The sequence below is a fragment of the Mustela nivalis genome (assembly GCF_964662115.1).
Source record: "Mustela nivalis genome assembly, chromosome: 8".
NCBI lineage: Eukaryota > Metazoa > Chordata > Mammalia > Carnivora > Mustelidae > Mustela > Mustela nivalis.
The window spans coordinates 78550676-78838241 of record NC_139027.1 but is presented as its reverse complement, the minus strand read 5'-3'; the positions used below and the strand labels follow the sequence as shown (position 1 = coordinate 78838241).

The 287566-nt window shown below is 47.5% G+C and overlaps 3 protein-coding genes and 3 long non-coding RNA genes across 18 annotated transcripts; 3 read left to right on the top strand and 3 right to left on the bottom strand.

The window, feature by feature from the left end:
• Window positions 1–87196: 87196 nt before the first annotated feature.
• On the bottom strand, window positions 87197–88276 carry LOC309872630. The gene is made up of 2 exons (XR_014316029.1): window positions 87945–88276; window positions 87197–87335 (listed from the first exon to the last, which is right to left on the bottom strand). It is a non-coding gene; the product is annotated as an uncharacterized lncRNA (long non-coding RNA).
• Window positions 88277–88567: 291 nt separating this feature from the next.
• On the top strand, window positions 88568–105200 carry CALM2 (calmodulin 2). Of its 2 annotated transcripts, XM_082747025.1 has the most exons (6): window positions 88568–88693; window positions 95320–95350; window positions 102870–103013; window positions 103106–103212; window positions 103686–103821; window positions 104560–105200. In XM_082747025.1, the coding sequence occupies exons 1-6, from the start codon at window positions 88691–88693 to the stop codon at window positions 104586–104588; spliced, it is 450 nt and encodes a 149-aa protein (XP_082603151.1). In that variant the 5' UTR covers window positions 88568–88690; the 3' UTR covers window positions 104589–105200. The 2 variants fall into 2 exon arrangements, with proteins under 2 accessions (XP_082603151.1, XP_082603152.1); XM_082747026.1 differs by lacking the exon at window positions 95320–95350 and having other exon boundaries at window positions 88584–88693.
• Window positions 105201–109924: 4724 nt separating this feature from the next.
• On the top strand, window positions 109925–148381 carry STPG4 (sperm-tail PG-rich repeat containing 4). The gene is given in 8 exon segments (XM_082747011.1): window positions 109925–110081; window positions 112023–112082; window positions 113404–113661; window positions 123304–123368; window positions 123586–123640; window positions 145359–145463; window positions 148059–148158; window positions 148161–148381. Coding segments are annotated over 8 exon segments (750 nt in total). The 5' UTR covers window positions 109925–110015; the 3' UTR covers window positions 148202–148381.
• A 10639-nt stretch (window positions 148382–159020) lies between these two features.
• On the bottom strand, window positions 159021–275153 carry TTC7A (tetratricopeptide repeat domain 7A). The gene is given in 22 exon segments (XM_082747007.1): window positions 159021–161265; window positions 172985–173187; window positions 180742–180876; window positions 182407–182504; window positions 185941–186057; window positions 201085–201245; window positions 202392–202464; window positions 203411–203468; window positions 204475–204592; window positions 212636–212740; window positions 217098–217181; window positions 218777–218914; window positions 228473–228536; window positions 229100–229257; window positions 230452–230530; window positions 242046–242161; window positions 244823–244953; window positions 258965–259063; window positions 259066–259086; window positions 260569–260737; window positions 266232–266395; window positions 274633–275153. Coding segments are annotated over 22 exon segments (2697 nt in total). The 5' UTR covers window positions 274817–275153; the 3' UTR covers window positions 159021–161043.
• On the bottom strand, window positions 199346–201076 carry LOC309872631. The gene is made up of 2 exons (XR_014316030.1): window positions 200073–201076; window positions 199346–199661 (listed from the first exon to the last, which is right to left on the bottom strand). It is a non-coding gene; the product is annotated as an uncharacterized lncRNA (long non-coding RNA).
• A 90-nt stretch (window positions 275154–275243) lies between the features above and the next one.
• LOC309872627 lies at window positions 275244–285999 on the top strand. Of its 12 annotated transcripts, none has more exons than XR_014316017.1 (6): window positions 275262–275797; window positions 276832–276900; window positions 279261–279334; window positions 279664–279768; window positions 282631–282727; window positions 285836–285999. It is a non-coding gene; the product is annotated as an uncharacterized lncRNA (long non-coding RNA). The 12 variants fall into 12 exon arrangements; XR_014316023.1 differs by having other exon boundaries at window positions 275262–276019; XR_014316026.1 differs by having other exon boundaries at window positions 275262–276239.
• The last annotated feature ends 1567 nt before the right edge of the window (window positions 286000–287566 follow it).

Genomic DNA, 287566 nt, shown 5'->3' with positions numbered 1-287566 from the left:
GATCACCAGTAGGCAGAGGCAGGCAGAGAGACGGGGAGTGGGGGTGGCGCGGGAGTAGGGAGCAGGCTCCCTCCTGAGCAGAGAGCCTGATGCAGGCCTTGATCCCAGGACCACCCCCTCAGAGGGTGCCCTTGTTTGTTTGTTTTAAAGATTTTATTTATTTATTTGGCAGACAGAGGTCACAAATAGGCAGAGAGGCAGGCAGAGAGAGAGGAAGGGAAGCAGGCTCCCCGCCGAGCAGAGAGCCCAATGCGGGGCTCAATCCTAGAACCCTGGGATCATGACCTGAGCTGAAGGCAGAGGCTTTCACCCACTGAGCCACCCAGGCGCCCCCCTTGTTTGTTTTTTTGAAGACTATTTATTTACTGGATATATATAGAGAGAGAGAGACAGCAAGAGAAGGAACACAGTGAGGGAGTGGGAGAGGGAGAAACAGGCCTCCTGCTGAGCAGGGAGCCCAACACAGAGCTCCATCCCAGGACCCTGGAATCATGACCTGAACAGACGACAGCCACTTAATCAACTGAGCCACCCAGGTGCCCCTGTGTGCGGTTTTCTGCTGGTAGATAAAACATGCTAATTTACTGGCTATGATCAAAGAATGGGAAAATAACTGAAGGGTTTGGAATTGGGAAGAGATATTTATAGTTTAACCTGAAAAATAACCATAAAAGAAATTTTCATAGAAAATATATGAGCATATTAAAATCATCTTTTAAAAAAAAGAGACTATTAGAATGGAATGAAAAAGAAAATGTGTCATATACAGAATATAATAAATATATTTAAGGCAAAATGTTTTCAAAATTTTAAAATCAAAGGAATGTAAAAATATTTATTAACAAAATGAAATGGGGGAGATATTTGATTATACAATACAAAATAGAATTAAGACTTAAATCTTGACATTCAGTACTGCTTCATATTAACTGCAAATAGAGGTTTGACCAAATTATATAGTATGCAAATTATCTCAATAAAACGGTTTTTTAAAAAAAGGTTTCTTTTTGTCATGACCATTAAAGGTAGCAAAGAAGAGCACTGTTTGACATCCAAGCATAGGCTGGCAACTGAAAGCCTACATTAATGTATCATACCATTTCCGTTTATTCTCCCCATTCTTTTCTTTTTTAGGATTTTATATATTTATTTTAGAGAGAGCACATGCATGGGGAGAGGGAGAGAGAGAATCTCAAACAGACTCCAAGCTGAGTATGGAGCCAGACTCAGGGCTCCCTCCCAAGACTCTGAGATCATGACCAGAGCCAAAATCAAGAGTCACATGCTTAATCCACTGAACCATCAGGGTGCCCCCACTCCATTCTTCTCAAGCATCACGGGACTTCTATTTTTCCAACTTGGTTTGCAACTTGAGGCAGCCACCTGAGCTGGGATTATCATTGTGATCTGGTGATTCCGTATCAACAGTATTTAAGAACAACAGTGTCCATTTCATTCTGATTTTCATCCTGTTCTTTATCCACCACCTGAAGAGCTGACTCACCTAAACCAATTTTTTTTTTTCCATTTCTCTCATTATCATTTTTATGTTTCTGTTAGCCTTCTTTGTTCTTCGGAATGGCTTCTCATTACTAAAGCAATACATGGTAGATATGGTAGCAAGAGGTTGTTTCCTATGAAACATGAGATTGAAATAAGGTGGCCCAGGCAGAAAGAACTGCCTGTATCACAAGACATATGGTTGTTTGGACCAGAAGCACATCACTCTGGCTGGATTGCTTGTCGTCCGAATCTCACCTCGCTTGTACATGTAACATTTTAAGGGCTTCAGGGGATAGTTCGTTAAAGAAGGCTAGAGAGTCAAGTGATAAAATTTGCAGCATAAACTTGCTCAGTTCATGACTTCATTCATTCCAAATTGGTCAATTCAATTACATCTAAATTCTGGAGAATTTTCTGTGTGTTGAATTATGCTGGGACTCAGCCTGACTAGTCCATTCTGTTCAATTATGTCTACCATGAAATTGTAAGTCTTCCGATCATTTAACTAACAAATCTGAGAGAATGAAGATTTATTAGGGACTTGCTAATATTTTCAAACAAAGTGTCACACTCCTTTGAACTATATTCACAGGCTTCTGAGGTCACCTCTCTCCTGTGTATATGCCTGGGAGTATAGCTAGTGACTAATGACTATATCTGAATAAAATCATAACTGATGACAGTATTTCTCAAGATCCCAACAGAATCTTCCTTGTACAATGACACTTTTTGTACTTGTTGCACCTACTATGACTGGCTCTTATGTTTTTAGCAATTCTACTTACACTAAAAATCAATTAAGTACTAACCCAGTTATAGTCCTTCTCAGTCTCCTCCTCTCAATCGTCCTTTCCTTATGAATTTATTTGGCCAACTCAATAGGAGTCAAAACTTTTCACTCATAAATAATAAGCAAACACACAAACAAACAAATAAACAAACCTCTACCACAGAAGTTTTGCTGCTTCGTACTGAGAGTGGGTCAGCAACTGTCCCGGCATTGAAACCTGAGCTCTTTCTTCCCTCCTCCTTGCCCAACCACAAAGTACCCTTGCCATATTGAGTTGTAGGTCTGAAAGTCAATCCTTCCTCTTCAAGATGCCAGCCTATAGGATCTACAGTGATTAAATAGCAGCAGTGGTCTTGGGTTCTGATTGATAATCAAACTCATAAAGCACAATAGCCTTCACAAAGCTCCAAGTTCATTAGCTTTCATGAAGGTTAAAGCTCAGGGAACAACAGGCACAGTGGCCGAAGATCAGTTATCTTTTGACTCTCAGAACCAGTTTCTGAGTATTCCCTAAATTCCATATTAAGATTATGGCTGAGATTTGACATTGGATTTTTTTTTTAGATTTGTATTTATTCATTTATTTCTGTGCATGGGCGAGGGAGAGAGCGAGCGAGTGCACAAGCCACTGAAGAGGGAGAGAAGAACAAAAAAGCAGATGGGATCATGACCTGAGTGGAAGGTGGAGGCTTAACAGACAGCCACTCAGGTGCCCCTGATAATTGGATTAAGTAACATGGAGGCTGACTGGTTACTTTGACAAGAAGTTATAGCATTATCATGGGGTGAAAATCTGATTAGAGAGGGTTAATGAGAAATAGAGGAGGCAGTAAAGGCAGAAAGGATAGATAACACTCTCACGGAGATGTACAGCAGAGGAATGAGCAGAGACTTGAAGCAAAGGTCAAGTCAGAAACAGCTTTGAAATGGAAGCATTTGCTGATGGTAATAAACCAGCAGAGTAGGAAAAATAAAATGTGCAGAAGGAAGAGGGAAGCATCACTAGAATGATGTACTTGTGTAGGCAAGAAGTGAGTACTGCACATTGTTGGAGTACTCGGAATATTTCCAGATTGTTCTCATGTGTCATTACGCTACTTACTGTCATTTCAGGCTTCAGAAGAGATAAATAAATGTTAGCAACTCTTTGTTTCATTGCTAGTATTTTTGGCTCCTTTTTAAACATTAGGATTATAATTTCTTGTTGAAATGCTTTCGGGTAAATTTTAACTCAGAGAAATGGGAAAATCCACTAATTGTGTCCCTCTTCTATTGTCCTGTGAAGAAATGTTTTCCAAGATTTTAATTGCTCAGAGAAAACTAACGAAATCAACAGCAGTGTAAAGGATCCACGCATAGCTGAGATTTTCTAGGCACTTGGGTAGGAAAAAAATTGTAGCTTACACAACAATGGCACTGTAATCAATGATTTCTGCTGAACTCTTTGCAGAGTATTCACTGGGATTCCAAGTGTGTTTAATATGCAGGAGACTGATCCAATCAGACAAAGAAGGGGAAGGCTTTGCAAATAGGAGGAAGGCTCTTCCTTCTCATCTCTGGTTTGAAGTCCCCACTATACTGATTGTGTTGATAGAGTTTTATCTCTCCCATTTGTTCTTGCCTTTGTTGTTGATGACATTAATATATTTTTAGGAACCAAGCATCCAGGGATAACCAGAGAGATGTAGCTCATATCATGCATTACTAGGATGACAGCAGAGATATTATTAGCTGAAAATCTGCTCTCTCAGTACAAGATCAATGGTGGTGGGGTATTAAGGAGGACACATATTGCATGGAGCACTGGGTATAGTGCATAAACAGTGAGTCTGGGAACACTGAAAAAATAAAATTAAGATATTAAATAAATAAATATTTGAATATATACAATTTAAAAGATTAAAAAATAAAAATAAATAAAAAATAAAGTGATGCAAAACAAAACAAAAAACATGGAAGCCATTCTTTTCCTTTTCTATTACTTGCTTCCCAGCAGTCTTGTTCTTGCCTCTAATCAGATTTCTTTAAGTCCAGAGCTATTTAAACTTAGCCATATGTTTTATCCTGGACACTCAAATTTGGCCTCTTTTGTTTTTAAGCCCGTATATGAGAGTAAATAAATGACTGAGAGTTTTATTGATTTTTAAGTTAGAGCATAAGCAGTCTGGCCACAGCTACCAGCATCTCATATTTAAGGGAAGGATTTGACTTCAGCATTATGTTCTTTTGCTTTCCCATCACCGAGCATAGATTTGGCTGCAAGTGGATCCAGCAACGTGCATGTGACCCAATTTGATATACGCCTTTCAAGCAACTTTGACTTCCTCGGCACTCTCGCATTCCTGGTGATTTAACGATAATGCTTTCCAGCATGTTATTGGTTTCACATATCAACAAAATCCTTCATCTAATTCTAATACATGTTTATCATTTTTTGAGATTACAATCTTGTTTTCCAAATAAAAATGAAATAAATTACAGTTTGAAATTTATCTCTCAAGATGAAATTCTGCCAAAATGGAATGTTCCATAATTCATATGATTAGCACGGTTTTGCCATTTCTTTTCTGTGTGGCTCATTTTACAGATGATAGTGTGAGGCCCAGGCAAGCTAATTGATCTCAAGGCACAGAGGTTATGGAGCACCCTGTCCTATTAGTGCTTCTACACAGCTACCAGGAAAAGACGGCATTACCAAAAAATGCTATGGGATATGAGGTCTTCAAATAACCCCAGTGTAATTTTTCAAATTGCTGCCAAATTTCTTCAGAACAGCAGCAATTGTCAGTGAGGACTCAGGTATCTGTTCAAGGTAGAATTACTGTTGTTCAAACAGCAAGAGAAAAACAGACCAGGTGCTCTCTGGTGCTGAAGAGAGGAAGAAAGGCCACTGATTCTGTTATTTTGGAGTCAATAGATCTCTTCTCTGAACTAGAAGATTTCTCATAGAAATAGTCAGTGTGGTATTGGCTTTGCCTAAACTAGGCTATTAGTGTGATGACCGAATTTAACACTATGTGAAATTCTTTTTTTTTTTTTAATAAGATTTTTATTTATTTATTTGACAGAGATCACAAGTAGGCAGAGGCAGGCAAAGGGGTGTGGGGGGTGGGGGGGGAAGCAGGCTCCCTGCTAAGCAGAGAGCCCGATGCAGGACTAGATCCCATGGGATCATGACCTGAGCTAAAGGCAGAGGCTTAACCCACTGAGCCACCCAAGTGCCCCAGTATGTGAGATTCTTAACTATTATCATAAAAGTGGCAGCGAATACTACCTTGTTATCATCTGAGCAAAACAGCCTGTAACATCAGCCTTTACTGGCAGTGACAGCCCCTTTACCCTGGCAATGTTTAAATATTTCACAGAATTCAAAACAGGAGACTAGAGCTTGGATGTCTGGTTGACTTATCTGTATGCTTGTCTAGACATCATCTCATAGAAATAGTCAAACCTATGTGTTTGCGGAAAACTTTGATTTTGTGGTGGGTGCTCCAATATCAGGATCAAAAAGAAGTTTAGATCATTTCTGTTTTTATCATCTTTATCTTTTATATAAAAAGGTTCAAGATACTAATGCAAGGGTTGGGGGTAATAAATAAGCAGAGGACTCACTGCTGATCCAAAGAGACGAATTCTTTTGTCTGATCTCTTCAAATGCTTCCTGTACCCAAAAAGGATGGAATCGTACGTTTCGCCATGAATGAAAATCACAAATACTACTATCCCTTGTAATCTTTTTCCACCTCTGCAGACTGAGATGAAAACTGTTCCTTTTAAAACCATGGTTTAGGGGTGCCTGGGTGGCTCAGTAGGTTAAAGCCTCTGCCTTCGGCTTTGGTCATGATCTCAGGGTCTTGGGATCTAGCCCTGCATCGGGCTCTGCTCAGCGGAGAGCCTGCTTTCTCCTCTCTCTCTCTGCCTGCCTCTCTGCCTACTTGTGATCTCTGTCAAACAAAAACAAAAACAAAAACAAAACAAAAAAACCCCACAGTTTAACAGAGAGAAGAGGAGAATGCGATAAAACCACACCTCCCCGCCAGCTCCTGGTGCCTCATCCCACTGACATCACTTGAGTTTTTCCAGAGTAGCAATCACTACCTGGTACTTCACGTGATTGTTTCTCTACTCTCCCTCTCTCTTTCCAAGAATGGAAGTGCCAAATGGGCACAAATTTGGTTTTGTTCACCTTTGTGTCTCCAGTAGAACTAGCATGTAATATATCCTCAGTGAACCTCAGCCGAGTGAATGAATAAAGGCAGAAAAGGCTATTGAGGGCCAAAAAATGGTAGAGATAAACACTGAACAATGAAGGCTAGAATTTATAAAGAGAAAAATGGATGCCGGTGATTTTGTTTTACATCTTAGACTTCTCTCAGTTTGGTGGAGAATACTGACATGCCTGTGTATATAATATATACACATATATGTCAAATATAATCTTGGAAATGTTTATATTGTGAGAATAAATATACATCAAAGGAGAGGAAAAGGAAGATACACAAATACAAGTGATATAAAAAGAAAAGAAAAAGCTGTCTGCAACTTTTGCTTTCCAATACACTATGTTTCACTACACATCTCCTTAACTTCCTGTGGGCGGAGACCCTTCCTTATCTTTCTGATATGCAGGTCACTGTAGTAATTGTGGTCCCTTGGCTTCTGGAAGTTATAGACTCCCACCTCTTCACTATTGCTCTGGTGTTCCATCTTTTTTATTGCTATAAAGCCAAACTCTGTGATCATCTTTCTTACCGTTAGTCCTGGCCTACAGAAGAAATTCTCTACAGTACAAAATGGTACCAGTAGCCCTTTCACCAGTGATGTTCCTGATGACTTTGGTAAATGGATGTGCCCTCTGGGCATTCTTACAGAATATAATCCTCCGTTGAGTGGCCTGGTCTCCCATAATATATTCCCTCCTGCAAAGTCACTTTTCTGAGCCATTTTGACCCCTTCTAGAACTGTATCCCAGAAATACTCAGGCATTCCCACTTTGCCTGGTGTGGACAATCATTCTCTCCAGGCTTTCAAAGGCCACTCTAGCAGTGAACTTGTCCTATTTTCTGTGTCTTCACTGGTTGTTGAACTCTATATTGGGAAAGTGCCCTCAAGGCTATGAATTCTTGTTTACCCAGCCTCAAGTTCTGTCCCTTTCTGCCCTGACACCCTTAAGCAAGCACCACTGTATTCCTCCTGGTACATATTAGCTCATTCCTGCACCTCCTTTGGAATGTTCATGACCAATTACTAAGGTTCTTGATTAGTTTCAAAACATACTTATTCTTATTTATGCAATCCTTGTTTCCCATTTATCTGTATACTCTTCCTACTTCTGATCTGTTGACTATAAAAGCATTGTAAAGTAGAACAAAGAGGTGGAAGAAAATCATGCTATAATTTTTTAAAAGATTTAATTTATTTATTTGACAGAGAGAGAGATCACAAGTGGGGAGGCAGGGGGGTGGGGGAAGCAGGTTCCCTGCTGAGCAGAGAGCCCGATGAGGGGCTCCATCCCAGGACCCTGAGACCATGACTTGAGCAGAAGACAGAGGCTTAACCCACTGAGCCACCCAGGTACCCCTCATGCTCTATTTTTAATAACCAGTTGACAAGATAGATTCATTGAGACATTTTCAGACTTACAAAGAGAAACACAATGCATGCATTAATATAGGGAGATAACTTGCTTAAAATGGATAGGGTTACTATTTGTTTTATTTTAAAAGGGAGGCTTCATCAAATGAAAAGAGAAAGGTGGTGTAATTTTATTTTTAAAATATATTCACTTTAATTACATCCATTTATCTGGGAGGAAAATCCTTACCTTTTAGATAGAAGGTGAAATGAAATACCATCTTTAGGAAGAAATAAAATGTTTAGCAGTAACATAGCTATGAAGTAGAGGAGTCTAATAAATGGAGATTTTCTATTGATAGTATCTCAACAAAAATACTACTGAGTGTTGACCTTTAAATTTTCTCTTCAGTATTGCTTCAAATTTGAATTGCTAGCACTCTTATCTTGGAATATTATTGGAAATGCACATATATTTGGAAAGTTAAAAGAGAACCTTGCCCCTGTTGAAACACTCATGCTTTGCTTTCTCACTTGGAAACAGTAAATTGCAAAATGCATTTAAGCAGCTAATTTCCTGCTTGAAAATACTAAATCACTTCTTCTGATTTTCCTTTTGTGTTTTGCTAAGAGGGAACTTTAATCTCATGCCCTCGTAATGATAAGGTGGATACTTTCTGTATTTCTGTTAGGTGCTCTCATTACCATCACTTACAACCTTATATAACAAAGGCCATCACCCACAAGACAAAACAGAGATTAGAAAAATGAAAAACAACATGAGATTTACAAAATACATACATGCATACATACAAAAACTTATTGTCAGCCAACCCTGAGTGATGGTACCAATTACCCAATGCAAATTATGTACATTCATGCTTTAGTTTTTAGAGCAATCTTGTCAAAATTTTGTTATTGTTTCATAAAAATCTTTTTTTTACTTCTATGTGTACTACTTGTTTTATGTAGCCTACTAGTTTTACATAATCAGTTTAAGTACTTTACTTTAAATGTTTTTGGTCTATATATAAATACTCAAATATATTGATGAGTCAAATTTTAAAAAGATACAATTTATTCTAATCTCCATGTTCTATGAATGAGAGATTTACTATTTAATTCATGCCCTATAAGATAGGTTTTTCTAACTTTTTTCTTGAGGAGGGGTTTGTTCAGTCGATATAACAATAGATTTATGGCAGCTATGATCTACTTAAATAATGTCATAATCTCTCCTTACCAAAAGGCATCTGAAGTTTTCCATGTCACGTCTTCAGTAAAGTGTCCTATAGTTTGGAATTTTGGAGAATAATGATAGTGAATTTAAAAGTATTTTAAATTAATACAATGTATTTTTCTCAAGCTGGAAGCTCAATCTGTTCTTTTAGTTTTAGTTATCTTTCATAGTTTATCAATATGAGGTAAGGTTGAAAACCACAGTGGATAAACTAAAATGCATCACTAAATAAAAAACAGGAAGTAAATCAACGATTACTTTCCCTGTTGAATAAATATGTGAGGAAACATATTTAGCACACATCAGTTCCATCAGCAATGTCACTGAGTAATCTCTACCTGTATGTTTACCCCAAATATTTTACATATTGAATTTATCATAATTTGATTTAATTTGAAGTACAATGACTGACTCTCCCCCCAAAGAATAAAAGAGTCTGTGATAACCTTAGTTTCAACATGTCAAGTCCTGTTTATTGATAACTTTGAAATCTTAGATTATGTTCTAATAGCACAAATGCATTATTTATAAGATGAATTTATAATTAATTTTCCAAACAAGGAAAATTTGAGAATAAAAGAAGCACTATTGCAATAAAAGAGAAGGAATAACCCAGGACAATCCTGGACATAATGACTTCAATTATTAAACATTGTTGACAGTTTACCAATATATCTATTTCTAAATTCCACAGTCCCAAATTGCCTTCTTTTTGCATTCATGATCCCTCCTGTAGAGTCTAATTTAGACAAAACAGAATGAAGTTGAACAGCAAAGAGTCTTTACCCAGACTGCATTGGTTCAAATCTCAGTTCTTCCACTTACTATTTGTGATGACCTGGGAAATTTGCCTAAACTCTCAATGACTTATTTCCTTTATCTTTAAGTAGGACTGAAGATTTCAATAAATATTTCACAAATTTGTGAGGATTGATTAGGAAGTATGATATTGAAAATTGTGCCTAGCACATAGTAAATGATTAATAAATATAAAATACTATTATTGGCTGAAATATACTATAGTAAGTTCTCTACATAAAAATCAGAGGGGAGGAAGCCCAAATTGAATTTTCTTATTATATTATCTTACTTTTTCATAAACAGAAGAATTAATGGTAAATAAAGTCTATAAATGAAGAATGAAGCTTTGGTGACTAGATATGAGGAAGAATCTCAATTTTGCTTCAGCTTACATCCCTGCAGATTTGTGTGTGCACATTGTAAGAGAAGTTTATTTATTTCCAAAGACTTTTTTATTGCCTTTTTAAAAATCAACATATAATGTATTATCTGCCCCAGGGAAATCTGTATGTGAATCATCAGTCTTACACATTTCACAGCATTCACCATTGCACATACCCTCCCCAATATCCATAACCCAGCTGCCCTATCCTATCCCCGCACCCTCAGCAACCCTCAGTTTGTTTGGTGAGATTAAGAGTCCTATGCTTTGTCTCCATCCTGATCCCATCTTGTTTCGTTTTTTCCTCCCTACCCCCCATGGCCCCCTGCCATGCCTCTCAAATTCCTCATATCAGAGAGATCATATGATAATTGTCTTTCTCTTGTTGACTTATTTCGCTCAGCATAATACCCTCAAGTTCCATCCATGTCACTGCAAATGGCAAGATTTCAGGGTTTGAAATGTTTGGGGTTTGATGGCTGCATAGTATTCCATTACACACACACACACACACACACACACACACACACACATATATATATCACATCTTCTTTATCCATTCATCTGTTGATGGACATCTAGATTTTTTCCATAGTTTGCTATTGTGGATATCACTGCTATAAACATTCAGGTGCAGTGCTCCCTTTGGATCCCTACATTTGTATCTTTAGGGTAAATACCCAGTAGTGCAATTGCTGGATTGGAGGGTAGCTCTATTTTCAACTTTTTGCGGAACCTCCATTCTGTTTTCCAGAGTGGCTGCACCACCTTTCACTCCCACCAACGGTGTAAGAGGGTTCCCCTTTCTCTGTATCCTCACCAACACCTGTCGTTTCTGACTTGTTCATTTTAGCCATTCTGACTACTGTGAGGTGGTATCTCACTGTGGTTTTGATTTGTATTTTCCCAATGCCAAGTGATGCTGAGCACTTTTGCATGTGACTGTTGGCCATTTGGTTGTCATCTTGCTGAAATGTCTGTTCATGTCTTCTGCCCATTTCTTGGTTGAATTATTTGTTCTTTGGGTGTTGAGTTTGATAAGTTCTTTCTAGATTTTGGATATGAGCCCTTCATCTGATATGTCATTTGCAAATATCTTCTCCCATTCTATCAGTTATCTTTTGGTTTTGTTGACTGTTTCCTTTGCTGTGCGGAAGCTTTTGATCCTGATGAAGTACCAATAGTTCATTTTTGTCCTAGCTTCCTTTGCCTTTGGCGATGTTTCTAGGAAGAAGTTGCTGCGACTGAGGTCAAAGAGGTTGCTGCCTGTGTTCTCCTCAAGGATTTTGGTGGATTTTTGTTTCACATTCGGGTCTTCCATTTTGAGTCTATTTTTGTGTGTGGTGTAAGGAAATGATCCAGTTTCATTTTTCTGCATGTGGCTGTCCAATTTTTCCCAATACCATTTGTTGAAAAGACTGTCTTTTTTCCACTGGACAGTCTTTCCTGCTTTGTCGAAGAGTAACTGGCCATAGAGTTGAGGGTCCATTTCTGGGCTCTCTATTCTGTTCCACCCATCTATGTGTCTGTTTTTGTTCTAGTACCATATTGTCTTGATGATTACAGCTTTGTAATAGAGCTTGAAGTCTGGAATTATGGTGCCACCAATTTTGGTTTCCTTTTTCAACATTCCTCTGGCTATTTGGAGTCTTTCCTGGTTCAATACAAATTTTTGGATTATTTGTTACATTTCTTTGAAAAAATTGATGGTATTTTGATAGGGATTGCATTAAATGTGTAGAATGCTTTAGGTAGCATAGATGTTTTCACAATATTTGTTCTTCTAATCCATGAGCATGGAACATTTTTCCATTTCTTTGTGTCTTCCTCCATTTTGTTCATGACTATTCCATAGTTTTCTTTCTTTTTTTTTTTTTTAGGATTATTTATTTATTTATTTGACAGAGAGAGATCACAAGTAGGCAGAGAGGCAGGCAGAGAGAGAGAGAGGAGGAAGCAGGCTCCCTGCTGAGCAGAGAGCCTGATGCGGGACTTGATCCCAGGACCCTGAGATCATGACCTGAGCCGAAGGCAGCGGCTTAACCCACTGAGCCACTCAGGCGCCCTCTATAGTTTTCTGAGTACAGATCCTTTGCCTCTTTGGTTAGATGGATTCCTAAATATCTTATGGTTTTGGGTGCAATTACACATGGGATGGACCCCTTTCTCTTTCTTCTGTCATATTGCTGCTGTAGACAAATGCAACTGATTTCTTTGTCTTGATTTTATATCCTGCCACTTTACAGAATTCCTGGATGAGTTCTAGCAATTTTGGGGTGGAGTCTTTTGAGTTTTCCACAAAAACTATCTTATTGTCTGCAGAGGGTAAGAGTTTGATGACTTCTTTGCTGATTCAGACAGCTTTTATTTATTTTTGTTGTCTGATGTCTGAGGCTAGGAATTCTGTACTATGTTGAACAATAGTGGTGAGAATGGGCATCCTTGTTGTGTTCCTGGCCTGAAGGGAAAAGCTCTCAGTTCCCCGCCACTGGGAATGATATTCACTGTGGGCTCCCATAGATGGCCTTTATGATGTGGAGGTATGTACCCTCTATCCCTGCACAGTGAAGAGTTTTGATCAAGAAAGGATGCTTTAATCTGTCAAATGCTTTTTTCTGTATCTATTGGGAGGATCCTATGGTTCTTGTTCTTTCTTCTATTAAGGTAGTGGATTCCATTGATTGAGTTGTGTTTGTCGAACCACCCTTGCAGCCCAGGAATACAATTTGGTTGTGATGAATTATCCTTTTAATGGGCTGTTATATCTTATTGGCTAGTGTGTTGGTGAGAATTTTTGCATCCATATTTATCAGGGATAGTGATCCATAATTCTCCCTTTGGGTGGGGTCTTTGTCTGGTTTTGGGATCAAGGTTATGCTGGCCTAATCCGAAGGATTTGGAAGTTATCCTCCCAGGTCTATTTTTCAGAAAGGTTTCAGAAGAGGGCTTGGGTGCCAGGTCTCAGGCACAGAAGCTGGGAAACCCAAACTAGTGTTGGGCATTGGACTTAGGGACATTGGTACTCGATGTGCTGCCACTGAGGTAAGCTCTCATGGGGGCTGAATTGAGGGCGTGAGTTAGGCTGAGCATCAGGCTCCAGGTTTGTGGCCAGGGGCTGCCGAAGCTCAAGGGGGCATGCAGCTTTCTCCTACTCTGAAGGCTTTATGCAGCTCCAAATGGCATGGTTTCCTTCTGGGCGATAGGCAGTGTACTGTGGTGTGGCTCAGGGATCCCCAATTTGGAGTGCTTGGGTGCCAGGCAACTGAGAAGACTGAAAACCCAACCTAGGGTTAGGGATAGGGCCTAAGGGTATGGCAGGCCCAGTCTGCCAGAGCTGAGGCGAGTTTACTGTGGGGCTGAGTTGAGGGAGGGGTCAGGATGAGTGTCAGGCTACAGGTTTGTGTCCAGGGGTCCACGAATATGCGGGTGGCCTCAGTAGGGGGCATGCAGGTTTCTCCTGCTCTGAGGGTTTCTGCAGCTCCAAATGGCACAGACTCCTTGTGGGCGGGGGAAGCAGAGTCCTGTGGTGTGGCTCAGGGATCCCCAAACTGGAAGTATTTGGGGCCAGGACTCTGGGGACGGAAGCCTGAAAACCCAGCCTAGGGTTAGGGCCTAGGGGCATAGCAGTCCCGACCTGCTAGTGCTGAGGCAAGCTCCATGGGGAGCTGAGTTGAGGGCAGGTTCAGGCTGTGTCAGGCTGTGGGTTTTTGTCCAGGAGGGCAGCCGAACTTGGGTTTTGTGCAGTTCCAAGTGGCACGGTTTCCTTCTGGGGGACATACAGTGTCCTCTGGTCAGGCTCAGGGGTCCCCAATCTGGAGTGCTTGGCGGCCAGGCCTCTGGGGACGCAAGCATGAAAACCCAATTTAGGATTATGGTTAGGGCTTAGGGGCATGACAGGCCAGATGTGCCAATGCTGAGGCAAGCTTCCTGGGGAGCTAAGTTGAGGGCGGTGATCAGGCAGTGTGTCAGGCTCCAGTTTTGTGTTCAGGGGATGTCCAAATGTAGGGGGTGGCCACAGGGTGACATGCAGTTTTCTCCTGGTCTGAAGGTTTTGTGCCAGGTCCTAATGGCACGGTTTCCTTCTGGGTGGCAGGCAGAGTCCTGGGGTATGGCTCATGGGTCCCTAGTGAGGAGCACTTGAGAACCATTCCTCTGGGGATGGAAGCCTGAAAACCCAACATATGGTAAACGTTAGGGCCTAGGGACATGTCAGGCCCGATTTGCCAGCACTGGGACGAGCTCCCTGAGGGGCTGAGTTGAGGGCAGAGTCAGGCTGAGTGTCAGGCTATGGGTTTTGTCGAGAGGGGCCGCCGAATGTGTGTGTGGGGGGGGTGCCATAAAGGGAGCAAGCATGTTTCTTCCGCTCTGAGGGTTCTTCAGAACTTGAAATGGCATGGTTTTCCTCCTCAGTGAAGGGCAGATTCCTGGGATATGGCTCAGGGGTCCCCAATCTGGAGTGCTTATGGGCCAGGCCTCTGGGTACCAAAGCCTGAAAACCCAAACCTTAGGGCCTAGGCGTATGGCAGGCCTGACCTGCCGATGCTGAGGCAGGATTCCCGGGGGCTGAGTTGAGGGCAGGGGTCCAATGGCACATCAGTCTCTGGGTTTGTGGCCGGGCCGGGTGTGTGTGTGTGTGTGTGTGTGTGTGTGTGCCAAAGGTGGGTGTGGTCTCAGGGGTCATGCAGGTTTCTCCAGCTCTGAGGGTTCTGTGCAGCTCCAAATGGCATGGTTTCCTCCTGATTGGCAGGTGGAGCCCTGGGGCTCAGGGCTTCCCAATATGGAGGGCCTGTTGGCCAGGACTCTGGGGATGGAAGCCTGAAAACCCAACCTAGGGTTAGGGTTAGGGCCTAGGGCCATGGCAGGCCTGGTCTGCCAGTGCTGAGGTGGGATCCCAGGTGGCTGAGTAGAGGGCATGGGTGGCCAGCGTTCTGAGGTGATTTGGGCAGCACATGTGCCTTGCGTTTGGAGCGCTTTCTCCCAGGGTTCAGGCCATGACTACTGCGGATCATGGGCCAGGCCCAGGCAGCTCCCCTGAAGGCGTTTGCATCCACTGCTAGAAGGGAGTTTGTCAGAGGTTTCTGGCCAATTCTCAGGAGTTTTCCACCAAAATCGGTATCCATTTGGGCAGAAAGCTTGTGAGAATTGGCTGGCATTGTGTGGTGATTTGGGCCATGCACCCACCCGGTGTTTGGAGCTTGGAGCGCTTTCTCACTAGGTTCTCTACTGTTCCCTACAGAGCTCAGGCATGAATCCCACATTCCTGGAGAGGAGGAGGAGGTGCTCAGTGGCTTATTTATATTCATACTAAGGAGTAAATGACTAATAGAGTCTTTTTGAAGAGTAAATGGTAATGGGAGGTGGCTTGTGGAGGAGGAGGGGAGAGGAAATTAGGGAGCTAGGCTAGGACCCAAAATAGGGAAAGGACACAGAAAAAAGAGTCTTAGGGCCTGATGCCAACCTTGACCCACAGTGTCATTTTTTTTGCTGCATGCAGCCTGGTCCTACTGGGTATTAACAGCCTTTTTGGTAAATCGGGTTCTGCAAATATTTGATGTCTGGAAAACTTTCAACAAAGATGGCGTTCGGAAACTTGGCTCGGAGGCCCCAGGATGACAACCTAATTACATTCCTTTTAATAGCTCCATCCCAAGTGCTCAGTCAGGGACATCTGCTCTGCCGCGGTTGCACCTTCAGGGAGGAATATTTTTAACACCATGATGCCACAAAAGGAAACTTCTGAAGGCTGGATGAAAATGGCCACTGTATTTGCAGTACCTCAGGGCCCAGGTAGACAGGGCCTAATGCTTTCCCCCCACCCCACCTCCACCACCACCTCCACCCCTCACAAAACAGAACCAGACTTTTCACAAGTAGAGGAGGTGTTGGCTTACTAGGAAGTTGTTGTTGTTGGTGTGTGTGTGTGTGTGTTTGTGTGTTTTAAATATTCCTTTTTCAGTTTTCACAAAGGTATATTTGATGAGGCCGCCTCATCCAGCTTCCATATAAGTGGGGTGTCAAAAATAACAACCAAGAACACAGCAAATCCTCTGACACCAGCCCTCCCTGCATGGTGCTGGGCCCTGTCACTGTTTCTACTGGTTAACCATTCTTATTCCATACCCCACCTGAGAATGCCCCCCCCCACCCCCAACACAGATGCTGGTTGTCTCAGAGGAAGGAAAGGAGGAGAAAAATAAGAAAGAGCAGGATTTCTGCGGTTTATTAGGAGACTAGCTTGCTAGTAAGGCCAAAGGCTGACAGGCTGAAGATGATATGTCCTGGGGCAGGGGTGGGGGGGTGTCCCTGGGATCGATGAGAAAAGTACAAGGAGCCCAAGAGATGATCTACTCTGAATTCTCTTCTCCTTTTCTACAAATTACCTGAGGCCCACAAAGGTAAACAGACTTCCTCAAGGAGTTAGCTTTGATGATTGTGTTGGCTCTCCTATTTTGAGCCAAGAGTTTATTTTGGTGAGAGTTCATCCAATCACACTGGCAGACTCTTGATAGACAAGTGCCCTCTTTATTTTTTAAAGATATTTTATATATTTATTTGACAGAAACAGAGAGATCACAAGTAGGCAGAGCACCAGGTAGAAAGAGAGGGGGAAGCAGGCTCCCCGCTGAGCAGAGAGCCCAGCATAGGCTCTATCACGGGACCCTGCAATCATGACCTAAGCCGAAGGCAGAGGCATAACCCACTGAGCCACCCAGGCACCCCGACGTGTGGTCTCTTTATCTAGGAAGACAGTTCTCTTTGACAGAGAAATATGATGAGTCAAGAAGGAGAAAGAGGTCTTCCTTCTGCCAGCCAGATCACCTGATCTGCCCGGGACCACTCATATGTCCATCAGGAGGGAGCTGCTAGGTAACTGAGAGGTGTGCTGTGCTGTGTTTGCACTAATATTTTCATTCCACAAATTGTTTATTTTAATGTTTTTCATTAGAGGTTCAAATGCGGCATAAAGGTGTTTATGGAGCTTTGTGTTTATACTTCCAGTTCCTTTCATGCTTCTGGGGAAGACAGAAGCATTTCCAGATAAGCAACAAGCAAGAAAGGGCAAGTGGCGCTGATGGTAAAAGGCACTACTCTACTCCCTTAGCCAGAGATCTTCATCTCCCAGCTGAGCCCTGGGATATCCTGCTCAGGGCAGCGCTTTCATTGCACACTGAAGTTTCGTTGCCTCTTCCCTTCAGTTCTTACTTGACCATCATGGACATCTCTGGTTCCCTCACGTTTCAACTTCAGCTGGTATTGCCAACTAGCTACTTATAGTTTGGGTCTTCCTTTATTCAAATTCTGGAGAGGGAATCTGATGGACTCAACTTGCCTTTGGCTGCAGATGCTCCCCCATTTGGGGTGCCATTGTCTGGATGCACTGGTCTTGGGCAGGTGGAGTTTGGGGCCAATTCTTTGGTTTTTTCTTTTTAAAGATTTTATTTATTTATTTGTCAGAGAGAGTGAGCACAGGCAGACAGAGAGGCAGGCAGAGGGAGAAGCAGGCTCCCTGCTGAGCAAGGAGCCCGACGCGGGACTCGATCCCAGGACGCTGGGATCATGACCTGAGCAAAGGCCACTGCTTAACCAACTGAGCCACCCAGGCGTCCCTTTGGGGTCAATTCTTATGCACTCGGCATAAGAATGAACCTTGCCGCTTACCTCAGGGAGTTCTAGGGCTTAGTGGGCAGCCCATTGCTTGGCCTGAGCTGTATTCACCACTGTTGGAAAGACTGAGGTATCTCTAGGGTGTGAAAAAGGCAAGACAAGATCTTGGTGATGGGGTCCAACAGTGGCTCTTAAAACTGGAGAAACAATTAAGTGCTCAATAGTCACCATGATGGAAAAAATCCAGGGGGTACATGGGGAGAGCTGGGGAAGAGTGGGTGCAGGATAGGCAGTAAAGCTGGTATGTATGGTAAACTTGCCTTATTCACAACCTTGATCAAGGCCTTGACACAAATAATCAAATACTGCTGTTACTGCTACTACTACTACCAGATGACACTCCATGCCAGACACTGTTCTAAGCTCCTTCCATCCATTAAGTCATCTAATCCTTATGCCCTCTGGTTAAGTACCATTCCCATTTTTACCTAGGAATAAACTAAGAGATTATGCGAAGCCAAGGTTATACAGTTAATAAGTAGAAAAGCTGGGATTCCAACCCAGGAAGCATGTGTTCTTAACGCCTTTGCTATGAAGCCTCCTGGAGTAGGTGACCTCCTCCTCTATGCTGTTTGAAGGGTACCATTTGGTCCTAACCCCCCAGGATATCTCCCTTAGTTCTATCATGTTTGCCATCTCCCTTCAGGTTCAGAAATTCCTGCTTTCAGTCACTAATACAGTGGAAAATATGGTAACCTCGGGAGAGCCCTTTGCCCTCTCCCATTAGACCTTTGTTCCTAAGCAGATGCACAAGGAGCAAGCACAATGGTTTTACTCTTAGGAGTGAGTGAGTTATCAAAGACTGGTGGTTAAAGGAAGTGGCAAAGTGGTGAAGCCATCAGGGTTAACCCTGCACTTAGGCAGAGAAAGAAGCTCATACATCATGTACTGTCCTTTGAGAAGCCTCAGGGAAGAAATCCTCCACCCCAACACCTTTCATTTTATCATTCTAGTCCCAGTGCAGTGCTGACCCACACAACTTGCTAGGACGATGAAAATGTCCTATATTTGTGCTGTCCAATTCGGTAGTCCCCAGCCACATGTCGCTTTTGAGCATCTGAAATTCAGCTAATGTAACTGAAGAACGAAATTTTAAATTTTAAGTAATTTAGATCTGAATGTAAATGCCACACGTGGCTAGGGGCTATCATAATGGACAGGGTAATTCTTGAGGCCTCCTTGAGAATATATATATGTATGTGTATATATATAGTCTCCTACTGGGAGGCTCAGACTTTAGCTATTTCTCTGCCAAAACCTTAGTTTAGGAAGAACAAACTAGGGATAAGGATGCCACGCAGATGCATTTCATTTGGCCAGCATGAGGCTCTGGAATCTTTAATTCAAATGTCTTCAGCCAGACAGGCACCTCCAACCTCCACCCTGCAGGGACCAAGTCACACACTTTGCCACTTTCAGAGTTTGGTTGTGACCCCCACCTTGGTAAAAGCCTTTAATGATTCTCAACTTGATTTCATTTGCTCCTTATAGCAGCCCAGGGATAGAGGTAGAATTCAGATTGTTATGCCCATTTTTATGGATAAGAAAACAAAGGTTTCCAGAAGCCCCCAGAAAAGGCTATTCTCCAAAGTCAGCTCCACCCTTCCTGTCTCATTTGAATAGACACTGGAAGCCCCAGCTTACATCTGGGGTTGATGTGGCCCTTTCTGAGGAACCTTGCCCCGCCCTGGCTGCTGGCACTCACAGTCCTCAGAAGGCTTCTTCCCCAGCACTCCATTCTTGTTTTCATTCAAACATCATCTTGATTCATTTTTAATGCAACCCAGCTGCTGTCCTAAGCCTTACTTAATATGCTCCTTCCCCTTGCCCGTGTGCCTGACCGCCTGCCTGGACTTCCAATCTTCTGTAGTTCTTCCAGGGTCGAGCATACTTGGGATCTATCAACAGATTCATCTGGGTGAACTGGGAGGGAAAGAATTCAACTCTCCAACTGCCATCAGCCCAAGCCTGCACCCCAGGCCTTCTCTCTGCATGGAACGTGATCCTAGCCCCATCCTAGTTTTCCATAGTCATCACACTGCTTATCTAGGGGATTCTGGAATTTAACACCTGCTTGACCCATGCCCTGTTCCCGAATGACTGCCTCTGCTCCTCTCAGCCACCTTTCAGGGCCCCCACTCAAGTTTCCTGCCTCCCTGAGCAACCCGCACTGAACTCTATCTGCCCCTCTGGCTTCCCCACCACTTACTTTCCCTTTCTGGTAACTTCATGTTTACACTACTACTCTATGACAGTGGCTGGGGAAAGACACCTGCCTGCAATCAGGAGGCGCAGGTTGTTTGGCTTCGGGCAAGTATTTTCACCTCTTGGTATCTCAATTTCTAAAACTGGGGTTTTTCAGGGGTTGGACCAGATTAAAACCAATTTTTTGAACTGTTTTTCCTTTGAGGATTCCTCAAAGACAGCTTTGCTGGATGGGAGCAGGGGAGAGAGGAGAGTCAAGTGGATAGGAACTTCAGGATTTCTTCTATCCTCTTCAACCAGAGAACCCACTTTGGTGTGATTAATGGACCAGGGTTCTAAAATGCTGCATCGACAGAGAGGAAGAGAGAGAAAAATGGAAAACTCCAGATTATCTGTAATTAGATGATCCTAAAAGCCTTGTACAACTCTGAAAGGGTGGAGGCAAACTCTTTTCTCCCCTGTGAGTTCTAGGCCACTTGGGGGCAGTGTGTGTAGAACACACAACAGGCATCCAACCAATGCGTGTGGAATGAAGGGAGGAAGAGTGGACACTGTCTCTTCCTCTTCCGTGGTGTTCCATGTGTCTGTCGACAGCCAGACTGCAAGGCCTTATTCTTGCACTTCTTAAGCATTCTCCAGAGAGCTCCTAGCACAGGGCCTGCAGTCTGGCTTCAAACCCTTTTCCTAACTGAGAGATGGGGACGGGGGCGGGAGGAGGACCAAAACTCTGGATGTGAGCCCCATCTACCTTACTGACTCTATGATCTCTGACAGGGGACTCCAGTCCCTCTGAGCCTCAAGTTTCCCAGCAAGGAAATCCTGCTTTGATTTGTTTATTATTTTGAAGTCGGACCTTACCTCTAGACCTCTCCCTCTTGCCCTGACGCGTTGTGCTCTCCCCAGTGTGGGAGAGTGGAGGGATATATTAATTGCTACTTCAGAGTCCACTCACCCACAATGGAAAGGTTCAGAGTAGAGTTGTGAGAAGCAGTGGCTTGCTAATAAAACCCACACAGTAAGATGAGTCTTATAAAAACCACCACAGAGTGGCAAAGGCCAGAGAGCTATCGCAGGAGGGAGGGGAAAAGAAAGAGCTGATTCAGAGAGGGAAGCCATGGACCCTATGGGCACATGGAACAAAGCCACAGGACCTTCCTGGCCTCAGAGCCGTCTTCCCATCTCCCTGAACCTATGTCTACAGATTGCAAATGGTGGAGACCAGGCACACAGCATGTCCTATGGCACAAAATAATGAAGTCAGTGAGATTTGTCCTCAATATTACTCCTCTGCTTTCTGTGCTCTCTTCCATTTTCCCATCTTCAGATGCCTAGTGCCTCTGGGCCAAGAAAGAAGGAGAACCCAGACACAAGAGAAAAAGCGTGTGTTGGAGCAGCACTCTCCCCTGGAGATGTTAGGTACCAAACGTGAGACCTCTCTCAGAGGCGGCTGCATCTCCAGGGGCTCTTAGAGAGAGCAATTCCCACTCCAGAGGCCACGTATGACCCATAGATGTTTATGAGTTTGATCAACATCATGATAACCTCAAAAGTTTTGTTTAAAACATATACACACACCCAGAAGATTTTACATAAAAATTTAGATTTCTGGCTTCTTTTAGAAAATGGGAAGAACTGAAAGTACTGGCCATACATTCCCACTGGATACAAACTGGCTGAGCTGAGCAGCTGTTGCCTTCCTAAAAGGACACTTTTGCTCCCTGGTTTGTTGAAGTCCCTACCTGTCCCTATTGCTTCGTCTGGCCTCCTTCTTCCCTCTATGCCACTGCCTGGCTCTTGTAGCATCTGAGCTTAGGACCTTTGACTTCATCCCAAGAAATTACACAGAAATTACAAGAAAGTACACAGTAATGGGAGCACAGAGAACCATGAAGGCAATATTTCTGGGCAGAGGAACATCTCCCTGTTCCTAACACCATTCTACTTGGAGCTACTCCTCCAGGAAGAGGCAAATCCTGCTACACAGCTTTGTGTGGAACATCAGACCACCAAAGGATTTGGGAAAAAGTTTGTATAGATCTGCCAGCTCCCCGCCCCCAAAGCCTGCCCCTCCAGCATCAACAGCTGCCTGTTTCATCCTTACCACTGATGAGTGCAGGCCCTGATTGCTCATTCTTCTTGACTAAACATAGAGTCAACTTCGCTGAGCCCAGCCTGAACTTGCAGCCTGTCCCATCGTCAGGGCCCTTTGCTTTGTGCCCGCTGACCACCATGTATGGGGTCACCCCTTACCTGAATTCCTTGCCTTGGCTTCCTACCAGCCCTGCAGTGCTTTGGGGAATGAGTTCTGCCCTGCCCTCCCAGACAAGGTCTTTGCAGATGAGTCCTGTCCCCAGAACACCAGATGCTGCTGCCAGGGTCCTTGAGCTGCAGGACTTTCTTCCTTTTTCCACCTCAGCTAATCCCAGAGGCTGACCTGCCCTGACCCCTCAGGAAGGCAGCTAGGCTAACCACTATACCACCAATGCTTTGGCTGCCATGACCCCTTAGGATAGGCCTCATCCTATGGCCTGCCCAACTCTGTGCATAATGTTGCCAACACAGGCAGAGCTTTCCAGGGAGTGGGGTTTAGGTGGGATTTCAGCTCCTACTGAAATCCCCTCACGGAAGCCCCCTCAGGCAGGTGTCTTTGTGGACAACTACACAATGATTCTAAATAGTTTCCCTGGCTCTTGAGCCCAGACATTGTTGTTTGGCTTCATCCTCCCAGTGATCCAGCCTCACTTCAAATACCTATGCTCCAGTTTCTCAGCATTTCCTCTCCCTCCTTGTCTGACACCTAAGCCTTAGGAAACAAGTGATTAATCTATTAACAATTGACATATTGAGATTCTGTCTGAGGCGGTGCAGTAAGCATTTCACTGCGTTCTTATACTGGATTCTTACAACCACCATGCTATCCTCATTTATTGGAAGCACAGAGAGATCAAAGAATTTCCTCAAGGCCCAGCAATAACAGGTGACAAAACCAGGATTCAGACCTGGGTCTGTCTGTTGCTACAGCTTAAGCTTCTAACCACTCAATTCAGTTTTCAAATCAAAGAAAGCTAGAAGGGAGGCTCAGGGAAGTCAATAACTGGTCTAAGATCCCCTAGTTCAGCAGTGGAGCTTGAACTCACATCCAGGTGAGTTCTATCACCTGGATATCACCAAGTCCAGGGTCTTTCACCTGTTGCTGGTATCCTCAGGCTGCCACTTCCACTGCTCTGTTTGCTTCTCACCTCCTGGTATGTTGATGATGGGGTACAGGAGGGGTTAAGCAAACAGTTGCAAACTGAAGGACTTACCTCGTCTCATTTGATATGCCTCATTGGAACTATTCTCACACCGACTCCAAACTGCTATCAGCCAGGATAGCCTTGTCCACAGAAAAGTTTGATATTAGCTCAAACCACATCCTCACAACCTAGAGGGCCTGGAATTTGGCCGTGGAATACAATTTTCCTAGAAGGGGGACAGAAGATTGTAATGATTAGATTTAAAGTCCTAACATCTCAGGATAAATTAGTTTTTCACAAACTGTTCTAAGAGAATCTGGGGGGTATGAGAAATTAAAGTTCTGACCAAGGATAGTTTGGGAGAAGTCCATACAACAGACTATGAAGACAAATTCTCCTTAAAGTGATTTGCCAGAGATCAGAGCCTTTTGATCGTGTTACCATGAACCCTGTATCTCTGGGTCTGACTTTGTCTTTGGGTCCTACAGGCCCCTGGTCCAGGCACTTCATCCCAGCTGGGGAGGTTAGCGCAGATACTCCTGGAAAGAACCTAAGGACAGGCAGAGCCCTAGGATAGAGCCAGACGAAATGCCACCTTTACAATGCAATGCTTCACACCTGTCGCTTTCCAGCAGTCCTACGCCTGGAAAGTCCTGCCAAACAGCTTGGCTTGTTAACAGCTCTTATGGACAGTAAACTTTGTGCAAGCCTGTAAGAGTTTTGGATTCTCAGGCTGCCTGGTGAAAATAGGTTTCTTAGAGGCCTGTGCCAGACTTAGTTCTTGGCAGCCTGGATGGGATTAAGGACTTTCCAGAACCTTCATTCAATCCAATTTAAATGAGCAAGGATTTACTCAACCTCTCTGAATGCCAGCACTGTCTCTGGACAATAGTTTAGTAGGAGACACCACTACTCCTTCTCTTATTCCAACCCTTTTTAAAATTCTGATAGTCGCTGAATTTTCTTACATCCAGTCTTTCATAGTATTTCAAGGCTTTGGGGTAAGACAGACTTGGGTTAAAATCCCTCTACCACTCATTTACCTGCATGACACTAGCCATCACTGAGCTTCGGTTTCTCCATCTGTAAAGCATCAACCTCGGGCCTGTGCTCGAGAATTAAATGAGATTGTGCATGAGCTCAGACCAGGGCCCATCACCCAGAAGGCCATGATCAGTCAATGGCAGCAATCAAACCAATAAACAAATAAAACCATAAAGCTTTGCTGCTCTTATCAAACATTCCTTTGCTCAGACACCTCCAATAATTCGCTACCACCCATTGGACAAAGCCCTACCTTCTTTACCTGGCACCCAAGGCCTTTCACATAGGGCCACATTTCAAGGGCTTAATAACTGTATGTGGGTGCCATACTGGACAGCACAAAACAGAACATCTGATGTTCATACTGCACAGCCCTGCTGTAGGTGATAGCATAGCTGGAGGAAGCAAGGTATGTGGGGAGGGGCAGGGGTGACTGTTCATCCTCCATGTTTCCATCCTGGTATCTCTTTATTTTACAGGGAACCTGAGCCTCTGGCCTCTCAGGTGTCGGTTCTGATTCCCAATGAAAGGATCTGAGGTGAGGTGGGGGCCCTGGTGTCCTGGTGTCCTGGCTCCTGGTTAGGTTTTCCAGTTGCTTCTAGGTCTCAGCCTCAGCTGGGTCGGGCTGAGAGTGTCCATCTCACAGGCTGGGGAGCCATCCAGTTCCTCTTGAGCTGATTTCTACCTGCCTGCCTATACATTCCTTCCTTTTTCCTGGTTGGAGCTGTTCCTGCTCCCACCTTCCTGCAGTTTGCGGGTACTTTGATTTTCTCACCCCTCAGGACTCTTTGGCTTCCCTAGGTCCTTCTCACCACCTGGGCCACAGGGTGGGCTCTGAGGAGCTGGGCAATCCCTGGGGAATCACTTCTTCTTTTTTTTTTTTTTTTTTAATTTTATTTGTTTATTTGACAGAGTGAGAGAGCACAAGCAGGCGGAGTAGCAGGCAGAAGGGGAGGGAGAAGCAGGCTCCCCGCCGAGTAAGGAGCCTGACATGGGGCTCAATGCCAGGACCCTAGGACCATGACCTGACCTGAGCCGAAGGCAGTTGCTTAACCAAGTGAGCCACCCAGGCGCCCCGAATCACTTATTTAGGACCCTCTCTGCTATACCTTATTTTGCTTTAATTGTTTTAGGGGCAGTCTAGTTTCTCTGGCTACCGGTGCCAGTTCCAGGGGGCTGAGCTGTTATCTCCTACTGATTTCCCATAGCACTAGAGTAAGAATGACTGAATTAATAAATGAATGAATGAATGAATGAATGAATGAGTCTGATAAGCAGGGAGCCCTTCTTGTTTCTACCCCCACCAGGGACTCTGAGACAAGGTAAAAATGGTGAGGGATGGTCTTCCATTCCAATTTAGGCTAGCAATTCCAGGCAGGAGTCAGCCACAGTGACCCACACTATCATTCTGTCTGTCTGCCCATGCTGGGAAAGTGCTGGAGACTATGAATGATTTCTGCCTGGAAAGGGTAGAGGGCATTCGGGAATTTGGGGGGTTGGGTATGGATGTAGAGAGAGAAACGGGAGAGCAAGAGAGGGAAGTGGGGGCACAGTGGAAATGAGAGAGGTGGGGGGTAGGGAGGCACAGAGAAGAGGATGGGAGAAAGGGAGAGTGGGGCACAAAGAGAGAGGAAGAAGATCCTTGCCTTGCACATCTCCCGCCCCCTGACATGGCTGTGTTGATATCCCCAGCACTAATTGCTTCAATTAATAATACTGCTCTATAAAATTTCAGCAGCTGAGAACAAGTGCAAGGAAAGATGACATAATGCATTAATAATGCAGGCAGCCAATGGAGCTAGGCTCCTGGGGAGCTCCATTAAGGAGCCACTGCTGTGGTCCTCTCCTCGCACTAAACTAACACTCCAGGCAGGGCAGCGAGCATCCGTGGGCCTCTGCAGACCCCTGGACTTTTAGGCTTCAGAGCTGGGGCCACAGAGGCAGTGTCAACAGAAGGGAGGCTGGGGCAGCGTTGGCCTTCCCATAAACTCTGGAAAGCACTTCTCCCTCGTTCTTTGTTCTGGACAATTGATGTTTTCTCAATCTTATGTAAGTGCTATATATTTTTTTCAAGATTACTTTCCTAAATCCCCCCCCGAACCCCAACTGCCCTTTCTGAACCTGCTCTGATTAGCAGATCCTCCCCAACCTCCACCAACAGCTGAAGTTCCTGGGGGCAGCTCTCCTGATGGTTTATTTGTTTTAAATCTTGGTCACATCTTTCTCTCTTCGTCTCTTTGTCTCTTTGTCCCTGGATTCCTAAGACCTCTAAGGGAGGTAATCCTATGCTTCAGGACAAAGAACCTGTCATCCCAAACATGTTCAGCTGGTTTCTCTGAAATCAGCCTCACCCAAAGCCCTCTGTGTAAGCGTCTGCATGTGCACACAGTGTGTACCCAAAACTGTGCCCAGGCCAAGAGATGAGTGCGGAGCCAGGAACAGAGGAGCCAGCAGCAGGCATCCAGATCCTAAAGCTGCAGGTCACTACGTGGTTTTATACTGTTGCAAAGTCAGCTCTTTTCCCACTTGCCTGCAGAAACCAGATCTGGGCCATCCCGAACAAACCCTCTATGTCAGAGCTTCTCATTCTGGGGCTTCTCTAAGAAGATGCTTCAGCGTGTTACAGAATCCCTGGAGATTATTTACAATAATCTTTGTACTACATGCATTTCTCTGATAAGAATGTCTACAACATTCTGTTCCCTCATGGGTCCTCAATCCCATGAACCCCAAGAATCCTAAAGCACAGCTCTAAAGTCCTTCGGAAATCAGGCCCTTAGATGGGCCCTTAAATAATGGAGTATTTAGATGGCTCTTTGATTCCATCTCTGCATCCATGGCTCTAGATGAGGTCCTCTTGGTGCAGTGGGTGGCTCAGTCAGTTAAGCATCTGCCTTCAGCTCAGGCCATGATCCTGGAGTCCTGGCATGGAGCCCCACATCGGGCTCCCTGCTCAGTGGGGAGCCTGTTTTTCCCCCTCCCTCTGCTGCTCCCTGCTCCCCTTACTTGTGTTCATGCACAGTCTCTCTGTCAAATTAATAAATAAAATCTTAAAAAAAAAAAAAAAAAAAGATGAGGCCCTCTGTAATACTCAACTGGATTGCTATAGTCAAAGTTGATGTCAAAGGGACCAAGGACTAGAAACAAGGCAAGAAGAGGCCCAATATTCATCCAAGACTCAAGTGAGAAGGAAAACTCACGCTTCAAGTCTTGGCACGCCAGCACAGTCTGGTGCCTCTCCTTCACAGTAGGACTGCAGTTTGTGTTAGCAACTCAAAGTGTTCTCCAGAACAGGCTTTCTTTCCAAGGAAGAAAGGTAGGGGATAAAAACGTGTGTTGGGCACTTCCTGTGTGCAAGGTTCTGCCCAAACAGTCTGGTGGGATCCTAATCACATTGCAGGAAGGCAGGTCCTCCAATACCACTTTCCTGAGGAGGAAACTGAGATTCCAGGAGGTTAAGAAACTTGAGTAGTGGAGTTGAGATGTAAACCCAGGCCTTTTTGCCATTCAAGTCTAGGACTTTCCATTATACAGAATTACCTGGCCTGTACAGTAGCTCTTGCAGGGGCATTTTCTGGGAGCAAGCCTGGCTAATTGCCACCTCCGTGTCCCCATTTCTCACTGCCTGTTCTTCAGGTGTGTAAGTCCTACTCTCTTTTTCTTTTTTTGAAAACTTACTTATTTGAGAGAGCTCGTGTAAGAGAGCGTGCACAGAGGGTGGGGGAGTGGTAGAGGGAGAGAGAATCATAAGCAGACTCCACACCACCAAGTGTGGAGCCTGAGGCAGGGCTTGCTCTCACAGCCCTGAGATCACAACCTAAGCCAAAACCAAGAGTCAGACGCCTAACCAACTGTGCCACCTAGGCACCCCAAGTCATACCCTCTTAAAAGAGACCTTAAATCCTATTTCCACCATCAAGATTTTCCTAGATAGCTTTGACACAGAGTAACCTCTTTGTATGGGATGAATGGTATGAGTAGATGTATGCAAAGGGATGGGCAGTAGTGGACATTTTTAGCCAATATCCATTACCCCATTTATTCATGTCTAACAGATCCTGATATCTATGGGATATTTACTACTTTTTCACTCAGTGGACAGTGACCCACCGCAGCCCAGAGGGAACTGCAGTTGGTCTAAGCCAGTCACAGAAATCATACTGCCTCACCAGTGGTCATCCTGGGAAGGGACACATGACCCTGTTCTAGCTGGTGAGATGAGGGGAGAGACTGCTGGAGAACTCCTGGGAAAGAGACATGGGATGAGACAGTCTCTCACTCTTTGGTAGGATATTTCTGTGCCTAGAATTGCTGGGGGCATCCTGCAATCCACCTGAGGATGAAGCCTACTCAAGGGTGCACAGCAGGAGGAGAGGACTTCTTGAGCTGCTATCCCAAGCACCACGAGCCTCTGGTCTGAGAGATAATAAATTCCCCTGCAGTCACTTCCAACTTGAGTTGATTTTTTTGTTGTTGTTGTTACTGGCTGACAAAAGCCTCATAGTTGATATGTTCTCCCTCCTTTAACATACAGTATGTGTACTATATTCCTAATAAATATGACATCAATTGTCATCTCTATTGTGTTGTCATCTTATGTTGTTATTTAACTTTTTCTGTTATATCTTGTCTGTGGAGACAATACCAGCTTTTCCGTCCCACATAAATGTTCTCTGAATTCTTATAGAGCTTTCAAATAGCAGCCAAATCTTGTCATCCATTCATTCCAGAAATATTTATTGAGCCCATCTTCTGTGCCAGACTCTGGGTAAGAGCTGAGGATATAGGAGGGAGCAAGACATGGTCCCCACCCCTACCGAGCTTACAGTCTGTTATGCACTGAATGTTTGTGTTTCCTTAAAATCCATAAATTGAAATCCTAACCCCCAGTGTGGTGCTATTTGGAAGTGGGGCCTCAGGTAATTAGGTCACAGGAGTGCAGCCTTCTCAAATGGAATCAGTGCCCTCATCAAAGGGACCCCAGCAGGCTCTCTTGCCACCATGTAAGGACACTGTGAGAAGACTGCCATCTATGAACCAGTCAGTAGGTCCTCAACAGACACTGAATCTGATGGTATTTTCATCTTGGACTTTCCAGACTCTAGAACTATGAGAAATAAATATTTGTTGTTTAAACCACCCAATCTGTAGTATTTTTATTATAGCAGTCTGAACAGGCTAAGACTCAGTTTTATTGGGTATCCTGGGTATCCTGTTAGTCAAATAACCTCAGGAATAAATCTAGAACGACAGGAAGAGTAACGAATGGAGGTACCCAGAGCTATACTGTGGTACAGTAGGGGGGCTTTCACTAGCCTGGGAGTAGGGAAGACAACTCAGAGAAACTGAGATCTGAAGGATCCAGAGAGCAAACTGGGTAAAGAAAATAAATAGGGAAATGCATTCCAGGCTGTGAAAACAGTAAGACCCGTCTTTTCTTCTCCATCCTGACTCTCATAGACCTGATGCAGACCCCCATCACTTTTCATGTAGAATATTGTTATTCCTTCCTAACTGGGTTCCCAGCCTACAGCCATGTTTCTCTCAAGTCTATCTTCCTCCCATCCATGAGAGTTAGCTATTAAGAATGCTGTGGTGGTCTCCACCATCTACCAAGACAAGGCAAATTTCTTTAATAAGGCTCTGCATGATCTGATTTCTGTTTGCCTCTCTATCCTCATTTTCTGCCTCTCCTTACTTCGGAGAACTCCCTACCTGTAATTTTCAATCATACCAGACCTTTGGATCTTTCTCTACTGTTCTCTTTGCCTATGCATCCTTCCAACCTTCCTTTGGGTGCCTGCCCTCACTCATCTCAGGCATTGTGTCACATGGATTGGGCTCAGGGGCCCTCTTTGCACTTCTGCAGCACCCTGTGCTTATCAAAATCGCCTACTGACATGGGTTCCCCCAACTAGAACTGAGCGTTTCCAGTGTAGGGACTATGTCTTGTCTATCTCTATATCTCTTAGAGCTTAGCAAAACCTGGCAAAACATCCCCTCAGGACACATTTACTAAACTCCACTTTAGCACTTACTGTCTTTTTCGCACAATCTAGCACTGATCATACTATATTCCACTTGACTCTAGTGTAATCCACCAATTGTTTCATGAGTGCGAATTTTGACTCTACATCTAGATTCCAAGTTCCTAGAGGTCAGACCATGTCTTACATTTCTCAGCAGTACTCTCAGCCCCTAACCCAGGTGACCCCAAAATAAGCATTTAACAATTGCTTAATTAATGAAGGGGTGGATGTACAAATGGATGGATAGAGTTAAATAGTTAAATATTTTCCTTCTACCTCTCCAGTTGAGAAATTACCAATGACTCCTCCTCTTGTTGCCAGAATCCTTACAGGCAGGCCTCAGGAGGAAAGGCTTCCTAGACAGGTGAATGTCCATGGGGAATTCCCTGAGCCTCTACCTTACCAGAAATGCCTTGACAGGTTTACTGCCAAAGCTGGCTTCACCCTCCTGGCCAAGGGGACTGAAGGAGGGGAGATCTCAAAATTTCTGAGCACATGTGGCCCTGAGTTTTCCAGACTGGAGCCCTACCACTCCCTCCTTCTGACTGCACTGCTTGGTGGCTAATTAAATCTATGGATTGAGGCCCAGAAGGTCAGGCCCTTCTCTTCTCCTGCCATGGTGACTTCCTCTGGCCAGAAGACTGGATGTGCGTCTGCTACTAATGGTCTGGAAGTGCTCTCTTCTGCTGGCCTGGACTCCCAGGACGTCTTCAGAGAGGCAAAAGTCTAGAGAAGTTGGAAAACACTGAGCAGGCCTATGCCTGAGGTAGTCCAGATGACAGGCAGCAAGTTGTGCTGAGGATTCTCTAAGTGGGCTGTTACAGCCAAGACCCCGGGAGGCAGGCTGAGAGGAGGAACAGAGGAAGCAAATGCTAAGTCCCCTGTGATGTATCCCCTTAAAAACTGATCATCCAGGCCTATTTGCAGATAGAAGTGAGGCCTTGCCTGCTGCTGGATACAGAGCCTGTTGAAGGGCCCAGCTTTGCACCTAGGCTTACTTACCTGTGTTTGAATGTCAGCCAACTCTGAGTGTGACTTGGAGTCTTCCTGTCTTTGAGCCTCCAGCTGTCACAGAGAAACAGGATCAGCTATGTAACATGTGGGGCCCAGTGCAAATGAAACTGTGTGGTCCTTTGTTCAAAAGTAAGAATTCCAAGATGGTGACTAGAGAGCATTAAGCCCAGGCCACTATATAGCTATGCACTAGCATGTGTGTGATTGTACCACTGCCTCTGTGGATCTGGCCCTGCAGAGGGGTTACCTGAGGAAACTGTGAGTGGGGCTATAACCAGGAGAGTCTGCACCAGCAACTGCTCTCAAGTTAACCTACTACTCATGTGTCTTGAAGGCAGGGATTTTATCTTCCTTGGGTCTCCTCCCTGGGACCCAGAGGCGCTCACTACCAATTGGGGGAAAGTTTCAGTTTCGTTGGCCTTGGGGTCCAGACTGTCCTTCTGTGTGTAGTCTAGATCCAGAATCAGTGAGGCTCCAGACCTGGAGTCTAGGTTGGAGGTCAAAAGGCCAAGAAATCTTAAGATGACTGTTAGTCCCTGTGCCTTTCAGTTTGTAATAAGGCAATTTAATTTTATTCCAAAAAAAGTCCCCTTTAGAATATAATTCACCTCACCACCAAGAAAGAGGGAACACATTGTCCCATTAGTAAGAGTCTACAAAATCTTTTGCAAATGAGCTATCAAAAGAGGTAATTCTGAGCCAATATAGAGATTTTTAAAAGTTCTTGAACAGCAGAGCTTTATTTAAATGGAAAAATATACTCTAAATTGAATAGAAGGACTCAATTTTGCAAAAGTGAAAAATCTTCCCTACATAAATCTGTTAATTCAATGTCAGCCCAATGAAATATCAATAGGATAATCTTTGTTTTAAACTTGGCAAAAATGGTATTAGATTGATTAGGAAAAATAAAGATAGGAGAACCAGGCAAAGTTTAAAAAAAATCTTTAAAAAGAGGATAGGACCTCAGACATTAAAATACATTTTCAAGAGCACATAAAGGTTGGGCCCTCTTCAGCTCAGGTAGACCCAGTGGATATTCCTTTCTGCTCCTGAAGACCTGGCTGCTGAACTCTGGGCCAAGGCCTGAAGCCTAGGTTCCTCAGATCCCAGACCACTGAGGCTGCTCTGCCTAGGCACTGGTCAGACACAACAAGAAGCTGAGGAAGATGCCCACTGCCTCTGGGTTGCACACACATAGGCGGCTTGAACTCATTGAGGGGCCTTGTTGCAAAACCCTCCTCCAGGAGATTAGACTCATAAAGAAATTTGCACCAGTTCTCCGTGCCTGGCCTCACTTGTCACTCCTGAGAGTTGGGGAGTCAAGAGGCCAAGAAAGGTCTTAAACAAGGAAGCAGGCACTGGCTGATGCATGGAACTAATTTCCTCTGAGTTATCAGGGGTGGTATACACACACAGAGCTCTCCAGAACCCTAGCACAGCATTGCTTCTTTCCAGCAGTTACTACCTGGTGGGTCCTTGTGCTTTGTCTTCCTTGAGTGTTTCCACCCAAAATTCAAAGCATTAATTAAAGGACAGGAGAACCTTAGGATCAATATTTGGTTTAGAGGAAAGCTAAACTAATTGACATTGGGTGTGATGTTTCTCTGGGTGTTGGTGGCTACCCCTCCTTCATCACTCTGCCCAGCTCTCCTTCATTCCCAGGGATAACTGAGAATGAGTACTATTCCAGAAAGGATGGTGATCTAGACATGTGGACATTCTCTTTTTTTTTTTTTTTAAGATTTATTTGTCAGTGGGGCGCCTGGGTGGCTCAGTGGGTTAAGCCGCTGCCTTCGGCTCAGGTCATGATCTCAGGGTCCTGGGATCGAGTCCCACATCCGGCTCTCTGCTCGGCAGGGAGCCTGCTTCCCTCTCTCTCTCTCTCTGGCTGCCTCTCTGCCTACTTGTGATCTCTGTCTGTCAAATAAATAAATAAAATCTTAAAAAAAAAAAAAAGAAGAAGAAGATTTATTTGTCAGTGTGTGTGTGTGTGTGTATCTAAAAGAAGGGGAAGTGGTGAGTAGAGAGAGAAGCAGACTTTCCTGCTGATCTGGGAGCCCAATATGGAACTTGATCCCAGGACCCTAGGATCATGACCCAAGCCAAAGGCAGATGCTTAATCAACTGAGCCATCCAGGTGTCCCCAGACATGTGGACATTCTTAATCCCTCCCATACCATTACTGGTAGCGACGGGCTCTGTTCCCACATGGGACGCTTGCTTTACTTGCTTCTCTGTGAATTTGCTTTGGGGGCAGATGGTTTGGAGTGAATGAAACAAAATCCCATGGCAGCAGTTTTTTCTCCTTCTAGAAACCACTGTTTGATTTTGCTCAACACTGGGCATTCAAAGCAAGTTGCCTTTTGTCTAAATTGGGAGCATAGATCATATTGGGTCAGAGGTGAATTTCTAGTCCTTTCTCTACATCTGACTCAGGACTAGTGGTCCTTGTCCTGAATGAAGTCACTGCAGAGGTCTGGGAGATAAAAGCAAATTTGCCAAGAGTCTGAGTGGGGTCTGGTGTGTTGAAATTCACTGGCTGAGGCTTAGATCAGCTGTCACTGCAGACAGACCTGTTTCTTATTTTAATATTGCGGCATGAACTGAGAAGCTGCAAGTGCACCTTCTAGCAGAGGCTAGAGCTCAGGGCACATCAGGTTCTTAAAAGGTCCTTGGAACAGTCTTGCAGAGACCAGCTTCCTGGGAGCAGGAAGGGGTGAGGGCCTGGGGTCCAGCACAGCACCCCTCCTCCCAATCCCCCGTCTGCTGCATTGCGCCACTGATTCAGTGAAGACATCATCCTCACCCCCTTCAGAGAGCTGCCTGCTGCTCTGCTCTGACAATTCGACTGGCTGCTGCAGAGAAGTGCTCATCCTCACCGACATATGGCTTTTTAAAGTGATAAATTGCATTAGCAAATTTCTTATTAGCTCTGCTGTCAGAAGGGAGCTCCTGCCATGTTAGCTTGCCAAGGCTGATGCATAACTTCCCGGCCATTAATTACCATGCCAAGGGCTAAAGAGACTCAAAGGCTGGTGGGTGGAGGCCCTTATTCTCTCTTCTCCTTCCCATGGCAGATCAGTGGAGCTGGTCTTGGTGTTGAGCTGTCTTAGATTTGACTCGGCAATGTGCTCTGCACTTTGGGCTCCTGATTCTGGTAGGCAGGATATAGGATGCCCAGACACCATCTGGCTTGGTTTGGGCTGAGTTCTCCCTTAGGATTGGGCAGCTTAGAATCTGCACAGTATCTCCTTTAGGCCGATATATTCAAGGCAGAGCCTGGACTGTGTCCCAGAAAGGTGCTCTGGTCTCTTTCTCGGGGTTCAAGGCCACTGATTCTCTTCCTACTTCCTCCCCTCACTCCAGATGACTGAAGAGTCTCCTCCCCAGAGGTGACATCATGTCTCCTGCTCAGATCTTCTTTTGGTGACTATCCAAGGAACTGCATATTCAAGATGTTCAACCCCTGCTTTCTAAGGGCTCAGGCTTCTATTTTACATGAAGAGCTGCATAAAACACAATTATCAGGCAGCAAAATGAGAGAAGGAATATTTCAATTTTTTTTACCTATCGCCCCAAACTAGTAACCATTTGGGCAGGGTCTCTGACTCCAGAACAAACATTCTCATTCATGAGAAAACACTCACATTCACACTTGTGCATTTGGTTTCAGGCCCCTCCCAGACCCTAAGCAGCCCACTTGTGAATCCATGTTTGGTAAGTGTTCTTCCCAAGCCCCTGAGAGCTGCTAATCCCTGGGAAGTCACTGTATCAGCGGCCTCCTGTCACAGGAAGTGAGTTAGCCTTCTAAAACAACAGCAGAGATGCCTCCCTGGGGCAACCTTGGGCACCATTTGGTGAAGGCCACTACAAGCAACTACACCATTTCTTAGGTTATATTAGACATGCTGAGTCTGAGAAATGGGCTCAGGGCAGCAATGATTCTGGCCAGGTCTGCATTAACTCCCCCTGAGAAACCAGTTCTGTGGCTGGGAGGCTCCTGTGGTAACATTTTCCTGTTCCAGTGTGCTCCTGCTAAGAAGAGAGGTGGAGATAGGGAGGAGGAGGCAGAGATTGGCAGAAAAGGGGAACATTCCAAAATGCGTGTGGGGGAGGGTACATGTGTGTGCATTGCATGCATGTGTGTGTGTGCATGCATACACGTGTGTGTATGTGTGTGTGTGTGTGTGTGTGTGTGTAGAGGCAGAGAAAAATGGGGGGAAGAGCACTGGATTTCCCATTATTTGGCTTTAGGATGCTTAAGATAGAGTATTGGATGGATTTGCACTTTTTCACACACATGGCCTCAAATTCTGCATCATCTTGAGCTCTGGCTAGAATAATGCTCTGCTCTGTGAAATTGAAACAAACACACTTCTTTCTGTCACCTCTCAGGAGGCTGGGCTTTGGGAAATGCCCAAAGGAGGGTGGAAAGGTAGAAAAGGTCATCTAAGCAAGGGAAGTGGCTACCAAATTATTCCCCAGGGCCTCTAGTTGCTATCATGATTCCCTGAGGGAGGCAAAAGGGAAAAATTGTTGTAATAGAACCAGATCCAGCCAGAGTTCCTCTGATACATGGAAGACACTGAAAGGCAGCCCAACATGGATTGCTTCCTTCTCTGAACTTGGGAGTATGTCTTGGCTTTAGTTCAGATCCCAGCACAGCCTCTGGCTTGTAGCTGATCCAGGCCCACCCTCACCTTCCCCCTCCTAAGTCCTTTTAGGTTGGTGCAGGCACGAGCGAGGCTCTCACTCCAACCCTTCCTAGCGTCTGCCTGGTTTCCCAAGAATCTTTCCAGGATGGCACAGCTTTAGGTCTAGCTCCACTGGTATGACCTGCTCACCATCCCCTTTGGGTGTGTCATGCCTGGGCCCTAGCAGGCTGGCTCATATCCAAGGAGGTCAATTCTAGCTCCACACCACAGCCCTCCCTGTGTATTCAGCATCAAGGTCCAGAAACTGGGGCATGACAAGATACCCTGCCAGCATCCCACTTGCTTCTCCCTTACTCTTAGGACAAACATCAATCTGGCCACTGAGATGGGAAAACAGAGACATCGGAAGGGCCTAATATTTTCTGAACTGGGGAGGAAACTATTCTCTGAGGACTGTTGGGCCTGGGACTAAATAGGTCTTCTACCTACCCATAGGCCAAGAAGGGGCACTGAAGCAGAGGGGTCATTCCAGGGAAAGGACCCTATTGGCTGCCAAGAAGATGATATTCTGCTATGGCTCATGGGTGAAGGGAAAGAAATCCATCCCTAGAAACGTTCTCCAAACATCTTCTGTTGGTCCTACATGGCCTTGGCATTTTCTCCTTTCCAGCTCTTGGATTCAAAGTGGACTCTGCATTTTGGGCTCCTAATCCTGGTAGGGAGGGCACAGGATGCCTCATGCCATGCCTCTCACTTGCTTAACCCCCACTGGAATCAAGTTAGACTATGTCTGAAGTTAGGGGCCTTTCTCTTGGTCTTGGCCAGGAGCAGCATCAGTGGCCCAGAAATGTTGGGAAGCAAGGGATATGTTTTTCTAGGAAGTGAACTTACTTTCAGAAAAGGATTTGAAATGGGGGAAATTGAACAGCCTCCTAACTCTGTGTCCTGAGACCCCCATACCCCATAGGAACCACAGCTCCATGGAGAAGAGAGGAAACAACTAACTAAAGCAGCCTCCCTACCCCTTCCCATCTCTTTCTTTCCCATTTATGTGTTTGATTTTTGTCACAGCGCCCATTACAATCTTGCCTTTATTTGTGTGTTTGTGTCCTAGATAGTGTCTGTCTCTTTCTATTCCCTCCTCTGTTACTCCATGAAAGTGGGACCTTGTCTTGTTCATTGCCACATCTCTGGGGCCCAGGAGAGTGTATGGCTCCCAGTAAATGTGTACACTTATTATTTGTTGATATGATGGAATGGTTAGGATGTGAAGAGCAGGCCAGGACCAGAGTGGCCATCAGGGTAGGAGTAAAAGGAACATTTGGCACTATCCTTTTCATCACCCTTCAAAGATACATGGCTAGGTGGGTGAAGTTCAAGTTTGTCATCCTGACATGCAAAGCCCCAATCCATCCTCCTAAGCTCATATCCTGCCAGCCTACCGCACCACCCCCCCCGACCCGTCCCTGTAAGCCTCCAATGCTCCAGGTTCTTCAAACTGCCAAGTGTCCTCACATTCCAAAATTCCTTCCCACATGTTCTTTTACATATGTGCCCACCTGGAATGCCTTTTGTTGATGCACTTAGGAACTGTGATACCTACTTTTACAGTGACTATGACGATTAAGGGCTGTAGGAGAGAACAAGCTCCTGGCTCATGCTTTGCCCAAAACAGAGTCCTCACTAAATATTGGGTAGTGTCTGGTGAATGCATCAGCACAGACAGCCCCTCTTCTGGGATGCATCAGGCCACAGCTGGAAGCCTGTTAGGGGGTCTGTGTCCCCAGGCTGATCCCCAGGGCAGAAGCATCTGTATCTCATTTGCACTTAACATGACAGTTGGTGTAACAGTATGTGCTAAATACATGTCCAATGAATAACTGGAACTGAGGGCCTGTGAGGTAATGGGTTGTTCACCTTTCCAGAGCCAGAGCGGGTACACTCACTGATATTGCTGGCTAGGAAGGTCAGTATCTGTGCCCTGCTGGGCTGGGAAACCCAGGGTGGGGGGGGGGGGGTGGGCCTCCCTCCTGCAGCCTAATCAGCCATCTAGTCCATCCAGCCGTGAAATCAGAATCCACATCCCAAGCACCATAGCCATATCCAATTTTCCATCAATAAAATATTCAGCTGCTCTGCAGCCACGATCTGCTCTGTGTCTGGAAGAGAGGAGTTCTTGCCTCTCAGTGCCTGGTTCCCACTCTTCCCAGGCACACACTGTTCCTCAATCCCTGGATCAGGTCTTCGTTATTCTACTTCTCTGTGTTTACTAATGCTCTCTGCCCCCCATCACCCCAAAAATCAAGACTGCTCTTCCTCCTCCTCCTTATCCAACTCCAATCCTACTCCAACTTATCCAACTCCAAGGCCTACCACCTCTGTGAGGTCATATTTGGAAGTGATCTTTCCCTGCCATGGACCCCAGATATGCTTCTCAACAGCAAACCCACATTTCACAATTCCAGACAGGTGGAATTAGTTCTTGAGTTCATATGGGATAAACACCTTGACTCAAAATGAAGGTTTACTGCTACTATGGATTCCCCTCCATAGACTGGGGTTGGGTCTGGGGTACTTAGTGGAAAGCAGGGATGAGAATTTCCAGTGAAAATCCATGGGAGCTTCAGGGACATCTACCTGGCCTGGGTCCATAAAGCTTCTACGTCAACCAAGGTTTATTCCCTAGTCTTATCCCTACTCCAGACCCTCCAGACCAAATACTCTGCAGGGCAGGGCTGGCGAATATTTAGAGTCAAAGACAGAATGATCTCTGGCCACAATATGTTGCTTCTGGGTGTACGGTGACTACTGTTTATATGGTGAGCTTGGGATGTTGTGAGATTGCCAACACAGAAGTGAACTGAAGACAGTGTACTAGCAGATTCTTGGAAGAAAGAGCATTGTCATGTGTGAATGTGTATGTGTATGTCTGTGCATAATCTGTTTAGCTCTAAATGCATAGCACTTTCATTTTTTGAGCATTCTTTATGTGCTAAGCATTATGTTAAGCATTTTATTTTCAATGCCCTATTTATGCCTCATGAAGACTCCGGGAAGAAGATATTATTATTCCCCTTTACAGTTGAGCAAACAGAGGTTTAAGAGAAAGGTCAAGTAATTTGCCATAAGACACATTTATTAAAGGGCAGACTTCAGATTTGATGTCAGGGTTCCTCAACACTATGAGATTTTGCATTCCTGTAAAATGGGAATAAAAATATGTCCCTTTGCAGTGTCTGAGGAGGAAACAAGATAAGCTCTAAGAAAGAATCTGTTAAACTGTAAAGTATTATTTTCCAAATGAGAAGACTCAGTTCTTGCCCTCTAGCACTTTATAATCTGACTTAGTTGATGACTAAGACCAGCACAGTGCTTGGGTAAATCTAACCAAGTGTCAAAATACATAGTGTACACCTTAACTAAGTGATTCAATTTAGCATCATCACGAATGGGACAAATGCACAGGGCACGCCTCCTGACAGCATGGATGCCATGGGAAGGACACAGTATCACCTTCATAGTATATCCTTGCCACCAGACAGCCTGAATCCAATCAGACAAACCCAGATTGTGGGACATTCTATGAGACAATTTGCTGGACTCTTCAAAAAATGCCAGTCATAAACAACAAAGGCAGGGAGACTGAACTAGATTAAAGGAAAATAGAGACATAACAATTAAATATACTTTGTGAACCTTGATATTATATCCTATGTTGTTTTGTTTTTTTTTTAAGGCATAAAGGATATTTTGGGAGAATCAGAGAAATTTAAATGTTTTATAAGTTAGCTAATGCTACTGCATCAATGTTAAGTTTCTTTATTTTTTTTTTTAATTTTTTTCTAAAAAATATTTATTTCTAAAAAATATTTATCTGCACCAGTAGGGGGAGTGGCAGAGAGAAAGGGAGAGAGAAAATCCTCATGCGGACTTCCCACTGAGCATGGAGCCCAACACAGGGCATGATCCCATGACCCTGACATGATGACTTGAGCTGAAATCAAGAGCTGGGATGCTTAACCAACAGAGCCACCCCGGCAGCCCTCAATGTTAATTTTTTTTTTTTTTAAGATTTTATTTATTTGACAGAGAGAGACACAGTGAGAGAGGAAAGACAAGCAAGGGAATGGGAGAGGGAGAATCAGGCTTTCCGCCGAGCAGGGAGTCTGATGTGGGGCTTGATCCCAGGACCCTGGGATCATGACTTGAGCCAAAGATAGCCAGTTAACCCATTGAGCCACCCAGGTGCCCCTCAACGTTAAATTTCTTAGGTGTGATAATGATATTGTGGTTATAGGAGAAATTATAAGAGGAATGTTCTGGTTCTTAAGTATTTCGGAAGAAATGTAATATCTGTGACTTTCAATGCTTTTGTAAAAAGAAAGTATATATATTATAAATATGAATTTATAGTATGTAAATACTCTCTTTAGATAAAGAGAAAAAAAACAAGTGACAAAATATTAACACTTGGTAAGTCTAGATGAAAGATTTATAGATTTGGGGTGACTGGGTGGCTCAGTCAGTTAAGTGGCTGCCTTTAGCCCAGGTCGTTATCTTAGGGTCTAGGGATTGAGCCCCACATTGGTCTTCCAAGCCAGTGGGGAGTCTGCTTCTCCCTCTCCCTCTGTACTCTCTCTCCCTCTCTCTCAAGTAAATAAATAAAATCTTTTTAAAAAAGAAGATTTATAGGTTTTCCTGTATGATCCTTTTAACTTCTCTCTACATTTGAAAATTATCCAGTAAAAGCTGAGTGAGACTTGAGCAAACAAGTTTTAACAGAGAGGGCAAGTAACTTGCCATCAAGCACATTTATTAAATGGCAGATCCAGGGTTCACTAGATGTCACACTGCTAAAGGGAGAGAGCTATTTAAAGGAACCTAGAGCTAAACACTTTTTATTTATTTCATTATTTAAAACATTTTTTTTTTCTTTTAGAGAGAAAGAGTATACATGTGTGAGCAAGGGAGGGGGGCAGAGGGAGAGGGAGAAGGAGAAAATCCTAAGTGGACTCACCACTGAGCATGGAGCCTGATGTGGGGCTTGACTCCACAACCCTGAGACCATGATCTGAGCCAAAATCAAGAGTCAGATGCCCAACCAACTGAGCCATCCGGGCAACCTGAACACTTTTATAATATACAAACTTCTCCAGCAAACGTATTTCTTCACCTTCTCCACTTTTAATCACTGGGGTAGCTCAAGAGGGGGCCCCACATAGTCCCAGGGTCTGGGGCAGCTTCTCTGCTCCTGTGTAGAATTTGCTCTTGCAGTGAGTTGTTCATTAGAGCTGCTTTTCCTCTGGCTATCGTGTAGTCAAAATAGTTCCCTGTCCCAGCCTCCAGGTTCCTAGGAGACAAGGCTCAATGTCCTTGCAGCAGCTGGGAACCCTCTTTGGCGCCATGGTTTCCGTGATGCAAACAAAGCTCAGCTTCACTCACAGAAGGAACAAAGCTGGTGAGAAAAGAAACTTCAGCAAATGTGCCTGTGAGCCACCATCTGGGTCACCTGAAGTGCTTATTTAAAATGTTTCAAATGTTTTAGGCTGGGGCCTAGAAACCTTCATTTTAACCAATACCCCAGGTAATGGTGTGCTGCAGCACACCAAAGTTTGAGAATCAACAACCTAACTTAAAATCCAAGCCTCTATAGCCGGCATTCAAGGTCTTATAAAGCTTGGCTTCTCTTACTCCCTAGCATTACCTTCCACTCTAACCAGGCTAAAGTGTCCCTAAACTTCCCTCCAGCCTGGGCCTTTGCTGTGCCACCCATCACTGGAATGTTTCTGCCCTCAATCTGTGTGATGCCAACTGAGCCTCAAGACTGGATTTAAGTCCCATCTACTTTCTGGGGTCTTCCTGATCACCCCAGCCCATGTCCCAAGCATTGCTCCCTTTCTCTGACTTTACTCAATATTAACCAGGTGGCCCTCTATGATATAACTACCTTTTATGGTTTTTTGCTGACTTTGGTTGAGCTCATATCATTCTCCTAGCCACCTGTGAAATACTTGAGAGCAGGGTTCACATCTTTTTCTCTTGTATCCTCCTTAGTACCAAGGATAAAGTTAAAGTCCTGGGTAGGTCCTTTGAACCAGGTTGCTAATAACCGAATTGAGGGAGAAATGGGAGAAGAGTAACGTGAAAGAGAGTGTGGAGGGGAGAGAGAAGAGGGAGAGGATTGGCGATGGTCATGGCAGCCTTTGTGCAGGGCACAGGACCTTTCGGTTGAGTCAATAGTCCATAAGTATTTGCATTTGGGGCTGGGCTGCTTTGGGGTCTCTGCCTCCTCATGACAATTTGCATCCACAAATTTACATAGAAGTGAAGGAGTTTCCTGAGAGGGGAGACAGGGCCCTGACACCTTGCCATACTCCTCATTTGTTGTTCAAAGTCACGTATGGTGAGCCTGGGGCTGGAGGTGTGGGTAGTGGAGTCAGGTTATAAGGTATTATGGTTGTTCCTGAGGCAGTGTTCAGAATTCTCCTTGAGGCTCTCAGTGATGACCCTCATATGGCTCTTTGGTGGCCTGCCCTGGATTCCGCCAATGACATCTGCCCTGCTATGCTTGAAGCAGTTGAGACCAGAAAGCAGTGCTGTGATGGAGGAAGACATCATGGATATTTTGTTATAAATGTAAATGACACCTCCCTCGTAGGCGCAGGAAGGTGAAGCCTGCACATTCATGCTGTTCCCAGATCTCCTTACACTGCCCTCTCTGCCTGGAATGCCCTCTTCCAGGCCACTGCTTGACAAACTCCTCAGGGGGAAATTAGACTCCCAAGGTGGAATTAGACTTTGCTTGCAGGCCTCTGTGAACAGCTCTATCTCCCAAGTAAAATGGGACCATGATTACTTCCCAAGGTGGCAAAGAGAAAAGAAGTTCATATTCAGGACAAACAAAGGGCTTGAAATTGCTTCTTTACTTCCTATCTTCCCACATTTCACCAATAGGCTGGCAACCCTGAGTACCCCCCACCTCGGAGCACCTTGACGAGTGGGATCCCCAGAGGGTGTTAAGAGGTTGCATACTGCACAGGAGGACAGCTCAGAGCCCTCTGGGATGCTTCTCAGCTATGAGTTACCTGCCCCCACCCAGACAAAGGATGTACTCAATCATAACGGCCATGGGATAAAAAACAAGGCAGCAGACACAAGAAGAGCCACAAAGATAGCAGTCCTTGGAGGAGCAAGGAAGGCAGTGACCCTGTGAAATGTGAGCACAGTTTGGATGGGAAGAGCCAGGAACCGCAGAGTGGGCTCCTAATGGAGGAAATATAGAAAGAGAAAAAAATCAGTGGTCTGGGAAGCTTCTCCTCACTCACATCCTTCAAATGGCTGCAGGGGGACCGCGGGGGGTGGGGGGGGGGACTAGCTGGAGCTGGGAATATATTAGCTGCCTGATCATGTTACGGAGAGAGTTGAGGAGTCCCAGCGCCCAGAGGCCTCTCAGGAGATGGTAGATAATTACAGTTGGGTCTCCGGTTTGATACAGCTCTGCCTCAGGGTGAGGAATGGACTATATGACCCCTTTAAGGTCCCCTTATCTGTACCAGAGCAGGTTACTGGAAAACAAAGACAGTTTAGGAGCCTGTCACATAATTATTTGTGTTGCATGCTTCCTTCGGTTTTTGAGAAATCTCCTGATGAAAGTCCTGAGTGCTCAAAAGCAGGATTTCACTACCCTCACTCCAACTCCCTGCCATGTCTTTTATTTAAAGTAATAATTAAAACTCCAATCTCCTGAAATGCTTAAGACAGAGGCTTTACAGTCAACGAAGACATGACCTTATGCTTTCATGGGAACTGTCTGCATTTCTCTTTGGTTTTAAGGGAGGGTGGGGTACATTGGAATATTAATGCAGAGCATTTACATGAGGCTCTTAATCTGAAAAGAATGTGAGAATTAATGCTTGAGTTTATTCGGAGCCTGAATCATCAAAGATAGATTTTTACCCTCTTTTCCTTAATCACTCTCACCCTAATTAAGTCTTGTTACATTAGATAGTCTGCTGATTATTTCCACAATCAAGAGACTGCATATTCATGCATTTTTAATAAGGAACGACTGCATCCTTTTTCATAAGTGATCTTGCTGGTTGGCAGTTGCAGCCACTAAAATAATTATAGAGCAGATTACTTACTTTTAAAGCATTGTTTGCTGTCATATTCATCCTAGGTGACAATTTGGAAGAGCTCAGAAGCTGTTGTAATTGGGGAGAAGAGCAGGGTATTTAATGCGGCAATTTTCAATGTCAAGTGCTGTTTATGCATAGGTCAATGCCTTAAAAAAAAATAATAATAAACACAGGGTAATTTGGTCCTGCTGGCTGATGAAGCCGTGTACTATAGACTCAAAGGTCATTCTGTGCTTAGCTTAAAACCTTTAAAACCTTAACTTATAGAAGGAACTACTTCTAAATGGTGCCTGGCACCTTCTGCCTTCAACTATGACTGGTCCAAATATGGTAATTCATGTCTGATTATTATTTATATGATGGGGTGCTCTCGTACCAGACGCCTGCACCGCTGCAACCCAGAGGTTGAAGAAGGGGATGCAGTAATTCCAAAGCCTCAACTGTTTTCTGTTTAGTAAAGGAAGAGGGAAAATCTACCTATAGGAGGACTGTTTTTGTTTTGGGAAAAACACTGGGTTTTTGGTTATGCAGAGGAAAACTCAAGAGCTGATTCTAGAATGGACAAATTGAGAAAAGAGGAAATAAATGGCTGTGTATACTAATATAGAGGGCTGTCTTTCCAGTGGGCAGACAGAGCTACCACTCACTGCAGAATTATTCTAGTGTTCACTTGGTGGAAGAGAAGCTTTCCTCTTCTCTCTCAGGGAAAATACAGAGTTGGGGCCTGGACTCCAGGTAGGGGAGTCTGGCCAAGGGTCCTCCTGTCTATGGGAATTAGGTTAGCTCTGCAGTCAGAGCAGACCGAAGACTGTGAAAGAAGGCAAGCAGGGCACCCAGGCCATGGAGCAGGTGCCTCTAGGAAAGTCTATAGGCAGCTTCCAAATTAACTTATTTTATTCTGCAATTATAACTCTATTGCCAACCTAAGCTTTTAGAAATTTTGTTAACCTTACAGCCTTAGGAAAATGAGAAGCTTATAGCCACACTTGCGACATAGCGGAGCAAAGAAGTGTGATCTTCCCTTAGACCCCTGACCTACAGCCTGTTGAAGGAAGCACAGTGGTCCTGGAACCCATGTGAGGCACCACAGATTGGTCCTGGGGAAGGAAGAGATTCATGAGGATCCAAGTGAAGAGAGAGACTCAAGTTGAGGTCTTGCTCAGGTAGACAGGTACAGAAGGGAGAGTGAAACAAATCTCCTTCACCATATAATAGAGAGAGAGAGAGAGAGAGAGAGAGAGAGAGAGAGAGAGACCTTCAGAAGGAGAAACTACAATGTGCAAATTACATGGGCCTGGGTTATTGGCTAGCAGCCATCTGGGTTGCCCTTAATATACACTGCAATTGGCCAGAGTCTCAGAGGTTGTCCTGCCCTCTTTATACTCCACACCAGCTGTTCAGGGAAACAGCCAAACTGTAGCAGTCTCCAGCTCATTTCCCAGGATCGTCACCACCAGCTGCTCTGCGAGCCCTGAGCCAGTAACTAGAGGCAGCACTGAACCTTAGGTCATTGTTGCCAACCCTGCTGCAGGTGAGGAAACTGAACAGTTCTGGGGCACTGTATTTCATCATAGTGAAATGAAGAAAAGAGGTGTCCTTAGACTAGGCATGGAGAAGATTGGAAGGACAAGAACTGAACAGGTATTAGGCGACACGGTAAATAAATGGCAAGCTGGCTGGGTGTCCTAGGCCAGCCCTCCAACCTCCATTTCAATGAGTGGGAACTTAGGTTCAGAAAAGTAATGTGACCCATTCAAGGTCACTCTATTGATTAGAAGGATTCAGGACTTGGGTCTCAAGCCTCCAACTCCTAACTTAATGCCCCTTTTGGACAGCCAATCCTCAGGTGAATTTCTTTTTTAGCTAGATACAGGGGAACTAGTTCTCACCCCTCCATGGTATGCATGTCTAAAACATACTTAATTTTCTTCTAAAACATACTTAATCTAAGATCTGTTTTCAGTTTCATCTGTAGTATGTATCCCTGAGGCAAGAGAAATGGTATCCCCTGGAAAGTCAGTTGTTGGGGATATTGGGTTCAAGGAGCTAAGGAAGTAAATAACTTGATGAGTGAACTTAGAAAGGCCAAGATGTTAAACTCCAAGCCAACCAGGATTTAATTTATTTGTTACTGAGGTCAATGCCATTTTTACTGCACACTAATAAAAGTCTGAGCTCTGTTGCCAAGATTCAAGAGAAATTTTAGTTGTCATTTTTCTCTCTACTAGTAAGAAAATGGAGACCGTCAAATCTGGGAAGCCTGGAAGAAAGGAAATAAAGGAGAAATACAGAACATTTCTCCCCCCAACCTGTCTGTACTGTCTGTTTCTGGGACAGATGGAGTCATGTCATCTTGCTCATCAATGTCATGGCTGCTCTAGGAACCAAGGTCCCTTCCTGGGGTGAACTTCCTTCCTTGGAGAGGAAATAAGAAGTTACAGCCACACTTGGAACTTAGTGGAGCAAAGGAGTATGATCTTCCCTTAGACCCCCTACCCTGGAGACTGTGTAAGGCACCACAGATTGGCCCCTATGAAGGATAGGAACCACCTCCAGCTCCACACATGCTCAGTTCGCTTTAGTAAGCCATTAAAAAAACTTTTCTCTGGAATTTCTTCTCTAGTTCTCACTGTACTTGCCTGGGATTACACAGATTGTGCGCCTTGAGACCATCCTTCATAGGCCACTCCTGTGTTCTACTGATGTCCCTTAAAGAATGGCAAAGCTCACAGGCTGGTAAAGAAAAATCAAAATAATATGAATAACAGCAATTAAAACTGACCACCTATTGAACAGCTACTACTTTTGGGCTAGGAGCTTCACAAGCTTTGTTACCTCACAGATTCTTCATCTCCACCCTGGAGCCCTGCAAGGTAGCTTTTATTATCCTCATTTTGCAGATGAGGAAGCAGATATAGAGAGGTTGGAAAGTTTGAATACCTGGCCCAGGAAAGATTAACAGTAGCCAGCGACATGATATTAACCAATTAGGGGGAAGAACATTTGGATGGCAGGGGCATTGGGGCAGATTCTCCGGCATGACCTCTGGCAAGCAGCCTCGATTCACAAACATGCTGGACTGGCAGCCTTCTGTGGGGTCACTACTCAGGATCACTTCCTCCCCTGCTCTGGCTCTTTAAGCAGCCTCCTGACTGTAGCTCACTTCCCTGTACTGTGTGCTTGCAGGGAAAAGGTGTGCAGGTCTGCACAGACAGGGATCCCAGCCTGCTGGGCAGTTGTTACTCAGGACTGTGCCTACTTGCTATTCTCTTGTCTTGGAATGCCTTTCCTGCCCTCTCCCCTTTGCTCTGTGGAGATGGCTTTACCTTGGCTCAGTGGTCCCCACTTCCTCCTATTACCTACACCTAACCCTAAGTTTCTTTCATGGTGATTATAATTCTCATCATTATTTACATAGATTTTTTTTTAATGCACAGATTTTATTTAGAGTAACTTTAGGTTCCTAGAAAAATGGAACAGATGGTACAGAGTTCCCTCATAAGCCCTCACCATCCCCCAACCTCTCCCATGCATTACCACCAACCAAGGACCACAGTTTATGTGAGTCATTACTTTTTGTTGTACATTTTATGGGTTTGGACAAATTTATAATGACATGTATCCATCATTATGGTATCATGCAGTGTTTCACTGCCCTCTAAATCCTCTGTGCTTTGTCTATTCAAGCCTCTCTCCCCACTAAACCCTGGAAACCACACTGATCTTTTAACTTTCTTCATAGTTTTGCCTTCCCCACAATGTCATGTAGACTTACACAGTCTGGAGACTTTTCAGATTGGCTTCTTTTACTTAGTAATAAATATTTAACTTTTCTCCATGTTTTCCATGGCTTAACAGCTAATTTCTTTTTACCGCTGAAGAATATTCCACTGTATGAATGTACCACAGTTTATTTCTATCCATTTACCTGCTGAAGGACATCTTGGTTGCGTCCAGGTTTGGGCAGTTATGAATAAGGCTGCTCTAAACTCCTGTGTACAGGTTTTTATGTGAACATAAGTTTTCCAGCTCCCCTGAGTAAATATCAAAGAGCACAATTGCTGGGTTGTATGGTTAAGAATATGATTAGTTTTGTGAGAAACTGCCAAATTATCTTCCAAAGTGGCTGTACCATTTTGCATTCCCACCAGCAATGAAAGGGAATCCCTGTTGTTCTACATCCTTGCCAACATTTAGTGTTGTCATGTTTTGGATTCTGGCCATTCTAAAAGGTATACAGTATAATCTCATCATTGTTTTAATTTGCAATTCCCTAATGACACATTGTGTTGGGCATTTTCTCATACGCTTCTTTGCCAGCCGTATTTTCTGCAGTGAGGTACAGATCTTATGCCCAATTTTTGAGCTGTTTGTTTTCTTGTTGGGTTTCAAAAGTTCTTTGTATATTTTGGTCTAACATTCCTTTTCAGATAGATCTTTTATAAATATTTTCTTTAGTCTGTGGCTTGACTTTTGATTATCTTGGAAGATATTTACTTTTTATCTCCCCAATGAGAATGCATATTCTATGAGATTGGAGACTGTGTTTTATTTATAGCTGCCTGGCACATGGTAGGCATTCATTAAATATTAGGAAGAAAGAGAGAGAGAGACACAGAGAACTAGTATATCAGTGTTTTATTATTTTGGTTAATGTTAGTGTGTTCTTAAAAGACAAATCCACCCCTCAGCCTGTTGACAACATTAAGTTTGGAAGCCCAATAAGGGGCAGCCCCAGACTTTGGAAAATTTGTCAAGGTATGCTATGGCCTTGGGCATGCTCTTGGAAGCCAGCTGGCATCATGCCCTCTCTTGCTATGTATCTATTTTCTAACCGATTGAATTTCCTGTAAGTGATGGTGAGTATTAGAAACTGAGACCTCCTCCCAAGTATTCTGCCTACAAAGGGGCGTGAAGTCATGTCCAGCTTTGGCAGTCCTGTGTTAGAGTACCCAAGGCACTGCCCTGAGGAGACCACTAGTCCCTGGCACTGTTCTGTGGACCATTTGCATGCAATATACTTGGCACCAGCCACTGAGCTCTCCCAGCTTCTGCCTTTTCCCTCCACCAACCCCTGAATTCCTCTAGCTAGGAGAGTTGATCTGGGTCTGGAATTTGTTACTGTATAACCCTCTCAGAAGTAGGTGTCATTTATTACTGTTAATCCCCCATGGACCCTTGTTTTCTTTGCAGCTGGGAGAGAGGGTAGCTAGATGAAAAGAGATGAGTATGGTGGTAATATTCTTGAAAATGGCTCATTTCTTGAGCAGCTACCGTGTGCCAGGGCCTATGCTAAGCACGTTACACATATGATTTTACCTAATCCTCAAAAAAAACTCTATAACACAGGCACAGTATTACTGTTATCCCTGTATTTCAGATGACCAAACTGAGTTAGGGAGACTAAGTACATTTACCAGAGTCAAACCGCAAATGAATGGCAGAGCCAAAATTCAAACACAGGACTCCATGCCATGCTTTTGACGACCACAATAGCCCTCCTTTTTCTTGCCCACCCCCCCACAAAAAATTATGTATCTCTTTCTTACAACTTTTTCTTACAAAATTGGTCCTTAATATCTGTGATTCGGGCTGCCCTGCCTGCACCCTGGGATTTTCCCCAGGGGCATCCACTTCTTGGCTATCTTTCCAGGGGCTGATCCTCCCAACCTTCCTCCTCCTCCAAAGAAAACGTGCAGCTTCAAGGCGAAGGTGCCCCAGCCTCACACTCCAGTCCTCCAGTCCTCCTAGACTCTTATTAGCAGTATCTTCCCATAAGCCATTCAAGGAGACTTTGTGGGTTCCAAAATAGAGTCATTTAAATGGTTTATTGCTTCATAAACAGTGTTCTGCAAGGACGCTGCAGGCCCATGTTGATTGAAACAGTCAGTTCCTGTATTTTCAGGTTTGGATTTACCTTTCCCGGCTGTGGGTACTTCCTTATTCCGGGCAGGCTGACCTTTGGAGGAGCTTGGGGAGAGGGGGAAGTGGAGACGGTTGATGTGCTGGGCTGGCAGAATGCCCTTCTTGCTTTCCCAGGCCTGCGTGATGAGGAGCCAGAGGATATTCTTCCTCTCTCTTTCAGTCTGAGCAAGCAGGGTGTATCCAAGGGGAAGAAAGTCTCAGGGACGCGGGAGAAGGGATGGGGAGAGCAACAGAATCTGTGAGTCTCCATCCTGACAGCCCTAGGGTGGAGCCTCACCTGGATAACAGCAGAGGGAAACTGTACGCATTCTCTTGTCTGATGCTCACAATTTCTGGTATGCTGCCCTGTGATGAGGAATGGAGTTTTGACTACCCTGGGTTTTTATACAACTAACAAGTGGCTGTATCAGGCCTGTCCTGGTAGGGAGTAGGATCTGCTGACTATGCTTCAAAGGAAGGGTTGCATTTAAAGAGGTGAGGGCAGGAATCAGGGACAAGCAAAAGCTGGTGAGGCACCCAGAGATGAGCAACAGCGGGAAGCTCTGACTGCCCACAAGACTGAAATATCAAGGATTGAAAAGAGTGAGACCAAAGATGGGAGGGAACTGAACCAAGTGGGGGTGGACCGAGAGTCACAGAGGGATACAGCCACTGCCAGGACCAGGCTTCAAAGCAAGAGGCAATAGAGGAGAAATACCCTGACCTTTTTTCTTTCCAGCTTTCCTATCTTTCCCATGCCTCCCATTTGCTGAACCCATCTAAAACCCAGGTGATACAGTCTTGAGGTCAGTCACATGAGCACACAGCAGGATAGAAAGAGAGGGAACATGCTGGTGGGCTGGCAGGGCACAAATGAAGCATTACCAGCATAGTATTGGACCTGGATTTTGAGTCATGGGTTCTTACGAGCTCTTATGCCTCACAGCGTTCTAGCTGAGATGACCTTCCACCACGCAGCACCTTTGACTCTGCCACAGCCCCCTTAGAGACTAAGGCTCTGACTTGGCTCACCTATTTGTTAATTTGAATGATCATTTTCTTACTTCTTTCCTTCTCCCTGTTCCTGTAGGAACCTTTCCCAGGGAATGAATTTGCCTGGACCCAGGCTTCTGGCCAACTAGATCCCACCACAGCTCTGACTGCTGGTTTCTGTCTTCTTTTCTTTTCCTCCCCGTCCTCCCTCCCTTCCTTTCTTTCTTTTACCTTTTTTTTTTTTTTTTTAAGGAGGAAAGGGTTGTGCTTACTTGGCCCAGCAATGGATCCTGGAGAAATCTCTTTCAATTTCTTTCTTTTTTTAAAGATTTTATTTATTTATTTGACAGAGAGATAGTGAGAGAGGGAACACAAGGAGGGGGAGTGGGAAAGGGAAAAGCAGGCTTCTTGCTGAGCATGGAGCCCCATGAGGGGTTGATCACAGTACCCTGGGATCATGACCTGAGCTGAAAGCAGATGCTTAAGCGACTGACTCACCCAGGCACCCCTCTCCTTCAATTTCTGACCAGCCATCTCTCGTCCCCAACCTCTACCCCTACCAGTTAGTTCAGTGTTTCTACCTTTTCTACCTAAGTTTTCTGCATTATTCTCTACAGATTCTTCTGTCCTTAGCAGCCTTTGGTGGCAGTATCGTTGCCCTGTCACCATTTTTCTAGGCAGGGACTGAGTGATTGCTCTGACCGCCCAGACCAGAAAGAAGCTCACACTGTACTGATTCTCTCGGTGGCGCCCAGATCTAGTGTGAGCTTGATTAAGCCATGAGAGGTGACTGCATGGAAAGTATTGGAAGGTTGAAAGGTGGCCCCTGTCATATATTAGGGAACCACCTTCTGAAAGAGAAGGATAAGGAAGAGTTTATCTTGCAATGTGTCTAAGACTCACCAGCAAGGTATTGACTAGACACTTGGGAACTTCTGGAAGAGTCCCTATGTAGTCTGTCAAACTGTATTTTCTCCACACACTTTCATCCAGGTTCATCCACTTACCTCTCCCTTGCAGCTTTGAGACTGGCTAAACCTGGAGTCTGGACTCAGGCTAGTCAGAAGTTTGCCTCACAATACCATTCCTTTGGGTAGTGGGACTTCTGGGTATTCCATTCAGACCTGAATTCCTGACTTCTCACCTATGCCCCTCTAGCCATAGAGGATCTCTGCTGTCTGCCTTGTATTTCAATCATCACCTTTACAAATGATGATGATTGGTGATGATAGCCAACATTTCACATTATTTAGCTACTGTTCCTAGTACTTTACAAATTTCAGACAATTTTGTCTTCACAACATTATTATTATCCCCATTGCACAGATGAAGAAACCAAGGCTTGGAGAGATTATTACATGATTTGGCCAAAGTCACACAGCTAGTAAGTCACACACAGAGCCCAAGTCCAAACTCTGGTGAAGTCTTCAGAGCTCACATTGTAGCCATGAGTCTGTATTGCTTACTGATAGGGGGAGAGGGGGTCCCTTTTTACTTCTCCTTTTTTTTAAAAAAAAAAAAGGCTTTGTTGAATTATAACTGATATACAATTAACTGTAAATATTTAAGAATACAATTTGAGGCATTCTGACGTATGTATATGTTCATAAAACTGTTGCTGAAATCAAGATAATGAGTAAGTCTGTCACTCCCCAAAGCTTTCTTGTTCATCCCTCACTCCCCCCATTGCCTCCTGTTCCTAGGCAACCAATTATCTGCTTTCTGTCCTTATAGATTGATTTGCATTTTCTAGAATTTTATACATGGAAGCAGATAGCAAGTAGTCTTTATTTTTTTTTTTTTGCCTGACTTCATTCAGCATAATTATTTTGAGGTTCATCCATGTTGCTGTATGTAATAATAGTTTATTCCTTTTTAGTGCTGAACAGTATTTCATTGTACAGATGCACTAAAATGTGTTTATCCATTTAGCTCTTTTTTTTTTTTTAAAGATTTTATTTATTTATTTGACAGAGAGAGATCACAAGTAGGCAGAGAGAGAGAGAGGAGGAAGCAGGCCCCCTGCTGAGCTGAGAGCCCGATGTGGGACTCGATCCCAAGACTCTGAGATCATGACCTGAGCCGAAGGCAGCGGCTTAACCCACTGAGCCACCCAGGCGCCCCTATCCATTTAGCTCTTGATGGACATCTGACTTATGTCTAGGTTGGGGCTATTATAAATAAACCTACTATGAACACTCAATTGCAAGTCTTTTTGTGGACATAGGCTTACATTTGCTTAGGGTAAATACCTAGGTGTGGAATGACTGGATTACGTAGTTAGGTGTATGCGTAATATTACAAAAATGATAAACCACTTCCAAAATAGTTGTGCCATTTTACATCCCTGCAAGCAGTGTATGAGGAGTTCTAGTTGCTTCCTTTCCTTGCCAACATTTGGTATAATTAGTTTTCTTAATTTTAGTCATTCTAGTAGGTATATAATAGTTTTTCTTTTTTCTTTTTATTTGAGAGAGAGAGCGAGCATAGTAGTTGGAGGAGGAGCAGAGGGAGAGGAAGAAGCAGACTTGCTCTGAGTGCAGAGCCCAACTTGGGGCTCCATCCCACGACCCCAAGATCATGACCTGAGCTGAAATCAAGAGTCAGATGCCTAACTGACTGAGCCACCCTGGCGCCCCAAGTTGTATGAGTTCTTTATACAATCTAGAACATGTCTTTTGTCACATAAGATTTTGCAACTTTTCATGTCTCACCTTTTCATTTTTATAACCATGTCATTCACTCATTTATTTATTTATTTGTCAGACAGAGAGAGAGCAAGAAAGCACAAGCAGAGAGAGCGGCAGGCAGAGGGAGAAGCAGGCTCCCTGCTGAGCAGGGAGCCCTATGTGAGACTCCATTCCAGGACCTTGGGATCATGACCTGAGCAGAAGGCAGACACTTAACTGAGCCATCCAGTTGTCCCTATTTATTTATTTTTAAGATTTTGTCAGAGAGAGAGAAAGATCTCTCTTGTGTGAGCACACAAGCAGGTGGAGGAGGGAAAAGCAGGCTCCCTGCTGAGCAAGGAGCCCCCAAAGGCAGACACTTAACCAACTGAGCCTCTCAGGCATACCTATAATAGTGTCTTTTAAAGTACAAGTTTTAAATTTTGAATTTTCTTTATAGTTTGCAGGGATTTTTCCTTAGCAATTGCCTGAAGGGAAGGTATTCTCTCTTTCTTTCTCACTATTGTAAAATATAGATAACATAAAAGTTACCATTTTGACTACTTTTTTTATTTTGACTATTTCAGTGTATAGTACAGTCACATTAAATATAACCACATGTTATAGTTCATACTTTTTTAATCCTTTTAAAGGATTTTTGGCAAACTCAAGGTCACTTTTTATCCTTATTTTGTCTTAAAGGTTTTATAGTTTAAGCCTTTGCAGACCAATTTCAAGTCAAATCTGATGTATGGAATGGTCAAGGTTCATTTTTGCATATGGTTAAAATTTTGTTTCTGCATCAGTTATTAAAAAAAAAATCATCCTTTCTCATTAAGTTACATGGACACTTCCGTAAAAAAATCAAGTGATTGTTTTTTGACAATTCTGCTGGTTTGTTTTCAACTCCACTCTTGACAGGTTGCCTTCAGATTTTCACATACCGTCCTTCTGGATAGGCTCCCCCACTGGCCACTCTGTTCCAACCTGGATCTTGACCGTCCCTCCTTGCTGGTTGACAGATTTCTAGTGGCATTTTCCAGGTCTAACCTAATCCTTTCCCTATCCCCTAATCTGCTGCATTCAGCCTTGCTCTTGCCCTCCTTATCTGGGCTCTATGCCTGGGACCTAGGACCTGCTGCTGCCCATAGTCCTCATAGTGTCAGAGTCCCAGAGGGCAAGAGCTACAGATGATGGATCCTGTTCTAGCACATAAATTTCCCAGCCAGTTTCTAAGGAAACCCTCACTTGGGAGACCAGAGATGCAGCCTTCACAGCAATGACATAGCCATGACATAGCCTGAACTTCTCGAGACCTCACTGGTCATTGGTATCAGCCCAGTTGTGAATCCTATTTAGATCAGAAGAAATGAGATTTGAAGAAAAAATAATGATGGATAAAACTGAAAAAGGGAAATGCAGAACCTTGCACATCAGTGTTCTTCCACAAGGAAAGAAAATCATTTAAAAGACAGCACTATGGAGTCCATGGACCCTAATAACTTAGAGGCAGAAGGGCCACAATGGGTGATCCCTTACTCATCAGTCATAATACCTGATTAACAAAACCTGGGAGAGGACTTGGAATGATTTCCTTACATTGGGTGGACTTTTCTACCAATTTGGATGAGAGGAGAATGGCTCAAATTTTCTGGGAGATATCACTCTGTACCCATCAGGGTGGACCCAGGGAATGTGGATCTCAGCTTGCCTCCCAGACTGGTTCATGTTAGGGCCTCAAAGCAGCCTGTGTGAGGGGAGTATCTTTTGGAAGGATTTTATTTTTAATTCAACCGAGAGGGGTTATTGCACAGGACATCCAAATCAAAGGTGAAGCTTTATTATGTAGCAAAAACATTTTCCACAAGGAATAAAGAATCCCTGTAGTCAGCACATGCTCAGGGGAGCACCTGAGAGAAGCCATTCCTAGCACAAATATCCCTCCACTCCCGAGAGGCTGAAAGGGCAGGCACCATGAATGCACATGTTGGCTTACACAAGCACCAGGCCCTGCGCTGTTTTTCCAGCCACTAGCCACCCTTAGGCTCTGCCTTTGTGAGCCAATAACTCTAGTCTGGGAGGTGGTCAGACATAGGGGCAGAGTTTTATTTTAAGGTTGTTCTACCCAGTTCACTCAGGGATGACTAAATTTAGGACCATTAACACTGGTCCTAACTAAAGTCCCTACAACTCCTAGCAGGAAGTCACACAGAAATGCACACAGGCTGCCTCCCTAGTGGGCTGTGCCAAATGAACAGAATGCATGGGTGTAATGGTTGGGGAAATATAGAGATGGAACAAGGCATGGATTAGCATCATCACCCTCATTAGCCCCTTTGCCATGGGCTTTGTCCTAGAGGAAAGTAGGCTGAGATTCATCCCTCTCCCAGGCCGGCTTGAACAGGAGCAAACAGAAAAGGCTTATGCTGATACTCGACTCTGACATTACAGGACTTTAGGGACTTACATGTTTTCTCAGGCTGTTGCCTCCCCAACATAAGGCGCTATGCATACCATGTGGGAGACATAACTTCTGCTGCTGTGGACAATGATGACGGTGAGGAAACAGAGAAGTTTCTTATGGTAAATGTCTAAATGCAGTCTAAAATGAAGACTTTTAGGACATAGTTCCCCATATGCCCAAATTTCTGGCCAGACTCCCAGGTAGGCACGTTAAGCTGAGGATTTTATGGTTTGAAACCCAAATGGTGTTATGGGAAGAGCACATCTTTAGAGTTAGATACATCTGGATTTAAATCCTGGCCTTTGTAGCTATCATTTGAGTGAGTCTCAGAAGTCACTTGGCTTTGTTTATTCATCTATAAAATAGAATAATATCTATCTCATTGTATTATTATGAGAGTGTTTTTTTTTTAAAGATCTTATTTATTTATTTGACAGATCACAAGTAGACAGAGAGGCAGGCAGAGAGAGGAGGAAGGAAGCTCCCTGATGAGCGGAGAGCCCGTCTTGGGGCTCGATCCCAGGACCCTCAGATCATGACCTGAGCCAAAAGAGAGTCTTTAACCCACTGAGCCACCCACATGCCCCAAGGGTTATTATTATTTTTAAAATAAACCTGCTTTTAATCAATTATTTATTATATGTCAGCTACTGTGTTAAACACTTTATATGCATTAAACCATTTAGTCTGAACTCATTATTTAAATGGTATGTTTGTAAACTATTTTGTTTATAAAATTCTATGTTTGTAAACAATGTAAACTACAAAGTAGATGCTCAGAAAATGGTAACTGCTGCTATTGCATTATTTCAGTGATTGAAGGAAGGACCTCTTGTTCCTCTTACTTCCCTCTTCCCCAGGCTATAGATGCCAAAACTTGAGAAATGTGGCTGAAAACAGAATCATCTCTGGAAAAGAGCAAACACTGGCATCGAAATGAATCCCAAAGTATAAATGACTGATGATAGAACCCATCCAGAGAGGAAAGGGGAAGGGTATGCAGAAGGGTAGAGGGGGCAGGAGTGGGTAAATAAGATAAACTTTGTTGGCCCTGCCTAAATCGCCCACAGCAGTAGAGTTGGGGAGATTCAAAATGATGTATCAGGGGCCAATAGGGGACTTTCTGTACATTTGTTTTCACCTATGGTTGAGTGGGGATGAAAGGGGGGGTCACAGAGAGCCCAGGAGGCTCTTTGTCATTGAATTTTAAGGAGCACCTGGGATAAGGGAAATGGAAGTTCCTGAATCCAAGTGAACCTCTGTAGGGGCTGCTAGAGCAATGAGCAAAACTTATCTCTGAGAGGTCTCTGACTACTTCAACCCAGACTCAAAACCTTCTATTCTGGGTGACTCCAGTGTTGGGGGGGGATACTGAAACTGACAAAATTATCCAGTAGTAGTGTCTTTTTTTTAAAGATTTTATTTATTTGACAGAGAGAGATCACAAGTAGAGAGAGAGAGGAAGGAGCAGGCTCTCTGCTAAGCAGAGAGCCCAATGCGGGACTCGATCCAGGACCCTGAGATCATGACCTGAGCTGAAGGCAGAGGCTTAACCCACTGAGCCACCCAGGCAGCCCCGGTAGTAGTGTCTTGAAGATCTTCTGGTGGGTGTGCACCTGGGAGGGCTGTCCCTCAGGTGCTTGCCACAGGCCACAAACGTTGAGCTTCTCATAAAAGTATTCTGGTTGTCTGTTCTCATAACTTATAAAGCTTCTTCCAGGAAACAAACATCTTTGAGGGCAATTACAGAAAGCTTGCAGAATTCTCCAATGTAAGGCAGTATTGAAGCAAAGTGAAAACCTTCTGAGAAAGAGTTCTGGGAAATTTGTGTAATGCGTCTCCAAAGATCTTACACTTAAAACAAACAAACAAACAAACAAACAACTTCTTCCTGCCAGCCTGCACCCCTAAGAATCCAAGCCCCACAAAGGTCATAACATTTGAGCTTTTATCGCTTTAGGAAGACTTAATCATATGTTTATGCATTTTTTTGGTTTGTTTCTTTTTTATTTCAAAATTACTACTTTTTACATATATTTCAATAGACTGAGTTTCACTTCAGAAATGAATATAAAGAGTTATTCTATATCACCTATTAAACGGTCAAAATCCAGAACACTGGCAACAGCGAATGCTGGCAAGGAAATGGAGCAACAGAAGCAGGGAGCTGGTGGGAATATAAAATGGTGTAGCCACTTTGGAAGACTGTTTGGCAGTTTCTTAAAAGACTAAATATCCTTTCACCATATAATTCAGCAATCATACTTCTTGATATTTATCCAAAGGAGTTGAAAATGTATGTCCACAAAAACTTGTAAGTGCATGTTTACAGCAATTTTATTCCTAGTTGCCAAAACCTGGAAGCAACCAAGATTTCCTTTGGTAGATGAATGGATAAGTAAATTATGGTCTCTCCAGACAATGGTACATGATTCAGCACTTAAATTCAGCATTAAACCACAGAAAGATGTGGAGGAAACTTAGATATGTATCACTAAGTGAATGAAGACAATCTGTAAAAGCTATATTCTGCCTGAGTCCAACTATATGACATTTGGGAAAAGATAAAACTATGATGACAAACAAGTAAAGTTAAAAAAAAAAAGTAAAAAAATCAGTGGTTTCCAGGGATTAGAGAGAGGGAGGAATGAATAGGTAGAGCACAGAGGAGGTTTGTGGCAGTGAAATCACTTTGTAGCATACCCTAATGGGGCTACATTTCTTTATACATTTTTCCAAACCCATAAGATGTACACCACCAGGGATGGACCCTACTATAAATAAGGACTTTGGGTGATTATAATATGCTAATGTAGGTTCATCAATTATAACTAATATACCTCTCTGCTGGGGGAGGTTGATAATGGGAGAGGCTATGCAGGTGTGGGGGTACAGAATCTATAGAAAAATCTCCGTGCTTTCCTCTCAGTTTTGCTGTGAACCCGAAACTGCTCTAAAATATGAAGTCTCTCAAAAAAAGTGATGCTGGGGGCACCTGGGTGGCTCAGTGGGTTAAGCCTCTGCCTTCGGCTCAGGTCATGATCTCAGGGTCCTGGGATTGAGCCCCTGCATCGGGCTCTCTGCTCAGCAGGGAGCCTGCTTCCCCCTCTATCTCTGCCTGCTGCTCTGCCTACTTGTGATCTCTCTCTCTCTCTCTCTCTCTGTCAAATAAATAAATAATATCTTTAAAAAAAAAGTGATTCTGGTCTTCACGGCTATAACAACAACAATAACAACAAAATAGCACAAAACAGACCACTTCACTTTTAAAACCATCTGCCCAAAGTTCTACAAAGATCTACAGAAGATCACAGGATGGGGATGGAAATCATGAGAAAGGAGCAAAAAGCACCAGGCTGCCCAGTTCATACCTGATGGCTCCTTCCCTTCCTTCCTCTCTGCCTCCTTCCTCATTCATCAAATCCTTGGTAAGCACCTATTTTGTACCATGCACTCAGCCTGGTGCTGGGGATACAGCAACGAATAAACAGAAATTCCTCATGGAGTTTAATTTCTAGTAAGGGAGACAGCATGGGCAGAGGGCCTAGGCAGGAATGTGCTCTGGGTGTTGCAGCAACCCTGAGGATGCCTCTGTGGCTAGGGTACACAGGTCAGTGGGAGGGTTGAAAAGTGATGGGGCCAGACCATGTGGGCCTGGAAGGTTACTGTCAGGGCTTGGCTTTACTCTGAGTGAGCTGCGGGAGCCACTGGGAGTATGGAAGCAGAGGAGTGACTGGGCCCATCCCACATTATAACAGAGTGCTTCTGGCTCCTGTGTGGAGAAGAGACTTCAGGGGCATGAGTGGGAACAGTGCCTCCAGTGAGGATGCTGCTGTAGGAGTCTGGGCACAAAACAGTGCTGTCTGGACCAGGATGGTGGCAGTATTACAAGTATTATTCCAGGGGCTCCTGGGTGGCTCAGTGGGTTAAAGCCTCTGCCTTCGCTCACGTCATGATCCCGGGGTCCTGGGATCTAGCCCCACATCAGGCTCTCTGCTTAGCTCCCTGCTTCTTCCTCTCTCTCTGCCTGCTTCTCTGCCTGCTTGTGATCTCTATCAAATGAATAAATAAAATCTTAAAAAAAAAAAAAGAAGTATTATTCCAGTTCGGGACTTGTTTTTTGTTTTGTTTCACTTTTAAGATTTATTTATTTATTTTAAAGAGAGAGAGAAACAGAGACAGAGGCAGAGTGGGGGGAGGGGCAGAGGGAGAGAATCTTCTAAGAGACTCCCCACTGAACATGGAACCCAATGTGGTGCTTGATCCCACGATCCATGAAACCATGACCTGAGCCAAAACCAAAGTTGGACACTCAACTGACTGAGCCACCCAGGTGCCCCAGTTCAGACATGTTTTGAAGTGCTGGTAAGATCTGCTGACAGATGAAATGTGTGGTGCTACCAGGTCCTAACTTAGTTCAACTGTGTTTTCATTTAATGGCAAGTACTAGACCTCTAGGTTTTGGGGCAGAAGCACCAAACCCCATGTATACAAAGTTACAAATGGGTATTTTTCTGGTAGGATGTGCAGATCAATAGGAATAGCTGTAGAACTGGGTTTTGAAAGTATAGGGACTTGGATAGCAGTATAAGAAGCTATCCTTCACATAAGGCCCTCTTCATGGGTAAAGAGTTCCAGCAGCTTCAACTGAGGACTCAAATTTTAGTGATGGAGCAATGAGTAGGCCTACCTTGGGCCACACAGTGGACAGAGTCACTCACTAGAGTCAAGTTGGTTTCTGAGATCAAAAGGAACAGGGGAAAATGGGTGTTTAACAGGGAAAAATCTGAGTGGAATCAAGTACCTGATTCCAGCACATAGAGTTTATGAGGTGAAAGGAATGGAAGTTCAGGTTTTGACTGACCAGTGGGCAGTGAAGGATCAGTTGGCTTCAGAGTGCTGGCCTGGTCTGGGCTCTGCTGCTCCCTCACTGTGCTATTGAGGTCTGTGATTACCTGCCCTGGGCACACTCACGTGGACTACAGCAAAGGCTGTAAACCTTGTCTTTACCAAAATCCACCCAGATAATTTCTTCAAAGCCCTTCCCCTCAAAACCCACATTAATTCATAGCCTTATTCTGTAGAAATGTACAATGTGCTTTAGGTTTCTTGAAATTTTGAGACCAGCTGGGGAAGGGAAATGCAGACGAGGTGTTAGAGGGGAGCTGGAAGCAGGGAGTGACTGAGGCAGGCAAAGTATGAAAAAGAACATAAATTACAGGGCACATAGGGAAGGCAATAGCATTTCACAGGTAGGATTAAGAGAATCTTAACATTCTCTCCTACTGTTCACTTTCTGCCTTTACAAAGTCCAAAGAATCTGCATCCTCTGAAAGGTTTGATCCACCCAGTATTTTTTAAGATTCCAGATTCAGTACCCTTGCTACACTGTCACCTTGAATTCCCCACTGGGGGTGCTGCACAGGCAGGAAATGGCCCTGGATTTCTCCCCCATCCACACTGAGCACTCCAGTCTCGGAGCGCTCCCCTCCTCCCCAGCACTTATGCCCACTTACATCTCATACCATCCTATTTAGCACTTGATTGCATATTGCCTTGAATTGTTCTCCAGCCCACTCTGATCAGAGCCTCCCACCTCCCAGCCCGCCCCCTCCTACCTCCCAGTATGCTGGATTTTCAACCTCCTCTAGTCTCTCCCTTGCCATTTTATGTTATTGTATCAAATCACCCTTCTTCATCTCTCTCCCCACTCAGCCCAAGCTTCCTGAAGCATCTCATCACTCTCCCATCTGCCCAGTCCTGCTGTTGCTCCTGTCTGGCTGTGCCCTAGCCTGATCAGGGCAGCTCTTCCTTCTCTGACATCTGGGCTCCTGGGCTCTTGAGCTCCGCTGGAGAAAATCACAGCCCACGCAGATTGGCGCTACTACAAAGTCATCATCTGCAGCCTCAGCAGGCTGCTGAGCTGCCTGGAAATCCTTCTTAGCATCACCATCAGCAAACTCAGCCTTTCCTCAGAGTAGCTTTTCTAAGGATCTCCCACCCCTCCAGCTTTGCTGAGAAAACAGAGGCCGTCAGGTAGGAATTCCCTTATCTTCACGTATCCACACCTCTGCCCCAGCAGGAAAAATGTGTTTCCCTCCTTCATGGTCCTTGCCTCCCCCTGGGAGGGGGCTGTGATCTCCTTATCTGGGCAAAGAAGCCCTTCTGAGTGTTCTGCAGCCTTGCCACCACTGTGGCCTCCCCAGACTCCCCCCTCTCCTCTGCCTTCTGTCCCTATCTCATCCTGTTTCTCCTGAGCACACAAACATGTTGCTTCTCCACCATGTTAAGATTCTTCTCCTCCCCAGCCAAAGTCCACAGAAAAGTATGCTCATTCAGGCCATAGCCCAACATGACTGCAAATGTGTGCAAAGGACATGAGTGACCTTCTCATTGTCAAGTCCACAGCCACTTTTGCAGCCCATCTTACTTGACCTTGCTGAAGCTATGACACTAGTGACCTTTTATTCTTCTTGTTTCTGTCCCTTCTCTGTTCTCCTGCTCTGCCCCCACCTCCCATTTCAATCTTGTTAAACTCTTCTTTCTCCCTGCTGGTACTCTCCTGTGGATGATCCTTCAGGCACTGGTCATGGGCTCTGGGATGAAATTCAGGTTCTTCTAGACAGCAGAGAAGGGCCTTCACCATTTGCTCCCGCCTCTTCTCCCTTTCCCTATCATATGATTTATCCCCTCCTCCAAGCGCCACATTCTCTCCATCTCTGTACCTTTAGTATATTTCTTCCCTTCTTTCTTTTTGCCTCACCAGCAGAACTCCTGTTTATCTTTTAGGGATCTGGTGTTGCCTCATCCCTATGCCCCTCTTTCATGATCCCACCTCATCTAAATTTCTAGAACACCCTGAGCACCCTGTGAAATGATTTACATGTGTCTGCTCCACTAATTTGTCAGTCCCTCACAGCTGGGGACTGGACCTCTTAAATCTTTTTTTTTTTTAAGATTTTATTAATTTGACACACAGAGAGAGCACAAGTAGGCAGAGCAGCAGACGGAGGCAGAGGGAGAAGCAGGCTCTCTGCTGAGCAGGGAATCCGATGCGGAACTCAATCCCTGGACCCTGGGATCATGACTGAGTTGAAGGCAGCCGCTTAACTGACTGAGCCAGCCAGGCACCCCGAAGGGCTGGACCTCTTAGTTCCCATATGCTTGATGCCTGGCACAGCTTGGCATATAATGAATGCTCAACTCATTTATGTTTGCCAAGTGAGTGAATGAATTAATGTATTAGTTATTATTCGCAACAAGGCTACTACAGGGTAGTGAATGTGATCAGTCTTCTCAGAGCAATTGACAAACATAAGATACACACACACACACACACACACACACACACACACCACGTATAGATACAGTTGTGGTAAAACACATACAAGATAAAAATTTAAAGTGCACAACTTAGGCACATTTAGTATCTTCATGCAACCACATGATGTGCAACCATCACCACCTCCTAATTCCAGACCATTTTTTATTACCCCCCAAAAAGGAGTTCCTGTAACTATTAAGCGGTTATTCTTCATTCCTGTGTCCCTGTAGTTCCTGGCAATCACTAATCTGTTTTCTGCCTCTAAGGTTTTGTCTAGCTTGGATATTTCATATAAGTAGAATTGTAAAACGCAGAGTCTTTTGTGCTTGGCTTCTTTCACTTAGTGTAATTTTTTTAAGGTTCATTCACACTATAACATGTATCAGTACTTCATTCCTTTTTGTGACTAAATACTATTCCATTGCATGGTTTTACCACAGTTTGTTTATCCACTCATCAACTGATGTACACTAGGTTGTTTCCACCTCTTGGCTATGGTTAGTGTTGCTATGAAGATTTATGTATATGGTTTTTGTTTGAACACCTGTTTTCAATTCTTCTGGGTTTATACCCAGGAGAAGAATTGTTGGGTCATGTGGTAATTCTATGCTTAATTTATTGAGGAGCTACCAAACTGTTTTCCATAGCAACTGCACCATTTTACATTACATTTATATTTATATTACCATTTACATTACATGAGGGTTCCAATTTCTCTGCATTCTTGCCAACATGTGTTACTTTCCTCTCTCTCTCTCTCTCTTTTTTTTTTTTTTTTTTTTTTAGTATAGCCATCCTAGTGGGTGTGAGTGGTAGATATATTTTGAGGTATATGCTCAGCTCAAATGATTTCTATCTATAAATTCCTTATTGCCATCTGTAAAGGGTGGCTTTCAAAGCTGTTTAAGACTAACAGGACTCTGACCCCTACTCATAGTTGATTGGATCAGGGATGGATCCCTGAGTCAATTTGAGCCAAAAGAGCTCCTTCCAAGAGACTTTGTATTTGAGAGAGAGGAATGGGGAAGGGAGAGACAGAGTTGGTTCATACGGCTGGAATGTGAAGTTAGGAGCTGTGGTTATCTGTCTTTAATCCTACAGGTGGACAGAGCAGAAAAAGGAACTCTCCAGAAAAATGATGGGCAAAACACATTTCCTCTGAGTTTCTGAAGGTCTGCAAGTTCCCAGTTCTATTCTTTCTGTAAGCCAGATATGATTCTTGTCCTTGAGGCCTTTAAGTCACCCTTCCTATTGTGGATAAGCCAATGCCAGTGAATTTCTATTTCTTGCAAACAATAGCATCCACTTATTGGTTCTCTCGCAATCTACTTGACTAAGAGGGGACCTCAAATGTAGACTAAAGTAGCTGTAAGGCTACTTCCATTTTTTGTGTGTCTCAAAAATGATTTCTTGTGACCTCAATGACCTTACCCCTGCGCCCCAACCCAATGTAAATTTGGAGGCAAATCCAGTGTATTAATATCATCAAATATTCATGAGGCATCCTCAAGGGCAGGGTGTCCAGCACTTTGCTACCACCTTGATGTGTCTTTTGGCATCTGTTCTAGATTTTTTTCCTGTAATGGCAGAACTCTTTCAGCTCTCCAAGTGTCATGTTTTCTTGTTTAAGTTATCACTATAACTTTTCTTACTCTTAGAGTTTTTCAAGGGCAGAAAGGCAACATGGTGTGGAGGAAAGGACATTCAACTGGGAGTTTTGAAGAACGAAATCCTAGACCCACTCTTTCCATTAGCTTTGCTCTGTAATGCTGAGTCAATCATGAGACTCTCCTGATCTGTTTTCCCATCTGTGGAAGTGGGAGAGAAAAATAATACTTTCTCTGCCTACTTCACAGAGATGCAAGCTAAAATTAGGTCATGGATGTGAACATTTTATGAGGCAAAAATATATAAATTGCTGTATCCATAATGGTAATGAACTCTCTTTTTATCTATCCCACTCCCAGACACCAAGTTCAAGGTCCTCACTTAATTACTTGAATTTAACTCTAGCTGCTTATTTCCTTTCTTTAAAATAAGATTTTATTTATTTATTTGACATACAGAGATCACAAGTAGGCAGAGAGGCAGGCAGAGAAGTGTGGGGGGAGCAGGCTCCCCGCCAAGCAGAGAGTCTGACATGAGGCTCAATCGCAGGACCCTGGGATCATGACCTGAGCCAAAGGCAGAGGTTTTAACCCATTGAGCCACCCAGGGACCCCTGCTTATTTCCTTTTTAAAATGTGGCTTTGTGGGGTGCCTGGGTGGCTTAGTCTGTTTAGTTTCCAACTCTTGATTTCAGCTCAGGTCATGATCTCAATGTTGTAAGATCAAGCCCCAAGTTGGGCTCTGTGATGGGTATGGAGCCTGCTTAAGATTCTCTCTCTCCCTCAGCCCCCCTGCCAAAAGGTGGCTTTGGATCTTCATTCATTTCTCTTGAACAGTGATAAACACTGTTTAAAATTACAAATAGGGTGCTGGTTGTGCAGTCAGTTAAGCATCCATATCTCTTGGTTTCAGCTCAGGTCATCATCTCAGGGTCCTAAAATTGAGCCCTGTGTCCAACTCCACACTGAGCATTAAGTCTGAAGTCTGCTCATCCTTCTGCAACCCCTCTGCTAGTGCTCTCTCTCCATCTCTAAAATAATAAAATTTTTAAAAAATTACAAATAAAGGAAACATGAGACATGTATCCTGTTCTAAAGCAGGCTAATTTCTTGCCACTTCCTAATGACTGCATTTAGTTTCCTTTAACCTAACATGTCACCGCGTAACATGTCTCCACTGTGCATATTGGTCATTACACAGTGGTTCTCAAACTTGTCTGCACCTTGGAATCAATGAGGAACACTGAAACTTACTAATGCCTGTTTCCCCCTGTGTCCCACCTTAAGGTGTATGGTATATAAGGTACACACACACACACACACACACACACACACATCAGCTTTTATAAAGATCTAGAGCAGATTCAAACCTGAACACAAATTTCCTTAGGCCTTTTGGGTCACTCCCTGACCCAAAGGAGTACATGAATTTCATCTCAACATAGCTCTGAATTCTAAAGTAAAAGCTAAGGTTGCTGTTTCACCAGGGCATTGTCCCCACTCAGGAAGAGTCACTGTCTTTCATCTGCCTTGGCCCTCGGGATTTTTAACACCATCACCACCTGCTTTTAGTATGTGGGGATGACAGAAGAATGAATGTTTTCAGTCAGACAAGCACTACTGAGTCTTGATCTGTTTTAGTCCACGTGATACCACAGCCTGTGTGTGTATATGTGTGTATGGTATACCTTAATTGATATAATTGGTCTACAGTATGGCCTGGGGCTTTGGAATTTTAAAAAGATCCCTAAATGATTCAAATATATGCCAAGTTTGGGGTCCACTGCCTTTAGGGCTCTTCTTTCATGGAAAAAAAAAAAATCCAACTCTAATCATTTGGGGATTAATTCCTAGCTAGGCTCTTACCTGAAATGTTTCCTTTATAAATTGCTATATGAAATAACAGGGGATTAATCCTAAATCTGTCTCTTCTTCCTACTGTGAATGCCTTGAACTTCATCAGGTTAATTGAAATACCTTCTAATAAAAGCAGTGAAGCCATTAATGGAGCTTTACTTGTCCACATATACATTTCCTGTTCTGCTGTGGTTTACTCCAATAATTTAGCTATAATTTGCATGATACCTCTGCCTCCCCCCACCTCGGCCCCCAATTCAAATGGCCTTTCACTGTCCCTCAGTGGCTGGCTGGTCTGTCTACCTGCTACCTTCACTTCTGGATGCAAAAAATCTCCCTCTTTCTGGTTACATTATCTCCATCTTCTGGATCTAACCAGCCAGCTTGGTGAGCTTGGGCTATACCTTAGACTGAGATATTTCACCATTTGGAGGCAGACTTGATAAAGCAATTATGCACTTCTGTGTTTGTCTAATCCTGCCTGACTAGGGACCAGATTGAATCTGCTAATTCTGGAATCTAAGCAAACTCTATCAGAGACCCTCTAATGGTGCTGGCTGACACCACATCAGTTTTTATAAAGAACTAGAGCAGTTTCAAACCGGAACACAATCTTCTTTAGGCCTTGTGGGTCACCCCCTGACCCAAAGGAGTACGTGAGTTTCATCTCAACATGGACCTGAATTCTAAAGTAAAAGCTATGATTGTGGTTTAACCCGGGCATTTCCCCACTCAGGAAGAGTCACTGTCTTTTATCTGCCTTGGCCCTCAGGATTTTTAACACCATCACCACCTGCTTTCAGTATGTGGGGATGACATAAGAATGAACGCTTTTGGTCAAACAAGCACTACTGAGTCCTGATCTGTTTTAGTCCATGTGGTGCCACAGCCTGCGATGGTCCTCATTTCTGTCTCTTCTTCTTGTGGTTCACTACCTCCCCAAATGGCTACAGCCAGTGGTTAATCCGAACCAAGGGTTAGAGTTTAGATTCACCCATGTCATCAGTGGAGAAAAATCTCTCCCTCTCTCTCTCTTAAAGTTTAAGAACTTCTTAATTATTTTAGTTGTTTAAATTATTTAATTCTCTTTCTAAAGAAAGCAGTTTTTACATTAAAATATAATTTGAGGCATTTCAAGGAAATTTACCATTACTTTCAAAGACTGAGACATAACGGCATTTCCCTACCTTACTGCTTCAGGAACCCAAAAGAAGTACAGAAAGTTGTGTGATGCCCGAGGCCACAGTTGCTTCTCTAGATTAAGACAAACAAGGGTGAGTTTACTTATGTATTATTAATGGAGTGTCACTCTTAATACTAACTGACTATTGGGCATTTACTGTGTCCCAGATACTATGCTAAGTCCTTTCCATTATTTATTTCAATTATTCCTTGTCCCACGCTATGAAATAGACATTAATTATTATACTCATTTCACGTCTGAGAATATAGAAACTTAGGGAACTTAAAGCTTATACAGCTAGTAGATGGTGGGATCAGAACTTGAACCTATTCTAATCAGTGCAGAGTCCCTGCTCTTAACCTCCAGAATCTTCTGAGATGATCTCACTTTATGGAAATGTGCTTACATCTCAGGAACACAGCTTTCTCTGATTTAAAAAACTAAGGCCTGTACGACTATTGGGGTTATAAATATGAGGGATCAATAGTTTAACACACATGATAGTCACCTGAAAAATAATTATCAATAGGTTGACTGATGAACAGCATTTTATTCTCCAGAGAGGGTTCTGGTTGGTATTAAGAATGGATGGGAGGGGAGCCAAATTTGGCCTCATAGGGGAGGTTTGTGCAGATGCTTCTTCAGCCATGCCTGTATCCTGTCATTGTTCCTTCCAAGTCTACTCTAAAAGGTCCCTTATTTCAAGACCTAATATAAGAGTGATGGAGCTGGCTGACAAGGCTGAGGACTTTGAAGGGGTTTTGAAGGAAAAGACAGCAATTTCAGAAAATGAATCCTGTGATTTAGAAAGAAATCAGCTGAACTTGTGATCATTCTACTCTGTTCTTCTTCTTCTTTTTTTTAAAGAAAGGAGAAAAGAGAAAATAAAATTGTTGTCATCACACCCACACCAAAAAACCCCACAATTTCCTTAGGCCTGACAAATTACAGTCTACCCACAATGACTTCAAATTTTAAGATACCTAGATTTTTAGAGCCAAAGGGGACCTTTAAAGATAACTTTTTCATCTGAGTCCTTAATTTCATGGAAAGGAAACTGAGGCCTGAGACATTGAGGCATACGACTGGTTAGTGAAAGCCGACTCTCAGTTTTCCTCCCTTCTCTATCCCATGCCTTCTCTCTTACTTTTGTTTTTTGAATGACAGGATATTCAAAGGTCACTGAGAGAAAACAAAAAAAAACCAACAAGATAATTTCTGCCTTTTTAAGAAAGGTCAGAAGAGCTCCAAAACTTCTAGAAACAAGACAGCCAATTATTTAATCTAATTTCAGGAACAGTCTTGATCTTATTAGCTTAGGGACTGAATAAGGAGGCAGAGGCCCCACAAAGCAAGATTTATTACTGCTTTCCATGAAAGCAGAGGGAAAATGAAAATTGGCTTAATGGGGATTTGCGCCCATAATGTAATTCTTGTCTCAGCTTAGAGAAACAATCCACAGACAAAGGGCCAATGGTCCTAATAGTGTTCTCCTGAGCTAGTGAAGAAAGGGGTCACCTGCCATTTCTCCAGAGGCTCCTAGGATTAGAGGTTGCCTCTGTGGTAGGGAAGCCTAAAAAAGAAGAAATCCATTGAACTCACATTGGCTTGGAAAATCTGTTCAAAGTACCACAGCTTCATCAGACCCATAAAGCAATGAATAAGATTTTCTTGGAAAATCTCTACCAAAGATGGGGCCAGTGATACTAACATTAGCTCCTAGGGGAAGAATCTGGAGATGAAATGGAGAAAAGGAAGGGAGGCTGGGGCAGTATCAGTTCAATAAGCATTTACTGAGTGCTATGTAGTAGACACAAGAAATAAATTAAATCTTTTCTGTTCCTAGAAATGCCTATAGATGAGTAGGAACTAGCATCCACAGAGGAACTTATTCCCAGAATTCAGGCACCAATATGCAAAACTGTCCAGCAACCCACAAATTCATTTCCATTCTGAGACTCTTGCTCAGTTACAATTATTAGGCAATACAGCTCACTCCTGCGGACTACAAAACTCCCCAACTAATTAGCAGCTCACAGATGTTACTCTAGCAGCTGGGTACTGGGTGAAGCACACACACCCAGTCAAAGTCAGAGGATGCTTAAGAGAAGAAAGATAAATTCAGAGTCAACTGAAGCACCCAGTTCCCTTCCCAGGATGTCATCAGTGCAAATACCCAGCAGAGCCTGCCCTAGTCCAGCTCAGAAATTCAGGTCTCAAAGGCAACTTTACTCTTCAAAGTCTTTAGTTATTGTGGAAAGGGACTGTTTGCTTGTATTACCAAAAAAAAGAAAAAAAAAAAAGCATTATCCATCATGGGATCTGATCCAGGCCAATGTCAGTTGGATCAATCAACCTTTTAAAAATCTTTTTAGGATAAATATTCAGCTACAGTCATGAATTAAAGATGTGAGGGAGAGAAAAATAGTACACAGCTTACAGTGGTTAACACTGGGTTTAAAACCAAAGTGTGATGCTGCATTAATCTTCTTGTTGAGGCCTCATATGAATTGAGTAAAACTTGCTTTAACCATCTCTGTTCTGATAAACATTAAGGATTCTTGAATTTCATGGAAACTAAGAAGGGGAATGATTTCCGTAGGAAAAGGGGAGGCAGGTCATGGCTAAAACAACCTCCAAACAACAGAATTTGTTTATCTGGTTGCTAAACATTAAATTAAGTCCTTTACTAGCCAATTTTACTCAACTTCCTATGGATATATTTCCAAGTTATGAATCCTTGTGCACATACAATATAGCAGATGAGGGAAGTGGCAGTATCCACAGCCATTAGGGTAATCCCTAAATGAATCCCTAAGTGAATTTACCCATTGTTCCTCTGTATTTTTACAAGTCGAGTTATGCCAAAGACTTTAAGAAGCAGAAAGACTGGCTTCATATGTTCAGCCTCTCACTCAGAAGGGCTCCATACTTGGGGTTTAATGCTCAGCATTTGCCATCTTGAAACTGTTAGTAAGTTAATTTTGAATTTGTGTTCTGTAAGTGAAGTCTAATGGAACAATGGAGCATGTGCCCAGGGGCTTAGAGCCTTGACTCTCCTGCAGTCCTGTCTTCCTACACCTTCCTGACTTTTTGGGGCAGATTCTTGATCATCTGCTCCCTATCGCCTAATGCCCTGAGCCTCACCTGGCCTCCCTTCCCCCATCCCTGCCTCGTGATTGCTGCCACCCTCCCCCTGGAGTGGTGACCAATTCACATCAGTGGAGGGGAGGCCTGTGTGCCACTACTGCCCTCTGGTTCATGGCACTGGCCTGGGCATAGGTATGAGGAGGGTCAGGTTGGGTGTGCATTCTAGGGTATCTCATGGTAGGGAAGGTGGTAGCAACTCCTGCCCTGGACTGGCAGTGCCACAGTGCATTTGGTCAGCAACCTAGAAGCATCCTCTGACCCAGGTACTAAGTGCAGCCAGCATGAAGGTTATAATCTTGCAGGGAGTCACCTATTGATCACAGGCTGGTGTAGAGGGCCCTTGATAAAGGGGAGATTTCTTTCCACTCCCAGCTTAGGTCCTATATTTTCATTTTGCAATGGACCCTGTTAGCAAATGGTCAACTTCAAAGACTAAGGGAGTAGGGAGAACCCTACCTCTTAATCAATATAGTTTTTATTTGGCATCTAGCTTGGTACGAAACTTGCTGGTAAATACATTATAAGAAGAAAAAAATAAGGGGCGCCAGGGTGGCTCAGTTTGTTAAACGTCTGCCTTCGGTTCAGGTCATGATCCCAGGGTCCTGGATAGAGCCCTGCATTGGGCTCCCTGCTCAGCAGGGAGTCTACTTCTCCCCCTCTATCTGTCCCTCTCCCCTGTCGATGCACTCACTCACTCTATCTCTCTCTCAAATATATAAATAAAATCTTTAATTAATAAAAGAAATAAGAAATAAGTTCCTGCCTTCAAGGGGCTTATTATCTAGTTGGAAATAGAAGAAATTGACATAGATAAAACAAGGTTTCATAAAGGATGTGGAATTAGAGAGGAGTCCTGAAAGTAGCACTTAAGTCTGGAAGGGAGGGAAGAAGATAGCTGGTAAAAGTGCTCCAAAAATGGGGACACCTGAGTGGCCCAGTTGGTTAAGTGTCTGCTTTTGACTCAGGTCATGGTCCCAGGGTCCTGGGATCGAGTCCCATGTCTGGTTCCTTGCTCAGCAGGGAGCCTGCTTCTCCTTCTGCCTGCCCATTTCTAGCTCAACCTTACAATGGATCCTGACTTGAGGGTTCTTATGTATTTTCAGTTCTAGAACACTCACAGCGTTCTGGGGGGAGCACTCATCTGGTACAAAGGAAGATGTGGGAATAGGCATGGTTGATGTGGACAATGGAGGAGAGAATTGCAGAGGAAGAAAAGAAAATGGGTTCAAGCTTCCCAGCTGTGTACACTGAGGTAACACACAGTGGCTACTGCTATTTAACATGGCAAACCACTCAAAGTTCTTCCTAGACCAGCAAAGACAGAACCAGGGGAGCTGACCTTATGTTTAGGCAAATGATGGAATGAAATCAGGTTTCACAGTGAGCTCCATTATGATGAAAAAGCAAATATTTTCTGGTGAAGGTTGACTTAATCAGCCATTTTAGTAATTAATGAGTCTTTAAAATGTTTGCCAGAAGATTCAGAGCTCAGATTCTGCTTCTGGTATTTAGCTCTGGGCTTTCTCTATCACAAATTGTGCTACCTCATAGAGCAACGGCAGGAGTGAGTTTAGGAACGTGCAGTTTGGTTTGGCCAGACTGTGCACAGTTCTTAACCTTAACCTTTCGGGACTTGGAACCTGTTTGAGAATATGGTAAAAGTTCTAAACCTTTGGTCTAGAAAAATGTATTCAGGGTCTTCCAGACTCCCTGAGGTCTTCCCTTTAACTAAAGCTTAAGAATCCATGGTTTAGATGATCTCTAAGTACTCTAACATTCTTTTTAACTTACCCACAAGCTAGCCTGTCACTTGAAAGGCTATGTCACCTGAAAATGTTGTCTCTTTGGGCTTGCAGGCAAGCAGCCTCGTTCAGATGTTCACAAAGTGAGAAATGCATAATACAACATTTGTTCATGAGGCTGCAGCAATGCTAATGCAGAAAAAAGGACTGAATGAATCAAAAGCCATGAGTCAGCTCCCTCCCCGCCACCTGCCAGCAAAGCAGCCTGCTGAAGCTGAGAGGCTGAGCTGGAAGTCAGAGAGCCTGGGGTCCTCAAATCTTGCCTCAGGTACTTTCTGGCTATGACTTGGGGGACCGACTTAACCTCTCTTAGCCTCAGTTTCTTCATTTATAAAATGGGGCCAATAAGATGCATCCTATATTCCATGTTCTGAGGAAAAACTGAGCCAACCTTTGTTAATTAGGTATAGTTCCTCGGCCATAGTCATGCTCAGTAAAGGTAGTTCATTCCCCTGATCCCACCCACGAGGAGGAGGAGCACTGTGAATTTAATGCTGTGGGAGGGGACAGACTGAGGTGTGGCTGGGAGCTCTCTCTACCAACTCTGTGGATAGGTGGTCCCTCTCCCCATCCCTTGCTCCTCATAAGACTCTCCTATAGGAATGTGGGCTGGGTGCAGCCCAGGAAGCTGGGGAGGAAACCTGTGTAGCAGTGTCGGCCTGAAGCAGCTCCATGTCTTCTCCCTTATGCTGCTTCTCAGGAGTGTGGAGGCTGCAGGAAATTATGGGGAAGATCCTGGGTTTTTTCTGGCTGTAGGCCTGACTGCAGCAGAGAAGAGAAAGAGGCGGGTGGGGGAGGCAGTGTCCCTTCTAAGCAGGCAATCTGTGTGTTATTCAAGAGCCCACAGTGAAGCTGGGGCTGGTCCTGGGGGACATGCCTAGCTGGGCAAGATGCAGCTCCTGCTCTCAAAGACTGCACAACTTGGACATGAAATAAGACAAGCCCCAGGAAGGAGAGTGGGAGGGCGCTGCATTTCTGGATGCAGAACATTCCGTCCAATATAGGGTCCAGAAGGGTGGGGGTTATGAGGGCAGGACGGTGGCAAGAACATTTGGGCAGTGGCAGGTACCTGATGTACACTAGGTTTCACTCTCACATCCCTCTCCAGGGTCTGTGCTCGGATCCTTTCCTGTATGATGAGGAAACTGAAGCTCAGAGAGGTAGTGATTCACTGAGGCAACAGCTGCAATGTGGCACCAAGTCATTCAAATCAGGTCTGCTGCATCCTTTCTCCCCATTCCCCATCCAGGCCAGCACTCTGAGGTCTGTGACACCATTACCATCTGCATACAATGCTATGCGCAGAATCCAGGCTTGGTAAATATTTGCTCCTTGAACAGGAAGGAGAGAGTGCTCTAGGCAGCTCTAGGCAGTTCACGTGTACTGTTTACATTTCTTCCCACATTCTCCCATGAGGAATCATCATCCCTCCCTTCCCTCAACTGAAAACAAAGGCAGAGTGGAATGAGTGACATACCTGGATTATACAGAGTCTGTCCTAGAGACTGACAGTGGATCAGTGAAAAGTAGGTCTGCAGCGGACAGCAGCAGGGAAGCATCAGCCCAGCGTGGGCCTCTTGCCCAGGAGGAACCCTGTCATCCTAGGGAATTTTCTGAGCAGTCTCCTGACCTGATTTGTAATGAGTGATGTGACTGCATTACCTAAAGCCGGGTGCTAAGCAGAGAGCAAAAGGAGACCACCTGTCCATACATTTCCAGCCACTGATTTGATGATGTTGATAAAATGTGACTTTTAAATGGAAAGGGGTTCGTCATCACAATTTTTCAATAAAATTCTAGCACAGCTCTTTATTTCTTGACCAAGGTCTTAGGGATCTGTTTTAACATGCTGTATATGACATAATCCCTAGGGTCAGCCTTTTATTTCATTGCCATTTTAAGGATATCAGAGCATGTGGCTAGAATTTTACCTTAAATAATAGATTTTTAGAGGGTAAGAGCTTATATTATTACTTATACTTAGTAAAGTCCCTTTGGATAGTAAGAATCAACATAATGTTAATTTTTCTTACTGTCACTCGACAATATGAATTGGTTTTGTGTAAGAACCAGGAGCTCATTGGACTGAACTTAGGAAATTGGAAAAACAAATTTGACTTCAGTGGGTTTGAATGATTACAATGTAATAAACACATAAAAGCTAGAGAGTTAATTTATCATTGCTTTCAGTTTGATTTATTTGAAACTCCTTCATGGTTGGTATAAACAGGCTTTATTAAAGATTATGAATTCAATTTCCAAATGAGTTATAAACGGCTTTCTATAGAGAGATTACTTGATTTGTTGTTTTCCTGAATAAAACATGTTTCTGCCCAGTGGGGTTATGTGGGCCACATATTAATATTGGAACATCATTCTGTTGAGCTTGGCATCTATGATGTGCAACGTCTGATTTGTTCTCTGATCTATTTGTCTTCACTTTCTTTAATAAACACTGAGACCAAATACATAACCTCTTATGACCTGCACTTCAATGAATCCTAAGAGAATGTCTGTCTGTGTGGCAGTTTATCATATGAATGATAATTCTGGTTCCCTTTAAAAATGTGAAAGGGTCTGCTCTCAAAATAGACTGTTGTGAAAGACATGAGGGATGCTGTAGGTCATTGGTGGGGAATCATAATTGACCTTAGCTTTTGTTGCATGGTAACAGACTCTCTCTGGATATTAGATCATTGCATACTGCAGAACTATCAACACACTGCCCTCAAAGGGGAACATTTTTTATTTACAATTTAGAAAACCAGATATAGCAGATCCTTGCAGAAGGGCAGCCAGTCAGTAATGCTGGAGCCTCTGATGAAGATGGCCCTCCAGAGCCTGCCATACTGTAAAAGCCCATTCAGTTTCAATCCCTTCACAAAAAGATTGTGACTTTTGGGCGCCTGGGTGGCTCAGTGGGTTAAAGCCTCTGCCTTCGGCTCAGGTCATGGTCCCAGGGTCCTGGGATCGGGGCCCGCATCGGGCTCTCTGCTCGGCAGGGAGCCTGCTTCCCCCTCTCTCTCTGCCTGCCTCTCTGCCTACTTGTGATCTCTCTCTCTGTCAAATAAATAAATAAAATCTTTAAAAAAAAAAAAAAAAGATTGTGACTTTTATAGCCCGGTGCCTATCAGAATAATGCACTGCACAAATGAAAACACTGTAAAGGGAATTAGTATCCACGTGAAGTATCTCAGAATGCTGAGGCTGGGGAGAACCTTGAGAGCCCATTTATTTTCATTGTCTCAAGGCCAGTTGGCATATTTTCATAAACTAAAGCTACTGTCTGAAGAACTAGGAAAGCTAATTGCTTAAGGACAATAGATTCTACCTCTCCCCGGGAAACCCTGTCTGTTGCTGCTGTTATTTTACTATATCATAAAACTCCAGACTGAAAGATACAGAGTTCTGGTGGAGAGAAAGTCATTACCCAATGTCACTTTTGAAAGAAATGATTCCACCATTAATGACAGTGGTATGTTCACACCATAATGCAGCAACTTTCAAGCAGTCTCCAACAAAGAGACTTGAGTATCTCAGATCAAACTAAATTGGGTCACAGACTAAACTGATTTTAAATTTATTGTCATTAAGATTTGAAGTCAACTCCGTAATTCTGAAGACTAGCAAAGATAAACTATTCACTCATAAATGTGTAGCAACCTCAAGATTGAGTCAGTCTAGAAAAAGCAGTACAATAAAAGCAAGTCAAATTCCCATCTTGAGGGAGCCTGCCCCTTGATGGGAGGGTCGTGAGAAGGCTGAAAGACTGCTGGTCTACTTTCTAAGTTCCTACTTAAACCCCAGACTTCCTCTCCTCTTTTTGAACTACCCCAACAACAAAGTTTGTCATTTTCTACCACCTATTGGAAGATAATTCTCTTTTCCCAAGATGCTTCGAATAATCCTAAAGCCCAGCCCTTTCTGGTCACATCAGCAAAAAGGCACTGTATGGACCTCAATCCAGGCTTACCTCTGATTGGTCTGAATGTCCCAGTTGTCCTCCTTGTCTTTGATTCTTTCAGGTACCCATCACTGCACCTACCACATAGTACTCAACTTTACCTGTTAACACAGTCATAGTGGAAATTACAAATTTGATAAAAATTTATGACTTTAATTAGACTCGCAGCACAAATCTGCTTTCTCAACTCCAACCACTAGTTTTTTTTTTTTTTTTATCTGACAAGAGATTATTTCCATTAGCCGTCCGGAGTCCACTGTATTCCAGAAACCATGGATTAAACACTGCCTTCAGAAAGTTTTTAGTCTATTGGCATAAAAAATAATGACCTGGAATTCTTGTATCATACATGTTGCCTTGAATTGTATTCTAGTTGTTTCTCCATATTGATAGATTTTGGATCTCCAGTTAAAACAGGGACTTCCATTCCTTTTCATTTCACATAGTGCCTAGAACGACATTGGGTACTAGTAGATGCTTAGTAAACAATGAATGGGTGAGTGCTCGCTTCGGCAGCACATATACTAAAACAATGGGTGAGTAACCTTATACTGTCTTCACAGAAAGAAAAGCATTGTGGATTGGTGTGGAAGTCAGATAGAGAGGAGTTAGAAATCTAATTCTGTGAGCTACTAGCTGTGTGACTAGGCAAATTATGTAAATCCTGTAAGCCTCAGCTATTCCATCTGCAAACTTGGATGTCTGTAGAACTGACTCTACAAGTTTGCCATGAGGATTAAATGTAATACGAAATGTAAAATGGCTAGTATAGAAATTAGAATTTAGTATTTGAAAAATGTTAGCTACTACTATTATAATCAGAAGTGATAAAAATGCATACAAAGAGGTGAGAAGGGTGGGAGATAGGGGTTACTGGAATTACTATGGCTGGGTTAGAGAGTTAGCAGATTTTTAAAGAGGGTGGGGATGGAAGTCAGTTGTGTATAGTATAGAAGGGACTAGTTTGGTAGTCAGGGAAACCAAGTTCTAGAACTGCTTTTCTAACTTCAACTACATGTAGGATTTGGGGCAATTCCCTCATGTTCAGGGACTAAATTTCCTCATTAGACAGTTATATTAAATGACCGGTGAAATCCCTTCCCACTCAAAACAATCTATAACTTGAAGAAAAACATTCTAAGGATGTTTCTCCTCTTCAACCCTTACTAAAAGGGACCTCAAAATCAAGAGATCTCATAACTGATTTGCAATTTGAGGTCCAGGGAGGTTATGAAACTTACCCAAAGATCACACCTCTGAGTCCCTATGCAGTAATGTGTCCTCTATATGATGTCAAATGACTGGGAGACAGGAGAAAGTATAGACCAAGAGACACTGGCTGTGATGGTGGTGGTATAATGCAGGGCTTGTGGGAGATAACACCACCAGATACAGAAGGAGACAGCTGAAGTAGACCTCTGGTCTAAGAGTTTTAATATGATAAAGGTAACTAGAAATCACTTTAAATAATAAAATTAGAATAATTTTACTTATTACTAAAAGATATAGTATACCCAGACAGAATATATTCAAATAAAGAAAATTGAACATAAGAGATAAATTAACATGAGAGTTTCTTGGATGAGTAGTCAAAATGATAGTCCTATGGGTTCATATAATATTGGAAAGGTCTTTGGGGAGCTAGAATAATAGTTACCTCCTTTTTTCTCTTCTGACCTTGGGGTCATTCTACTCCAACATTGAACTCTGAGATTAAAGCAAAGGTCCTGTTCTGCCCCAACTCCTCTCTGCCTTCGGGGAAGTAAGCAAATGTGAGGATGAGAGGGGCTACTGCGGGAAGCTGTGGCCTCACTGCTGAGGGCAGTTGCAACTGTCTCCTGCGGGCTGAAGGTCTTGCTCTTCTCTTGTCCTGTCCATGCCTATTTAGGCCTTTCACTTGCAGCTTCCAAACCAGCTTTGAGATATTATCCATCTTCCAGTCTGACCCAGTACTCATGATTTACCATGTTGGGAAATATGATAAAATGTGACACCTTTGGAAAGGACTTAAGGAGATGCTAAGAGCTACACAGAGAAAACACAAAGAACCCAGCACTAAGAGCAGGGTCCAGAATAAAAGCTGCATTGAGAAGAAAAATTTCTGAGGATCTAGAAAGCCAGTGAAGTGTTTATATACAGGCTGAGTACAACAAATACATAATGATGACTTTTTACAAGTTTGGAATGAGATGCATTGAACTTCTCCAAGGATTCTTGAACAAAATGGCTGATTCTAGATCCAGGCAGAGAGAGTGGAAGGTGAGCCTGGAATATTTTGTGTCAGAAAGCAACAAACTACTCAAAAACTGGTGGAGATAGGTCAAAGAAACTTAAGACCTGGCCTAAACAGGAAATATTGGTTAAACTTGGGACAACTTGAACACCTAAACCTAAAATAAATTTAATTTATTATAGTACACTGAAATTTAAAAAAAAAACCACAATAAATAGTAATGCTCAGAAAACATGAGAAGAGGGGAGGAAAGAACTTTTTTGTAAAAAAGAATACCAGCTAATACATATGGAAGGATCATAGAATTAGAAAAACCATTTGTAATCCTCAGTGTAACTATATTATTAGACAATGATCAACGACGCATGATAAAATCACTAGGTGAAGAGCTGCTAGAGAAAGGATATTTACATGCTAGCAGAGTGTCCCCCACAGGTTCCTTATCAAATAAACATGGAAAACACACCCTTACAATGGTGAGGTCTGGTAAATGACATCTTAACTAAGTGATCAAATTTATCATCTCTAGAAATGGAACAATGGCTCTTATGTGCTCTTGAAATGATGTAGTATAAAATGCACAATATTGCCTATGAAGTATTTTTGCCAAAAGTCTTCTACCAGAATCTTGTCAAGTTGTTAGTCCTAAATTCTAGTTTATAGGAAATATAGGGGATAGAGCAGCATGTTAAATAATACTATGAGACAGCAATCAGACAAATCTAGGATGTGAACATGGAAAAGAAAACTGTTCTGGATCCTTCAAAATATCAATGTCGCGAACAACAAGGGTAGGAGAACTATCTAGACTAAAATTGGGAGTAAAAAAGAGATGTAAACTTGCAGAAGTGCAACCCCTGTCAGATCCTAGTTAGAAAAACTAAAACAAGCTATAAAATCATTTTGGAGATAATTAGGGAAACTTAAGTATAGATTGGATCAAAGATAATATTACAGAATTTTTTAAAAGCATGGTACAGTGTTGTGGTTTTGTTAGAGAATATCCTTATTCATAGGAGAAATACACTGAAAGTCAGGGCTAAAGTATGATCCCAGCAACTTTCTTTCAAATGTTTCGTCCAAAAATAATTTGTAGATTGGTGTGCACACACACGCACATGTGTGTGTGTGTGCACGCGCGCAGAGACAGAGAAAGAGAAAGCAAATGTGGCAAATGCTAGCCACTGTGGTAGAAAGTGAAAGTGGAGAGTATATGAATGGTTTATTGTACTATTCTTTCAACTATTCTGTACATTTGAAATTTTTCAAAATAAATTGAGAACTAAATTTTTGAGGAAATATTTCAGTTTAAAACAAAGCTTACATCTAAAAAAAAAGAAGCTCTTTCATTCCTAATCAATTCTGTTACTGTAACAGCAGCACATCTATGTCTCTGCCAGCTTCCCCACCATGAGTGGCAGGGGCTATGACTCTTTTCACTTTGGAACCAATGAAAGTGATAATGTGGCAGTAGAATAAAAATCACTGTTTCCCTTAATGCAACTCCCATTTTCTCATGTAGAGGGGACACTGACGTCCCTCCTAGGAAAGACCCCAGAAAGTCACAAGAGATAATAATTCCCCAGTGAGTATACTTTCTCTTATTAATATGATTTCAGGGCATCAAAAATAAAAACAAGTAATATGGGGAATTTAGCAAATCCAGATACTAATCCATAATCAAGTTCTAGTGGGGTGTATCTGATCCCATAGCCATATCAAACTGTGTACCTGCTTTACAGACTGGCCCCTGGTTCCTGGTTTCTCTACAGAAAAGAGGTCAGTGAATCTCACACAGAGAGCAAAATGGCAGACAGTCTTCCCAAATGAAATTATTACCAAGAGTTTCATGGAAGATATAAGAGATAGTATGATTCAGAGCATACCATAAAGAAAATTGAAATACAGAAAACGAAGGAAAGAAAAAAGGCAAATAGATAGCTAAGTTTAGAACATTTTGAAATCTTTTTTCAAAGCAGACAATGATTTACTACAAGTTCCATGAAAAGAACCTAGAAATACTGGCTAGATGGTTAGATGGGGAATTGGGAACAATGTGTAGAAGGGAAGAGAGGACCGTAATAGTGCCAACATTAGTCTTGAGAATGGGAATTCTGATTTTTTAAACCAAAGGATAATCACAAACCAAGCTAGTATGAAGAAAATGAAATTAAAATAGGAGGTACAGATTTGAGGTTAAAATTTGAGGTGGCAGAGAATTTGCACCCCCCCCCCATAGGTCCCCATGTTGCAAGCACAATACCAACCATGACATAAATCACCTCTCTTCTGTGAAACCATTCACAGTTTTAAAGTACAATTTTTTTGAACTTAATTATGTGGTGGTTAATTGCTTTAAATCTTATTTCATCAAGCTAATGCAGTCTGAGTCATAAATTCTCTAAATAAGATGAGAAAAAGAATTTAAAAATTGCATAAACAATTATTATACAATGACATAAAAAATTCTAAGGAAGATGAAAACTACATTTATTAAATATATATTTAGTATTTTCAAGTTGATTTTATTTTTTTTAAGATTTTATTTATTTATTTGACAGAGAGAGAAATCACAAGCAGGCAGAGAGGCAGACAGAGAGAGGGGGAAGCAGGCACCCTGCTGAGCTTGATCCCAAGACCCTGAGATCGTGACCTGAGCCAAAGGCAGAGGCTTAACCCACAGAGCCACCCAGGTGCCCCACAATTTGACTTTAAATAATAACTTACATTAGAAGATGAGAATTGTCCTGCTGGCTGTTTTCTCTGTTTTTATTATTTATAAGACAACTTACACTTTGTAATACTCTTCTGTTTTTTAAGAGCCATGTGAAGAAGGCATATGGAAAATAAAAATATCTTTGTTCTTTCATCCACCTATTCATTTGACAAAATTTACTGGGCATAAACTGTGTCCCAGCACTAAGCAAGGTGGTGAGGGTGCGAATATAATTACAGTCCCTCAAGGGACTCAGTCTAGTTGGTACCACCAACTTAAAAGGATCTAGTACCATGAGGTATTATAAGGTTATTTTGAAAGAGAATGAGTATTTCTCTGTGGGCAAAAGGGAGAGGGCTAGTGGATTAGGAAGACATCACGGGGGAGATGATGCTTGGGCCAAGGATGAGGGGATGTGCAGGGGTAAGTGGGAAAGGGAAGAGGAATGTTCTAGGCAGAAGGAAGAGCACGAGGAAAGATGAGGACTGGGAAAACAGTACAGTACATTACAGATATCTCCAAGTTGTTCAGCATGACTTAGGAGATAGGATGGAGGTAGGTGCTTTTCAAGGAAGCCAGGAGAGAGGAGAGCAAGTTGGGGTGAAAATATGATGGGTTCAGTTTGGATGTGGCTTTAGGGCCCGAGGACCTCCATGAGGAGTTGGCAGTAGGCGCTTTCAGGACTGCAAGTGAGGGCCCTGGCCTACCCTCCCTCATAGTCTGGTTATGGCCCTCCTTCAGATGCACCTCTACACAAAGGGCTAAGGGGACATCCTACCTAGAGCCCACATTCCCCCACCCCTTTAAGACTACTCTTTGTCCCCAGGATCACAGGATTCCTTGTTCAAATAGCACTGAGGCTGTTTTCAGGGTCTGTGTAGGCTTTTTCCTCAGGTCCAGAAAGCAACTGTGTCTCCAAAGAGCAAACTGTCTCTAGGGTGCATGCCTCTAGGCCCTGAGGGATGGATGAGAAGCAGCTTTTTGTGGGACTATTGATGGGAGACTGCTTAGGGTTAGAATGTCCATACAAGTGAATGCAAGACCTCTCACAGTGTGGGTAGAGCTTGGGGTAAGAGGAGAAAAGGGTGGGCTATGAGTTAAAGGATGGCTTCCTTACACTTTCATAGTTTGATATGTAAATCCAAGGTTCTAAAATTGGTTTCGGCCATCCAGGTTATTATGAAAGTTTCTCTGTCAAGGTAGGAGAATAGAACATATTTCTTCGTTAGCTTGACACACAACTTTAACATATATAACATGTGCTATATAAGCCTCATTTTGTATTCTTGACTGAGCCCATAAATGTTAGGGCTGGCCTGAGTGGCTGAAAATACTGATCAGGAGTTTAGGAAAGATTGTACCTCTAGCCATCCATATTTAGAGGTCATGGGCACAGGGCCAATGTTGTGAAAGTGGGGAGTTTGCCCAGGGCAGGTATCAGAAGTCAGAAGGAAGATCGCTATGACTTAAACCTGGAGGCACACCATCTTTTAAGCAACAGCTGAAGGAGCCAAGGAGCTTGAAAGAAACTGCCAGAGTGGTAGGAGAAGTACCAGCAAAGGGTTGTTCCCAAAGCCAAGTGAGAAGAGTGTTTCAAGGGGAATGGAATGGTCAACAATATGGACGATGCATGTAAAATGATCAGTGCAGTGCCTGGTCCACGGTGAGCACCCAATCACCAGTGGCTATGAATGTAATAATGATGTCGATGATGGAGGTGGCAATGCTGATGTCTCCGTTCCTCTGTGCTTCTTCTCTCTGCCTCAAATATCTTTGTCTCCATTCCTCTGTGCTTCTTCTCTCTGCCTCAAATATCTTTTCCTTTTTCTCTATCTCTACTCAAATTGCTATGGATCATATTCTCTAGGAAGACTTCACTTTGTCCATTAGGTTGTCCTCCTACATGCTTCCATGGTCTCCTATGCTCATTCTTATCACTGCACATTCAGCAAATAATAGGCTACTGGTATTTATTGATTGAATGGTCACAGTTTCTAGGGTGCTCAATCACCCTGGTTTGCCTGGTACTATCTGTCTTTAGCACTGACAGTCCTGGTTCCCAGCAAATCCTTCAGTTTTAGGCAAACCTGGATTTTGAATTTTTGAATGAGTAAATGAATAAAAGGCAGAGTGTCACTATCAAAGCAAATGACCCTCAATTTTTCCTGTGTGTATACGAGTATAAGCCCGTGCAGGATGTTGTTTCCATATTCTCTCCATCCCTTATTGAACTGAGAATGCTATAGGCAAGACATTCTCATGACCTGGTTGGATTCCTGTTCCAGCTCTGTTTTGTCCCACGATCCCGGAAAAGGACAGCTTTACTTTCTCAACCAGGGCTTCTTATCCAATCCACAGAGAAACAAAATAAAGTACTATAATTAAAAGAAAATAAAGTACTATTATAAAAGAAAATAAAGTACTATTTTCTCAATTCTCTCAAAATTGACACTCAACAAGTGCCATTCTAGATGCAAGGGAGGGAAGCTGATGCATAATACTGACACCTTAGGGCATTTAGGGCTTAATTCTTTCACCTGCCAAGAATTACAAAGGCCCTACAATCCAGAATGCTGGTCTTACCTTCCTCTGCCCTTATTGGTTAGCACAGCTGGATGGAGAAGAGAGCTATGGGAAGGAAGTATCAAAGGATAGGGCTTGTGTTATCTGTGTTCTGCAAATTGAGGAACTGGGGCCTGGAGAGGAAGTGCATTCTCATTTTCCCAAGATGGCCAAAGGTAGAAAGCTGTGAGAGCTCCCAGTCAGGAGAGGGTTACAGAAAGTCAAAAAACCACCTCGTAGGCCGTGGTATGGTGGCTGTCACCCACATTGCTTCTCAGTTGGCAATTACCAAAGTCAGGCTGCACTGTATGTCATCTTGTGGAAGACAAATGCTCTATAAATAAAGTGACTTGGAACAGTCTCAAATACACATAAACCACAATGGCTTTAAATGTAAGTCAACTTTTTTCTCATTTTCTTTCTCAGAGAGGTCAAGCAAGGAAGTTTCTGCAAGAGAGGCCTTATTGAAATTCAGCCTAATAAACCAAGAACTTTCCCGTAGTCTTTTTTAACAGGCATATTTCATTACCAAATACTTGTTTAAAAGCTTCTGGATTCAATACATACAATGCTAAGCATGCACCTGTATGTTAGATTTAAGCCTGTGCTTGTTATTCATCACACATCAATCCTCTTAAAAATTTATTTTCTAGGGGCGCCTGGGTGGCTCAGTGGGTTGGGCCGCTGCTTTCGGCTCAGGTCATGATCTCAGTGTCCTGTGATCGAGTCCCGCATCGGGCTCTCTGCTCAGCGGGGAGCCTGCTTCCTCCTCTCTCTCTGCTTGCCTTTCTGTCTACTTGTGATCTCTCTCTGTCAAATAAATAAATAAAATCTTTAAAAAAAAAATTTATTTTCTAGAACAGGTGATTATTCATTTTGCCATTCAACTTCTTATCATTAAAAACTTCACATGTAAAATCATGCATACTTATGGGTTCTGTGTGAAGAGAGAATAATTTTCGGGACTCAGAGAAAAGATTGTTGATGGCTTTTCCATCTGAGGAGGAATCAAAGACAAATTTCTGAGGAATACCTTGCAAAGAGTTGGGAGCTACCAAAACACAGGGTAGTGGAAATGTGGCCTTAGGGCTCTTGACTCCAGCTCAGATTCTGAAGCAGAGGTACCCACTTTTAAGTAACATTCTCTACGGTATTTCATTTGTGGGATAAAGCTAGTTAACTTCTCTGACCCCACCTCTTTACATCACTATATTAGCAAGGACAATAGAAGCCACAGGGGTCCTGAGTTTTCATTAAAGAGTTATTCATCTGAAAGGGAGGTCACAGTGCTGCCAACACTAACTAAAAGAGCACTTTATGTCTGATTTGCATGACTGAAAGAAAGAGGATCCCTCCCTGGCCTAGGAAATACTTTTGATGGTATGAAGAAATGTCTAAATAGGCTAAAAGAGGTTACATTCCACTGAAGCTTGCCAAGTATGTGCAGATAGCAGTTACAGAACGTCTTGGTCTTGCTGGGCAACTTTCTCAGTAGGCAAGATTTCACCTTGGCCTGCTAAAAATGCTGCTCACTTAGGTTTCAAGGGTCCACAAGCCTATGTTTTTTGTTTTTTGTTTTTTTTTTTTAAAGATTTTATTTATTTACTTGACAGAGAGAAATCACAGAGAGAAATCACAAGTAGATGGAGAGGCAGGCAGAGAGAGAGAGAGAGAGAGAGAGAGAGAGGGAAGCCGGCTCCCTGCTGAGCAGAGAGCCCGATGCGGGACTCGATCCCAGGACCCTGAGATCACGACCCGAGCCGAAGGCAGCGGCTTAACCCACTGAGCCACCCAGGCGCCCCCACAAGCCTATGTTTTTTACTGGGAAATGTTAAGGCCTCTGTTCTGTTCTTTCATCTGGAACTTGCTTCTCTCTTCCTCCTTGCCTGTTGCTTGTCTCCTAGGCTATTTATCATATCAGACTCAGTTTAGCAGTTACCTTCTTTAGAAATCCTTTTGGGAAACTCTGTGCCTTATAAACCCCCTCTATGGTAACAATTACGCTGTAGTCAAATCAAATTCATACAGGACGCGTTCACAATGTGCTTATTAAATATTCCAGGTTATGCCTACTCTTGCTTATTTGGGGTAGGACCAAGGAGCCAATTTTTAAAAATGTGTGTGTGTGACAAAATACACATAAAATTGACCATCGTAATCATTTTGAAGTGAACAGTTCAGTGATATTAAATACATTCACAATGTTGTGCAAACATCGCCACCATCTCATACTCTTTTCATTTGTGGAACTGAAACTCCATACCCTCTAAACAATAACTCCCTATTCCCCCTGCCCCAGGCCCTGGTAAACTACTGTCTGTCTCTGATTTTGACTACTCTAAGTACCTTATATAAATGGAATCATATAGTATCTGTTTGTCACTAGCTTATTTCATTTACCACATAATGTCCTCAAGGTTTATCCATGTTGCAGCATGTTGTAGCATTTCCTTTTTGAGTCTGAATAATATTCCAATGCACGTATAGGCCACATTTTGCTCAACCATTTATTTACTGATAGACATTTGGGTTGCTTCCAAGTTTTAGCTATAGCGAATCATGTTGCCTTGAAGGTGGACATACCAATATATCTCCAAGATCTTGCTTTCAGTTCTTCTGGGTACAGACCTAGAAGTGGAATTATTGGATCATAGGATAATTCTCTTTTAATTTTTAAAGGAACGGCCATACTGTTTTCCACATCATTTTACATTCCCACCAACAGTGCAGCGAAGGTTCTAGTTCCAAGGAGCTAAGTCCTCAACATGTTTTTTAAATATCCTCTTAAATCTGAGAGGTTAAGAGACCCAAAAGGGCAAATTTGTTCTGAGGGATAGGCATATTACAGTGACCACTTGCTGGGCCCTTACCATGTGCCAGATACTTCAACATTTTACATTAACTCTTTATGTTATTCTCATCTTTACAATAACCTTTTCAGAGAAGTATTATTACCTCCATTTTATAAATGAGGCTAAAGATGAAATGACTCATCCAAGGTCACACACCTAAGAAAGTGCACCAACCAACACTTGTCCATAGCTCCAAACCAGGACCCTGTTTTCTCACAATATCAAAACGCTAATGGGAGTGACTTATCCCACTGAATCTCGGATACCATAGTTTCTGAGTGACTTTTCTGGGAAAGTACCCCAGGTAAGAAAGGAGAATGGCCAAGTATGAACAGAAGACGCTTTCGGATTTGTCTCTCAGCTAAGCAACTGCATTTATCCTTACCTAGACCTTTATTGGTTTTGTGAGGGAGTAAAATGAAAAATTTGTGGCCTCCACAAGGCCGAGAGGCTGAGCGCGGGGTACAGGTTTCCTGCGGTCTTTCTGCGTCAATCTTTACTTGCCCTAGGTGTTCTCGCCTACCCCTGCACAAGGGGCGGGAAAGTGTGTGTAGGAGTGCGGGAGGGAAAGAGGGATGGAGGAGGAAGATTCTGTGGCCAAACGCAAGGGAAGCGACTCTGCCGCCTGGCGCAGTTGCCAGGACAGCGCGGCCAGAGCAGCAACGCCAGAAGCCGCACCGCGTCCCGGCGGCGGCTGCTGCGATCCCGAGTGACGCATTGCAGGTACAAACCAGCCAATCAGAGGCCGGTTCAACGATCATCGGGGATCGAGTCACCACTATGATGCTCCTCCGCGCCGCAAAGTAGCGCCCCTCAGGCGCGACTCCTTCGGCCTTTAAACTGGCTCGCTGGGGAGTGAAACCCACTTACGTCATTCGTTCGCCCGCTTTCCTTTATCTCTTGCTTCATCGAGTAAATAACAGTGGATAAAGGAGTCCCGAGAAGAGTTAGAGAGGAGGGGGTTTGCCGGAACTCGTTTGCGATGTTCCGTTATCTGGCATGCGGCGGAGGGATCTGGCGGAGGGAGGTGTTTATGAGGCGCTGGGGGCGGAGGAGGAGAATTAGTCCGAGTGGGTCGAGCGAGCTGAGTGGTTGTGTGGTCGCTTCTTGGAGACCGGTAGCGCTTGCAGCATGGTGAGTGTGTCGCTAAGCTGCCGGCGCTTGGCCGGAGGGGGGACAAGGCTGAAGCAGATTTGTTAAAGAAAGGGGACGCTGCTCCTCTACATCCCTCAGGAGTGGTCTTCGCCAGAGGGATGGCGCGAAAGAGACCGGGGCACTGCGGCGGTTGCGTCGCAGGTGCTCTCCCATCCTCAGTCTCCTCGGAGAGGAGTCCCCTAGCGTTACGGAGGCCGGGATCATTGCCTTCGAGGAGCTGAAGCTCCTCGGGGGCTTGGCTGGGTGAGGGTGATGAATCGGAGCTGGGGGGGGGGGCAGCCCAGCACATGGTGGAGACGCGAAAGTGGAAGGGCGGGGGAGAGCGGGAGGGCAAAAGCTGCTGGTCGGGCATCTCGAAAGGTCGGTACCAGGGCCTGATTCAAATGCCCAACGGACGGTTTGTGCTGGCGCTCGGAAGCGCCTTTGTCCGCTTTTGGCCGCCATGCGCCGAGGGGGCGGGAAGGGAGCGCGAGGCCCCAGGCGAGCGCCAGCGCCGCCGTTAGCCCGCATCCCCCGCGTGCCGGGGGCGGGGGGCGCGCGAGCGGGCGCGGCGCGCTGTGTGGGCCGAGCCCGCGCGGCGCGGGGAGCGGCCGGGGGGCGGGGCGGGGCCGCCGCCCGCTCGGCTTGCCTCGCGCCCCAGCTGCTCTGCTGGCACCTGCAGGGCTGCGGAGGTCTCGGCTACCCGCGGCAGTGCGGGGCCTGTGAGTTGGGGATGGGTGGGGGAGGGCGGATTCGGCAGTTTCCCATCCCCCTCCGGTGGCGAGAAGGAAGCTCGGTGGACCCTGATCTTTCCCACTCCATTTGGGGCCCTGGGGCCTTCCACTACCCAGCCTGGACATGAGAGAAAATGTGGCTTTGTCGTTGAAGGAAACGAGCTTTATACCCGAAGTCTGGCGCACGCTCAGAGTGCGCATCTGACTAGAGAAAGTCGTCAGCTCCAGCTTGGGTCTGAAATGCTTTTTCTAGTCACCTGCCAAAAGCAAGCTTTGGGGTGACTGACGTTCTCTTGTGAAAGTCGCTTTTATCCTGCCGTAACAGTTGAAAAGGCCAGTATCTATATCCTATTCTTAAGTACTCACGTGCACTCCTAATGTTAAAGAACTATAATCACAGCATTGCCCCTGCTCCAGTTCCCTTGAAAATGAGTCGTATTTCCGTCCAGAAAACGCCAGACCATGGTAACGTGCAGTTCAATTCTCTTAAATAGTAATGGCTGTCAAGTACTGTGGTGATAGAAGAGTATACCGGGGGCAGAAGGAGCAGGGAATCTTAAAAAGCATTTTCCTGTCACTTGAGACCGGAACTCCTGGTTTTTTTACCCTAATGACGGCGGTAATTTGCAGTACCTACTTTTTGTTTCCGTCTGCCAAGTGGTTACAGCGATGGGTGTGTCCAGAAGGCAAGGTGACATCTTAAACAGAGGAGTTGAGAATCATTGCCAACTGAAACCTCCAGCCTGTATGGGTGTGGGGAGAGGAGTTCACCCTGGATAAAACTAGTTAGTGTTCACTCAAGTTTGATGCATTCGTTCTATTTTGATATTTTAAATTATTTTATTCTGATTTTGAACATACTAGTTGAATTTACTTTTTAGTTGAAACAAGGTATACATTATGTATATGTAATCAAGGTTCTGAATTGTGCAGTAAATTTTTTAAAAATATTTTTAAATGAATGGTAAATTTTTTACCTAATCAGTCTGATACTTGAACCGGGAATTCAATAGATTTTCATATGCTGCATATAGTTTGAATCGACACTTTTCATGGTCCTTTACCAGTGATAAGCTTCTGTAGTTACTGTTTACATTATTGGTGCTTTGGGGGTTTTCATTGCTAGTTGCTAGTCATTGTTAAGTAAAATTAAGTTGGAAGTTGTCATAAGGTAACTTCATAATTATAAGATTTGGAGATTTAAAATGAAGTCTCTGTTAAGTTAAAGAATGAGTTTGTGTAGAAGCAGAACAAGATTGTTCAGATAGCTCTTGGGTTTACATGTAAGTGTTACAAGTACATGTGCATTGAAAGAGCCAAGGATCGCTTTAAGATTTGGGGCCCAGATGATAAGTAAGAGATACGAAGAAGTAGAAAGTTTTGTGCTTGTCAAAGTTATCATTATTGTATCAAATTGCAAGTAGATCAGTTTGTGTTACACTGAGGAACTTCACTGTGGCCCTATCAAAAATACATAGAAAGTTCTAGATTTAGGTACAATGATCAGAGTAGGCCTTTAGTAAAGGTCTTAATTTCTGTGAAGTAATTAATTTGTCCTGATGGTTTTTCTTTTGATCAGTGATACTATAGTACGTTCTGTTCTGCCAGAATTAAGGTATCTGTTAATTCTACTGAAATAATTTAAAGGCTGCTTTTAATACAGGTAGGACATATCCTGACTTCTGAAATTTAAATAAATAAATAAATAAATGGAAATTAATGAAGACATTGTTTTATCTAAATAGAACTTTGAAATAAAGAGGAATGAATGAAAGCTAGAAGTTTGTGTTCCGATTTAAACCTGTGGCTTCATACATTTATTCAGATAAGAATTTTGGATTTTTTAAAACTGCCATTCACTAGATAAACTCCAGGAATATCCATATCTGCTTTGATAGGTACATAATGCATTCACTCTTCAGATCACACGTGAAGATAGGTTAATGTTTCTCAGTGTTTACAAATCAAGTAGGGTTCTTCAAAATGGAGATTCTAACTCAGTAGGTCTGGTGTGGAACATGTGAGTGTACTAATGCCTGGAAGCTTTCTCTGGAGTGATGAACAGGAGAAGGAAGTCTATCAATTGTAGAAATACAGGAATAAGAACTAGTCATTTCTCTAGTGGATTATTCTGCACGGAGATAAACACACGTGTTAATGAGCTCGAGTTTTCCCAGAAGTATAATTCTTCCAGTACTTCTAACTAAGAAAATGGCACTCTCTATAGACAGAAATAAAAACCAAATTTATTTGCATGTAGTTGGAACAGACTTAAAAATTAGAGTGCTAGGGAGTGGTGTAGTTTTGCCTCTTAAAGGCCTTAATCTTAACTCCGCTGGTAAAGTTTATTTTAAAACCTTGAGCTCTGGATTAGTTGTAAAAAAAAAAAAATTTTTTTTTTTGCAAGCAAAATTGAGGAACATTTTTAAGGCTATGTATGTAACTTAGCATTCTGTTTGATAGCTTATTCCTTAAGCTTTTTCTGTGAATTTTTCTTTTATTTTGGGTGGGAAGGGGCAAAGGGAGAGAATCTTAAGCAGTCTCCATACCCAGCAGTGAGATGGGACACAGTCACAACCCTGAGATGATGACCTGTGCTGAAATCAGGAGCCGTCACTTAACCAACTGGGCTACCGTTCATTTGTGAATTTTTCTAAGATTGTGTCTGGCTAGAGGCGGAGAGCTGGACAAGATGGTGTGGGACCATTAAATTTTGACTTTCCAAGCAAAATTGGGTGATTTTAAAGTTTTGTTTTATAGCTAGCATCCTTTTCCATCCTTTTCTTCCTAACTTTAATATAAATGCATCTTGCCAAAATCCACCCCTACCCCCCCTGTTGAGAGAACAACACTGTTTCCCTTCCTGCACATAGCAGTCCTTCCTTCAGCTTTCATACATACTGTGCCTTCCATACATTCTGCTTAACTAAGCCTCCTAAACTGTTTTCACCTGCCACATCTGTCCCTGGGCTGCTGCACCTTGTGCTTTCAGTTCATGAAAATTTATTCTCATCTTAAATCATACATGGAACAGGGGTGCCTTGGTGACTCAGTGGGATAAGCCTCTGCCATCGGCTTGGGTCATGGTCCCAGGGTCCTGGGATGAACCCCCAAAGGGGCTCTCTGATTAGCGGGGAGCCTTCTTCCCCCACTCTCTCTGCCTGCCTCTCTGCCTACTTGTGATCTATCTCCCCCTCTCTCTCCTATCAAATAAATAAAATCTTTTTTTTTTTTTTTAAGATTTTATTTGACAGAGATCGCAAGTAGATGGAGAGACAGTTTGGGGGGGGTGGGAGCAGGCTCTTTGATGAGCAGAGAGCCGGATGCGGGGCTTGATCTCAGGACCCTGAGACCATGACCTGAGCCAAAGGCAGAGGATTAACCCACTGAGCCACTCAGGCGCCCCTCAAATAAATAAAATCTTAAAAAAAAAGATAGCATGGAACAGTGGTAGGTTTGCTGGGTTTTTGTTTCGTTTTTAAGGTGGTTAACAAATATTTATTGTTCATGATGTTTAATTTTATATTCTGATATCTAGAAAAGACAATAGACAATGTTATGCAATGCTTAGTTATAAATGAATGGTAAGAGTGAAATTAAATAAATTTCCATGTAGCAGTGAAACATTTTAAACTTATTAACTTCCTAGAAAGGGTAAGTTTAAAATAGGCATCTCCATATTATATGAGAAGCAAAGCACACGTTTATTTGTATATTTTGGTCCCCTTAAGTATTTCATAAGAAGAGATCTGGTATACAGACGACTAGGATAAAAGATGAAAGTATAGCAGGAAGAATAAAATTCAAAATTCCTGCATATAATACAGTCTCTTTAAGATCTTTAATGTGGACCCTGCTACTCTCTGAAGCAAGAGTTGATGATGCCATGCATGTCTGTTTACTGTGTGGAAGTTGAACTAGTCAAGTTCATATTTAACAGTGTAGGTTCTTTTATTAGTTAATATCTATAAAATAATTATCACTGAACTCTTTGGGTTCAAAGAGTTTTACTTTATGTAAAAGTAGCTTCTCTTTCTGCACAATAACCTTGTAGATACTAATACTGTATGGATGAAATGGACTTATGAGAGATAGAGTAACATGTCCAAGGTCATGTGGCTTTTTAAGTGGAAGAGCTAGGATACTAGTATGTCCAGCAACGATACAAAACGCTATGCTTTTTCCCCCAACTCTGCCATGTTGTCCTTTTTCCAGAAATGATAAAAGTCTTGCAAAATGGAATCAGAAGTAAATCCTTTATAGCCTCTAACAAAGCAGGTATCAAGTCTGGATTTACCGTGTTTTAAATCTTAACTCCTCAGGGAAAACAATTGGATGACTGATGTTATATCAGATGGAAGATTGGGATTTGGAAGGTTAAAAGTAGATCTTCTTTTCTTTAACTCCTGCATTTGAACTTAATTATTGCCTCTTCAATTTTAAGTTACCAGGCCTTTGGGGCCATTTTTCCCCCCCTTTTTTAAAAATAGAAACAAGTTGAGTTTGCACTGAGGTCAAATCAAAAATGTGTTGAGTGGGGAAAGAAACTTGCGCTTTGTGGGTTCCTTCCCAAATTTTCTCATGTTGTCCCCTAGAAAAATGTGATGCTACTTTTTTCATTAAGGTAGTCTTTAAAAAAGAATGAAACCAGGCAGTGTTTATTTTTTCATACTAATAAATGAATGGACTGATCACAGAATGCTTGATTCCATATAGGTAAGAATATTAGAAGACTGGGTCTAATTAGTGCTAGTACCATATAAGCAGTTGCTTCATGGGTTTTTGTACTGCTAAGTGGTGAAATGTCCAAAGATGAAGGCCACATGAGGAAAAAGGAGCCTTGGTATTTTGCAGATATGGATTATATATTATGGTACTCTGCATTTAAAACTTACAGGCAGTGAATACATTGGACACCTTTGTGTTTAAATTCTAGTTTAATTCTAGTATTTAAAACTAGTTACTAATTTTGTTAACCTCCCTGAAATTTAACCTGAACCTATAGGGGAAAATGATACCATTAGAGGGTTATTGTGAAGATTAAATAAAAACAGTATCTATAAAAGGCTTTAGCAAATGCCTGGTCTTTTTTTCCTTTTAGCAAAAATAACTCTTCTCTCTGCTAAAAAATCACAAACTTTAGGCACACATTGGGATTCCAAAAGTCCAAGAGAAAATGAATGGCTGGACTTAATATTTAGTAAATAATTTAGTTCAAATGTTGGGAATCCTGATTCTTTAAATTTGCCTGCCAGGTGAGAAGTAAAAACTGGTAGCTTTCATGTTTCCCCAGCCAGGACAGCTTGGATTTTTGCTTAGTGTTACGGGTTTGTTTTTTGTTTCAGGTTTGGAAGACCATTCTCATGTCCACATAATGTGTTTAACCATTTATAGGGGTAATTTTGAGTGTAATTCTTGGACATTATTTTTGGTTCAGTGAAGATTTCTGATAATTTCTGTTAATACTGTTTTTATTTACCAAAAAAGGTGAAAAGTTTAGGTATCTTAACTTTGAGAAAGGAAACCATGTTTTTGTTGGATTCTCTCCTTGCTTTAGAAGAATAACAACTTCCTTTAAATTTTCTACTATGCCAAATTGCTTTTTCCCCCCAATTTGTGTGAAATTGAAACTTTGATGTGTATTCTAAAATAATAGTTGGGGTTTAAGTATTAAACTTGGTTAGCATCGCTTAGCTTTGAAGATAAACCTATCAACTTAATATGTGTTTTCTACCTTAAAAGATAATTCATTTTCTACCTATGTATGTTGCTAGTACTAAGGAGTGTTATGCTAAATGTAATTCATGGTAAAAGGTGAACCTTGAAGGTTTTTAAACTTGATTCTTAATTTAACTGCTCATCTGCATACCTGTCTTTGTGATCTCTTTGTAGGCTGACCAACTGACTGAAGAGCAGATTGCAGGTAAGAAATACTTTGCTAAGTGGTATCCATTGGATTTTATTATAAATCGAATGGCCAGTGTCAAAGTAAGATACCTTTATGAAAAAATTACATAGACCTTAGTCTATGTAATAGATAATAACAAGTGGTGTAATGTAATACAGTAATTCAACCTGCTTTGACAAATGAGAAGGTATGCTTGCCTTTGGGAGATATATGGGGCTGGCTGTAATGAAAGGCAAGGTTTTAGGCTACGTGCGGGTATACTTTGGAACTTGGTGGTGGTGGTCTTTGTTTTTCTTGAAGATTATCTTGAAAACATGAATTCTGGGCAGTTTTTAACACTGCAACTCCAAATTACTCTTCACAAGAAAAAAAGAGCCAAGTAGTAATTAATAGGTAATTTGAAGTGTTGAATCCCAGAGGGAACATTGAATTTACCCCAGTTCAAAGTAGCTAATATTTTAACCTTAGAACTGTATGTAGAATCATTCAGGAATAATCATTATCTCTAGGGAAAAACTTAGATGCAAAAGTTACCGTTCTGTTTTCTAAATGTATAGTATGTTGAATTTTGTCTTAAGGAAGGAACAGTAGCATCTGTTGAAATGAGCTTTTTAAATCTTGTCTCCTGGGGCCCCTGGGTGGCTCAGTTGTTAAGCTTCTGCCTTCAGCTCAGGTCATGATCCCAGAGTCCTGGGATCACCGCCCACATAAGACAAGCCTGCTTGTCCCTCTCCCACTCGCCCTGCTTCTGTCCCTCTCTCCCTGTGTGTCTATTTGTTAACTAAATAAATAAAATCCTTAAAAATAAACTAAATAATTAATTAAATCGTGTCTCCTTTGGTTTGTCATGGAAATGTATGAAGTTGTTATGTAAAACTTGATGTCATATTGTCTTTATGCTATAACATTAATCATTGGTACTTTTGATTTTATTCTAACACTTTGAGATGGCTGGTTAACCTCAAAATACTAGGGAAACTCACTAAAGGATTTTATTCCTTTTTTAGTTCCTTGTAGTGTTGAAATGCTTTTCAGACTCTTCTTTTACTCTCTTTAGACTTTTATTAACACAAGCATCAAGCAGTTTTAACTACCACAGCTTTCCTGGTAGGCAAGAAGTTAGAAGTGTTCAAAAGCACTAAAGCTTTCTTTTTTCTTTCTTCTTTTTTTCTTTTTTTCTTTTTATTAATGATAGAGAATACTGAAAATCCCAGTTGGAACTCAACTATATATAGCCCATTTAAAGTAAGCTCTCCTCTCCACATAAACAAATTTGGAGGACCCAGAAATCACTAATCTCAAATATTACAAATACAACCCGATAGGACTATATAAAGTAGGAAGCTGTTAGCATGAAGGACCAAATGTAAGCAGATTTTATTTTTACTGATTGTGTGAATTTGACTTAAATCTGGGATTTGGTTTCTAGGGTTGATAAATTGCATGTACTGAGTGTTGAAGAACCGAAGCAGAGCTTTGGAACTAATTTCTTTGTTCTTTTATACTATTTTAATGTATCTGTGACATGTAAATTCTAAAACTTTTTCTAAAACTTTTAAAAAATTATTTTGTTAATGTAGCCTATTGGAAGTGACAAGCTGATTCATATATACAGGCTTAAACTATTAACTTCTCTAATACTTTTGGCCTCCCTCTACTTTTCATTTCTTGGTGTTCCCAGTCAGGTAGTTGTCCCTGCTGTAGATAGCACAGTATTTTCACTTTAAGGTAGAAAATGTATCTTTAAGATACCTGTTACATAGTTGGTGCCCATTATTGCACTCCCAAACACACATACAACTATTTTTTTAAAACACCATGTATCTTTTAAATTCAAGAGAATCAGTCTTCAAAGACTGATAGCATTTTCATAAAGAATACTAGTAGTAGTTCACTGGAACATTTATTTAAAGATAAATTTGGTCTTTTTGTTGGCTCTCATCGTATACATAAATTTCCAGTGGGGATGGGGGAAAATCTGTTCTGGATTCTTTCCTTACCCTGCATTTTCTTAGGCTTTTAAAATCATTCCTGGTACCCCAGGTTTTAGTGAACCTTTAAAGGAGTCAAAACTTTTATACTGCTGAAGTAAAACCCTGTGCTCTCAGGGATCTTTTTGCTGCCTCTTCTATCCCTGGTGCCTCCCACATAGTAGGGACTGAAAAATGGATACACTTCTTTGTTGTGTGTGACAACAAAAAAATGTTCCAGAACACTACCTACCCTGTCCTAAGAATTATTCTGCCTCCATTGTTTGTGTCCACCTTTGAGGTGGAGGCAAATTACTTTCTTTATTCTGATAAATTGTAAATTACTTTCTTTCTGATAAATTGTAATTGGTGGTAATCAGTAGCATCTTAGAATCTTTACCAAAAAACAAAGTACTTACAAACTTCATAGATAAATCAGCATTGAATATACTAAGGATCTTTTTAAACTATTTTAACTTTATATGATAATCATTACTACTACAGATTTGTTTAGAAAGTCTACTAACAGCAAATAACTTGGTCTAGAAAAAGCATATTTTGTTTAGATGAAGTTACTAGAATTGTTTATATTACTTATTCTTAAAGAGCAATCCAGAGTGTCCACTGTGACATCACTAGTTAATTTTGCTCATAATTCTGCCATGATGTCATTAGTTGTTGGTGCTTGACACCTAAGGGTCTAATAGGAAAAACCTACAAGAGTTTTTCTTTCTTAAAGGTACACTGTAGGAGTAAAACCTAACTTGAAAGATAACCTTACTCAATTTACATAGTGCCAACAAAAGTCTGATACATGTCCTTTAAGAGATTATTAGGTTCAGAATTTTCTAAATAAATGGAAGTTGGTAAACAGACATTTGATTCAAGTCATTCCTGGGAATTATAGTTAAGAATGGCATGCTTCTATACATAAAGATTATACCAGTTATAAAGTAAGGTAGGGAGCTGTAAGGACAGGTGAATTTAAATTATACTCTTTTTTTTTTTTTTTTTAAGATTTTATTTATTTGAGAGAGAAGGAATACAAGCTGGGGGGAGTGGGAGAGGGAGCAGCAGGGAGCCCCATGCGGGGCTGATCACAGGCGCGCGCGCACACACACACACACACCCGGGATCATGACCTGAGCTGTGAAGACAGATGCTTAATGACAGAGCCACCCAGGCACCCCTAAATTGTACTTTTGGGTTTTATTTCAAGGAATTTTACAGGTATTTCTGGCTCTGGTGTAAAAATACAGATAAAAATTTGGAATAATGCTTGACATTTGTTCCTTTCTTGTACCTTTATAACTAATAGTTATAGCATAGATATGGTCTTTCTGCTTTTCACTATTTCAGCAAGCATTTTATTTATTTACTTACTTTAGATTTTATTTATTTATTTGACATAGAGATCACAAGTAGTCAGAGAGAGAGAGAGGGAGAAGCAGGCTCCCTGCTGAGCAGAGAGCCTAATGTGGGGCCTGAGACCATGACCTGAGCTGAAGGCAGAGGCTTAACCCTCTGAGCCACCTAGGTGCCCCTCCAGCAAGCATTTTGAAAGTTAATGTATTTTAGGGGCAACTAGGTAGCTCTGTTGGTTAAGCATCTGACCTCTTGATTTCAGCTCAGGACTTGATCTCAGGGTTGTGAATTCAAGCCTTGCATTGGGCCCCATGCTGGGTGTGGAGGTTTTTTTTTGTTTTTTTTTGTTTGTTTGTTTGTTTGTTTTTTAAGTTAATATACTGTGAAACTCCTTGAAATTAAGAATACATATTTGTAAACTTACTCTACATTTTAATAATTAAGTCATACAGTAAAATGATTATAGTTAGTTACACATTGGAAACTTTTGCTGGTAATGGTAGTGTTAATACCTGTAGCTAGGTATTAATAGCAGTGAATGTAATGTAAACAAAACCATGTTTCTCAGTGCTTTGATTTTCTTGTAGCCTAAGTTACTAGGTGGTAAATGGCATGTGTTCAAACCCTAATAGTTTTTTGGATTTCTAGACAGTATTTCTACATCCTGTTGAAAAAAAGAAAAATAAAACCCTGAGTAAAATGGGAATGTCTTCATCAAATTCTATTTGTGGGATTTATTGATGTGTTTTTGTCATTGAGTCAATCTAGTTAATGTAGGCTAATTTCATAAAATCAATCAGTATTTTGCTACTAAGCTTGTGATACTAGGGGAGTGCCTCTGAAAACAAACGGTTTTAAATGGAATGGAACTATGTTAATACTGAATGTAGTAAACTACCAACTAGTCAGTGATAACCCGGTCTAAAGCTAAGCAGTTAATAGATTTTAAACTAAGAAAGGAATGTGGTAATCCAGAAAGGTAATATGACCCAGGTAGTTGTGTAGGTAATTTTAAATAAAGAACCCAGTTAGAAGGCTATTGTTATAGTCTAGGCAAAAGAGGAGGGACCATGAAATAAGATACTGCTTGTTGAGATAAAAATAATCGGGCAGTATTGAAATGGGAGGATGCAACAGGACTTGTTGACATATTTCACAGGGAAAGTTAAAGCGTGTTTTGCTTGCATTCCTGGGGTGGTTGGGGAATACAGAATTCACTTTCATAAGTCTCACTTGGGGTCAGCCAAGGGGCATATCCTGTAGGAAGTCAGAAATAAAGGTAAGTTAGACCCTGCCTCCCCAGTCTGTGGTGGGAAGGTATGCTCTTAAGATGCCAGTGGATGCCTGAAACCACTGACAGTACCAAACTTGTTTTTCCTATACACACACACATATGATACAGTATTTGTGAATTAGGTATAATAGATGAACAACAGTAATGATTGTGAAAGTATACTATAATGTAAGTTATACTAGTGTGGTCTCTCACCATATACTGTACTTGCCCTTTTTGTGACTATGTGGGATGGTAAAATGCCTCAGAGATGAGATGAAGTGAGGTGAATGATGTAGGCATTGTGATACAGCGTTAGGCTGCTGTTGACCTGTGGTATGCCAGAAGGATCCTCTGCTTCTGGACTACAGTTCACTATGGATAGCTGAACAGGCAGAAAACAAAACTGTGGTAAGGGTGAGGGAACTACTGTATTATGTTGAGATAGAGGAGTAGACTAAAGAAGGCTTCATTATGAGTAGGCATAGATAAGAGGTGTTGGAAAAGAGGAATAAAATTAATCACATTTACGTGTGAGAGATAAATAGGAGCAAGAGTCTTTGGCAGTGTAAGGCAGGTAAACTGAGGTACTGTTGTGAAAGCCAAGAGAAGTTTAGAGTTTCTCAGTATAGTTTTGGATCCTGCAGGAAAGTGAGGTCATCTTTTCTTAACACTTAACGAAGTATTTACTTGCCAGACCTACTTCTTTTTTTTTTTTTTTTTTAAGATTTTATTTATTTGACAGATCACAAGTAGGCAGAGAGGCAGGTGTGTGGGGGGGGGGGAGCAGGCTCCCTGCTGAGCAGAGACAACCCCCCCCCCCATACGGGGCTTGATCCCAGGACCCCGAGATCATGACCTGAGCGGAAGGCAGAGGCTTTAACCCACTGAACCACCCAGGCGCCCCCAGACCTACTTCTAAGTGCTTTATGCTTAGTAATTAATTAAGTTCATAAACTTAGGAAGGTAGGTATAGTTATTCCTATTTAACAAAAATGATGAAGCTAAGATAGGAAAGATTTAGTAACTTAACTTGCCTAGGTTACACTACTGGTAAGTAGCAGAGCTGGGATTATTAAACACAAGTTGCATTCCAAAGTCTACTTTTAGCTATGCTGTATGGCCTCATGTACTTAAAGACACTTGTTTAATTGGGCAACTAAGTTGTTATTGGTAAACTTGGGATTTTCAACTTGATGAGTTGGAGCTGGAAGTAATTTTAATAGTGGATTGGTAGAAGAAAGGGATATATATGAGTAATGATGCTTCCAAGATTTGGGGAGATAAGGGCAGGCATGTAAGAGAAAACACAAGGTTTGAATTTCGTTTTAAGCTAAGAGACATATGTTAATGGCGAATCAGTGGAAGAGTAGTTGAGTCCAGAGAAGAGATTATGATGGATTGAAACTGGGGTGTATATGAATTGGAGAAAGGATAGAAAGGTAGGGGGAAATAAATAGCCTTGGACTATATAAGAGGAAGCAAACTATTACTTAAACATGTCAGGTATGTACTTTCAAATGTATAGATATATTGAGGGAGCTGAGCCCTGTGAACTTTGGAACTGTTTTGGGTTTGCTTAAAAAGGGTCTAATAGCTTTTAAAAAGTACCCTACCAGAAAATACTGCCATTGTGTTTTAGTTCATTTATATGACCTTGCACTACCAAATTTAATCTCTGCTTTAGTTTATGAAATAAATGGGGATGCCGGTATTCTAGACCGCTGCTTCAACAGCTTTCCATGTAATCTAGTGGTAAATTAAAAGGAACATAATTTCACAAGATGATTTTTAAGATGTAATAGGATGTTTTAACTATATTAAAAGTTTGGGATTTTATATTCCTAAAAATGGTCTAAATTACCTTTGCTGTCAGTGATACGATACTTAGCTAAAACTGGCCATTCATATCTTGATCATCCCATTATTAATATCATCGTAGATTTTTGGTGATAGTTCTTTATAGGTCAGAAAAGGCAGTTGGTCTGTTGCATATTGTTCTGAAGTTTAGAGGTGTATTTTTTTGTTCTTAATTTAGTAGTTTTGTTTTTAAGATTTTATTTATTTGAGAGAGAGTGAACGAGAGCTCGAGCAGGGGCAGAGGGAGAGAGGGAGAAGCAGACTCCCTGTTGATGATCAGGGAGCCCAACATGGAGCACAATCCCAGGACCCTTGGTATTAAGACCTGAGCTGAAGGCAGTTGTGTAACTGACTGAGCCTCCTGGGTGTGCCCCTTAAATTGTAGGTTGTTTTTTGTTTTTGTTTATTTATTTATTTGACAGAGACACCGCAAGAGAGGGAACACAAGCAGGGGGATGTGGGAGAGGGAGAAGCAGGCTTCCCGTGGAGCAGGGAACCAGATGCGGGGCTCCATCCCAAAACCCTGGGATCATAACCTGAGCCCAAGGCAGACGCTTAATGACTGAGCCACCCCTCAGGCACCCCTAAATTAGTAGATTTTAAAGAGATTTAATTTTAATTTTTGAGGCTTACTCTGAGTATAATGCATATAGTTCTATAGAAACATGTTGGGTACCAGGTACTGGTGGTGCCAGTTAGGTACCAATCTTATTTTTATATTCTGGGCTTTAATAGAAAATAGGGAAGCCACTCATTTGGGGCTTTGATTCTTTGCCTCCTTCAACCTAAAATAATTTTTACTTTTGTCTGGTCTAGGTATTGGAGTCCTTTTGTAATATTTTAGGTGAAAAAAACTTGCTGATAGATCAGTATGAGCATATATTGGTATGATTAGCTAAAGATGTTTGAAATATAGCAAGTTTTTCCCACATAATTCTTCAGGAATCAAAGGCTGGTTTCAAGTGTTACTTCCATATATACCTGTGCTTTAATAGTTGATTAATATTTAGCATTTAGGAGGTTTTTATTGTTAACCTTTATGTTTGGATTATGGTCTCTTAAACAGAATTCAAAGAAGCTTTTTCACTATTTGACAAGGATGGTGATGGAACTATAACAACAAAGGAATTGGGAACTGTAATGAGGTCTCTTGGGCAGAATCCCACAGAAGCAGAATTACAGGACATGATTAATGAAGTAGATGCTGATGGTAAGTTTTTTTAAACTGGGTTTTGGGGGAGGGGGAATTGAAGAGGGCATTTAAATTCTTTAGTACTCTTAGAACTAAACAAATCATTTCAGGTAATGGCACAATTGACTTCCCGGAATTTCTGACAATGATGGCAAGAAAAATGAAAGACACAGACAGTGAAGAAGAAATTAGAGAAGCATTCCGTGTGTTTGATAAGGTAGGTATTCGGGGATTGGATTTGTTAAATTTTGAGGGTGAATCTTGGCAAAGGAGGCATCACTGACTTTGGAACTAAGAAACCGATTTTATTTTATTTTTATAAGTTCTTATTTATTTATTTAGAGAGTGCGAACCCATGAGAGGGGAGGGGCAAAGGGAGAAGCAGATGCCCCCACTGAGCAGGTAGCCAGACCTGGGTCTTGATGCCAAGACCTGAGCCAAAGGCAGACACTGACCTGAGCCAAAGGCAGACACTTAACTGACTGAGCCACCCAGGTGCACCAGTGATTTTAATGTATGATATCCTGCAGTTTTCAGTGGCCATCTATTGGTCAACTATAGTTTGGTTTTGGTTGGTATGTCTGAAGTATCTTTTTCTCCCTAATGTGAAGTTTATTGTAAACTTACTAAACCTCCAACCCAACTCTGAGTCTATAATTTTATTTAGGTATCTTACTAAATTTTTTCTAGGATGGCAATGGCTATATTAGTGCAGCAGAGCTTCGCCATGTGATGACAAACCTGGGAGAGAAGTTAACAGATGAAGAGGTTGATGAAATGATCAGGGAAGCAGATATTGATGGTGATGGTCAAGTAAACTATGAAGGTAAATCTTTCACTACCTCATTCTGTGCTTTGATTTTAAGGTACAAGGTATGTGTTTATATATATCCTAGGTCAAAATTAGTGTCTCCACTCCTGCCAAATGAAGATGCTAAAACAGTTTTTATATTTACAAACCTTTTGCTATTCAGAGTATTTTCTACAGATAAGGGAAAATCACGATCATCTGAGGACTTTTTAGAACTGTTTGCTATCAGGTCCTACCATATACCTAGAATCTCTGCATTTTAACAAGATTGCTGGACAGTTTCATATGCATTTTAAAGTTTGAGAAGCATGGTGCTACATACTATGCTAAACCAATCTTTTTATAATGATTGTGGAACAATTTGAAAAGCTTTAAGCTTATTTCAGAAACCTCAAAATTAAAGTAAGGTGATTTTCCTTCCTTCATTGGATTTATTTTCCCTCTAATTAGCTTTAGTCTAAGACCATTTACTTCTGCGTCAGTTCAAAATTACCATGTTGTAATAAACTTAAGAGCAAAAATCCTTCTATTTTATAATAACTTGTCTAAACCATTAATTTGGTTTATTGATTAACAATCCTAAGTAATTTTGATTTATGAAGTTCTGGCCTTGACAAAGCTTGACAAATTCTATACTGTATATTTTTGAGGAAAGAAAGGGAAATTGGAAATTGCTTTGAGATTGAATAATGTGATTGGTTTTGTCATTCTTTTACCATTGATGCAACTTTTTGTGTACTTCTTCTTTTTCAGAGTTTGTACAAATGATGACAGCAAAGTGAAGACTGTACAGAATGTGTTAAATTTCTTGTACAAAATTGTTTATTTGCCTTTTCTTTGTTTGTAACTTATCTGTAAAAGGTTCCCCCCTGCTGTCAAAAAATATGCATGTATAGTAATTAGGACTTCATTCCTCCATGTTTTCTTCCCTTATCTTACTGTCATTGTCCTGAAACCTTATTTTAGAAAATTGATCAAGTAACATGTTGCATGTGGCTTACTCTGGATATATCTAAGCCCTTCTGCACATCTAAACTTAGATGGAGTTGGTCAAATGAGGGAACATCTGGGTTATGCCTTTTTTTAAGTAGTTTTCTTTAGGAACTGTCAGCATGTTGTTGTTGAAGTGTGGAGTTGTAACTCTGCGTGGACTATGGACAGTCAACAATATGTACTTAAAAGTTGCACTATTGCAAAACGGGTGTATTATCCAGGTACTCGTACACTATTTTTTTGTACTGCTGGTCCTGTACCAGAAACATTTTCTTTTATTGTTACTTGCTTTTTAAACTTTGTTTAGCCACTTAAAGAAAATCTGCTTATGGCACAATTTGCCTCAAATCCATTCCAAGTTGTATATTTGTTTTCCAATAAAAAAATTACAATTTACCCAACTGTTGCTCTGAATCAGCGTCCTTTAATTACCTTAAGGTGGAACAATTCTGAGAATCAAATACTGGGGTGGTTTTTACTTGGTGTAATTTAGATATGTTTTTGTTGTTGTTTTACTACCTAGATTTTGTTTCATTTTTAAATTGTGATACTTCCTCCGAAAGATTAAGACCTTTTGTAAGTGTACCTAGCATGGGAGCTGACATAATGTAGATGTTTATTGTTTCCAATCTTTTTACATATTTTTCAACTTTGGCATATCCATTTGTCCATATTAACTTTAGCCAGGCAATGATTTTAGGAATATTTTCAGTTATAAGCAATCCAAGGTGGGGGGTTGTTACTATGTTTTTACTTCTATTTGCTAATGGTGCCTTTTCTTTTTCATAAAGCAGAGGAGAATTTTCAGTTGTCCTGCCTATCTGGGACATGTTTTACAAAGAAAGGTATCTTTAGAAGTTGGACTGGCAGTAACTAAACCTTGCTTTAGGTTTTGCTTTCTTCTAAACCATTGCTTTCTCTGTAATTTTAAGCTACTCAAAAAGTGGTTATCAGGGTTTTTGGTTTTTTAGCTGCATTTTAAATACTTAACAATATTTAATGAAAGATTCCAGAGCAAACCAGAGCCAAGATTAAAACATTAAAGTGTATTAAAACATTAAGTATACTAAAAGTATATTTATATAAAGTATATTCATATAAAGTATATTAAAGCAGTATAATACATTGATTATTGTAGCCACAGGTATATCTTCCCGGGGGGAAGTCCCTTTGGCAGGTTACTGCCCATCTTGGACTATTTTAATACCATTTTTATTCTACCAGAAAATAAAAAACTGAATGGTTATTGAAGGACAAGAGAGAGAAGTGGGTTTTAAAGGGAAATTATAGGCATTGATAATCTTAATGGGGAATTACATTGTTACATATTAGGCAGACAATCAGTTAAATAGGAAGACCTTCATTACATGGAACTGTTGAGTCAAAAGAAAGGCCAGCAAGATAACACGGGCTTTGGAGTTTTATTTCAACAAGTTCTCAGATCCCTACTTCAGTAAACTTAGGTCAGTATTATCTAAGCTTCAGTTATCATACTTGCAAAATGGGTATAATTTACCCAACTGGTTTTTAACTTGTCTTTTGTAGTAGTGAAGGTAAAACACTGAGCATAGTCCTTGACATTTACAATAAGAAGAGTTCAGTTTATCTTACTATGCTGTTAAGCCACATATGACTCTAATACGAGTCAAAGTTATCTTTCTCACTTCAGTAGTTCCAGTTCCTACATTTTCAAGTATTTAACAAGGTAGAAGGGGGCACACTATTTGGGGGGGTACTTTTGTATATCACATTAATTGCTGATTTTTATATTCACAAAAGTCACAAAGTTGGCATTATTTAGATTTTATAGGAAATTGAAGGATACTGCATTTTTGTTTAGATTTATTTTTGAGAGTGTGGCAACTTGGGGAGGAGGGGCAGAGGGAAATGGGAGAGGGAAAGAAAGTAGAGTCCTTGCTGAGCGTGGAGCCAGACTTGGCTGACTTGGCTTGATCCCGACATCACAACCTGAGCTGAAACCAAGAGTCGGACACTTACCCAGCTGCACCGCCCAGGCCCCCTGAAGTACAGAGCAGTTACCTATGTAACTTGTCATATTGGGTATATACTGAGCTGGATTCATATCTCAATTCTATTTCCTACAACAGTGTTAAACTGGGTATCTTCACATCTTAACCATATTGCCTGTTGTGTTTTAGCCAGATTGTGGTAATTAGTAATCTTCCCTCTACTGTCTGTAGCGTGTTTGCTTCTCAGATTATTCTAACAAAAATCACTACTGCAGTTAAAAATAATCCATTCTTTAGGGTGTATTTTACAGAATTTTTATTAAAGATCTGATGCATAGAGAGGCACCGTTGACTTCTACTTAGTGTAGTCCCAGAGAGAAATGCCTCCCCACCCTTTTAAAACTGCTGTTAAGATAACCTGAAAACAAATCTTAAATTTTTTTCAGTGATACTTTAAAAGGCTGTTTATTTTTTTTTTTTTTTTAAGATTTAATTAATTTATTTGACAGATCACAAGTAGGCAGAGAGAGAGGAAGAAGCAGGCTCCCTGCTAAGCAGAGAGCCCAGTGCAGGGCTCGATCCCAGGATCCTGGGATCATGACCTGAGCCAAAGGCAGAGGATTTAACCCACTGAGCCCCCCCCCCCCCCACCCAGGCGCCCCTGCAAGACTTTCTTAAGAGGACATTTTGTTTATCCTGCATGCTTAGTCTGTCTTATTGGTGAAGTCCTTGAAGTCATTGACCTATGCTGTTTCTATTTTTGAGATACTTAAAACTATTTTCTCATCTAGATGTTCTTTCTATTTCACACTTTCTATGGGTTTCTAGACTTCTCTGTACCTTTCATCATATTCTTTTAGTCTCTAGAGTACCAGTCCCTAGTCGGATGGGCCAGTTTTACAGGCTCAGCCAAAATAAGAACGTGAAATCAGGAACAGTGACTTGATTGAATCTCATACATTTGTGGAAACTCTGGTTATTAGCCTCTTGGCCTTATAATTTCAGTTGTGATTTCAAACTTGGTGTCTGGTTGTTTTTTTCCCCTTGTATTTTCATATGTTGAATTTAGAATCCCACTAAGAGAAATGAAATGGGAGTAGCCTTTCCCTATTGGAGAGTACTCCCTTTTGAGTAGTCTCTCACTAAAAAAAAAAAAAAAAAAAAAAATCACCTACAGAATCTTGGGCCCTGCCTCAGAATCTGAATCTGTATTTTCGTAAGATCCCCAAATGTTTTGTATGCACATTAATTTTTGAAAACCAGTATGCTAGTCCATCCTCTAAACTAGTCATTTATCCAAATATTTTAATCCCTCCTGTGTTCAGAGAACTCAGAATTAAGACAAAAACCTGGTTTGGGAAGTGTTTAAAAATTAGGGGAGAAACCATTGGTCAAAATGAATCCTCCCATAAAGATTGGCATAGGGTCCTTTGGGCTACAAGGGATTAATTAGGCCAGGGAGGATTTCTCAGAGGAGTTGCTTTTTGAGTTTGCCAGGCTGTCGAAGAAGGAAATAGAATTTTAGCATAAGGGCACACAAAAACGTGAAGATGGCATGTTTGGGGTTTCCAAGTATACATCAGAGTGTGAGGTTTTAATGAGGGAAAGGAGATGAAATTGGATTGTGAATTTTGCTTTTTGTTCCAAAGGGAATGATTGTCTGTAGTTAATACTTTGTGCCAGACATGGTTCCAAACATTTCACTCAGGTTGGTCTTCATAATCACCAGTGAAGATGGCATGTTTGGGGTTTCCAAGTATACATCAGAGTGTGAGGTTTTAATGAGGGAAAGGAGATGAAATTGGATTGTGAATTTTGCTTTTTGTTCCAAAGGGAATGATTGTCTGTAGTTAATACTTTGTGCCAGACATGGTTCCAAACATTTCACTCAGGTTGGTCTTCATAATCACCCTGTGTGGGTAGATACTGGTTTATTATCACATTTATAGACAAACAATAAATCACAGCAGGGAGTGGTCAAATCCTGGTAGTGGAGGAGAGGGATTCAGGACTGAGGGAGTGGAGTAATCAATACATAAGTGACAAATGGGGTCAAGATAGTTGGAAGAATCCGCGTTGAATTTGATCGGATCACTGGCTAGTTTACCAAGAGCAGTTTGAATAGAAAGTGTGTACACGTGTGAGATTAAGATATCTTTAGGAGGGTGCCTGGGTGGCTCAGTGGGTTAAACCGATGCCTTCGGCTCAGGTCATGATCTCAGGGTCCTGGGATCGAGTCCCGCATCAGGCTCTCTGCTCAGCAGGGAGCCTGCTTCCTCCTCTCTCTGCCTGCCTCTCTGCCTACTTGTGATCTCTGTCAAATAAATAAAATCTTAAAAAAAAAAAAAAGATGTCTTTAGGAAAGTATGGGAGTTGAAAGAATGGAGTCTACTTTTGAAACTTGTGAAAGGAAGGAGAAACCTTACGGTATAGTGGACAATGGGGTGCTGGAGCAAAACCTGGATTTGGACTCTGCCTCTGCCACTTCTATGTGATGCCCAGTCAACTATCTATGCTAAACTGTCCAAGGAAGCCTCTTTCCTCACCCATAAAATGGAATTACTCCCCTTGCAGTGTTGTGAGGATTAAATTAGATTACTCTATATTAAGTATTTAGAAAACCGCAGGTACTCCATAAAGTGGGATTACTAGCGTTGACGGGTGGGTCTGTTTCTAAAGATGAGAATGTTTATGTAAAGGTTGAGAAGCTACAGCTAAAAGCTTGACAGTGAAAAAGGACTATCAGGAAAAAGGGGTGGCCTTGCGTTTCACAGCTATGGAAGCCCGCTGTGTCTAGTGCTCCTAACGCCAGAGGCAGGAAAAGAGACACCCCCAAAATTTCCATCCGGAGGAGGTTAGAAACCGCCTTAGAAAGTGGGTGCTAGGGCTGATTTTTGGCGCTAAAGCGAAGTACGCCTACAAGACACTGTCTCCCAGCTTGGGGGGTGTGGGTAATTTGGAAAAGGCCGGGGGGATTGTGGTACTCTCAGGCTCCCACAAACCGTCTTTTATAAGCCTCCCTTGTGGCAGCGACCCACCCAGGGCTCCGCTGCGCCTCCCTCACCGCACGTGTGCGTGACCCGGGGAGCGATTTCCTGTGCACGCGGCAGGGCACGGGGCCTCGGTGCGCCCGCCTCCCCTCCACACCACCGGACACAAAGCTGGCGGGTCCCCTGCGCACGCTCGGGAGCCCAGGGCCCCAGGCGCCTCCTGGCAACCAGACGCTGACGGAGCGAGGAGGCCTCAATGGATCAGCCAATCATCGCCATCACCTCCAATTCTCTAAGGGAAGACATGGCACCTGGCAGTATGGTAGTCACCTCCACGGTACAGACGGACTTCCCTCGGCCCCGAATACCGACTGCCATGCCCGCCCCCCCCGCCCCGCCCTCGGCTCCGGTGGTCGAACTCTCTCGTCTCCCTAACGCTGGGCCTTGGCGCCCCTTGGTTTGCTTCGCACCTCTCCCTGCCTTCCTCTACCTACCCAGCGGTCCAGTGGTCCTGATCTTTATCTGAGTGTACTTGGTTTTATTTCCCCTCCCCTTGCTCTCCTCCTCCTTCCATTCACCCTTTATTTTCTGTATTTCCTTTACTTCTTCCTTACTACCAACTGCTCTGGACAACTGCTCTCATTTCCCCCTCTGCCCAGAGGATGGGTTTTAACGTAGCCGAACGCACACAGTTGTGCCCTGTCTGGTATTTTAGTATTTATAAAATATCTTAAACTACCTTCATTTAGTTTTTAAATATGTTTGGGCAAGAGATGTTTAGCCTATCTTTTGTAAAGTGCTTCAGCCCTAAAATGAATTTGCGGTGATGAGTGGGTGGAGTTTAGCTGGCTTGCCTTGGGCAAAACAAAACAGCAGCTGCCAATGACCTTCCTTTAGAAGTACTGTTTACTTCTCCCTTCTTCCCACTTCATTTTCCTGGTCCCCGGTAGAGGTGGGAGACTTGTCTTGACCTGCCTGAGAAAGTTTGATTTCTGTGACTGTAAATGTGCGACAGAGAAGATTCAACATAAATCTAATAAAGGGAACATATAGGGAAAAATTCAGACTTAGCACTGTGTAAGAAACAGTGGGTTTTGTTTTGTTTTGTTTTTTAGAGAAATGCACATTTCATAGTAAAACTAAAGCCCAGAGATACTCATAAGTAGAGTGGGTATAAGTTGCTAAAAAGGAAGAATGAATTATATCAGTTTTACTGATTATTATTTCTAATGCATTGTTGCTCAAAATAACATTTTATAGTAATAACAAAAGCATTATAAATGGAAATACAATTTATTGTTTTAATGACTTTACCCTAGTGAAAGTAGTACAAAAGGAAAAAACTATACAACTGTGTTCTGTTGGTGGTGAAGCTGAAACAAATGTGGAATAATAATAAATAGGTATAAGGTACCTAAGGTGGAAACCAAGAGCGTCCTTGGAAACTGAGCAATACCAAAATCATCTGCTTTTTAACTGGGCAGGTGAGGTGCTAAAAATAAAGGGAACCATTTATTGAGCACCGGGTTTGGATCCAAGTCTTTAAATGTATAATGACTTATTCTCATGCCAACCTTCTTATGCCTTATTTTTATACTTCTAAGAGGGAGTTGAGGCTCGCAAGGGTTAAGTAACTTACCTAGTGCTCCTAGTTAGTAAGTGACAGAGCTCAAGTTCAAGCCCAAGGTGATCTGGCTTCTCTGTCATTCTGCCTCTTTAGTGTCACATCTGGCTAGACAAGCTGAGAAAACTAGCTGTATCATATTTGTATTACACATGTTTGATAGTGTGTATAAAAACAGGAAAGGGCAGTTTTCAACATTTGCCATATCACTAGGAATTTGTATCCCAATATCACGTTAATTTGATGACTATGCACTTTCACCTTGAACTTCCAGCCCAATAACCTTAACCGTAAATCTATTATGATACAATTTTGGTCAATTACATGACTCTTTCCTTCATAAGAACACCAAATTTTTTTGTCACATCTAATTTTCCTTATGACATGTCTTTTGAGATGAGGCTGTTTAATTCCAAAGGGAATTTAGATGGGAACTTAGAAGCACTTCAAGTCATAAAATAGCAATTTAAGGAAATATGACAGGCAAAATTTATCATTATGTAGTTTTATTTTAATTCAGGCTGATCAATTTGACACAGGTATTGATTTTGTCAAGCAGATGTTTTATAAAATATATTTATAATTAACTTCCATGGATCACCTCTCAAATGAGTAAGCACATTTTATGTTTGTTAATAGAAACCAGTGCGAAAGACATCATCTGTTGAAAGAGAAGGATGGTGGAGAATAGCATTAACAGTATGTGTGTTTTTATTCTTTCTATTCATATTTCCATTGATATTTTAATCAAAATTTTAAGTCACTAAGAATTGTAAGAAAACAGTGGACCTTATTTCCTATTTACAATTTTATTTATTTATTTATTTATTTATTTATTTATTTTAAAGATTTTATTTATTTGTTTGACAGGGAGAGAGACAGTGAGAGAGGGAACACAAGCTGGGGGAGAGGGAAAGGGAGAAGCAGTCTTCCCACTGAGCAGGGAACTGCATGCGGGGCTCGATCCCAGGACCTCATGACCTGAACCCAAGGCAGTTGCTTAATGACTGACCCACCCAGGCACCCCCCTATTTATAATTTTTAGTACCAGCATCTGACTGAGAAACTAACTTTAAAATTTGGATGCAGGACAAAATAAAACAACTCCAGGAATCTAGGTATTTTACAGGATATCTAGATAAGATCAATCTAGTTTATGATCTTTGTGAGCTTACACAAGAAAACGCCTCCATTCTATAAAAGGGGTTTGAGTTTCAGTTTTTATCTTAGATGGTATCGAGTTTGTGAGAAGTTCTGTTAAGATGGTCAACTTAGGAAAGCAAGGTGGTAATAGATGAAAAAAAAGACCAGAGGATCCCCTATGCAAGAGATAGCATTTCCATATTGTAGAAGTATTTCCTGTCCAGACCCTTCATAAGAGAGGGGCCCATGGGCCAAAACTTTTTTGAAATGGAACTTATTTTAATGGTAGAACCAAGCCAGGTGCTAAGTGGAAATTCGGCCACAAAAGTAGCAGGGACTGAGCTTGTAGGTCCGGCCATGCAGCCACACTGTGGCTGTGCTGTGAAAGTACCAAACCTCCTATTGGGCTGATGAAACCACGTGTTCTGCCAGCTCCTCCTCAGTCTCATGTTCTTATTTTTCAGCTTCTCATTTGAGGGCTAGAGAGAAACAAGTAGTACCCACCCAGCAGAAGTAGGCTAACTTTTTTTTTTTTTAGTCAAGAAACTATCCTGAGTGGTCTCAAGAGAGACCTGACATTTATAGCCCAATTGCATATCAAGGTTTTGTATCTCTGAAGTTACTTTTTAAAAAGTTAATAACTTCCAACTATGGCCGCAACCCATTTGCTATCATCCAGCAACTGTCTCAGAAAGGAAAGGATCATGATTCTCTTGAAATAGGGTTCTGTCAGGAGTGTTTACTATATTTGATAAAATTTTATTAAACCTTAAAACAGCAAGTAATGCTTCTTAAGAGTGACCCTTCGAAGAATGCTGTTTTAGGAGCTGTTACCAGTTTGCACACTGATCTGAAAAATGATGTCAATTTTCCACAGAATACTCCTATCCCTGGCACTTACCACTTGAAAACTTTCATTGAAGAATCCCTATTAAATCCAGTGATAGCAACCTACAATTTTAAAAATGAAGGAAGGAAAAGACCACCTCTTGTGCAAAGAAACAATCTGGTACTAAATGACCTTCCCCTGTACGCACCTCCTGACTTCTTGGACTTGTTAAAGAAGCAGCTGGCCTCATACTCATTTAAAGACAAACCGAGGTCAAGTGCCAGCACGCCAGTTTACAAAGATCAGGTAAGGTGTTCCTAGCAGCTGGGTTTTGGTGGAAAAGCTACTAGTAGCCCCTGAGGAGAATATCCTATGAACTTTGAGTGCCTCTTCCCCAGGGGAAATTGAAAACCTATAGGATGCCTTATTGCCTACAGAAATCAAACAAGGGCTTCCTGATTTGCAAGTACGTCACGTCCAGCATGATTTTCTCCTGTGAGGCCTCCTTAACCTGAGAATACATGGGAAAAACTGTTCCCTCTCCAGGCACTCTTGGAGGGATTCCCCTGACTTGGGGGAGCTTCTGGAAACTTATCTGTGTTTGGGCCATACTTCTATTTCCTCAGGCAGTTCATACAGTGTACCCTCTTCTTCCAAAGAGAAGATTTTTCCAGTAAGTAGTGCCCTTTAATTAGAGTGTGAATATAACCAGATACCATAGGGAAAGCTTTTTAAAAATGTCTTGTAGAAGTGAGCCCTGCGGTACCAGGAAGGTCACATTCTACGCTCTGCTCTGCCAGTTCATTCATAACACTGGAAATAAGAGCACTGCTGTGCTTCCAGTCCTGGGCTAGGTTCTGTGCAGAGAAGATGTTCCTGACTGGGGAGTATTTGAGTAAGAATACAAGAACAAATATATCAAGTGCTAAGATAAATAGCATGGCAGGAAATGCCAGGGGTATTCAGTGTAGGCTGAGTTGAAAAGCTGGAAGGCTCCCGAGATTAAGTAGGACCCAAGCCGGACCTTGAATAATACATGACATTTATGTGGCTCTTAATAGCTTACTGTGAGTTTCCCCACGTATTCTCATAGTTGTTCTTCCCCAGCATTCTGAAATAGGCAGAACAGATGTTACCCCTATTTTTTATGTGAAAACCATAGTGAGTAGATACTAAGTCACTTGTTCAAAGGCACATAGATAGGGTAGGTAAGGCAGTACCTACTGAGTTTCTGAGCCCAATTTGGTGCCTTGTCCAGAGCGCCTCCAGCTGTGAACGAGCGGCAGAGTTCGGGGGTGTATAAAGGGAGGTGTTCAAGGGAGGGGCGTAACACTGTGAAAGGCTGGCAGAGAGAGACTTGTAACTTGGCCTTTGGGACTGGGGACTTGAGGCCTCCCATTTAGTAAAGATTTCATTTATTTATTTGAGAGAGAGAGAGAGGGAGAGAGTAAGAAAACGTGAGTAGGGGAGGCCTCAGAGGGAGAAGCAGAATGCCCACTGAGCGGGGATCCCCATGTGGGGCTCGAACCCCAGGACTCTGGGATCATGACCTGAGCCAAAAGCAGATGCTTAACTGACTGAGCCACCCATGAGGCCCAGGCCTCCCATTTATAAAGAAGCTAGTATTAGTATCAACCCCTACAACTTTATCAGAATATTGTGATAACATGAGAAGAAATGTATTGCCACTGGAGGTTGAATTATATGCAAGGGCTGTGGTTGTGGAGATGGACAAGACATTTTCAGCAGGATGAGCCTGTCATAGCTAACAGGGAAACCCTTCTACTGTTTTGCAAATTATGGCTTTGAAACAGGGCAGAGTGATAAATGTTCATTGGGTAAATCTTATCCTGTTTGCTTCAGTGGATGAATACAAACACTAAATTATGCTGACTTTTATGGCTCAGTATCGGGTAACCATGCTACATGTGAAATCATTCTGGCCACCCCCAGGGCAGAATCCTCCTTCCTCATTCTGCACCACTGTTTACTGCCCTTCTGTTTCCTCTCTTCTTGCTTTTACGGGTTATTGAGGGTAGGTCAAGGCCCACTGATGAAAGGAGAAAACATAGAAGGTTGGTATTAAGCAAAATCTAAAGCTTTAAAAGACCATAAGAATTTGGCTTAACCAGAGGGGTAGATAAAACCTGAAAACAAACTCTTTCTGTTTCTTTCTCCTCTCTCTCCCGACTTCCCGCAAAGGATTGTGCTATAGAAAATGGAAGAATTAGATGTTTGCCTAATTTGCTGTTTTCAAAGGATCTACGACAATGTTCTCAGGAGGAGAGACATTCAGATGTGGCATTGTTTACTCACCAATAAAATTCACAATTCTGTTTTTTTTTTTTTTAAACGCAAAGCTCAGTGAAATAATAATTTGAATCTGAAGTAGATAGAGTAGACATTGTTATTTATTAATATGGAACTATATTCTCCAGTTTCACAATTTTTAATAGAAAATTCACTTTATACCCGCATTAGTGCTGCTTTTTTTATTTGTAAGAAATTTTTTGCTATTTTCAACACCTTTATTCTGATGCATGTAACTCACTGGAGCATCTGTATCAAAGACTCTGATCAGATGTGGATGTGTGTGTGTGTGTGCGCGCGCACGCGCGCGTGCATGTTTGTATACTCATCTATGTCTGGCTCTTTCCAAAGAATGTTTGAGATGGCCCTATGATTTTTACAATAATTCTTTCTGTATTTATGTTGGAGGAGTAATAGGTTTATGTTGTAGGACATATGTGCAGATGTGGGGCTGTGTCTCTCCCTGTCTACAGTGTTATGAGCATCTCTTGGCCTTGTTGCCATCCTCCAGTGGCCCCTGGGTTTCTCCCAATCGTTTCTGGATGATTTCAGCTCCTTCGAGCCCCACTCTCTCCAAAGCACCTGTCATGATTTCAATACACCCGTGTGTGATCTTCCAACAACCTGGCTTTTCAGTTTCTTGAATTCTCCTCTGCCTCAGCCACTCGCTCTTTAGAGTTGTTTTGTTGGTTCGGTTGGGGTTCTTGGCTTTGTTGTTTTTTTGTTTTTTACACTCCTTAGAGTTTCTCAAGACCAATCATTTTAACCCTCCACAGTCTCAACTGCAGGCAACCCATTCTTCTCACCCTCTCCTAATCTTCTGGTTCGCTCACCCTAGCACCCTAACCCCTCCCCAAATTTTTCTGTCCTCCCCATCCCTAATCCATGGATCTGACCTCCTTTCTCAGTGCCTCTGACTTTCTGATGTTTTCCTTCCTTGCGGAGCTTCAGGTCCTTGTCACTTTAGAGTCCCCATGCACACACCCGCAGTCCCTGCCCAGGGGGCTTATCTTACCTGTCTAGCAAGGCTGTCACACTGGTTAAGTCCAAGTCTCTAGGAACTTAGTCCCTGCATCCATGTTGCTGAATGACTGGCCTCATTTTAAATTCTTCACCTTTCCTGCCACTGAACAGACTTCCCTGGTGTTTTCTCGGCCACTCTTGCAAGTGGCTTTATCTCACATCTCCCCTCTTTCCAAAACCCCAAGTCCTCATCCTCAGCCCTCCCTCTTCTCTCTTCTCACCTCCTTCAGCCCCTTCTCCCTGACTTCTTCATGTAGGAGCACCCGTGACCCTCTTCCCCATCTACACTCACTTCCTTGGTGATTTCATTCAGCCCCAAGGCTTTGGACACCATCTAATTGTTGGAGATTTCCAAATTTATATCTCCTTCCCAGACTTCTCTCTTGAGCTCCGAACCTGTGTATCCAACTGCTTTCTTGACCTCTGCACTTGTATGTCTAAGTCAGGGTTTCTCAACTTTGGCACTATTGACATTTTTGGTTGGTATAGTCCTTTGTCGTGGGGGCTGTTCTGAACTTTGTAGGATGTTCAGCAGCATTCCTGGATAATTAGATGCCATAAACTAAGTAGATGCCATTAGCAATCCCCCTCCCAGTTGTAACAACCCAAACTGTCTCCAGACATTGCCAAATGTTCCCTGGGAGTGAGAAGGGGGTAATAAAGCCAGCCAGCCAACCAACTAACCACCAAACCCATCTCCTTCCTGATGGAGAACCTTTGTGACAGTGGGTGTGACCTCTGAGTGGCTGTTCTCAGGGTCAGCAGGTTTATTGGGACTTGGCTTTATCTCCCTCTCTTCCTGCCCCTGGTCTCCTGGCTGCTGCTTGAGCTTGCCACTTGCACCTGTCCTTGCATTGGATCTTCCTTCTTCTGGAATGCTCTTATTCCATCTATCTGCGTGGCTCACTCCATCTCCTTCTTCAGGTCTTTCTTCAAGTGTTACCTTCTCAATAAGCCCCATTTAAATTTACCATCTGACACTCCTGACCTTAGGAGGGAATCCTGCCCTTCTTTTTTCTTTAGCATCTGTAGCCATCAATACACTTTATAATTTACTTGTACTTTGCATTTATTATTTGTTGTCTGTTTTCCCCCATTGAGCTTCATAAGGACATGAGTATTTATCTTTTTTACTCACTGTTACATCTTTGTCTTTAGAGCAGTGTCTGATGATTAATATGCATTGAATGTGGAATGAATGAACGATTATCCAGCTCTTTGATATCTGTCTGGGTCTTACTCTATTTGTTTCTTTGGATGTGTGATTTTCTTTGACCCTGTGTACATTGTTCACTGATCCTCAAAACTGATTTTCATGAACCCTAAGACCTAAATGAAAGTGTTTTCCATCAGGGAAGGCTTGCTTTTGGTTCTGCTTTAGGGGGTAGCTGCCAATCTGAGGCCACTTGAAATACACTGCTCATGTATTCTTGGGGCACTCCAGGGATGGCACTTTGTGAAAGGGACCAGTCCATAGTTACAGTCTCTCAGTAGTAGATTTTTCCCCCTTTTTCAATTCTGCTTAGCACCAAGGCAACTCTGTGTACAGACTCTTAGCATTGGGTGATATGGGAGGGCTTACTTTCAGAAAGTGCTCTTCTAAGGTCTCTAATTCCTGTGGGTAGGACCCCCATTAGATCACCATCACTGATGGGCCTAAGGTTTGGCCTCCGGATCCTCATAAGAAAATGCAGCTCTGCTCTTCTGCTGAGTTTAGTCTGAACCAGCAAACATCCTCTGGGCAAAACTTGGCCACTTAACCTCTCTGGCTTCTTGCTATGTCTTGCTTTGGGGTTCTTAAATTTCCTTATTCTCTGCTTAGCAATTTCTTGTCATTTTAAAAACTCTTGCTTATTTGCTTTTAATATTTTATTCCTCATTTCTAGTAGTTGTCTGCAGTGAGAAAGCTCATCATCCAAATAACCTAGCTCACCACTAATAGAAACCAGACCTTTTTTCCCCTTAGAAATATACTGTGAATCTTTTCCACACCCTTATGTGTTCTCTACATCATCTCAAATAGCTGCATAGTATTCTACTAGAAGGACATATCCTGATGTATTCAGCATTTTCTGCTGTTAGTCACAGAGTGGAGTAGCTGGGGAAAGGAATGCAGCTAAGTCTTTAGAGATGCATTGCCAAATGCTTTTACAGAAAAATTGTGCCATCCTGCATCTCTCTCTTGCAGAATATAATAAATCTGGTACCATTTTACATCCATTGTTTATGTTTTCAACTAAAAACATGGATCAAATGACTGAAATGGGAAATGTTAAAGTATAAACTTGAAATCAGCGTGCTGGGGAGCTCCTGAACAACCCGAAGCCTGCTATGTCTGTGCCAGTCTCCTGACCATGCACAGGAAAGGAAGAAGATAGTGACTCCGCCCCTGTCTATAGCCAGTGAGTCAGTGACCATGCGGCTTCCACACTTTTGCACTGAAGGGTAAAAATGAGTCATGTTCTTTTTTTTTTTTTTTTTTAATTTTTATTTCAGATAGTTAACGTACAGTGCAATATTGTTTCCTGGAATAGAGTCACATTCTCTTATAATCCAATTGAAATAGATAGTCTAGTTTAAAAATGAAGAAAGGATATGAACTGGCAATTCACAAAGAGACATACCAGTTCCTTAAAAAAAAAAAAAAAAGGCACAAAGTGATGCTTGGCTTCAGCTAATAATTAAATAATTACAAAGGAACAAAAGCAGCTAGACACTTTTTTTTTTTTTTTTGCCTGTCAGATGATCAACCGTTTAAGTTTGATGATACCCGTTATTGGCAAACGGGGTATGGAAACATATTCTCACACACTGTTTTGTATAATACAAATTGTTGCAAGTAGTTTGGAAGGTAATTTGGTAATTCCTAGCAGCTTTAAAGGCATATAGTAAGGGATTCCTGGGTGGTTCCATTGGTAAAGTGTCTGCCTTCAGCTTGGGTCATGATCCCAGGGTCCTGGAATCAAGTCCTATATCAAGCTGCTTTCTCAGTGGGGGAGCCTGCTTCTCCCTCTGCCTGCTGCTCTCACTGCTTGTGTTGTGTCTCCGTCTCTCTCTGACAAATAAATAAATAAAATCTCTTTAAAAATGCATATAAATCGGTGCCTGGGTGGCTCAGTGGGTTAAGTCTCTGCCTTCGGCTCAGGTCATGATCTCAGGGTCCTGGGGTCGAGCCCCGAATTGGGCTCTCTGCTTGGTGGGGAACCTGCTTCCCCTCTCTCCCTGCCTCTCTACCTACCTGTGATCTCTCTCTCTGTGTCAAATAAATAAAATCTTAAGAAAAAATTAAAATAAATAAAAATAGTGAGGTGAATCTATGTGTTGATATGGAAACATCTCCAAGATACATATTAATAAAATACTCAAGCAACCAATATTTATAGTGTAATTCCATTTGTATGAATGAAAACAGATATACCTATATATGATATTAAATGCTTCCTTTCTTGAGAGTTATTTAAGCAATCATTAACAGTGATTTCCATTTGAGAAGTAAGGGTTACATAGGGCACAAGGAGACTTACCATTATTTTGTTCTTTCTGTAGACTTTGAATGCAAGCAAGTAATATTCTTTCCAATCATGCTCATTTGTAAAGAAATCAAAATTTTTTCCAACATTTTTTCTATTTTATCTCATTACATTTTCCATTTAAAAACTTATCTTATTTACTTCATAGGTTGGGAACATTTCCATGAAAATCAGAAACAAAATTTTTAAATTGCTTCAAACTTCTGTCCAGGCTTTTGCCTTGGAAGATGAAGCTCACATAAAAGGAAACAAATTTGGCGATTCCGCCTCTCCCAACTCTCAGATCAAAGAGAGATTGTCAGGCTGGAAAGACACCCCTATTAACTTAGAAAATGAGCCAAAGGGAAGAAATGAGCCAAAGTATCCATTTTATTTTTGAATTTTTTATTATTTAAAAATTTTTTTAAATTTATTCATTTGAGAGAGACATAGAGAGTGAGTAAGGGCACAGCAGGGGAGAGGGTCAGAGGGTGAAAGAGAGGGAGAAACAGATTCCCACTGAGCAGGATGCCCAACACAGGGCTTAATCCCAGGACTCTGGGATCATAACCTGAGCTAAAGGCAGACCCTTAACCAACTAAGCCACCTAGGTGCCCCTATTTTATTTTAATTTTTAAAAAGATTTATTTATTTTTATTTTAGAGAGAGAGAGAATGGGGGTGGGGAGGTAGAGAGAGAATCCCAAGCAGACTCTCTGCTAAGCAGAGAGCTCGATGTAGGGCTTGATCTTGCAGCCCTGGGATCATGACTTGAGCCGACTAATGTTGAGAAAATCTGGTGATTCATTGATCGTTGTTAGCTGTGTTTATAGCTGTGAAGATGATGTCTTTGAAGACATGTTAATTTGAAAAGCATTGCATGGTAAAAATAATGGCTGGTGGAATTTTCAACAGAATGGTTTTGCATTGACAAAATACCCAAGGAGAGAAAACTTGTGCCCAAAGAGGGGCTGACAAATAATATTATAGGGAACTAGAGACTTAAATGTTAGGATAATGAAATGCAAAATGTAGATGGAACAACTCATTGTGTATTTTTAAAAAGATTTATTTATCTGTTTTAGAGAAAGAGCGTGAGTGTGCCATCAGGGGGAGGGGCAGAGGGAGAAAGAATCTCAAGCTGACTCCTCACTGAGCGTGGAGCCTGTGGTCGGACTCCTTAGGACTCTGAGATAGTGACCTGAACTGAAATGCTATGACCCCAAAGAAAGCGCTGGCTTAAAATACATTCCTGTGCTCCCATGGTATGATTAAACAAACAAACAAACAAACTCATGTTTCCTTGGTGTTTATTATGTCCAGTGAACAATTAACAAGGCACAGGTGCATCAGGACAATGTATGTATTTCATCATAAAATCTGTATTTACTGATATTATCACTGTAGCCACAAAAAGCTGCCCCTGCAATCAAAACGTTATTAAAATGTGAAAGACAGCTGTGGGGCAAAATATAACAGCTGAACTTCCTTGTAGCAGATTATGCCAGGGTTTGGATGCCTCATTTTCGGCAGAGGCAGCCTTGTATTTCTAAACCTGGTTTTAAAATAATAGGGGTGGGGGAGATTGTTCACTTCCAGGAGGCTTCTTTCCAGGATTTTGTAACACAAGTCCTTCTTGCCAGCTCCTTCAACCTAGGTATTTCTGGAGATTGGGTCAGTCTTCTTTCCCCTGCCTCCTAGTTCTCCTTCCCTCTCTTTCTCTTCTCTGTCACACACCCCAGTCTCTGTGCATACCACTTCCTGACACTCCCTTCAGTCACATACTCCTGGGTTAATACGACGGAGCTTTCCAGGTACTTTGCAACAAGCTTGGCAATGGACAGACAGTCTCTTTTGCAACATTCCTCCTTAAAGTGTCCTCCATGGCCGCTTCGAGGAAGTTCTGCCTTCCCTGAAACCCCAATCAAATTTCAGTCTTTGCCATCTTTAAACCACTAGGGTGGATTTATTTATTTAATTATCCCGCCCCAACCCCTGGCTTTATTGAGGTACGATCGTTAGAGCCCACATATGAGTGATACAAAACAGTATCTGTCTTTCTCTGCCTTATTGCACTTGGCAAAATATGCTCCAGTTTCAACCCTGTTGTTGCAAATGGCAGGATTTCTTTTTTCACAGTTGAATAATATTCCTTTGATACACACACACAAACACACGCACAAGTATGATCATACATAGGATCACACACATATATAGCATTTTTATCAGATGTATATATTCATTACCCACTCCTCCATCAGTGGACACTAAGGTTGTTATTTCTTTTTCTTGCCTCATTATTCTGGTTAGGGCTTCCAATACTATGTTGAATAGGAATGGAAAGAGTGAACACCCTTGTCCTGCTCCTGACTTTAGAGGAAAATCTTTTAGTTTTTCACCGCTGAGTATGTGAGATTAGGTGTGGGTCATTAGTTGGTTTTAATCTCTCCCAACTCCCAAGTCTCCAATTTGTCTTTTATCATTTTATTTATAGTATTTTATATTAGAATTATTTACATAGGGGCACCTGGGTGACTCAGTCAGTTAATCGATCCCCAGGGCCCAGGGATCAAGCCCCACGTTGGGCTCCCTACTCAGTGGAGAGCCTGCTTCTCCCTCTCCCTCTGTCTGCCGCTCTGCCTACTTGTGCTCTCTCTTCATTGCTCTATCAAATAAATAAATAAAATCTTTAAAAAAAAATTGTTGTGTATGTGCTTTCACACTCCTACTGGCCAGGGGCCATATCTCCCTTACCCTTATGTTCCCCACCACACCTAGCAGTGCTCTACCCACATAGCAGGCTCATCAAATGGTAGTTGAATGGATTTGTTAGGTCTAGTACATTTAAAATATGATCAATTTTACAGAATTCTTCTATGCACCCTCTCAGGCACACTATCATAAAGTTTACCATGAAGAAGGACTATTTGTTGAATGTTTTCAGGTTTCATCTTTGAAAATGAACTTTTCCCACTATTAAGATTGAGAATAAATGACATAACACTGTATGGTCATAAAATAAAGGATTACAAATGACAGGTAATAAGATAAAGTGAGCTTAAGACCTGTATTAATCTATTTTTGGTGTCCTCGTCCATTCTCTGCAGTCAGTTAAGCTCTCACCAGGGCAATACGATCTACTTCCTGCACCGGTTCCCAAGCACGCTTCCAGGTAACTATACACCTATTAAGTTGCTTTTAATAATTTCACTCTTGCCTTTTAATTTATATATTTAACCAATACTAATGGCTTTTAAACCTTATTTATGCCCATCATCTCTAGATTAGCATTTTCAAATATTTAGTGAGAGACAGGAAATAAATTAACAATGTTCCCATATTAAAAAATAGATTTAGAACATCTTTTTTTTTTTTTTTTTTCCACATAGGAGCTTCGTATTTCGTTCTACAGTTCAAAGATTTCCAACAGGCTGCTTCACTCCTGTAAGTATATTGCAGACAATTAAAACATGATGAATTTGATGTTTAAAATATGCAGTGGTTCATTTTGACATATCAAGATTAATGTTTTGATCATTTTAGTAGATAAGCAATGAATGATTAATGTAATTGATTTAAGATACACTTAAAGTATATCTGAAGATATACCAGGGACTTCAAAGTAAAGAACCCATTTGTGTCAAGGTATAGAAGAAAAGTAAAAGCTCTTTCCCTTTCTGTAGGTCTTGACTCATATCCCCTTCTCAGTGAAGTCACCAACAGTCACCTGTTCAGAATTTCCTGTTCCCCCTTCCTTGGTTTATTTTTCTCCATCTTGTTCATCACTATATGATACACTACTCTCAGACATTAATCTATCCTGTTTTATCTGTCTCCTCCCACAATGTAAGCTTCAGGTAGGAGGAGACTTTTGTCTGTTTTTGTCCTGTATATATAACACCTAGAAAAATGGCTGGCACATGGTAGTTATTCATTTAATTAATTAGTAAAATCATCAGAGATGTTCAATAGATCATTGTATTTACAACAAAAAGGAAAAGTATCTCTGGTTTCTTTCAAAAATGTGAAAATGCCTTCCTGTTTCTACAGATTTCCAAATATATAGCCATGTGTTTTGGTAAATATGTACTCCCTTAGATAATTAACTAGTAGAATGCCAAAAAAATAAATAATTATATACATATTTTGAAGGACTAAAGCAATATGAAATTACTTTGGGGTGGTTTGATGGCTTGAGTTACCTATTTGTAGCTAAAATTCCAGGGAGACAAAGATATACGGTGAACATCTGAAAGAGGAATTTAGATAACAGAATTCGGAAACAGACCCTAGACTATATAGGATTTTTGTATTTGATAAAGATGGTATGACAAATCAGTAAGGAAAGGAAGAGAATATTTTTTGCTGAGCAATTGGTTAAATAACTTAGAAATTAAGTTCGAGTCTTCCTACCACATAATGAAGTACATTTCATATTGATAAAAGAATTAAATGAAGCATAAAACCAGAAGAAAATATATTAGTCTATGTCTAATTTTAGGGTAAGGCAGATTTTCTGAGATCAGGACAGTGGGTGAACTGCAAAGAAGAAGTATTTGATTTAACCACACAACATTTAACATTTCCTGTATATCAGAAGACAAAGTATAAACAAGGCTAATTCGGGGGATGCCTGGGTGGCTCAGTTGGTTGGACAACTGCCTTCGGCTTGGGTCATGATCTCGGAGTCCTAGGATCGAGTCCCGCATTGGGCTCCCAGCTCCACGGGAAGTCTGCTTCTCTCTCTGCCCTTCTCCTCACTCATGCTCTCTCTCCCTGTCTCTCTCTCAAATAAATAAATAAAATCTTTTAATAAAAAAAAAAAAACAAGGCTAATTCGGAACACTTATTTTCAACATATCCAGCAGATAAAGGGCTAATGGCCTTATTTAAACTTCTCTTAACAATCTAGAGGAAAAACTTCAAAAGAAAAGTAAAACAGATGAAGGCCAGAAGTGGACCATTCATGTAACAAGAAGTTCAGATAGCCAACAAAGGTGAAAAAATTTTGATCCCACAATCAAATGTGAGAAACTGAAAGGCTGACTGAAAACTTTTTGTATGTGGATGGTGTGCTGGGTTGAATAATGGCCCCCAAAATGTGGCCATGTCCTAATTTTTAGAACCTGTGAATGTTACTTTATGTGGCAGAGACCGCCCTGCTGACATGAAGGATCCTGAGATGGGGAGATGGTTCTGGATTCTCCGGTGGGTCCTAGATGCACTCACAAGTGTCCTTATAAAAGGGAGGCAGGGTGAGGTTTGAGAAGGGGGAGAAGGCAGTGTGGTCACAGAGGCAGATGTTGGAGTGATGTGACCACAAGCCTAGGAAGGTGGCCCTCCCTAGAAGCTGGGGGCACAGGACGCTAATGCACATGGGGATTATGTCCAGTGTATTTCACAGTGGATTGATGGGAGGAGGACATGGTTTTTCCTTTGGGTATCCCCTGGGCCTTTTCTTTTGCACATGTCAGTAGCTTCAAAATGACTCTTCGGCCTCTGGCTTGGGGTATAGGCCAGGGCTTGGCATATAGGCCAGGGCTTGGTGTATAGGCCAGTTGCCAGTGTTCTGGAAGCTGAGTCAGGGAAAAGGCTGGGGGTCTCACCGTTTGGTGTGTGGAGAAGTTAACTTAATTCTTAATTTTGGTAAAGGCTCCTACCCTCAGCGTACCTGGGACTCCTGCATCCAGTTGTCTGGTGCAGTTGCCCCAGAAATGCACCCCCTGCCCTGCTTAGGATGCAGGAAGCGGGGGAGGTGGAGGGACCTGAAGAGAGGAGGTCTACCAGTTCTCCACCTTCCATTCCCACCTCACAGGGGCCTCATGCCTAAAATTCTTGACCTTCTCTTGGGTTCTGTGGAGCATATCAGCCTGCTCCCTTGGCTGTTCAGCTGTCTCCACTGAGCCACATCAGGTCCCATTTCTCCAGGGTGCTTCACGTCTTCGCCCAGTGTGTTCTCTCTGTCGGCCATTGTCTCTTCTCTTGGCTCTGTGTGTGTACAGAATGGGAGGTGGCTAGTTCTACTTTTCTTATTTGATGGGAGGAATGGAAATAGTTGACTTTGGCAGCAAGCAGTCAAGACACCTGGATTTTTTGTCACTGGGTAATAACTCTGTCTCCCTTGAAATATAGGTTTTAAATGAATGCTGTGAGTTAATAATGATTTGTTTACTATGAGTAAGGATGGACTCAGTCAAAAATAATTTGATTTTAGTTCAGGTTAGGCATCCAGGACAAGCAGCCTGGAATGTGAAATAGCACAAGCCAGTTGATTCTGACAGTTTTTGCCTTTGTTCTCATTGCTTTTGTGGAGAGAAGATTTTTCAAGATCCTTATTCTGCCATTTTCATTGATGTCACCTCATCCATTCTATTTTATAAATAAAAGTGATTCACTGATTTAGAACATCCTGTCCTTCAACAAAGTGAAAAGAATACTTTCATGGAAAATATTCTAAGACAAAGAGAGAGCCCAGGGCTGTGATTCATGTCTGTCCTAAACATGCATTCCCAGAGCAGAATGTGGGTTTGGTTTAGATCCACAAACTTATAAACTGTAGAAAGCAAACTCCTTTGATCCCAACAATAGGAGATGGTGGTGAGCTGTGTGGGTATGGTCCTGAAATACTTCTTACCATTCTCAAACCTTTTTGAGATCAACGTAGTAATCTTTAGGCCATTATAATATGCCACCTAATTTTTTTAAATTTTCTTTTTTTTATTAACATAGAATATATTATTTGCCTGAGGAGATAATATGCCCCTTAATTTTTATCCAGGTAATCTAATTGGATTGATTTTATCATTCAGTTTTGTTGTTCTAGAAATCAACATTATAATCCCAAAACTGTTAAGGACTCTTAGAATTGGAAGAAACTTTATCAATGAGCTATTGTTGACCATTGAACAACACGGATTTGAACTGTGTGGACCGCATATATGTGGGTTTTCTTAAGTAAATACAGTAGAGTACTGAAAATGTATTTATTTTTTCTTTCTTGTGATCTTCTTAATATTTTTCCTACAGCTTACTTTATTGTAAGAATGTAGTATACAATCCATACAATGTATAAAATACATGCTAATCCACTATATATGTTATGGGTAAGGCTTTCAGTCAACAGGTGGCTATTAGTAGTTAAGTTTTGGGGGAGTAAGAAGTTATACATGGATTTTCCATTCCTCAGGAGTTGGCACCCCAACACCCACTCTGTGTAACAGGGTCAACTGTATTCTATTAGCGTTGGCTTTGGTGATGAAGGCCACCATCCTTCATTGAGTGGTTTCTGGTGCAGGTGCATTTAATCTTCACAGCAACTTGGCAGGTTAATATTCCATCTCTCCTTCACAGGTCAGGAAATAGAAGTTAGTTTACAGACGTTATGGTTATCTAGGAAGTGGAGCTGTGACTTAGACCCCATCTCTGGTAACCTCAAAACCTGGGCTCTAAGCTGTGCTGCCTAGTGTGTGAGCATGATCAAGTGACTTGCTTAGTGCCTTTGCACATTTAGAGCTGGTCTGGGGTCAAATCCAAGAGGCAGACATTGTGTTGTCTCTGGCGTCACCATTTCTCACTGATGACTAAGGCTTGTTCATGGGCCCAGGTTGGCCTGCTTGACCCTTTTTGCAGTAGGATGAGCTCATAGGTTTCTCTGTCCTGGGAGGGCCAGCTATCAGCCTGCCTGTTACGCTCTGATCATCTAAGATCCTTACAATGGATGGAGGCAGCTTAGGCTCCGGCTGGGAGCTTTGCTACACTGGCTTTTTTTTAACTGGCCATATTTTTTCCCTGGAACACTTTTAGGATGTTAGAACTTCCAGTCCTTTCTCAGCAAAGTCTCTTTGTAAAAAGCTGGACTCAACTGAGTCTAGCTGACTTCATTAGAAGTCCTTTCATGTGCTCTAGACATCTCTTTTGGGTGGCTATGTGTATGGCCCAGTGCCAGGTAGCGAATTATTGAGTATTCAGTGACAAATGAGACATTTTACCGGTGCTCTCCCTTTTCTCTCGAAGGGCAAGGACGCATTAAGGTCAATAACCCAAGCAAGGTGTCCCTACACAAGCACACAGAAACTTACCCAGATGAAATGAGAGTCCGGGATTCACAATGCATGTGTCTGACTAGTGTGAGACCAAATGGCTTGGCACGTACAACTTGAAACGTGGAACCCAAAATTAGACAGTGATGACTCAAGTTTAATATTATCTGTTGATAGAAGCACATGTACCTTCTTCCTTCGGAGAGCCATCTCCAGAACTTTCTGATACATTTACTGGTAAGCTTCTTCGCAAGGGCTGACTGAGGAAGGAGGTAAGGGCAGGGCTGAAAAAAGGGCTTCAGTGAGGAAAGGGACACCAATCCTTGTCCCTTCAGAGCCTGTATCCAAAGCCAAACTCAAAGAAACCAAAGGGCAAGTTGCCCTTTTAGGATTTGGATCCAAAGGCTTTTCCACGGTCATTTATTAGTTGATGGGGTAAGAAGGTAAATTTGTTTTTATACCTTCCCACCCACGGCAGCAATGCCTGAAACTCCTTGGTAGGGATTTGTTTTTAAGATTTTATTTTCAAAGAATCTCTAGACCCAATGTGGGCCTTGAACTCAAAACACCGGAAATCAAGAGCCACATGCTCTATCAACTGAGCCAGCCAGGCACCCTCATAGTAAGGATTTTGATATGGGAGCCTAAGATCTAAGGCATGAGACATGTGCCACTCTTGATTTAACTGTAGGAAAATCTTGGAGAGATTTCTCCTTTTCACAAGTCCTCTTTTAAAGCCAAAAGCTCTGAGAAGGAGAAATATATTGTTTCAATTCATACTAAGGAAACAGTGACTTATTAAATTCTCTCTCTGCCACCCCCCCATCCTCAGGAATATAGATGAGATGACAAGAATTAGGGTACCTGGGATAAAGGAAAGGAACTGAAAAGAGGGAGAATTATAAGAAGGGGTTCCAGTTTTTAGATATTTATATCATTAACTGTTCTGTGCACAAAACATGTGTTACACTTTTTGACATTAACCTCAAGATAATTCCATAAAAGAATCTACAAAATAAGGAAAAATAAAATTCACAAAGAGTTGTTAAGTTGGGAATTTTTATAGACATTTTCCATATAATATTTGTAAGTCTGTTGATTCTTAAAAGAGGATCCAACTTTGACACAACGGAAGTAGCCCAGTCTCAGAACAAGTCTGCAAGAATGAGTATTAAATAGGCTCAATGGTTAAGCATCTGCCTCTGGCTCAGGTCATGATCCAGGGTCCTGGGATCAAGACCCGCATCGGGCTCTCTGCTCAGCAGGGAGCCTGCTTCCCTCTCTCTCTCTCCACCTGTTTCTCTGCCTACTTGTGATCTCTGTCTATCAGATAAATTAAAAAAAAAAAAAAAAGAATATCCTTGCTTTGTGTAATTATGGTCATAATAGCTATTTGAATTTAAAGTTTATGTTCTCTATTCTCAAAGTAATACATGGTTTGCTGCTCAGTATGGCAAATTGGCCATACATCAATCTTTTCTCACTTTCAAATCTCAATAAAATTGGTAACAAAAGAATAAATCATCTACAAGGATAAAGAAAGAAAAGGAAATATTGGCAGACAGAAGATTTCAACAAATTTTGGACAAAGTAGAGGAAGCCACGGGCTAAAAAGCACCCAGGGGGTGCTGCAGAAGAGATGGGAGCCTATTTGTTCCTTAGAACTGCAGGGAGTCTCAGGACTTGAGTGGGAGGAGGTAAGGTGAGGCAGAGGGAATTAGTTGAACACCAGGGAATTCATTGAAATTGTACATACAGAGTCATTTAATTTGGGGCTCCCTCCCTTCTCCTAATGTAAAATGTTGGCCTTTGGATATTTGCTCCTCAAGCAAAAAAATAGTAGAATTTATCCTCTAGAAAAACTAAATGAGCTTAGAGGAAAGAGAACCACATCCTGATATTCAGGGGACCCCAGGAAAAAGAGTGGCTCACCATCCAGTTGTCTAATTTCCACATATCCCAGCCACATACCCAAGCTTCTACCAGGCAAGTATGAAAAGCCTATAACATGAATGAGAGATGGAAGTAAGCAGACAGAAGGATGGAAACCTGGTTGAAAAACAGAATACAGGGCATAGAGGGAAGATTTTTTAAAAATCCAGTTAGCAGGGCACCTGGGTGGCTCAGTCGGTTACAGCCTCTGCCTTCGGCTCAGGTCATGATCCCGGGGTCCTGGGATCGAGCTCTATGTCCGGCTCTCTGCTCAGCAGGGAGCCTGCTTACCCCTCTCTGCCTACTTGTGATCTCTGTCTGTCAAATAAATAAACAAAATCTTAAAAAAAAAAAAAATCCAGTTAGCATGCACAGAGAGAGGAAAACGGCCAAGTTATTTTCAACGTAGAAGTCCGTGTTCAGCTAATCAATTGTAAAGACAAAATAAAGGCATTTTTCCAACATGCAAGAACTCCTAAAAATTGCCTTCCGAACACCCTTTTAAAAGATGCCACTGGTGATGAAAAACAAAAACAAACAAACAAAACAAACAGAAAACCCCAGCTAAACAAAGGAGTAAATCCAGAAGGAGGGAGGCATGGGATCTAGGACAAAGTGGGTCCAGACTGGGAGAGCAGTTAAAAGATGTTCTAGGCGAATCACTGTGCAGCTGAGAAGCCAATCCATATTGAGAAAGAAACTAGCAAACTCCAGAAGAAATGTTTCTAAGGGAAAAGGATTTAAGAACAACTGATATCATGGAGGGAAAAAAAAAAAAAAAAAAAAAAAAAAATATATATATATATATATATATATATATATATATATATATATATAGCAAAATGTGCAAGTGAAAAAGACAAGGCACTTAATTAACCACAGGTAAAACAAAAGACTGTCTAAGAAAAGGAATTCTATTATGTAACTTGGCTCTGCAAGGAATAATATTTTTTTAGTAAACATAGCTTAGGGATTTAAAATGCTACTTTGGGGACACCTGGGTAGTTCAGTTGGTTATGCATCCAGCTCTTGATTTCAGCTCAGGTCATGATCTCAGGGTCCTGGGATCAAGCCCTGAGTCAGGCTCTGCCCTCAGTGGGGAGTCTTGAGGATACTCTCCCTCCCTCCGCCTCTGTCTCTCCTCCTGCTTGAGCTCTCTCTTTCCATCTCTCTAAAATAAATAAATAATCTTTAAAAACAATTGGAATGCTAATTTGAAAAAAAAAGAAAATGAAAGACTACCGTGAGTGGATAAGGAGAGAGGAATAATGGACAGAGCAAATGCCATATCTTCATTCATTCCAGGAGGCTATCAATAGATAATTTCTAAAATATAAATTAAGAAATAAAAATATGAACATACTATTTACTGATAAGGTAAGTTCTTTTTTTTTGGGGGGGGGGAGATTTTTTATTTACTTGACAGAGAGAGAGACAGCCAGAAAGGGAACACAAGCAGGGGGAATGGAAGAGGGAGAAGCAGGCCTCCCGCTGAGCAGATAGCTGGATGTGGGGCTCGATCCCAGGACCCCAGGACCAGAACCCGAGCTGAAGGCAGACGCCCAGTGACTGAGCCACCCAGGTGCCCCTGTTTTTTGTTTTGTTTTGTTTTTAAAGATTTTATTTATTTGTTTGACAAAGATCACTAGTAGGCAGAGAGGCAGGCAGAGAGAGAGATGGGGAGGCAGGCTCCCTGCCAAGCAGGGAACCCAATGCGGGGCTTCATCCCAGGACCCTGAGATCATGACCTGAGCTGAAGGCAGAGGCTTTAACCCACTGAGCCACCTGGGTGCCCCCTTTATCTAAGATTTTATTTATTTGAGAGAGAGAGAGTGTACACAGTAGTGGGGATGCAGAGGCAAATGGAGAAGCAGAACCTGCTGAGCAGGGAGCCCAATGCAGGGCTCTATCCCAGGACCATGGGATCATGACCTGAGCTGAACACAGATGCTTAACCAACTGAGTCACCCAGGCCCCACAAGATAACATCTGTAAGAGCAGTTAAGAGTTAAAAATAGTTGTCTTTGGCTCTTTTTTTTCTTTATAGAGGGGGTTCAGCAGAAGGAAGGGAAAGAGAGAATCTTAAGCGGTGTCCATGCCCAGCGTGTGGAACACTACATGGGACTCGATCTCATACACCTGAGATCATGACCTGAATTGAAATCAAGAGTTGGGAGCTTAACCAACCAAGCTACCCAGGCACCCTGTCCTAGGTTCTTTAGAATGTGCTCAGAGACATGTATGCCTAAGACATATGTGTAAAGGTGTTTCTAAGAGTGCCAGTTGCCTGAATGGATCAGTATAGTGTTATTTCAGTGAAATGCTATATTCACGTTCACCATCCTATGCTCTTACACACTCTTGAACACGAAACACAGATAACAGTTGTCCTAGGGAATGAAATTGGAGAGACATGAGACCAGACTTCTTTTTCATTATGTCTTTTTGTTCTGATTGATTTTTTTAGAAGATTTTATTTATTAATTAATTTATTTTTTTATTTGACAGAGAGAGAGAGAGAGAGAGAACAAGCAGGGGGAGAGGGAGAGTGGCAAGCAGAGGGAGAAACAGGCTCTCTGTTGAGCAGGGAGTCTGTCTCAGGGCTTGATCCCAGGACCCTGGGATCATGACCTGTATCAGAGGCAGGCACTTAACCGACTGAGCCACCCAGGTACCCTAGTTCTGATTGATTCTTAAAACTGTATTTCTATATAAATTTAATAAAATGTCATGAAATTTAAGTAAAAATACATAAAAATTTAGAGTAAAAATAAATGAATAAGTTATAGGTAATTTGGAAAATATAGAAAATTATGTTTAAAAATTTTGTCCTTGTTTATATGCAGTCATTAATGTTAATTTTCTCCTTTTTTCTCTGCAATTTTAAAAATAGTGATCATGTTGCACAACAATTTCATATCTTTTTGTTTACTTAATACATGTTTCACTTTCATATTATTACAAATTCCTTTAAACTTTATTTTCACTAGGTAAATAATCTGGTTATCAGATCATAATTTATTCAACCATCCCCCTCTTTTTTTTTGTTTTTCTCAATAGGCTCCACACCCATCATGGAGCCCAGCTTGGGGTTTAAACTCACAACCCTGAGATCAAGAGTCAGATGTTTAGCCGACTGAGCTACCCGCATGCCCCTCAACCACTCCCCTCTTGAGGGCTAATCTTGTTTTCCATTATTCCATACATAGGGGTCTTTTTTTTTTAAGATTTTATTTATTTATCTGACAGACAGAGATCACAAGTAGGCAGAGAGACAGGAGGGGGGCGGGGCGGGGGAAGCAGGCTCCAGAGAGCCTGATACAAGACTTGATCCCAGGACCCTGGGATCATGATCTGAGCCGAAGGCAGAGGCTTTAACCCACTGAGCCATCCATATGCAGGGGTCTTTAGTATCCAAGTATTACCTGACCCAAAAAAGGCCTATTAAAGTGAACCCACTTTAAGTAGAATCAAAATCTCAAAGTAGTCAATAAGGTTTGATTTGGTCTTTCCTTAAAAAAAAAAAAAAAAGAAATTGAACTAAAAACTAGGAAAATATCCTATAATTACAACTATGTATTAATTCCTAAATTAAAAAGGAGGCTGTGTTTAGTTTTTCTGACAATATCTTGTGATAGATAGTATAGTGACATCCTTCACATCATGTTTGACATTCCAATGAAATTACAGACAACACAATTTAGAAAAAAATATTATTTGAAGCATCATTAGTTTTCCCAAGGGCAGCTCCTCTAACATTTGAAATCATTTTTTCTGAAATGCTGATACTGTCACAATCCTTGTCATCGTCTTTTTTTTTTTTTTTTTTTTTTTTTTTTGGTAGCTACTTTAACTTTGCTAGATCCTCATTGGGCAATGAAAGCCTTTTCCTGTTGATTTGGGCACTTCTCCATCATTTTCATCAAGTTCATGAAATCTTACATTTTTAGTAAAATTTACATTATCATTTTGAATTTGGATTTGCATTTTATTTGCAGTGTATTATTAAATATCATTTAACGCTGACAGAGAAAAACTGACTTACAAAGACACTGATCTGTCTGCAGTGGTAGATTCCAGTATTAAGCAGGGAGAGATGTTTGAATAGGATGTAATTTTGTAAGAGATCAGTTATTGGAGAACTCTTTTGTATTATGACAATTTTGTTTATATTCACCACTTCGCTATGCAAGGACAATACTGAATACTCAGAAAATTATTTTGCTGGAAAAAAAAGAGACTAATGCTAACATAAAAATTCATAAAATATTTTCTAAGTTTTGGCATCATTTGTTATGGATTATCACAGACGGTATTTACTAGAGATGATATATGACTTCTTCATCTATCTATATTACCAAACTTTTTAAAAAAAGTATTAACATCCATTAACATCTTCATCAGCAGTCAAGGGAGTGACCATTACATAAAATTTGTATAAATTTTGTTTATCTTTAATTTTTAAAATATTTGTTAACTTGATAGTAAAAGAATGGTATCTCATTATTTTAATTTACTTTGTAGGATCTGAGACTATACATTCTAATTATTTGTTAATTAATTATTTGTGGTCCTTCCTGCATACTTTCTGGTCGAAGTCTTTACCCAGTTATCTACTGGGTGGAGTTTTAACATTCTTTTCACTATAGAGTTTGTATAAATCAACAAAAAAGATATTAGCACTTGTATTTGGTGAAGCTTTCCAGGGATTTTGCCTTTTAGTTTTGTGTTTTTATATGGAGAGAAATTTAAAGTGTAAAATGTTATGTCATCAAATTAGAGAGATTGTCATCACCTTCTGGAATGTAAGTTCCATGAACAGGGTTGGGGGGCCTCTCTTATTCATCAATGCCCAGACCCTAGTACAGTGCTCAGAAAATGTGTTGAAGGAATGAATGAAATCTTTCTTTTCCACCACTTAAAAAATTCCTCCCAGATACATGTTCACTTTAATTTTCTTTCATGTATTAGGCATTTTGATTCTTTAAAAAATTTATAGTTCTTTGGTTCCTCGGGATTGTGTTTTGTATACAGTTGCATGGTAAGGCTGTGGTGTCATTTGAGTCCTACTGACTTAGGACAGTTTGCCTCATTGTTGGTATACCTGATACTTACAGTCACCAGAAATATGATCTGTAGATCTGGTGCAATATAGTATGGCCTATAGACACCCATTGAGTCACTCTAAACCTTTTGATAATGAGGCAAGTTATAAAAGATGGATACATATAGGTATGCCCTATATGAAAAGTAACCCATTGTGGGCACCTGGTTGGCTCAGTTAGTTAAGTGTCAGCCTTCGGCTCAGGTCATGATCCCAGGGTCCTGGGATTGAGCCCTGCATTGGGCTTCCTGCTCAGCAGGGAGCCTGCTTCTCCCTCTCCCACTCTTCCTGCTTGTGTTCCCTCTATCCCTGTCTCTTTCTCTCTGTCCAATAAATAAAATCGTAAAAAAAGAAAAGTAGTCCATTCAAATTTCTTAATCATTCATGCATAAAATCTCCAGGAGCAACCCATTAAAAGACCATGAAAAAGTAAATGACCATGTGAATGCATATCAGATCACTACATGTTTTTTAGTTGTAAAAAATACATTAACTTTGGATTTGAAGATCCTCTAGGATCATAAGTGCCTGAAGGCCTCTCAGCTATTCTCCCTTGTTAAAAAACACAGCAGCTTGGATGCTCAGTGTGTGGCTCAGTGTGTTAAGCATCCGGCTCTTGATTTCAGCTCAGATCACAATCTCCTGGTCATGATTTCCAGGTTGTGAGATCAAGCCCTGTGTCAGGCTCCACACTCAGTGGGGAGTCTGCTTGGGATTCTCTTTCTCTCCTTCTGCCCCTCCCCCTACCATGTGTACACACTCCCTCTCTCAAATAAGTAAGTCAATCTTAAAAAAAAAAAAACAAAAAACCAAACCAACAACAACGATAAAAACCCGCAGTCTTCTTGTTTGTGTTACGGATTCAATTGGTGAATTATGTTTTGTCCCCAAAGTGTAGGTAGCTCTCAAGAGAAGCTGTTGGTAAGGGATCTGTTGGATTGGAAAATAGTTTTTCATCTTCAGATTATCAATGTAAGGTTGTATAGTCTTTGGCTATTTCAGTTATTGTTGAAGTAATAATAATTGGTTATGGATCGGCACAACTGTTTTGTTCACAAGACTGTGAGGAAGATACTTACGTGAGTATTTTGGGATAGACGCCAGAAGTCACGGCCCATCATAAATAAAAAGGGCCTTTTTGCATCCATGAAAAGAATTGTATTGGCAACTTCTGCCACCTTTCAGCACCTTGATAATAATGACCAAGCTCCCCAAATCCCAAGACCTAAAGGTACAGTTGCTTCATAGTGGGATTGTTTTAAAGAGGAGAAAACTGCAACAAATCCCGATCATTCTCAACCAAGGGAATTGGACAAAGTAACACTTGTCATTTATGGTTTCTCCTCCCTTTACCCTTCCCTTTATTTAATTGATTTAATTGCTCTCATAAATGACCCAAATAAATCTCTAGATCCACCAAAAGATTGCATAGATTTTGTTCCTTCTTGAATGTGTTTCCAAGTGTGGGCGTTAAGGACATCAGAGATTCTGCACAACTTCTTTGAATATAGTGAGGACAATGATGACTTTACTTAATATTCCCATTAATGTAAGGGGACTAAGGAAGATTCTGTTTTTCCCAGCCTTTTCCCCCCAGTATCTACTAGGCATGTGGTCTGTACAGGACCAGTGCTTCTCTCGTCTATTGTTGGTGGCAGCGTAGACAATACAACCCCTTGAAAGGTAATTGGGCAATATGTTATCTCGTGGCCTGCTGATTATATTTTGAGAAAACTCTTCTAAAGTAATAATCTTGTGCAGAAATAATTCATCTATACAAAGATATCATGAAGGGATTACTCTTAATAACTAGATGACAATAGCAGCAATGTAGGAAGAATTATGAGTGTAAAAAGCAGGAAAGGCACCAAAATCCACTTAGTAGCTGTGCTGAGGTGTTGTGATTAAGGGCGGTTGTTTACTTCCTATCTTTTCCATTGCTTTTATAGTTTTTGAAAATACAAGTTTTAGAGGTCAGAGAAGAGGCAGGATACTTGGGTGGCTCAGTTGGCTGAGCGACGGATTCTTGATTTTGGCCCAGGTCACAATCACAGGGTGGAGAGATCGAGCCTGGCATAGGCTGGCACCCAGCGTGGAGCCTCCTTAGGATTCCCCTCTCCCTCTCCCTCTGCCCTTTCCCCCCACTCATGAGCACACCCTCTCTCCCTCTTAAAAAAGAAAACGAAGAAGAAGAAGTCAGAAAAGAGGTAGCATTAAAAAAAAATTCTCAGTAGTGTCTGAGAATAAGTGCCATCAAAATAGTCAACATAAAAATATTTTGTTACTTAAATAAAAACAGCGCCACTTACTACTACTACTTAATTAGGACTCAGTCATTCACATGATTTGGGACTTCCAGTGATTTGCTGAGCAGATTCTTTACAGTTATTAATTCTTACAGTTGTATATAAAGTGAAAAACAAGACATGCAGACCTTTCCTGACAGTAGAAATAAAATCTTAAGAATATCAAGTGAAAATGAGTTTCTTTTATTTGATGTCAGAAATATTTCAACATGTTTCTGTATTTCTTAAAACCTGACAAGCCTATAAAGAACAAGGAAAGGATTAGATAAACAGGAAAGAGCCTGTAGAGATAGGAATGAGAGTTATATGATTTGTCTGTTTTAGTCACATTTAATAGCATTTTGAAAAGGGGATAGCAGATCTGTGCCATACTCTCTGCATTAAGACTAGCACTCTGAAAGACTGCTGAATCATTCCAGCTGCTTTTGCATTTACCAAATTAGTTCAATTAAAAACCTAAGCTGATAGTTTGAAATTCCACAAGGAACAGAAAAATAATTAGTAAACATGGTCAGATTGAATCAAGCAAAACATAAACTGATTTCTGCTTGAATGGAATCTGAAAGATGATTAAAGCAGGTCCTAGTCTCAATCTCCTCAAAGATGAGTTCACTGGTAGGTAACATTTTTGAAAAATATAATCTTTTAAATATAGCTACAGATGTTCTAGGATTTTTTTTTAAATGAAAACATATCCTGGCAGTTTTTCTTTCTAAAAAATTTGTGCAACTTTTTTAGTGGTATTAACACCAGGAGAGTCATATACCCCTGTTCGGCTGCAAGTGTGAAGAATTTCCCGCTCTCCTTTCTTATAACAGTATCTTGACTGGGTAGAAGAAAAAGAATGTAATTGGTAGGATTTTTTTTCAGTTGCAAGTGACAGAAGCCCATCCTGGCCTGGCTAAGCAAACAATTAAAACATAAAAGTGGGATGGACTTTATTGGTGCACACAGACTCTAGGACTTTTGCCACTGATTTACCTTCCTCTGGCTGTTGGGCACACTCTGTTTATGAGCTGGGCAAGAAGACCCATGAGCAGTCCTAGGTACGCACCTGCCTGCCTAGCCACCTGAGTGTGAAAATACAGGCTCTTTGGATTGGCCAGGCGACAGTCACGTGTCTGCGCTGGGCCAATTCCTGCAACCAGGAGTGGCCAGCTTTGCTGAAGTTCCTGTGGGCAAGTACCGCCTTAAATTTCTAAGGCCGGTGGGGCCGTGGGATCAGGTAGGAAAGGGAGGATGGATCCGGTGAACACCTACAGCCATGCTGCAATGCCCGGGGGTCCCCAGCAGGTGCAGTCCTGTAAAAGCTGCGTGTTTATGGTGGGCAGGTTGGTGATCACTGAGTGTTGCCTGCCCACCGGCCCACGCCGGGAACCCGGGACTGCTGTGGTTTCTCACTCGGCAGGAGTAAACAGTACCGAGCTACACTTAAGAGGTATGGTCAATTCCTAATTTCACAAATGTGAATAACTTTTGGCCTGAAAGTTTTGCGTCTACCCTACTCAATAGCACGCATGTCTCCTTTCTCTCTCCTGTGAACCTGTAGACCAGCGGTTACAGAATTCTAGAATTTCGTGAGTTGCAGACGCTTTGCCACAGGCCTCCTCCTGAATTCCCAGACAGGCAGCTCTGGCTTGTCTCTGTGCCCACCTCCACACACAAGAGTCTGCTGTCCCTGCTGGGGCACCTATTTTCTTTTGGGGGGAACGTGTTCCAGCTATTACATGCATGTCGCCAAATTTAGGGGAGATCCTTTTACCACCCCATCTAATAATTTCAATTTATGCTGCTTATTACTTGTGTGTTACAGGTGTATAGGTAGACATTTGGGGCCATACATTTTATTTCTGACCTTTTCTCTCTTCAAGGGAAAGAGAAGTTGTACCTTGGTCAATGGGGACAGACTTTGTGCTTTTCCTAGGTTCCCTTTAACTTTGTGATTTTTAAAGAAAAATAGTTTTGAGCTGAGTGGTGATACCTCCCAGCAGTGAGAAGCAAGGTCAGTAACTGGCTCTTGATCCCACAACCCAGGTGCTCAAGTGTGTGTTTGTAGCCCTCACCCAGCCTCAAGTTCTCGACTGTTACATGAGCACTGGTGACCAGAGTGGGTACTGAGCTAGAGACAGGGCAGGGATGGGCAGCTGCCCTGGCAGTGGCGAGGGAGCCAAGGGAGCCAGCAGTGGGCAGCCACGGAGCCGGCTGGAGAGGTGCCCCCAATCCCGCAAACCCAGTTTGCAGAGGCGGATGGTTTGCAGAGATTGGGAATACAAGGGTGACATTGAACATTTTACACATTGAACATTTTATGCAGTTAAACCATAAATGGTTCTTAGTGTTAATACACGTGTAAAAACCAATGAAGTGGTTAACTGTCTGGAGAAAATTGAATTTCAGTTCCCTAACTTTTTTTTTTTTTTTTTTGACAGGAGCCTATGCACTTTTTATTTTATTTCTGCAATGTGGTGAATTTGACTGAATGGTTAAAATGAATGGCATCTTCCTCCCTGGGTAGCTTTCCCTAACCTTTCCTATTACAGCTTCTGTACAGACCCTTCCTCCAGCCCTTTGCCCTGGAAACTCCACCCCCTCCTTACTCATTTGGTCTTAGCTCATTTGCACTTCCTTAAGGGATTCTCAGGCCCGTGAGTGTACCCTCTTACATGCTCTCCCACAGCATCCTGTATGCCCCTTTGTGTCATATGCCACATATTTGTCATGTTTTTGGCATGGCATATATATATATATATATATTCCCTGCTAGAATGTAAGCCCCACGGGAGTAGGGAACATGTCTATCATGTCAATTAAGATTGAGTTCTGCTGCTAGAAACAGAGACCCAAATAACATTATAAATGGGAGAAGAACGGATTTCTGCCTTGTATAAATTTCCTGCAGTAGGCAGTTCCGGGCTGGTGGGGCAATCCAGCAGCATCGCATTTCTGCGTGCTGCTCTGCTAAGTGTGGCTTCGGTTCCCGAGGTCCCAGGAGCAGAGAACATGGGACCAACCAACCAGGGGGCAAAAGGGTGAGGCAGATGGATAAGCTGCCCTCTCCATAGGGATGCTCTGAATTCATACACACCTCTTCACCTCTGTCCTATAGCCAAGAAATTAGTCATCCAGTTACACCCAGCTTCAGGGGAAGCTGGGAAATGTAACCTTTGTGCTCGGTAGACATGCGTCCCTTAAAAATTATTCTAATACTAAAGGATAGAATGGATATTGGGAGACTTACAATGGATAATGGACTTACAATGGAATAATTCCCGACTCCCAGCACACCGTGGGGTGTACTATATAATGACCGAATGAAGAAATGAGCTGAGCACTTATGCATTCACTTACTAGGGCTACCATTACAAACTGAGGGGCTTAAACAACAGAAATTTATTGTCTCCCATTTCTAGAGGAAGTGCAAGATGGACATGGTGGCAGTGTTGATTCCTTCTGAGTGCTGGGAGGGAAAGTATCTTCCATTCCTTTCTCCTAGCTTCTGGTGGTATGCTGACAATCTTTGGCCTCCCTTGTTTTGTAGGCCTTCACCTTCGTCTTTGCATGGTGTTTTCCCTGTGTGCATGTCTCTGTGTCCTAAATTCCCCTCTTGATGAAGGATAGCATTATATCGGATTAAGGCCCATCCTAATGGTCTCATCCTAAATAATTACATCTGTAAGGACCCTATATCCATAGAGGTCACATTCTGAGGTACTCGTAATTCAAAATTGACAGGAGCTGTGAGTTTTGGGGGGACACCATTCAGCACAATAAAAATGTGTAGGGTTTGTGGATTTTGAGGGAATCACGATTCAACACATAATAACTTGGGATAATTGCACCTACCCTTGCACAGTCTTTCAGAGGTACCTGGCATTTTGCTGCTCTGGGATGCCCCAGAGTGATACACCTCTTAGTTCCAGAGCAGTGTGACGTAGGTGAGCTAGTCCCACTCCCCCAGCCCTGGAGGAGACGTGGGCTCGGTGTAGGCATGGCAGGGCTTACCAAAGGCCTACAGTGGTACTGAGAGTTAACGGCCATTGGCAAGCTCCTTCATGGTATGACAGCGTCCTAGGAGCACTCCAGAAAAGTCAGTAGGGCCCATGCATTCTGAGCCCTTTGTAGTAAGTAGAAAGTGGCCGCCCTCTCCACCATCCCATGGCCCAGAGATCACACTTAACCCTTGGCACAGACCGGAAACAGTGGGACCTGGTGTAGAGTCTTGAAGGCAGGCAGTTAGCTCAGCCCTCCCTCAGGTCTGTGCTCGCTCCTTGCACCTTTTGGGATAAAAAGAATCCCTCCCTGGACTATAAGCTCCTCTGAGGTTGAAGGTAGTATTCTATTTATTTGTGCCATCCCTGTAGCCCCCGTTGCTTAACGTGGCTCTTGAGTAGGAACTCAATGACTTTTTCAAAGGGAAGAGAAAGGTAATTATCATCTTGTCAGGAGGGTTGAGATGTAATCACACCCCAAAGCAGAAGAGTGGGTAACTATGAAAGGTTTCCTGTAGTTTATTTTGGAAGAAGGTCCTGGGACTCTAGGAAGGTGACAATTCTGTTCGCTCTTGGCTCCGAATGTCAGTTGTCTTTGAATGGTGTAGCTTCGGGAAACCCAGAGTTGCCAAATCATGACCCTGACCAAAACAAGGGTTAAGAACTGGCTCATCTGATTGGTGTGAGAGGTGCTTAGTACTGCCTGATGGACCTGGGAGCCACCCTTCACCCATGCATCCCACATAATGTGAACCAAAGCTCCAGGTCATGCTCATTGATCCCCAGTAACTGAGGGAGTAACCCTGCTAACCAGTCAAATATTCTTGTTTTAAACACCCTCCCATCGATCTGGATCCATTTTCTCAACCCACATTCTGAGCCATGCTGGGTGTTCCCCTTCCCCCCATTCCTGCACTGCCCACTCACGTTTACCTCCAAAGTAGGGAGTCTGCCGGAGCTGCCACCCGCCCACTGCAGGATGCTGGCCCAATCGTTAACGTTTCACTTAGAACATTCCTGTGGCTTCTGGAATATGAATTTGGGCCTGGATCCACTTCCCTAATGTTGCCTCTTTGAAAGATTGCATCAGACACATGCGGGGCAAATAGCATGCAGTCATTTCTTTCTGCCCCAAGTCTTGGGCCCTTGGATTTAGATAAGCCAGCCCCCAAGCCTGTATAGGGAGGCTGCTGGGTGGCACAGGCCTACATCAGTGCTTCACCAAACCTGGCACCTGAACTCCGAAGGAGCTCATGATTTGGAAACTCAGAAAGGGAAGCCACATCAGGCTTGGGGGAACGGGGCCATGCAGTGGCATTTCTTAGCCATCCTTTAAGGGGTTGCTGTAGGCATAGAGTCAACGGTAGCACACCTAGCAGCATCTTTTGCCGCAGAGACCATTCTGATGTGAAAGTACTGTGATTATTATGGCCAAACCGAGGGTGGAGGGTGTCGCAGTGACTGTTCCTATCGGGTTCCCCTGGATTTCCATGCTTTGGCTTTTATGGCAGCTCAGATTTCTCCTGCAAGAGTGTACAGGTCAGTCCACACAGAAAGCCTCACCCCCGTAGTGATCTCTGTCCCACGTAGGCATCAGTTTCAAAGTATTACTGTTTTCATCTCTGCCATGAGCTGTAGAATTATGAGGCGTATCCATCCCTTGATTTTTCCGACTTGCACTTGACTGTTAATAACAGACTCCATCCACGGAGGAGTAATTGAGAATGGCAGCCCCAACGACACGGCTTTGCCACCCACGGGAGGGAACAAGGGAAAGCCTGGTTCTGAACTCCCTTGGTGGGTCTGCAGCTGGGCACCTGTTCGCTGTATCTGATGGGCTCATTTGCAACCCAGCCTTACCTACGAGAAAGGTCTCACAGGACACGGTTCTCTGTTCTAGCCTTACTGTATATTTTATCTTTCTTTCCTTTGCTCATTTTTCACATTCGTTTATCTATACGGTAGGTGTAATTTTTTTTTTTTTCATATCTCAAGAGCGCTCAAGTCCATTGTAGAAAACTTAGAAAATGCAGGTAAGAGGAATAGTTCTTACTATTCTTATGATAAAAGAAGTTCTTTTTAAACAATATCTTGCCACCTGGGGAAAACAGCAAACATTCCATTTCCCATGTTTTTGGGCACATTTTTTTTTTTAAGTTTGCATTTGCACTTAACAGTATTTGGGAGTAGCTTTATGTCTGTAACAATTCATCACTAGACAGCTGGATGGAAGAATCACGATGTATTTACCTAGACACACATTACTGGTGATTTAGTTGATTTCCAAATACTTGCATCCATTCTCGATTGTTTTCTTAAGACGAACTCCTAAATGTGGGACTTGCTGGGTCACAATAATAAACATACATCCTCTCTTTGTACTGTAGAAACTTTAGACGTATAACCACACAAACACAATCCTCCAGCGAGCCCCCGCGTACCCATCTAACAATTGTGGCTCCTGGTCAGTGTGTTCTCCCCCTACTTCCCCTAGTCCCTGCATTATTTGAGAACAGGTCCCAGACATCATGCAGAATGACTCATTTCTATCAAATAGTACAAGTATTTTAAAATGGGAGAGAAAGGGGCGCCTGGGTGGCTCAGTGGGTTAAGCTGCTGCCTTCGGCTCGGGTCATGGTCCCAGGGTGCTGGGATCGAGCCCCGCATCGGGCTCTCTGCTCAGCAGGGAGCCTGCTTCCTTCTCTCTCTCTGCCTGCCTCTCTGCCTGCTTGTGATCTCTCTCTGTCAAATAAATAAATAAAATCTTTAATAAAATAAAATAAAATAAAATGGGAGAGAAAGAGTAAACTGCCAAAAAAAAAAAAAAAAATAAGAGGTTAACGTCTTGTGCACATGATCCACTGTGATGTTTGGGCCCCTTCCATTTTCCCTGCTGTATGTGGGCTCAGGGCTCTTCATTTGTCTCTTGATTCCTAAAGCAGTCTGGTAACCAACCTCCTTTCTCTCCCTCTGGATAGGTCTAGACATTTACAAGCCATTTCATATCTTACCAAATTGCCCTCCACAAAAGCTAAGCAAATTTGTGCTTGCACCAGAATCATAGAGGCGTGTCCATGCTGGTGGTTAAGATTTGGGGGTTCTCTTCTTTCTTTACTTTTCCTTCTTTTTCCTTCCCCTTTCTTCCTTTTTCTTTCTTCATGAATTTTTTAGACCCAGAAACAAGAATCATATCCTTATTATAATGAAAATTTATTTGGTTATTAATGAGGTTAAAGCCCCCCCATTTCCTAAATGAATAATTATATTTCCTCTTTGTGAATTGCCTTTTACTAATTTTTCTATTAGAATGATTGTCTTTTAAAAATTGTGTTCATTTTATGTGAATATCATAGCGTTGTGCTTTTGTCAGCAAATCGCTATAAAGACTTGTTTGGACTAAGATAACACATACTATACTCCTACGAAAGAACACGTGAGTTCTAAGAAGCTAACAACTCAAAGCAGCAGTCGTTAATAGTCTGAAGGATAGGGATGGAGTGGGGTGTGCCAGTGTGGGATGGCGGGTCCAGGCAGGACCAAGGGGGGCTTTTACAGGTCACTTAAGCCTCAGTCCCAGACACCCACAAGGCAGGTAAAGCAGGTAAAGCAAGTATTATTCCCACTTGACAATGGCTTGTGCTAGGGCACACCTTCATAATTTCCAAGCCCCAGTCTAGGGACTTTTCTACCCTATCACAAGTGATCCGTATGTTTATTTGTGGAAGGTTAATAAAGCATTAAAATATAACAAATATTAGTAATCATAAAAAACTCTTTTTCTTCCCCCTATAGCGTGAAGGCCCAGGACCTGGTCATTACGACTTGAAAATACCTCCAGTAAATTCTATTACTTCCTGTTTTCAATCCAAAGTACCTCGATTCCTGCCCGCTTGTTCTGTAAGTACTCTAAAAGATGATGTTTGTAGGTTTTGTGATTGGGGTTGGGGAGGGCAGTGGGCTTTGGGTTAAAGTTCTAGACAATTCTAATATGTATGTATATGTGTGTGTACACACACACACACACACACACATATACACACAAATAATTGCTGGTCGAGGTGGGAAAAAATGTGGAGCTCAAAAATCTGGCAAGCCCCCCGGGCTGTTTCAGGCTCAGAGGAACTCCAGACACAAAGATGGGGGCTGAATTTGGGGTCCAGTTGACAACATCCAGTATAGTAATTAGCTATCAGTGTTGTGACCTGGCTGCTCTGTGGGAACATGTATCTAACGAACTGAGGCAAGCAGTGGGCGGTGGCTGACCCCATCCGCGTACAGTTCTTTGTGTATACGGTTTTGGGGGAGGCGTGTGTGTGGCTTCAGAGCAGAAACATTATTATTGAACCAAAGGAGACCAATATGGCCTGAATGGTCATCCTGCCCCTAAGAATTCAGGAAAGACAGCAAAGGGGGTCAAGTCCCCAGTATGACACGGGTACATGGTGGCAGCGTTTGAGCCTCAGAGACCTAGAGAAGACCCAAGAAAAATTGCGAAAGCACTACATGAAGCTTATGAATGGTGGCTAGTTTTCTTAAAAAAATCCTGACAGTTTTAATTCCCATGGCCTTGTTGTTCCCCATCTGCACCCCAACTGGAAAGTCCCCAGAACTCACTGGTATGTAACCTTACTGAAGGTGGTTGGGAAGACAGAAATACAAGTTCTGCCTATAAGAAAATGGGCCCATCCCCATGGTTCAAGGAAGGGTGGGTGTCCTAGGCCTGTGTCATAAAGATCTCTCTCCGGAGCTACCAGCTCTGGTGTGGGGTTAGTGTGGTCTTTATCTGGAGGACTACTGGGGAGTCCCTGTTGGTAAAATTAAAAACAGACCTGACAGCAGGAGGTGGTGGGTCCCTTCTGTAGATCTTAGCACGCTAGTGGCATTAGCAAGATCCAGACACAGACTTCTGTCCAAGCTCCCAAGGCTGAGCATCTTCAGGAAGCTGGAGTTATGCTAACCAAACTCTCAGGAAGCTGATAGAAAGGCCAGAAGGTGCGCTTTATGAGTAATTTACAAATGTCCAGTCAGGCAGGCTTGCTTGGAGCCACTTGCTCTATAGGGTGTCTCCCCTTATAGGAAACTCTTCACTGAAGCCAAGGACAATCCAAAGTTTGCTCAGTGACAGTGAAATCAGGGCTGGGGGATAGAGCCGGGTGTTCTCAAGGTCTGAGAGCCAGCAAGGGTAGCCTCCTGGGGGGGTAGCCTTGTGAGACGGAGGCCCACAGACCTGCTGTTCTGTGGTCTGGTTTTCCAGGACTCCACCCGCATGTTGCTTCCTCATTAATAGCACTAATAAAGGCTTCAGCTTCCTTTGACATCTGGCCAGGACTTGATTAGATTTCCAGGCTGCTCCTCTGCTTTTGGCAGAGGAGACATCCTGTCACTGACCGCAGCTTCTGCGGGCAACTGACTTCATCCACTCAAGCCTGACCACCCTGTCCCACTTCCAGGGTAATCCTATTTCCACCCTCTCTCTCTCCTGGAGAGATAACACACTGCAAAGAAGGATGGAAATGACAAGCCCATGATAATAGGGAATAATAATAGTGCTGGTAGCTAATGTGCTGAGAGCTGTCACTGCCAAACTGGGGCTCTCCGCCCTGGAGGGCCTCCAGCAAGCTCGTTACCTCCTGTCTTGGGTGAGGCTGAGGAAGCACAGGGCCCAGGGTCACACCAAGCCATTGGTGGTGAGACTGGGACTCGAACTCAAGCCTGTCTGACGTCAAAACCCTTCCCTGGGCCCCCCACACACAGACACTGATGCTTCACCAATAGACCCGAGATAAAAATCCCTTCAGGCGTCCAGAATCCATACATGTCCCCCGGCATGGGAAATGCTGACCCAAGAAATCAAAGTCTTCGCCTGAGTCTATGGAAATGACATCGGTTGCATTCGATCACTGTAGAAGAGAATCTTCATTGACATCATTGGCAAAATGACTTTTTCAAGAATTTCATCCAAAGGAAAACATGGCTTTTAGAAATGAGAACTTGTAGATCCCTTGAGACTACTTTGGACGCTGGGGTCTGCAGACTTTGAGGTACAGAAACCGGAGTCTGGACTTTTTGAGGTCAACCACCCAGGTTCAGAGTCCATTTTCTCCAGTACCTTATCATGAGACTAGGTGATTGGCGGGGGGACGACAATGGCGTTCCCAGGGACAGGAGCTGTCTGGGCAGAGTGCCCACTGAGAAAGTGTGCCTTGAGGGGCAGGTGGGATGTGAGCCCGCTGCCTAGCAAGCTCAGGCCAGTGTTTGCTTGTCTGCCCTTCTCTTGACACTTCTGGAGTACTGGAGAAAGCCATGGATGGGAGAAGGCCTCTGCTCCAAGGACTGGCTCCAAGTCAAGGGTGCCCCATTGTAGTTGGGCGTGACCCTCATCTTCCCTAGTAGGGATTTGCCAGTGAGGGCTGAGCCCACAGCTGGACTCAGGGTGCCCCTGAGTGTTGGAGACATGGTCTCATCAGTCCCTGTTTTCTGTTTTGTTTTCAGAAAACCCCCGGCCCAGGAGCATACACATCTTCAGTGCAATTCCCCAAGCAGCCCCCCACCATAGCCAAAATGGGCCGAGAGAATAGCCTTTTCTTCAACAACACAATTGGCTTTTAAACCATCTTGGCCCTCAGCTATTTTGAGTTTAGCGAGTGCTTCTGTTTAGAACACTCTGTTTTATGTTCTTTAGAAGGGTTTGACACAGAACATCATGCATTGCCCAGGCGACCCTCCTGCCCGCTTCTGTGGAATAGTCCCAGCATAATTTCCAGTTCACTCTCGAAAGTGTCTTGGCTTGAATAATAAAGTGTGTTCACTCTGTTTGTTGTCCAAGGATACATTCCAAGACAGTGCTCCTGGGCTCCTCCTGCGGCAGCTTGGAGAGACTCTGATGTGTCTGGGCTGTGCTCTGCATGGCCATGGGCATTAGGGCTATAGGACCTCACAGCCTCACGGATGTGTCCTTGGGGGTCAGCATTCAACCAAAGCTATGCTGGGTGTGCCAAGATCCCAGCAGGTGGTTCTTTCTCTCTCTCAAGTCCCTGAAAAGAATAATATTGATTCAACCCAATGGGTGTTTGTGGTTTTAAGTCAACAAAAATATTTGAGTATCTGCTCTGCGCCAGGTGTGCTGGGGTTGGGGCGCTGGGGGTGGGTTGCTTCACAGAAAGATGAATAAGGCATGTGACTGAGTTTGGGGAGGGCTATAGGGGAGACAAGGCCAGAGAGGGAATTTGGGGTAGTGCCTGCCTCCAGGAAGGCTTTGAAAGCTGTGCCATGTGGCTCTTCCAGTCCCCTTGTGTCTAAGCTCAGGGACTGCCCTCACGTGATGGTAGTTCTACTGGGAAGACAGTCACTCATCTCAGAAAGCCGTGAAGTCACTGGTTCTGGTGCACAGAGGAGGCCACAGGCAGGCAGAGCAGGGATGAGGCCCCGCGGCCATGAGCGGTGAAGGATGGCTGCATGCTAGGGACCAGAGGGCTGAGAAGGGCAGAAAGGAGGGGCAAGAAGGTTGGGGGCAAAGACCCCTTGAGGGTGAAAGGCAGGGATAAACGTTTGCTGGAGGGGGACTGAGGGAGCCTGGCCCAACGAAAGTGGGAGGTGCCATGAGGGTGGAACGGAGTTGGGCCGGGCTTGGTCTGAAGCCAGGGACCCACGCAGCCCTGTGTGCTGGGAAGACCTGCTCAGGCAGCCTCTGCCAGACACACTCCCTCGCATGACAGCGAGTATCTGGTTGGAAAGATTCCAGAATCATTAATAAATGGAGGGCATCGTTTTTTTTTTTTTAATTAAAAAAACTAACTTTTAAGACAAAACTAAAATAAATGCTTATATTTTGTGTGGGTTTTTTTTTTTAAGATTTTATTTATTCATTTATTTGAGAGAAAGAGAGGGCGAGAGGGCAAGAGAGCACAAGCAGGGGGAGTGGAGCGGCAGAGGGAAAGGGAGAAGCAGACTCCCCGCCAAGCAGAGAGCCCCACATGGGGCCTGACCCCAGAACCCTGGGATCATGACCCAAGCTGAAGGCAGATGCCCAACAGACTGAGCCACCCAGGCACCCCTATTTTGTTGTATTTTAAAAGGAGAACCACCCCCATCTCTCTTCCCTACCTTATAAGCCTTACAAAAAGGGGTGTTGGAGGCAAAAAAGAAGGTTGTCATCTCACTGAATTTATTCAAATTTCTCATTTGTTGAAGAAACTCCCTGTGTTGCATTCTTTTAGAATAGAAAACAGGTACTTGTTAAGATCAGACGTGTCTCAGGGGTGGTGGCTGATCTGTTCCACTTTGATCAGAAGATGACTGCAGGGCAGAGAGTTCCAAATTTTATTCTCCAAGTGGGTCAGAGTCCCCTGCAGGGTCAGAAAGTAACAGCGGGCATTTCTGACAGAGGGGGTTTTCTCTAGGAAACAGTGGCTCAGGTTGCCCCAGTGCTCAGGGAAGCAGTTAGTTCTAGAAAGTGAGAGAGGTAAGAGGTGGTCTATGTCTGTGTGAGGGCTTGTGGATGAAAAATGAGAGGAACCTCTCATCCCAGCAAGAGGTGTAAGCACAGGGGTACCTCCCTGACAAGAGTGGGAGCCAGGGGCTGGCAGGAACTACCTCTCTGCCTCTGTCTCCCCACTGCTTCTCTCTCAGGCCTGCTTCTCCCTCAGAAGGCCGACATTCACTGCCTCTTCACATGTATAGGTTGTAATGTGGCTGCCTCAGCCTCTCCTCACGTCATTTCCCGAGCCAACACGCTGAAAGAATGTCAGCAGCTCCTCTTGGTTCTAGGTTCCTGGGGGGAGATTTCAGTTGGCCAGCTTGGAACAGGGGTTGGCCCCCAGGCCCTTCAGCTGTGGCCAAGAGGGTCGGGACCCTTGTTGTGGACACAGCTCAGGGCCCCAGATGTGTGGCATGTGTGTAATTGGGGTCGAGGGCAGTTTCTTGGATTCTAGAAGGGAATGAAGACTCCTTGAGAATAAGGAGGGAAGGAAGGAGGTCTTCACCCACCTATAGGAATGGGTTGGAGAGGTTTACAGGGGCTTGGAGGTAAAACCACTGGGGAACAGTCTGCAGGGCCATTTGGATCCCCCTTGCATTTCGTTGTCATTCACCAAGCTTTGCTTTTGGCTCCCGTGACTCTGTCCATCTTTCTGGAGCTGAGGCTACCTCAGCCTGGCCTGTCTTACCAGTCTTGCCATCGGCCTGTAAAACAACCCTCACCCTCCTCTGTGATTCTAGCTGGTGAGACTGTGACTCTACCCTGGGATAACGCAGTGGTGGGAAGAGCAATGTTTTACTTCTTTGGCATATTTCAGTATTTTTTATAGTAATTCCTACAAGGAGGCAGAGGCTTTCCCTAAGAGATCAGAGGAATTCCGGATGGCTTCTTCCTGCCACAGCCCCAAACTGAGATGGTATTTGAAGAGCAGGGCCTCCTTCTATTCTTTCAAGATGGAGAGACTGGACAGACCTGGGTTGACTTTGAGCTTGAGCTCTGAGATTGGGCTGTTCACATCGAGCAACAAGGGCTGTCATGTGCATCAAATGACATGCCCAGAAGGGTTTAGAAAAGCCCTAGAGCATTGCAGATGAAAGGGACCACGGGGTAAATCCTAAGCCCCTCGTCCCTCCCCTATCGACTGCTGTGACCCAGCTTCTCGAGGCCCGTCATGGCTTGCCCGACTATCCTCTGTTCCTCTCCCCTCCCACCCACCCAGCCACATGCAGTTGTACTCTGAATTTGGCTTCATCCAGGGGCCGTGGCTCTTTGTGGCTACAAATCTCTTCTGCTGTTTCCATGTGAAGTTCTCTCTCCATTAAGTCAAAGCATGTCAGAAGCCACAGCGCTGTGGGGGACAGCTCTTCCTCCTCCCTCTGTGCTCTTTCCTTTCTTCCTCACTCCCACTCCACCCCACCCCCATTGCTCTCTGGACCTACAGGGGACCCGCTACACACCTGGAGGCCAAGGGCCACAGGTTGCTTGGGAGCCAGGCCCTGCTTCTGGCACCATCTGTCACCTGCTTCATGCCCCTGACCTCAGTGCAGCACAGAGCTGCCTGGACTCGGGCCCCCAGGCCTGAGATTATTTTGAAAGCCCTGTTCTCTTGAAAACATAGTTCAAAATCTGTAAGGTCAGAATCAGTGGTTCTAAGCTACATTTTAGAATCCCCTGGGGAAACTTTAAAAAAATCTCGGTGCCGGCCCGTTCTCAGACAGATCACATGAAACTCTCGGAGGACTGGATTCAGGCCCAGTACTTTTTTTGTTGATACCTTCCCCCCAGCCCCAGGTGACTCTGATGAGCAGCCAAGATTGAGGGCTGCCTCAAAGACAGTATGAAGGCACCGTCACCGGTGATCCTGTGCGAGGTCCCGGCTGTCTTCCCAACCCTAGAGGTTTAGGAGGAAGACAGGCCCAGCTCTGAAGAAGAGTACTGTATTAGCTTCTGGCCGAGGCCTGAGGGGAGAGGATGGCACAGGCCCTGGTCAGTCTGGGTAAAGTTAGTATCAGAGTGTCTTTGGGTAGAGCTTGTTCTGGGTAGAACGGACCACAGGAGCCTTGAACCCTGGCACCTCTTACCAGCCTGACTCTGGGCAGGTCTCCTCACAGACCTTTGTTTTTGGCCAAGGGCAGGGTTGCAGGCATACAGAGCCTGTGGGTTGCCCAAAGGGTGGGTTTGGGCTTCTAGATTCAGGATCACAAGGGCTGGGTGGGCTTGTGGGGACCAGTGCCAGAAACACAAAGCCTGGTCTGGCCTCTCTGCAGCCTCCCCAGAGAAGAGACGATCCTGGATGGCAGGAGGAGCCAAGTCTATAACCGTGGAAGCTGGGAAGTTAGGGATGATGAATTAGCAAGGGAGGGGTGAGAGATGGGACCCGGAAGTTGGGAAAGAAGTATAGCCAGAGGTAGGGGAAGCCCAGGGGGAGAACCTGTTAACCACACCCTTGGCCAAATCAGTGCTCAGGAAAACGTGTTACCCTCCTGGAGAGTGGTGGGGGTTCAGAGAGGCCCAGCCAGCAGCTGAGGAGGTAGCAGTGTGGCTGCTCTTTGTGGGAATGTGGCTTACTGCCTGAGAACTGTAGACCGGATGGTGGGCCCAGGCCCATCGACGCTGCATCTCTGGTCACAGGAGTGGGCTAGGCAGGGACAGGAGGCGGGGATTGACAAGGCATTCCATTCACCCAGGTGGAACTGAGAGGCCTAGAAGCAGGGCAGGGTGGGACAGCAAGGCGGTGTGCTGAGAGATGTTTGGGTCACAGTTGGAGCTCAGGGCTTGATGAGGGCTGGCCATTGCTCCCTCATCCTTTTTCAGAAGTCCCAGAGCTCAGAGGTCCTGCCTGGCAACGAACCTCTTAAGGTACATTCTTCTTAAAGAGAAAGGAAGTTGCTGGGGAATCCCATGTTCAACAGGGCCAGAGAGGACACTTGGAAGCATGCCAGGCAGCGTCATGCCTGCTGAGGCTTCAAATCCCCACCCCGTCCCGGGCTGGACATGGGCTCTGGGTTGCAGAGTACCCCTGAGCCCACATGCCCAACCCTGTGCCTCAGGGAGCTTTCACCAAACTGTCTGCCTTAGTTTCCTGTGTCTTTTCCCATAGACTTTGTTGCCTCAAACAACACAGACTTACTGTCTTATGGTTCTAGAGGTGAGAAGTCTCCAATCGGTCTCATTGGGCTCAAGTCAGGATGTTGGCAGGGTTCGTTCCAGAAGGAGCCTCCTCTGAGAGGCTCTGGGGGAAAAATGGTCTCCTTGTCTTTTTCAGTTTCTAGAGACCATCCACCTTCCTTTGCTCATGGCTTCTTCCTCAAATCACTCTACACTCCTGTTCCCAGCACAACCACTCCTGGCTCCAACCGTCCTGCTTTCCTTTCGTGAGGATCCCTGTGATTGTATTGGGTTCACCTAGATGATCCAGAAAATCTCCCTTTCTCAGGGCCCTTAATCATGTTTGTAGAGCCCCTTTACCGCGTGGGAGAAGAGGGTGCCTGGCTGGCTCAGTCTGTAGGGCAAGGGGCTCTTGATCTTGGGGTTGTGAATTCAAGCCCCACGTTGGGTGTAGGGATTGCCTAAAGAAATAAACATTAAAAATCTTTAAAAAAGAAAAAAAAAAAACATGTAGGAGAACATATTCCCAGGTTCTGGGGATTAGGACAGAGACAACTTTGTGGGGGACATTATTCATACCTTCACAGCATCTATCTAACCTGTAGCTGGGATAAGGGAGTGAGGCATTCTTCTGCCAGAAATACTCCCCGCACCCGCCCTTGGTGTGCTAATTCCAAGCACCCTCCCCCATCTTCCTAACTGGGGTAGGTGCCTCTTATTAATGCCCCAGCAGTCCTTCAAATACTTGCCTGAGGCCAGCATTGGACTGTGGGCTCCGGGATCATAGAGTCGGGACCTACTGGGCATCAGGGAATTTCCCGGTGCCTGGCACAGCATTAGCAGTTAGTAGGTGCTCATTGAATATGCCATGTGCTCCAAGACACACAATTATCCTCTAGGAGATGGACAGGCTTGTATAAACTATATTATGGAAGTTCCTTTGATTATTTTGGACCACAAAGAATTATTCAGCGAATGGCCATTAGCCTGAATAACCTTAGTTGTTGCTGGTTTTGGGTACTGACAGAAGTCATCTGATGAAATAAGTTTTTAAAAAAGAGGAGGTAAAGAAATTGAGTACTGATTTAGAAGTTCTTCCTGGAGGTTTGATAATAAGTTTTCAGGTGTTAGATGTTATAAACAAGCTCTCTCTAGATCACTTAAGAGGTACTTGTGTTAAAAGTTGCATTATGGGAAGTGGGATTGGGTGGGGCGGGGGGGGGTCTCTTCTAGTGTTTTACAAGTGTTACTTCTAACTCCAGATAGAATTTCCAGTTAGAATTTCCAGGGGCCACATTATTCCAGTATTTTAAAAGCACCCTATATTTTATTTGTTTTAATTCTAGCATAGTTAACATAGTGTTTTTGTTTTTTAGAGAAAGAGAGAGAGAATGAACACGTGGGGAGGAGGGTGAGAGAGAGAGAGGGAGAAGCAGACTCTCTGCTGAGCAGGGAGCTTGATGCGGGACTCCACCCCAAGACCCCAAGATCATGACCTGAGCCGAAGGCAGACACTTCACCAACTGAGATCTCCAGGTGCCCCAACATATAATATAACCCCAACAGTGTTTTATTAGTTTCAGGTATAGTCAAAGTGCCCAGGCTTAAATAACTTATATGGACATGAAAACGAAGTTTCTGGAAAATTGTGTCCAATGATCCATGTATCTACAATGCAGGTGAAGATCCTAATGGCGAAGATGCTTATTTTTACACTAATTTGTAGAGTAGGATTAAATACACATGTAAATTTATGAAGAAGTTAAAATGGTTTGGGACCAACTGCAGGCCCTTGAGCAGCCACAGGAGACTCGGGAGGGCTGCGGCCCTCTGCCGAGCTTCTGCCTTAGCCACCCTCAGGGTAAAGCGCTGGGATGGCATGGGGGTTAGGTGAGAGGGAAAGCTAAGGTCAGCCTGTGGGAGGAGACAAGCTGGCCTTGCTCCGAATTTCTACCCCAAGTCTTCCAGGAGCAGGAGAGCCTCCCTAGAGTCCAGAGGGTCCCACTCGTGAGGGCACATGTAGGCACAGCTGAGGCCAAGTGTGTGGGGATGGGGACAGCCCTCAGGAAGAATAATCCCCCGGGGCCTGTGCCTGCCTGATTGTTCTGCCAAGCGATAGTGTCCCCTACCGGGATGGTGAAAGGTGGGCAGTGGGGAAGAGATGCTTCGGGAAGGTATGGGAATTGGGTCCTGAAGAAGGAGGGGTACAGAGTGAGCCCCCGCAGGTATTCTGGGAAGAGGACTTGCAGGGGTGGAGCAGCTGTGGGGGTGGGGCACGAGTCTTTGAAGCCACAGGAGACTTTACAGAGGCACAGAAGGAAGAAGGAAGGAAGAGAAAGAGAGCAAAGCCGAGGGAAAGTGCTGCTCCAAGCTAAGAGAAGCTGTCTGGATGCAGGACAGTGCCCTGGCCCCAGCTCCCCTCTGTGACACACCCCCAGCTTGCATGGGGCCAGGCCCCCGAAGCCCCTGCACTCTTGGCAGGGTGCTTCTCAAGGCAGCCCTTGGGGAGTGGGAGCAGTGTGGGAGGACACCACCCACAGCCACTGAGCCCTGGCCCTTGGTTGGGGGGCAGGTAGTGAGCCTTGGGCCCCTGGGCACAAGACCAGCGTGCAAGGGAACCTCTAACGGCCTCTTTCTTCCTCTGCCCTCCCCACCAGCCGAAGTGATTAAGATCAGTTACAGATGGGGAGTCTTGACATCAGAGTCAGGCTGTTGGAGCTGGAAAGTTTGCTCGGGATGGAACGGAGCGCTAGTGCCTCCACCATCTTTTGGCCCTTCAGAGGAGGGGGGAAAGTGGGCTTCCCTCTTTCTTTCTGAGAGCTCTGTCTTCAGGAAGATTCACCTGCTCTTCATTCTTGCTCCATGCCCCTCCCCACCAGCTGCCTTCCCTACACCCCCTCACCCAGGGCTTCTCCTCCCCCACCCACTGCTTCCCCCTTCCACCATCCCACACTCCTATTACAGAGGCCAGACACCCTGCAGCCTTTAGCAATGTCAGTGTCCCGAAAGGCAAAGAGAGGCAAAAGGAAACAAAAGAGACAGAACAACCAAGGGGAGTACCTGGACTGGGGCTGGAGGAAAACAATGCTCCGAAGAACACGATCAACCAATGGGCATATGGATGGGACAGAGGATAAAAGAGCAGGTCAGTGTCAAATCTGGCATCAAGTCCTGCATCAGGCTCCTTGCTCAGCCGGGAGTCTGCTTCTCCCTCTCCCACTACCTGCTGCTCTCCCTGCTTGTGCGAGCATTCTCTCTCTTTGACAAATAAATAAAAGCTTTAAAACAAAGTCCACAATGACAGTTAAGGGAGAAAGAGAATCAGAGAGTGAGTGAGAACAGGAGAACAGTGACAGTCTGGGGACCACCCTCTCCCCCACCATGTCACATGGTCCCGGCAGGCAGGGCAGTGGCATCACATGGCCCGCACACAGCTCCTGTGGCGAGTCCGTCATGTTTCCGGGCCGCCTGGCATCTTTTGAACCCTCTTGCTATTTGGGGACGTTCCAGCCTCTTGAGGGACCTCCACTTAAGGAGAGTCCTCTCTGGCCGCAGAAGGGCGACAGCAGCAGGATGACTGAGCATCACTCCTTCCTCCTCACCAAAGCCGGGGCCCAAGCCTTCAGCCAGTGGGGTGAGGCTGTGGCACCCCACACCTACATCACCCCCTTTAATGCTGCAGTAGAGGCCCCCCCCCCCATGATGCACATTTCCATGGACTTCAGAGGGACCAGCATGCTGCTTCGGGGACAGGCACTTCCTGTGGCTCTCCCTCAAGGGTCCATGAGTCGGTGCTGTGCCGGGTCCTCAGAAGGGGGCCAGTGGCCAGAGCACTGGCTCTGTAGGCCAGGACCTAGGTTCTCGGGCACCGTGACCTCTCTTCCTTTCATGGGGACCAAACCCACCTCCCATGGTGGTTGACTACCAAAGGAGCAACATGACAAGTATGTACATTGTCGAGTGCAAGGAGAGTATTACTAAAGGCTGCCACTTTCTTGCTAAGAGATGAGCCAGTTCAGAGCAGAGTTATGCCTTTGAGCCCAGCCTGGTTTCTGATGCCATCAGAGAAGCCAGATTGTGGCTGCTTTGGCCCCAGGTCCATGCCCCACAGTTACTGTTCTCGGGCTCCTGGAAGCACCCCTTGTCTCTCTCTGGGAGCGACCTCCAGGGGTCTCTGTCCTTTGCAACTGGAACAGTCTGATAAAAATTCCAAGGAATTTCTGGCAGGGGACAGACAGGATACTCTCTCCATCACCACCTTCCTAGCCTCCACAGTCCTTCAGGTTGGCACCGTGGGGGTTGGTCCCACAGGTCGCTCATGTGTAAGGCTCCCTGATTATGGGCTGCCATCGGGAGCTGGCAGCATGGGCTGGGGGAGGTTTGTTTAGTTGGAAGCTTCCCAAGGCTGAGAAATATTTGCATGGTGATGACATCCGAGGGCCCGGTGGGGGAGCGAATGCAACAATGAGCTCTTTGGTATCAGAAAGGAGTCTGGGTGTTGGTGGCTGAAATTCCATTCATATTTATGCCTGTAGATAAACACTATTAATACTGAAGGGCTGTGTCCCAGAGCCTGCCAGGGGTGCTGGAGGTCCATGGGGGCGACTATGCAATCCTGAGTCTTGTCCCCAGACCGTAGCCCTTGTTCTGGCACCATGGATGGGAGTGTGTGTGTGTGTGTGTGTACACGACTATGCAATCCTGAGTCTTGTCCCCAGACCGTGTGTGTGTGTGTGTGTGTGTGTGTGTGTGTGTACACGTACGTATGTACGTACGTATGTACAAGGGGAGGTCTGCAGATGGGAACTGGGGGTCAGGAAACGCTCGAGTCTCCACTTACTGCCTGACTCTCTAACATCTGACCAACCTTGGTCAGCTTGTGTCCGGAGTAGGAAGGCCTCCCCTCCCTTTCTCCATTCTCTTCTTTGTAGGGTGAGCTTTCTAGACCTTTCTCCAGGACTGGGGCACGAGGTGATGCTATGTGTGGCCTCAGGCAGTCTTGGTCACTGCAAGGGTCCTCAAGCTGGTGGTGAGGGTGTGAAAGTAGTAACATGATACCAATTGTTTAATCACTGCAGACTGAATGTGTTTTCCTAAAGCATCACAGTGAAAGGGAAGTTGGGCCCCCACCAGCTCCAAAAAAGGCCCTTCCTCCCTTGAACAGCAATGCTGTCCCCACAAGAATAGAGCTGAGGGTGAGGGCGGAGGAGGCAGGACCTCCATGAGGCCATGGGAGTGGGAAGTTCTCGCCTGTGCCAGGAGAGAATGGTACCCACTCTCTTCCAAGTGAGTGGCTGCAGCTCTGGGGGTGCACCTGATGATCCCAGGGGGCACACAAAGAAAACAGAGCTTCTCTGCAAACCCCAGTCCTCCTTCCAGATTGTGATGCATGTTTCTTTGATACGGGGTATACTGGCATGGGTGTGACGTGTTTTAGGAGTGCACTGGCATGGACTTCACGGCGAGGTGGCTGGTCAGGCCGCATGCAGCGGGCACCCTCGGCACGCAGCTCTCTCTGGGTACTTCTCCTCCAGGTACCCAAGATGCGCCACCCGCAGTGCCCACAGGCAGCGGGAGGCTCAGGCCCACGGGAGGTACAGTGGCAGGCGGAGGGGAAGCTTACTCCGGAGGCCCCACCCAGACCCCCCCACTGCCTCCTTCCAGTCCCCTCCAGGCTTCAGCACCTGCCTAACATGCCCCCCCCATCTCCCCCTGCTCCCACCAGTCTCTTCCCGGGCCCCTCCCCGCTTCCTCCTCCCCACCCCTCCCCACTCATGGCTTCTCAGGCCTCTCTTCCTGCAACACTCCCTCCTCACTAAGCACTCAAAGCCTGTTCTGGGATACCTATTGGAGGAAATGAACACACTGCATTCCTTCCAAGGATCTCTTTATTCCAGACCTTTATTCAAATTGCCCACAACTTGGCCCAACCCTCAGAGGATTCCTCCAGAGTAATGCTGCCAGCAGAAATGCATTTGGTGCCTGTCCTGTGACCAATAGCCAACTACTAATCTTTGGGCATCCCGAGACAGATCATTTGCATCTCTCGTTAGGTTTTTTTCTAACAGAATTTCAGAATAAAAATAGATCTCTATCATATATATATCTATATATCTATATTTATACACACACACAGAGACAGAGATCCTTCAACCAAGCAGTGAAGGCTCTGGTGTCCTCTGCTGTGTCCCTTGTGGTGCGGGGAACCAGGAGGGGGCAGGCCCTCTCTGGGAGGCACCCGGGGGTGCACAGTGCTGAGCCAGTGTGGTGAGGAGGGTGGGTATCCGACAGCCCCTTCTCCCTGAGGAGCAGACTGGGCAATGACGAGCAGGACAGCCCTCATCCCATCTTTCCACACACCTTAAGATGAGAGAGACGTACCAGATGGAGCTTTAAAAGTAAAACCCAAAGTGCAGATAAAAAAGGAATTTCCTGATAAGGCCACCCCACCCCACGCCACCCCAGGGGGCGGAGTAACTTCTTGGGGAGAATTCCAAGACCATCATGCAGCAGGGCTGGGGGAACCAGGGCAGATACCCACCCACCAGCTCCAGGTCCCCGGCTGACAGAGATCTGCTCTGTCCCCTGCACTGGTCTCTGACTACAGTCCTCACTGGGCCTCAGGCACCGGGGGACCAAATGGCCTGTAGTGGAAATGGACTGTGGATGAGAGGTACTGGGGTCAGTCCCAGAGACTGCCCACCTGCATATTATTATCTCAGAGGGTTCTGCATTGTACCCATTGCCCAGAAACCCAAGGCCTGAAGGAGTAAGTTGATACAAAGTGTGAGGAAGAACTGGGTCCAGCTGCCATGTTTATATCCTAGGGTCTACAGCCTAGGGCTTAAGGAGGCCGCTTGGGCTGGGGCATGGTTCCAGAAAGATATGCATGGCAGAAATGGGAGGGGAGTTAGGGCCGGTGCTCAGTGCCTCTGGCCAGACACCAGAGGCCCAAAAGGCACTTGACAGCAGAGAGGAAGAGCAGTGGGGCCCAACCGGCCTCATGGGGTAAAGAGGAGCATCCTGTAATAGCTCAAACCTGGGAGAGGAACCCAGAGATCCCATCTTCTTCCCACTTGCCAGCAGAATCTTCAAGCTCTGAGTGCCTGAGGCAAGACCTGAGTTACCTAAAACTCAGTCCTGAGACTGGGGCTGAGATCAGGGCCCTAGGGCTTCCCAGGCACAGAGGCACAGGTAGAGGTGAAGTTCAGCTGTGAGGCTCCCCAACCTGTGCTCTCAGGGAGCAAGTCTGGTCACCAAGACTCTAAGTCACTTAGGGTTCAAGCAGACATCTCCCAAGGCACTGAGCTAGGAACTGGGGAAAACCCTCTTGACCTAGTCAGAGAGCAGTTTGTGGGGTTCATCTTTGGTGATGAAGATCAGGGAGCTGAAGTTCGAGGCCAACACCTCTGCACAGTCACTGGGCAACCCAGGATTGGGGATGTGGAGGGTGGCAGGTGTACTATGGGAGCTTCTAGACAGTGGGGGGAAGTGCTTAGGAGACCCAGACCCTTATTGCACATTGAGATGATGCATAGACACTCTGGGGCAGATGCTCCCTTGCTGATGTGACTTCCCAGCTACTTCCTTCCTCATAAATGCCACGAAGGTGGTCTGAATCCCAAGGAGCAAGGGATTTGCTTTCGATGCAAATCTGGTCTACTGGGCTCCAGATGAGCAGCTCCCAGACCCAGCTGGCCCTGGAGGGAAAGCAGGACTGGAGTGGGGGAGGCGAGGAGAACTAGGGCTGCAGCCTGCGGACGTGTTCCCTAGAGATGTATTTCCCTGAGGCCCCACGCCTCCCCTGTCCTGTGCTCCCTGCTGCCTGCCTGTGTCCGCCTGCCTCCCGCCCCTTAGGGCAGCTCCCTCCCACCCTGCCACTGCAGTGCCAGGTCACAGCTCTCTGGGGATGATGGAGAAGGGCAGCACCGGGCTGCTGGCCTCCAGCTCAAGGGCAGTGAGGAAGCAGTCGACAGCAGCCTCGCTCTGGCCCTGGGCCTGTAGCACCTCGCCCAGGCCCTGCCAGGCCTCATGGCAGGTGCTCTGCCTCTCCACAGCGTCCCGCAGCACCTTCTGGGCCAGACTCTTGTGGCCCAGCCGACTCAGCATCAGACCCTGGGGGGGCAAGCACAGGGCAAGGTTAGTGAGGGCGCCCTGTGGCAGGAGCATCCTGGCCATCAGGGCAAGGGGGCAGCTCAGCCACCAGCGAGAGGGCTCAGTGTCTCAGCCTTGGGAACCATCAAGTGACCGTTGTCGTTAACCCATGCAAATTGTACCTGTCCCCGCCCTAGCCCCCCGGATCACCCACCATGGGAGCTCCGTCCCTCCCAGCCTTGAGGATGAGCTTTCAAGTCAGCTGACCCAACTGTGTGCCTGCCCATTATAACTGGGGATGCTGGCAAGTTCCCTCTCTCTGGTCTTCCGTTTCCTCAGCTCTTTAAGTGGGAAAGACCGCAGTGCCCACCTTAGGGTTGTCAAGTTCGCACGAGTCAGTGTATGGAAAGCACTCGAAGAACACTGTCTGGCATGTGTGAGCTCTCAGTCAGTGGGTCTCTCACCCCGAGGCCTTGCTGCTACCCTGTGGAGCCACCCTTCCCCCCAGGGGTGTGGAGGAATGTGTGCGGCAGGCTTCAGACTCTACAACCTGAAGGCAGAACCTTAAGCTTATGAGTGTGTGTTGGGGGGAGGGGGGCACAGCTCTTTGGCCTGCATCAGCAGTGGTCTTGGTGGGACATCTGGGTCCTGGGACCTACGGCCCATCCCAGCCCGGCCTGGCAGGTGAGGGTCACAGGAGGGCGTTTTCTGGGTAGGACAGGCTCTGGTAGACGAATCAGGGGTGGCTAGGAAGCTTGGTGCTGCTGTTTGTCTTTAACAACCCTGCTGGCAGAGAGAGGAAGTGACAGGAATTGTCACAGAAGTTTGGGAAGTGAAACTGGGATGGTGTCCCTTCTGTGTCCTCTTTCACTCATACTGGGGAAGGGTGCAGGGAGGTGGGAGGACAGGATAGTGAGTAAGGGGTGGGGGACCAGGACCCCCCTTTGGCCCCCAGTCCCAGAAGGGCTGCTTTGCTCCATCCCACTGATCTGTGTCCTAGCCCTTAAATGCAGCATGGGATGGCAGGGCCCACAGTGTGCTGACACGGGGGTGTTGGGGGGAGGCTCCACTCATTCAAAGACGTGAGGTAAAGCCTAACACTGACTTCCTGGACAGGCGGGGGCTGGGCTGGGGGAGAGGAGCTGCCTTCTATGTTCCTGGAGCCCCCCCTCGGGCGCCCGCCCACTGATGGCCATGTACATTTTTAGCTGGAACATTTTCCTCCTCACCACGCTCCTCAGAGTTAGGCCCTCTGTTGCTATGGAGACCCACCGGGAAAGATGCACATGCCCGATTTCCTAAAGTCCTCTGAGGCTTGGAACACAACCAGCGAGGCAAGAGTAAAAGACGGCACTCAGGCAGCCCTAGGCAAAGCCTCTCCCTCTCCCAAGGTGCTGGCCGTGGTCCTGGGGGGTGGGGACAGAGAAGGAAGGGGTAGTGATCTTCATCTCACCTCTTCAAGACAGGACAAAGCTGTCCCCGGGGAGCCCCATGGATGGGGTGGAGGGCAAGGGAGCTAAGGCAGGGCGGGCCCGGCCAGGAGCCATGCTGACTCAGGGCCGCCGGGGAGTGGAGGGCAGCGCCCAGTCTGGCCAGCAGGGCCCTGGGCCAAGCTGTGTTGCCGGCATGGCCTGGGAGCTGGACCCTGAGCAGCAACCAATGGAACAGGGCCCACAGGGAGGAGGGAAGGCGGGCGAGACGACGGGCCGCCAGACACCAAAATTAAGCACCAAAAATGGAAGGTTTGCGCCCTGGGAGTCCTGCCCATGAAGGAGCAAGAGAGGACAGATGCGAAGGCCAGCGGGGCCTCATGGTGTGGGGGCGGGGCCACTGTGGGGTTTACATACTCAGTTTTCTAGATCAAGCTTCCACGGGAGATTCTGTTTGAAAAGAGGGCTCTACCGCTAAAAAGGAGTTCAAAAAACCCTGATCTCCAGCGGTGTGTGGGTGTTTGGTAAGGGGCCAGATGTGGCCGCAGGCTAAACAGGGGTGTGTGTGTGTATGTGTGTGTGTGTGTTTGTGTGTGTGTCTTGCTCTGCTGGTTTTACTCAAGGTCTGCAGCAGGCTTCTCTGCATGTTTCTTGTAGAGAAAAGAGCCAGGGCTCCACAGCCAGAAGACCTAGCTAGGCTGGGCTGGAATCCCAGCTCTGCCACTGACAAGTGCAGTGACCATGGGCCACTGGCCTGTTTTCTCTGAGCTGTGGTTTCCTCATCTGTGAACCAGAGGACAGAATGGTTCTTCCTGGTAGGGAATTGTTAAGAGTCTGCGAGGATGAATCTGCAATCCTGTAGGCAGGGCCCACAGTGTGCTGACAGCAACGGGAAGTGTCCCCAGGATGAGCAGAGGGTCCTGTCAGAGTGAGGAGTAGAAGATGATTTCTCTAGAGGGCAAGGCTCCCTGTGGACAAAGACTCGGCCTGGGGTGGGGTTGGATCACATCCCCCATACCCTGGGGTGCTGACCTCAGAGCCTGAAAGGAGACACCGGGCTGGGGTCAGGCTGGGGCCCCGAAGCCCAGGGCCTGTAACAGGATCTGCTGCCACCTGCCTGAGACACCCGTCTGTTCCTGTTCGTGTTTGGTAGCAACTTGGAGCTGTTTGCTGCCTGACAACTGGGCAGGGCCAGCCTCAGGACGACGTGAGGTCTCACCTGCTCTGCCCCCAGCCTGGTGCTGTGCCAAGGGCCTGCCATCACCACCCCCTGCTCGGCACCCCCACCCTAGCTACCCAGAGAACAGGTCTCCAGGGAGATGGTGGGAACACCGTTCCACCCAAACGTCCCTGATGACTCTTCCCCACTCTGGCCAGGGGGCACCCTGAGCCAAGAGAAACCAGACCTGCCAGTAGGTGACTCAGCCTCTGACCCTCACCTGGGAGACGCCACAGCCAGGCGGCCGCAGCAGTCGGAAAGCAACGTGCGAGTTGCTCATGGCTGTTGAGCAACACACCTTTGAGAAGGGGCCAAGGTTACGGACATTCAGGGAGGGCAGGGCTATGGGGAAAGGCCCCGGAAATTCCCAACTTCATTCATTCCTCCTACCCTCCCTTCCTGGAGCTCAGGGAGGAGGGAACATCTGGCCTCATCTCAACTACCCAGGACCCTCCTCCTCCAGCAAGCCTCCCAGGATAGCACCTCCTGGCCATGCCATCGCCTTGAGGTTATGATTCATTACTGGTGGGCTCTCTTGTGCAAGCCATCTTAGGCTGAGAGGGGCAGGGTCCGTGGCTCCTGCCTGCTTGGCTATTCCCCACAAGTTGGCAGCTCAATAGAGTGCAGGTGGGAGGGTCCTGGGTTCTGAGCCAGGTATACCAGAGGCACTTAGGTGTGCGTGTTTGCTGACCTGCTTAGGGCCACAGGGACAGGCAGCCCGAGGGGCCCTCCCTGTTGGAAGATAAGGTTCTCTGGGGGTGGGGGGGAGGGGTACAAAGACTGCAGCCTGGGATGGGGATGAAGGAGAAGACAGGTCCCTCCTTCCTTTCTCAGTATTGCTACTTCTCAGTATTGCTACTACACACCATCTCACCTCATTAATTCAGTGCCTGACATTGTTGGCCAAGAGTGGAGGGGTAGCAGGAAGGTCTCGGCTGTATGTGTCTTTTTATTCTTCTGGGTTGGGGATGGGGGGAAGCTGCTGGGAAGCAGCCCCCAGCACTAGGCCAGCTGCAGGCCAGGCTGAGAGCTCCCTCCCAGTCCCTTCCCTCAAGTATTTATAGAAGTTATTTTGGGAATTTTCTTTCTGAGCTCAAGGCACATTCCTGGGATTCTGTAACAGCCTTTCCAGCTGGGAAGCAGGGAATCATTGCTGGAGCCTCCTGGTCCCAGGAGCCCTCCGCTTGGGGACCCTGGGCTGCAGGGAGGAGCCTGGGGTGGGGCCACCTCTGAGGTTGCTCCCCTCACCCATCCTGAGGCTGACACACCCTGCGGAGGAGGCCCACATTCCAGCCGGAGCTGAGGCGCTCAGGCCCTCTCCGGATGCCAGGTTCTCCCAGGTGTCAGCCTCAACCCGTCCAACCAGACTGGGAATGAGGTGTCTCTCCGGGCTGAGAACAGAGCCCACAGAGCACCACATCCCTCCTGGAGCTGGGGCAGCTCCAAGGCCCCAGGCTGGTCCCACCTCCCTTTTGGGAAAAGGGGCACAAATTCTTCTAGACCCCACCCAACATCTGGTTGACAAGCTCCCCTAAGCTTTCATCCAAAGAGGCCAACAGACTCACTTAGAGCCCAACTAGGTGGGGGTAGCAGAGGCAGCCGTGATCGTGTGGCAGAACCCATTCCTCCCTTCAGGCTCCTGCCTACCCCCACACTCCCAGGTGAGATGTTGAACACCAGTGGGCCTCTTGGTGGTGGTGGTGGGGTTGTCTGTCTTCAGAGAGCCATGGACAGACTCAAAGGTGAACACTAGCCTGAGGAGAAAGCACATCACCTCCTAGGGGGCTCTGCCTTTTCCCCTCCCACATTTTGGACTGGTTTCAGGCTCTGGGCCTCTGGAGGCTCTGACCACTCTAGGGCATAGGTGGGCCCTCAGGCCTCAGTCAGGAGCCCAGACTGTGGATGATCCAACTGAACACCCTGTGAGGAGGAGTGAGGGGGGCACCATCGCAGAAGCTCCCTTCTCTGGATGGGAGGCGAAGCTAAGGGGAGGGGGCTCCTAACCCACTGGACAAGGGGAAGGCTGGAGCCTGCTGTACCCTCCCATCACAGGGAGTCTTTCAGACCATTGATTTTGGAGCTAAATTAAGCCAAAAGTGATGTGGGAAACAAAGGCAGAAGAAAAATTATTAAATTTCCTTACCACCTACAGCCCATTGACAAGTCCTTGAAACAGAGTGAACTTCCTCTAGGGACTCAGCTGCCTCGATGTTGACACTTTGCTAAGGGCAAAGGGCAATCCCCTCCAGACCCCTCCCCTCCAGGATACCGTAAGCCTACTTTTACATATAAAAATTCCTCTGGAAACTTCCTTTATCTCTAAACCTAAGATATGTGTTGGCAATCATCCCCCAAGCATAAAGCCCACTGATATCCATCATTAGATGGTAAAAAATGACCTTTCCCCAACAATAGCTCAAGGTCCTGGAAACCTTGCTTCCAAAATTCCTTAGAGACTTACATTATCCCTAACCTCCTTTCAACTTGTAAGTATATAAGGGGCCACTCCTCGTGACCCCAGTGCAGCTCTTTCTGCCCACGGGTCCTGTCCCCGTGCTTTCATAAAATCACCTTTTTGCACCAAAGGGATGCTGAGGACTTCAGGAGCCCACACTTAAGCCCAAGGCTTTCGCAAAGTCTTGAGCCAGAGCCAAGGGAGCCTGCCTTCACCTTCTTGAAGGTCTCTGAGCCTGGGCTGGGGGCTGCACCAGCCCAAGAATGAGGTGGGTAGGCAAGGGCCTGAACCCTGGTGAGGCCACCGCTGGGGGACATGCCCCACACAGCGAGCCTCCAGAAATCCCTTCTCCCTCCCGCTCCACTCCACTCTACTTTCCCACCAGGGAATGCAGTCCTCAGGCAAGACTTGGGAGGGATGAGAGAGAGAACTCAGAATAAAACAACAGCACTAGGAGGCCAGATGGCCAACAAGACGTTCCTACCGAGCTTTCCTGCCAAATAGAGCAATGTTCCCTGTCTATCAGAGCTGGTGGGGCAGATGCAGATTCTATGGAGAGGAGCTGTGAGCATGCGTGCACACGTGTGTGTGTGTGTGTGTGTGTGTGTGTGTGTGAAGGACTCAGGGTTCCTGTACAGACAGCACAACACAGCACAAGACTTCTGGGCCTTCCCGTTCCTCCCAGCTGCCTGCGCGCTCCTAGCTACTTGCCATAGTTCAGGAAGCCAAAAAGGAGGGAGAAGCCTAGAGCAGGTGGGTTGTCCAAGACCCCAAGGCATCAGGCCCCAGGAACCAGAAACCCTGCTGTTCTGTGTGCTTACTGGCCTCAGCTGGCACCAGGGAACCTTCAGAGGGCCAGGTACTGGGTTTTACTCTGCAGCTGCTCAGGACACCTTTCCTCCTTCCAGTCAGGAAATAGGCTGAAGCAGCCTGGCCTGACAGAGGTCAAAGCAAAAGGCCAAGCAGGGCCTCCTCAGAACCTGGCCTTTCCTGCTCCTCCTCCCCAGCGGTCTCAGGTCCCCAGCAGGCCTCGTCTGCTGAAGAGACCAGCCTGGAAATGGTTCTCGCCCTCACCTCAGTCTCTGGCCTACTGAGCCCTGCTCTCAGCTAAGGTCAGCCTGGCCTTGCACTGTGGATACTCCTGTACCAGGCACACGGCATTTGGTCTGGGGTCCTGCACACCTCTGCCTTGGCCAGAAGCATCTAATGGGCTCAGTGAGGACCAAGAGGCTCTGCTACAGTGAATCTCTGGGGCTCGGCTCTGGGCCTCTACTTCCCTCTACAAACCCTCTACAAACCACGAGTGTCTGTTCCCAGCCTTCCATGTTTCAGCATGGAAAAGGTAAAAGTCACCCCAACTACTGGGCCATTAACTTACAGAATTAGTTAACTGAATAGAAACAGAGGACCTAGGTGTTTGGCATTGTGATGACCATTTTCCAGATGAGAACACTACGGTGCCAAGAGGTTGAGCAACTTGGTCATGGTGAAGCAGTAATATAGGCAAAGGGGGGCTTGGTCCAGGTCCATGAGACTCAGAACCGAGCTCCCACCTCCAGACACAAGCTGGCTCTCTGATTCTAGGGCTTAAATACCACCCCAGCCAACCAGCCCCAAACACAACCTCTGTGTAGCTCTGAGGCCCTGGTCCCTGCCCAGCTCCCCCTCCTCCCTTCTCAGCACCCAGCTGGCAGCCCACGGAAATCTGGACATCCAGATGTTCCAAAGTGGGACATCCTTTGACTGACATCCTCAATCAAAGGCTGAGCTTAGGCTTCGGCCCTCTGCCACCAAGTCTTTTACACAAATGGTGACAAAAATGCATGTTGATTTATCTTTTCACAGCACTTAGGTCATCTGAATGCTAAAAGCTTCTTTGGAAGTCACAAGGGCCTAAATTATTACCCCCATTAGACAGAAGGCAAAACAGAGCCAGTGTTCCAAGAGCCCTGGAACACGAAGGCTGTTAGGGCCGGCTCTTTGTGTCACGTGGGTCATCTCTCCTGTCCAGTCCTGCCCTCTAGGTGCTCTGTGCCACCAGAGCTCACCCGTATGGCCTTGGAGAGCAGAGCCTGCTGTGGGATTCCTGGAGCACCTACATGGGGCCCATCCCAGCGCCACAGGCCTGGGTGGGGCAGGGTGGGCCAGAGCCCAGGTTCTGGCTGATTCAGGCCCCACCTCAGGGAGAGGCCAGGATGGTGGTGGGCAGCTTCTGGGATGTGGGGGATGCTATGGCAAGCCCCAGCCTGGGGAAAGAGGGACCAGAGATTCCGGGGCCAAATGGGGCCGGTCACATGCTATGGCCATGCCCCTGAACCCCAAATGCACCGGAGAAATGAGCCGGCAAGCTCCACAGTGGGAGCGAGAGGGACCGAGTACAGGGAACTAATTCACTGCCACATGCTCATCAGGGCAACAGATGACAGAAACGCTGTCTTCCTGTCTTTCCAGGGGCATGTGGAGGAAGAATAGGCTGGGTCATGAGGCCAGGACTGCTTCAGAAATTATATCCCCAGGAATTACATCACAGGAGCCAAAGTTCATTCAGGGCAGTTTCCCTCTGGGGCTGGGGGGCCTGCAGAGGAAAGGGTTCTGGGGAGACAGGGCAACCAAAGCCTGGAACTCTGTCCCAAGAAGGAAGCATGACCACGGGCAGGGCCAACCAGGAGCAGGGAGTCCTGGCCAGAGAGGTGCCAGGAAACCCCAGAGCCTGTGGCTGGGAAAGCAGGGTGGGGTGCCGCCCACAAACACGGGGGGGGGGGGGGGGGGGGAGGCGGCATGCCTATCTACTTGCAGCTGAGGGTCTCAATGGTTTTCGGCAGTGAGACAGCCTGCATCGAAGCATCCATGCATGTGGCTCCGCCAAGGGGCGGGGAGAACAGTCAGTCTGTGGCCAGGGCTAGTGACCCTCCAGGACTGAAGTCTTCCTTGGAGGCTCTCCTTGGCTTGACCATTCTATCAGTCCCTCTGGCTTGCTTGCCTTCCCCGAGCGTCTCTGTTCCCTCAGATATGCAGAGAGCCTTCTGGGAGGCAGTGGGGCAGAGACAGGCTCAGAGAGAGAGGGCTGCAGCCCTGGATTCCTCACCACCACGCCCCCCGTGGAGTTCAAAGAACAGTGTCACTTGGGGGCCAACACCTCTGCTGATCTTGGGAAGGGCCATGCCTCCTTTCTCCTGTTTCTTCAGGGCAGGAAAGAAAAGTTCAGGTTTTCCCTTCTTAACAGGATACTTTTGCCCATAAATTCAGGGCTGAACACTCAGGTCGAGTGAGCAGGCTTTCTGGCTACTGGAAAGGGAGGTCAAGACGGAGCTGGCAAAGATGGTCAGGACCTGCCCTGAGGTTTCGATGGGAATTTCCATCTGTAGGGAGCACGGCTTTTTCTTTCTGCATCTGGCAGTCTCCAGAAGTGAGCTGGCCATCCATGAGCCCCATGGAGGAGGCAGCCCACAGGGCCAGGGCCCGATGGCACAGACTCCTCATGGGCACCGGAGAGGTATAGCTAAGCTGGTGTGTCCATCCCGTCTGCTGGGTGGGAAAGCCTGAGCTGAGCCCAGCATGGAGCCTGAACCATGGAAAGGCCTCCCATTCCTGCCAGGGTGGGGGGACGGGGGTGGTGGGCAGTAGGCCTGGGAAAGTAGAGAACCTGCTTCTGGGCCAAAGTTCATGTTCTTCAAATGTCTGCCTCCTAAGAGCAGTAGCCCAACACTCCCAAGGCTTCCTTTGGCCTGTCCCCACATTTCCTGTCCCATGCATACAGCCACAGGGAGAGGCCGTGAGGCGGGGCTCCTAGTATTCTATGATCTTGCTCTCCAGACTATAAAGCGGAGCCCGGCACCCACACAGCTCACCAAGGGATCCAGAGCTCTCCCAGCCCAGGCCAGGGGGGCTATGCTCTCAGAGGAGGGGCGCCTCTCCTATCCTTGCTCCCATCAGAGGCTAATGTCCTCATAGAAACACAGTGGTGTGGCAAGGCCAGGACATTGTCCTTGGGAATCTGCTTTGGCAATAACTGCATGGGGAGGGGATGGATACCAGTTTCCTTCCATGTTCCTTTCTCCAGATAATTCTCCAAGGATGCACCAACCTCCAGAATTCACAAAGGTTGAGACAACTGATGGGTCTCTCTCATTCTCTACTATTTTTACAGTGAATCCCTTACACAAAGGCCAAGTTGACTTAGACCGCCAGGGAGTGGCTTCCCTCATGTTGTACCATGGTGAAAAAGATCCCAAGGTCACACCAGTTGCCAGTGAGAAAAAGTGCTGTGATTGATTAGCAATGTCTGGACTGGGTGAGGAACTGGACAGCAGGGGCCTGTATGCTGTTTGCCTTCTCTGATGCTGCACTGTAGACCTCTAGAAATGTCACATCCTGTGATTAGCACTGGTCTAGGAACGACAAAGATTATTAGTCATCTACCAAAGGAGACATCAGGAATGTAGAAGTTATGCGTGCCTTTTCCTTAATTACCCAAGTGAATTAGAGCCAGAGCCAGGATGAGATCCCAGAGGTTCTGAGCCTGCAGCCAGCCTGGGAAAGACACTTACATCAGAGAACGCAGGAGATCAACATGCAAAGGTGTTCCTGTGTCTTTGGGCAAAGAGGGCTTTATAAATCTTCTCCAGGCTTGAAATTTGCTATTCTCCAGGCATATGTGTGGGCTGCCAGCAGGAACAGAACGTGTGGAAAGCCAACGGGTTGCCCACGCCAGAGCTGACTGCCCCTCTGCTTGTCTGTGACTTTAACAGTGGGCATGCCCGGCTCTGACTCGCTCTCATTTCATCCCCTCAGCCAGGCACCCCGGGGAAGAGAACAGGGGCCATTTCAGAAACATCTGTAGGGAGCCACTCTGGGCTGCTATTCTGTTACCATGGAAACCCGCCTCTGGAACTGGCCTCAATTTCAGGAAAACAGCTACAAACAATAATGAGCATAAATGAAGAATGGGCCACTGTTATTTCAAAATCGTACCTGTTACTGGACTTCATTGGGTTTTAGGGTCCGAGACGCAGGCTCTGCTCTGCAAGCGCAGGAGAAGACAGATGTCTCTCTGCCTGGCTGCAGGCCTAAGGACACAGCCCACATCCTCCCTAATCAAGTTTCTGGATGGGACCCCCAGGGAGGCATCTATCACAGGAGCTAATGTCTGAACTGCGGGAGGAAGGAGGATTTGCCTTGCAAAAAACAAACATTTGCTGAGCAGACTGCAAGGCAACACGCGGCCATGTGGAGGGGAACGCAGGCCAGGGTGTGACGTCACCGCGTGGGCGGTCTTCAGCTGACGCGGAACATTCACACATGTATGCCCAGGGCAGACATCCTTTAAGAAATCAAGCAGCAGGAATAACAGCTGAGCTGGGAGGCTCTAATCTGTTTTCAGGGGCTACTGGGGTTGGGAAGGACCCTATAAAGACCACCTGGCCCGGCTCCTCCCCCAAGTAGGATTTCTGTTCTCTTGGCAATGACCTCAACAGATACCTCCTGAGCTTGTACTTCTCCTATTCTTGAGAGCTATACTGTTGTTCCTGACACAGAGCGGAAATCGAACTCCCTGTGGCTGCTCCTTGGGAAGGAATCAGAACCCTTTTGGCAATGATAAGCCTGCAGCCATCTGGAGTCATTCTGACCTCTCTATGTTCTGCATGTGGCTGATGTTGGGGATGCCCTCCCCTCAGAGGATGCTCATTTGGGGCATCTGAGGTGGGACCTGCACCCTGATAGGGGAACACTGTGTTGCTAATGGGATGTTCCTAAATTATACTTCAAAAATCACTGTTGACACATGCCTATACACTCTCAGAGCATTACATTTATCCTGATAACCTGCTCTCTGAAAGCAGCTAAGGAAAAAAATAAATAAATAAAAGTAACTAAGGAAAGGAAGGAAAACCAGTTATCTCGCCGGTCTACTATACCAGCTGTCAGAGCAGGTATTCAATAAATGTTTCCTGCACCAGAGAATCCCCATTGCATAGATAAGTCAACCCGAGGCTCAGAGATGGGGGCCAACTTGCTCACGATCTCCTGGAAAGAGAATGGCAAGGCCAAGCCAAGAACACCAGCATCCTACTCCCAGCCTTCCAGACCTTCCCATAGAAAGTCACCGAACAGTGGGCACCCAAGTCCTGAGTGTCACGTCCCAGGACTGGGGCCTGCTGGGCCCTCTAACCCACCCCCCAGGGGCCATTTTCCATGTGTGCTCGAGCAAGGCCTGCCGTGACAGCCCACCCATGACATCCCCTGAATGCCAGCCAGCAAAGAGACACGGAGCTCCTTTAAAGTGGGAGCGGTAGCCCAGTGAGCATCGAGGGCCCGAGGACTCCCAGAAAGCCAGGCATTTTGCCTGGAGTGTCCAGGACAAGGAGCTGAGGAGGAATCCCTTTGGGGTTACACTGCTTTACAGAAGCTTAGAGCAAAAAGGAAGTCATAAATATCAACCCATCCTAGATTTTTCATCAACTCAGGCAGGCTCTGACAGAAGGGGAATGGCCTGCCTCCACAAACTGGTTTGCTCTCTCCCAGCAGAGCAGGTAGGGGGCCACCTCCCTGCAGACAACAGGGCCCACGCAGACGGTAGAGGGGGTGAGAGGGGAGGAGGGTCCCCGAGGCCCCTCTCGGGGCTGGGGACTGACTCACCAGGCTGTGCATGATCCGCACACCATCAGGGTTCACTGTGAGTGCCTCCTTGTACAGCTGCTCAGCCTCCTCCAGGTTGCCCTTCATCTCAGCAAGCCGGCCCCGCATGTAGAGTACCGAGTGCGAGGTGGGGAAGAGGCCCGCCGCCTCTTGGATGCAGAAACCTGCCTCCTTGAGATGTCGCTGCTCCATGAACAGCTCAGCTGTGAAATCAGGACAGTGGGAGGTGACCATGGGAGGAAAAGTCAGAGGCAGAGGCCCCCTCCCCACATCTGACCATAAGCCCCCAGAGTTCGAGGGTCTCAGGTGATGGGAACCTCCCCTGGAGTCACGGCAGCATGGGCCACAGCTGGTTCCAGGCTGTGGAGGCAACAGCAGGGGACGGTTGCTGAGGGCTCGCTTGGTATCAGGCATAAACTGTCTCCACCGACACGACAGCCTGCACACCAAGCACTTCTATTAACCTGCCTCAGGGAGGGGTTCACTGGGCACAGAGAGGGTAGGGAAGCTGCCTAAGGCCACAGGGAGAGTCTGTTGTGCACCTGGGGTTGGCATCAGGCTGACTTCCAAGCTTGGCAGTGGGGGCACAAGTGGTATGTGTAAAGGTCAGTGGCTTTCTGCAGTGCCCCTCTGCCTGATGACCACGAGGCTGGGTGTAGGGATGGAGGCTGGTCAGGATGAGGCAGGTGCGATCTCCCTAAGGCCCACACTCCTGGAGACGGATAGTGGGCCAAAGCCTGCTCCCAAGTGTCTTCTCTCACTTACTCCTCCCAAACGGCGCTCTCATGGGCCCTGGGCCCTGTGCTAACAAACTAGGCTGGCGGGGGGGCGGGCCTGCACCTCACTCTAGTCCCTCCATAGAAAGGGGCAAGACAGCACTGGGCTTCCAGCAGCTCCAGCCTCCCTCCAAAGCTCAGGGCTTTCTGCCACAGCAAGAGAACAGGGGATGCTCATGCCTTTCACCAACAAGCTCGGAAGAGCTGTCCTATAACCAGTTGGCCTTCCTCCCCTAGATCACTGGAAAATGGGGCCATCTCTGATCCCAGGCCAACTCACATAAAGACATACTTCAGATCCACACCCAGAGCATGCACTTTTTAGAAACAGACTGCCTAGGCGGGCAGCTCGGTCATGGCCCGCTCAGCCTTCCTCTCCTGGCAGCCCCGGGCTCGGCTGCCCCTCCCAGGGCTGGGGCCCGAGCGCAGATGGGAGCACAGAAGGGCACGCAGAGCCTGGCTGGTGACTGTGCCAGGAGCTGTTCCTAGCACTGGCCAAGGGCTGAGGTTACACTAATTCAGGTTAGGTCTAGGGTGGGGTGGGTAATAGACATCCCCAAAGAAACTCCCAGAAAGAGGTGGAAAAGCCGGACCCAGGCATCATGTCCTGCAACAAGCTGCAGGAAGGAAGCCTAAGGCCTTGACTGCAGCACACGGCACTTGGGGTAATCAGCATGAGTGTTGCCTAAGGTTCATTGTGTAATCAAGAAGCTTTCCACATCCTATAAGATGACAGAGGCCTTTTTCAGCAAGGGGACTCTTTTCCTCTGGTGGAGATGAGAATTTGGAAGAATTAAGTAAACACAGAGGAGCCAGGCCCCCATTATCAGGCCAGAGAGAAACTCAGGCTCTTGTCCCCATAGACAGCCTGAGAGGCACAGTCCCAAGGCAGAAAGCACGGGAAGGTGAGGCCAGGAAGGGCAGGCTTTGAGCCAGGGCCTTGCTGGGAGGGCTGGCCAGAGCTCAGGGTCTTGTCTAGCCCGACCTAGGCTCTCCTCCCCTCTCTTCTGCTGTTGTGTTCCCTTCCGGAGCTGCTGCTTGGGGCTCTGAGCAGGCTGGCTTTGTAAGTGAGGGTCCAGTGTACAACTATTACGTACTGACCATGTGCCTGGCCCTTCCAGGAGAAGGAGAAAGAGTGGAGGTGGAGGGAGGTGGGACAGCTGAGCAACCAAACCGCTGGAGTGAGCCAAGGCAATGTAATGACAGGTGCCAATTCTGAAAGCTCAGGAGGAGTCAGGTCAGCTGTGCTGGTGTGGTCAGGGAAGTCTTCCTGGGGGAGGCAATATTTGAGCTGGGGCCTGAAGACACAGGGGCAGTTGGACTGACACAGAGAAGGGAAGCTGTGCCAGCCCAGATGCCCCTTTCTATGGAGTTCCATAACCGAACTCCCCAGGGTTACTGGGGGCAAGGGGAGAAGCAGAAGGAAGCGTGAGGTGTGAGTGTTGGGGGCAGGGAGGATGCTTCCTCTACCACCAGGAGCTCAGAAGCTCAGCTCAGAGGCTAGGCCCTCCACTCCCCTCACCCATGCCCAGCAGGCCTGGCACACCTGCCGGCCTCATCCTGCCCCTGCTCATTAAACTGTTTACAACTCTCTGGCCTGCCTTCTGAGTCCTTGTCTCAGGAGGCTGTTTCTCGTCTCTCCCTTGGGGGCTCCTCCTAGTGCCTTCATATCAACAGATTTCAATTACAGGGATCCCCATCTCCCTCTTTCCTCGGGTCCCTGGGCCTTGTTGGGCTGGCCACACACCAAAGAACATGCCCGGAAAAATAGGTAGGGCTGCTTTGGTCCGATGGACTTCATTACCAGTTAGGCAGGAAACCAGATGACACAGAACAGAGCCAGCGAAGTGAGGTCTCCTGAGGGCTCCTGGCCGCCTTGCACACAGTCCCTGGCACACTCCGCCTCCAGGGCGGGGCCTCTGCCCTGCAGCCAGACCCACAGATCTGGGGGCTGCAGGGCACCCCTTCTTCCCAGCCTCAGCGTCCCCGGGCAACTGTTTTACCAAACATGGTGCTCCCCAGCCAGCCAGCATCAGCTCCAGCAGGAGCCGCACGTGGCACCGTGCCCGTCCACTGCCCTGATTTCTCGACCTCCCGGCCTTAACTGCTGGGGCCCCAAGGTACCCACCCATCCCGGCCTCTTCCCAGCCAGGGCTGGAGCAGAGCTCCCGGTTACCGGACTTGGCTTCTCACAGTCCGGGCCACCACCCTGGCAAACAACCCTTGCTGTCCCCAGCACGGAGGGGCCTCTCCCTTCCCCTCAGCGCCTTCTCTCCCCCTCCATCGCGATTTCCCCACTTCTCTCATCTTCCTGTCTGCCTACCCTTGACCTCCCCTCCTGCCTCTGTGTCCCAGCTTTCCTCCCTCTTCCACCCGCCCCCCTCTGTGCTGCTCGAGGCAGGCTCCAAATGGAAAACATCTGTTCCCTGGAGCTTTGCAACAGTCCCTTTTATTATTTTTTTCTCTGAGGCATCCTGATCTAACCCTGCACCCAGAGCTGGTTCCAGTCTTTCTGTCAGAGCCAAGCCCCATCCCACCCCCAGGATGGGGGATGAACCCACTCTCGATGGGCTGTTTGCACACACTCTTGGCAGGGAGGGCCTTGCCCCGGGGTCTCCTCCTGAGCAGAGGGGCAGGGTGAGGGAGGTCAGGGTCAGGTCTGCGGCCTTTCAGGGGCCTCCCTGCGTGAGAGGTGCTTCCTGAAGACCCTCCGTAAGACCTCAGAAAGGAGGGGCACCCAGGCTAAAGGCAGAGGCACCTCAGTGGGAAGCTCAGGAAGTTAAGGTTAGGCCCTTAGCTAGCCTTGAACTCCAGAGAGGATCACCAAAACTGCCCCCTAAAGGACACAAGCGTCCTCCCCACAGAGCAGACCTTCAGGACATATGGACACCCAGAATAAAGGAGAAGGAAGAGAGGCAGACAAGGAAGGAGAGAGGCAGCTAGGGAACCAAGAGAATAAGAGAGAATCCAAAGGTCTAAAGGCATTCTGCAGGTGGTCTGAGACCCTCCACCTCAGGGACTCAGAGAGGGGCCCAATCTTCCTCCAGCCACAAGGGAGTCAAAGCTGTAGGGCCTGGGCTCGCAACTTCCTATCCCCGAGTGGCAGCTGGGAGGTGGGGGTGCCGTTGAGAAGAGAAGAAGAAAAAGCCCAAGCAAGGGAAGAGGGGACGTGGGAAGAAGGCACAGAAGGCAGGAGGAAGAAGGGCGGGGAGCTGGGATGGAGGGGAGTGTGAGGGAAGATGAAGAAAGGCACGAGAGGTGAGGGAACAAAAGCACAGGAGGAGCATGTGGGACCAAGAGTAAGGCAGAGCTGCTCCCTTGGCTGTAGTTCTTTTTTTGGAGAGGGGAGGGGGAGAGAGAGAGAGAGTAAGGGTGGGGGAGGGACAGAGGGAGAGGGAGGATCTTTTCCCTTTTTTTTGAGAGGGAGAATCTTAAGCTGCGCTGACACGGGGCTCGGGGCTCGATCTCACAACCCTGGGTTCACAACCTGAGCTGAAACTGAGTCGGACATGTGAATGTCTTCCTGAGCACCCAAGCGCCCCTCCCTTGACTATAATTTTATGATGAAGATGATCTTTTGGCTCAGCTCCGGCCACCCCACCCCAGTTCCCCAGTCTGCCCAGCTCACATCCAGGGTAGCTTTTACCTACCCGTGCCCAGGACCTCCTGAGGACTGTCTCCATAGGTGGTCCCCACTCTGAGCTGCCTTGAGCACAGGTGCTCTGCCCATCCTACAGGCTCTCTGGGCATAGATCCAGCCTGGACGGGGGGCTGTACTGGCTCTTGCTTGACGCATCTGTTTAGCAGCTGCGGCTCTGTGCCCAGTGCCCAGACACTGTGAATCTGGCATTTGGGAGCCGAGACTCAGGTCAGCTTCCCCGGACCGAGTGAAAGCCCATGGCTGCCTAGGAATGCCCTGGACCTCCAGGGCACGGGAACCCTTCCTTACATCTCTCTCCCTCCCTCCAGCACACTATTAGCTCCCAGAGACACGAGCTGCAGTGACAGAGGGAGGTGGGCCATCTTGCTCTTCCAAGAGGCACCTCTTGACATGTGGACATGGGGGCATCTGTGAGGCCTTGTGCCATAATCACACGGACCCGCTGCCAAAGAGGCAACATTCCTGGAACTCATCTCTCAAGGGGAAGCCCCCTGTGATGTTTGTCACATCTGACTGGAATAGGACAGAGGCCTGGTGAGGGCAGGCAGAAGGACAAGAGCTAGGAGAGGAAGGGTACCATCTCCCAACCTAAGTGGAGGGACTGATGGGGCTGCAATAGTCCAGGGTGTGATTCAACCTGAATGAAAGCTGGGGGACAAGCACCTTTGGAAATGAAAAGGGAGGACATTCTTCCCTTCCTGCGCATTTGCTGTAGGGGCTGGAATCATTAGTTGGGGTGGGTGGGGGTAGGGATGCTGGTGAGGACACTCTCAGCCTAGGTCAGGTAGGACGAGGTTAGGGAGAAGTTTTTGCCTCAGGGATGTGGTCGCAGCAGCCCTCCCTAAGTGCTCGGCACATGCTTGCTGCTGATGGCTTCTGGAGTGCAGACGCTCCGGAATCCTCCGATGCTCAGAAGGGAAATCCTGGGACACTTTCTTACTTCCCTTTCTGGATGTGGCAGGCGTCCCTCAGTCTCTTCTCCCTTTCTCCGATAATGACAGAGCCCCTTTTTCATAGGGCATACAGACAGCCAGAAGAGCGATATTTCCCAGAGTTCTTTGCAGCTAGGTGTGGTCATGTGACGAAGTTCTGGCCAGTGGATCATGATGGAAACTGATGTATGCAAATTTCACACTAAATCCTTACAGGGAGGGACTGTCCCCTTCTCCTACTCTTGCTAGTTATGCCTTGGAAGGTGAATGTGCTGAAGGTGAATGGGCCACAGGGGTGAGAGTGACACCCCATAGAGAACAGAGCCCACACAATGGAAGGAACCTGGGTCCCTGGACCAGGAGAGCAGAGCTGTCATCCCAGTCAAGGGCACCATCTCTGAATTGTTATGAAAGGACAACAAAGTGTCTACCTTGCAGAAGTCCCTGCGATTCTGGATCGGTCACACACACCCAAACCTGTCTCTCTCTCTCTCTCTTTTTTTTTTTTAAAGATTTTATTTATTTGTTAGAGAGAGAGGAGAGAGAGTGAGCACAGGCAGACAGAATGGCAGGCAGAGGCAGAGGGAGAAGCAGGCTCCCTGCCGAGCAAGGGGCCCGATGTGGGACTCCATCCCAGGATGCTGGGATCATGACCTGAGGCGAAGGCAGCTGCTTAACCAACTGAGCCACCCAGGCGTCCCCCAAACCTGTCTCTTGATACCACACTGCCCAACCCTTACCTGGCGCCACATTCAAAGCATTCAGATTTTGTTCTCAAGAGTTTTCCTGGGGCTGAATATCTTAGGATAACGTCCAGAGAAGAAAGGCTAATGTGCAAATTACTGAAGGACATGTATTTATACTGATAATTCCCACGCCTGATTACAAGCTTCAGGAAGTTAACCTTCCTGGAGTTACGAGACTATACTAGCACCCCGAGCATAAAGCCACATACCTGAACCATGGAAAGCAGGCTTGTGGAATGCAAACACATGTTCATTTGCTGCTGGTAGGAGACACCGCACAGCAATAAAATAAAGACCTTGGGAGTTCCAGAGTAGACAACGCACAACTCCGGGATCTGATCATCACCTCACTGATCCACATGGTGAAGGCCCCGTGTGGGCACAGCCTTCTACCCGAGGCACATGGACGGGCTGGGGTTCCAGTGTGCCTCTTGGGAGCCGGGCTGGCTCCATGTCTTAGAAGAAGACAGGGGGCTGCTTGCCTAAGGGGAGGGCTTGCTTCATATCTCTCTGGAGTTTCAACCTTTCTCTTGCCACTTAGGACACAACAAGCTGGCTGGGGAGCATGACCTTCACATATTCCTAGCCTCCTAAGGGACCCTGATACGCTAACTGGGGCCATGTTTGCATTATTAAAATGCTTCCCTGTTTAGCCTGTGCAACCTGGTCCAATTTCTTTCCCCAGATTCAGAACCTCGGGTGGGAGAGTAGGCGGAGGACTGCACAGTAATGGGGCCATATGTGAAATCCAGGGAGTGGAAAGCCTTAGATTCCCAGTGAACCATTTTCTGCCTCTAACTTGCAATGTGTGCTCGGCTCAGGAACTTTCTACCTGCAGCCTCCTCTGCGTCTCCCATGGAGGTGGGGGGTGTAGGTGCCAGCCCCTGGGGAGAGATGGGCTCCCATCAGGGTAACCAGAAAATCGGGGAGGAACTTCCCTGAGCACCTACTATGTGCCCCACATGGTACCAACTGCTTTAATCATGAGCTCATTTTAGATCAGGACAGGCCCTAGGGAGCTGGCATTAGAACCCAGCCGTGGGTGATCCCAAGGTTGTCTGTGTCCCCAATAGTAACTGACCCTTACATTCCATGCCAGCAGTGATGCCCTTACCTATCAAGAGGGACTGTCACCTGAATGGCCACCTCAGGGTTACCAGCCCTCTACCATCGTGAACTATACCCCCAGACCTCATCTCTTCTCCAGCAATTCCATGAGCTTTCTGGGGTCTGAGCTAGTTTTACTCAGGGGAGGGTGGGCAAGAAGGACGGACGGGGCCTGTATTTGAGACTAAGAAAGCCTTCTTAGTCATCTGCACTGTCTTTCTTCAAATCTTCTTACATTTGTATTTGCTGCTGGAGAGCCTCCCCCGAGGCAGGCCCTGTCCCCATGTGGTGGAGAAGGAAACCCACAGCCAGACAAATGAAGTGACTCTTCTTGGACCAAGCAAAGAAGAGCGAGCTGAAACCAGAGCTCCAGGTTCCGGATCCTTAAACCTTTCTGTGAGCACTGCGGTCTACATAGGCCTTGTCAGGGGTCTTCACAGCCCCAGGAACCAGCCCCCCAACTCCAGAGCAGGACATGGCTCTGAGAGGCTTGCGGGCGAGTGGGTAGGTGTCACTGGGGCAGGGGGACACTCACCAGCCTGGAGCCAGATCTGCTCCAATGTGGTCCACAGCTGCATGGGGCCCTGCTTCAGGACGGAGCTGGGCACCGTCAGCTCCGACATGGCCTCCTCCAGCCGGGAGGCTGCGATGGAGGATGCGTGCCGTGAGCCTGCCGAATGAGAGGAGAGGCGGCTGAGTAGTCATGAACCAGCTCACGGATGCACGGGGAAGGGCCCTCCTTGGCCCCTGAGCCATGACTGGGATGAGGAGCTCAGAAGGGGCAGCTGGGCAGCAAGCCCACTCCGAGGAGTCGATCACTAAAGAAGACAGGCCTGGATGCTGGCCAAAGTGCCTGTAACACTGAGAACAGAAATGACCCGGATGTCCAACAACAGGGGGTGATTCAAAATCCATGCAGAGCTAATCGTCTGAGACCCCGCGGCCATCGCACGAATGGCACAGAGGCACGGAGCTGGAAGGAGAAGGGTGCTCATGGCACACAGTTAGGGGGGGGAAAACGCCATAAAAGGGTACAACCAAGGGTTGTACAAACAAGGGTACAAAGAAATGGCCTGGAAGAAAGATCTTAGAGGCCATTACTATGGTCTGGGGGGTGAAACTGAAGGATTTTTCTCTTCTCTCTTCTCTCTTTGCTTTCTCTTTTCCCAGGTGCACATTACTACTTCTTCTACAGAAAGGTCCCATTCAAGGCTGTGCTGAGCCAAATCCTTGAGTAGCAGCAGCTCGGCAGGCCCCTGTGGCTCTGAAGAACCCCGCCCCCCACCCCGCCCGGGCAGCTCTGAGTGACTCTGGTCCCTGCTCAGGATATGTGGCTGTTGACATTTTTACACTTCACATGCAGATGAAACACGAGCCCTTTCTTCTCCCCCTAGCTGGGGCAATAAAGGCTCCAATAAACTCAGGAGACCTCGGAACACTCCCAGATGGTCTCAGTTTCCAAGATGAGCGCCCATGGAGCCTAATCATTTGCTCATGGTTCATCCCCTCTTCTCCGCAAGGGTGCCGGGCCCCCCTTCACCATCCCTGCTTTGGAGTCAGCAGCTCTGCAGTCAGCCCAGTGCCCCTCGGATGTGCCCCCGAGTCAGGTATGGGGCTCGGCCCGGGGCAGTCCAGCTCCGTCAGGGACAGCAAAGGCGCACTCGGCTCACGTCCGCAAGTGGACAGAAGGAGCAATGCCACAAACACAACTCCTTCGTGCTCTGTTCTGTGACCTGTTCTTCTTGTGCCTTGGCTATTCTGCTTTCATTGTATCCTCATTGAAACAGTCCACTTTGAGCTTAGAGTTGTAAATCAAAGCTCAGCTCATTCCTTCCTACTTGACTCCATCTACTAAGGTCACTTTAGTAGTAGACCCTGGCCTCAAGCTTAGCCTCCAGGGAGATGGTTTCTGGGCTCCACAGACGTCTCTCTGCTCGGGCTCTCCTCTCTGCACCCCCACCCAGGAGGCAGGGTCCCTCCTTTGCCTGTTCTAGCTGCTCACTTCCCACCCCAGAGTCAGCCAGAAAGGGGCCCGACGGCAGCTCCTTAGCTCCTCAGAACCAGGCTCTGGGGCTGCAGCTGCCTGGGAGCAGGGTGGGTTTGGCCAGGCGGGGCGATGCCACTCTCCACACTTGTGCTCGGGCCGAGAGTGAGCCATGAGCCCACATAGACAGCCGCCCGCCCACAAGCACGTTCTTACCGGAGTCTGCATCATGGGCGTCGGGCAGAGTCAGGTGCATGCCGCTTTGCTTCTTCAGGGTGATGCCCTCGCCGAGGCTCCCGTCCTTTTCCAGGCCTCTGAAAGGCAAGGGAAGGCCAGGCCCTGGTGAGGTGGGGGGCTGGCAGGGAGAATAAGGGAGCCTTGTGCCAGGCCAACTCTGAGGCTGAGTTCAGGGCAGGGAACTGAGTCAAAGCGGGACCATTAGAAAGGATGGAGACCACCAGAGTGGCAGAACAGATCAGAGCTCAGGTGTGGGGTTCTAGAATCTGGGTCACTCTAGTAGCTACACTGACATGCTGTGAATCCTCAGCACATCTACACACACACACACACACACACACACATGCTGCCAACATGTGCCTGTGGGGTCATCAGTCTCCCCGCTGTTCCTCAATGCTACCACATTTCATCCCCACGGCTAACATTTGCTCATGCTGCTGCCACCAAGAATGTGCTCGCTGTTCTTCTGATCCACCCAAAACCCTCCATAATTTACAACTCAGCCCAGTGCCCTTCATCCATCCAGAAAGCCCTCTGTGGCTCCCGTGCCCTTCCTCCCTTGCCCTCCATCAGCATGCTGCCAGCAGCACGTTCGAAATTCTCCCTCCTCTGAAGTGTGTGATGCTAGAAGCACCCCAGGCCAGCAGGAGGTCTCTGCTACCTCCTGCTGCTTTCACAGTGTCTAGCAGAATGCCAGGCACAGAGCAGGCACCAAGGTCTGTCTCCCAAGGAAAGCCTGGTCTTCATGGGCTACCAGAAATGCCCCCCGCCCACATCCCAGGGAAGGAAGGTGTTCCTCACCCCATGCCCAGAAGAGCCAGGTACACAAGCATGGTCATCTCCCCTGCCCCCAATTCCCCAGGTCCTCGAAGCTCCCACACCATAGAGAGGCTCCTCTTTTCTTAGACTGGGAGGTCGGGGAGCTGCCAGCTCAGAAAGGTAGCACAGCCTATTGTGCCCATTGCCCCCAGGCGCTCTGCCCAGTTCTGGGGTCGCCCTTGAACCTGCTGCCTGGGAAAAGCTTGGAGAAAGGCCAAGGTGAAAATGGCAGGAGAGAAGGCAAACCAAGTCCTGGGGCCAGAGGCTTCTTCCCTCCACTGGGGCGCCCAGACGTTGGTCCCAGCAAGAATGCCAGGGCCCCATGCCTGCCATTTAAACTCAGGCTCATGCTGGCCTGAACTTGGGCCTGCTGGTGTACAGCCATTGTGTGGACATTAGAGGAGACCACCCACAAAACACAGTGGGTCCCAGTTGGGGCCTTTCCTCCCCATCCTCTTCCACTCCCAGAGGCACTTGAGTGTGGTGCCGAGGAGCCAGAAACACAGGCCACCCCTCCTCAGCTGTGGGACCCTCAGCAAAGCTACTTAGCCCTTCTGAGTCTTAGTTTTCTCATTTTGCTTAGTGTGTGCAGTAATCAGCGGGGGAGGTCGGTCTCACGAGGTTTCTGTGAGGAGTGTGGGAGGCGACAGAGGCAGGTGCCAGGCACCCACAGCCTCTTGTCCCACCTGCTCTCCCAGCCCCTGACGGGGACACTCCAAGGGCTCCAGAAACAGCCCATCTCAGGGACCTTTTGCCACCTGGGTCTAGGCCAAGATATAGCATCGCTCCTGCTCTAAAGAACCTGGCGGCCAGGCAGGAGGGAGCGTCCACGTTTAACACTTAGAAAGACCTAGTCCAAGAGCATTGAGATAAAAGGGTCAGAGGCTGGGTGACTGCAGGCTCCGAGAAAGAAGGCATCTGAGCGGGGCCTGAGGGGTGTGAGCTGGCCAGGGTGGAGCAGAGAAGGAGGGCACCTGGGTTGGACAGGTAGGCCAGACCTTCAGGCTGTGGATTCTGGCCTCTGTCCTCAGCTGCCCCAAACCAGATTTCACAAGTTCTAGTTTCTGCTCTGTGGCTCCAGGTTCAGAAAGCATGCTCCCTATTCTGGGGAAAGCCAGGAAGGGTACAGGATCCCGCCCTCTGGTCCTAGCAATGTGACTACAGAGAGCTGGCCTGCCTGAGCCCTACCCTACCCGACCTGAGTGGGGAACTGCAGGAGGTTCCCCGAAAGAGGTGCCTGGGGAACCTAGGAGGAGCTCCACTGGGCCCTCATATCAGAGACGAGTGTGTGGGTGGTGATATAAAGCGACCCCAGTGTGATCCTACAGCCCCAGCCCCTGTGAGAACATGTGGCAGCCCCACAGATCTGCTGCCTGGAGGGGGCCCCTATGCCTGGAGGCAGAACACAGCTCGGGGGGACCCCGCCAAGGCCTCCTGGATGGGCAGGCAACCAGCCACCCAGCAGATGGGGAGTCCCTGCCGCCTTCAAGGACAGCTCCTCTTTGTAAGGGGAGCCGGACTGCTGACCTGCCAACGTAGCTGCAGCCAGTGAGCAGCTAGCTGTGCAAGGGGCCTCTCAGGGCAGGTCCCCTCACACCAGAGTCTGGGCCTCACCCCCACATCACCCAGCTGCCAGAAAGCTCCCCATTCCCTTTCTGGAAAGTCCCTCACCCCAGAGCCTCCTTCTGGCAGCTTCTACTCACTGGGTCCTGCTCTGCCCTGGAATCTCCCAGGCCTTTCAAAGGCCTTCAAAGAGAGGCAGACCCTACTTTGCCCAGGGATTGCTCTAACCCCCCTGGATTACCCTGGGGCCCCCTCTGTAAATTTCACCATTAGAGACACATGCCTCTGGGGACTGCGAAAGCCTTCTGGTCCCTGTGAAAGTGCAAACCCATCTGTCAGAGAGGGTCTTCCGGGAGAGGACACAGCTAGCAATTTCAGGGAAGGGGAGGGAGTCAGCACCAGAGGACAGGAGGACTATGTGCATGGGCCTGGCACAAAGCCCTTTTTTTGCTTTGGGCTGCACAATGTCTGAGGGGATTGGAGCAAAGACTTTCAGCAGCTTCAACCCGGACTAGAGTGCCTACTCTGACCCAGGAAAAACCTAGAGCCCAGGCTGGGCGCTATGGTAGGAGACAGGATGTGTGGAGCTGGTGTGTGAGTTGGGGAGGGTGGGTGGAGCAGGCCCTTCAGGAACTCAGCTTCCCCCTCCTCTTCTAGCTTCCAAATGGAGCCAGGAAGAAGCGCTGGGCTCAGGATGGCTGGGACTCAGAGTACCCAGGTTCAAGCCCCAGCACTACCATGAAGCAGGTGAGTGACTCTGGAAAATTCTAGAAGGGTCTTGGACTCTAAGTTTCCCTCTTGGGCTAAGGCTAAGATCTGACAGTGTTTAAGATAGGAGCAACCATCCCAGAGCCCGGCCCAGATGCTCAGTAATGACTACTTCTTACTCCTCTGAACTTCCGCTTCCTGAGATGGTTCTTTCTGTCCTTGCAGAGGACTGTCAAAAAGGTTAAAATTAGCCTTTGGATGTGAAAGGCCCCAGGAGCAGTAAGGAGCAGACTCTGATTCAAATACTGTCACCACCCCAGGCATCACAGCCACTCAGCTGTGGGCTGTTGCCTTGGCAACCACCGCCCGCCAATGTGGCCATCCACACCATGGGCAACCCCGGGGACGATGTCGGCCACTCACCCCATCTGGGAGAAGTTGTACAGGGTCTGCCACAGCCGCAGCATCTGTCTGCAGGTCACGAGGGCTTCCTCCGGGCCTTTCAGCACCTGCTCCAGCTTCACCTTGGTGAACATCAGGCTGCAGGGAGGGACGGCAGCAGTTAGCACGCAGCTGCAAGGGCTCCCTTGCCCCTGACTTTTCTCCAGGCTAGGACCCCAAGGCATTCTGCCCCATCACTCTGCCGGTCCCCCACATCCACTTGGCCCCCCATCCCAGACCCTCCTGACCAGCCTCTGAAGCACTGTCAAGTGTGGCTACGAGTCTCATTTGTTCCTCCTACCCACACCCACAGCATGCACTGTCCTCGATGACTGTGTGGCCATCCTTGTATTTACACACTCCCCAGTGGCCCCCATATACAAGAGACAGTCCCAGAAGGCAACTCTTAATCAAGAAATGAAGCTAAGCAAGGAACTGGCAAATAAAGGGCCTCTAAAAGGCAGAATTCTGCTTTAGACCTTGCCAGCACACAGTAAGTGCTCAGTTAACATCTCACTTGAAGTGCAGACTGTTTGCTGACCCTGGATACATGAGGACAGTCATTAGTCATGTGCTACTTTATCAAAGAATCCTTCACTGGATTTCCTAAAATAGCCAGCTCCCCTTATATGTGCAATAGGCTTAAAGTGCCACCAGATCCTATCTGGTTGTCGTTTAGAACACAGCCACTCTGCAAAGCAAGAGAACCACTTCAGAACCTCTTTCAACTTGAAAACTGGGAGTCTTCTGAGGTCAGGATGGTGTGTGATGTGGGGATGTGGCCCTGATGGGGGCTGGGAGGAGAGGGAAGGGGCTGGCCCCACCAGAAGGCAGACCACAGGAGGGAGGCCAACTGCTTCCTCCCTCTGCCCTGGACACAGCAGAGACCATCAGAACACTGCTCCTCAGAACCAGGGCAGAGGGTCTGGGCATCCTGCATGCCAGGTGTTGGCCCTTCAGTTGTCAGGGAGTCCTCGAGTCCCAGGAGAGGGTGGGTCAAGGCAGCTGAGGTTAGGAAATTCAAGGCAGTGGCCATTTACTAACAGCAGTGGAAGTCCTGGATTCTTTATACCGTGCGTCCTGCCAGCCACCCTGATGCACACCAGCTGCCTGGGCAGCATGTGAACTTGGCTGAGCCACTGAGACCCAAACAAGGCTGTGACTCTGGTTCTCACCGGGTGGGGAGCAGTGAGGCCCTTTTCATCCTGGCATCGCTGTTGGACAAACGCACATGACTGTCAGGCCCTGTACTTGATCACTGCCCGCTGCTTCTGCCGGCCCACTTGAGGCTGGCATGCAGGCCGTCGCAGAGGCTGAGTGTGCTTCCTGAGATCTGAGGCTGCAGGCACCGGATGGGGAGGCCAGCCTCCGCCTGGGAGCTTCCCACTCTGATCTTCTCCCTTACTCGGAGCATCCCCATCCTCCCACTGCTTTCCAGTCTCACCTCTCCATGTTCGTCCCTTCTCAAGTCTGACCTTAAATTCCACCTTCCCAAACGCTGAGGATGCCTTGTGCCCTTCTTAGAAAATCTGCTAACTGGCTGGCTTACAAGGCCCCGAGGGCAGAAAGCGTGGTCCCCACCGCATGGACTGCACAGGCCGGGGCAGGAATGTGGTCTCTGCATCCTAGTGCAATGAGAACCAGCCCTGCCATCCCTACCCTCCCTTCCCGGATTCTGCAAGAGTCCAACACTCCGCAAGTATTAGGCGCCTCCGCTTTAGGAATCTGGAGTAGAAGACACAGTTCCGCCTTCAAGGTAATATATTGGTGCTAAAGATGACACGGTGCCCAGATAATCAGGTAGTTCAGACTCAGTGCAGGGAAGGTAGAGATCAGAGATCCTGCTGGGGCTGGTCTGTGATGAAAAGGAGGGTGGGGTGGGGTGGGGTGGGTTGGGAAGGGGCAGGAGCCAGAGGCTGGAGCAGCTATCCATGAGGAGTGAAAACCCCTTCCTGCAGACTCAGGACACATCCACGCTCAAGAAAAGAACATCCAGGCAGGGCCACTCGGGGCTGGGCTAGGCTGGCTCCCGGGACAGTTCCCTGGGCACACCAGCCCGGAAGCCTTCCCCTGCGATGGCTCCTCCTCAGCTCCTCTCTGCTAGGCCCCTTCCCCCTCCTGTGTCCCCGAGGGCCAGTGTGAGTGACAGACTGGACCACACCATGTGCCTAGAACATAAGTGACTGCAAGCTGAGCTGGCAGACAGAGACTTCTACCAACACAGGCTGTTATCCTCGTTGCTGCTGACATTCCTTTAGCGTGAGTGACCTAGCGCGGAATTTCTCAACCAAACCACATCCTTTCTGGGCTGGGGCAAGCGCTCCAACAGTCAGTCACCCTCTGGTCGGATCCTTCCCTCCCGGATCCTGGATCCTGGAGGCTCCAGATTAGCTCCTGAGATTTCCTTAGTCTCACAGCTGAGCACTGCCAAGAGGGATCTTCCTCAACAAAGAACCCTACCCAGACTGTCCGAGACATCAATTCAAGTGCCTTTGCGCTGCGACCTTCCATTCCTGCCGCTCCTCCTGGGGCGCCCGTGTGCTGCTCCTACGGGTATTAGCAACAACCTGAATTGGGGGACAGGCTCCTGGACTCATCCGTGCCCTTCTGCACATCATCGCCATTGTTGGGACTCACCCCTTCCCTCCAACTGCCGGCCAGCTCCTAAGCAGAGGTCACCCTCGGACTACCTGTGTGTCCCCATGGCGGCCGTACACATGCCCCTCCAGGATACTCTTCACTGTGTCGTACTCGTCATCTGCACACCTGGCAGCATGCCTCTAATTCATCGTTGGGCTCCCTCCACTCCTCTGTCGCGGTACAGGACACCCTCCCTATCCTGTATGCCAGGATGCATGGGGGGGCCTGGTTCTTCCCACGACAGTCGGAGAAGCCTGTGATGCTGGTGTGTTACTGTGGCTGGTGGGCAACACTTTCCAGCACACATCGGGGGTTCATGGAAAACGGTGCTTCCAGGCAGGGCTTCAGGGAAGCTGCTGGCGATGGGGGCCAGGGGACATGAAGGGCAAGCCTGGGCTCCCCACCCCTTCAGCCAGTCCAGCCTCTAGCAGGCCTGTTTCATATACCAAATGGATCCAAAACATCACCGGAAGAAAGGATTCTGAGACTCTGCAAAAGCCCACTATTTTAATTCGGTGGTTCTAGCCCTCCTCAGAGAAGCTGCAGCATGACCACCCCTGCCCTTCTCTGAATATTCAGGAGTCTTTCCTTAGCACTTAATTACACAATCCATACCTCTAGATATTATCTATTTATACACATTATCTATTTATATATGCTTATCTTTTTTTGCCACATAGGCTTCTGAGTTCAAAGACACATTCCTATCGAGCGTTTTTAAATTCAGATAATCTAGAAATGGTCTATAGCCAGTCATGCCTACAGATGGTAAAACCATTGTCTATCCTGTCCTGTGTCCTGCCACGCATCCCTCCCAGGGGGGCAAGGACTCATCGTCCAGGGCCCTGCTTCCCGCCGCAGCACGGTCCTCCCTGCCTCTCCAGTGCCTGACACAGAGCTGAGCAGTGTCTACTTAGTTGTGGGGGGAGTTGGGTCGTTACAACCAGCACATGCAGGGTCTCGTGATCTGTGTTAAATCAGAGCTGATTTCTGGCACCACCATGTCCCATGGCTGGGTCCTGCTTAGGAAGGAGGGGAGGACTCTGTTTGCTCAATGCCTCATCGCTGCAGAGCAGGCTATGGTGCCTCACAGCAAGCAACATGCTGGCTGAGTCTGTTCTCAGCTGTCTAGAAGCTGGGTTTTACGGGGCCTGGATGGGACATGAAGCCATCTGGCTTCTTAGAGGACTCAGGGTCTTCCTCCTGGAGGACAGTCACCCAGGCAGAGCCGGAAGTCCCACCAAGCAGTGGCCCTGACAAGGAAGACCTAGATCATGGGCATCTGTGGGCCCCCTGACCGCTCCCCGACAGGAGCCACCCTGGGAGAGGAGCGGCCATACTGCTGACCCCACAAGGCAATGTCGTTCAGAGCAGACACACACTGGACCGGGGTTGAGAAACCCAAACGGAAGTCCCAGCTCCACTGTCACCCAGCAGGACACGTCACGGGTTCCAGTGACACAGGAGTGACATCTCCCACCAGAGGAACTGCAGTAACCTCTATGTGGCCACTGAGAAACACACAGCTGCACCCAGTCCTCAAGCACAGGCCAGCCCTGCGGCTGGGGGCAGGGACCCCTGCCCCCAAGCCACGGGCCTCACAGACCCAGAGGGGTGGGTTCCAGGCCTCGTGCCCTGGAAGGCTCTCAGAAAGCCTCTGTGGCCTGTTTGGCAAGGCAGGTGGTCCTCTGTGTGGATCATGGGACTTCAGAAGTGTGTCAGAAAGGAAAGGGATGGGAAGGTATGGACGGAGGCCCAGCCCAGCAGGTCCAGGTGAAGCAGCTGCGGCTGAAACCCCTCTTGCAAGCACTTTCCTGTTTGTTAAGCAGTATAGGCCCAAGCGGAATAAACCCGAGGTCTTACAGGATTGAAGGCCCTTCCCATGCCTTGCATCGGAAGGCAGATGTGAAAGTGAGTGTGCTCTCTGGGGAAGGGGAAGGAGCAAGAGTCCATGTAAACACACCATGGGTTCTGTCCCACCCCAGGGGGGAGGGCTATGGGAAGGATTCCTGGGTCCAGGATCCACAGCCCAATCCAAGCAGCATGTGTGCCCTGGTCCTTGTAGGGAGGCCCAGGGAGGCCACAAGGCCACTCTCCAGGAGCTCACACCTTCCCTAAGAATGCCACCAGAACTTGGAGGTCCACACTGGCCACCTCATGTGGCCAGGCTTGGGGATCCCTTAGGCAGTGTCTAAGGGTGTCCCCACCACACACACCTCTACCGTCGTGTTCTGCTCAAGGCGGGGACCGGCCACCTCCCGTGTCACCTGCACCGTCCCGCAGCTGGGGGTACAGACAGGCACTCGACCAGCATGGATAGGACCAGCCCCTGCTGGACCATGAGGCATCTCAGCCTTGCCAGCGTCTGTCTGCCTCTGGGCCAGCCCTTTTCCCTGAGGGGAAGATGCAGACCAGGGAGGCCGGTGTCTCTGGGTGTTCCCAGAGGACATCTTTGCCCACCTGCCCAGCTGCTCAGGCCAGGGGCTGCTGGAGGAAGTTTTGGGGGGAGGCACGGTTAGCCTGGCATCTGCCGCCTACTCCCTCACTTCCTGGGCTCTGCCTGGCCCCTGTTCCTGGGGTAGGATCAGCCTGCTAATTATTTGTTAAAAGGATTAAGATTTGGAGCCATTCCCATCTGAGGCACAGACAAATCATTTTTTCCTACTGCCATAGAGATATCTTAGGGTGAGCCTCCTCAAAAGTGGGTGAACATGAGCCCTTCCAAAGAAAATATTTTTTTAAAGAATTATTTTGTAAACGGGATATTTTTGTGAGGACGGCTTGAGCTAAGCAAGCCCTGTCCTGGGGTCAGAGGTCATCTTGTCCATTCTCCTTTTCCAGGAGCCTTGGATCAGTCTCTCTTTTGTGTCCCCCACCGGCTACTCCCCCCAGCACCTGCTCCCAGTGGTAGGGGAGTACGTGCAGAGCACAGACAGCTGCAGGAAGGACCTGGGCTGTAAGCACCATCAGTCCATATTTTCCTTTTCTGGTTCCTTTAAACAGCTCCCTATAAAATCACTCAGCATGTACAATAAGCGCCTGAGCACGGCCACAGCTGTCTAGCTGAAGGGCCCACCTCTTGCCCGTGGCTCACTCCCCAGCACACAAGAGCACATCATACTGAAACAGCTGTGGGCACCAGACAAAGCAGGTGCACGCCCAGGCCCCTTCCTAGCAGGTGCCTTCACCTCTCCGGGACAGTAACGGCACCACCCAGGAAGGCTTGCGGGGACGACCAAGGACAACAGAGCCCTATAAAGGCAGCCCTGAGGTACCTGGGTGGGTCAGTTGGTTAAGCAGCTGCCTTCGGCTCAGGTCATGATTCCCTGGTCCTGGGATCAAGCCCCGCATTGGGCTCCCTGCCCAGTAGAGCGCCTGATTCTCTCTCTCCCTCTGCCTGCTGCTCTGCTTATTTGTGCTTTCTATCTCTCTGTCAAATAAATAAAATCTTAAAAAAAAAAAAAAAAGAAAAAAGAAAAAGGCAGCCCTGGCACATAGCCACCCCACAAGATAGGTCTCCTCAGCTCATGCCATCACTGCCAGTCTTCCCTAGCAGACTCTGTGCCTGGCAGGGACCACGTCTTTCTTATCTTCATATCGAAGGACCTGATGTCACTCAACAAATCTTTGTTGAATAACAGGAGTTCAAGCCACAAGGGCTCAAAGAGGCCTGGGGAGCTGTGGGCGTTCCTGGGATCAGAGAAGTCCAAGAGAGGCTGCAGTGTCCGATGGCACTGTCCATTCTTCCTGGTCCCATCAACCCCATGCCACTGGCTCATGCCATTGGTCATAGAGGGAGCCCTCTCCACAGTGGGGGAGGGGATGGCAGCAGGTGTGGCAAATGCACAGAAGGGGGAATTATCTCTTTAAAGGACAGTAATTAGTAATTCCGGCTGATGGCTGTGCCGTGCTGTTTTAATGAAGAGTTCTATTTTTACAGAAAACACATAATTGAGTGAAAAAGCAGGCTATTCTTTGAGTCAGGCGGCCACGCCTCTGGAAAGTCTAAGTCCCCGGCCGGGGAGGCCAGAGTCTGCACACCGCATGGGGAAACACAGGAAGTGGGCCCCATCCTCCGTGGCCCACGTCTGACTCGGTGCTGAAAAGCAGGCTCCAAGTGGGGTGACCCAAGTTCAAACCCTGGTTTCCCCTCTAGCCACCGGGTTTCTAAAGCAAGTCCTTTTACCTTCTCAGAACTTTAGTTTTGTATCCGTAAAATGGGAAGGATAGTGTCTGTACACCCAGGGGTGGGGGTGGGCTGTTCTGTGGAAAAACTGCAGAAAGGCCCAGTAGGGGGCTTGTGCTTCGAGAAGTGCTCCATCCAGGTTTGCCCCACCTGCTGTGGCTTACCCAGCCCCCATCCCACACAGCTGCATACTTATGCCCTCAAAGTGGGAATAATGGGGGTTGTTCATCCTCCCAGGGTCCCTGAGGAGATCAGGACTTAACACATGTGGAGCAGTTCAGAGCCTCCCACAGAGCACGAAGCGGATGCCCCACTCTCCTATTATTATTCTCCAAGCTTGTGGGGTTCAAGCATCTTGGGGCTGTCCAGCCCGCCACCTGGCTTGGGTTCTGGCCTCTGCTCTCTGCCCTGTACCAGCTGTCTGACCTTGAGATACCATCTAGCTCTCCCAGTAGTTTTTTCAAGTAGGAGGGCTGTAAAGAGCAGAAAATAAACACCCCCGAACAAGAAAACAGGGTAAGTGGAGCGAAGACTGGAAGATGTCAACAGCTGTGTGGGGGTCCCTCCTTCCCTCCAGAGCATCGGACTAAACCACTCCCATGGTCTACCCATTTGAGGGTCTACTGGGGATGCTGGGTGTCCAGCAGAGGGGCCCCCACGGGAGGAGGCGGGGGCAGAGCACAGGCCACAGTGTCTGCTCCGGGGAGTGCTTCCACCCACAAGGGGAAGTTCAAACAGAATATCTAAGGCAATCAGGAAACAAACCCAGAAGAGAATCCAGGACTCAATTGAGTAGTTCAGTTTTCCATTTTGACCAACAGGGGTGAGGGGTGGGGGGGCTTCTAGGCAAAATGGAACTAGCGGGCTGGCCTAGCAGGGGTGATGACTTGGAGGTGGGGCAGGAGGCCCAGCTGAGTGCGCTCAGAGGCCCCACCGGGAGGACAGGATGGGGACAGGCTGTCTGGTGGGAGTCACCCCCGCCACCCCCATTCAGGCTGCAGTCACCTGGCTCCAACACCTGGCTCTACCCAGTGGCCCAGGAAGCCAGGTGGGTGCAGGGCAACATAGGTTGCACACACTCCTCCAAATTCCACGCCTCTGGGAGACTCCACCAGGGAAAATAACTGGTTGAAGTCAGACACATGCTCTTTGAGGGTATTATTTTAAAGTAACTCCAATAGGAGTGACCTCCCTGAAAGGCAGAGGGCCATCAGGAAGCCCAGCTTCCTCACCTTCCTAGAGACTAACCCCCAATACGGAAGGGACCCTGACAACAGCTCTTAGCCCTAAAAACCAATGATTTCCTCTTGGGTCTGGGGCAGTAACTGACCTACGGACCCTCATCTTTTGAAGCTCATACTGTTAATTCCTCTTAATTCATTCAAAATGAACTACTTTTGAAGTATTAAACATCAACAGCCAGCAAACTTAGTGCTTCCCGAAATGAGCCCCTCCTTGCTTCAACAGCCCTGGTCCCGCAGGGAGAACAGCCTCAGGGCATTTCTGAGAGCAAGCCTGCACCTAGGCCTTCTTATCTGTACTGACCCAAGGTTGACCTAGCAGGCCTCCAGGACCTGCTTCTCTCAGCTGCCGCCTAGCTCCAGTTATCTCCAGATGACTCTCCAAACACAAATGCCTGATCTTGAACAGATAAGAACCCAAACCCTGCAGAGCCTTGCCCTGACCATTCAGGAGTAGAAGAACTTCCAGAAAGAAGGCCCCTAGATAGAAGAAAGGTAGGATCCCAGTCCGGTATAAATCACCAAGAAGCAAACACACCTCAGGCTAGGTCTATATCCTCTGCCCAGTGAGCAGACCCTGGGGACCCAAAGACCACCCACTGCAGAAGGGAGGCCAACCCTGCCTCAGGGGCAAGAATACCCTCTCCCCCTGGGGCAGAAAGGCTTTGTCCTGGGGCTAGGCCACAGTGCCTGCCTCCAGCAAATGTTGTAGGCTGGGAGATCAGGGAGTGAGCATCAGGAAACAAGGAGCTAAAATCACTTCAAAACAAATTAAGAATTCTTTTTTGGGGGGAAAACAAACAAACAAACCACTTGCAAATAACACTTTCCTTTCCTTCTCTTCCCCAAACCAAACAACCTGGGTCATGGACCCTCCTGTGTGAGCATAAGCAGACTGGCGACGGGAGACCGAGGCCCCTGACTGCAGTGTCCCACAGAGCAAGATCACAGGAGGCTGCACAGAACCACGGGCAAAGGGAAATGCTGAATGTCAAAGCAGCTTAGCTGATGAGGAACTGACCTTTGGGGAAGAAAGTGCTGGTGCCAGTGATTATGCCTGGCTTAACACTTCCCTCAGCCACGGGGCCTGCAAGTTTAACCCCTGGCTCTTGTCCTCATGGGCGGGGAGAGGGGGGTGCCCACTGCTAGCCAGAAAAGTTTAATGAATCCAGCAAAGCGATAAACTCTGTTCGTGTTAATACCTTTGATTCCAGCCCCTTCACTGGAGTGTTGGTATTTTAAGTGTCTTTTTGATCTATTACAAGTCCTTCATAAGAGCCATCCAATAAACACAGCGGGTTTAAGTCAGAAATGTTAACACAGGCCCGGGACTCTGAGCCTTCTGCCTAGTGGATTGCACCAATCGAAATAACCTGAGAAGAAGGTGAGGCAGCCCAGGTAGATCAGACAGGTGCCCTTGAGGCCATAGTTAGCCTCAACCAGAACCAGCCAAGGTCTGGCCCCAGCTAGCCTAGTTATCAGCTCAAACATTTTCCAAAACAGCCTAGGTTTCCTGGGGGAGATGGCTGTGCCGATAGTTTGTTTACACAGGGCGAGCTCCAGCTTGTGGAGAGGGCTGTATTATTCCTGCGTTGAGAGAAGGGGGGTATCCCCCCCAGGTTCTGACACACCTTCCCCTAGGATCTTCTAATTCCCCCGGGAACCTGGGCTGGCCTAGGCAGAAATTCCCAAAAGGGCCTAACGGGACCCCCCAAGGGTGGGGCGGGAGGAGGTGGTCTTGCCCGATGCCTCCTCTGCCACCCCTGGGTTTTTCAAACCCAGTCTGGCAGGCTGCCAGGTCTGGGTGGGGGCAGTGACTGACAGGCTGGTTATTGGAAAGCTCCCATCATGAAGCCGAGGAATTTTGTTTGGTTACCATGGTGACCTTCACTACAAGCGCACTGACTAAAGCACAAGGAATCTGTTACCTAAAACCAGTGCCCCTGGAGCCCCAGCTTCAGGAGCCATGCTTATCAGTGGCCTGTACCCCTTGACCCCATATTCCTGCCCCTCCCCAGCGGAGCCTCCCAGCTGCCTCCGGCTGCCGTGCTGGGACTTGTGCAGGCGGCTCACAGAGCTTGCACACGACCAGACCACGCACGTTCCGCTGTGGGGCCTGGCTTGGAAACCAGCTCTAAATAGGGAGTCTGCTGCCCCCCTGAGGCCCCCTGCAGGCCGGCCAGCACACGTGTCCAGGGCTTAGTGGGAAGCCCGCAGGATTTCAGGAAGCTGTGCAGGGTGTCTGGTTGCCCGGTGCCAGGTTCACACTGTCCCCACGGGGACATCAGTCTCTGCCTCATCACGTTTCTGCCTTTTAAACTTCTGCCTTTTAAGCCCAAGCTCCGTTCACTCAAGTTCATCCTGCAGCATGGAAATCAAGGTATTCTGTGCTGTGCTTTCTAATCCCTGAATTTCAAGGGATTTTCCGAAGTTCGGCTCCACGAGGGCTGGGTTTCTCTCCAGGAGTCATCTGCCTGCCGGAGGAATGGTGGCCTCCCTTGGGCACAGCTAAGGAGCTCCCACACCTCTCAAGGGGCTTCCTGCCTAGGCTTGTGCCTCCTGGGCCTGCAGGAATGGCGCCCTCCTCCAGCTCAGTGCCTTTCACGCACCCTGCCCACAGGGGTCCCACGCTATGGTCCCACACTGCGGGTGTGCTGCCTTCCAGACACCCCGCTGCCCTTGAACATGCTTCTAAACCGACTGCGAGACTTCTTTTTGTCTGAGTCTCACCACGGGACTCGGAGGCAGGACAGATGTCCGTGTCTGGTATTTGAGAAAGCTTCTGGAAGTGGCACAGGAGACAGACAGCATGACCCACTGTGACCCTCATGTGGGGATAAGCTCGCATGGAAAGGGCTCCATTCCACCCACTGGCCTGCCCCCTGCACTCCCATGCCCCGTGCCTGGCTCCCTCCACCCTCAACACTAGCCTGCCAGCCTCTTCCCTCACTAAGACAGCCTCTGGGAGCCAACGCACCCACGCACAGGTTCTGCAGAAGAGAAGAGCCCCTGAAAAGCCTCAACCCGTTAGAGCAGCCTTGGGGGGCTCCCGGTGGCATACGGAGCTCAGGCTCTCACATGGAGACCTCAGTGGGGACACAGAGGCCAGGGTGAAGGGGTTTTGATTTTTTTTGTTGTTTGTTTTGCTGCCATGGTATTGACGGGACCAGCAGGTGAATTATCTGCCGTGACAACAGCTGGGGCCACACGCAGCTTGTTCTCGGCACAGGGAGCAGCTGGAGGAGCAGAGCTCAGGCTCCAGGGAAGGGCAATGACATTCTTCAGTGATCCCTGGCCGGTAATGGGCTCAATGACATTTCCTGCTAATCCACGGGTTTCTGTACTCTGCCATCCCATCTGTGGGGACTGGTACTGCCTTATTCACAAAGAGCTGTGGTCAGGCTCTATGGTCACTCCAACAGAGCTCTGTGGCCTGTGGATTTTCCACACCCACTCCTAACCTCCTAGATATAGGTATTTTTTTAAGGGTTGTTTTTTTTTTTAAGGTAACAGAAATGTATTATCTCACAATATAGGAGGACAGACAGACAAGACATATATATATATATATATATATATATATATATATATATATATTTTTTTTTTTTTTTTAAGTTAGTTTTGCAGTCTTTTAGGGCTGGCTCCAATCAAGACAGAGGTCCTCATGACCTTCCAAGGGAGGGACTCATGGTGGCTTCGAGATAAAGAGTCTGCCCCTGTTTCTCTATCCCTACTGTCCCCACATGGGCAGGCTTTGCAGAGCAAGGCACCACAGAGAATGGGATGCTCGGGTCCCCAGGCCTTTCTGCAGTGACATAAACCAGAAGAACCCTAGGGATGGTACTCAAACACTTTCCCTTCTTGGGTTCGAACCTCAGAGAGGTCTCCCTACTGCCAGCCCCATGGCCGGAGCTCCTGATGCCCTGGCAGTGACCTTGTGGTGTCTGGATGGAGCCATTCTGTTCTCATGCAGAACCCACCCCTTTAGAAGGCTTCTGCCAGCAGAAGTAGGGACACAGCTGACACAGAGTGGCATGGATATCCTACAGATCAACCAAGCACACAGTCTGAGCCAGGGAGGGGCCTATCACCTGTTTTGGGTTTAGGGTCCCATAGATGATCTGGTGAAAGCCATCTCCCTGGACACAGTAGCATAGGCACAACTGTTACAGTTCAGGTCTAGGCATTCTTGGTGGCCTAGAAGCACACCCATGGGCCTCATGACCGGGAGTCCCCAACCTCCCCAAGGACCACGTGTCCCCACCCTCTGCGACGACACTTTCAGTGAGTGAAGCCTCTGGTGAGGGAGTTGGCCCCTGAGTAAGATGAGGGCGGAAAAGGGGGAAGCACCCGTGAAAGGCAGGGCATACATACTACTGATGAGGGGGTGAAAGACTGGGGAGAAGGGGGCTTCTTCACCTAGCCCCAGAGCCCAGGGGCCGGAGGCGCCTCCCCTGAGGTGGGCTAGGGGTTGAGGGAGAGCCAGAACGCTGCCCTCCAAACCCAGCATCCCCACCCTACACACTGTGGGCTCCAAGCAGATTTTCAAAAAGTGCCATTAGCCTCCCCACCTCAGGCCAGGGGACATGATTCTGTCAGCAGAAAGCTTCAACCCCAAAGCTGGGAAGAAACACTGCATCGAGATGCCAAATGCTGGAACAGGAGGGCCCTTAGGGGACTGGGGGCCTGAGGAAGGGCCAGGTGGGCAGTAAGAGAATTCCCTGTGCCATTTCCTTCAGGACAGCTCTGTCTCCCTCTGCTCCCAGCCTCCACTGGCAGGTAACACTGCACTTGGGAAAAGGACTTGCTCATTAAACAACGTCAGATGCCAGGCCCCGACTCTTTCTTATGACACACACTCTGACCTGGGCCAGGGCCAGGACCCCTTCCCACTCTAGGAGTCTAAGATTCTCCTCCACAGGGGCACCTGGGTGGCTCAGTGGGTTACGCCTCTGCCTTTGGCTCGGGTCATGATCTCAGGGTCCTGGGATCGAGCCCTGCACCGGGCTCTCCGCTCAGCGGGGAGGCTGCTCCACACACCCCCCCCAACTCTCTGCCTGCCTCTGCCTACTTGTGATCTCTCTGTCAAATAAATAAAATCTTTAAAAAAGAAAAAATTCTCCTCCGCACAGTTTTTGTCTCCATCAAGCCTAACCGACAATGGAGTAAACACACACACACATGCACACACCTGTGTGCACACACGCACACGCATACAAGCACATGCATGGCTGGCAGCAGATAGTGGGTCAGACTCTGCCTGACGCTCATGAGAGTGGAGCTTGGAAAAAAGTGATGTCAGTGGTACTGGAAGAGGAGGGCCTTTGTCCTTTGTGTATTTTCACTGAAGGTAAAAAAATAAACTTCTACACAGTAGGTAATGCTGTATTGTGCTTGGGATTAATGAGACAAGGGAACACATCTCTTGGCCACATACACTATTTTATCTGTGTTTTAGTATTCCCTAAGCTATCTGCCTTTTGAAGTGAACGATTTCACTTTCAATTTCAGTAATCTCCCAAATGCAGGGCTGAGGCTGAGGGTCAGGTCCAGCTCCTCAACACAAAGGACGGGCTCTGTAGAGTTGGCCACGCAGCAGCTCTTCTTACTCCTGGCCCATGGGCAGCTGAGCCCCACTGGAGACAGGATGGCAGGAGGACAGGAAGGGTTAGGAGTCAGAGTGGGCACAGGGTCAGTGTGGACTAGGAGCAGTGGGGCTGACCTGCAGGGGGAACGCCCGCCCTTGGCTTTATGCACTGAAGCTGCTCTTCAATGGGGCACGCTGGGAGCTTACTGTAAGGGCTCCTTGTTGCTCCCAAAACACACTTCTTGAGCCTTGGTGAGGCCAAAGTCATCCTGCAAGGTTTGCAGGCAAAGCTACCCATAGCATCCTCAGAAGGAGGCCAAAGGCCCAGGAAAGCCAGCTCTGCCCCCAGTGAGTTGGGAATGGACAGAGGAGATGCCCAGGCCCCCCACATGAAGGGAACCTCCTTTGGCTGGGTCAGCTGCGGCTTCCCTTTATCAGCTAACATGGCTGCAGCACCCACCAGTTTCCCCTGATTCTTTGTGAACCTGTCTTCATTGCCAGTGTGAGTCTCCCCTCCAGGGAGTTGGCACTGCGCTTCTTTCTGCTCTCCAAAGCAAGACAGCCTTGGCTGTGCTAAATAGACCCGAAGGGGGAACATGGTGGGAATAGGGGTGCTCCAGCGCCCATCATCCTGGCCTCCCAGGATCAAGGGAACAAGATCTATTGTCCCCAGTATCACATGCCTTAGGGAAGAGAACAGAAAACAAAAGATGACTGACTTCCTTACTTCCTCCTGCAGAGCCACACACCTTCCTGCCACAGCTGGCCCAGCATGTCTTCTGTTCCCCAGTGTCCTGACTGGGTGGCAGTGGGTCCTCTGTGTCTAGGTGGGGGCAGGAAAGTCTCACCCTGCCACACCCACCATGGCCTGGGCCAAATGATCGTGAACCCTGCTCCAAAGAGAGGGGCCCTTGGGCAGTGTGACCTGGTTGAGGGGGGCAGATATGGAGCGCCAAGGATGGAGGGAGAGGCCAGGACTGCTCAGGAAGGAGGGAACCCCTTTCTCCCAATGCCTGTGACCTGCCTAGGGGTAGGGAGGTGGTTCACTGGGCCTCTGCCAGCCCAGCCAGAGTGAGAAACTCACCCTGAACTGGCTGGGCCAGGGTTATGATTAGGTTACACAAGCAGTGTCCCTGTGTGGCTCAAACACAGAGCCCAAGGCGAGGTGGAAGCAGCTCCAGCACGTGCATGTGAACACAGTCTCCCCTGGGGTCCCTGTTCCCCCTAGAGCCTGCGGCTGTAGCATGGAGCTCACCACTCACGCCACCCTCCCCCCATGCTTCCAGGCACAGAATGACAGAGCCTTCTCTGACCCCATGGGGCCTGCCCCCCTCCATCCTCCAGCCAAAGGCTGTGCATGCAGTTGGCACTTAATCAGTGTGCGCCGGCTGGCTACGTGACAGGGTGGGGGCGCGCACGGGCACCAGTGTCTGCGGCAGGCCGGCCCCTAGCCGTGTCCACAGGGAACTCACTTGAAGTTCTCGGGGTACTCTGTGATGGCCATGTTGATGACATCCAGGGCGTGCTGGTAGTACTTCTGGGCAGAGAAAAGGAGGGCCAGCAGGTGGAGGGCATTGGCATCATCCCCGCACACTTTCAGGGCCTCCTGCAGCTGCTCCATGGCGCTGGAGATCTGCCCGAGAAGACAGCGGGCTTAGCAACCTTCTCCACCCAACCTCCCCCCAGGATTCCAGGGCTAGTGCCGGCCAATGAGGGCAGAGCAGACTCAAGTGAGACCCTGGGCCTTGGGAGCAGTGCTCTGACAAGAACACACGGCCCAAAGTACTGTGGCGAGAGGGTGCTATCATCCCAGGTCAGGCTTGGGAATAAAGAGGCAGGTTCATGGTGCACAGAGGACCTGGGTGGGTGGGTGTGGGGGCTCCAAGGAGGCCAGCCTGGTCCCTTTGTGCAGAGCCAGAGGGGGCCTCTCCGCACCTGTCCGTGCAGGGATGGAGGTCAGCACTCAAACGCCCTTTCCTGCTCAGAGGCCCACCTTGGCAAGAGCTGCAGCTCTGGGGTCGGCAGGGAGGCGGTGGGGAAATAGAAGCTGGCCCTGCCACTTCTTCGCTAGAGTCATCAGTTGACCTCTCTGAGCTGCTGTTCTTAGCTACAAAGTGAGGAGGGCAGTCCTGCCTGTGCCAGGAGCTGAGAGGGTAGGATGACATGAGAGAACATTCTGCCCAGTTCTGCACATGTGTGAGATGTGACTATCCCTCAAGTCCCCAGAGCCCAGGCAGCCTCAGAGCAGTAATACACTGCCTTCTCATCCAGAGGCTTATCATGAACTTGACTGGCAAGAGAAGCACCGTCGCTTTTATGGAGGGTGAAAACTACAGAGCTCTCAGGTATGTGCACCCGTGTTCTTCGGAGCACCAGAGCAGAGTGCTGCTCCTTGAGGACAGTGGCAGAGAGGTACCAAGAGCCTCACCCCGGACCTGGAAGTCGAGCCTCGTGGGGAAAGGTTGGTGGAAGGTGAGGACCTAAATGCTTCCTGCAGTCACTCAGCAATGTCTAAGGAGACCGAACCCTTCAAGGGGCCGCGAGGGCCAAGATTAATCCCTTCCTGGGTGCCCCCCATGGGCTTTACCACATTTTCTGACTTAATCCTCACTGGGTCCCTCAGAGATGCAGGGCGAAGGGACTCATGTAACAGATGAGAAAACAGGGATTCAGAGAGGTCAAGTCCTTGCAAAGGGTCACGTGGCTGGGCAAAGCAGTGGTAGCAGGAGCAACTCCACAGCCCTCAGGGACCTGGGAGTTAGGAAATGCGACAACCCACCTGGCGGACAAGGGCCAGCTGCAGCGAGACATAGAGGATGACTTGGGGGTCACCGGGTGCCAGCTGCTGGGCTCTGTATGGGGAGAAGGAGTGACAGGTCAGCGAGCAAGGACTGGGCACCCTGTGTGTGCCATGGGCCTCCAGCATGCCAGCCCTGGGCTGTGTTCTACAGGGAGAAATGTCAGGGGTTCTCAGAGGTTTCCCAGTGGGGGAGAATGGTGGTGGCAGCCTGTGGGCAGCAGGCTCCCAGTGAGCTGGCCAAGGCCCTGTGATGGCCTTAGACAGAGCCTGGAGCCTGACCTCTCCTCCGCAGGACAGAAGCTGTGAAGGGCCTCTCTGGGACAGAAGCCTGGGGAATGAAGAGCTGGCCCTGGTAGCTCCGCAGGCATTGGCTCAGATGGGACTCTGTCACCTCCCTGGGTTCAGGAACAACGCGGCCGCGGCCGGGCCGGAGTGGGGCTGGATGTGCTAGTATGTTCCCATAAAGGTAGCACGAGACGTCTAGCACCGCCTACAGGCTAGCAGCTTTCACAGCAGTACTGGGGAAGGGTTTCTCTGGCATCCCCCTCCCTTCCTCCCTCCAGCACCCTGGATGCCAGGAAATGTCTGTGAGGACAGCATGGGGGCTCCTTACAGCCCTCAAGTCAGTGAAGGGCTGGCAGGAGGCAAACACCAGTTTTGAGTCCCTGCTACACGTCAGGTGCATTCGCGGGGTGCTTCTCTAGCTCTATCTCACAGAATTCTCACAACAGTCATGGGCTGATTCCCGGGTTAGAGCCCTGAGCTGCAGCGGGGAGGAGTCTGGGGGCAGTCTGCCATCACTGGAGGGCTCAGCCCACCCACCCCAACTCACACCAGAGGCCTGTCCCCACTTCCCACATGAGCTCTCAGAGCCTTGGCTTCCTGGTCAATAAAATGGGGCCTGAAACCTTCAGTCTGCCTCCAGCAAGGGGTCCAGGGAGATAAAGCGTGTGAGTGTGCCACCTGGTGCCTCTGCTGGACCGGGGGGCCCCCCTCACCTGTCCAGGGTCTGTAATGCTTTCCGGTGCAACTCGTCTTGCTTGGATTTCAGAGTCGCTGCAGAAGAGAAGACAAAGATTGAGCTGTGAGGGGTTGCCAGACCAGCTCTGCCCCATCCCGGGCACGTGAGCCCTGGCCAGCAAATGCTTGCATTCAAGCAGTCTCTGTGGGATGGTGTGGGGCGTCCGCTTGGCCCCAGCTTCCCAGTGTGTGCCTTAGCATACCAGCTCCTTTCACCTCTTTGTCTTCTCTGCTACCTAACCCTTGAGAGACAGCCTCCAGGGGCTGATGCCTGCCTCCGGGGGCTTCCTTACTCACAGGACTCTGCTTTTATAACCATTTTAACAATATTTCAGTGTTAAAATTTAATGGCAGGCGTTTGAAGCCTTAGGTGCACACTGAACCACCTGGTAAGCTTTAAAATGACTGTCAACCAGGCCCCAGCCCAGCCCTGGTCAGATTACTCTTCCACGTTTAGTCTGAATGGGACACCATCTCTCCCCTTCCTGCAAGCATAGAGAAGTCGGTGACTTCCTCACTGATGAGGGCACACGTGGCTGAGCGGGCAGGGTTCGGGAAAGAATGCCAGGCTCAGGGCAGCAAGAGTTGAATCCGTCCTCCAAACACAAGTATTTATTAAGCCCGACTGTGTACCCAGCGCTGCCCCACGTGTTAAGGGAGGTTTAAAAGATCCCAGAGGGACACAGCAGTGCTGAGGTAAAAGCAAAGCAGAATTCAGACACCCCGTGGGGTCCAGGCGGGCAGCGTATTACAGACTGCGAGCACCGAGAGTTTCAGAGGCGGGCAGCAGCTCTGCCAAGGGGCTGGGGCCACGCCTGGAAGGAAGCGCCCATGAAAAACGCATGTGTGAGAGTGATGAAGTCTGGTAAAAGAGTAGAAATGGGACTGAGGGGTGTGTGAGTGAGTGTGTGTGTGTGTGTGTGTGTGTGTACTCGAGGGAGATGTGCTGGGTGGTGGGGTGGGCACTGGTGGGAAGAGATGCCCGAGGGACCCCTGGGAGGCCTGACCCCCCAAGCAGAGGCTCTGAGGCCCCAGCACTCACCATCAGTGGCCTGCAGGCTGTAAGTGAGGCCCAGTGCCAGGTAGCCCTTGGCAAGGAATTCCCCGGCTTCCTCCCCGAGGTTGATCACCATCATGGCAAAGCGCTCTGCGTCCTCCAGCTAAAAAGAGGAGAGGCACAGGTCACTGGGAGGGCCTTCCTGGCCCCGGCATGCCAGAGGTGCAGTCACCAGCCTGGGACACGCAGAGCCACAATTCCTCACGTGTGAGCAGCACGATCATAGGCCAGGTGCCTTGTCTGAGACCACACCACCACTAGGTGGAAGAAATAAGTCTATTTCCTATAGCAGCAACTCCCTAGACCTCTCCCCTGCAATCCAAGGGGCTGTGCTCCACATCACAGGGTGGTAGCTCTCACAGGAAACAGCTTCCCTCGCCCTAAACAGCCTAGCTCCCTAGAGCTTACTCTGCCAAGAGTAGGGACCCAGGACCGGCCCAGTCTGTGACAGCTCCTTGCACCATCTGGTCTCCGTCTGAGCCTGCCCTGTGCAGCAAAGAGAGGGAAGCCGGGGCCGGGGGGCAGGCAGGGCCCTGGGACTGGTCTTGGGGACACCGCCAACCCTGCAGAACAGGCAGGCTGCCTCTGGCTCTGTCTGTGAGCTCGCTCCCGGACACAGGGAGCTCAAACTTTTCAGGGGAAAAAGGCCTGAGGTTGTTTTTGTCCTGGGAGCAGGAAGAACTGTTCCAGTTGGAAAGGGGCCAGTGGGCGCAGATCACGTGTGCACACACCATCACACACGTCATGTGACACGAAGAAGGACACACACAAGGCAGCCCTCTCAAGCCGTCTGGGGCACCTAAAGCAGTCAGGCCAGTCAGGGAGGCGGGAGACAGCTGAGGGTCTCTGCCATGCCCACTCATAGCCCACAGGCCTCTAAGATGCCCTCCTCCTCCTCCCCAGCCCAGGAATGTCACCTGTCCATTAGTCTGGCACAGCAGTGTATTGGTGTTAGTGTCACCGAGAACAAGGACTGGCATACCCCAAAGGCCCACTGAAACCCAGATGTCACGGCCCACTGTGGGGGACATCTTGCCTCCGGCAGAGGCCCATCAGGGAGTTACCTTCAACCGAGGAGTTAAATTCAAACCCAAGTTGGCTCCTGGCCTTCACGCCAGTATTGTTCCTGGCTACCCCACCCTGGAAGGAGAGGGTTCAGCTCTGCACATCTTGTGGTCTGACCACTGGCCACAGCCGGGATGCCGGTAGCCCTTCCAGCCCTGGGATGTGGAGCTGAGACCCCAAGACAGAGGCCATCGGCAAAGGGGATTTGGGTATGCCTGCCCTCTGCACACACCCATGAGAAGCCCTGTGCAGGAAAAGGGCTGAAGGAGCAGAGTGCCCACCGTGCGGGGAGGGAAACAATAGAACCAAAACACGAGGAAGCAGAGCATATGACTTGACAGCCCAGACAGCGATGGGGCAGTGGGGGGCAGGGCAGGGGGTGCTGAATCCCTCTGAGGCCTGTCTGCCGGCATGACGTGTGCCGATGAGGGCAGCATTCCAGCCCCCTCATGCTGCTGCTCTGCTTGCTGGCCTGGGCAGCGGGCCACCTCCAGTCTGGGGAAGCTGGTCACTGAGAGGAACAGGGAGTCTAAGGACCTAAGCTCTGACACCATCATGCCCCAGATCTCAAGGTCTTGGGGAGGCCATAGCTTAGGAAACCCTTCCACTGCCTGCTGCCCAGCCTCTGCCAGCCAGGCGGGCCAAAAGCTGGAGCGGCTAAGATCAGTGTCTGGTGGCACCTGGCCCAGTGGGACCTGGAGCAGTGGGGGTGGGGGGTGTGTGAGCCTGAAAGACAAGCTGTGGACACTGGCTGTGGTCCTTGCCCAGCACCTGACAGCTGAGGAGTCAGGAGCAGATCACTTAGTTTCTGTGCCCCAAAGGTCCTCTTCTGCGAAATGGAGACTCAGACCCCCTACCCCCACCTGCTCCTCCGCACAGACCTCTGCTAAGGCTTCTGTAGCAGCAGGCTCTGTGATGGGCCCAGCTGGGGAGCCCCAACAACAAGGGAGAGGGAGGCCTGAATGAGCTCACACACAATCCCCACAAGACAGGGTAGCCCCCAAGTAAGGCCCCACCGTGTGATGCTGGCATGGGGCCGGCGGGGCTCCAAGGGAAGGACAATCATGTGGCTACAGTTGTCCAAGGAAGACTCATGGCCGAGGGGGGACATGATTAAAGGGTTAAGTGAACAAATTGCCCCCCACCCCACATCCCATGACTGATGAAGCTCATCTCATACGCTGTCTTTAGGCATCATTATGCCCCATTCGAACATGAGCAAGCTGTTTTATAAACCCCCAAGTACAAGTTACAGATTCTAGAAACCCATCGCATCCATGTATAGACATTCTTCCCAAGACCACGTCCTTCTTCTCAGCAAACTCCAGCTTTGGTCTCTGGTAACTCATGTAGGGAAGGTGCCGGGAACGAAGCTCAACGGCTACTGGCAAACAGGGAAAAGTCACTCTCCGGTTCACACACATCACAGTCTGGGCCAGGAGAGCTCACCAGACTTTAGCTTTAAAAAAAAAAGTGCAGGGGCGCCTGGGTGGCTCAGTGGGTTAAGCTGCTGCCTTCGACTCAGGTCATGATCTCAGAGTCCTGGGATCAAGTCCCGCATCAGGCTCTCTGCTCAGCAGGGAGCCTGCTTCCTCTTCTCTCTCTGCCTGCCTCTCTGCCTGTTTGTGATCTCTCTCTGTCAAATAAATAAATAAAATCTTTAAGAAAAAAAAAAAAAAAGTGCAAAAGGGGTGCCCGGGTGGCTCAGTTAATTGAGCGTCTGACTCAGGTCAAAATCTTGGGGTCACGGGATCAAGCCCTGTTCCATGCTAGGTGTGGGGCCTGCTTGGGATTCGCTCTCTCCCTCTCTGTCTGCCCCTATGCACCCCCTCCCTCTTTAAAAAGTGAAAGCAGCGGCACCCTGGGTGGCTCAGTTGGTTAAGCATCTGACTCTTTATTGTGGCTCAGGTCATGATCTCAGGGTCAGGAGATTGAGCCTGCTTGAAATCCTCTTTCTCCCTCTGCCCCTCCCCCTCTAAATAAATATATAAAAATAAAATCTTTAAAGACAAAAAAGGAGTTCTAAGTCAAAACCCACGAACGGGTCTCAACTTCCAATGTGAAAGCCACAGCTCTAATCCAGCGGCTGACCGAGCTGCCCAGCGCCGGTCTCCAGCCGCCCCCATCATCCTGCCCCCCGGGACTACCTCACTTAGCCATTTCAGTCTCCAGTCACTTCCTCTGGTGGCCTCAAGTCAACAGCTGGTGGAGCTAAGGTTGGGGCTTCTACTCAGGTTACAGTGCTGGGCCCTCCTTGCACATCAAAACACCTCCAAAGGGATGGGTTTTTAAAGTTCTTTTCCACCATTCTCCTTCGAGTGATATACTGCTTTTTAATATCTCTTTTACCTACAGCAGCCCTGTCACTTCGCCACAAAGTCCAGGTAGAGACCCTCCAGGCCCCCATGCCCCTCCTCTAAACTAGAGCAGTTTAGAGCCTGATGGCACAGGTGTCACACAGCTGAAGGTTCTGGGGCACAGGGAGCTTAGAGGACTTGTCCGAAGCCACCTGGCAAGGGGGTGACAGGCCTGAGTGTCCAACCCAGGTCTCCTTAGCCGCGTCTGGATCCTTCTGAGCTGCCCAAGTCACGGCTGCCCTTGGCAGTTTCCGCCTTTCTTCCTCTCTGACCGTTTGGGAGAAGGATGCAGGAAGACTCTAACGTTTGGACTCTTTATTTTGGTTTTCCAGAAGGGCCATGTTCCCATGACTTCACAGGTCCCGACAGCTCTCCAGGCTGTTCAATTTGGTGCCCACACAGACAGGCCTCTGGCTCGGTGGCCTCATCCATCTTGCACTGGGCCAAAGAGGTTGTTCCCGTGGCATTTCAGCCTCTTCCTCCCTTCCTGGGAATTGGAGAAAGTTCCCTTCTGAGCCTGCTAAGCATGTTGAAACAGCACCTCTGGTTCTCAGGCCATTCCAGGGCCCCGGGGCCTATTGCTAACTGCTCCACTGAAAACGCACTTCTCCCTTCCTGAGAGGAACAGGAACAGGAAATGAGGTTTCCTCATTTCCACATCCAGTGGCATGGTGGCTGGCATTCTTTCTTCCCTGCCTCATAAACCCTCAACTCGTCTTCCTGGCTCTGGCCACCCCTGGATCTGAACAAGGAAGGTAGAAACACAAAAGCACCTCCCTTCTGAGAACCTGGTGTTTTGAAGGGACTGTTGCTCAGCAGGTACCTGCCGTGTTCGAGGCAGCGACGCTCCTTGGCTCTGGTGTCAGAGCCACCTGTATGGGGTGTTTGTGACTGCCTCTGGGGTACAGAGGAGACCCAGAGAGGGTGAATTATTCCCTGAAGTCACACAGCTGCTAACTGGGTAGGCAGGGATTTGAACTCTATGCTCTCTGCCTCCAAAGCCTGTGCCGTTTCCACACTTCTTCCCCTCAGGAAAGAAGCTGAAAGACACCACAGACCTTTCCCAGAGGAGCCTGGCCTGTTTTCCTGTTTCCTAACTCCCCTCTCGTGTGTGACATGCAGCACACATGCACACCCCCATCTCCTATCCTCCTAGGGAAGCCTCAACTTTTTAAATTATATACATTTTAAATAATTGTGTTTGGAGAAATACTAAAAAGAAATATTTACAATTCTTTTCTTCCTGCCCCAAATGACCAGCTGGGGACCTTGGCAAGACATCAGCCACATCAAGGCAGGAGGCTGCCATGCACTGCTATCCCTGGGTCAGAGCCTCAGATGCCCCCTCCCTACCTAGAGGAGCCTCAGGCTAAGCCTCGGGGCCAGTGCTCTCCCACCTGCCCCCATGCCTGCCCTGGGGGGCAATCACCTTGCAGCAAACCCCATGTCAGCCAGCCTGTAACTGCCTGGGTCCCTCTGCCTGGTGCACCATGACCTGAGGGCCATCTTTCTCTCAGACCCAGGCTCAGCCTAGGGCGTCCCACACTGGCTCTGGGCACGCAGACAGGACGTGGGGACAGCAGGTGCTCCACCTCTGGGCACATGGCCACCCTGACTGGTTTCACCCAGCGCAGCTTGTTTTTCAGATGTCCCAGTTTCAGCCTCCCTTCCTGCAACCTTGGCCAAGCTGTCCCCCCAGATTTCTGTCCTCTGCTCATGGAGCTTGGCTGGGCAATGGCTGGGCCTGCTGGGGCTGCTAGGAACCAGAAGAACTGTGATGGCAAAAGGCAGAGGTGGCCTCAGATGCCTTTCAGGAACTGTGCTTCATCCCAAACACCAGCACCCTTCAGCCTGTCGAGGTCAGACCCATTCTTCCTGCTCGTGGCCCTGGAATAGAGAGTGCTGGGCTGCCCCTCTTCTAGCCTCCTTGGCAAAAAGGCTGCCTTTAGCTACCCACGGTCTGCTCTCCGCCCAGCACCAATTTGGGAACGTGAGACCCACTGAACCAGAGGCAGACTTCCCACACCATCCCTCCCAGCCAGCTGGGGTGGGAGTCATTCTAGAAGATATGAGTAGACATCTACCCACATGCAGGGTTCTTTGCTGGGAAGAAGGGCTCAGGGTGCAGATGTGGTAAGTAAAGAAGCTCCCCGACTAGTTGGGAAGAGAAGTACCATAGAAGGCAGAATTGGCTGCTGAGCGGCTATGCTCATCAGCCAGCAGGATCTATCCAATAAGCACCGATGTGGACTCTGGGCTGGGGTTTCAACAAGGAAGATAGACAGTATCTGCCCTTAAGAGACACAGGGGATTACCAGGTAAAGTGTTAGGTGTCCAAGGCAGGTATAAAAAGGGGCTTCAGGGAGGTCTGGGAGTTCCAGGTTAGGGATGGCTGCCAGGAGTCACCCCCCCCCCCTCCCTCCAGCAGGACTTGGCTTGAGCCTGGACCCAGTTTCAATCCTGGCTCAAACCAGCCTCCAAAGCCATGCAGGCTTCTCAGCTGAAGTTAAAGAGCTCACCGTCCTCCCCAGTTCTGATGACAAGTCTGTATGTTTAAGTTTCCTTTTGGGCTTTTCTATTTATGTTGTCATTGATGACTTTGCTCCTAACTCATCTGATTTCAATTTGGACTGATTGGATCCTAATTTTATTACCATGTAATCTGAATGCATGTAATGACTGTAATTACGGCGCTGAGGGAAACAGCTCCTCCACGGCGAGAAGGCCTAAATTTAGGCTTCCTGGCAAGGGCGCTTGCCGGCTGGGTGGACACCCATAGCCACCTCAGAGCTAGAGGCCTCGGGGAGGACAGGGGTCCATCCCAGCCCCAGCTTGGTGAGGCGATGGGCGTGAAGCCCCTCTGAGGAGCCCCAAGAACACTCAGGAGCATGAGCGAGGAGTCAGCGAGCCCACCGTCTGTGTGACCCCTAGCTCCCGCCACGGCCCTCTGTTGCAGAGCAATGGTCTGGGTGTCTCTGCTGACACCTGCATATCACCCACATCCCCACAGCTCCCCACCTGTAAGATGCAGGGTGCCAACAGGTCCCCTGGAGAGACGTGGGGGGTAAGGGGTTTCCCCACTAATCCCAGGGTGGGGGAAGCAAGCAGTGATGAAAGAACCTACCACAGGCCTGAGCCCTCCACAGTCCAAGGCCTCCTCCTCTGTGCATCTCCTGACCCGTCCAGCCTTCTACATACTTTATGTCATTTATGCCACATCTGAGGAACAGACTGTTATCATCTCCATTTTAAGAATGAGGAAACCAAGGCACAGCAAGGTTGTGTACCAAGACCACCTGGAGGTAGATAGGGAAACTCTAACCCAACTCACACGACAGCCACTTCCTAATGCCTGGAGCCTGTAGAGGTGGTTCTGCCAGATTTCCCCTTACTGAAGCCACACTCTTTGAGCCTGGGGCCAGACACCATGCTTCCCCCTCCTCTGCCATTCACAGTGAGGGGGGCCACAGCGGCCATGCAGGCCTCAGCTACAGAAATCTGAGAACCAGGAGACAGACGGGAAGGTACTCTTCCCCCCTTGCTCCTCATGCTAGGGAGGCAGTCCTCTTTGTAGTGAAGAGAGTACAAGGCCCACGGGGCAGCGAGGTGGGGACCCAGAGAGGGTGGGGGCCAGTTTCTGGTCCCTGGGAGACTTGGCAGGAAGGCTTCAAACATGGAGTCTCCCTTCCCAGGGCTGGATGCCTGAGGAGGGGCCAGTGGCAGTGGGAGGTGGACAGGCCGCTGTAGGCCCCTGGGGCCTGGAACAAGCTGGGCACCCAACCACAGAGAGGGTGGGCTTGGGAAGTTGGGAGAACAGGCAGGGGAGGCCTCTGTGTGGGAGTGGCTCCCCATGGGGAGACATGGGCCTGAAGGGCTGATGAAGGAATGGGAGCTATTTCGTCCGAAGAAAAGAGAGGTGGTAGGGCAGACAGCAAACAGGCAGGAGAGGATACATTTGTTCTAGGATGGCCCCTGACCTCAGGAGGCTGGTGTGGGCACAAGGAAGCAGGGACCCTTGGGAAGAAGGCTCCCAGTAGGAGGAGACACCTTTGCAGAGGCTCCGCCCCAAGACCCTGCAGGCTCAGAGCAGCCCCTCAGGGGAGCCTAAGTAGGAGAGGGCCCCAGGCCCAGTGCCTTTCATGGCTCCGTGCTGCTGGCTTCTGGGAGGGCCTCAGAGCCAAGCTGCCGAATACCTGGCCTATGGGGAGAGGGTGCACCTGCCCAGTCAGCCACCTTGGCAGAGCCCTTGGCAGGCAGCTGAGCACAGGGCAGGGGCCCGCAGGCTGAGGCCGCAAGGAATGAGGGGCCCAAGAAAAGAGGCCACCTCTAGTCCTGCCCACACAGCACTGCCCCCCATAGTAATGTGAACATCTGTCCAAATGACGGCCAGCCCAAATGTTCTGAGTCCTGCCCACTACCGCACCACTGGGCAGGCAGGGGCCCCTGCTACTTTTGACTTTACATTTGGTTCCATGGAGACCACATCTCAAGACTGAACCATAAACCTGATACCAGCCTGAGTCAGGGAACCTACTGCTACAGACAGAGGCTGGTTTTCTCAGACGATTCCTCCTTCCAGGCCTGCCTGCCTCACAGCTCCCCACACAACCCCCACCACACCCCTTATACATACAGCAAGGTGTGCATGCCCTGATCTCATGCCCACCTGCCACCCTTCTGCAGGAGCCGCTGGGCCTAGGTCCCTGCCCCCACAGCTCACTCACCCAGTGCAGGGACCCAATGCAGACCTTCGCGGCCATCAGGGGCACGGTGGGGTCCGAGGGTCGAAGCTTCATGCACTCCCGCAGCAGTGACACAGCGTAGGCTGACTGCAGAAGAAAGGGCAGGTGACACCATCACTGGCAGCCCTGGGTCTCAACAGACTGGGGGTCTCATGCCTACAGCAGGGGGCTTTCCCAAATAACCAGTCCTTGCTCTGCACCCCTTTTCCCCTAGGAGGCAGGAAGAGGGCCCAGCGGGAGGAGCCCTGGCCATGCTGGCAGACAAATCCCTCCCTGGCCCCAGATTCCGCATCTGGAGAATAGAGGCTGTGAGCCTTGCCCAGGTAACAAAAGCTCAGGCAACAACAGGTAGAATTGCTTCTAAAAGAATTCAGATGTGAACTACAGAAATTTCAGGGGCAAAAAAGGGCTCTTTCAAACTTCTGAGTTCAACAGCCTTGGTTTACAGGTGACAAGATGAGGCCGAAGCTCCAGAGAACTGGGAGGCAGGGCCGTGGTCAGGAGATGAGGGGGGCATAATGGCTGGCAGAGGAGAAGGAGAGAAGCTGAGCTGGCAGAGGCAGAGAGACCCTCCAGACAGGAGTCTGGGGCCCCTCAAGGCTGCAGGGCCTAAGTCACAGAGACAGAGCCAGAATGGACCTACTGAGGATGGCCACATGTGGACAGAGGCCAGGACGGGAAACCATCCACAGGCAGGCAGTAATGCTACCAGTCACAGTAAGGAGAAAAAGAACACCAGCTAACACTTATTCAGATGTTACTATGCACCACACAGTTATAAATCAGAGCTCAGCAAAACACAGCCCACAGGCCAAATGTGGCCCTCTGTCTTCTTCTGTGAATAAAGTTTTATTGGAACTCAGCCACGCCCATTCATGTATGTATTGCCTACGGCTATTTTTATGACACAGCGGAGTTCCACAGAGACTGTTTGGCCTGCATAATCAAAAACGTCTACTATCTGACCCTGTACGGAAAGTTTGCTTTCCCCTGCTCTAGGTGCTTTATAAATTAAAATTTCACAACTTTCCTATGAGGTAGGTGAGCATGTCCCTATTTACAGATGAGGAAACTGAAAGGCAGAAAAGTTATGTAGCTTATTCTAAGGCACAGTACCCATCCATGGCTCTAGGCTTGTAACTGCCCTTTCCTGCCTCTGCAGTGACTCCTAGGGCAGGAGAAGCAGCCTGGGTCGCCCCCCTAGACAGACAGACACACACACACACACACGCACACAAGACGCATACCACTCAGGGCTTCTGACTGCGTTCAACATTTTTCCAAGAAACTCAACAGGGACACTCCTCCCCCCAAGTGTGCACACTCCATACTTGTGTGACACCCCAGGCAGGCAGGGGCATGTGTGTGAGCACAGTTCCCCTGTACTAAGCCCTACTGTGAGCCAGGCTTCCTTACCATTACTTAGCTTTCACCCTCCCCAGCAACTCCAGGGGGACCACTGAGGCAATGGGGTCTCTGGAAGGCTTATCAGTTCAAACTCAGTGTGAAAGACTGGAAGAGAGAGAGATGGATGCCCAGTCTTTCTCTAACTACCCCTCCCTTCCCCACCAGCTAAAGAAAAGCTCTTCTCAGCCCAGACATCACAGACTGAGGCTCTGGGCTCAGGCATATCAGGCCTGTTCGAGATGTCTCAGCCAAGGGCTGGCTCTGTGCCCGGTGCTGGGCTGGGGTTGTGGGGTCACTGCAGGAAGAGGGAAGAGGCCATGGCTCTTGCCTATCAGGTGCCTGCAGAAAGGCCAGGGGGAGAAGACCAAAGCTACCATCCCCCGATGCTCTCTCAGAAAGCGAGGGTGTGAGACCCAGCACAGGTGGGCGTCCGCAGATGTCCTATTCCAGGCCTGAGCTGTGGGGAAGGGGCCCACGTGAGGGGCCTGAAGGAGTCACCAGGTGATCCACTTCTGTGAATGCCACTCCCAACCCCCTGGCCACGGAACCCCAGCCACACACTACAGCAAGCTTCGGGCTCCCCTAGGCCTCCTTCCCTGGCTGCTGCCCTCTGCAGAGTGGAAGTTTCTCTGTCCTTGAGATGGAGGTTCTACAACCCTGACCATCCATGTTCATGTCACACAGACACAAAGCATTGCTCTTTCTTTCTTTCTTTCTTTTTTTTTTTTTAAGATCTTGTTTATTTGACGGAGATCACAAGAAGTAGACAGAGAGGCAGGCAGAGAGAGGAAGGGAAGCAGGCTCCCTGCTGAGCAGAATGCCCGATGCAGGGCTCCATCCCAGGACCCTGGGATCATGATCTGAGCCAAAGGCAGAGGCTTTAACCCACTAAGCCACCCAGGCGCCCCAGCATTGCTCTTTTAGGAGCCATCAGAGGACTCCAGTAAGGGCAGGCAGCTTGGGTTTTTGTGTCTTTTTTTTTTTTTTTTTTTTGTCATGGTGGTTACCTAGCAACACAGACAATGTGACTGCTGAGGAGACCAAGAGAAGGAGCGACCTAAATCATGTCATGGACCTTGTCTTTTCTTCCAGCAGGCTGAGGTGTCCAACATATATACGTCCACCAGCCACACCTTTGGCACGAGTGCAGGTTCAAAACCTTGATTCCTACCTTGGGCTTTAGCAAAAGCCCAGCTCTGTCCACTCTGCTGGAGGGCTGCCTGGGCCAACTAGGCAGACTGAGCTGGTGTGCAGGGTTCCTGAGGGGGCAGGGAGTGCGCTTCCAGAACAATCTCCTGCTGCAGCAAAGGCAGGCATGGGTATAATTCCATGTCTCCAGCCTGTGGAGCCTCACGTGTGAGGAACTCACTAATCACCCCAACGCCCTGCCTGTAAGCCCATTCTTGTGCCCACCTTGCTGGTCTGTGAAGGAGTCAGGCCGAGATACCAGCTCCCTGGAGCCTGGGATGTGCTGGACTGTGTGTGGACTCTGTGAGCCCGGCTCCTCTCAGGAGGGACATCGAAGATCCCATCCCTCCCAGGAGAACACCTTCTCCCTTGACTGGGGAATTTCCCAGCACAGGGTCAGAGATTAAAGCTACCTTCTGAGAGATTAAAGCTAGCCTTCTTCAGAGGAGGGCTCCCCAGCTTTCCTTTGCATCTCAAAGGGTCCCACAACCCAAGAAGGGTAAGGACCACGGCCCTGGCTCTGGGCCTCTCCTCCTGGCCCACACTCTCGCTATTGTAAGATCAGAGGTTCTTTGTTTCTCCAAGGCAGGAAGACACTGTCACATGCAGCTGTGAGCTGTCTGCCCAGGCTCCGAGCCCCACCTCCTCCCCTCCCTCAGGCCTTGCTCTAGCTGCAGCCTGAGCTCTCCCTGAGCCTTGGCAAGACCCTGCTGAGCACAGTGCCAGGATAGACCAGGTCTGTGCCTTTAAGATGTTTTGGGGGGTGATCAACATGGTGGTGCTGGGGAAGAGGTTTGGGAAGACAGAGGCCCACTGGGGGTTGGGGGGGAGGAGGCCCCCCCACTTGATTCTCACTCTACTTCCCTGGCTCCTTCCCACCTATTCCGCAGCAGCACTGCTCTTCTTCCTGTTTCCTGCCTAACCTTTGTGGAGGAGGTGCCGGCAAGCTAAGGAGGGCCCTCCTCTGAGCCGAGCTGCTGGGCTAGAAATGGCAGGTGGCACAGATGGGCGGGGGAGGGGGCAGGAATTCCCTCAGCCCAACAAAAGGGCTCTGGGTGTTTACAGCTCTTGGAACGATTTGCAAGTTCCTGCCACCTTCTTTCCTGCCTTCGTAGCATCCTCGGCTCTAACACCCTCAGCACCCAGCTCTGGAAAGGTTTTCCTTTCATGTTACTGCTGAAAATAGAGGCTTATGTAAGTGTAATTCTCATCAGAGCAGAAACCAGGGGGTGCTGGAACAGGGCTTGGTGGGTAGAGAGCAAAGGCGGCCCTGGTGACTGGGGATAAAGTCAGACCCCTTGTGCGGGGCAGAGAGAGCTCCCCTGGTCTCTGTCCCAGCCACATCCACTGGCACAGTTCTCCCCCCAGACTCCCTGTGGGCACTGCCCCACTGCTCCACCTTTCAACCCTTTCATCCTCGGCAGGTCCTTCCATGGGAAGGTCCTTTCCTGATGCCACACCTGACGGGCAGGAAGAGAGCTACGGCCCAAATGAATGCATCCCCACTCAGAACCTATGCCCCACGCCTGTTGCCTGCAGTGGTACTCAACAAGTCACACATGGAAGTGCGCTGTTGCCCCAGGTGTGCACATGGGCTAGGAGAAAAGCATCCACAGACTCATAGCTGCGCACCTGTAACTCCCAGGTGGACACCAGACTCACACGGGGATCTGAGTGTGTGATCCTCTGCTGCCCCTCACTCTCCCAGAGGTGAAAATCCGATGCTGGAGAACATTTCTGACTCACCGAGGAGCCCTCTGCCCAGCCCTGGAGGGGACTGGAGGAGAGCAGAGGCCCCGAAGGCAGGTGTGCCACCTCCCTCCCCCGCAACACCATCCCTGGGTCTTACCTTCCCACAAGCCACCATGGAGAGGGCCACTTGGTACCAAAGGTGAAATTCTTCAAACGCAAACTTCATGGCTCGCTCTAGGCACTGAGGAGAGAGAGCCAGTCAGCAAGTAGCCCCCCAGAGGTCCTCCCACCTCCCACCCCCTGGCGATCCAATATCCCCCAGGACAATCACTGCTCAGATCACTTCCCATATGAGGCTGCAGGAGGCCCATACTTGGTTTCATAAGAAAACTTCAGGCATAACACCTGTCCCTGCCACTGGACAGATTATTCTGTGTGACATTCCACAAGTCTCCTACCCTCTCTGGCCCTTGGTTCCTACCTCCCTCATATGTGACTGCCTCACAGGGTGCTGGGGAAAAGGGAATGAAATTGGGTCTGGGTTTTTAACATGTCAGCATCCCGTGAAAAAAATTACTAGTATTTATTATTGTTGCGCATGGTACCACTCTGTTTTTTTCACACGTGTTAATAACTTACACATGGTTCCCAGCCACCCTGGGAGGTGGGTTCTACCATTAGTCCCATTTCATAGATGAGAACGGTGAGGTTTGAATGACTTGCTAGAGTCACAGGGCCAGTAAGTGGCAGAGCGGGCTGGCCCGCAAAGCCGCCCAAATGGAAAGGCTTTTCTGCATTCTGCTGTTCTCTATGACCACTGAGAAAACAGACTGCCCCACCAGCCTGTCCGATCCTGGACAACCCCAAATCAGGGACAGCCTGGTGAAATCTAGCAGATACTACAAGCACTTCCACACGATGGAGGCAGAAGCCAGGCTGTGAGGCCAGGATTCACGGCTGTGAGGCCACGGACAGGCGGGGTAGGGGGCAGAGGTGAGTTTCCGGGACCAGACAGCATGGATGTTAAGAGCTCAATGCCCTGGGTTCACGAGCTGGCTCAGATGTACGCCTTCCACCATCGAGGGCAGGAAACCACCTCTCCAGGCCTTGCCTTCCTCACTGGTAAACTCAAGAGAACACCACTTCAAGAAGGTAGCACCTAAAAGCACCTTGCATGGTGCTGGGCACAGGCTGGGGCTCAAATGTCACCAGCTCCCTCAGGGGCCCTCCTAACTTCGTGGAAAGAGAAGCTACTACAGGAATGGGCCTCTTGTGCAAGGAGACAGGGGCCCCAGAGCCACTCTTGATTCCAGCCCATATTTGAAAGTTCTAAAATGCGTGCACGCCATTAGCCTTGTGAGGAACGGAGAGAGGGGCAGCTTGGTGCCTGCCTTCACTCCAGAGAGGGACCACCCTGGGAGCGCTGCCCCAGCAGGTTTTGCTCAATAGAATGGGGTTGCTCTGTCCAACTCAGGTGGGATGGGGTCCGGGGTCCTGACACACACCCAGCTCAGAGCTCTGCCAGCAGAGGCAGTCACAAAACACCAGCGTCATCCATGCGGGAAGCTAGGGGATGGATAATTTCCCCCCATGCTTCTTTATACAATGCCACGTGTTCTTTCGAAAGAAAAACACATTAAAAAGCTAGTAAAACCACCCAAACCCAAACCACTCATCCTGCCAGGGAAGCGCAGCTCTCCCAGCCCTAGCAATGGAATGGTTCCCAGCCCTATCTCCCAAAGAGACGGTACCCCCCTGGTGGAACGGGGAAGGGACTATGTGGGAGGTCCAGTGGTGGCCCCACCTGGCTTCTGGGGAGGGCGTGGGTCATCTTACCTCGGAGAGCATGACGTACTGGCCCCTCCTGCCCAGTGTGATACTCAGGAGGTCATAGATGGCTGCCGCGTTCCGCAGGCTTGCCGCCCGGTCCTCCTCCTGCTCTGGCGCCCGGCTCAGCACCACGTCCCGAGTAGCCTGTGGGGGGACATGGTTGGGGAGAGAGTAAGCACAGAAAATAAGCAACGGCCTGCCCCCGAGTCCCAGGGACTGTCGCCCTTACGCTGCTAACCCAGGCCATGCTCCCGAAATCAGCCAGGGCCCTGCCCCCACCCCCATAAAGGCCCCCATGAAAGAGAGAAAACCTCCACCCACAGCTGAGGATGGGGTGAGGAAGCCGTTCTGAGGGCCCCTGCTCTTCGGTGTGTTAGTCTGCAAAGTCTCAAACCTACAGAAAAGATGCAAGGGTGACGGTGTTGACCACTCCCGCTTTGTCGCTCTCCGGTATAGGATAATAAGGATAGAGTCAGGAAGGTAAGATGACGCTTGACCCCTAAGTACAACCGCCAGAGGAATGCCTGTATTTCAGGAAGTGTAAAACTGATCTAACTACCAGCTCACAGTCAGATCTATGGTCTGAGGCTTCTCATCCCAGAACCCCATCCAGGTCCACACCAACATTCTGGGGCCATGTCACTTCTGTCTCCTCTCATCCAGAAGGGCCCCACAACCCTCGTCTTTCAGACCCTAGCATTTTTGAGGATAGAGGGGAGAAGTTTTGTGAAACAGTTCCTTGAAACTTGTAACTGTCCATGCACAGAAAGAGCTTCAGGTAACATCTGGAAGTGTCTAGATCAGGTGGTGGGCTGTGCTGCTGCTGCTTGACTCGTGGGCTGTAGCCCCTTGGTGCCATCAGCACCTCTGATAAGGACTTCCCAGCCCCATACCTCCTTCCCATCACCACTGTGTTCAACCCAGACCCAATGCTCAATTTCTTCAGACAACAGACCTCTCCTCTCAGAGCTCCCTAAGAAATCTCCAACACTAGGTGCTTGGTGCCTAGCAGTCAGGAGTTCAGCAGCTCAAAGCTGCCAGGTAGCTGCTGGGCCCCGGGACTGGGGGTGCTGGGAAAATATGCTTAAGGAGTAGGAGACTGTACACTCTGAAGTGGGGAGCTCTGTATCACCAAGTTTGAAATCTCCCCACTGGGGATTCGGGACTCTCTTGCTCTGGGGCCCATGGTCCCACTCCCTCTTATAAACCCATACTCTGGAGACACTCCGGCCTGGGAGTAACCAGCATGAATCATGGGGTCTCTGAGTTGAGCAGCACCAGGGCAGAGGCCAGGCTAGGAATGCTCTGTGACCACACACACACACACACACACACATACACACACACACACACATACACACACACACACACCCCGAGAGGGCTGTATCTGCTGGAGCAAGGCTTGGTTCCAACCAGATGCTCCTGTTGGCTATGCTCCTGCTGGCTACTCCCAGTATCCTTCGCCCTCTGTAGTAGGCTGAACCCCCTTTTGTGTGTTGGAACTCGTTTTCTACTTGCCCACATAGGACCCCAAACCTGAGGATGCTGGGACAGAAAGGATGTTGGCCCTTAAAACCAATTTCTCACTGTCAGATCCACATTACTCTTCCCGTCGAGAGATGGTCTTCAAAACCTCCCTCTGGGCAGGAGTATGAAGCCCTTCCCCAGGTCAGGAGCTGAGGCCCCCATGGGTGAGGAGCCATAGAGGCAGAAGAAACCCAGTCAGTGGCCTTCAGAGTGCAGGCTCTGAATGCATCCTGTTGTGCAGGCCTGAAGTACGTGCCCAGAGGCTTCTGGAAGCCAAAACGCCTCTAAGACCCAAGAAGTGACTCATCCATGGGGGCACTTCAGCAAGGCAGGCCAGTGGCCAGAGGCCGTGATGGGTGCCCCTCCAGCCATAGCAGGTGGAGGCTGCTGCCAGCCCCATGTACACGGAGCAGCCCACGGAGAAGGTGCAGGGTGCCAGGAGATCCCCAGAAAGGATTAGGGCTGGTACCAGCCTGACAAATAAGAGCCGGTGAGGAAGCCCAAAGAGTTAAGGGGAGAGGAGCAGAGAGGGAAAGTGCCAGAGAAAACCACCCACACAGGCACCATCAGGAAGAGAAGAAATTCTGAGAGGTTTGGCAGGAGCTATTTGACAAAGCGAAGTAGGAACACAAGACTGGCCGTGTACCTCCCCACTCCTCCCCTTCCAACCCTCCCCTCCAGAACTCCCCAGCTCAGCCCCTGAGGGTGGGGCCCCGAGAGAGGGTGGGGCCCCGAGAGGCAGCCTCACCAGGCAGCCAAGACAAGGGTGGAGGCAATGAGAGGATGGGGCCATGGGGCCCAGAAACAGCAGCGGGAGTAAGGAGTATTTGTGCTCAGTGCACTCTGACCTAGAAATCTGCTGGGAGAGAGGGATCCTGATGGAAAGGGAGCAGCGCAGGCAGCCTGCAGTGGGGTGATGGGGGGGCTCTTCTGTGGGGTATGGAGGGAAGCCTGGCTTGGCACATGCAGGATCTGGAAGCTATCCATGCAGACCAGTCTTGTTTTGGGGATGGTGGGCAGCGAGCTATGCCCACAGGTTGGCCTGTCCTTGAGGAGTAACCCCTGTGGACCCCAGCTCCCAACCTCCTCCAAACCGCCCAGGCACAAGGTCGAACCTCTTGTGGCTGCCCTGAGGCCTGGCCCACCCGGCCAGGTTCTCTCCAAACCTCTCCCAGTCCTCCCTCTGCCCCACAGAACTCCCCGCAGCACCCTCTCAGCACCACGGACTGTCTGTACCCTCTGTCACCCTGCATGCCTCTGGGCTCCTCACAACTCAACTCAGATACTTGTCAACCTGACTGATCCCACCAGGCAAGGCTGCCCCCATTTTGTCCTTTCCCACCATGGGGCACACACCCCAGCCCCTGTATGCCCAAGGGTTCCCTTGTTCTGGGACAGGGACATGTCTCACTGTCTACAGCACCTTCCTTGGTCCATGTTTGTAGAACGGGTGATGTTGAGCAAGAGTTCTGGGCTTGGTGTGGAACCGGTCTCCTCTTGCCCTCAAACTTGACCTTTAGGACAACAGTGTCTCTGTGGGGGGGGCATGGGGGGGTGTGGCGCAGAAGGAGTAGATTTCCAGCACTGGGTTAGGATGAAGTCAGAAAACCAGGATCAAAACTGAACATGTCCTCAGCCTGGGGACTGGGCCTCCCCTGTAGGCCGACAGCAGAAAAATGGTCTCCTGGGGGGGTGGGTCCTCAGAAACTGGCGCCTGTGTCAAAAGGGAAGTAAGGTTCTACAAAGGAAAACCGAAAGCAGAAGTCTGTCCTGGTTGCTATGGCTCCAGGGCAGGGCTGCGTTGGGAGGCGGGGGTGGGGCTCACTGGGTGAGGGAAGCGGGGCAGAAGGAAGAAAGCTGTGGTGGCCAGGGAAGGGGCAGGAATTCGTGCGCCTCCCCCCCCAGGGTGGGGCCTCAGACACTCTGCTGGGGGCTTCCAGTTACCTCCTGCGCTTGCCCGTGCCCTGGGTAACCTGTTCCCTCCTCCCCTGGGCTTACCACCCTCAGGCCAAGGACTCTCCCAAATTCCCTGAATGCTCAGCCTGCCCTGGACTAGTCCTAGCCACTCTTTGCCTTCACCATTCAAACGGCCTCGCTAGGAAATCCTTCAGATCAAATGCAGACAGAGACAAGAATGTGCCTATGACCTATACAGCGAGATATAGACACTGACTATTCTTTTCACCAGCACCAACCTCACTCCTCTGGGAATCACCAAGAATATTCTCCTCCTGTTCCCCCCTGCATAATCTCTGCCGCCACCTCTATGGATGCCTCACCTTTGTATGGACCACACATTTTGTCCCAGGCAGGGTCCTGAGCTGTACCTGCTCCTAACCCAGGCCCCCTGGCTGCCCCCACCCAGGGAAGCCTCCTCCAAACCGAGAACATTCACCCCAGGCCCTCTACAAGCCAAAAGGGGAAAAGCCCCCCCCACCCAAAAGCATGCACCTCTGACCCCCCTCCTCCAACAGCTCATCATTGCCAGCTTGACCCATATCTGGTCTTGGGAGAAGGATCCAGAAAGCAAACTTAGGGCCTTATGGGAGGACTGGCAGCGGAATTGCCATGTCCCCAGGCTGGCCAGCCCGTCTGAAAGCCAAGGCAGGCAACACTTCCTCCAACAGTCCTCCTTCCACTGCCACACATTAGCTTTTCAGGGTCACACCCCTCACATCTCATCCGGACTCACAGTAACCCCAGGGAGGTGCAGGAGCAAACCACTAGGTCCCCTTTGCCGATGGGAAACTGAGGCTCAGAATGTGAACTAATTGTGCAAGTTCCCCAGGAGGTAAGGCTGCACCTCCAAGGGCCAGTCCGGGACAGCTTCTGTTGCCTCATGGGCACCCCCTGCCAGCCCTGGTCCCGACTCTCTGCTGAGTGCAGGGCCTCAGACAGCACTGACCTTTGTTTCCAGCCAGCCCTGTTTCTCCTTTCTAATCCCCAACAAGAACAGGGTGAGAGAGTACTTTGCAAGTGGCATCTCATGATGACCTCATGTACCATTGTCCTATTTCATAGATGAGAAGACTGAGGCCCAGGGACTTTCCCTAGGGCACACAGATAGATGGGACCCAGATTAGAATCTAGACATTCTGACTTCAACCCCCAGAGGCCTCTGAAGAAGTGTGCAATAGCCTCGTCCATGCCATCAGAGGCCCTGGGATGGCTCTGCATATGGGGAAACCAGAGCAAAACACCAAACCAGACCTTCCCAATCAGGGAAAAAGCCCCTTGGGCAACGTTTCCAGGGCCCTGCTCCACCCTGTTCTCAGCCACAGCTGCTCCACCTTGGCCAAGGACCCAGTCTCAGGGCCTGCAGCTGGCACCCCACAAAAACACCCTGAAAGGAGTCCTCTGGCAGCGTCTGTGCCTGGCACCTGCCCCTCCCTGGAGGGCACCGTCATGTTCCGCTCCTGCTGTCGTCCCCCACCAGCAGACATAATTACCACGGCTCTCAAGCTGCCAGTCCACGGAGCCAAGAAGTAACATACTCTGTGATGGGCCCATCCACCCAGAGCCCTGGCCAGGCCCACGCCGGCCCCCACTCTCCTGCCGCGTCAGGCTTCTGCAGCAGAAATCACAGCTCTTCCTGCCAGCGAGGGCGAGAGGCTCTCCCACCCTACCAAGACACCCATTTGGAGCTGGCAGCATGCCCAAGCAGATCCCCTACCGTGGCTGCCTGCAGCAGAGCAAACCAAGGATCCGTGCTCCTCTGCGACTCCCAGATGGAATCAAGCCCAAGAAGCACTTTCCTTCTTTTTTTTTTTTTTTTTTTTTTAAACAGAATGGTATCCTCAAACCAATTTTTCTCCCAACCTAATCTGAGCCTTACTGTTCTCTAAAATGACCGAATCAGAAGCCAGCATTTATCAGGACAAAACAAACCTGTCTTGAACATCTGTAACATACCAGGCATCTGTGTGTTCATTTTCTGGCTTTGTCTGTACAAGAAAGGCCTCATTAGCCTCATTTTACAGATGAGAAAACTAAGGAGCAGGGAGGGAAGAACCTTGTGGAGGCCACACAGATTATGAATGGCAAATTCAAGGCTCAGACTATTGGGTCTGACCCTGGATTTGACACAGTTCACCTGTAGGCTCCAGTTCCCAGAAGCTACCCATCCTCCCCACTCAGCACTAGGCCTTGGGAACCTTTTGGTTCCCAAGCACATGACACCAGCAGCAACTTCTCCACCAGCTGAATGAAACAGACCTACAGGTTCAGTCTGTCTCCACATATATTTTTATGCCTAGATGAGTATTTTTGAAAGGATCAAGACTTCTGTACTTCCTGGTTCTCCAACTGTTTGAGAAAATCAGACTAGTTTGATCCAGGGTTCTCTTAAAAACGAGAATATACACTTGGGCTTCAGCAGACTTGGGTGATTCATTCTGATGGTCCCTGGATCCATCTCCAGGAGATGGGAGTCCATCTGGGATGGGGGACAGGGATTGAACTCATCACTGTATTTCCGGGGTCAAGTACGGCCTGGCACACTATAGCTGCTCAAATGAGATGGGACGGACGGACGGACGGAGAAGCAAATGTGTGGGTGGATGGATCAATTTTAACATGTCCCCAAACTAGGACTAAAACACAAATTTTCAACCAGTTATCACTTGCATACCTTGCATTTCTGTGACAGCATTTGTAAGGATTCTATTTACCTCTTGAAAGATGGGGGGGTGCATTCCCTATTCATTCTAATCGTGCCCAGTTAGCCTATAACAAAAACCACATCCAAGGTAACAGCCCCACACTCAGGACTGCCTGAGTTCCAGACCACAAAATAGGGGCTGACATGCTCAGGAAACCCTCACACTCCCTTTCTCAGAGCAGCTGCTCTGGTGATTCTGGTGGTGGACAGCGTTGATGATTATGTCTCCTGGGCTGACTGTGCTGGGCCAGCTTTTACTGCAGCATAATGAATCCTGCAGGTATTAGGCAAAGCTAAGTAGCAGCCAAGGTAGCCAGCTACTGTTCTAGAGGCTTCTCCCTATCAACGTCGCCAAACCCAGGCAGTACCAAAGGGAGATGAGGAAAACCCTGCAGGTACCTGGAGGCCAGGCTGAGCCTCAGGGTCCGGCCAAGGGATCAGGTCAGGGATCTGACTGAAAATGGGACCCGCAGGGAAGGAGGGCATGAAACAGGAGCTAGAGACAAGGCAGAGGCTGTCTGGTCACTCTGAGAAACACTCGGAGCCACCGAGGCCAAATCCAGATCTGGTCACTCTGAGAAACAGCTCGGAGCCACTGAGGCCAGATCCGGATCATAGGAGGAAAGCTCTGTAGAAGAGAAGCCAAAGTTCTCCCCTCAAGTCCTGAAGTTTCTAAACGTGTGACAGGCTGGGTATGAGCAAGAGGAAACAAATCAGCAGGCCTTGGAGGAGTGCCTCCTCCCAGCCCAGTGCACGATTTCCTCTGCTTAACAGGCTACAGGGAATTCCCAGGACACCGCCTGGCAAGCAGGCCCACACCCCAAGCTTTTGGGGCAAGCCACCAAGTCACACGGCCTCCGGGAAAAGTGTAGGAGCTGCTAGGAGGGAAACTGCATATTGAGGAAGACTCATCTTTGCTCCAAATGTGGGCCACCTTTTAGTAAAAGGCGATTCTCTACTCTGAGATAGGAAGAGGGCAGCTTAAAAGTTTGGGGTAGGGGTAGGGGAGGTAATTTAAAGGAAAGGCATCTGAACTCTGCTCCTGGACACCCAGATCAGACAGAGGACACAAAAAATGGCTGGGGGAGGCAGAATCCAGCCTCAGCCCCCCTGCTGTCTCACGCCCATAGGCATGTCTCTGTTGGCAAAGCCCTCCCTGAGCCTCGTTTCATTTGATCCTCAAAATTACCCCCTTGGCCCTTTTACAGATGAGCAAACTGAGAACCAGAATAGCTCAGAAGCGGCAGAATCAGCCTGTGGTCCAGGGCTTGGGCTCCATGGCCCGAGCTTTTGGAAGCTATCTAGGGAGGCAGACGGGATTGGAACCACCGCTGTGAGGATTATTAATATGTGACCTTGACCAAGACAGATACCTGTCCTGAACCTTACTCTTCTCATCTCTAAGATGGGGAACATATTAGTTCAAGACTGAAACATATGAAATTGTTATTTTTCATATGGTTCAACATAAAATGACTCCCTCTATGAGATCATTGGCTTGGAATCTGGCAGAGAAAGGACAGAAGGAATGTTTCTGTTTTCACCTTTTTATCTCCCACCTGTCCTCAGCACGGGGGTGGGGGGGTGGGGGGGTGGGTTCCTGAGACAGGAGGTTTCAGTGCCTTGTTATCTGAGGGTGTGGATGGGGAGATGGCTCAGGTGTGGAGGTCCGGGGGAGGAGGAGGTCTATGTCTGAGATTACATCATTAGAAACCAGGGCTCAGGGGCACCTAGTGGTTCAGTTGGTTAAGCCACTGCCTTCAGCTCAGGTCATGATCCTGGATTGTGTCCCACATCGGGCTCCCAGCTCTGCAGAGAGTCTGCTTCTCCCTCTGATCTCCCCTCTCAGGCTCTCTCTCTCTCTCTCTAATAAATAAATAAAATCTTAAAAAAAAACCAGGGCTCCATCTATGATCAGAGCGAGGGCCCATTTTCTGTGAGAAGTACACTGTTCTCCCATGAAGATCAAATCTGGTACTCGGCGTTTCTATCCGCACCTTAGGCGAACCAGTTAGATGCCTCTCTTTGGAGTAACCACTTAGCCCCTCACCTGCATGACCCCACAAACCTTTAAGTACCCCAGCCGAGCTGAGGAAGGCTATGAGCTCTCCCCACCCCAGTCCGGTGTTCCAGCTCCTCCTGCCTACCTGCTGATGGACCCATGGAGATAGAGGAAGCCCACTGACCAAAGCACTCATAGTCCAGCTACTCAAGGGAACATTCAGTTCCATCTCTTTAGGAACCTGGCTCGTGGGTGCTTGTTTCTTAAACTCCCACTTCCACACACTGCTCTCAGGATGTGCCAATTTAACAAAGTTAGTTCTCAACCTAGGGCGGTCTCCAGCTCCCAAGCTCCGAGGGGCCCCTCAGTCAGAGGGCTGAGACCCAGCCCTGGACTCCTCCCCAGCACGCCGCCACCCCTGGCTTCTGCAGCTCCTGCACAGCCCTAACCCCCTCCCCCAGACCAGTCCAGGCCATCCTTCTCACCACTCCCTGGACCACCCCTCTCTCCTCCACTGAGGCTCCACGGCCCATGCAAGCGTGCATGTGTGTCTGTCTGCACACGGGTGCATGCTTGGCTCATCTTCCCGCCTGCCGTGGGGGAAACAGGTGAAAACAGCCAAAGAGCACTTCATGCAGGCTTCATCTGGCATGCGTTACCTCTCCTCTGCTTTCTTTTTCTTTCTTTTTTTTTTTTTAAATTTTATTTATTTATTTGACAGAGATCAAAAGTAGGCAGAGAGGCAGGCAGAGAGAGGAGGAAGCAGGCTCCCTGCTGAGCAGAGAGCCCGATGTGGGGCTCAATCCCAGGACATGGGGATCATGACCTGAGCCGAAGGCAGAGGCTTTAACCCACTGAGCCACCCAGGTGCCCCTGCTTTATTTTTCCATAGCACTTGATACTTGCACCTGGATATTGTAGTTCCTCATTAATTTCCTGTCCACCTCCCTCACTTGGATGTAAGCGCCACGAGAGCAGAGACTTTTTCTCTATTTGCTGCTGTGCTCCTGGCTTCTAGAACAGGGCCTGGCACAAAGATGATGATAATAAACCACTGCATGAACGAGTGAATTCCTTGAACAGGCAAACTCACCTCTGTGCACCATCTTGCAGGGGAAGACACTTACAGGGGAGTTTTAACTCGGAGGTGTTAGAATTGCCCATGGCCCTCAGCTAACTGTGGCAGAGCTGGAAGCACCTGCTCCTTCCAATCCCTCCCATCAGTCCCAGAACCAGCACAGGGCTGTGCTCAGCAGCCCTGAGCTGGTAACTGTCTTTGTAATCCCAGAAGAGGTGTTGGGGACTCCTAACTCAGGCCCCCAAATACAGCCTCGTGCACCAGACCCAAACCTAGGAAGTGAGACTCACTCTCACGCAGATACAAGGACCTTGCTTCAGGGACGTCCGTGGTAGGCCGAGCTGGGCCAGGAGCTGGGCCAGGACCTGGCGGCCTGTGCCCAAGCCCCCGCAGCCCTACCCCACCAGGGCAGAAAAGGAAGGGCTTGGAGCTTACCATGGACTCACTGATGAGGAGCAGCAGGAGGGCTTCCTCTATATTATCCTTCGGGCAGTAGAGGCTGAAAAACACAAGTGGCAGCCCTGGCTGCAGCACAAGCCACTCCAAGCAGCACGGCCAGCCCGCCACGCGGCCCTTCTGCCTTGGAGTCAGAAGCAGCCCTGGTAAGGTGACCCCCTCCTGCATAATTCACAGACACCAAACACCACCTGCAGCTCCTCCTCCAGCCCCAGAGTGGCCGGCAGGGCCAGAAATACTGCAGGTGCTCTGGGGGAAGACATGCCCCTTCCAGCACCCAGGGCTGCACGACACAGCCAGGGCAAGGAGCAAGGGAGAGCTGTTCAGATCCCTTCATCAATTATTAAACAAATAAGAGAGAAGGTATATGCAGACGAGTAGGAAGGCAGGCAACCTCCAAATAATTTGACCTTTGGATGCCTTCTAGGATGTTCCTCTCAACCCCCATCCTGGAGACTGTCTTCCCTAGTCTATTTGGCTCCTGTGGCTACTGAAGAGCCTGCCTGAGAGTGAGCTGGGAGGCAGCTGGAGGTAAGCACAGGGCAGAGAGAGGGGACATCAGAGCCCCAAGTGTGGCATGAGATGAGCACGGTCCAGCGAGCTTACTTGTCTCCTTCATAGAGGTGAGGTTTCCGCAGGGCCTGTGTGATGAAGGAGTTCTCCTCCTTGCTCATGAACTCGGGCAGCGGGTGGGACAGGGGGCTCCAGTAGCACTCCTCACTCAAGGAATGTAGCAGGACCCCTGCCAAATGCTTGGCCGCCATCTGGCAGAAAGGGAGGAACTCAGACCCAGAATGCCCCACACCCAGCACCCAGCCAAATCCGCCTGCCCTGCAATGCACTGCCCTTTCGGAGGCCCATCACTCCACTCCATTGCCAAGGAGCCCCCTGTTCTGTTTCCAGCACCCCTTCTATTGGCCTTTGATGGCTTCAACTTAATCTTCTGTCCTCTCCTAGACAGAAGGTTTGTCTCCTCCTCTGGCCCCACAGAGCCCAGCACAGCTCTGAGTATTCAGCACACCCTCACAGAACACGAAGTGACTGGCACAGCCAGTGCTCTTGACCAGATTCCTTCTTTTTTTTTTTTTTTTTTTAAGAATTTTATTTATTTATTTGACATAGAGAGATCACAAGTAGGCAGAGAGGCAGGCAGAGAGAGAGGAAGGGAAGCAGGCCCCTGCTGAGCAGAGAGCCCAATGTGGGACTCGATCCCAGGACCCTGAGATCATGACCTGAGCCGAAGGCAGTGGTTTAACCCACTGAGCCACCCAGGCTCCCTGACCAGATTCCTTCTTGATCCTTAATCACAAATTCTAGACTAAGAAACAGCTGGCTCTGATTTGAGCTGAATTAAAGCCTAAGAAGGTAGGCCTGAATTGGGGCAGGAAAAGGAGTCCAGATTATTTATTAAGTTCATAAACAACCCCTTGGGGCACCTGGGTGGCTCAGTGGGTTAAAGCCTCTGCCTTCAGCTCAGGTCATGATCCCAGGGTCCTGAGATTGAGCCCCACATCAGGCTCTCTGCTCAGTGGGGAGCCTGCTTCCCTTTCTCTCTTTCTGCCTGCCTCTCTGCCTACTTGTGATCTCTGTCTGTGCAATAAATAAAATCTTAAAAACAAACAAAAAAATACCAACAAAAAAAACGAATCTGTAAGAGTTAGCCTACCACCCTGCTAGGGAGGGATGACATCAGACTTTTACTCTGATCTAACGCTAGGGGCTCCGTGCAGTGCTGTGATAAGGATGCTGAGGGTGCTTCCTGGGGCTGGTGGGAGAGAATGCGGAGATCGATTAACAATGTCTGCCATGAGCACAGACAGGGAGAGGAAAAGCATGTAACATATTGTCATCCCTGATTCAGAGGCTGCCTGCTAGTGCTTCGGTAGTTTCCCACTGAAAGTGGCCCCCATATAAGCCAGCCACAGCCAGCACCCAGCCCCAAGGCCTCGCCGTGTTACCACTTTGAAGTTCTGAGTTGCTTTTGTCTCCACGGTGCGTAGGACCTCCCGGAGCTCTCTCATCCCTTTCACAATGTTCCTAAGGGAAAGACAGCAAAATCAGGGTCATTCTCAGCCTAGTTCCCACAGACATCGTCATCAAACCTGCAGACACAAGCAGGAGCCCGCCCATTTGAGTTTTACTTGAGAACACTCAACTAGAATGAAAGGTCAGAGCTATAACATCAGGATCCTAGAAGCCCAGGACGTTGTTGATCAAAGAACAGGAAGGATCCCTCTCCCCCACAGCCCCCTAGAACCCTGGCTTCCAGTTGACCACCAAAAGGAGACCAAGATTGAGTATTTCAAACAAGACATCATTTGCCCTAAAACCCTTGTCAGACGTTCTGACTTGAATCAGCCTCAAATTCTCCATCTTCACCCAGTACACCTGGTCAATGCTAGAGTCCATCCATACCTCTCAGTGCCCGTCACCAGGGCCCTAGACCAGCCTGCATCACCGGGGGCCTGGATAACCACAAGGACCAGTCTTGACTCCCCCCAACCCCTGCCAGCCCTCTGGGCCCTGAAATAACTTGCAAGTTTTTTAAAGTATGACCCAGAATAAAAAATACATTTAAGCTGTAATACAGCACGCACATACTTTCCTTACATAAAACAGAAGCAAGCTTCTTGACCTACTACTTAGCTCTACTGTGTGCAATCCCCTCTGGTACTTCCAATTTGATGTCTTGCTCTGTTTCTCTTTTTTTAAATGCTGGTTGCAGCCACTAAACTGATCTTGCAGCCCACTAGTGGGTTATGGCCTGTGGTCTGAAACACTGCTCCATGGCCCCTGGAGGGGTCTGTATGCCCAATATGCAAATGTCATCTATTATCCCCTGCCCTCCACCCTCCCTCCCCCTGCCCCAGGCAAGGCTGGCCCCTTTGTCAGCATCCCCAGCGCTCACAGAATCCAGCCTAGGCCTTCATCTTGGCATCATAGGGTTGGCGGGTCTGCCTCTTGCCTCTCACCCATCTCGTCTCCTGCCACTCAGGTCCTTTTTGAACAACCCACCATATCACCTCTGTCAACTCTTGGCACAGACTCTCCCCACTGCCTTAAACAGCCCTTCTGCACTCAACCTCAGAAAGCCTTTCCAATAACACTTCCTCCTTGCAGCCCTCCCAGACCCCTCCCCACCCTCACCCCTCTGGCCTATGTCCCTCTTGCACCCTGTTAATTCCTCTTTCAAAGCATGACCTTGTGTGGTCATTTTCCGCTTACAGGCTAAACCGTCGTGCACCGTGCACTCAGAGGGCACAGTGTCTTGCTGTGCCCTCACAGGGCTCCTGTCTTGCTCCTGAAGCTCAGCACCAGCACAGCTACTGGTACACAGGTGCTCAGCAAATATTTGGGCCCTGCCCTTCTCCTTTGCTCTGGGAGTTCCCTGGATCTCAGCTCACAGCAGAGAACAGAGGCTGCCAGGTCAGGAATTTTAGAAATGGAAGACCACAGAGAGGTGAAAAGCCAAAGGTGGCAGCCAGGAAAGCTCCAGGCACCCTTCCTGCATCTTTCATGCACAGAAGAGATTCCTGGGAGCTTTGGGGTCTGGACCCATGAAAGGACAAACAGGCAGACCAAGTCCCTGCCTTCTGGGAACTCCTGGTTTCAGAGAAGAAAGCAAAGATGTGCCAACTACCAACATTATAAATACAGAGCCTCATCGCAGGGCTGAGGGTGGAGACAAAGACCCCAGGGACAGAGTCAGAGTCACAGTGACTTTCCCAGTCTGTCCAGAGCTTCAGAAGAACCAGGAGGGGCTCACAGGCCAGGGAGCCACAAGTGCCCTCGGTGACAATTCAAGTTTGGGTGCTGCCATGGCACAAAGTAGCCTAAGGAAGGGGTCACCTCCGTGGGCTGTACACGGTGTCCTCCTCCAACAAACCAGGCCTTCAGTGTGGACAGCATCTCCCAGACTTGTCATCTGCATCCCATGGTCACAAGTTCTGCCCCTAGTTGCACACTACCAATAGTCTTACTTAGCCAACACTTTTCTTTACACCTTCTTTTTTACTTTCATAGACGTATCTTAATCAAGAACACCTGGAATCATGGATTTGGTGTGTGAATTTTTTTCTTTTTTTGCCAGTAGAGATTAAATACAGAAGTACTTATAAAAGGTCAGTCTTTGGGGTGCCTGGGTGGCTCAGTGGGTTAATCCTCTGCCTTCGGCTCAGGTCATGATCTCAGGGTCCTGGGATCGAGCCTCGCTTCGGGCTCTCTGCTTGGCAGGGGGCCTGCTTCCTCCTCTCTGCCTGTGTCTCTGCCTACTTGTGATCTCTGTCTGTCAAATAAATAAATAAAATCTTTAAAAAATAAATAAAATAAAAGGTCAGTCTTTGTATCACTCAAAACCACCTTGTGTATCACCAGCGGTACAGTTTGAGACACAAAATATTAGACCACAGTTTCTCAAAGTGTGGTCCTTGGACAAGCAGCATCAGCATCCTGGAAACTTAATAACAATGCTAACTCTGACATACACAAACACCCCCCACTCCAGACCAGCTGAATCAGAAACTCTGGGGTGAGCCCAGCAATCTGGGTTTTATCACGTTTTCAGGGGGTTACTGTGGACATTCAGTTTTGAAAACCACCGGTATGGGTGATGCTTGGTGTCTTCCGGTTCTCCCGTACGAAGAAGCCAGTTTCCAAAAGGGACCACCTGACACAGAAACTCCAGCTTTTCAGCCAAATCCTAAATCTGCAATCTTGAGAAAGTGTAGCAGCCACGCGGAGTCCTTGTCTCCCTGCCCACAGGAAGAGGATTCCTCGCTGGCTCATAGTGCCATCAGGAAGGGGAACATGGTCACAGCCCAAACACACCTGAGCATGTGGGACAGGCACCCTACATAGTAGTATTTTCCTTTCCCCTTTTACTTCAGGTCCTAAAGATCTTCTTAAAGTTTTAATTTGCCACATTATTTTGCTTGCAAGTCCAGGAGTGAATGAGTAGAGGGCAGAGAACTTGAGGGGCCTGAGGGGATCTTCCAGCCTTGTGTCCACCTGTCTCCTCTCACAAGCCCTGCCCCCACAGGGGACACACACACACAGGACTTCCCTGGGAGACACACCACACGCAGGGACAGACTGGGAGTCCCCAGGACCCCAAGTAGGAGGAGCCTGCAGCAGAGGCCCTCCAGTCCCACTGAGGTCTCTGCCTTAGAAAGGAACCCAGAAGGCACCTGGGAGGCTCAGGTGGCTGAGCAACTGCCTCCAGCTCAGGTCATGATCCTGGAGTCCCGAGATCGTGTCCTGCATCAGGCTCCCGGCTCCGAAGGGAGTCTGCTTCTCCCTCTGACCTTCTCCCCTCTCATGCTCTCTCTCACTCTCTCTCAATAAATAAATAAATAAGAAAAGAACCGAGAGTTGGACAGCTGGCTAGGGGTCAGGCCAGCTGAGGGGACAGCCCAGCACCAGCCGCCATCAGGAAAGAGCAACAAGACAGACTTCATGGGCTTCCAGAAAAGAGAAGAAATGGCTGGCTCTGGGAAGTCTGCAGGAGAGTGATGCCCTGGCAGCTGGGCCAATGGCCACAGGCTGGGCCAAGGGGCTGGGTCCTGGGACTGCCCCAGAGCCTTAGGGCCCAGAGACAGCCCATGGCTCCCAGGACCTGTGGGTGATTTTCCACTCTGCGGGCTCCCTGCCAGCTTCCTCCCTGGCAGCCCAGCTCAGGCTGCTACCAGGAGCCCAGAGCCAAGAGGGACCATGGCCTCTTTCTCCCACTCCACCTCAAGGTCTGTCCTCTCTCTACCTTTAGTCTCTGCATCATCAGCATGAGGAGAGGGCGTCCAGACCATGCACTGACATCGCCTACAGGGTGCAGAGAAATGTAGATGCCCAGGGACTATGCCTCCCCCGATACACACACACATACACACACACAATGAAAGATTCAGAACTGCATTTTCACAAGATGCCCTGTCCCAAAAGTTGTGTAATTTTACTATTTCCAAATCTGTAAGGGATTCTGGCATCTAAATCAGCTCCCAGAAATCCTTTCGCAAAGCAAGTAATCACCCTCAGGCATCTTTTGGGTAAATCCCAATTTTTATGGAATGCCCATAAAGAGAAAAACCAACACAGAGGCTCCGGTGGCCAAGGCTGTATGGGGAGAGATTTGGGGTCTCTGCTGGCCCTGACCTCTTCTGAGATGTCGGGAACACTCCTTTGCCTCAGTTTATGCCTCCAGGGAACGGGAAATCAGGTGGGGTTTCTCCCACCAGCCTGAGCGAAAGCTCCCAATGCCAGGTAGAGCTGGGGCTCTGCCCAGCCCCGTGAGAGGGCGGCTTGAAAGATCTCTTTGTTTTCTGTCTCTCATGCTGACCTTTCAGAGCAGAGCTGCCACTTTTAACAATATCCCAACAGGGCCTCAGACCAACCCTGGCCCAGAATGAGGCTGCATGCGGAGAAGCCAGGAAGCCATCGATCCTCCAACTCAAGTCAAGCCTGGCTGGCTGGGAACAGAAGGACAGAGATGTGCAGGCAGGGATGGGTCATCAAGGGAAGCCTCCAGGTGGGAGATGCGAGGAGATGACAGGCCCCTCACAGCCCCCTCTTCAGCAGTAGGCAGGGGGCAGATTTTCTGAAGTAGTCTGTCTTCCGCAGTCTTCACAGCTTCCAATGAGGCTGATACAGCAGGCTTTGTTCTCCCAGCGACCAGCACAACACTTAACACACAGGAGGCACTCAAGAGATCACTGTGGAATAAATAAACTCTCATTTTCCAAAGGGAAAATGAAAGCCTAGTAGACACCGGCCTTTCCAGGCCATTGCTTATCCAAGGAGAGAGGCGGGCTGACCACAGGTACCAAGGCTTCAGACTTCTCTCCCTTTAAACTAAAAAGATTCCCGAGAAAGACAATGCTTGTCTTTTGACCCGGCAGGGTTATACTTTTCCTTTCCTGGCTGTGTGAACTCTAGGGCTCCTGAAATTCAGCTAAGTGACTCATCTTTCCAAAGTACCTACTGTGCACCCAGTGTCTGGCTGGTCATCAGCCCTGTTGACAAGAGACATTCAACGAACACTCGTGGAATGAACAGAGAGACAGAATGAGGAAATGAATAGCTTGTTAGTGACCCCGCGGGTTTAAGGAACTCAGTCTGTTAAGTCAGACACACTCCTGATTTATTCAGAGCCTAGCAAAGTGTTTTGCGTCCAGTAGGTCCTCAATAAATATTGTTTTGTTTTGCTTTTTGGTCTGGTTTGATCTGACACAGAGAATAAGAAACTGCGTGAAGTTTATGGTTGAATAGAATCTAAAGAGTCACTGGGGCAGGGAACCCCAGCCAGAAGCCCCCATTTCAGGGCTGGCATTAATGATGTAGTAGAGGTTTCTGGTCAGGGACCCAGAAGAGGACAGCCAGTTGGCAGATCCCAATAGCTGGAGGGTTGAATCAAGAGACAAAGTCAGGTGAAGTTCAAATACTTATCAGGCTGTTCACTCCTGCCATGGACCTGTAGCATCAGTTTCAAAAACTAAAGCTCTCCTCTTTGCCCCAAGTCCCAGAAAAGCCAGAAAAACACTTCCCTTGCAGGGCACTGAGGAAATCTGGGCAAAGAGATCTTTCCTGCCCAGTGAGGTGCAGGACAAGTAGTGAATACTAACAAGAAATTCAGGCCGTGCTTTAAGAGAGCCTGGGAGAGTGTGTCCTCTCCAATGGGCCTCAGAGGTCTCCCTGTGCCCCAAAGAGTGACACAGGTCACTAGGAGGCTCTCCGGGGCTTCCATGTTGGATTCTGGCCCCTGAATCCCCCTTAGTGCAGTCTGTCTCCTGCCCTCCCCAGCACTGCAGACAGTGGGGGGCTGCTACAAGGCAAAATCGTAAAATCCAAAATCGGAGCTGTTGAACACACCCCTCACGGAGTGGGGTGGGGGCAGACGCACAGGAGGCCAGACCTTCTAAGCCCCTCCCCCACAGCCATCTGCAGCCCAGGCAGCTTTCACTGCCTCTCAACTAAGCATCTCTCTGGCAAGGTGAAGCATGTGGCAGTTGCACACCCACACACACGCACACATACCCACACCCCTCAGCGAGGGAGAGAGCTTTTATAAGGCTGAACACTGCCAAGCCCCAGGAAACTCCCTCAGAAAGCACACACACACTCCCTTCCTATTGTTTGGTTTTGGTACAGTGAGCACATATTGCTTTAGTAATTAAAAAAAAAAAAAATTTTTTTTAACGTGAACGAAACATCCAGCCCACCTGGTTCAATACACATGGCTCAGGCTCCCTCTCAGCCCAGAGCCAAGAAGAGGCTCTGCAGGTCTAGGTAGAAGGAAGGGGGAAAACCATGCCAAAGAGCATGGCCCCTTGCCCACTCTGAGGGAAGAAGCCTGTGGCTTATGTTCTTGTTTTGGGGAGCTGCCCAGAGGCTAGGGTCCTAGTGAGGTCAGGGCCCCAGACAGGGACAGTCGACCTTCCTGCTACTGCACTGCCCTGGGCTTCCCTCGTGCCTCAGCCCTGGAGCTGCTTCATGCAGAGGAAAACCAAACCTCCCCCTCAGCGTGGGCTCTGGGACCGGCCCCATTGTCCGCAGCCACCAGAACATATAAGAAAGGTGCCCTCTCCTGGCAGCTGGCGCCTAAGGAACTACCTGGAACAAAGCTCCGATCAGAGTCCACGGCTGCCCTCTGGTGGCAGTGAGGGGAATCGAACTGAGGGTCTCAAACCCCTGCCCTCTGGAAGGGGCCTCTCTCAATTCATAACTTTCAGGTCCTGTACTTTCAGTTCCAGGTCGGTTAGGAACCCTGTCATCAGCTAAAAGAGCTTTGGAGGTCAAGCAACGCCTGCACTCCCGATTTGTACAGTGGAGAACACCGCACCCTCTAAATCCTGTCATATCCTCACATGGAAGGAACCCTGTCATCAGCTACAGGGCAAGTGACAGGAATGAACAATGGATCAATAGGGCAAGGCCTCTAGAAGAAAAATGTCCCTCAAACCTACTAAGTCCAGAGGCACCTGGGTGGCTCAGTGGGTTAAAACCTCTGCCTTCGGGCGCCTGGGTGGCTCAGTTGGTTGGACGACTGCCTTCGGCTCAGGTCATGATCCTGGAGTTCCAGGATCGAGTCCCACATCAGGCTCCCAGCTCCATGGGAAGTCTGCTTCTCCCTCTGACCTTCTCCTCACTCATGTTCTCTCTCACTGTCTCTCTTTCAAATAAATAAATAAAATCTTTAAAAAAAAAAAAAAAAAAAAGAACCTCTGCCTTCAGCTCAGGTCATGATCCCAGGATCCTGGGATCGAGCCCCACATCAAGCTCTCTGCTCAGCAGGGAGCCCTGCTTCCTCCCCTCTCTCTGCCTGCCTCTCTGCTTACTTGTGATCTCTGCCTGTCAAATAAATAAAATCTTTACAACAGCAAAACAAAACAAACAAACAAACAAAAACCCTACTAAGTCTAAAATACTTAGGCCCAGGTTTAACCACAGCCCGGAATAAAAGAGCTTTGGAGGTCAAGCAACGCCTGCACTCCCGATTTGTACAGTGGAGAACACCGCACCCTCTAAATCCTGTCATATCCTCACATGGAAGGACGAGGCTGGACTCTGGGAGCAGGCACTGCTTGTGGCCATCTGTCCTCAGGAGAAGGGCACCTCAGTCCACCCAGGGCCCACATGGAAATGGGCCCCAGCTCTGGGACTCTGCCCAGAAGCAGGTCCTACCACCTCCCCTTGCTCCTCAGGCCCCAAGGGAAGTCTTCTAACACTGAGAAGCTCCTGGTCCCCAAGAGCCCACCGTATCCCAGCAGCACCCCCACCTCCCTGCCTCCCTTCCCTCCCTAGCATCCAGCAATGTCTGATGGCTACAACTGGCTGCTGACTGCCTGCTCTGTGCTGGGATGGAAGGTCCCTAAGGAGGGGAGCTCGTCTTGTTCCCCTCTTCAACCTCCATGAGTCAGGTGGGATGCCTGGTGCACGCTGGCTTCTCAGAGGCTACCTGTGAAATGAACGCTTGGGCTGTTCTCTGGTATTTGTTCCTTAGTCCCTCCCCCTTACTGGGCTATGACCTCTCTTTATGTGGGCAAGGATTTTACCACCTTCCCAAACACCCTAAGAACCCCAGGTGAAGTAGAGGGGATTTAACCAACAGGAAATGGCTCTGAAGCCCTTAAAAGGCTTTTCAGAGCTGCCCTGGAGGAGAAGACACAAAGTCAGACATGGGAGTCCCACTGTAGCCCTGAACCTCTGCTTCTCACACCTCAGGCTAAGGCAGTGGTTCTCAGCTGGGGGTGATTTCGCCCTCTAACACCGGAGACATTTATCAACATCTGGCCACGTTTTTGGTTGTCACACTTGGGGCAGAAAGAGCTCCTGGCATCTAGTGGGCGGAGGCCAGGGATGCTGCTAAAGCCTACGACGACCTGGTAACTGGCTCACAATGTGAACAGGTCAGTACCTAAGAAACCTGGATTGAGGTGCCCTTTTTTTTAACTTCCTAACAATAACAAATATAGAGAGAGAGCCATTGGAACTGGTGATTCATCTAGGAAGATGGAACTCTGACCTGAAGACCATAATGAGTAATTACGAGAGCCCACACCACTGTGGCGGGTGGTAGGCAAGGCCCGGGACTGTGGGAGCACAGACCTCGCTCAGCTCCAAGGCTTGCTGGCTCTGGGCAAGTTATTCCCCCTCTCCTTTCTTCAGGAAGCGGGGACATTAGTAGTTCTTCATGGGATTCTGCCTGGCAGGCAGTAAGTATTCAACAAGCATGAGCTACTGTTAAGAGAAAAGGGGGAAAGAAATTATTTAAAGTCCAGCCGGGCACAAGGGGCCACAACCCCTGCTTTAAAAATATCTTTCACGTTCCCGAGCCACCTCTGGGCTGGACGTGGGCACAGGAAATGGATGAAGGGGCTGAGCTGTTGACCACATGTCCCGGGGACTGCTGCTCAGCGCTCAAGCTTTCAAATGTTTGGGCTGTTTGCTTGGAAAGAAATGATTCAGTTTCCATTGCTCTTTATTTGGGAGGCACAGGGGGGCGGTGGGAGGGGAGAAGAGTCAGCATCCTGTCTTTCAGGATGAAAATCTGTGCTTCAGAAGGAAGGAGGAAGCAGTGGTGAGCAGAGCGACAGGACCAGAACAGTAACTGGAACTACTACGGCTCTCCTAGAGGGGTGAGGGTTGGTTAATGCTGTCTGCTGCTGGCGGAAACACACACACACACAGCCAGAGTGGGCAGAACACAGACAGGGAGGAAGAGGCCCACTCGGGAGGGGTGGGACCAGCTTTGGGAAGAGGAGCCACCCACCATGAATGGTGACTCAGGGTCCCAGAGGAGTGGAGAGAGCCCTGAGTCAGCTTAGCCACCATCAGTCCAACAACCACCAGGGCCCTGTCCTTCCCCCACACACCCCCACCCCACCCCACTGGAAACTTCGCGGGTTTCAAGGCTACTCAGAACCAAAGCTGGATCCCAGTGGGTGAGGCAGGGCAAGTTACTGTACCTTGTTGAGGCTCCGTCCCCTCTCGAGTGACCTGGGGTTACCAGACTCCCTTCACAGGACACTGTCCCCTCTAAACACATGCACACAGCGGGTGCTTGATAACTGCCCTCCTTCCCCTACCCAACCCCCTGCCGGCTGAACTTGACAGTCACCTTAACCTTGAAAGACCTGCAGCAAGTGTGGTGTGGGGAAGGGGAGCGGGCAGCCCTGAGGGAACTGCAGAGGAGAGGGGGTTCACAGCAACACCCGCTTCGGTCTAAGCCCAGTACTCAAGGTGCTGTTCATTCCTGCCTCTCCTTGGACCCTCACGCCTGCCCTGCATACAGGATAAACAGAAGCCTCCTGCTCGAGGAAGCGGAGCCAGGGGTTGGGGGGTAGAAGAGGAACCCTCCCAGGGTTGCTGGGTGGTCTCACGCTCCCAAGGCTGGCCTAGGCGACCTCCAGATGCCTAGGGCACTCCCCCAAACTCTTCAAACCGGAAGCAGAGGCCACACCTACCAAGCCTGGAGCACACTTGGAGCAAAGGCACAGGAGGCAGAGCCCCCGGCCGGCCGGCCGCAGGAGCAGGGGAACATTACTCCCCACCCCCCCCACCCCCCCCACCCCCGGCTTCCTGCTGCAGGCGCAGGTGGGGTCCTGCATGTGTAATCCTGGCTCTGCTGAGGACAGGCCACTTACATTCTCTGTGCCTCTCCTCCCCCACCCCACCACCCCACCCCGCAGAACGGGGACGCAACAACAGCCCCTACCAGAGGGCTGCCAGGACAACCAAATACACAAGTGCCAGCATGGGCCTCCCACAGACTCAGCACGGATCATACGATGAATATTTGTTAAACGCCAGACTGAAGGGCACACGGGATTCCCAAAGATCAACTCCTAGGGGGTACCACACAGAAGAGCACCTCTACCCTTCACACCTACAGGAGGCCTTGGGAGGGACGGCCTCTTAAACACACAGCAGGCATCACTCAGCACATGTTTCTGTAAAGGGCCGGGGAGTCCGCATTTCCGGATCTGCTATCCACTGCACTCCGGGTGAGAAACAGTATGTCAACGGCACTGTGGCTGTGTTCCAATAAAACTTTACTGGCAAGCACAGGCAGCGGCAGACCATGCTGCAAAGCTTCTGCTGAGGGGGCATCTCATCACATCTCCCCTCACCCCCGAGAGCAGCACCTGCAGACCCGAGGGTGCCCCCCCACCACCAGGGCAGGGGCAGGGGTGGGCCAGGGCAGGGGCAGGGGCTGCCTGCAGCTAGGGGAAAGGAACCAAGCGGCAGCTGCCTGGGGAGCAAAAACAGGAACCAGCCCACCAGACCGCTGGGTCTCCGAAACTGAAGCTTCGCAACCAAAATAGGAAAGAAGAGCACAGACAGTGGAAGTGGAATGGGGGCAGTGTGCTTCCCGGGGCCCCGGCATGTCTTCCAGTCCTGCACCTTCCCAGCCACAGGGTGGGCTGAGGAGCCCAGGACTCTGGGCCAGCCCCACCCTCAGAGGATAAGCCGCCTGGGCTCTCTGGGCCTCCTGGTCCATGTGTCCCAAACAGGGACACCACTGCCTCCCTGGTCTGACGCTAGAAACACTGAAATGACAAACACAAAAGGTGTCCAAGCCTGGGCCAGCAGCTTACCCAGCTGTGGCCTGCCACGAAAAATAATACAAACAAATGATAACAATGTCTCCGACTTTCCAAGCAGCTGAGATGGATCCGGAGCTCTGGGAGGTATTCTCACCTGGGAGCTGGGTGACAGCCTGTCCTGGTGGGGATCCTTCCACCCTGTTCTTACCACTCAGAAGACAGGGAATCAAGCAGCATCCCCTAGTCTAACAGTGAGGGGAGAATGGAGACAGAGAGGGGGCGCACAGGCCTCCTCCAGGCCAGGGGTCCAGCTGGGGCAGGACTGTCCCCTCCCCAGGTGTGTACCTCTGTCTATTCAGCCTGACAAGACGGGAACAGACCAGCCCCTAATATTCCTCTGGAGAGAGCAGACACCACACACACCCAGATCAGAGAGGCCAGATGTAACATGACCAGAGTCAGAAGCATCTCGGCCCCGAGAGAAACGTCCAGGTCCCACTCAGCTGCCAGCAACCTACCCCTTCTTCAGGTTTGTCACATAAGCGCTCTGGAGGGCGGCTTCCAGGAAGTAGGTGAGCTCATAGTCGACTGGGTGAGAGCCTTTCAGATGCCGTGACGTGGTGTTACTTGTGATCTGGGAAGGGAACACAGAGAGCCACTGTCTCAGAGTTCTCTATCAGAGGGGCTAGAGTGAAAGTCAGCCCTGGCGGATACGGCAGCCCCATCACCAGACCGCGTCCCTAGACACCTCAGAGGCACGCCCTGTGCCACTCTCAGACCATATGCAACCTAACTGGCTTTCGTTTAACATACGTCTGAAACACGCTCTCCTCATCCTAATGCTGATGCCCACAACAGTCCTGCAAAGCTGGTTTTGTCTGCATTTCATAGATGTGGAAACTGAGGCTCAGAATGTGACTGAGGTCACAAAGCCAGCACACCTAGACCTCGAACTTCAGTTTGGCCATTTACAGGCTCAGGCTATTTCTACGACTTCTTGGTCTACTCATTCAACAAACCCTTGAAGGCCTACCATATACCAGGTGCTGACTCTGCCATGTAGCCACGGAAAGTCAGAATAGCCCAACGGCGAAGACCCCAGCTTCCAGGAAAACGTGAGCAGCAGTTGCGTTATTAACTGAATAGTCCTCAAGCCTCAGCTCTAAGAGGGTCACCCAGTCCCATAGAGATAGGCCTGCCTGCCCCTTGTTACCTCCCTTCCCTGAACCAAGAAACAAGTCAATGAGCTGTCCCCTTACCTTTAGAAGAGCTTCTTAAGTTCCTTGGAGCTTGGAGTTGGGTCTTAGGAGGGACACACAGCATTTCTGAGAATGCACAGGGTTTCACGGCCTGCCCTCCCCCAACCCGAGATAAGTAGCTCCCAAGGCCCATTTGTCTGCCCACTGCCACAGGGCCCTGATTTCAGCCCTGCACACCATCACAGCCCATCATCGCAACTCCCAACTGAATGGGAGATGACCTATTCCACAGAAGTTTTCTCCAAACCATAGGCAATTCCAGTGGGAAGGGCTCCTAAAACACTGCTGTCTAGCCGGCATCCACGTGACCTTGGCAGAGGTCAACTCAAGCAGGGCAAGCCTCCCGGCCAACTTCTCCCAGGGAATGCAGCTCAAGTACTGTTTTCCCCGAGTCCCCCAGTCACTTCTCCCTTCCTCCTAAAATCCAACCAAGCAGAGGGACGCTAGGGTAGTGACGCTCAACAGGGATGTGATTTTACCCTCCAGGGACATTTGGCGTATCTGGAGACATTTTTGGTGACCACCCCGTTTTGGCTGTTGTCATCTGTAGAGGCCAGGGATGCTGCTGAACATTTTATAACCCCTGGGCAGCCCCACACAGCAAATACTGGTCTGGTCCCAATGTTGAGAATGCTGGGGCTGAGAAAGCCTGCTGTGGGGGAAATCGGCCTGGCCCAGGGATGATTCCTCCACAAGGGCCTGTCACAAGACAGGTGCTGGGTTGACATTCTGGCACCTGCCAAAGCAGGTGAGGCTCAAATGTCTCCGGGCTCTGACTCTCAGCTCCCGAGCACCTCCTCATTCAGGACACCAACCCTGGGCCCCCCTAGCCGGCCTTCTAGCCCCTATTAACCATCTACTGAACAGGATGCCTGGGCACCACCCCCGGAATTCTCCCCAACAAGAGATCAGAGCTACACTCCTACACTCCCAGGGTTCCAGTCCTGCCAAAGCCCCTTAGCAACTATATGAACTCTGGCAAGCAGCTGGCTGAACCCTTCCCCGAGTTTTTCACTCGGGAAACAGGAACAACAGAGCCCCTCCCAGCCAGAGGGTGTGAGGGCTGAATTCGAAAATGACTGTGGACCGCCTGACACAAAAGCAGGAACTCTGGGACCATTTGCAGTTTCTGTGAAACAGAGCTGTCTATCCTCCTCCTGTTAAACCAAGAGCTCCCCAGAAGGGAAGAACCAGGGTCACATCATGGCACACTGCTCACGTCACAAGTGCTCCCCACAAACAGCCTCCCACAAAGGGGAGTGGGGACAAGGGGAGGCTGACGACTCCCAGACCCCCGCTGACTGGCTTTTTCGGGTCTCTGAAAGGCTCCAACCATGGGCTGCAAGGCCTCCCCTCCCCAAGGGGATTGAGCAGGGAGCTTCCCGGCCACCTGAGGGCAGGGAAGGATGCCTGATTGCAAGGACCAGGCCACTGCACCTGTACTGTGGTGAGTAAATGTGGTTTAATCTCTCTAAACCTCATCTACTTGGGACACCAAGGGGACTCCATCAGTTAAGCGTCTGCCTTTGGCTCAGGTCATGATCCCAGCGTCCTGGTCCTGGGATTGAGTCCCGCATTGGGTTCCTTGCTCAGTGGGGAGTCTGCTTCTCCCTCTCCTCTCTGCCTGTGCTCTCTCTTGTTATCTCTGTCTCCCTGTCAGATACATTAAAAATCTTAAAAAAAAAAAAAAAAAAAAAAAAAACTTCATCTATTACATGGGGATAAACACAATACCTACTTCACAGAGCTGTGGTGAAGGTTATGTAAATTTAACAGGTGCAGATAGGCTGTCACATTTGGGCGTCAGAATCAAACTCGCCAAGGAGGCTCTAGGGCCCCTGGTGCAGGCTCGTTTAGTCAATCTATTTCCTGGAGGTGACAGAATAGGTCTACCGTGATGAGCTTTCCAACCACTGAGGCGGAGGGGCACCAGGGTGGGAGAAGCTGCCTCTCTCCAAGGCACAAAGGGCCACCCACGGGCTTAGTGGGGGCTTGCTGTGACAGGCACTCCATGGAGGCAGCTGGAAGCAGCTCACCTTCTCCAACTCCTGCAGGAACACCTGAGCAATCCAGGAGGCCCTCTCGAAGCAGGTGATCACCTCCTCTTCCCTCTCGGTCAGGCGGTGGCGGGAAGCGATGGAGTTGGGCAGGCGTTCCAGGGAGAGGCCTGCGGGAGGAGGACGGCACCTCAGACCTGCCCTGCCCCGACCCCCCCACCCCCCACCCCAGGCCCTGTCCACGGGCCCGAGGGTGAGCTCACCCCCGGAAACCCAGGCTCAGGAGCAGCCAGTGGGGGGCAAGGTCCAAGGCAGGGAAGGAGGAGGCTAAAGCGGTGGTACTGGCAGTGGCTGGGGTCAAGCTGCAGGCTGACAGCGGGCACCCCCAAACCCGGCACAGGGAACCACGCCGTGGCACCCCCATGTCCAACTGCTGCCTATCATTCCAGGCCAGCTCCTGCAGGAACCATTTCTGACCCTCCTCCCAAGGCACTGGACAGAGACACCCACTCCCCGGCACTCAGCATCTCTATGCTGCACTGCGGGCGCTGACACCCAGCTCTTCTCCCCGCACTGCCCCCGCTCCCCCGCCCACTGAAAGCAAATCATGAGCCTTTCTGCACCACCACTGCTGTCCCTAGTATCTGCACATAACAGAAGCTGGAGCCAGGCCGCACTGCACAGTGGCACTGTGGCACCCTTCCACAGAACCAGTTTCAACCTTGCCTAAGTTATCCACGCACGGGTCAGCCTGCAGGAAGAGGACAGCTGCTGCCTTTGCCCTCCAGGAACCCACTTCCATTCTCCGGCCCCAACACCTCGCCTTCCCCATGAGGGGCCCTCCTGCAGCATCCGAGAGCAAGGACCCCACTCCAGCTCCCAGGCAGAGCCGATGAGCATGGGGCCCCGGAAGTGTACTCTTTCCACTGGGGCTGGGAAGCTGGGAGTTCGCCAGCCTGTGAATGCTAGGGAAAACCTGCCTTAAAATAAGGCTACATAATGTGAATACAGTTCACGTGACTGAGCTGTACACTGGCACATGCTTACAAAGTTTTGTTATTTATTGTTTTTTACCACAATTAATTTTTTAAAATAAAATAAAGTAAAATCATTGCTCTAAAGCAAAAACAAAAACAAAAACAACATAAAACCCCCTCAAACAAGAACAAAATGCACCAAAGAAAGGGTCAAAAGCCAAGAAGGCACTATTGTGCTCATTAGCAGAGAGCGCTATAAAGGAAAACAACTATATTTGCATCTGTTTTGGATTCTTTTAAGGCCAGGAAAAGACTGAATAGGTTCATAGTCATGGGAAAAAAAAAATCTAGAGTCAAGATGAGACCAGACTGAAGAGGGCAGATCCCTAACGACATCGTCTGAGTACCTGTCCGAGGCTCTATCCCCAAAACGTCCCAGTACACCCCGTTTTGGGTCAAGTCAGTCTCAGCTGTGTTTCTGTCACATGTGACTCACGCACAGCCCTGACTAGAGAGTGCTATCCTGGACTGCTGCTTCCTCACGGGCAGAAGCCTGCTCTCTCACCTTCGTGTCACCGCGGTACGTCATACACAACAGGAGGAACAGTACTCAGGAGGAACCCACTGGAGGGGCTGTAGGGATAGAGCCCCAGCTCTCTCCCACCCCACGCCCCAACAGCCAACTGATGATGGTGCCCTCGACACTTCCCTTCCCCTTCTCTGCCTCCTTCGTTTCAGGCTTTACCTCCCTAGTGGACGGCCCCTGCCTCCAGCCTTGTTTTAACGCGTCCTGTGCCCTGCTCCCAGGGTGATGCTTCCAGAACTCCACTGCTTCAACCTTCAGGGTCCCCAGTGCTACAGGGTGATGTCCAGACTCCTGGTGCTCTGCATCAGCCCCTCCAGGATTCCATCCCTGTCACTGGGCCATCCTTGGCACTCACCATGTGCTACAGGCTGAATGTTTGTGCCCCGACCCCCAGTCCCTATGTGGAAAACTTAGTGTCCAAGGTCATGGGTATGAGAGGCAGGGGTCTGTCTGTGGGAGGTGATGAAAGGGATTCGTAGCGTTATTAAAAAGACCCCAGAGAGTGGCCTCACCCCTTCCGCCATGTGATGACAGCAAGAAATCAGTGGCCTGCAACCCAAAAGAGGGTCCTCCCCATAACCCAAGCACGCTGGTGCCCTGATCTCAGACTTCCAGGCTCCAGAGCTGTGAGAAATAAACGTATTGTGTATGAGCCTTCTAGTCTGTATTCTGTTAGAGCAGCCGGAGCTATGACACCAGAGCTGCTGCAGACACACCCAACCTCCTGTTTCCAACTGCTGACCTTGTTCAAGGTTGTTCCTCCTGCCTGGAATGCATCCCCCACCCCTGCACCTAACCCCCCAAGTCCACCCCAAATTACCACTTACCTTCTGTCCCTCCTAATATACCCTGGTATGACCAATCATTCCCTCCTGGGGCTTCGGTGTTTGCCTGACACACTCCTGTCCCACCATTTCTTATGCTTACTTCTTCGCACGTGCGCCCAGGCTACACGCTTTTCAAGGCACAACCATCTCACACTCATCTTTTCACCAACTGGTGCACAGTGGGCATTCAGCAAGCACTGGCTGGCTGGCAGAATACCGGGCAAGCCTGACCCTGCCAGACAAAGTACAAAGTACCTAGCAGCAAATACAAGGTAAGGCATTCTCGTTTTTCTTGGCAAGATCCCAACTCATATGGATTCAGTGACCTTGCCCTCTGCCAGACTGTGGCGTGAATGGATCCAAAGGTTGGGGTGACTCAGCCCAGGCGAAGGCAGGCACAGAAGGTGAAGGCCCTTGCTCAACATAAAGACTCAGTGACCAGGGTCACTGAGTGTCACCATGTCTCCTTGCCAAATGACTCACGACCAGGAGGACCTCGCTCACGAGAGCTAAATGGGGCAGAGGGAAAAGTGGGAGTCCTGGAGGAGACGCAGAGAGAAGGCAGAAGGCAGGCACCATGGCTCACTGCTGGTGCCGGCCCTGCCCCCCTCCCCAGCTGCAGGGCCTGTCCACCCTGCAGGAAGGTGGGATATACCAACTGTTCAGAGGCCTGGCCTGGGAGACCAACGCATACGGCAGGAGGATGCAGACATTCCAGAAGCCCTACGGTGGATCTGTTTCAACACGGTCATTCTGTGGCTTCCCAGGGAGACACGCTGTTGGCTGAGCTCCCCACTTCCCCACAGCTGGGTACAGACCTGGGAAGGAGGATGCCCGCCGCCTGGCCGGCCAGGCTGCCTCCAGCGGGCTGACCACTGCAAAGTGCTGAACTAAGGGACATCTTCCTGACAGGCATCACCAGCCATCACTTCATTTGTTCCCTCCACACCCAGCAGGGGCCTCTCCGCCATGCTTCTCTGGAAATTCTCAGTCCCATTTTCCTGGAACACTTGCTGTGAAACCTCTCCTCTCTGAGGCCTTCTTACGCCTCCTGACTTCAGAACCAGCAGCACGTTGGCCCTGCCTCTCCTTTGCGCATGCATTTTTACCACCCTGGAAACATCCCTCTCTGCCCATTTGTGATTACTCTGGGCACCCAGTGAGAGCAGGGCCTGGTGACTGGTGAGTGGGTGAAGGCACCCATTCACTTACATGGAGGAGAGCCCACAGGCTTTCTCCTGCTCCACTTAGAAAATGGTTTTTGCTGAACTCATAAACTGTGGCATATGTATACAACAGAATACCGCTCAGACATAAACTAAAGGACAAACTCTTGATATACATACAACATGGATCAATCTCCAAGAAATCAGGTTGCACAGAAGATGCCAGATATCGAAAAAGTCCATGCATGTTCAAAAAAGGGCGAAATTATAATCTGTAGTAATAGAAACCAACCAATCACCCATCATTGCTGGGGGAACTGAGGCTGGGGGTAGAGAGAGAACCAACTGGAAAAGGGCCTGTGGGAAACTTCTGGGGGGTGATGGCAATGTTCTTTGTCTTTCCTGGGGTACTGGTTACCTGGGTAATTACACCTGTCCAATTCACCAAATGATATACTTAAGACTGGCGTACCTCGCTGAAAACTTATCAAAAATAATGGATAGGATGCCTTCTCCAAAGGAAGCAGTTGTGAGAGCAGAGAACTAAAAGACTGAACTACAAGAGCTATGGTCACTAAGGTGGTCCCCTGTGAGATGATCTCCAATATACACGAGACCAAACAGCTTCCTGGAGCTGGCAATGGCTTTTCCTAATGAGGGTCACAGCCTAATCATCCAGTTCTGCCCATAAAAAGGAGCTTCTTGACCTTACATTTGCTTTTTGACTCCCACGAAGGTCCATTTTCCTATCCACAAACATCTGATGGGAAACACACAAGGGGACTCCAGGGCTTTGGTTGGTCCCTTCACCCTCTGCCTCCTGAGCCTTTCCACACAGGTGGCCAAACCACAATACTAGATCCCAGATGAGATGTGCCTTTTCTGAGCCGAGCCCCCAAAGGACCCTGGTGGTTGTCACACAGCCCTGTGAGTGGCAGGAAGCCAGGAGCTGCCAGGAATCTCTGCGCACTGCGTCTCAAGTCCCACTGGCAAAGGGGCCTTTCTGTGAAAACACTCAACTCTACAAGCCAAGGGAGGGCCCCTTCCAAGAAGAGTGCTTGCTTTTACGTTAAGGCAAGTCATTAAGTCCGGACTCTTGGTTTGGAGGCAAGCTGATCTGGTTTAGCCCTGGGCTCAACACCCAGGCAGGTCCCGCCTCTTCAGGCTAAGATGACTCATCACATCACAGATGGGCGTCTTTCCAAGAAGCTCCACCCTTGGAGCCCTGGGCTTTAGATGCAGAGGTGGAGAGCACATTTCCTCTGCAGTGGAACTTTCCAGTTTGGCAGACCCCTCCTTCCCTATGGCACAAGGCACCCACAGAAGGCTAAGCCCAGAGTTAGGTACTTGGGTTGGGGGGGTAAGTGGGGGAGAGGAAGAAATGCAAGTGATTTCTTCAGCCCTCAGGGAGGAAGCCTCAAACCAGGTAGGGAAGAACCCTTATAAATCATACTCAGAAGCGGGCCATTGTGAGAATGCAAAATGGTACCGCTGCTGTGGCAAACAGTGACAGTTCCTCAAAAAAATTACAAACAGAATTATCTTATGAACCCAGCAATTCTGCTTCTGGGTTTAGATCCAAAGGAACTGAAAGGAGTGTCTCAAAGAGGTATTTGTAAACCCATGTTCACGGCAGCATTAGTCACAACAGGCTAAAGGCAGAAACATCCCAAGAATCCACTGATGGGATGGATGGATAAAGAAAATGGGATACGTGCATACAACATACAATGGACTGTCACTGAGCCTTCCAAAAGACATAGCGTATGCCACATAGATAAACCTTAAAGCCATTATGCTAAGTGAAATAGGCCAGTCACCAAAAGATAATAGTCTACCAGTCTACTTCCCTGGGGAACCTAAAGGAGCCACTTCATGGAGACAGAAAGGAGAAGAGAAGTTGTCAGGGGCTGCTCGTAAGGGCAATGAGGTGATGTTCGGTGTGTACAGAGCTGGGGTTTTGCAACATAGAGTTCTGGAGTTTGGCTGCACAACTGAATGTCTGTAACACCACTGAGTTGTATGTCCACTTAGACATGGTCCAGATAGCGAATTTTATGTTCCATGTATTAGACTACAGTTAAAAATAAAATCTTTAAAAATTAATTAAGATGCTTAATTTATTTTATAGCTATTTTACCAATGTTTTAACCTACAGTGTTAACCTACAGGGTGCTATTAGTTTCAGGTGTACGATCGAGTGATTCAACACTCCCATGCATCACCCAGTGCTCATCAAGACAAACGCACTCCTTACTCCCCCTCACATATTTCCCCCAACCCTCCCACCCTCTCCCCTCCCGTAACCATCAGTTTGTTCTCTATAGTTAAGAGTCTGTTTCTTGGTTTGTCTCTCCCTTTTTCCCTTTTCTCATTCTTTCTTGTTTTTTTAAATTCCATGTAGGAGTGCAAGCATACTGCACTGGACTGACTTATTTTGCTTAGCATTATGCTCTAGCTCTACCCATGTTGTTGCAAATAGCAAGATTTCATTCTTTTTTATGCTGACATCTCATTGTACCTGTTTACCACGTCCTCTTTAGCCGTTCATCAATCAGTGGGCACTTGGGCTTCTCCATATCTTGGCTATTGTAAATAAAGCTGTTATAAATATAGGGGTGCTTATATCTCTTTGAATTAGTGTTTTTGTATCTTCTGGGTAAAGCCCCAGTAGTGTGGTTACTGGATCACAGGGTAATTCTGTTTTGAACTTTTAACCTCCATACTGTTTTCCATACTGCTTTTCCATCAGTGTGCATTCTCACCCACAGTGTAAGAAGTAAGAAGGTTCCTTCTTTTCCACATCCTCGCCAACACCTGTTGTTTCTTGCATTGTTAATTTTAGCCATTTCGACGGGTGTGAGGTGTAATCTCATTGTGGTTTTGATTTGCATTTCCCTGATGATCAGTGATGTTGAACATCTTTTTCTGTCTGTATATTTTACCAATTTAAAAAAATGAAAAAAAGGGGAAAGTGGACAATTTGACTCCATGTGCCTCCAAAAAATTATTTATGCTTTGATCCAATAATTTACTTCTAGGAATTTATCACTGAAAAAAAAAATCGATGGCATATGCAAAAATTTCGTTTCAAAGATAACTATGGCAGCACTGAAGATGAGATTTAACCTACAGGTCCGATAACAGGGAACAAGCTTGCTAAACTACAAGAGATTCTTACAATGAGATTCTATGAAGCTTTAAGCAGCAACCATAGATATGTATTGAAAAATGGTTATAAAATACTCACTTTAGGGATGCCTGGTGGCTCAGTGGGTTAAGCCTCTGCCTTCAGCTCAGGTCATGATCTCAGGGTCCTGGGATCGAGTCCCACATCAGGCTCTCTGCTCAGCAGGGAGCCTGCTTTCCCCCCCTTCTCTCTCTCTGCCTACTTCTCTGCCTACTTGTGATCTCTCCCTGTCCATGAATAAATAAAAATCTTTTAAAAAAAATACTAACTTTAAAGATTATAAAATATGATTGTATGAACTTATTTTTGTTTTACAAAAAACAAAAAACAAACAAACAAAAAACACATATAAACCTACAGGAAAAAAGACTGGAAGTATATACCCAAAATGTGTATAGAGACCTAAGTCTCGGTTTCCTGAAACACAAAATGGGATCACTACCAACGTCCACCTCATGGGGGATGGTGAAATTGAAATCCGATGATATTGTATAGATGAGAACACATATGCTCTCTGAGAATGTTAAGTGAGGCTCATAGTGACCTCTCTGGGAGGGATTTGGTCCTTCCCTGGAGTGACAAATGAAACCTCTAATTCGAGGAGAGACTCCTTTCAACAATCCCCCGTTAAAAGCACTAGAGTCCACACTAGATCCAGGTCTTCTGGTTTCAACACTGTCTGCTGTCTTGGCCCAGACTCCCTGTGTCTCCCTCTACCTGCTGTGACCCCCCAGGAATTCCCGAAAGTCTCTGGGCCACCCTGGTGGCCCACTTTTCACGTGCATATCTGATGGCTGAGTTATAGCCGTCTTCATGTCGGTACTCGGGCCTCGACTACCCACCTCAAAGTCTAGCAGCACTCCACACCCCGAGCCCAGGAAGGCACTCAGCAAAGGCCAGGTGCATGCACAAAGAACACGCCTAGTCCCTTCTGAGATGCCCCAGCAGCATTCCCCTCCACTGGTTTCTCTCCCTCTGGAGGCCAGGCCCTGGCTCCCAGGACTGCGGTGTGGGGGCAGGGCAGCAGCACCCAGGGTCCTGACCCGCTTCCCCACAAGGCCAGCGACCCACGCCCCTTTGCAAAGGAAGCCAAAATCAACAGCTAATTCCTGCCATACCAGGACTACAAAAAAAAATCCAAATATGCCACTATGTTCTGCCCCTAGGAGCAGTCCGGTGTCTTTATTTTCAAAAGTTTCAATAAGCCACAAGTTCCCAGGTGGGAGCAGAATAGCTTGGGGTTGCACTGACCGAAAGAGAACAGAAAAACAAAAAGAAAAACTCAATGAGTGAGGAGAAGAGAATTTGCAGGTCATCATTCTCAAAGTTGCTAAATAGTTTTGGTTTTTTGTTTTGATTTGGTTTTTTTCTTTACATTTTTACTTCCCCCGGCACCTTCACCATTTAGCACTTAGCTGTGGTATGTGGGGGAGAACCAAGGCCATTTTTCCTCCACGGGTAGTCCCATCTTCCACCTGTCAGCTGGTGGCAAGCCTGTCCAGAGCATGGACGGCGGCCTCCCTGGTGCTGGGCTGGGAGCAAGACAAAAAAAGGGGCAGGACTCATCACTGGAGAAATGAGGGGTCATTTCTCCCTCACATGACCACACTGAGCTAGCGACAGAGAAACGAAAGTGACACAGGCCCGAGGGGGAGGCAGCCATTTGCCAGGAACAGCCTTCTGAGAGGTGAACAATGACAGCGTGGCTTGTAGGGCTGAGCCGGGAGAGCTGGAGGTGCCGGTAGTGCAGGCCCTGAAGCTCTTGCCTGCCCATCAATGCACAGCTACCTAGGGCCAAACTTCTAGAACACCAGCAAAGTGACACCCTGAGCTTTACCACAAGGCTCTCAATGCCCCCTCATTTCCCAGCCAGTCCCACACCCACCCCCAACAAGTCACCTCCATTTCCCCTGGGCCTTCTCCTCGGAGTTTTCCTTTACCTGGAAGGCACCTCTTCTACTCAACTGCACATGATTCCTCCTTAAGTTCAGGTTCACCTCCAAGTCAAACTGGAAAAGCCTAACAACCAGCTATGGCTTGTTCACTTCCCTCTGCGACAGAGGTTCAATCCAACAAAAGTATTTTGGGGCATGAGGGATGACCCCAAATGCTGGAGTCAGAGAGAGCCTGAGTTCAAGTGCTGACCTGGTCACTACTGGAGTAACTTGAGCTGCCTGAGCTCTGGTATTCTGCCCTCCATACCTTTCACCTGCTTTGGTAAGAGCACCTGATTTTCCTTTGAGGGACCATTCCTGCAACTCAGTGCAGAAGATTCAGGTGGAGAAATCCCATCTCTGGCATCAACTCCGAAACCTGGATGAGACCAAGCCAGGTTAATGAGGCACTCTCTCCTCCTGCCATTCTAAGTGCTATGCACAGAACCATGTAAACCTGGAGCTGCTGAGAAAGACATCAACACAAGGAGCCCCTGGATCTAGCTATGCCTGATGCCCAACTATCCAGCTTGACTTTCTATTTACATGGGTGCATTCATTTCCAGTGCCTTCCTCCTTTTTCTTGTTGCTTTTCCAGCTAGCTGGAGTTGCATTTCTGTCATTATAACATTAATTCTGATTATAAAGAAACTGATCCCCAGAAGCATGATGTCAGAGGGGACAATTTCTGAAGTGCAAGACTGGCTGAGTTAAGATCAGCTTTGAGTGAGGAATTACCATCTCTCAACTAAGAAACTGGGATTATAGATACACAGTGGCAGTAATGCCTGTTGAAATGCAGCCTATTTTATCTTGAGGTGAAGGCTGAAGCTTTAGGGCATCTGGAAGAACACTTTAGGATATTAGCCAACATTGGATACTTCTTAGGGTCCACAGTGAGGCCTACAAAAAGGGCAAGCTTCACTCCTGGCAATCCCTCTGGATAATACAGCATAGTTCAGGGGCCTGTTTTTCTTGTGGACAATAATCCGAGGTGGCTGAGGGTCAAGTCAAATAATCAGGGTCGGAAATTTTCTCTCTTTTTTAAAGTAAGCTCCATGCCCAGCATGGAGTCCAACACGGGGCTGAACTCACAACCTTGAGATCCAGACCTGAGCGGTTCTAAGAGTTGGACACTTAACTGACTGAGCCACCCTGGCACCTGAGGGTTGGAAATTCTCTGCTCCTACTGAAGGTACACCATAGGAAACAGGAAGACCAGATCCTATGGAGAGCTAAGGCTGGGGCCTGGGAAAGGCCTGATCCCCCGGGATCTCAGAAGGACCCTGTGCTTTGGCTCCCATGCTACAGGTCTAAATGCAGCTTGACAGCAAGAAGCATGAGCACCCCCAGCCCAGCCCACTGTTTACCCACTAAAACTGAAGGCTGGGGGCTGACAGGAGCCCTGAGGCCTGCTGCAGAGACAGAAACCTCTAGGTCTGGATCTAGAGCCAATGGTTTTGTGTCAATAAACAATAAACCTTTGGTACTAGTTTCTTATCCACAGAGATGAACTGATGCCAAATGTCCAAAGGTTTATTCCTAGGTTGTTCTGGAGAGCATCAGAGCCAGACCAACCCCAAACCTGGAAAACAAGGCCTCAGAACACTCAACTCTTTTTTTTTTTTTTTTAAGATTATTTATTTATTTATTTATTTGACAGAAAGAGATCACAGCAGGCAGAGAGGCAGGCAGAGAGAGAGAGGAAGGGAAGCAGTCTCCCTGTTGAGGAGAAAGCCCGATGCGGGACTCGATCCCAGGACCCTGAGATCACGACCTGAGCCGAAGGCAGCGGCTTAACCCACTGAGCCACCCAAGCGACCCTCAGAACACTCAACTCTTAAGGCAATCCCAGGCATGTTACCCCCATTTGGAAGTGGGCTGCTGAAAAGCTGCACTTTGCAAATGCCCCTCTCAGGTGTCAAGGCAGAGCTCCCCATAGAGCAGAAGTGGGGGCAGCCCCATGGCTGGTACACCATGGCCAGCAGGAAGTTCATTGCCCTGCCCCCAGCAGGCCGCAGAAATAAGCTACAAACTAGCCACCTCTGGGGTGTTTCTGTTTCCTGATTTTTTCCAAGTGGTAGACTCCACTGACGCTATGAGCGGTCTGTCTGTTCGGGGACTGGACAGGAAAGAGTGGCACCAGTTAGAGCTTGTGACTCATCAGTCTGGCCATAGCTCCCACATACTTAGCTCCTCCTCCAATGCAGCTGCTTCCCCCAGAGCCACATCATACCAGCAGCAGACTTTGCTCACCTGACTGCCACTCCCTTCAAGGGAAAGGACCCTAACTGTTCATCCGGGCATCCCTGGCATGTGCAGGCTGAAGCCCCTGCTGGCAAATTTCACTTTCTCCAGGAAGACATGGGCCAGGGATCAGGGGTTGCCAGATGCCTGGCAGGAGGAACATACTGACTTCGAACTGGGGAGACTTGGTCAAGGTCCGAATGAGCTTCAAGGAGGAAGGGAATGCTACAGTTTGCAGCTATGACCGCAGAAAGCCTGCTGGTGGAGAGGAACCTGAACTGTGCCTGCAGGGAGTCGTAGGGCTAGCTCTGTGCATGATCAATAAAGGGGACTGTTAGGCACGAGCCGCAGCTCAAGTAAAGGTGAAGGGGCAGAACTCTGTAGATCACATGGGACACCAGGAGCAGAACTCATTCAGCTGGAGCATGAATGGCTCCAGGAAAGGAGAAGAGGGAGAGAAGCCTGGGGGTGCAGAAGAAATGACCACCTGTGCCCCAGGGGTCAGGGGCCATGAGCACACAGAATCACAGGCTCTGCCAAGGGCTTCACAGGGTGGGCAGCACTGCAGACGGACCTTTTGAGAAGGGCCTCAAAACCAAATTATTCTTGATTGCTTTTTAACCAAAGTAAATCCAAAATAAATGGAAGACATTCCCCCAAAACAAACCAAGATGGTGGCGGGGCAACACCATAAAATCAGGTATCTACCAGGGCGCCTGGTGGCACAGTAGGTTAAGCATCTCACTCAAGGTTTTGCCTCAGGTTGTGATCTCAGGGTCATGAGACTGAGCCCTGAGTCAAGCTCCGCACTCAGCATAGAGTCCCCGAAAGTTTCTCTTGCCGCCCCCCCTCCGCCTCTCCTCCATCCTGCACTCACTTTCGCTCTCTCTCTAATGAATAAATAAACCTTAAAAATAAAATAAATACCTATCACATGTACTTGGAATGGGCTCAAACGTTGCGTTTCCCCTGGTCTGACATGCTCAGTCAGGGGGTGGGGGGCTGACAGAAGTCACAAGGGTGCCACTGCAGGGCCTGGGGAACAGGGTAGGGGAGCAGCACATTTGCCACTCCAGTCCACGGTGATTGATGTTGACACAGAAAAGGATGTTTTCCGACCAGCTCACCCAGCAACACCACTGCCCCAGGATGCGTTCACACTAAGTGGACCCAGGGGACAATGGTTCCAGGCTTCACTGGAGGCTGCAGCTCTTAGTCAACACAGGGCTAACGGAGGCCAGGAGAGGCTGAAGCCTCCCATCTAACCAAGGCCCAGTAGGCCCTCTTCTGGGCCACCATCAGGGACAGAAGGACGGTGCCCATAGATATCGTCCCTCCTGGCTGGTCCCTGGCTTCTGCAGGAGAGGTTCTGTGTCATCTGTACTCCCCTTGTCTGCGCGAACCCCTCTCCACGGTAACTGTAATCTGCTCCCCAGGGGGCTCCTGTGTCACAGGCAGGACACAAGTGTGAGAGAGACAACCACAGCCATCAATCTAAGCTCTGCTACTTGTAGGTTGCATGACCTTGAACAGGCCTCAGTTTCTTCATCCATAGAGTGGGAATAACAACTGCCTCCCACCTCAGAGAGTAGAGACGCGGATGAAACCCCTTATGGAAGCTGGAGGGTCATGGAAGCCCCAGGCAATACATACACCTGCGCAGGTGCCATTTCTGCATTCCAGGTAGGAGAAACCCAAGCCTGCCACAAGTGCCCCTTCTCTCAAGCACCTCTGTTGGTGTCTAGGGCCCTCCCTGAGAATCAGACAGCATCTTCTGGTCTAACCCACAACCCCCTGACTTCAGAGTAGGGCTTAGTCCTTATGAGTGTTGCCTCAGATGGACATGTTGCCAGATCCTTCTGCCATGAAGGAGAAAGTGGGTGAGTTGCATGAATTTTTATGCCTTTTGGGCCCTGAGCCTGCTCCTGACTCCCCTAATACGAACAGGAGCTCCGCATACTGTGCCCCCACTGAGCCCCCGGGCCTGGCCACTTCAGACTCCCCAGGGACACACAGCCCCATCCTCCTCTCTCCAGCCCGGTGTGCTGAGAAAACCCTCTGCCCCACTAGATGGTAGCAAGGTGGAATCACGAAGCAGAGCCCAGCACAAAATGGTAAAGGAGCGGTGGCGTAATGGCCTGGACTGGCAGGCTCCTGGAGGAGGCCACCTGGAGATGCACAGAGCCTGAGGCACTGCTGGCAGCCACGAGGCTGCCTCAGGGGGGAGCAGTCTAGTTCAAACACAAGCTGGCTGCTGTCCTGGGTAAGTCACTCCACTCCCATGAGCCTCGCTTGCATGTCTGGAACATGAGGGATGGGCCTAGATTGCTTCTATGATCTGCCTCTGTCCAGGAGACTGAGCAGCCCTCCCACGGGCCATCTCTGAGCTCTGGCTGCCCGGGTTCGATCAATCCCAGCTCTGCCATTTCCAGGGGAACCCATGCGTCCCTTCACCTTGTTGACCATAACTCCTTATCTGTAACAAGGGAATGAAAAGAACACCACCTCTTCAGGATTACTGTATGGATTCAGTGAGGGCAGGGAGTACTTGGCACGGAGGGAGGGATTCGTAACTATTATTCTTCTGTGAGTCCTGTGGCCTTCTGCCATCACCATCCTTTCGATAGACTGAACGCTTGTGTCTCCCACCAGCTCCCATGTTGTATATAGCCCGAAACCCCAATGCGACGGTGTCTGGAGATGGTGCCTTTGAGAGGTAGTTAGGTTTAGATGAGGCCATGAGAGTGATAGGATTAGTGGCTTTATATGAAGACAGAGAGATGGAGGAAAGCCCATGTGAGGGCACAGCAAGAAGGTGGCCATGTGCAACCCACGCAGAGGGCCCTCATAGACACCAAACCTGCCGGGACCTTGATCTTGGACATCCCAGCCTCCAGAACTCTGAGAAATAAATCTCTGCTGTTGGAGCCACCCTGTCTGTGGGAGATTAAGATAACCCCACGACCCGCCACCCGCATCCCCTACTCTCTGCACGGGGAAACCCACGAGGTCCCCCAGAACCCAGGATAATCAACATCCTGCTCACCCTGGAGGCCACATGCATGATCTCAAGCACACACAGGGTCAGGTCAGACTCAGCATGCCAAGCAGCAGGGCGCAGTCGCAGCAACAGGACAGGGAGGAGGAGTAGAGAGGAGGCAGGTAAGTGGGAGGCCACAAGCAGTCAGTGAGAGGCGGGGAGCTAGCACAGGCCGAGACCAAGCAGCCCACGCCGGCGGCTCTTGGCTCCTTACCTCCCCTGCAGGACCTCTGAGCACCAGGACTGTGTTCCCCCAAGAAGCTGGAGGCGTGCTGGAAAGAGTAGAGAGCAGGAAACAGGGAGCAGTAGGTAGAGCCAAGTCTACAGGAGAAAGTGCTGGAAAGGGCCCCCACAGAAGGGTGTTAGGTTTGGGGAGTCCACAGCAGAGTGGTTTTCAAGAGGCCCAAAAGTCCCAAATGCTAAATGTAGCAAGCCCCCATGACTGGCCTATGCTAGGGCACAGAAAAAGGGACGAGAGAGCACAGGGAGAAGACCCCACCTAATGGGTCATCCCACATGTCACCTGCCCTCCCGCACGCTGATGCTGCGTCTGTCCAAGGTGACAATCTCAGCAGACTTCCTGCCATGATGTGAACAGTCTCTCCAAAGGGAAAGGGACCCAGGGGTGGACAAACAGCCCTCCAGCAAAAGCCAGGGTCAAAGTAGGCCATGCCCTGCACAGATGTCAGTCAATCCCCGGGATCCTAAGGAGACAGTAGGGAGGTTCCAGTACAAATCTCTGGGCAGTTCTGGGCACGGTATGTATCCTCTCTAGGCCTCAGTTTCCCCATGTGTAAGATGGAGAGAATGTCCCTACCTAAATTAAAGAAGGTGGCAAACACTCTACCATCTCAGACACCCAATCCCCCTATGGTCGTAAGCATGTCTAGACTTTTCTCTGGGGACTGGTTGGTGCTGAAATAAGGAAATGACCAAACATCTAAGACTCCTGACAACAATCTGGGCAGAGGGACTCCTAGGACACTTCACTGCCACCAAGGGCCACCCCTTAGGGCACTGCAATCCCAGGGTTCATAGATCCAGGGAAGGAGGAACCCGAAGCACAAGGTCTGGGGTCAGGCTTTTACTAATGTGTAACCCCTTCAAGGTCAGTTCAAGGGCACCAAATAGTGTCCCAAGCAGGCCACCATCCATAGCCCCCGTATTATGAAATTTCTGCATCACTGACCGTGAGTGCCTGGGATCTCACTAGAACACCACTCCCTCTGGGAACTGGCTCTGACCTGCCCACCCCTGGGTGCCTTCCACAGGTGCCCACAAATACCTGAGGAGGGACAGGCTGCTCTAAACCACCGGGTACCCGACTGGCAGCCAATGTCAGTCACCAGCACCAGCCTGACTGTTTAAGGGACATCGTTTAAGGCTCCCTCAACCTTGTGACCCAGAGGACGCCTCCTGGTCACCGTCACCCCAGTGAGGGCAGGCATCACAACTCTGTTCCACACACAAGCCAGCTAAGCCAGGAAAGGCAAAGCGGTAACCTGCCCAGGGATGTGATGTGCAGGTGGGGGACTGGTTCTTGACAGAGCCAAGGTGGGAACCTGAGTCCTCTGACATCTGGCCTGGTGGCTGCCGCCCGCCGGCGCACCCTGGCGTGCCTGGTCGCTGCTGGTGTCTGCCCGGCAGGTCAGCGCCCGAGTGCTACTAGGGTTTATATATCTTGGCCGCTGGCCAACAGCCACCACAGCACCTATGTGGCCTATGGCGGCCACCTGCTGCTGGCAAGTGGGGCCAGACTGCAAGGGACTGAACACGGAGGGTGGGGAGCCACGGCACCCCCACTGGGCCCACACCTACCTTTGATGACAAAGGCCTCTGCCAGCAGCCGCATCTGATACAGTGGCTTGTTCTCCATGGACATGTCATCGATCCCGGCCCGTGCATACATGCTGATGGCATCTCGGTACGAGCCCTCCATGTAGTGCAGCTTGCCCTGGATCAGCATGGCCTCACACAAGTACTGTGGCTGAAAGGGCAACAGACCCCTTAGTGGGTTCCCGCCCTGAAGTTCCCGCCTCAGTCCCACCCCACACCCTGGGATGAACCCCTGCCTCCTCCCTTGGATCCATGCCAGCTGGCCAAAGCCCCTCCTCCAGGAAGCCCTCACTGGCCATCCAGCACATGTGACAGTTCCCTGCTCCCCATGCCTGCACTATGGCTCTCAATGAAATTCTTACATGAGTGCCTAATCGTTGCAGGTGTGTGTGTGCACGCACATGTCTTTTTCTATTCTTTAAAAGATTTTATTTATTTATTTATTTGATAGATAGAGACACAGCATGAGAGGGAACACAAACAGGGGGTGGGAATGGGAGAGGGAGAAGCAGGCTCCCTACTGAGCAGAGAGCCCAATGCTGGGGCTCGATCCCAAGACCCTGGGATCATGACATGACCTGAATACAGATGCTTAACAACTGAGCCACCCAGGCGCCCCAATGTGTGTGCATGTCTTATGCCCCCAACCAGACTCCAGGCAGCCTGCTCTCTCCTGAAGCCCCACAGGCATCGGCCCCGGGTTAATGCTCAGGAATTCAGGCATTGGTTCTCAACACAAACGGGGAATCAGGGACCCAGCCAAATGTTGTGGGGCCTGAAGCTCACATAACTGGGAGGGGAGTTCTCTTTACATGATTATCTGTACAAATATACAGGGAGGTCAAAAGCTATGAAAAGAAGCTGTGCAGGTAAGGGGCCAGCGGCTGAAGCCACAGCCGCGACAGCAGGACCTGGGTAGGGAGAATGGCCCCATCAGCAGTGAGGGAGGAAGGCAGGAGAGCCAAGGCCTGCAGGGCCACTGTCCTCATCTCAAGTGCACAGTCAAGTGCTTGAATTCAAACTTGTTTTCTTCCCTTTTTCCAGTGCTGCTTATGACTAAATCTTCACTCCATACAGACTCTTGGAGACTCCCTCAGGCCCCAGGAGGTCTGGTTAGCCCTGCCCCAAAGTCCTGCCCTTGGGCATGCGTCCAGTCCTACTCCAGTATCCCCTGCTTTCCATGACAACTTCTCCAGCCCTCTGCCTCCATGTCTGTGCCCCACCAACCCACTGCCCCTCTGGGCCAGGCTCTGGGCACGGCTCTCAACCCCAGCAGCAGTTGTGTCCACAAAGCTCCTTGGAGATACAGTGCTGGCCCCCAACCCAGGCTCTGTCACCAGCAGGAAAGTGCCACCCCTTTTTCCTTCTGGGAGATTGGAGTTTGGGGAACCTGTAGTCCCCAGGAAAGCTTCCACTACTCCCAACCACCCACTACCCTCTCAGAAGCCAACCAAGAGATAGGGAACAGAGCAAAGCCAAAATCTCTTAGTACATTGGTGTTTTGGTCATTGTAAATACACATTTTTCCCTTGCCTTTGCTCACATAGTTCCCTATCTGGAACAGTATCCCCCTTCCCCTTGGTCTATCCAGATCTTCTTTCATCCTTTGGCAGCTTACTCAGGCCCACCTCTTCCTTTTTTTTTTTTTTTTCCTTTTTTTTTCTTTCTTTTTTTAAGGCCTAGAAGCCTGAGTACCAGGGAACTCCTTTTGCTGCTGAACTCCTATAATGCCTCTGCCAAGTGGACCCTGTCAGCCCCTGTAGGCCTGACCTGCTTTGACTATGGGTTAACTTCCATGGCTGAATTTTTCAAGCACACTTGCTAGTCTCCCCAAATAGGCCACCTACTCCCTCCACCAGGGCCACAAAGTATGCACTCCCAGAATCTTGTGGCCCACGGTCTCCCCTTGCTGGGCAAAGATTCTGCTGTTCCCCATACTGGTTCAAACCACAGGCCCATTTTCTCACTGCTCGGGCTTGTCTTCACCATGGGTGAGGGCGAGACAGTGACGCCCACCCCCCACCTCCCATGACAGCAATGCCAAAAGCAGCAGAGTAACCCAAGTCCAGAAAAGGGCTTTGAACTTTTCTTTAGGAAGGAGTTAGATAAATACAGGCACGAGTCATTATCATTATTATCCTGCTCCACTGTAAATGTGGAGAAGGGCAGCTGAGCTCAGAAGGACACATTTCAGGGTGTGATGACAGGGAGTAGCTCCTAGTGGTTCCTGCTGGACCAATGGCAGCTCCCAACAGAGCTTCCACCAAGCTGGGGGAAAATTAAGGACCAAGTGAGTGCTTCAGATGCCAAATGTATACTACTTAAAGAGCTTCCCTTTACCCTGAAAGCATATCTGTCTTGCTTTTTGGTGTCAAAATGTATTCTCTTTTATGGAATGATGATAAAAGATGGTGGTTTTCTTGTTGTTGGGTTGGTTTTTCTGTTTTATTTTGTTTTCATTTTTATTTGTTTTTTTGTTTTATTTTAATGTCCTTACTGGGCAGAACTGGCCAAGTGTTGGCTGAGTGACTAACCTTTCCTGGGTCTCAGTTTCTTCCCTTGGAAAATGGGGATAACAGTAACTCCCACAGCAGGTTACGGAGAGGACCAATGAGATGGCACCGATGCCTGGTGCTATGGTGGGGGGAGGGAATGGCCAAAGTTACAGCAAAAGTTAGAACTGAGCTAGACAGGATCTTAGAGATCGCAGGCAGGAGGTTCCAAACTGCCCTGATGGGCCCACCCTGCTCACCTCTCCCCCCACCTCATCAGAACTACTGGGGATACTCAGCACTCCAGCTGGGGCTTCATCTGCTGCCAGCAGAGACCATCCCCCAGCCACACCCTGGCCTTCGGGGTAAGACAGAGAATCCCACAAACTACTTTTGATATTTGATTGTGCCTAATAAACAACAAGATTTTGGCTTTGGCCTGAATAACTGTGACTATCTGAGTGCTGCTGGTGCCTGTGTTATGTCTTTGATTAAGAAAGCATGGTAAAATCTGTTCTTTAGAAAGGTGATTGGGCATACAAATGGTTTTCCTGATAATATACATAAACGCTACCAGCCAACACAAAGAATGAAGTATTGCCATGGGGAGAGCTCCAAGTGAAAGTTCTGGTCAAAAATGGATCCTATGGCTCTAGTAAGAAAAGAAAGCCTGATGTGTGTATATGTGTGTTCATTAATGCACAGAGAAAGGTGTGTGGGGCACACACCAAATGGTGACCAGCGCTAAACTCCAGGGATGGGGTGGCCTTGAGGATGGCAAAGAAGAACTTTTATTTATTATTCAAACAGTTTGCTTATTTAATGACTTGTTAACAATAAGCCCAAGTTGTTTTACTGTAAAAACAATTTTTAGGGATCCCTGGTGGCTCAGTCGGTTAAACCGCTGCCTTCAGCTCAGGATATGATCCCAGGGTCCTGGGATCGAGTCCCACATCAGGCTCCTTGTTCAGCGGGGAGCCTGCTTTTCTCTCTGCCTCTGCTTTTGCTCGCTCTCTCTCTCACACAAATAAATAAATAAAATCTTAAAAAAAAAACAAAACCCAATTTTAAATAGTTAACAGAGTCTGGAAAAGGAACAAAATTAAAAGGGGTTTTGGAGGGAGGAAGCTTGGGATCCATTAATCCAGTCCAGCCCTTTTGATTGGCAGATGAGGAACTGGAGGGCCCAAGAGGTCAAGGGAGGTTCTCCAGGTCAAAGAGCTAGTTTATTAATGCAATACAAAACCTCCCACGCCTATAGTCATACCTGCTGAGGAGTCTGAAGGCAATATCCTTAAACTCCCCATACACTTCCACCACAGAAAAAGCCCCACACTTCTTGGCCTGGTATTTCAGTCCCCACTTCCTGGCCCCAAAGTACCTCCATAACCTAATTTCTCACTGTTCCTTTTGATCCCGCTGTTTGATGTACTTGAATGAAAATCTTATAAGAGGAAATCTTGTAAGAGGAATCTTATAAGAGGAAATGATATACTGCTTCCTTCTTGGAATGCCCTATCCTATCTCTATATGTCAGAACCCTCCCCCAACCTTCAAGGTACAGCCACTGTCCCCCCACCAACCATAAGAGTCCAATTCTAGTCCTACCATCACCCTAGGTTGACTCTCCACCTCACCCTAAGCAGTAGCCCCCTCGAACTTGCCCCTCACGTACACTACTGCTGTGGCATGTGTCACAGTCCATCAAGGATAATCTGCCAAGAGGACTTATTTTCCAGTAAACCTGCAACCTGCCTGAGAGCAGGCTCCACACTGGATTCATCTTTAGTACCCTCAGAGTACAATGCCTTGTGCCCTCAGTCACCATAAAAGCCTTTTTAAAAAAGATTTTATTTATTTAATTTTCAGAGAGACAGAAAGAGAGAGTATGAGCACAAGCAGGAGGAACAGCCCACAAAGGGAGAAGCGGACTCTCCACGGAGCAAGAAGCCAAATACAGGACTCGATCCCAGGACCTTGGGATGATGACCTGAACTGAAGGGAGATGCCTAAGTGACTGAGCCATCCGGGTGTCCCACCATAGATGTTTAAGTCAATTAATCTATTACTCTGGAACATCTCTTAAAAAATCATGTCCTGTCTGGTTCTCTAATGATGTACCCATACCTCTATTACAACTCAGGATACACTGTAATCCAGACCAGTCTCAGACTTTAATGTATACAAGAAATTGCCAGGACAGCTTGTTAACACAAGGATTCTGACCCAGATTTTGCATTCCCTGGATGATACCCATACCACAGGTATGCTTGAAGCAACAAAGGTCTAGAGAGAGTGGACGATACTTCCCTTGGTGCCTTTTATACAGTAGGTGCTCAATAAATGCACATAGATTTAAACAGGCTTGCCCTGTTACTGAGCTCTTCTGTCAGTAGCCAGACATGTTTGCCTGTTTCCAACTAAATCATGGGCTCACTGAGGTCTTATTTCCCTGGAACCCCCAAAGAACAAAAGGACCAGGCACATACTAGCTCAACCAAGCATTGTATAATAGAACTGTAACATAAACCACATGTATAATTTAAGTTTTCCTAGTAAAATCTTCTAATCACACTAAAAAAGGCAAAAATAGGGTGCCTGGGTGGCTTAGTCAAGTAACTGTCTTTGGCTCAGGTCATGAACCTGGGGCCCTGGGATCAAGCCCTGAGTCAGGCTCCCTGCTCAGTGGACAGCCTGCTTGTCCCCCTTGTGCTTGCTTGCTCTCTTATTCTCTCTCCCCACAAATAAATAAAATCTTTAAAAATATAGTTAAAAAGAAATATTTCTAAAAAATCAAAAGGCAAAACTAGGTGAAATTAATATTAATAGGATATATTATTTAATCTAGTCTATCCAAAATATTGCCATCTGAACACATAATCAGTATAAAGAATGAATCATCTTGAACACTCCTCATTTTGTGCTACATGGTCAGATTCCAGCGTGTGTTTTCCACTTACAGCACATCTCAGGTTGGACTGGCCCCATTGCAAGTGCTGGAGAAGCACACGCCGCAGGCAGCTGCTGCGCTGAACAGTGCGGAGCCAACCCTTTAGGGGGCCTTGCTGCTCAGATGACCAAATGAGCCAGGGACCCTGCACACCAACAGATGGGAGGCAAGACAGAGAGGAGAGGAGGGGGCTGCCCACTTACAGACAGCCTCCCGTGATTAAGGATACTACTCAGGTGGTTTCTGGCTTCATTCATCTTCGGCTCATTCTTCTCAGGCAAAGGGATGGAGTCTTTTATCTTGGCGTGGTTCTCCTTCAAACACTGCTCCAGGAGGGCCTCGGCCAGGAGCAACTTCCCAAGGTCATCTGAAAAACAGGGCAGGGATCCCCTGAACACGGCAGATCCCCTGACACTAGCCCATGTCCCTGTAGCCACCCGGCTATCCCACCCCAGCACAGAAGCAGCCCGAATCTGAGAAAAGAAATAAAGACCCAGTTTTCATAAAGTTAAACAGCCTTGAGAGTCAAAGCACAGCCATTCTATCATACTCACAGCACAAACTGCTGTGTTTATTTTCTGTAGTTTAGTGGCTGGGGAGGCAAAGTTCCCAATACCTAGGACAAATTCCCAGAATTTCAGAATTTAAAATGAGGGACAAAGTCACACCCATGCCCCATTGTGGGTAGCAAGTTCTTACTCCAAGAAGGAATCCCCCCCAAAAACAGCCCAAGAAGTAAAATATCGGAAGCAACTTATTGCATTTTCATGAGCTCCCAATTTCCGTATAACCAGAGTTGGTTTTCTGTATTTTTACAGTATTTTACCATAACCAGGGATAACCTAGCAATGAAAGCAAAGAGTTAAGGTGGGCAGCAGATGCACTGGTGGAGCAGGGCAAATCCATGAACATGTCCAGTCCTGGCACTCTCTGGAGTTCTCTCCATATGTCAGCCTATCTCCAAACCTCACTGCCTGGCAGGGGAATTTGTACTGTTTGGTTCTATCTGCCACCTCCCCACACAGCACTGAAACCTCCAGGCTTGTGACCACCACATGCCTGCTACCTACAGCAGCGTCGACCCGGGGAATGGGTGGGATCCCCAGGGCTCTGAGATCACATGTAGTTTCACGACCACCATTTGGTGGCTGTGCTCAGTGTGACTGGTTCGCTGCCCCTTCCCTGAAACCAGGGTGAGGACCAGGCCCACCACCCAACAGAAGTTCCCAGCATACTGGGAACTTCTGCCAAGGGAACTGGACCCTCTCCATGGCTGGGTGAGGAAGCCAAGAGGCTCGGGGAGTCACGGGCCAATCGAAAATGCCTCCAGGAAGGTCTGCTTGGTCCCCAGCCTTCCCAGAGCTCTTTTTACTTGCCAGGATGGCATTCTTAGACCCACCCGGGAATGCTACTCCTTACTCTCAGGACCCCTGCAGTTTGCTCACAGCTCAAACCCACGGACTCCAAATTGCAGGCCTCTGAAGAGTCTCTCCCCGGAGAGGAAATTCCCCGAGGAGAACAGCCTGAAAGCCCAGATCCCAGAGAATGGTCCCTGGAGATTTTCCCTCTGAGGATGCCACAGTCTATTAGTGATCCTTGGCTGTCCGTCCCGTGATTTCGAAAATTAACATTTGGAGGAACTGCCCAAAAAAGTTCTTGTCAAAGCTAACCTCTGTCCCTGGTGGTGCAGAAGTGGGTGGGACCTCTCGAAAGACCCTGATGATGTGTATCAAAACTACGTGCACCCCATCGACTCCACAGTCCCACTGCTACAGAGGGAGGTCTTGGCACGTGTGTATAATGACTGATAGAGAAAGTCACTCAGCGTTATTTATAATAGTGGAAAATTAGAGACAACTTTTATGTCCATCAACAGGAGGCTGATTAAATAAAGCACAGCACTTCCATAAAAAGGGACACCACACTGCCATGGAAAGGAATGAGAAGGTCTGTCTGCGCTGTTGGAGAATGAACTCCAAGACAAATCAGTAAGAAAGCAGAGGGCACACAGCAGATGCAAACGTGTGTTTATGTATAAACACGTGATGGTATACACACATATCCTGATGGCCTTCCTGGCTTACGGGGAAGGTGGCAGAGATGGAAAGAGGCTTTTCACTCTTTACTTTTTGGTCCCTTTGGAAGGTTGACCCATGGGACTACATTATCTAGGCAAAAATACAATCTGAGCGGCACCTGGGTGGCTCAGTGGATTAAAGCCTCTGCCTTCGGCTTGTGTCATGATCCCAGGGTCCTGGGATTGAGCCCCACATCAGGTCCTCTGCTCAGCGGGGAGCCTGCATCCCCCTCTTTCTGCCTGCCCCTCTGCCTCTCTGTGATCTCTCTCTCTCTCTGTCAAATAAATAAATAAAATCTTTAAAAAATAAAAAAATAAAAATAAATAAAATCTAAGTCAACTCAAGAATGAAAGCCAATCTTTTCCCTTTCCAAATCTCAGCTAGGAGGAGGGCTGGGCTGCTAAGCAGTGGGGGCCTGAGCAGCATTCCTGAGCTGTGGGCCACCGGGCCTGGGGCTCTCCTTCTCCAACCTGGTTTGCACCTGTTCAACCAGAGGAGAGTTAGGAACCCACTCCTTTTGAGGGAACTGAGTATCTCCCTCCATAGTCCTGCTGGGCTGGTTTCTCGCTCACCTGCAGCTCCCCACCAGGTTCTGCCTCCACCACCCAATGGCAGGAGCTGGCTCTGCTGTTCCTTTCAAGCCCAGAGAAACCAGCTTCCTCCCCAGCAACCCTGAATCTGGAAATACTCCCCAGGGCACACTCCTCTCCTCAAAAGAAGGGGCATATCCTCTGAACACATGCTGCTCCAAGTGTGGTGGGTGGACCGGGGTGATCTGTGTCTGTCACCCAGTTGATTATAATGTGACAAAATAATTTTAGAATCTGTTGACTTGAATAATAAAAAAATGAGAGGCAGCAGTTTGTGTATCTTATGAAAGTATCAGAGCCCAACAAATTGGGAATTAAAAAACAAAAAAGACATGAAAGTAAGCACTGCCCTGACCATAGAGTCCCTTTCACTGCAAAAGGGGGGAGGGCAGTGTTTGCTGAGGGCCTACTGGGTGCCGACTTTACTGTATAGTATCCTTTGATCTGCACGGCCCTAAAAGGTGGATATTACTACCATTTTATAGATGATAATAAAGATACGTAATATTGCTATGGTCCCAGCCCACAACCACATCATGCCACATTCGTTGGTATGATGCAGGCAGACAGGCTGTCTGCCCTGCAGCCCATGCAGACCAGAGCTCCTGGTGGTTTAGAAATAAAGAAGTCTAAGGGCTGTGAACAGTACGTTCAAAGGTAATAGTAGTTCCAAGTAATAGGACTTCCAAATAGGAATTCCAGTAGCAATTCCAAAGGCAGGGATAAGAATTGTTCTTACTGTCACATACCTGTAAGTTTCAGACTGTTCTGTAAACTCACACTTCCCGGCCTTCTCATGCCTCTTGTGCACCACTCCCTGCCCCGCCCCCACCCCTGCCCTTCACCCCCCACACAGAGTCTGTGTTTGGTTTAATAGACATTCAGCAGGTGTTGGGAACTGAACTGACTTTCTTTTCTTCTTTGCCCACATCACTTCCCTCTCTACTCTGCCATCCTTCCCCTTCCTCTGAGCATCCCACCATTCCCAACTGGCCAGTCTATGAGACTGAAGACTATTTTAGAATTAAAAGTTCTAGATTTCCAGTTGTTCAATAAGAATCCAGGAGGATTCTTCCTTCTCTGAAGGTAAAATATGGCTCTTTGTCATCTTGTCTGAAACCTACTCCTTATCCCGATTTGGGTAAAGTGTTGCAGCTTCTCCCCTTCCTGACAGTGAAACAGATTCTGGAAGCCTGAGTAGGGATTCGTGCGGCCCAGTCCAGCCACCTACCCTGGGCAGAGGCCCCGAGGAGGCCCCCACTGAGGCCCCTCAGGCTCCCCACCCACCTGGTTTTGAAGGCTTCTAGCAGCTACCTTCCCATCTGCTCTCAGGGTGCTAAGTTCCAGGGACCCACTTCATAGATACCTGCCCCTTCCCCAGAAACCACATTTGCAGGGTGGTGCCCCATCTCCCCAGCCTGCCGATCTGCAGTCAGAAACCTGGGTCCAGCCAGGTACGCCCTTCCCCACGAAGTCAAACGGGGACACAGTGGTCTCTGCAGCTGCTTACCACACAGGACCGCAGAGGGCTGGGAACTTGTAACCACAGCGAGAGGAGGAAGAGGCTAAAACTAGTGAGAGGCCACCTGCCTCAAACACACCCCCTCTAACGCCAACTGAAGAAACGCTCAGACCAATCTCCAGTTCAGGTTTAAAAAAAAAAAAAAGAGAGAAATGGGGGTGACTATAGATTAGGAGACTCTAGATGGATGGCTAGATAGATAGAGGGGCAGACAAGTGATAAAGTAAGTACACCTTAATTTTGCCGAATGTTTGAGATTTTCACACACACACAAAAATACTGTGGGAGAAAAGAGGCACCCAAACTACTAAGCAAATGCAATATGTAGGATCCCAATTGTAGCAAATGAACTGTAAAATTAAATCATTAGATTTTAACAGTGGGGGTGGGGGGTGATAATAGTATGGTGGTTTTGTTTTTTCAAAAGAGCTCTTATTTGGCCAAAAAAGAAAGGATTATACAATTGATTACATAAAAATAGAAGACTGCAAAAAGGAAAGAAATTTCAACCCACTATCTAAACCATCATCTTATCTCACACTAAATCATCTTGTCTATGACATTCTGACTTACTGAAATCCTCCTTTCTCTTTAGAATTCTTTAGTGTAACAGACCTCTGATCTTAATTAAGAAAAACCACTTTTGGGGCGCCTGGGTGGCTCAGACGGTTAAGTGTCTGCCTTCAGCCCAGGTCATGATCCCAGGGTCCTGGGATCGAGTCCCGCATGGGGCTCCCCACTCAGCAGGGCGCCTGCTTCTCCCTCTCCCTCTATTGCTCCCCCTGCTTGTGCTCTTTCACTCTCTCTCTCAAATAAATAAGTAAAATCTTAAAAAAAACAAAAACCAATTTTTTTTTTAGGATCTTACACTGGTTCCCAAGGGTCACCCCTTCTTTAGGTATGTGCTTACACTCCTGTAAATAAATCTCTTTGCAACTGAAAGGCTTCTTATTAATAAGTACCTACTACAGTATTCAGTGTGGGGAAAAAAATAGGTTGGGGTGTAGCTCAAACAAGATCATTCTTGAGCTCATAATCACTGACGCTGGTTAATGGATACACGGGATTCATTGTTCTGCTTTTCTGAGGTTTTGGAAATTTTTCATAATATTCATTTCTTTTTCTTTAACTGCCTGGATGGGTTCTTTGTTTTTACATGAACCAACTCCATCACAGCCAGCCACACTCTGGGGTTCCCCTGCTCCATCCTGACCAAATCTAAGCCGGATGTGTTTGAGAGCAAAGGTGCAAACAGTGGCACTTCCCCGCTGGGCAGGTGGTGGGAGCAGCCTCCCCAGAGAAGAGGGGGCAGGGGCCCCTCAGCCTGAGCATCTCCTGACTCTTCACTCCCACCAGACCCCACAGAGGACACTCCCCAGGGAGTCCTCCCCTCTGGCCCTCTGAACTGAAATACATGGCCTGGGAGTGGTTTTTAGCTTCTGTAGGAAACCCTGCAGATACAAGCTGGGCTCAGGGCCTCCGTTTGCAAAATGGGGTTCAACTGGGGTTTAGCTCCCCCCTCAATATGTTCCCTCTCCTCTCCTCAAATATGTAACTGTTGAAGCTTCTGGTCCCTGGTCTAAGCTCTGGTCACTGACTCTAAGAGGCCATGTAGTACAATAAGAATCTCCCTTCTGGTTTAAAGGGGTCAGTGCTACACCGCTCCAAAAAAACAGGCCCTCAGCTCCTCGGTGATCAAGGAACCATGAGGAGAGAATCAAAATAGCAGACAATCCAAAAAGTGCTCTATGCATAGGTTTAGGTGTCATTTATTTTTCTTCCTTGTGTGTGTATGTGTCTGTGTGTGCTGAGATAGTGTATCTAGATTTAACAGTGGGAGAAAAATCATTTGCAGAACCAAACTCAAAAGTTGGCAGGAGAGACTCCACTGCTCCCCTGAATCTCCCTCCTGGTGCCAGGCAGTCCCCACAGTGAAGCCAAGCCAGGTGCCTCATGCCCCGCCCCCACGTTCACTAGTAGTAAACCTGGTGGCAGGAACTGAGACTTGCATACAGGCTCTGCCACATACACATTACATGACCTCTTGGGGCCTTGGTGTCCCGATATCTAAAATGGAGACAATACGTCCTGCTCTCCCTACAAGGTTGTTTACAAGAATTTAAAAAAAAGGGGGGGGGGATCATTTTATAACCATACAACACCATTTATAAACTGTATCATATAAGTGTTTCCCAATATTGCTTCATAGAATATGGTGAAGGCAAGTTTGAGGAATGTGCTATTTATACTCTAACCTTGGCTTGTACATCATAGGCAAGTGAACATATTAAAGGCTCTGAAGGAGTGCCTGGGTGGCTCAGTTTGGGTTGTGATCACAGGGACCTGGGATTAAGCCCCACATTGGGCTCCCTGCTTTGTGGGGAGTCTGCTTCTCCCTTTCCCTCTGCCCCTTCTTCCACTTATGCTCTCTGTCTCTCACTCATTCTCTCTCAAATAAGTAACTAAAATCTTGTTAAAATAAATAAATAAATAAATAAATAAAGGGGCACCCGGGTGGCTCAATTGTTAAGCATCTGCCTTAGGCTCAGGTCATGATCCCAGAGTCCTAGGATGGAGCCCCACATCAGGTTCCCTGCTCCACCTGAAGCCTGCTTCTCCCTCTCCCCCTTCCCCTTATTGTATTCCCTCTCTCACTGTCTGTCTCTCTCTCTCTGTCAAATAGATAAATCAATCTTTTCAAAAACAAATAAATAAATAAAAATAAAAGCTCTGAAAAGTCCTGCAGTTAAAAAATAAATCTGTTTAACACTCTTGAATCTATTAGGTCCAGTTTCTTTACTTTTTGGCCTCCCTAAGTTCTTTCTTCTTGGAATACCAATTAACTATGTAATTTCCTTGAGACTTCTAGAAAGCAGTTTAGGAGATACAGACCCATATGAACTTGAAGAGGTCAAGTTCCTGTGTTGGCCCAGCCTGTTTCTCTGTGCAGCCAACCTTACTCAGATTCCCTTAACTCACCCAGACCCCAGTGCTCTTTGTATAGGTCCATTTCCTTTCCACACTCAGAAGCCCACACCACTACCTCGCTCCTCATTGGCATGCTCAGCTTGATCTCAAAGCCCCAAACTGACTGACTGTCTCTGTCACTAGCCCCCTCAGCATCTTTCTATCCTTCTCCTCATTGGGCAAACACACTTTGCCCTTCCCAACCCCAGGCTGAGGCCAGCACACATTCTCCTGCTTCCCAAAAATTCCTTTTCCTCTGAGCTCCGCCATCTACCACACATTGCCCTCTGGTGACCTCGCTGCCTCCCCATCCCTTTTGGCAACTCCTCTCACTGGGATTTTGTGCTACACATCATTAAGAGGTTACAGTGCCAGTGGGTTAAAAGGATATACTCAGAAGCCTGGACTCGAATCCTGCTTCTACCACTTATTGACTAGATGATCAAGTTATTTAATTTCTCAGAGCCTCTGTCTCCATTATCTGTAAGTAAGGCAAACAAGAGTGCCTTCTTCATGGGTTTGTTGGGAAGAATTAATGAGTTGACTGAAATGCTTAGTAGGACAGTGCCTGGCACACAGTGAGTGCTGGGTAAGTGTTAGCTATGACTCCTACTATTATTATTATTCCACAGGCTGGGCAGTCTTTAAACCTCTTCATATCTGCATTCATTGACTCCCTGCCTCCTTCCACAAGGCTCTAAAGTGGTGGTGCACGAAGAGAGCAGGCGGAGGGCGCTCCAGTCTGAGCTGTGGGCACCAGGAACAGGAGTTGAGGCTGGAGACTGGGGCGGGGTATTACCCCTGACTGCCACATCGGGGTGCTTTCCCGCCCCAGTGTAAGAGCCCAGCCCAGCCAAACCAGCCCTACTGCCAAAGTCACTGAGTGCTAGGGCTAGATGGGTCCCGAGCCCGACCGCAGATGAGGAAACTGAGGCTTAGCCGGCCTCTTCCCCACTTCACCACCCCACCCTGGCACTCTCGCCAACGCAGCCCTGTCTGCTGTGGACAGAGCACTGTTGTCAACTGGACTCGGAGGTTGGGGCAGGAGGTGGTGAGGCCAAGAAGAGAGACGGATAGCCTTCACCTGAAGGAGTTTAGGGACCGGGTGCGGGGTGGAGGGACGGCGTTAGGAGTCCAGCCCTTGCTCTGAGCTGATCCGCGCAGATACCACCATTTCACAGCAGGCGGAGCTGCCCACAGGATCGCAAAGAGCAGGGAGCGAGCGCCGTTTCTCTCTCTCCCCCAAAGCGCCCAAACCTGCATGCGATTTTTCTCCTGGGGCATAAGAACCTTTCTTGTTACTCTTGTTGCTCCTAAAACCAGCACTACAGGAAGGGTAATACCGAAGGCGGCCGTCGCGGCAGGGGAGCAGTCGGGCCCGCTTCCTGGAGGAGGCGGCGCACTTTGCGCGCGGGGCGCTCGGGAGCCAGCCCCCTCCCTCACTCACCGGTGTCCAGCGAGGTGAACGCGGCGCTCGGGCTGGTTCGCCGGTTGCCTCCGCCGCCGGGCACAACGAGCGTCTGCAGCTGCCGGACCAGTTCGGGCATGCGGTCCCAGTGGCCCTCGGCGCGGCAGCGCTCCAGCTCGCTCTCCACCTTCAGGTGGGAGCCGTGCGCGCCCTTCGCAGCCATCTTCGCGCGAGCGCTGTCATGGGAGGCGCGGCCGAGAAGTGGAGACCCGGCCGGGGGCGGCGTCCAGGCTGGGGCGCACACGCGGGCGGGGACGGCGGGGGCGCGGGAGGCGGCCGGGGCCCAGGCGGCAGCGGGGGCCCTGGCGGCTGCCGGCGGACAGTGGCAGCAGCAGCAGCACCCAGCGCACCGCCCGGTACCTCCGGGCTGGGGCTCCGGCTGCGCGGCCCAGACGCGTCCAGGAGCAGCCTCCGCCTCTGCTGCAGCAGCTCTTGGCGCTGCTGCCGCCGCCGCTGCTGCAGCTGCTGCCACAGCCCCCGCCCCGGGCCCGGGCGCCGCCAGCTGCGGACCCGCCCCTGGCCGCTGCTCCACCTCCGCGGGGGCGTGGCCCGGCCTCGGCGAGCCGGGCGCGCCGGCGGCCAGCGCGGCCACAGCAGCCAGGCGCGCGACGAGCGCTCGCGACCGCCCCGCCGCCACCGCCAGGCCCCCGCCGCCGCCGACTCCGCGCTCACTTTAATACTGCGCGGGGCCCCGGCACCCAGGGGCGCCTCGCTCCCCGCCCCCTCCCCATCCCATCGGGGCCCTTGGCCTGGGGACCCCCCGCCCCGGCTTTGTGTGGTGGCCTCGTCACCGGCGCTGCCCCCGGCACGTCACAAATCCGGGGAGAGGCCGGCCGGCCCGTCGCCCCGGCCTGCGAGAGTGTGCCTCCCCGGGAGCCGGCCTTGCTGGGACGCGCGGCCCTGCGCGCCACCTCCGCCCCCCTCCGGGTTCCCGGGGATGCTCGCGCTGGAGACGCGGAGCGCAATAGGCCGTTCGGAGTTCATCGACTCTCTGGGTGTCTACACTGAGTGACTTTTCATTTTCTTTTTTAACAGCGGAGTTCCTCTTTCCAACCTGATTACCTCGCACGACCTGGTTCGCCTGTCCTCTGCGGACTCCCGTTACCCTGGAGTTCTTAAAGGCGTTAAGCTGTTTTCCAGCTTGGTATTTCTTTCTTAATTCTGCTGTCTGAAGACTGTAATCAAAACTCGCGGCAGGGCTTAGCCTGGCGCCCGTGGGGTACTAAGAAGTTCGAAGGATTACAGGGTGGCCTGAAGGAGAAGGGACTGGTTAGGAGGGGCCCGCGTTTGGGGCTGCTTGCCGTACAGTGTGAGGATTGAGGCCATGATGCAGGAAATCACAGCGACACCAAAAAGCTCCCCGTATGTAAGTGACAGACATGTTGCATAGTGCAGACCGAAGACTCCAAAGTCAAAGTCAGGGCAAGCTTTTAAGTATAGTACAGACTCCTAAGAGTTAGGAGTCCACCTTCCGGCTCAAGGTGGAGAGCTTCGCCACTGTCTGACGCATGATCCTGGGAGTAGGCTTGACCATTTTGGTGTCAGGAGACTCCAGTATTTCGCGCATCAGGACCTCTCTAACTGTGGTAAGGTTTCTGTCCAGCAGAGCCCAGGGTCCTGGCGATTTAGTCATCCCCTCGGCTCTTTGCTATCTGGGATTACCTGTTGAAGGCCAATCTTCTGCTCCCCCACCCCAAAGCCCTGTTGGTTGGACACCCTCCAATCCAGGTTCCAAAGGCAGCTCCATTCCTTGCTGGGGCACAGCGTTTTCTGACTTAGCTGCTGCTCTGAGCACCTGCAGTCTGTTCTGAACTCCCAGGGGCCCGGAAATAGACAAAGGAAAACAGGGACAGCCCTGGCAGTTGGAATTTAAGGCCGGTTTACTCCATTTACACAAACACCGTGCCCATTTCTGTCACCTCCTCTAACTGGCATCTGGTTAGCCTTTGGCTGCCCTTTCTTGTCACCAGAACCAGCTTTCCGTTGGAGAGACTGTGCATGTCCTTTGGATGAGGGTACCCTGAGAATACCCTGCCTCAGGTCTGTCGTGCCCCAGAGTCAGCCCTGGGGCAGGCAGGGGACAGCAGAGTTGAGGAGGGGAAGGCAGCCCTGATAGAAATAAGCAAACCTCCCCTCCTCCACTTTTTCTCCCTCTTCCTTTGCCAACCCTGCTCCCAGGTGGCAGGACTCTGGGAAACTAACTGAAGAATTGCCGCTTTTTCCTTTGACTCATGCACCAAGATTTGTGTGAGTATAGGGCATGGGAGAGAGGAACACAATATCGTGGTTAGATCTTCCAATGAGCTGGTCCTCAACAGTGCAGTCACATTCCTGGTCCCTTTGTAGTTCTTTTCCAGCAGAGATAAGCCCCCAGCCTGCTAGTGACCAGCATTTTTCAGGGGCATAGAGCCCGTAGGAATGAGAGCAAAGAGCAGCCATGATTGTATTAGTAATATTAGCCAAACTACAAGGCATGTGGAAAGTGTGGTGCTAGTTTTTATTTTTTAATAATCTGAAATCTCTCGGATGAGAGTTTGGGACAAATTCTGATAAAGATTGTCATGCTTTGTGGGCTGCAAAATGTCTATCAAAATAACTTGCTGATCAGGAGAAGCTGGATTGATTGCTTAACAGAGTGACTGATAGTCTTAGCACAGCTAAGACTGCCTGACAGTCTTAGCACCTCAGAGAAAGTCTTGGAGTTCACAGGAGGTAAATCGACCTACCAAGAAAGGTGTAACTAATTTTAGGAAGCAATGAAGATGGTAGTGAATGAAGGACCAGCCAAGCTGACAAAAGACTCTACCAGTTCAGTTGTTACCCCTCAACAAGGTGGAGAGGCTCTTGCCACTGGATCACAAGAGAAGCGGGTCTCGATTCTAACGAGGTTAAGGGCTTGGAGAGATCTCTCTCGATTCTAACGAGGTTAAGGGCTTGGAGAGATCTCTCTCGATTCTAACAAGGTTAAGGGCTTGGAGAGATCTCTCTCGTGTGCTTACAGGTTGAAGGTTTATGACATTTAGGCCCAGAATGGGAGGGTACTGAAGAGCTAATCTGAATTCAGAAAATGTCTGTTTATGTTCGGGTTCCCAAGGAAAAGGTTTGGTTAGCAAGGACGTGGGTAGGTCATATTAATGGCGTGCCCGTTTAGAGAATTTAGGATTGTTCTGCCTGCAGTGGCGTGGCCCAAGGAGCCTCATAATTGTCTTAGTTATTGGCCAGACACACATTGCACAGCCCATTGTCTGGAGTAAGGGATTTTCCTCCATGGGATGTCTTGTCTTGTAAACTGAGTAAACTGAGGCATAGTGGTCTCCCAGGTACTATTGTTGATTTTCCCTAGTGAAGACAAGTATTAACTTTTGATTTAAAGAGACACCAAAGCGGGGCACCTGGCTGGCTTGGTGGGTGGAGTGTGAGACTCTTGATCTTGGGGTTGTGAATTCAAGCCTCATGTTGAGCGTAGAGATTACTTAAAAATAAAATGTTTTTGTTTTTGTTTTTTAAATAAATGTTTAAAAAGATTAAGAGATGGGATGCCTGGGTGGCTCAGTGGGTTAAGCCTCTTTGGCTCAGGGTCTTGGGGTTGAGCCCCACATCTGGCTTTCTGCTCGGCAGGAAGCCTGCTTTCCCCTCTCCCTCTGCCTACCTCTCTGCCTACTTGTGATCTCTCTCTCTCTCTCTCTCTCTGTCAAATAAATAAATTAAATTAAAAAATAAGGAGACACCAGAGAAAGTACGACACAGATCTACAACTATAAAACACATGATCTCTGTAGCCATTGAAGACAGAATATTATTTGAGTTTGATCCTAGCCCTGGGGTCCTAAATGAATCTATATTCCTGTCCACTGGGTTTTTCAACTGAGAGGATAGGAGTGTCACCAAGACCGGAACAAGGTGTGAGACTCATTTCTCTCTATGGCTCTTGGTTATTAGTTTTATCCCTTCTTTTCTCACCTTGTTTTAGAGGCTATTATGTAAGTTTGGGTAGAGATTAACCTTGATGGGTTTAGCTCCAGTAGAATATCATAATTTTTACTGATAAAAGAGGTTTAATCTGCTTGATTTACACACAGAAGTACTGATAAATCATTAACTGAATGAGCCAGGATCTTATTATGAATAGGGCTCTCCTCTGGGACCAGACCAGAAGGAAGAGACCATCAGGGAAAATACTTAATATGGCAGTTCCATTCACACAGTAAATCCCTTGCTATTAAGTTAATGAGTATGGTGTTCCTTGGTTAAAGGTTTGAGGGTGATGGTTTGAGGGGGGGCTGGGGAAGGTATGGTGAGGATAAATGTGTGACTGGAGTAGTTTGAAGACTTCAAGGAAAAGGTTGCATAGTAGTGGTCAGGCTTAAGATTGGTATTTTTGTGTCCATATCAGTAAAACATCTGTAAGGTTGTCCTTTAATTTTCAGAGAAATGTTTCCTTGTGAGTTTAAGAGTAGAGAAACTGAACACCTTCACTGATGTCTCCATTGTTCATTTCTTAGTTTTAGAACTCTTTCAAAATATTCAGGGTTTGGGAGGTCTGGCCATGGAGCAGACCCATTCTAGTTTTTGCTTGCATGTTAACGCTCCTCTATTTCTGGTTCAAGTGCATTCACAAAAGGATAAGAGAGCAACCAGGATCACGTCTGCTCCAGGATCAACTCCTGCGTGCTGTCTATAGGTATTAACCTATCCCTGAGGTCTCCATCACATGTCCCCTTTTTTGGCTTGAACAACTGAATCAGAGCACAGTCTATTTTTCCAGGAAAGAAAGAGGATAGCCTCCAAAAAAGCCTGACAACTCTATAGCTTTTCTAAACCCCTTCGGTTCCCTGTGCACTTGAAGGCCTTTTTAGTCACCACTGGGGGTCTTCCCATTCTGATTTTTTCATTGAACTTCTTCCATCTAAGGGTCATACATAGGAGTTACCCAGGATATATGTGGCTGCTCTGGGCTATATGTTCCTCAAATGATTCTAAATTCCTCTGCAATGTTTCGCTCTTGTCTAGGCCCTGCAGAGTCTCTGGCAATGGCTTTCAGCTGAGAATGAAATCAGAGCTTAGAATCCATCATAAGAGGTTTTCTCTATTCCACTGGAGGTTTACTTTAAAGAGGTAAGTGAGCTTTGGGGTACCTGGCTGGCCAGGAAGGAGGGGGAGTGGGTTAGAGGAAGAGTTAGAGGGGTAGCAAGAGATGGAAGGGCACAGCATGGGGGAAGAGGATAGTAGGCTTGATTTGGGGTTTGGGGGGAAAATAAAAGATTTTACTTGTTCATATTTTTCTTTTGCTTTGGCCAAGCAATCTGTTAACGAAGTAATTTTGCAATCCAGTTTCTTTTAGATGCTTCCTTATGCTGATAAAAAATAATGAAGACCGTTGGGTGCTTGGAATTACATTGCCTTTACATTCTAAGGCACCTCCCGAGTAAATAACTTTGTTTATATTGAAACTTCCTCGTGGTGGCCACTGTAATTCTAAATTATCCTAGGTGAAATGATGCTATTTGGAAAGACAAGTGCACAAATTTGGATGTAGCATAAATACATGTAAGAAGCTAAAGTCTGGCCCGAGGAAGGCATGGGCTGAGTTTTCTACTGAGACAGAGCCATGAGAACCTGGCAATGGTCAGTCAAGACTTGCTTGTTGTTCCTGTGGCTCAGGGCCCCCAACCTCACACTAAACCTTCTCCAACTGGGGCTCCGATGAATTTATACTTCCTAGCAGATAGAATATGTGGAGAGTTCTTTGCTGAACCTCAAAAGAAGTCTGAGGAAAGTTCTCATAAGTGGCCCAAGACAAAATTTGTCCCCAGGCCACGTTAGGGACATACTTATTGGGATCCATATCTGTTCTTGCCCCTGTCACCCTGCCTCTTACAGAGGCATAATAAAAAATGAGCAGGATGGAAATAGACAAGGAGTCATGTTGTTAGTAATAAGGCAGAGGTCGACTAAGAAGAAAAGATTTTCCAATATGCTCAAATGATTGAAGGATTCCTGAAAGGGTTTCCCTGTTACTGGAGACAAGTAGACCCTGTATTTGGGGAGCTCGGGCCCAAGACAAGACTTACATTTCTCGCTGGCATGGTCTATAAAAGACTCATGAGGGGCCTGAGGGTCTGAGAGGAGCACCCTTTCTGAGTCAGGGTCTTGACTACAATGGCAGGGAGGCCTCACTGGGGCTCGTAGTCGAAGGCTGCTTCCTGAAAACAGTGACAAAACAACTTTGTGAGAGTGCAAAGCTGAGTTTGTTTTGATCACAGGAAGGGAAAACATGACTATGGCTAGTCATAGTAGCATCTATATTGGGACAGCCACATCTGGATATTTATGAAGCGTTGGGTCTATTTTAAGTCCCAATGAGGGGCTTGATTGGGACTCGGCAAGAATCACAATACAATAGCTGGGTATTGGGATTGGTTAGATATAGTCTATTGAAAAGTTGCCAACTTCTTCAAAAAGGTTGCTTCTTGGGGTGCCTGGGGGGGTCCCCCTGGTTAAGCATCTGCCTTTGACTCAGGTCATGATCCCAGGGTCCTCCTGCTCAGCGTGGAGCCTGCTTCTCCCTCTCCCTCTGCTTCTTCCCCCTGCTTGCTCTCTCCCCTACTCTATCTCAAATAAATAAATAAAATCTTGAAAAAGAAAAGAAAAGTTAGGTTACTTCTTGAGGGGCACCTGACTGGCTCAGTTGGTAGAATGTGCAACTCTTGATCTTGGGGTTATGAGTTCAAGCCCCACATTGGGTGTCGAGATTACTTTAAAAAAAGAAAAAAAGGTTACTTCTTGAAATTTCTGCAAAAAACAATAGCTGTTTACAACTTTTCTCACCCCAAGCGTTTCCTACACTCAAAAACTCATGTCAATGTCAACAGCAGGCTGAGTGCAGGTGGTTTGGATTCTTCTTGTGTACTGATGTAAAGAAGTATTCTGTGTGATTGTTCCCACATTCCCTCACTTCATCAGATCGCTCTAATTTATACTCGTTGTGATAGTGCTGGGTGTAATTAGACCATCCCGAGGTGGAGACATCCCCTCCCTACTCCTACTCCCCTCTTCTCTCAGACTCTTGTATTTGCTATTCGGGGGCCCCCATAGCCTTGTGTTCCCAACAGAAACCCTGAAAACCCTAAATTTGAATATAATGAAAACTTTTCTGCATAGCTATCAGTGCTTTCATGGACTCAGATCATCTGGATGTGGGATACAGAGCCTGCCCTGTCTTCCGTAGTCCCATGACCCACAGTCCTTCCACTTGGAAATCGGCTTTCACTTATGATGGTGGTTGTTGGCTCATGGCATTTCTGGCCCATGCTGTCTCACATCTTAACGATTAGTACTGTAGACTGGCCAGCCGAACCAGCCCTTCTAGGATGTTGCCATGAAAGCTCTGCTGGCTGTAGGGTCAGTCTTTCCCTTTGACAGCTGCCAGAAAAGTGCAGGTAACCATTAGGAGAAGGGAAAGGCCCTTATAAAGGCGAGCTTCAGGGGTGTCTTGGTGTCTTAGTCGGTTAAGTGGCTGCTTTCAGCTCAGGTCATGATCCCGGGGTCCTGGGATCGAGTCCCATATCGGGCTCCCTGCTCAGCAAAGAGACTGCTTCTCCCTCTCCCTCTGCCTGCCGCTCTGCCTACTTGTGCTCTCTATCTGTCAAATAAATAAATGAAATTTTTAAAAAATTAAAATTAAAAAAATATAAAGGCGAGCTTCAAAACCATGCATTCTTTATGCTTGGCATAGTGGGTACTCAGTGATTATTTATGACATTAATTTTAGAATCCTAGAATATTAAGAAGTTTTCTCAGGCCTGGGAGAGGAGAGCCCTGGGATGTCTCCTAGCCCCTCCCCTCCTCCATTGCATGATTGCAATACTAGCACCTTTTCCGTGCACTGACTTCCCTCCCACCCCCTGAGTCCTTTCTGTTCCCTGCAGTCCCAGATGACTCCTGTTTCTCCTCAGTGCCTTCTGTGTCTTTTTGCAGGACTGCCACAATGGGTACCCACCCCAGAGTGGGGCCCCATACTTTCTCCTAGCCTTTGCCCATGCTGGTTCTCTGCCTGGATACTGCTATCTTGGAGGTGAGGAGTCAGCCCAACCCAGGAGCCCTCAGAGCCTTTCAGCTCATGTTAGCTGGTCTAATTTTAAGTTCCACCACTCCGAAAACCAACCTGAGTGTATGCCCTTCAACGATTGTAGCAGTTCTAGGCCTTAAAATGTTGCTTTGCTCTATCTCCTATTCAAATCCTTCTTTCTTTTTTTAAGTTTTGTTTGTTTGTTTGTTTGTTTAGTAATCTTTATGCCCAACCCTGGGCCCAAACTCACAACCCTGAGATCAGGAGTCATATGTTCCACGGACTAAGGCAGCCAGGCGCCCCCTTACTTTCTTTTCTACCTTTTTAAAAACATTTTTGTTGCGAAAAATAACACAGTTGAAGGAAAGTAGATAAAACATAATTATTATGAAGCACTTCCATTAACTATCCATCTGGAAAAAAGTACGGTTTTACCAGCCTCCCAGAGGGCCCCCAGTATATCCCTTCCCAAATACAACCCTGTTCTTTCTAAATGTAACTGCTGGCTTTTTATGGTAATTACTCCATTGCTTTCTTTGATAGTTACTTTTGTTCTTTTATGGTAATTACTTTCATTGCTTATTCCCAACTTCCCTCTTCTCTCCCATCATCCCTCCCTCTTTCTTTCTTTCCCTCTCTTTTTTTTTTTTTTAAGATTTTATTTATTTATTTATTTGATGTAAATAAATGTCCTCCAAGAGAGGGAGGACAAGCAGGGGCAGATAGAGAGGGAGAAGACTTCCCGCTGAGCAGGAAGCCGGATGCTGGGTTACATCTCAGGACTCTGGGACCTTGACCTGAGCCTAAGGCCGATGCTTAAGGACTGAACCACCCAGGTGCCCCGTCTCTCCTTCTTACTGAAGTATAACGACATACAGTGTTATAAAACTTTTGGTGTACAATGTGTTGATTTTACTCCAACGTCTGATAAAGGATATCTGATTTAGAAAAATCCTTTTAATCCTAGTTGGTTAAAAGTTTTATTTTTTTTAAATGATGATTGGAGTTGAATTTTATTAATTATTTTTCTATACATCCTTGTATTTCTAGAACAAGATCAACTTAGTTGTATCTGTTTCCTGTTGCTTCTGTAACAAATTCCCAAATACATAGTATCTTAAAATACCACACTTGAACTATCTTACCATTCTTGAGGTCAGAAGTCCAAAGTGGGTCTTGAGGGCTAAATCGAGGTATTGGCAGAGCTGTGGTTTTCCTAGAGCTCTAGGGTGGTCCCTTTCTCCATCTTCAGAGCAAATCACTCCAATCTCTGCTTCCGTGGACACAACTCTCCAACTCTGACCCTCCTACTTTCCTCTTATGAGCACTCTTATGGAAATTAAGAAAAGCTTCTTTCTTGGGCTCTATCCAGGATAATCTGCCCATGTCTGAGGCCTTAATTCAGTCACATTTTCCAAGTCCCTTTTGCCACGTATGATGACATTTTCACAGGTTTTGAGGATTCGGATGTAAATGTCTTTGGGAGCCATCATACTGTCCGCCACATTGGTTATAACATATTTTCCTTTTTATATGTTGCTTGATACAATATTTTACTTAGAATTTTTGTATCTGTGTTCGAGAGTGAGATTTGGCTAAATTTCTCTTCTGAAACTACCTTCACTGGCTTTTGGTATCATAGTTAAGCTATCCATATAAATGAATTGGCATGTATACTATTTATTTGCTATCCTCCAAAGTGTTTGTATACAGTAAGCATTATTTTCCCCTTAGCTATTCAGTTTTTAAAGTACTGATTCAACCTATTTAAAAATTATAGTACTTAAAGTTTCTGTTTCTTCCTAGATCAATTTTATGTAAGTTGTATTTTTCTAGAACTATATTCATTCCATCTAACTTCTCATATTTTAAACAAAAATTATTCATAAAATCCTCTTATTATCTTTTTAGTGCTTATAGAATGTATAGTGATATCTGCTTTTTTCATTCCTGGCACTGGTTATTTGTACATTCTCTCTCTTTAGTTTTTTTCTCTTTTTAATTTTCTTGATAATTTCCAAGGATTTATCAATTTTATTGGTCTCTTCAAAGACCCAGCCTTTGGTTTTATTGATCTTTTCTATGGCATATTCTTTTCCATTTCTTTAATGCTGTTATCCTTTTTATTTCATTTATTTTACTGTATTTGGGTTTCTTTGGTACTTTTTCTTCGTTAAGATTTATTTATTAGAGACAGAGCGAGCGAGCACACACAGAGGGAAGGAGCAGAGGGAGAGGGGAGAAAGCTAAGCAGACTCCATGCAGAGTGCAGAGCCTGATGTAGGGCTTAATCCTACAACCCTGAGATCACAACCTGAGCTGAAACCAAGAGTCAAATCTTAACTGATTGTGCCACACAGGTGCCCCTTCCTTTGGACTTCTATAAGAGTCAGAACAGGTTAGGTTATGTTGCAATAACAATCCAGAAAAAAAACAAAAAACAAAAAACAAAAAACCTCGGGCATTTCTACAACATAGTTTATTTCTCAGTCACTCTAACTGTTCTGTTCGGGTTGGCTAGCTTCTTCTCCATACTATCTGTACCTTGGGACTTGAGCTGGCAGAACAGCCACTGTCCAGAACACTGACGGTCATCATGGCAGAGGGAAAAGAGACAGTGTGGTGAACTAGATGTTAAATCTTAAAACTTTTGTCTAGATGTGACACATCACAGTCCTGTATGAATTCCATTGACTAGAACAAGAAATAGAGCTAAGCCTGATGTTGATGCCCAGAGTTGGGTTAGTGAATCTTTGTGAATAGTAATATAGTATCCCATGACTTCTTTTTTCTAACTTTTTGAGATTGAATCCTAGCTCATGCATTTTAGATCTTTCTTACCTTGCAATATATATACATTTAAGGCTGTAAATCTCCCTTTGTCACCTATATCCCATAAGAATTGATACATTAAAAACTTTGTTAACATTTGGTTCAAAATATTTTCTAATTTCCTTTGTAATACTTTATTTGACCTGTGCTATTTAGAAGCATTTCTTAATTTCCAAATAAATGTGGAGTTTTCTAAGTTAGTTTTTTTTCTCATTGTAATTTCATTGAATCAGAGAATATATTTTATGTAATTTTAAGTCTTAGACTTCTTTTTGACCTCAGTTTTGACCATAGGATCTTGGGAAGAAGACCTCAAGCCTCAGATGACACCTCAGCCCTACCAAAACCTTGATTTCAGCCTTGTGAGACTCTGAGCAGTGAGCCTACTTGGTCCTTACATGGACTTTTGATTTACACAACAGAAAAATAAATGCGTATTGTTTTAAGCTGCTAAGTTTGTAGTAATTTATTACATAGGAACAGAAAATTAAAACAATGTTTCATGCGAATGGACATATCACTCTTTTTTCTTTCTTTCTTTCTTTCTTTCTTTCTTTCTTTTTTTTTTTTTTTTTTTTTTTTGTCCAAAGATGTCTTCTCATGTTTGTATGTGAAGATTTTAGCGGGATGTAGAATTTTAGACTAGCGGTTTACTTTTAGCCTTTAAGATACTGTACTGCTTTCTGGTTTCCACTGTTGCTGTTGAGAAGTCACTTGTCTGTCTAGCTGTTACTCCTTTGAAAACAATCTTTTTCCTCCTCTGCCTGTCTTTAATCTTGTTTCTTTTTCTTTTGTTTTCTGCAGATTTATTTTAATGTGTCAAGAGTAGATTTCCTATGATTAGTTTTGCTTGGGATTCATTGTTCTTTGTGATTCTGAACTTAAAGTCTTTCATCAGCCATGGAAAATTATTTTATCTCTTCAAATATTGTCTCAGCCCATTCTCTCTTCTGCGACTCCAACTAAATAAAAGTAAGATCTTCTCACTGTATTCTCTGTATCTCTTACCCTTGCTTTTGGATTTTCTGTGTTGTCTCTCTTTATTTTAGATCATTGCCTTGGCCATATTTTTTTTCTTTTATTTTTAAGATTTATTTATTTTAAAGAAAGAGCACATGAGCAGGGGGAGGGACAGAAAGAGAGGAAGAGATTTCTCAAGCAGACTCTCCACCGAGCACAGAGCCAGACCCTGAGATCATGATCTGAGCTGAAATCAAGAGTCAGACACTCAACCAACTGAACCACCCATGTGCCCCATCCTCTGCCAGGTTTTCTAAATAATTGACTCTCTCTTCTCATGCATCTAAACTGTTGAACCCATCTCTTGAGTTTTTAACATCTCTTACTGTATTTCTCCATTCTCAAGTTCTATTTGATTCTTTAAATAATCTGCCATTTTATCACAGAGAGAAGTCTTCCTTGACTTTCCACATCCTTGCCACAGGCCTGTTTGCATGCCCCTGTCACCATGTGCTTCCACAGCAACCCGGGCTCTAACCAGACTTACTGTATTCTCTTACCTTCTCTCTTTTAAGTATCTTGAGGATGGTAGATATCATCCACTCTGTATCTCCAGGATTTCACACTGTACCTGAATAGCAGCACTCAGTAATTGCGGTGAACTTTAACTAAAACAGCCTCCCTGACCACCTAACCCTGAACCCACTCTGAGAAGATGGAAAACCTTCGGGAAAGTCTCCACAACTCACAACTGTTCTTTGTGTGAGGAGAGTCTCCTGAAGATGGAAGGCTAAGAGATGCTCATTTCTGTATCCAGGCTGATGGGGAGAAAAGTGGCAAGCAAGACAGACTCAGAAAAAAGAGGCTGGGGAGACCTCAGCAGGGTGAGTCTCTGAGAATGAGCACAAGTTACCGGGCAAGCTCAACTTTTCTGGGCTGTGGAATTGGCTGGGTCTAATCCCATTACACCCAGACCTCCAAGGAATGAGGAGCTCCTAGCCAACATCTGGGTGGCGCTGCTATAGTGTATCTAGAAACTCAAGGCAGAATGGC

Coding starts and splice junctions, on each gene's coding strand:
- CALM2 (XM_082747025.1), top strand. Junction 95,351..102,869: donor GACTGAAGAGCAGATTGCAG/GTAAGAAATACT, acceptor TCTCTTAAACAG/AATTCAAAGAAGCTTTTTCA. Junction 103,822..104,559: donor TGGTCAAGTAAACTATGAAG/GTAAATCTTTCA, acceptor CTTCTTTTTCAG/AGTTTGTACAAATGATGACA.